Source organism: Microcaecilia unicolor, chromosome 13 (genome assembly GCF_901765095.1).
Source record: "Microcaecilia unicolor chromosome 13, aMicUni1.1, whole genome shotgun sequence".
In the NCBI taxonomy this organism is placed as follows: domain Eukaryota; kingdom Metazoa; phylum Chordata; class Amphibia; order Gymnophiona; family Siphonopidae; genus Microcaecilia; species Microcaecilia unicolor.
Genome location: NC_044043.1, coordinates 98,255,382 through 98,543,739, shown reverse-complemented (window position 1 = coordinate 98,543,739; position 288,358 = coordinate 98,255,382). Strand labels below are relative to the sequence as shown.

The following is a 288,358-nucleotide window of genomic DNA, read 5'->3' as shown; positions in this document are numbered from 1 at the left end:
AAATCAAATCTCATGCATATTCATTGTAGAAATCTTGAAAACCAGACTGGGCTGTAGCCCTCGAGGTCTGTGGTTCCTACCGCCCACCTATGACTATGGTGGAAGTAGAAGCACCTCCGAGCTGGAATCGTGCTCCGTGCATTACATCCCCAGCTCCCCCGTCCCTCCTGCGAGAGGACAGGCAGGAAGCGATCTTTGCACCCCCATATCTTCCTTGTGTCCTGGGTGGCCAACACCACCAGCACAACCCTTGGCTCAGCCTTGGAAGGACAGAAAAACAGGCCAACAGTACTGGAGTAGAGCAGAAAGTGGAGCCGACCCACCTGTTTCTTGCTGGCCTCTGCAAAAGCAGCTTTTACAAACATGGCCCCCAGGGCAAATCCGAGATTATTATCAGTGTCACTGATGCAGAACTTCCAGCGGGGGAGGCAGGTCTGTGCAGAGAGGGAGGGGAAGAAAAGCCACTGCATAAGAAGGAGACCAACATGCTCAACAACCAAAGATATGTGCTAGTATGGATGGCTAGAGAGATCAAAAGGAAATTATGAAAGGGAACATATGGAAAAGGCATTTGAAGTTCTATTGCAGTTTGGTCCCTTTACTGAATTAAGGCAACAGAGCTCCAGTGTGTGGAACTGGCACTTTGCGTAACGGAGCATTTCCTGTTATTCACTTTTTGGGCCTCCATTAACCTGAAATTGCAGTGCCAGGGTAGAGGCAGTAGCGTAGGAAGGGTGGGGGCAGTCCGCCCCGGGTGCAGAGAGCAGCCGTGTGGCTGCCGGCTCCGCTGGTTCCCTGCTCCCTCTGCCCCGGAACAGGTTACTTCCTGTTCTGGAGCAGAGGAGCAGGGAGCCAGTGGAGCCGACAGGTGTGCGGCTGCTCTCTGCACCCTCTAGCAGCCAAGAATGCAGTGCGGGGGGGGGGGGGGGGGGGGGGGGGCGCAGCGGCGATCCGCCCGGGTGGCAGCCAACCTAAGATCGCCACTGGGTGGAGGTGTCACCATAGATCACTGGGGTACCGACTGGCAAGTGGCGACAGCTTCCCAGGGATGTGAAAGGACAGATGACCCACTGGGGAATTAGACCTGGAAAATTCCTGGTTGCTTTACAGCAGGGGTTGTCAAATCTAGTCCTCGAGGTCCATAACCCAGCCTGGTTTTCAGGATTTTCACAATATGTACGAGATCTATTTGCATTCACTGCATGCAAATATATTCATTGTGGAAATCCTGAAAACCAGGCTGGGCTGTGGACCTCAAGGACTAGATTTGACAACTCTGCTATACCAGAATCTCACTTTCCGGACCAACATAATGCCTGCTTCCGTACTTATATGTGGAACCAGACAACAAAAAGCTTAAGTGATACTTTTTAGTGGCCCAGCTTGGTCCATTGTAGAGTTTTATTCCCTTCTATTGCTGAAGTGGCTACCAGAGGGCAGGGTCCATCTGAACTCACCTTCTTTGATCCATATATAGCCTCCAGGAATTTATCTTTTGCGTCCTGGAAGCGGTGATCCAGAAACGCGCCAGCCTTCCTCACTGCATTCCATATCATGTAGCTGTTCAGAAGGCTAAGTGACAGGAAAAGGCAGAGAGTTTCAGCACACGATCACCCCAACCCCCTATCTTAAATGCACGCAACGTTTAAACTTAAATTGAACACTGTTAAAACCAAATTGGTTCTAAGCAGTTTTTTCACCTTTTATGGAACAAACCCTCCGTGTCAGTCAGGTGGAGTTTAAACTACAAAAACAATTGAAGATTTTGGGCGTTATATTTGATGAATTTTTATCACCCACATAAACAGAAGAGTCAAAAAAGGGGTTTCACACTATGAAAAAAACTTGAGTCGAGAAAATTCAGTCTCAAAAGCATTTAGGATTATTACACAAATCTTTAAACCAAGCCGATATGGATTACTGTAATGGCATCTTGGTGGGGTTGTCAGAGGATCTGTTGAAAGCTGCAGACTACAGAATATGGCCGCTTGCCTGATTTATGGCTGGTCCAGGTTTCAGTCAACTTGCCCTCTTAAGAGAATTACACTGCCTTCTGATCAGTACCCGAATTATCTTCGAACTGTACCATGGGTTTTCTCATCTTACATGGTGTGTTTCCCGAATATTTATCTAATTTAGTAAACTTAACTCAGACACAGGGGCTGTTCTGACAGACTTCCGCTACTGTTACTCAATCCTTGAACTAAAAATGTTATAAAACTATGTTTAATGGGCTTTTTTTTTTTCTTATCAAGCTACAAAATGTCAGAATGCCTTGCCAGCAAGTTTATGTAGATTGGATAATTACAAAGGTTTTATAAAAGCTTTAAAGACCTCTCTTTTTAAATTGTTTTATTGTTGATCGGATTCTGAATTATGTCCAATTACCTGTATATTCCTGGAAACTGTCCAGTTCTACTTTGAAATTGGAAACGGCATAGAACTCTAGAGAGACATTGTGGGGTATTTACCTTGTAGTGTAGTACAGTTTACTGACCTATTGGAAAAGATGCTTTGACCTTTATCTACCAAGCCAAGAAAAAGAAGACCCAAAATGCTCGTTAACAGTCCCCAACTCATTTGTTACTGGAATCCATTCATTCGTCATTGAAAACCAGCCACTCATTTGCAGGAAGGATGTGAAATGATTTAATGTGATGAGTGAACCAATACTGCCAAAATCTCAGCTAGTCTTCTGTGGAAGGGCCTGGGAACGCTGGAGCAGGTTACGAACTGCTAGTCACAAGGATTATCTGCTTTGTACTAATCGTCTTATATATACCGCTATGGCCTCACAGTTCTAAGCAGCTAACAAAGGGAAAGACTGCAGCAAATCTCCAGGAATATTGTACGTAGACATAATATTTATTTGGATTTATTTACTGCCTTTTTGAAGAAATTCACTCAAGGCGGTGTACAGTAAGAATAAATCAAACATGAGCAACAGACAATTACAGCAGTAAAAATATTCAAATACAAAGTATGGCATAGTATACTACTTACAATGCCAACACAATATGTAAGAGAATATTTTACTTGACAGTGTAGGGTATAAGCAAAGATGGAACATACAGATAGGTAAGACAGAAGAATTAGAAAGTAAAGTGACTAACAAAGAAAGTTGCACATGAGGTCAGAGAGATGGATAATATAGATAGGTAAGAGGAAGGGGAGTTAGAAAATAAGGTGACCAATTTAAAGAGGTTCATACGAGTTCAGAGAGATGGTTAAATATTATCTCAGCTAGGGTAGGAGTGGGTCAACATGTCCTGCTGTAGTATGTGCAGCCCATATCACACCTTGTGTGTGTGAGTGAGACTAACATGTTAGTTACTTCTTCCACTAAAGGCCTAGTTGAACAGCCAAGCTTTCACCTGCTTCCACAAGTAGAGATAGTCTTGTGTGAAGCGGAGCCTTTCAGGCAATGCATTCCAGAGTGTGGGGCTACTCCGGAGAAGGCTCACTTGCGGGTATCACATCATGTAATGTCTTTTGGAGATGGTGTGTTTAGTGATAGTCCTTGAGAGGACCTTAAGTGTCCTTGGAGGTATGTAGAGGATCATCCTATTCTTCAGGTACTCAGGGCCATTTCCTTTAAGAGCCCTGAAGATCAGTTTTAAATTTAGCCCTGTATTGTACTGGTAGCCAATGAAGTTTTTTCAAAAATGGTGTGATGTGGTCATGTCGTTTGCAACCTTCTATGAGTCTTGCTGCTGCATTCTGAATCAGCTGGAGCTGGTGCAGGCCCTTTGTAGTCAGACCATTGTATAGTGCATTGCAGTAATCCAGTCTTGATGTTACCATGGCATGCACAACTGGGATAAGATTTACCTTCTTGATGTAAGGAGAGAGGCAGCGTAGCTGTCGCAAATAGTAGAAGCAGCTCTTGAAGGTTGCTTGGATTTGGGGAATCAGAGTAAGTGTCGAATCTACCTGTATTCCAAGGTTCCTGACTTATGATTTGAGGGGGAGTTCGTACTTCCCAAAAGGGATTTTGATGTCAGGTATGTATCCACTTGTGTTAGGGACCCAGAGAAGCACGGCTTTACTTGGGTTCTGGCAAAGTTTGTTGTGTTTAGCCCATTCTTGAACTTGATGTTAGGTAATCAGTTTATTCAGGGCTGTAGGTAAGTCAGGTTCAATGGGTATAAGTAGCTGCACATCATCCGCGTAGATGTAGAACTGAGTGTCCATTGACCGAATTAGCTCAGCTAATGGCTTGAGGTAGATATTGAACAGAATAGGTGACCGTATCGATCCTTGTGGTACCCCGCAGGTCAATGTCCATGGTGCTGATGAGTTGCTGCCAAACATTATGGATTGTTGCCTTTCTGATAGGTAGGATCTGAACCAAGCAAATACTGTTCCATAGATACCTGTGTCAGTCGTGCTAACATATCATGATCCACAGTGTCAAAAGCTGCTGAGAAATCTAGCAGTACCAACAGAGGCAAATCCTCTATCTTGGTTTTTGTGAAGATCATCTAGTTGGGATACGAGAACCATTTCTGTTCTACAACCAGGTCTGAATCCAGTTGACATGGATCTAGCCAGTTTCTCTCTTCTAGCCAGTCACTGAGTTGAACACAGACTGTTTGTTCTATGAGTTTCCCTAGAAATGGGATGTTGGATGCTAGCCAGTAAACTTTCAAGTTTGTCCTGGTCAAGGTTGTTTTCCTTCAGCAGAGGGCGAACCACTGCCCTTTTTAATGCTGTTGGTAGTTGCCCATTAGAAAGAGAGGAGTTCACAATTTTTGTGGCACCTTCTACGAGGCCCATACTTGCCTGCTGCACCATCTTTGATGGGCAGGAGTCAAGGGAACAGGTAGTTGGTCGATGGTCTCAGGATTTTGACAATAAAATCAATATTCAAAAATGAAATTAATGCTACGTAAACACAAATGTTCTAAATAACCAGATTTTAAACTTTTTCCTAACATCTACATAGGAATGAGCATTATGAAATAAAACAGAGGAGTCTTTCCAGATTTTGGCAACTTGAAACGCCCAAGAGAATTCAACAGCTTGAGCTGCTTTTTATCCTTTGGAGAGGGGAAACGTGTGTAACTGGAGCTGGTAACCTGCGACTAACTGATTTAGCAAGAACCACGTTGATATACATAAGACAGTTCTAGGCCATATAACATTTTGTAGAGAAAACTAGCCAGCTTGAATAGAATCTGCACTTCTATGGGCAACCAGTGACGTTTTCTAATACTGAGAAACCCTATCATATTTCCAGTGAGGAAATGAGATGAACAGCAGTGTTTTAAATAGTTTGTAACTTTTTTAGTTGTTGCCGAGAGCATCCCAGGTAGTAGATGCTATAGTAATCCAACTGCTTTAGCATCAGCACCTGGGTTAATAATCTGAATTATATTATTTTTACATTACATTAAATTTGTACCCCATATTAATCAGAGTTGGTACTCAGTTCTGTGTGGCTTACATGCATTTCACCAGGGGGAGGGGTCTTCTGCTTGGGTAGAGGGGTTGACAGCTCAAGTCATGTCTGTCCAGATAGAGAGTTGGTCTTAAGAAATTCATTCCTCAAATTCGAAAATATTTCTGAATAAGGCTTAGGCTTAGTTTTCGTAAAGGCAGAAAAACTTCTGAATAAGATAGTTAATCTGAGGTTGTTAAGGCTAGAATATTATCTACCTATATTCCCCAGATTTTAAATCACTGGGGAGAGTTTATAGCTCATTTATGTAATAGAAATAAGTACATAAGTATTGCTATACTGGGACAGACTGAAGGTCCATCAAGCCCAGCATCCTGTTTCCAACAGTGGCCAATCCAGGTCACAAATACCTGGCAAGATCCCAAAAAAGTACTAAACATTTTATACTGCTTATCCAAGAAATAGTGCACTTTCCCCAAGTCCAATTTAATAACGGTCTATGGACTTTTCCTTTAGGAAGCCGTCCAAAACTTTTTTAAACTCTGCTAAGCTAACTGCCTTTACCACATTCTCTGGCAATGAATTCCAGAGTTTGATTACACGTTGAGTGAAGAAATATTTTCTCATATTCGTTTTAAATTGACTACTTTGTAGCTTCATCGCATGCCCCCCTAGTCCTAGTATTTTTGGAAAGCGTAAACAGACGCTTCACATCTACCCGTTCCACTCCACTCATTGTATAGACCTCTATCATATCTCCCCTCAGCCGCCTTTTCTCCAAGCTGAAGAGCCCTAGCCGCTTTAGCCTTTCCTCATAGGGAAGTTGTCCTATCCCCTTTATCATCCGTTGCCCTTCTCTGCACCTTTTCTAATTCTACTATATCTTTTTTTGAGATGCGGCGACCAGAATTGAACACAATATTCAAGGTACGGTCGCACCATGGAGTGATACAAAGGCATTATAACGTCCTCATTTTTGTTTCCATTCCTTTCCTAATAATACCTAACGTTCTATTTGCTTTCTTAGCCGCAGCAGCACACTGAGCAGAAGGTTTCAATGTATCATCAACGACGACACCTAGATCTCTTTCTTGGTCCGTGACTCCTAACGTGGAACCTTGCATGACGTAGCTATAATTCGGGTCCCTCTTTCCCACATGCATCACTTTGCACTTGCTCACATTAAACGTCATCTGCCATTTAGATGCCCAGTCTCCCAGTCTCGTAAGGTCCTCTTGTAATTTTTCACAATCCTCCCGTGATTTAACGACTTTGAATAACTTTGTGTCATCAGCAAATTTAATTACCTCAGTAGTTACTCTGCCATCACGGAAACCTGACTAACCAGCTGGTTCAACGATTGGGCTGTAACCCTATGACAGTAGACAAGTCCCTGTGTGCCAAAGGAACAGGGTTGTTAAGAGTAAAGTTCCAGTGGGGTCCTTAATTGAGATAGTTAGGGGAAGGTAGAGGATTTTAAAAATTGACAGCAGAGGATTTAAAAAAAATGACAACAGATCACAGGTGATGGAGAACTAGCCCTGGCCTTCCTTATCACTGTGCTGTCACCCAACATTCCTGGTTGCAACTCACCCTCTCCCCAGATGCATTCTGGTACCTGTAGTGCTCATGTCAAATGGGGAAAAAGTTAAGGCTTATGAATGGCATAATACACGGAAATGGAAAAAGTCACATGGCACCTCTGCCTCAGGACAGAGACTGAAGAGGGCTCAGCTGAGCTGGAAATCAGGAGAGTAAGGTTCAATTTTATTTAACATAGTGCAAATCAGTAATATCTAAGTGGGTCACAAAATTAAGTATAAAACGAAGATTGAAAAGAAGGAAAAGGAAAAGAAGGAAGAAAACCACATAGGGAGCTAGGTTACAATGCTCACATAAAGAGGAGAGGGGATAGAGGGGCAGGAGATAATTAAATTCAAGAGAAACAACAAAAAAGAGCAGGGAACGACAGTAAGGAACACACCAGCAAGGGGCAGCCCAGGGCCACAAGCATTTTGTGCAAAACAGTCATTTGTCATTCAGCAAAAATGACTTAGTAAAAAAATAAATGATTTCAGGGCCACCTTGAAGTTGTTAAATAAAAGTTCTGCCCGAAGGTTGAGGGGCACCGAAGTTCCCAACGAATAGGGGGGCACTAACAGCAGTAGGTGAATCTGGCAAGACTGGGGTATCTGTAGATGTAAAGGGACAGTAAGTGTTGCTGAGAACAGTGTAAAGGATGTGACCTAAACAGCAAAATCTGATCACCAACCTTAAAACTTAAGCGGTACAATAATGAATGGGAGCCAGATTTCAGAAGTGGGTGTGGGAGGGGGTAACATTTTCATTCTGTGGATAAGTCCGCAAGTGTGTTAAGACCAGAGCTGAATCTGAACTGCCTGTGAAGCCTGCTGAGGCCAGATCTAGCTAGACCTATGCAGTTATTTTTCTCTAATGGAAAGAGACCACAGATCCATAATTGGGGGTGGGGGGGAGGAGGAAGTGAAAATCAGGACGACACAGCCATCTTAGTCAGAGGCTTTTTGGCAGAGCTGAACTATTACACCGGCCTTGCCCTACCTCCCCAAACTACAGTGCCCTAAATGGCTCATGGGGAAGCCCAAGCCTTGTGGCCTAAACCTCACCTGATGTGAGGTCAGCAGTGTAATTTCCAGCCACAGATACCAGTGCTCCTTGTGCACAATGCCAACTACTTCACATCAGGGGAGGTTTGGCCTGCGGTGCTCAGGTATCCCCGCCAGCAAACGTAAAATTGAAGGGGGGGGGGGATTATGGGAGAGAATAGAGAAATGGATGGTGGCCCGCCCTACCCCCCCACCCCAGACTATACCGCTATTACCTCTTATCTGTGGAGTTAATGAGGTTGGAGACTTCGGTCAGGTATTCCTTAGCATAGACCACCACCAGCTCAGACTCATTAATTTTCATAGGGTAGAAGATGCTGTTCAGCAAGAACATCCAATCAACCGCCGGTGCCAATGTCTACATGAAGAACACAAGAGACATTCAATGGCTCCATGCTGCAGGGAACAAACTATCCTGCAGCTGCCCCCCCCCCCCCCCCCCCCCCCCCAAATCCCACATCTTTCAGAAAATGTGTACACCCTATGGTGGTGAACATTTTTGATCTGGTCTTCTGCAGTTCTTCACCTTCCTTGAGTCAACCATGTTGGAATATCTTAAGTTACACCACATACTATTTAGGCCAATCACAGCCTGGCATGCAGCTCATTAAAAAGTGACCAACCAATCAGATCAAGCAAGCGTCATCACCCCAGTTACTCTAAAAATTAGACGAACTGTAGATGACCATTTCAGGGCTACTGCTTCTAAAGTAGCCTTTCACTAGATCGATTACCACTTTCACAAAACAATGCTACATGGGCTTTCACTGAACAGTAAAACCAGGCTTAGCCAACACTACAAGAACACACAGCTTATGCTAACATGCATACTGTTCCAAAACAAGCAATGTAAACTCTGCATGCATTGGTTATCACAAGGGAGGGTCTGAAGAGCAGCAGAACCAAGGTAAGAGTTAATATATTAAGCTCTTCTGGGCTTCTAAGTAACACCTCATTAGCCATAGCTGTAAATGGAGAAGCTAAACAGCAGCAGATTGCCAGAGCAAGTTAAGTGTGTCATTTAAATTTAACGGCCTTTTTCACTTGTATTTCGAAAGGAGAAATTAGGTCTTACCTAGTAATTTTCTTTCCATTAGTCCTTGCCATTATTCTAGAAACTGTGGGATACTTGTGTCCATCAACCAGCAGGTGGCGATAGAGAACTAAAAACTGAGCTGAGAACTCTTGGCATCCAGTCCAGCTCCTCATTATTTACGTAGACAAGCAGTAAGGACAATACTCAGAACACACACAGCCTTAAACACCTCACTAACGTAATACTAACTAGATGGGCAAATCTGTGTGGACCTCACCTCTGGATAGCTTGTAGAAGAGATATGCAAGAAGTACCATGCAAACTGACTTATTTGGCCCATTACTTCGCACTGATTAAACGACTCAGAAACCTCAGGCAGGCCTCTGGAATAATGGAAAGGACTAATGGAAAGAAATGATCAGGTTAAGACCTAATTTCTCCCGCCATTATGTAGCTTCCCATATTCCAGAACCTGTGGGATGTATAAAAGAAGTCCCTAGAGTGGGTGGGATTCTGGCACCGCCGCCCTGAGCAGTGGCAGCCCTACCATTAGGCCAACTGAGGCGGTAGTCTCAGGTGGCATTCTTTTGGAGGTGACATCACCCCCAACCCTTCCCTCCTCAACCCCCTTCCCCAAAGTTCTCTTTCTTTTCTGTTCTTGTTTTTCAAAAAGGAAGGCGATGACAGGGATTCCCATAGGCTGCCCTGCCACTGGTCCTGGCCCCTTCTCTCCAGTATGGGCAGCCCACCTCTGAAGAAACAGGAAATTACATCAGAGAGGCGGGCCGCCTGCAGAGGAGCTGGGACTGGCAGCAGGGCAGCCCTATGGGAGTTGCTGCCACTGCTTTCTTTTGAAAAACAAGAGCATAACAGGAAAGGTAATTTTGGGGAAGGGAGTTGGGAAGAGAAGGGGAGCAGGGCAGGGTGGCAGCTCATATCTTGCTCCAGGCAGCAGATTGTCTTGAGCCCCTGGCCCTTAGGACATAGGGTTTCCGAGTGTGCTGCAACCTCCACTCTGTAGTGGTTGCCAAAAATACGCCTTGACCACATCACCGCCTTGCAAATATCCAGATATAGTAAGGTAGTCTCCACCCAGGATGTCGCTGTACACCTCAGAGAAACAGCCCCCAAGGCCTAAGGAGTCTGCTTCCCCACAAGCAAGTAAGCTGACATGATAGTCTCCTTCTGCCATCTAGAAATTGTGGGTAGATCAAAAAGCACATTGTCACTTGTGAAATTCATTTGTGAGTTCCCAATATCTAAATGAGGACTAGGCACACCAAGAAGCTGCCAGGAAGGATACAGAGCCTCGTCATCCTCTCTGTGAAAGGACAGAAGCTCCAGATTGGTTGGTTGAGATGAAATGCTGATACCACTTTTGAAGTTAGGATAGAACTGTGTACATGGAGACCTTCGCCTCAAAAATGGAGAAAGGGATCCTGAAGAGAGCCTGAAGCTCAGAAACCCTATGTGCCGACACAACAGCCACCCAAGAATGCTGTCTTTAGCATAAAATCTTTCGAGGAGGCCTTCCAGAGTAGTTCAAAAAGGAGGCTTTTGCAGAGAGCCTGAAGGACTAAATTAAGGTTCTACTCTGGACACTGTGTACGAAAGGGATGATGCAAGCAGACCACTCCCCACAAGAATCTAACAATATCCAGGTGAGCTGCAAGATTTCTTCTTTAGTCGGTCCCTGAAACAGGCCCAAAACTGCAACCTGAACTTTTAGAGAACTCAAAAACACCAATTCTTTCTGAAGGCCTCCTTGGAGAAACAACAGGATGTGTGCAATCTGAACAGAGAAGGCAGAAAGTCTGCACTCAGAACACCAGCCCTCAACCATCCATCACCATGGATGTACAGCGTTTGAGCCTGAAGCAAGGTAGCAATGAGACCAAAATTATTTTGATTTGGTCAGCCAAACCCTTTCAATGGCCAAGCTATAAGATCAAAGGGGCACAGATCCTCCATGAGCACCGGTCCTTGCTTCAGTAGGCTGTGTATCTGTGGAAGACCAAGAGGACCCCCATCCAGTAGTCGAATCAGGTCTGCGTACCATGGCCTCTGGGGCTATGAGAATTATTCAACCCTGGTGCAATGTGATCCTTTTCAACATGCGGTGTACCATGTATGGTGGATTTCCCCCAAAGCTAAGGGCTCCTGGAAAAGTGTGCAGTACCGGATCTGTAGATGCACAGGGCATCTGGTGCCCTGGGATCTGGGTATCTTTTTTTAATAGGGATATACCAGGGGTGAAGTGGGCACAGGTCATCCTTATGCAGAACTTTTTGAATGCGGCAAAGTTAACACTAGAGGCCAGCTGGAACCGCCCTCCTTACAAGTCTGGAAAGTTAGGCTGAATTATATCCGTAGAATGAGTGTCTCGGCTATGACAACTGCATTGGCTGATGGAAGAAAATCTGGGGATCTTTGACGTCATTTAATGTAATGAAACCATTTGCTTGTTTAATTAGTGGCATAGGTTCTGTTAAAGAAGGCGGGATTGGGGGAGGGGTTAATAAGGGAGAGGGAAATGAAGAGGTATGGTTCAAAAAGTGAGGTTGATTACTAGGTACAGTATTAATTGTATATGGTGCAGCTTGAGCTTATGCAGGACATGTAAACTTTAATTGCTTATGTTATTAAAAAAAAAAAGTTAAGAACAAGTATTTATTAATTTAAAGAAGAAATTCTCCCACTTGAACAGAGGTTATGATGGCTTAGTGTCTCCATGCAAAAGCAGAACACTTGGAAGCAGCTGTTTAGACCTTTGAGATCTAAGTCTGGATGAAAGGTGGCTTCCTTCGTTGGGACAATGAAGCAGACAGAGCATCTGCCTTGTCCCTGTTCGGCCTAGCGAGGGATCTATGGAGGCCTGAACCTCAACCGCCTTGGTTCCCTTTTGACTAGAAGGCTGCAAGAAGAGAGGGACCAGGCGGGAGAACTCCAATTTGTAACCTTCTGTAAGAAAATCCAGAACCCACTGGTCTGACACGATTTTGGCCCACTCCCAAAATTCCTGAAGATGTCTTCCCACCAGAAGAAGAGAAAAGTGAAGCAGCCTCCCATCATTGCAAAGCTCTAGAGGCACTGGACGCTCTGAGGGGAGGCCTTCCTGTCCGCATGAAAGGAAGATTGATGTGCCTGAAAGAAAGCGAGACTTCTGACCATATTTCTACTGTCTCAAAACCTAGATCAAGAGACCTTGAAGATGGATGACCAGAGGCTTTGGCTTATCTTCCAGCAACCCACTGTGGATTAGTTTCCCCCCAGTTCTTTCACCAAGATCTTCTCCAAATAGTCACTTGACCCAAAAGGGCAGTTTAACTAAACCATGACTGATGCTGCATCCGCTGCCCAATGCCACAACCAGAGCTGCTGATGTGCCATGACAGCTGAAGACATACTGTAGGCCGTAATCCATAACATATTATAAACAGCATGCGCCAAGAAGGCCAACCCCACTTCCAGCTGGGGGTTATGGCACCCATCTTGCTGATGTCACTTCAGGCATGCTGTTGCCATGAATGAGCTGCACACTGTTGCTTGAAGGTGCGAAGAGGCTTGTTTCAGCGAGCCTTCTAGCTTCCTATCCTGTAGGTCTTTAGGGCAATACCCCTTCTAATGGTAAGGTGGTCTTTGTCACCGTCTTAAAAAGTGGGTCCACTCTGGGAAGCTGCAATTTCTTTCTCCTCTGGAACCAATGGGTAGAGGCGAGCCATGGCTCTTTCCACTCAACCCCTCATCTGGTAAGACACATTCTACTGTAATCAGCCTTGGATTTCAGGATGGGAAAGGGAAAGTGTATGGGATTTGGTAAACCACCTTCTGTGGTTATAATCAAAGTATTTTACATATTATATACGGGCACTCATTTTACACCTGGGGCAATGGAGGGTTAAGTGACTTGCCCAGAGTCAAAAGGAGCTGAAATAGGAATTGAACCTGGTTCCCCCAGGTTCTCAGGCTGCTCCTCCACTCCAGGAAGGCCTTAGGAGTAGCCTGATGCCGAAGCAGGTGGCTACTCAAAGCACTGAAAACCCCTCCCCCCCAATACTTTTGGGTCATCTCCCTCCTCTAACCTCCTTCAACCATGCTTCTTCTGAATAAACTAAGGCCACATTAGAAGCAGAGACCCTCATTTGCCCATTTCTGGAGGTCTATATGAGATCTCACAGGAGCTGGAGGGGCAGTGGGGTGAGAAACTGAAGCCTCTTGCAGAAACTTCACTTGTCCCTGCTTCAGTAAATATATTGCTTACATCAGACAAATGCTGGAGAAAAGATACTGCTTTTAACTCTTAACCTTTATTCACTTGTTCAGAACCCTTATTTTATCATCCTCACTTTAATATTCCCTTATCTCTTGTTTGTCCTGTTTGTCTGTCCTAATTAAATTGTAAGCTCTGTCGAGCAGGGACTGTCTCTTCATGTTCAAGTGTACAGCGCTGCGTACGTCTAGTAGCGCTATAGAAATGATAAGTATAAGTAGTAGTAGTAGTCTTTGGGATTTTGGAATTCTGCACGGAATCTTGCCATTCTTTGGGATTCTAGAATCCTGCTACTCTTTGGGATTCCGGAATCTTGCTACTCTTTGGGATTCCGGAATCTTGCTACTCTTTGGGATTCTGCACAGAATCTTGCTATTCTTTGTCCTTATCCCTTATTTGTCCTGTTTGTCTGTCCTAATTAGATTGTAAGCTCTGTCGAGCAGGGACTGTCTCTTCATGTTCAAGTGTACAGCGCTGCGTACGTCTAGTAGTGCTATAGAAATGATGAGTAGTAGTAGTAGTAGTCTTTGGGATTCCGGAATCTTTCTACTCTTTGGGATTCCGCACAGAATGTTGCTACAGTGGGATTCCAGAATCTTGCTACTCTGGGATTCTGGAATCTTGCTACTCTTTGTCCTTGTCCCTTATTTGTCCTGTCTGTCCTAATTAGATTGTAAGCTCTGTCGAGCAGGGACTGTCTCTTCATGTTCAAGTGTACAGTGCTGCATCTGTCTAGTAGCGCTATAGAAATAAGTAGTAGTTATACCAGTGTAGTTGAATGCTCTGTTGAGCCCTGAGGTTGTAAAATGGCAGCTGTGCTCCGCTTGTGATCAGAGGCTATACCTCACTGCCAGTTGGCCCCAAACAAAATGGCTCCCGTTCCAGTGCTCTCCTGCATCAAACTGTGCACCGGCCCTGTCAGAGAGCCTGAAGTTCCCAGGACATTCGCATGTTGCACCAAATCCAAAGACATGCTGTCGCCCACCGTTTCCCCCCACATCCTGCGGGATTCCCAGCTTGCGGGTACTGCCCCAATGCCAGCTGGGGGTGTCCCTCAGTGGGAAAACGGCTTGACTGCCTCCCATGGGAGTTGCCATTCACCCCGACTGGCACAAGCTCACCACAACAATCCCAAGCAGCGAGTCAGAATCCCTCCTCTGCAGCCCTCCAAGCAGTTCCGAGTCAAACTTACCACTGCTGGCTATTTCCCCCCCCCCCCCCAGTCTCCACAAGTCTTACCCCAGATGAGAAGGAATCAGGATCGATACTCTGTCCCATGCTCTCTAGCGAACCTTAAAGGTTGTTGTGCTGGAAAAGAGTTCACAGAAAACAGGGCAGAGGTGCATGGAGGGAAGAAGTAAATTCACAGGGCACCAGAGACAGGGATATGAAGACCTCCAGATATAAACCTCTGCATTCTCAAGCCACCCGCAAAGCTAAACTGAGGACCAGTTGACCAACTGAACCAGAAGCAAATCACTCAGGCTGAAAAGTGTGTCCATCCAAGTGCTGGAGATAGAAAATACTGAGGAGCTGAACTGGATGCCAAGAGATGTCTCAGCTCAGTTTTCAGGTCCCCATCTCCACCCTGCTGGTTGAAGGACACAACTATCCCACACGTTCTGGAATAGTGGGAAGCTACGTAATGGAAGTGTGTGTTTCCTGCCTGCCCCAATTCACTCAATTGTACAAATATCAAATTCTCCACCAGTAGTTTCATGAGCTACTGTGATGCCAAAGTGGTCCTGTAACAGAAGGGTATAGTAATGCCTACACTGAATAACTAGAATAGTGTTGTGCCTCTAACAATTTCCCAAACCAGTTGCTTTCCAGGCACTGCAATGAAAATGTGAAAAAAATCCAGAAACCCACTGCATTCAGACTCGCAGGAATTTCCAATGGGTGATGCTGAAAATCTGACTGGCTTTGTGTGCCTCCAGGAAAGAGCTGGGAAAAGGTGCTCTAATAAATATCTGTAGATCAGGGACTGTCTTTTGTGTATGGTGTACAGCGCTGCGTATGCCTTGTAGCGCTATAGAAATGATAAGTAGTAGATGATCAGCACTGTGGGCTCCATTCACGTCCCATTCAGGCCTTGTCCTACAGCCGTCAAATATACCTAAACACGTACCATCTTGCATTCTGATGTAGGAAGGAGGTCCAGAATCCTGGACACTTAGGAGAATCTTATAACTTGTGTGCATACTTCAGAAGTACATAAACCTTGGACATTAGCACAAAGATGCACATGCTTCTGTTTTAACAAAATTCTCCAGGAACGCAGAGTTTATGTTACAAATAAAGCTCCTTCCTAACCATCCCCAGTAACACCTCTGCCCAGTACCACGAAGTACCTGTATGCAGGCTGCATGCATGCAATATAAGTGGTTAGAAAACCTGTCTGATGCACCGTTTCCATACACAGTCCCAGGAGGGAGACTTCGGCCATTCCTGGCTTTTCAACTTACATCCCAAGGCAGCGTGGGGTTTGGAGTCCCTGGTACTACCCATTGAAAACAGTGCTGCAGGTCCCAGAAACGCATCATGATGACCAACTGGACCAGGAGCAAATGGACTATCTCCATCCACGTGCTGGAGATAGAAAATACTGAGGAGCTGGACTAGATGCCAAGAGATCTCGTGTTGTCTGAAATCCCAGTTGCCCAATTTTGGCACCTTGGCATATGACTGCATCATGTGCAAAAATGGCTTTTCAAAAATTTACTTCAAAACATGACATCTGCTGCATTTTCATCAAGGTGGTTATAACATTTAAGTATGAAAAGAATCAAGTGGCATCTTCCACAAAAAAATCAAACATATAAATGACAAGTGACTGACTCACCCGCAAATGCACAGTAGAGACTTCTCTCTCTGTCCCGCCTTCGCGTCAAGACGGGATGACGTCAGAGGGTGGAACAGAGAGGGAAACGGACGCTGCCACTCAGCCGAAGGAACATCGCTGGCGCACCAACCTTCACCCCCCCACACCCCTGACGTTGTCGCCGCCGCCGCTCCCCTCCGTATCGGGCCCCCTGCACCGACATGACAGTGCCTCTCACATCCGTGTGGAAGTGCTGCAGGCAGCAGCAGAGCACGGTTGCTGGACATGGATCGGGGGAGGGGAGGGCAGGGGAGAGAGGAGGTTTCCTGGATATGGATGGATGGAGGTGAGAATTACATTTTGCAAAACACAAATCTCGCCCGTTTCAATGGGCTTAACGGCTAGTAAAACATAACTGACCAGACGCTTAACGTTTAATGCGTATCGGATTGCACTAAACGCAATCTGTGCTCAAGTTTTCTTAAAAAAAAACAAAAAAAACTTCAACTGGGAATTTTAGCCACCGAGGTCCCGTTGTGTGTCTGGAACCCAGTGGAATAGCTATGGGTGGGCCCATCCAAAATAACAGGTCTGGCTACGCTCCCCCTCTGGAACCAGTTGCTACTATGATGTACTAGATCACCAAGTTCTCATTTTATCCATGTAAGGAACATGCCCTTAAAAAAACTCCAGACAGCGCAGAACACGGCGGCGAGACTGCTATTTGGCAAATCTTGATTTGAGGCAGCAACGCCCCTTCGTGAGAAGCTCCACTGGCTCCCGATCAAGGAGCGGATTGAGTTCAAAGTCTGTGCCCTTACACACAAGATTATTTATGGAGACGCTCCTTCCTACATGTACAGCCTGGTCGACCTCACACCCAGGAACGCCGTGCAGTCCTCCCGCACCTACCTCAATCTTCACTTTCCTTCCTGCAAGAACTTACGGTTATAAGCTGCTCTTTGCCTCTTCATTTTGCTTCCAGTTTCCCCGTTATTGGAACGCTCTGCCATCAGCGTTAAGAGACCACTGATCACAGCCTATTCAAGAAATCCCTGAAGACCTACCTACATGATCGCTCATTCTCCTCAGCTGCTTGATCTTTTGCATCTCCGCCTTCCATCCTCCTTCAGTTTTGCCCTCCCTCCCCTTATCTACTTTTTTTTTTCCCCTGTTGCTATTATGTTGTACTTTCTCCTGACATTGTAAGCCACATAGAGCCTGCCTTGGTGGGAATATGTGGGATATAAATGTTCACAATAAAATCAATCATTCATCACAGAGGAAACCAGGTGGCTTTCACTTGTACACATGTACCTGAAGCTCCCCGGCTGGGATTTTGTAGTAAATGGCCTCCTCATCCCGACGCTTCTCTTGTGGAATCGTGATGTTGGCTAGAGCCGTCTCAAAGTCTAGGATTTGTTGCATCTGTTGCTTTGTGGTCTCCTCTTGGCCACCTAAGATAACGCCTAGCTGCACCATGAAAGTCAAGTACGCTGTCAACACCTAGAAGAAAGAAAACAGATCTCAGTTTGGCTGCTTTTCCATTAGGCAGCTGGATGAGCAAGACGGCGAGAGCAGTTCCAGCTTTAGCACTCCAGCAAGCTGGCTAACAGGCAGCTCTTCTGAACCCCGAATCAGTCCTGGCTTCCTACGTGCAGCCCGTCTGCATGCGTGTCCTCGGGTCAACAGAACAGTGTGGACCCAAGTATGAGGAGGTGTATGTGAAATCCAGAACTTAAGCCCAGTTATAGCAGACCAAACAGATTTTGGTTACATAAGTACATAAGTATTGCCATACTGGGAAAGACCAAAGGTCCATCGAGCCCAGCATCCTGTTTCCAACAGTGGCCAATCCAGGTCACAAATACCCGGCAAGATCCCAAAAATGTACAAAACATTTTATACCTTATCCCAGAAATAGTGGATTTCCCCCAAGTCCAATTTAATAATGGTCTATGGACTTTAGGAAGCTGTCCAAACCTTTTTTTAAACTATGCTAAGCTAACTGCCTTTACCACATTCTCTGGCAACAAATTCCATTGTTTAAATTACACTGAGTGAAGAAATATTTTCTCCGATTCGTTTTAAATTTACTACGTTGTAGCTTCATCACACGCCCCCTTGTCCTAGTATTTTTGGAAAGCGTGAACAGACGCTTCACATCTACCCGTTCAACTCCACTCATTATTTTATAGACCTGTATCATATCTCCCCTCAGCTGCCTTTTCTCCAAGCTGAAGAGCCCTAGCCACTTTAGCCTTTCCTCATTGGGAAGTCATCCCATCCCATTTAACATTTTCGTCGCCCTTCTCTGCACCTTTTCTAATTCCACTATATATCTTTTTTGAGATGCGACGACCAGATTTGAACACAATATTCGAGGTGCGGTCGCACCATGGAGCAATACAAATGCATTATAACATCCTCATTTTTGTTTTCCATTCCTTTCCTAATAATATCTAACATTCTATTTGCTTTCTTAGCTGCAGCAGCACATTGAGCAGAAGGTTTCAACGTATCAACGACGACACCTAGGATTTCCAGAGACTGGAGTGTGCTAGGATCATTTAAGGAACTGCTCTGTAACTGTCAAACCGATATCTGCACTGTTTTTTTAAGGGTCAGTGCGGAGGAAAGGTAATCAGCAGCTAGGTAGTTCAGGATTTTGTGTACCAAGGCCATTATTGGAGATGGGGTTACCTGAGATTTCCTTCCTCGTAAGCAGTTTGACCTTGAAATTTGGTGTCTCTTAGGAGGACTTAGAAATTCTATGAGGTTGGTGGTATCTCAGGGAAAGTTATCATTCACTATTCCTGAAGAGTAAGTAAGGTGTGTTTGGGGGGGGGGGGGGGGGACGGGAGGTTCACGAGTGCAGGTTGTGAGGTGGGAGAAAAAAAAAGATTTTATAAAAAGATTTTTTTTTCTAGAAACAACCTCTAATATAATTAGCTGGAACCTGTTCTATTATGCTATTGCACCGTGTTTGTATAAATCAATTTTAAATTACAAAAAAGTTTGATAAGGCACTGCTTGTGGTAGACCCAAACGATTTGGCCAGAAGTTAGCAGTCCTGTGGTCCAGATCATTTCTATTAGATGCACAAAGCTGGGAGGGGTCATGAGAAAAGGTTTTTACTTGATACAGAGGTGGCCCTACTGGAATATTGGGGGTCTTTCAGGTGTTGATGAATCTTCCTCAGGCTCAGATACAACCCGAGAGAGGGGAGGAGAAAGTGGGGCTGTCCCTCGGGCTAACAAAGCTGGACCAGCAGGAAGGAACGCTGGGGAAACTGTGTATATTCAGGGGCGAAGTCTCACTCCATGCCAGACTGGAATTTGGTCTAGAGAAAGCCTGGATGCAGGATGCTAATTCATGCCAAGGACTAGGAGGCTACTATGAATGATTTCTGATTTACCCTAGGTCTAGCCCTGCATCCAGGACCTATCAAACAAAAATGGTTTAATTTGGCTTTCCTGGTCCAAAGTTAGTTATTTATTTATTTGACAGTGCTTATATCCCACAATTTCCCACCTCTGGCAGGCTCAATGTGGTTTACATTTTAAGAACAAATAGACAGGGTACAATAAATGGAAAGGGGTAAGCAGGGCGGAGAGGTAGTTTATTAACACTGTGGGATAGTCAGACCATAATTTCTAGGTGGACCAATGGGTGGAATGTTGTGGGGGGGGGGGGGGAACATATGCATTTTAATTTAATTTAGGTGAAGAACAAATCCAGTTTGGATAGAGGATTAACAGTTGAAACTCAAAAACCGTTACATTGAAGAGTAAAATTTTGTTACATTAAACAGAGGAATTATCACATGTATATATGTGTCATAACAAAGTATTACTTGGTAACTGAAAATAAATACATTAATGGGATAGTTATGTCTTTGTTATACAGAGTCTTTTGCATCCTTTGCTCAACTCCCTTTGTGGCCACTTGGAGCATAAAAAAAAAAAAAAACAAACAACTTTGGAAGCTCAGATCAGTTTGATCTTAATTGGTAACGAGTTCCATAGTTCTGGACCCTTGCCTAACACTACTGTATTAGATATTCCTAGGCAGTAGATTTGTTTGAGGATACCAGTCTGATATCTGTTAAGGACCCGAGCGTTCTTTTGGGTTCATCTTTTGTAGGTATGCCTTTGTATCGCTCCATGATGCGACCGCACTTTCAATTCTGGTCGCCACATCTCAAAAAGAGATATAGTGGAATTAGAAAAGGTTCAGAGAGGGCGATGAAAATGATAAAGGGGATGGGACAACTTCCCTATGAGGAAAGGCTAAAGCGGCTAGGGCTCTTCAGCTCGGAGAAAAGGCGGCTGAGGGGAGATATGATAGAGGTCTATAAAATATTTATTTATTTATATTTTGCTCACACCTTTTTCAGTAGCAGCTCAAGGTGAGTTACATTCAGGTACCCTGGATATTTCTCTGTCCCAGGAAGGCTCACAATCTAAGTTTGTACCTGAGGCAATGGAGGGTTAAGTGATTTGCCCAAGATCACAAGGAGCAGCAGTGGGATTTGAACAGGCTCTCCTGGTTCTTGGCCACTCTTAATTATCAGTCTGCTTCTCCACCACAATAGAGGGGATACACCGTTTTAAGGGATCTTTGTGGCTTCTACAGCACATGCTAGACTGAAAATCAGGCTGGGTGAACTTCAGGTGTAGTAGAAACATGTTTAGGGCGGTTGTTCACAAACCTGGTCCTGGAGGCACCCCAGTCAGGTTTTCAGCATGTCCAAAATGAATATTCATGAGAGATTTGCATGCATTGCCTCCACCTCATGCAAATCTCTCTCATAAGCACATAAGTACTACCATACTGGGACAGACCAAAGGTCCAAGCCCATCATCCTGTTTCCAACAGTGGCCAATCCAGGTGAGTGGAGTTGAATGGGTAGATGTGCATCGCTTGTTTACTCTTTCCAAAAATACTAGGACTAGGGGGTGTGCAACCAAGCTACAAAGTAGTAAATTTACAACAAATCGGAGAAAATATTTCTTCACTCAACATGCAATTAAACTCTGGAATTTGTTGGCAGAGAATGTGGTAAAAGCAGTTAGCTTAGCAAGGTTTAAAAAAAAGGTTTGTGTAGCTTCCTAAAAAGAGAACTCCATAAGCCATTATTAAGATTGAATTTGGAAAAATCCACTGCTTATAAGCAGCATAAAGTGTATTGTACTGTTTTGGGATTTTGCCAGGTACTTGTGACCTGGATTGGCCACTGCTGGAAACAGGATTATGGGTTTGTAATATTCCTGAGAGATTTGCATGAGGTGGAGGCAATGCATGCAAATCTCTCATGAATATTCATTGTGGACATGCTGAAAACCTGACTGGGGTGCCTCCAGGACCAGGTTTGGGAACAACCGCCATAAACATGTTTCACCCAGCCTGATTTTCAGTCTAGCATGCGCTGTAGAAGCCACACAGATCCCTTAAAGCAGTGTATCCCCTCTAGTGTGGTGGAGAAGCAGCCTGATAGTTAAGAGTGGCCGAGAACCAGGGGAGCCTGTTCAAATCCCACGGTTGCTCCCTGTGATCCTGGAGAAGCCATTTAACCCTCCAGTGACTTAGGCACACAGATTGTGAGAACTCCAGGGACAGAAAAATACCACTGTACCTGAATGTACACTGTAGTGATAACCATTTTACCTTCTATATCAGCTGAAAGCTATCAGGGAATCGTTCACAATCTCTACTCCTTTGTTCGTCTTTCAGAGATTATCCTGCACAGCTTCCGGCATCGTCCTATTTCTCAAACATATATATTGTATGATCTCTGTGAACAGCCATGCTCCTGTGGCAGAGAGGGCAAGACTTCAAGTTGGTGCTAACACAAGCCCATCAGGGCCTGTCCGTCTCCCCTTACCTTCTCATTTTCTGTTTTGTTCAGGTAATAATCTCGTGACGGTAACCCTAACCCCGACTGGTCAATCTGAAAAGCAAATCACAAGGAGGAGGAGGGTTGGGGAGGAACACAGAGTCAGCGACAAGCAATGGTGTGTATTACAGACTGTGAAAATCCTAAATATGGGGGGGGGGGGGGGGGGGGGGGGGGGAAGCAGCTGTACATAATTGAAAATCTTCTATAAGTAGGGAGAGATACAAAGATTTGCACTTCTTTGATTGAAAGTGCCTTCTTAGTAAAAAAGTGCCTCGAAAATGTTAGGTAGAGACTAAAGGAATGTCCTACAAGGGTATCCTGTAGCCAAGGGCTTCCTAAACCTGTCCTGGGACCCCAGAGCCAGTCAGGTTTTCAGGATACCCAATGAATAGGCAGGACACACCATTTACCTTATGTATATTCATTGTGGATCTCCTGAAACAAAAGCTCGACTGGGTCTGGGTCTTAAGGTCAAAGGGCATATTACATTACATTCCTCCCCATTCTCTACTCCAAAGGTATCCTCGTTAGCCATCTGGCCTGCCTCTAAAATCTTGAAGGCTTCATCTCCACAGGAACCAACATTTCTAGGAGAGACTAGAGTGATTTTTTTACACCAATGTTTGTAGAATCTATGTGATAAGGGCAGCGGCTCAAGCTAGAAGGTGCCAGCTGAAGAGAGCCATAAGAGCAGAAAGGAGGCAGCGATTATTCCCCCTGTACAGGTCAATGGCGAGGCCTCAGTTGGCGTTACTAATTTTGGAGGCTATATCTCACTAAGCATGTAAAAACAAAGGGGACAATGCACAAAGTTTAATAAGTCCCATGTTGACTGGGTTCTATCCAGTTTAGCAATCATGATTTAGCAAGTAATGCACAAAGGGGTTCTGTGTCCATCTTACAGATCACAGTAGCAGGCAATGATAATCCTATGCAAAATGTATTGCAACGAGCTGATTAGTATTAAAATGAGCATTCCGAGCGATGCACAGAAAGGAGCGCCTACCTTTAACATGCAAAATTTTCCATCCGGTCTGGAGCGGTCATGTGAGAGAGATTTCTGGGAGAAGCAGTCTGCTGGCATTTTTCAATAGCAAAACTTGTCTGAGAGCAGAGACCAGCTCGGAGGGGTGGAGAAACAAGCAGGGGGGAGGGGCTGGCTCCACCTTCCTCCTGCAGATTTCTCACCTTTCTGCAGGCTGCCCCTGATAATTTCACTCAGTGATTTCCTTCTTGCTGAAAGCCCTCTCCCCAGCTGACATCATAGGGGCTTCCCCCCAGCTGATTGACTGTCCAATTGTTTCACTGCCCACTCCCAGCTGATATTATAGGATCAGACAGCCAATTGGCTGAGGAAAGTCGCTATGTCATCAGCAAGGAGATTCCCAAGTGAAAATCAGGGCAGCCTGAGGGAAGACAGGAAAGCTGCAGGAGGAAGGTGAAGCCAGCATCAGAGCACTGCAGGGGAAAAGAGTGGAGTCAGCAAGTACTGTAGGGGAAAGGAGAGAATACAAGCAGCGAGATTCCTGCGCATGTGCAGAATACAGACACTTACTGAGAGATTGTTTTGCGCATGCTCTAGGCGCTTTCCCACCCAAGGTGCTTGCTAAAAATTTACATGAATTTCATCTGCATACAAGCATCGCTTGCCATTTCAAAATTGGTAACTTCTACCATGAATCTGAAAACAGACACGGTTTTTTTTAACAGGGACTTTTGAACTTTGACACCCGAGTCAAATATATCTGGCACAGCCACTTCAAATCCTGAATACATATAACCTAGAGGAAAAAAGTGTCAGAACATAATACAACTATTTTAAATATTTGAAAGGGTCTCAAAATGTGTTTCCAACAAGGAGGAAAAAAGCTTTCCTCCGGGACAGTACTATCCAATCTTCTCAGGGATAAGAGTAGAAAAGTAAATCGTTCCAGGGGTTGTAAGTATAATTACAGCCTTCCCCCAAACCAGTTGCCTATTGACAGCTTATGCAGAGCTTACCAACGACACTTACAGGAAGAGAGAAGCAAAGGCAGGGGCTACTGGCTGCTTTACAACTGGAAAATGAGCGGCAGGATTTCCATTGGTAAAAACAGAGCTATACAGTGAACACCTGCCTGCTTTTTTATTTTATCACACACACTTTTTGGAGTAGGAAAAAGTCTCCGAACAAAGATGGCTGTTCTCCATTCAGAGCAAACGCCTTCCATGCAGTCAACAGCCTTTTATTGATGCACTTGGAATCGACATGGCTGATGCATCCAGATTTTAATAAATAAGAGCTATTTTAATCTACTGGTGGCTACTATTTTATTTTTGTCTTTATAGCAGACCCATTTTGCTGTTGCCACTCCAAAATTGTTTCGCTCCCAGGCACTTGGTCTCACATGGTTCAGAGGTGGGTTTTTACCTCAAGTGGTTATTGTCCCTTTTGAATGGCTACATTTGTAGGTGACCACATTGTATACCTTTCTATTAAAGATTTTATTGATGATTTTTAATATTTCACTGTTTGGAAAAGAGATATAAAACCAAAAATACAATTATGTATATATTCTTCTACTTAACTAACAGGGAAGGGGGGGCAATGTATTTGTTCCTAAGACCTGTCTGCGATGTGCTGCTCGTGATCTAGCGGCCTCAGCAAGGGGGGGGGGGGACGGGACATGTTCTTTCCTGCCTGGCCCGCTGGGCTACCAGTATTCCCCCCACCCCGCACCACCGTATTTTAAAAATGGTGGCCGAGACTCCCTGTGGATGTGTCGCAAGACTGTCAAGACCTGCAAGACCACTGCGGGAAGTCTTGGCTGCAATTTTGAAAAAACACAGTGGTGCCGGTAGGCAGGACAATAGCAGCAGCACAGCGGGCAGGAAAGAACATGCCCCACCCCTGCAGAGGCCACCAAGACTACCAGGACCCCTCAGGTAGGACTGGGGCAGTGGGGGCATTGGCAGGGGTGGCTGGAGAGATAGGAGAGGTGTCTGGCAGCAGCCAGCAGCCCAGACCACCCTCAATCCACCCCGCCCCCCCCCCCCCCAAAGAAAGCTTTTAAAATGCTACTTCTCTACCAGCAGTGAGCAGCAACTGTGCCAACTCACAGCCTTCCCTCCGACATAACTTCCTGTTTCTGCTTAGGACAGCCTACATTTGGGGGGGGGGGGGGGGGGGGGGGAAGGCTGTAAGCCAGCTCTGAGCAGGGTGCATCAGTTGCTGCCTCACTGACAGTAATTAAGTGGCATTTTAAAAAGGTACATCGGGGGAGGGATGCTGGGCGTTTTCACCTGGTGGAGCTCGGGGATCCACAATATCGGACTGTGGCAACTGGCTGGGCCTGGTCCAACCTGTGGCTATACCACTTCCTCCATGCAAGTCACTGTGCAGACACTTCCACTACAGAAAAACAAAAATGAGTGGCTGGGGCTAGCACACATGGGGATCATTTTTAAAAACCTCATAATACATTTCCATCTGCATCAAAACAGATACAGAAGTATACAGTCCCTGCTTTTCTGAATTTAAGGAGAAACTTCCTACAGCTGAAAGTTAACATGCGTGACCACGGACAGCATCCACACGCTGAAACCCTCCAAAATTCATTTCAGCTATCATTACACTCCTACAGCCTCCACTGCCCAGTGGGAGGTGCAATAGGGAATGGGGCAGGAATGGTGACCGGCGAAAGAACTGGGCTTCTGCCATCTCAGCCTCTCCCAGGAGATACAGTAGGGACTGCAACCGATTTTATAGACGACCTCACCTGAATGATATTGCTGCTTGAATTTTTGGAATCTGCGCCAACGTAGATAGAGAAGAAGGGGGAGTTGTGATACTGCGCTGTAATAACACTCAGAGTCTCCTGAAAGTTATGTTTATCCCACGGGCCAGTGATATTCCATCCGCCGACCTGCAGAGAAAGACGAGTGTGAAACTCAAGATAGGTCATTTGAGGTCTTCAGCCCTAAGCAACACTCTGTTTATTCCAGTACTGTGAAATCTCACCTACTGCACCTCAATGCTGAGCAGCATCCCTTGTTATTCTACCACTATTCCCCCCCCCTCACACACAAACCCCATTATTACCCCTCCAGCATAAGCACACAGGTGGCATGGAAAGGCTTAGACTAAGTTGTCCAAGTTTGGAGAATAGACAGGCGTCTTCATGAGAAAGAGTGTGTGTGTGACTGTGTAAGCTGGTAAAGCCCATCCTGCCAGTTGCCAGAGACTGGAGCTGATGCCACACAAGCTATAATAATTTCCGTAACTAATGGACCTCCCTGTGGCCATCTCTGGCACGCGAAGTTAGCAGCCTGTGGTTTTTAAGACAATCCGTGGAACATTGCACAGGGGCGGTAGGTGGGCGCAATGGGGAAAAGGTTTATAGAATCTAGAATAAGTGCCCCCTCCCCCACCCAGTAAGCTTAGAGCTAGATAGGAAGGCAAGTCCTGAGGGTTAGTGATTGCCGATTCCATGCCACTTTGGCCCTTTCAGTGGTTTAGGGTTTCAAATCCGATTGAAGATAATCGTGTGCTCAATTTGTTTGAAGCAGAAGCTGTGAAACTCGGTCTGGGATACAGCTACCAGTGATATGTTAAATAGCAGCGGTTTCCCTGGCATTGCCTCTTGCCAGTTAGCATGGCATACGATAAGTTCCTGGCCGGTGCATCAGAGTGGTGCTCTGCGGAGCTGGATTACAGTCCGCACAGGCACATCTGCCATGTTTTACCAACATCTTTTCAGAGGTTGAGGTGGGCTGAAGAGGTATTTTCACAAAAACAGTGTATCTGGAGAAGACGTGACAGGGACCTTTCATTCTATCCAGTGCCAGCGGAATGGACCACATCTGCCCCAGCCAAATGCACTAAGGTGTATTGGGGGGGGGGGGGGGGGAGGGAGGGGAGTAGCTGAATCAAGGATGGAAGGACTTCCTCACATTCCTCTCTGCTCAAAAACTGTTTGAAATGATATTTCCATCCCAGGGGTGGGAACCAGTTCTTAAGGGCCACAACCCAGTCAGGTTTTTAAGATTTCCACAATGAATTGCATGATATCTAATTTGCATATAATAGAAAACACTACATGCAAAAAAAAAAAAAATCGATCTCATGCATATTCATTGCAGAAATCCAACAGAGTTGTGACCATCTAGGACTAATTTTCCACCCTGTTCTATCCTGACAGCTGGTTACCCCTCCTATGCACAAAATGTTCTCGTTATAATTCTGGGAGCCTAAGTCCAGAACCTAGGTCCGTTGTTCTAATCTTATGCACTGCAGCAATTGCAGCCGGCCTGGAAAGCTTTAAAAATGCTTGTTGTAGCCTGCCTGCTTTTTGGAACGATTCTCATGTTGAAACGGCTTGGGCTAACTTCCCCAAACTAGGGACTTGTATGTCACATACCCCCCCCCCCCCCCCCCAGCTCACCAATTTCTATATCACCTCTTTACCATTGTATCTGGTAACTAGTAAGGCAGGGGAGGGGTCTCCAAGAAACCATAGTGCCAAGTCAACAGGCCAGTAAACTCTCGCACCACATTCTAGGCAAGCAGAGGATGTACAATTAACGAGGCTTTGCATTCTTGGAAAGGGCCGAGAACCTCAATCACCTTTTCTATTAAATCAATTAGTGGCTTGGCGCCCAGTTCTTCAATCTTGGTCTCGTTCATGCATGACAAGTAGTAATGCTGGGCCTTTCGCTCTGCTTCGCTCGTTACATTCATGGTGGTATTTTCTGAAAAAGAAAAGAAAAAAAAAAACCCTAGTGATCTTTTCTGTTGAAAGAGTTTTGTGTACAACCAATCCGGTCACAGCTCTGCATGATGAGCTGCGTATTTATGCATAAGAATAGCCATAATGGGTCAGACCAATGGTCCATCAAATGACACCCAATGACTTAACTGGCTGAAGACCAAGTAGAACTGGAGCCTGGCTCTTAACTATCATGATAAATGTTTTGTATAAAACCTCAGAGGCAACCTTCCCTGGACAGAGATTCTTAATCCTACAGCATCAAAGTTAGTACATCATGTGCACACGCTCGTCAAGTTTACATGAACCCATGTCAAGGCTACCTGAAACAGTGAAATGTAGACGACAACCAATAAAGTAGAACCATTTGCTTATCATACTTTTATTTGTTGCGTTTGTATCCCACATTTTCCCACCAATTTGCAGGCTCAATGTGGCTTACATTATGCCGTAATGGCAATCGCCATTTCCGGATGGAGACTTACAGGCGATGTTGCATTAAGGCACATACATGGTAGAGAAGAAGAATACAGTGGTATTGCATTGAAGTTTCTAAATGGTAAAGCGAATTATAAAATTAGTTAGATAATCAGCTATAGGAAGTTCATTTCGGCATGAGAAATAAGTGGTAGTGCGTATTGCGCAACTTTCAGTAGTAGCAACGGAGGTTGTCAGTCTAGTGTAAAGAGTTCAGTTTTGTTGAGTTCATTTAAAGTCTAGTTATTTAGTGTTTAGGATTGATCATACGTTCCTGGTGGCACAAACCACCCTGCTAAAAGAGCAGATGTTATGCAATGGTTAATCTTTTATACGCTATGATAGTACTAGAATAATATAGATCAGGATTGGTTTGGCCACACTGGTGGATAAAGTATGGGGAGCCTGTCTTGTTCTTGTCGGCTGTGCCTCATAGGTCAGGTAGCTGGATGCTGAACTGAACACCTCGGAAGATAACCTGCTCCTGCTGGAATTATGATTCTTACCACGAGTGGACATGACATCTGTATCTGAAAGAATATCACTGAATCTGGAATGGATGGACTAAATTCAGTTGGGGGGGGGGGGGGGGGGGAGGGGGGAGAAGAAAAGTATAAAACAGGATGTGATGGAAGTAGTTCGATTCTACAGCTGATCCTTTCAACCAGCTGCCACAGCAGTTAGATTGCAAATGGTGTTAATGATAAAAATAAACAGATCCATGTCGGCCCCTCCATAAGAAATTGGAAAGTGAAACTCCAGGTGTTGGCAGACCTTGAAAAATTGACAGACCGGAGAGTTGGGGGGATACAACCCTGAGGCGACAGATTGGACACATCTAGAGCGAATAATGAACAATGAGAGTGGGAAGAGTGGAGAGAGAGACCCTGGGGGGTGGAATAAATTATGAATGTAACCAAGTTGATCTATTGGTATGTTACCGCAAATGGAGTTATAATCCATGACTTTTACTGTTTTGTATACCTTACCAATACCAATAACGATCAAGCTTCCTTCCGTAAACTACTGAAGACTCACCTGTTTGAACAAACTTACGGAAAGAGCCAAAACACAGAGTCCATACTCACTGTTCATCAATGCAACATACATCCACTTCTGATCCCTCATCCCGCAATCCAGTCAATCATACACCATATGTCTTTGTCTAACATTGCCCTTTAGCTTCCCATTGTCTCCTTCCAATGTTTCTATGTTGATGTCCCATTGTCATATTCCTAATTGATATTCGAATGTCTCGCACAACTCTGCACAATGTAATCCATAACCAAATTGTAACAAATGTATTTCTATTATTCACATCCTATTGTAAGCCACACTGAGCCCGCAAAAAGGTGGGAAAATGTGGGATACAAATGCAATAAATAAATCTGAATGTTGAATAAAAAATCTTTACATTCAAAAAAATAAACAGATCCAAATCAGCTAGGATAACTTGAGGCATAACCAGATTGCCTCTTGCCATCTCTTCTGTTCTACATTCCGCCTACTACAGTAAGTTCACCTGTGTTGAATAACCAGCAGGCTGTGTTCCAACTACAAAATATACAGGCATATGGCGGTTGTGAATTCTGAACACAACACAGCCAGAATGACAAACACATGGCACTGATTATAGTTGTGTCACAGCAATTCTGTGAATCAGGTGGAGAGGAAGAAAATATGAAAGATAGAGAAATCTCATATTGATTTGGTAGTCTTGCAGAACAGGGCATGGGGTTGGTGGGAGCAGGGGGGGGGGGGTAACTCTGTAGTTAAGCAATTTCTCAGCACCAGTATCAAAACCCGAGCCCTGTGTCAGAGCAGACTATTGGCTTTATATTGAATTTGCCAAAAAGTCAAACATTTGTATATAAAACCCCCAAATGACTCATAAGTGTACAAAATCTATATAGCATCACAAGTTATAGAGAAAAACCACAAGAATGAGTGTAAAGACAACACTGGTTATGCACACATCAAGCTCACCTTTCTATTTAAACCAACTCACAGGCCTTCCCCTCCATAGCTGGTCCTATTGTCACAACTGTGGAACAGCCCTAAGTTTTATCAAGTTGCCATTTTACTAGACAAAATATGCTAAGTCTAAATGGCTGGAAGTAGTTGTAGGAGGAAAAGCCCTCAGATGCTCGGCTTTTTAACACCGATTTTTTTCCGCACAATGCCTTGTGAACTTCTGCACCGTCTACAAACCTCCCATTAATAAGTCTTCTTTATTTTTTCCCGGTTTGTGCAATATTAGAGTTTTTCTTCCATGCTATTAATATATTATACACTTCTTTATTGCATTGAAGCTTTAAATTGAAAGGACATTTATAGTAGATGAAATGACAATATGACAACACTTATCTCAGTGGTGGTTATCTCAGAAAGCCTCCGTTTCACTAAGTGCTTATTTGGGAGACCAACCACCGTATGTGCGTTTCTTCAATTCCTGCTTTCTCCTATATTTGTCACGATTGTCTGTTTTCTTTTTGCTTCTGGCTAGCAAGTCTTAGTGTCAAAGACCACTATCATTACACAACAGCAATGAGGTTGTTTAGGTTTTGTTTCAATTCCATCCTATTTAAGGATGGGGTTTTTTGCACTGCCATAAATGCTTAATTTTATATGGAGGAGCAGCAGCTTAAATGTTTATGTTAACACCTGTAATCATGCTACTAAGGCCTCGCTGAACACTTAGGATAAAGTGGCAATTTGCTATCAAACAAAAAAGAAAACCGGACTTCCTGGTAGCAGTGAAACAGATGGCAAGGAGCCAGAGGGTCACGTCCATTCAAGAAACGGTTCCACTATCTCTCTCGTTTCCATGATAAAACTGAACAGACCAGGCAGTACTTGTTTAAGTAACAGGATATCACAGGGCCTCTCATAGCTAGGCCAGAACACGTCTGCTCCAAAGTTGCTATGGAAACTACAGGCTGGCTCCTTCCAACCTGATTGCCTAGGCCCTAAAAACAAAAAAGGATGGCTCCAGGCAGGACCCAGCCCTTCATCCTGCAGAAACTCCAGTACAAACAGTAACTGGACCAAGAGGATCCCAAACATGGTTAAAGATCAGACCATCGATATCTCCCCCGTGTGTACAGCAGTGGCGTAGCCACAGGTGGGCCTGGGCCCACCCACTTAGGGCTTAGGCCCATCCAACGGTAGCACATGGTAATGAAAATGCTGCTCTCCACAATACTGGCACCTTCGCATGCTCAGTTTTCAGCGCATGCCTGCTGCAGACTACCAAGGTGGAGACTTGAGAGAAGCATTTTCCCACCAGCTGAGATATTTTTGTTGTTGTGGGGGTTGAGGAGAGAATATTTGGTGCCCACCCACTTCTTGCCTAGGCTCACCCAAAATCTGCTGTCTGGCTACGCCCCTGGTGTACAGTCCTTTGCTTTTCAGGGACTGAGGACCACCAAAGCACCACCACCCTTGAAGAGACCTTTGTTCACAGCTGCCTGGGAACTCTTACTACACCCACATGGTGCCCCTCATGCTGATTTTATCAGTTGGCTTTATCTTATCTGGAGGATGAGCCAGTCTGCTTTACTCTACTTCCGTCTATGAACTTGGTCCTAATTTTTTTGGTTTGCAAAACAGACACCACAAGATTACATGGCTAAACCCAAATAAAGACTTCCTCATTCTGATGAGAGGTCCACTGGTAAATTGTTCATGCTGCTATCGATTCCTAGAAGCCAGGCTAAATCTACTAGTGTCTGGTACAATATGCTCTGGTTTCTCTTCAGCACAATCGTAGCCATTTGGACTTCTGTTGAAGCTTCGTGAAAGATGGCTGCCTGAAGCAATAACTCCAGCCCCACCATCGAGAGGTATCGTGTTTTGGGGGTCTTGACTGTATTCTTAGCACACCTGGTCATGGCTGCAAATAAGCAGAAATTTGAAGCTGGTGGTCCTTGAGCAACAATTCACCATTACCCATGTGGAATCACTCATGCCTACATTAGAAAAGCACGGTGCAGAAGTCACCTTAACATAAGAATAGCCATACTGGGTTAGACCAATGGTCCATCTAGCCCAGTATCCTGCTTGCAGCAGTAGCCAATCCAGGTCACAAGAACCTGGCAGAAACCCAATTAGTAGCACCATTTCATGCTACCAATCCCAGGGCAAGCAGTAGCTTCCCTCACGTCCATCTCAATAACAGACTATGGACTTTTCCTCCAGGAACTTGTCCAAACTTTTTTTTTTTTTTAAACCCACTGGGGGGAGCTGGAGTATGCTAACAGAAATAGAACAATGTGCCCCTGCTTGGCCTACCAAGGTTATGGAAAGTAGTGAATCCATTAGATTCCTAGAAAATCTATTGCTTACATTACTAATATAGAATACACCCAATCCAAGTCTAAATTAGTTAACTGCTTTTACACCAGGTTTTAGTTGGCTTAAATGGCCGTAACTATATTTAGTTGCAGGAACGGGTGTTACGCATATTCTATCAGTCATGCCTAACTTTAGGTGATTTTTTTTTTTCAGGCACCGTTCATAGAATCTAGTCCTATACGTGCAATCCTCTCATGAATATTCATTGGGGGTATCCTGAAAACCTGACTGGCTGGAGTGCCTGCAGGACCAGGTCTGGGAACTATTTCTCTTAACTTGGCTTGTAAAATATATATGAAGATTCTGGCGATCCAGCTTCAGTCACTCGTAGACCCCTTGATACACATGGATCACAGTGGGTTCATCTTGTAATACGAGAGACTGTTCTGCCATCTCTTGCAGGCTGCAAAGTCCATGTCCACCTCAGCCTTCTCAGTGTCCTGTCCTCAGATGCCGAGAAGACGTTTGATAGGGTTGAGTTGGACTCTCTGCTACTTTAGACTGGATGGATTTTGGTGATTTACTAAGACGGTTAAAAGTGCTTTACAGTAACCCTATAACACATATGCTCATTAGTAAGAAGATTTCACCATCTTTTGCTCTCATCAGGGGCACCATACAAGGGTCCCCCCTGTCTTCACTCCTTTAACTTTACCTTGGAGTCCCTAGCAATAGCGATACAGCATCATGACAATACATGTTTTCCAAATGGGCTCCTCACAGTATAAAGTGTATTTATGCAGATGTTATTCTATGTTTAACCCACCCAAATCAATTCCCCCCCGTGCTCCAGATACAAGGTTAATTGGGATAAAACAGGAGGTTATGCATCTTAACGTCTTCTGTCACTGAGCTCCTATTCTTTCAGCTGGTCTAATTAGCTTCTCAAATACTTGGGCATCGTGTTTTGGATTCCACATTATCAGTGAACTGGAAGAAGTTGCTGGATAATGTTGCCATCCTTTGTTGCTGCTGGTCTCCCCTGTACCTCTTGCTGGGGGAGGCTTGATGCCATGAAGGATTACCATTGCTCTAAAATTTTTATATCTTTTGAGTACGTTACCATTTTTTCCCCCACCTAAATTTTTACAAGTCACTCAACCATATGTTAAAAGTTTTCTACAGCAGTGCGAGCAGTACAGTATCGTGTTAAAGAAATTATGGTTACACAAATCTTTGGGGGTGTGAAATTCCCCAATTTCCACAATACCACATGGCCTTTATATTACAGCAGATTGTATGTCATGGGGTAGTAAGATCACAGTCTTGGTTAGTGTGGGAAGAGAAGGTTCTCTTTTCCTGAGAACTGTGAACAGTTAAGACTTCATAACCTGTGAGCAGCTATATATTGTTTCTGAACTCCCCAGGTACTATTTAGGTAGTGGAAACAAGACCTGGTTTCCCCTCTCTCTCTTGTGCGTTACCTTCCTATCAGGCTCTCCACTACTTAGATAACAGGTTAGTCAGTGGTTCCTGGAGGCACCGCAGCCTGTCAGGTTTTCAGGATATCTACAATGAATATTCATGAGATATTCCCATGCAGTGGAGGCAGTATATGCAAATCTCTCTCGTGAATATTCATTGGGGATATCCTGAAAACCCAACTGGCTACAGTGGCTCCCCTCTAGGACCAGGTTTGGGAACTACTGGGTTAGATACTAAATGGTGTCTGTCTTATCGGTCACCTCTTTTGGACATCCTGGGCTGCCCAAGGTATATTATTGTCTGGACAACGTGATTACCATTGGCCATTTTATGACCTTTGTCGACCTTCAGAGTCAACATTCTTTGCCTTGTTCAGTGCTTTACAATGGCCTCAGCTGAGCATTGCATTCACCTCCAGTCTCGGAAACCAGTGCCTGACCTTTACTCAGTGCGTTCGTGAAGCAGGTCATTGTGTTTCTCCTTTTCATAAATTACTAAATGCAGAAGACAGTCGGGGTGTAGGGGGGTAAAACTTGTTTGAGAGAAACTCAAAGGCCTGGTTTCCAGGACGACAGAGGATTTCTGGAATCGAACTGTTCGTGGTTCACCATCAGCATCCCTCACTCAGTCTATGTGCTTTTCGGCTCACCGGGCGTATTGGAGCCTGTGGCAGTTGCAAAGGGACATTGCAACAAATGCTTTATACTTGTCCCTCATTACAGCCCTTCTAGACTGGGGGGGAGGGGGTCTATGGAATTCTCTCTCTCTCTGATATTCCATTTTGTTGCTTTCCGACAGATTGATCTCCTCTCAGTAGCGTCTGCTTATTACGCTTGCAGTAGCATGTCAAAATGTATATGCACGGAAAAATAATGCCAGTTTGCTTTTTTAGTGGAATTCAGTCTTATTGCCAAATGTGAATTTGTTACAGCTGACAGACTGCAATGTTCAGCTATTAAAACGTGGTGCTCCTTGGATACTTTCTTTTGAGGCATGGAATAGTAACCCCACCCTTCCCGTTTCCTCTTTTGTCTCTGCTCTCTCCCCTCCCCCGGAGTTTTGTTTTGCCACCTTACTCATCATTCTATATGGATACTGGCCCCACATCTATTGTTTGTTTGTATTTTAGGGCATCAATATATAAAGCCTTGAACACTGATGTTTGGTTGTTTATACTATTTAGGATTACCATATTTTGTCCCCCAAAAAGGAGGACACATGCCCCGCCCCCTTTCACGCCCTCGCTCCGCCCCCTGTCACACATCTCGTCACCCCCCCTCCCCTTACCACTGCCCTGGTGATCTAGTGACCTCCTCGGGGCAGGAAAGAGCACTGCCCTGCATGCAACCTTGCTGTTGGTGATCTTGGCGCCGATTCAAAATGGCCGCCGAGAGTTGGAAGTCTCATGAGGTCACTTCAACTCTCAGCAGCCATTTTGAATCGACGCCGAGATTGTAGGAATATGTGAAAGACAAGTGCTGCATGCATTAACTGTCAACAATTCTATGAGCTATGATGTCATAGGATATAGTGTAATGTCTTGTGGGTGTGTCTGAGTCACTCTAGTTGCTCTGAGAGTGAGTCAGTCTGTGTCAGCATAAGATGGTGTTAGCAATCTCTCTTCAAGCTGTATGATAACCAACTGACAGAATTTTGTATTCAGTAGTTTTACCATGTCTACTGCAAGTATGATGTAAATAGTTATCTGAAGAAACTGTAAGTAAACATCATTTTTGTTTGGAAGTTAAAGAAGAGAGAGTAATTGAATCTTTTATTCAAGAGTCTGTGTGAAAGAGAGAGAGAGAGAGAGAGAGAGAGAGAGAACAAAAAAATGGGAGTTAACACTTCTAAAGCTCTGCTGCGTATGGGCTAAATCTGCTGAAGTAAAAGTCTATTTTTTCATTTCTTCCCATCAGAGATCACCAACAGGAAGGATGCATGCGGGGGCAGCGCTCCGAGCAGGAAAGAGGGGTTTCTTTCCTGCCCTGAAGGCAGAAGAGGTCACTAGACCACCAGGGTAAGGTAAGGGGGTGGGGGGTGACTGGGTGTGTGACAGGGGGCGGGACATGTTTGAGGGGGCCCCAGGCATGTGCCTACTTTACGAACACAAGAATGTAAGTATTGCCATACTGAGACAGACCGAAGGTCCATCAAGCACAGCATCCTGTTTCCAACAGTGGTCAATCCATGTTACAAGTACTTTGCTTATGTCTTACTCCTGCCCTGGGCCTTATATCCGAGCTTATATCAACTGTAGGCCACTTGCATGGAAGGAACTGAATAGGCCCTGGTCTTGTCCTTGTAAGGACTTCACGTGAGTTAACTACAGCTGACTTATTTCACTACACTTGGATTAGAGAAAGCTGTACCCTAGATCACTTTACGTAAGACTTTGCTCCCCCCCCCCCCCCAACATGGTAAGCAAATCTGCAACTAGGCTGAGCCGAAAAGTGTGCACCAAGATGGGAGACCACAACAGATGCATGACACACAGATCTGTGCCAGCTGGTGCTGCGTGTGCTGAAATGCCATTCTAGGCATAAAACGTTTGTGATACCGATATCTGTGGTAATCATCATTCCGGAACATGCAGCTCCGGGTGCCGATACATTTTGTGCTCTGACCTGTGCATGAATACTCACCTCCCCCCCCCCCCCCCCCCCCCACCTCGGTTCTGTTTTTTTTTTTTTTTTTTTTTAACTCCTGCTCTTTTAGAACCCAGAAAGTTGCAGGTCTTCAGTGGGGATTTCATGCCTTTTTTTCCTCTTTATTATAAAGCTGGCTGCAGAATGAGCCAACCATTTTTGCCTCCTCAGACCTGGCACTGAAGCTTTAAGCTTGGCGTCCATTGTATCTGCACTGAATATCTAATAAGCTCAATACTGTGGAATTTAAACGTGCTGTGCACTGGTGTCTGTGAGAGGCCTTTGCACATGTTTGTTTCTGTACAAATCCTGTTTTTTTTTTTTTTTTATTGCCCCCCCCCCCCCCCCGAGAGCTTGAACTCACCTCTTAGCCACCATAGAAAACCAGTGTAAGTTATACAGGAGGCACGTAGTGTGCTCTCGTTTTAACCCCAGGGATGTCTGGCTATTTTCTTTAGAATGGAGGGCGTTAAAAAGTGCAAATTGATAAACCAAAGAGGAGCAAATGAACAGAAGATACATGTCCAAGAAGGCTGAAAGACCTATTACCCGAGATGGGAAGGTAGCCGATGCAACAAAAAAAGGGATCCAGAGGTGATCTGGGAACCACAGGACTAGCAAGATGCAAAATTATTGTAATTAGTTTTTGTTTGTTTACTGGGACAAAGCTGACAAACTATTTCCTGTTAATATAGCTTCATACTGTTCCCTTTGCCCCCTCACCCCCGATTTGATTTATACACAAAATAAAAATGTCTTGATAGAGCAAACTCTCTCTTTCACCTATTAATCTTGGCAGAGATTCAGAAGAATTCCCTTAGATGTTGTTTGAAGTCTTCCACTGGGGAAGACCAATGTACGTCTAGGGTTAACTCTTGCTGCATGCTCTTGTTCGTTACTGGCTGTTTGGATGCAACTCATCTGATCTGTCAAAATTAGGACTAGACTTATCTATTGTCAGATTTGTTTTCTATAGCACTAAAGACTTTCCTTGACTTTGCTGGTTTTTTTCTTCACTTATCTGGTTAAAGAAATCAGCTGAGACTGTTGACATTGAGTGCGTGGAAGAGCAGAAAGAGCTAAGATCAGCTAGATCAGATTATGTCCACCAACGGCATCTCTTCCCCTTATTTCTAACTATAGCATGGACTTGATATTTTCAAGGCCTGAGAAGCAAGGTCATAACTAGTGCATTAGGAGACATCTTTTCATTAGGCTGATGTTAACGCAAGTTCACGCAAACATTTGTACTGTAAGCCAAAACTGAGTTTAGCCCTTCTTCTGTGGAGCATCATTTTCAGATCAGAGAAGGTGGTATCGATACTTTGCCACAGATAACTTGCAAAAGGGTCTATCAAATGGTCTTGGAATGCTTTGGTTAAACATAAAATGTTCAAAAATAAGCAAAGCCCCCTCTGGAGGAACATCGTTTTGAATTTAATCATTAATATATTGAGCTTCAGTGCTTTGTCTTGGACAACGAGGAGAGGACCAAAGCAAGACAATGCAACGGAAACAATTTTGGATCATCTTCACATTAAAAACAGTACAACTTATGGGACTGAATTTGTTAAAAACAGAACATGCTCATAAGTACTTTATTGTAAACTTCATGCTGAACTTTAATAAAAATAAAATCAAAGTATGCCGAGAGGGAGTTCTGCTTTCTATTGCTTAGACGTTTCATCGACGTAAAATAACTCTCGGGACTGGCTGAAAAGAAAATGTCACAATTACTTTTTTTTTTGCTTAAACAGAAATGGAACGGCAGAATCTCTAGAAATTGTAATCGCAGTAAGTTTGGTTGAAAAAATATTTTTGTATCATATATATGGAATTGGACAATGCACTAATCAGTAGTTTCTTTTCTATATGGTCCTGAGGCAGCAATCTAGTGTCAGAAAACAGTGGCACTTATTGGTGGAACTGTGAAATCTTGAGAAGTTCTTAAATGATCTACTGCGTTCCCGATTAACATATAGGTGCCATGTATATTTATATGTTATGATAATTTTGTACTTCACGAGAAGAAACAAAGAGTAGAGTATCTGATGATACCTCCAACAGAACACAAAGGAGACGTCCACTAGTGGAGGAGAGATGTAATGTCCAAAATAGTGGAAAATGTGCGATAAAAACACCCCGAAACTTGACACTCTGCCATGTTTTGGCATTTCCACCTGCGTCAGGAGTCTGAGATAGTGTAGCCTCAAATTTAGCGAAATGGTTCTTTATATACGGAAACAGAATGGCACCTTCGAAAGGGGGAGCCTTCAGCTAAAGTAAGCTGTGAAGCGGAATAGCTTCTCTGCCAACAGCGCCAAGTGTGATTAAAAGGAGTTGCGAGGTTCTGAGGCTTTCCTCCACTAGTGATAAGAACATAAGGAGTAGCCATTATTGGGCCAGACCAATGGCCCATCCAGCCCAGTATCCGGTTTCCAACAGTCGACAAGTCAGGCCACAATTACCTGGCAAAATTGCAAATAATAGCAACATTCACGTTACCAATCCTAGAGCAAGCAGTGGCTTCCCCATGTGTCTCAATAGCAGACTATGGACTTTTCCTCCAGGAACTTGTCCAAACCTTTTTTAAACCCAGATATGCTAACCACTGTTACCACATCCTCCTGTGCCAACTTTTCAAATCCATCAGGATGGCAAAAGATTGAGCCACCATGAGCACTGTTGGGATAGGAATATGAGGGAGAAATTCATGTGACAGGGCACACAGGGTATCTGCAAGTACCTGGTTAGGTTCAAACAGTTTATTGAACATATCACAAAAGAAAACACTACTACTACTTATTTCTATAGTGCCAATAGACGTAGGCAGCACTGTACACTTGAACATGAAGAGAGACAGTCCCTGCTCGACAGAGCTTACAATCTAATTAGGACAGACAAACAGGACAAACAAGAGAAAAGGGAATATTAAAGTGAGGATGATAAAATAAGGGTTAGGAGTTAAAAGCAGCATCAAAAAGGTGGGCTTTTAGCTTAGATTTGAAGACGGCCAGAGATGGAGCTTGACGTACCGGCTCAGGAAGTCTATTCCAGGCATATGGTGCAGCAAGATAAAAGGAACGGAGTCTGGAGTTAGCGGTGGAGGAGAAGGGTGCAGATAAGAGAGATTTACCCAGTGAACGGAGTTCCCGGGGAGGAATGTAGGGAGAGATGAGAGTGGAGAGGTACTGAGGAGCTGCAGAGTGAATGCACTTATAGGTCAATAAGAGGAGTTTGAACTGTATGCGGAAACGGATAGGAAGCCAGTGAAATGACTTGAGGACAGGGCTAATATGAGCAGGAACATGATACAAACTCACAGTAATGTTCAGCTTTTACAATAAACCTAGCCCGCATCAAACTCCCAACCCTCAGAATACTGACTTTATGAAGGACATAATCCCAGGTATCCCAACCACCATGAAAAAGACAGTGGAGGACGCCTGGCTTCTTATGACCTCCTACCCTCCCCTGCCTGGTTGTCACTAGTTACCCCCAGTTATTTTTCAGGGGGGGGGGGGGGAAGACCTCAGGTGGCTATGTTAAATGACTTAGGTCAGCTGAGGGTGTTGGGAAAAAGCTGCCCATGTAATGCAAGTTGCAAAAGCTTAGAGGTTAAGGACAGTATCATTCACTAAGGCTTCACCCAAGAGAGTCACAAAGGCAGTTTTTTTTTTTTAATTGGTAAAGCACCGCAAGCTTCTTCTATCTTCAGAAGAAACTACCCAAACATTAACCTTATCTAACTACCAACTAGACCCATGTTTTCAGCCACACTAATTCAGTTCCTAATTAGCCAACTCGAGACTGGTCTTCAGTTCCTCCAGGAACTCCATCCAAAAAGTATTCGATGGCTGCCAGTGTATGCTACGGCCACATACCACAGAGCTTGACCTTTGTCCTGCTCTGGCTCTCAGGTTTCTGCCAGCATGCATAAAGCAAACAGGATGGAGTCATCATTTGAAGGATCTAACTGGGTGATGAATCATACATGATTGCTTAGCTCCAGTGATTTTAAGGATAGCAGTCCCCTTTCCATGCATGTGTGTCCTGTAGGAATGCATATCCACCTGCCACACTTTCCTGTTCTATAAAGAATAGAAAAGGGGAAAGAGCAACTTTGTTCCATTTAAGAACAAGCTCAAAAATCTTCCTCCTGGAATTGTGAACAGGCTCCAGAATCAGAATCTCTCAGCCTGGAACAAACTAGCCTCTACTACCAAAAAACAAAGGAGTCCATCTCAAGCACTACGGTATATTGCCATGCTACACTTGGAACAGATTAAAAAGGAAACCGGGAGTGGGGTGGAATACAGGGTGTCGGCATTTTTACGACTCGGTGTGCTGGAAAAATGCACAAGTCTAGGAATTGGGCCAGGCATTCTCCCATGGTAGCATCTCTTCCATATATGGTCTCATGATGCCCTCAGAATAGAGCTGGTGCCAGTACTCACCCAGCAGATGCTTCATGATGGCTTGGTTGTGCTCCCAGAGGTTGTTAAAGGTGCCCCATCGAGAATGGCCATCAGGTATGGGGTTTGCTTTGATCCACCCACCACAAGCGTAGCTGAAGAAGTCTTGACAAGGATTTACCGTCCGATCCAGAGAGCTCAGTATAGAGCTGGTCACAGAGATGCAGGATTCCGACATACAAATCCGAGGCTCTGAAAGAGGGATAGCCTCCTTAAAAACAGTCTACAGCATAAACATACACTCTTCCTGAGTCCCAAGAAGTTGAAGGGCCCTTTCCAAATGAGGAGGTTTAGGGGCAGGAGGTAAGGCCGATAATGGTGTTGGTGTGTAGATACATAAGGAATCTATTCTATAGAGAGCCTTTGACTACCAAGCAATGTTTCAGATGATACATCTTGAGAAAATAGGGGAACAGGTAACATGAGTTAGCTGCTTAAAGTCTATAAGGCACCCTCATAGCTATCATGTACCCTACAGCATACTCTATTTTAGGGCTGATCCCTTTGTCCCTCCCTCCAAACAATTGACCTGTAGCACTCTGTTTGAGAAACAAGACATTTGACCATTTTCTGCGTCAACGGTCTGAAGTGGCAATACTAGTAGACTGCTATTAGTGTTTTAACGAAGCTACCGTACAGAAAATACACCACCACTAGTTTCACTGAAGAGATGTCATCTACTGCTCAGAACTAGGACACACAGTTTAGCAATCACAGGGGGTTAACTCTTGGTATTCGAACCATAGCCTCCTAAAATAACTTACTGTTTTTGTACTGGAGAGCCAGGGTCAAGATGCATGCCACGAGTCCAAGAACCAATATCAGTACCAACAGCAGGAGGCGCTTCTCCACATGAGTTCGTGAACCCCAGCAGCTTCTGCTGCTCCTGGAGCTGTGAAGGTTCACCTAGGGGCAGAAGACAGTTAGCTCTGGAGTGGAATCTCAGCTGGTCTGACATAGAAATTAAGAATCTAGGGCAAAGGTTTTCAACCAAGTAGTTGGGGCACAGAGAAATTGGAGTTTTCAAGATATCCCCATTGGTTTCAATAGCGCCTCACTGAGTTATCTATTTGTAACTGAACACAGCTATACAGTACTCCAGGTACCAGTATTCTTTTTCAAACTTATTAATATACACTCACTTTATTATGTTACTTAATATTCCTTACATATCTTATATATGAACACTTCCTGCATATTCTGTGTAATTCTTTTGATTCGTTATTAATCCTTAATCTATTCAATCATCCTTACCTACTATCTTTCATACCGCATTCAACAGAGCCCTTATGTGCCCTTTCTGCTCATTACTTTTCCCACATAATCTGGAATACAATCTTAAGCACAATATATACATCCACGTATACCAATATTGTCTATTCACAGTTATTATAGCTCAAACTTTGACTGTTTTTCAAATCAGACTCTCACGAGCCTCTTGTTTTAACAACGCTCCTCAGTCATTTTGTCCATAAAGGCAAGCATTTTGGCTTTTTTTTATATACAAAGAGACCCTTTGTTTTTCTGTTCTAACATCAGACAACTGAATGCTGTATCCTCACATAACGCCTGACGCAGGCGGAAACGCAAAAACACAGCACCGTGTCGAGTCAGAGGTTTTGACTGCAGTAAGCAGATTGGCTTGGAGTTTGCTCACACCTTTTTCAGTAGTAACTATTACGTTCAGGTACACTGGATATTTCTCTGTCCCGGGAGGACTCACAATCTAAGTTAGCTCAAGATCACAAGGGCAGCACTGGGATTTGGACTGGCCACCTCTGTATTGTAAGACTCTAGCCACTAGGCCACTCCTCCACTCCATGTAGAATCTCAGAGTAGCAACATTCCATTTATTTTATTTGGATTTTGCTCACACCTTCTTCAGTAGTAGCTTAAGGTGAGTTACATTCAGGTACTCTGGATATTTCTCTGTCCCAGGAGGGCTCACAATCTAACTTTGTACCTGAGGCAATGGAGGGTTAAGTGACTTGCCCAAGATCACAAGGAGCAGCAGTGGGATTTGAACCGACCACCTCTAGATGTGACGACCGACCAGTGCTCTAGCTGCTAGGCCACTCCTCCATTCAAATTAGATAAGGGCTCACAAACACAGGATTGTGTTAGAACGTTGCAGTCCTACACGAGCATGCAGATGTGGAATGCACTACCAACTAGCTTGAAAACAATTAACGAAATAACTAACTTTCCCAAACCTCTGAAAACATCTCTTCAACAAAGCCTATCCCGAGAATTCATAGCTTAATTATAATACTTCACCACTCCAACCTTCCCTGAAATTCTTCTAACTATCTGATAGCTCTCTGTTATCCTTGATATTTTGCAACAACTGTATTTTTGTTATCCTTGACCTTTGTAACACCAATTGTATCTTTTACCCTGGAATGGCATTGCCATAACAGGTTTATGTAAGCCACATTGAGCCTGCAAATAGGTGGGAAAATGTGGGATACAAGTGCAATAAATAAATAAAATATAACCGGAGAGTCTAACTCCATTGCATCGCCTCAGTGTAGCAAGCTTTGGACAAGGCCGTCTTGTACCATTTAAGAAGTCCTACCGGCTTATTGATCCGTGATCATCTTTAAATCAACACTTAGAAAGAATACAGGTCCTGTAAGTGAGAGAATCCCATTTAAACTCAACGTGAAAAGCTGGTTCTACACCAGTTCCCTTCACTCTACTAGAGTGTGACATGGTAATGGGGAAAACGGTAACACTGCACTAACTGTGAAACGTCGGCGCACCGATTTGGGAGAACAGCTACTTAAACTTGGAAACTTGTGAGAACGTTTCATCATTTGGAACAGCAAGAAAATGGTTTGCTTAGAGTTGGCCGAAAAGAATCTTCAGCTGTTCCAGTGGTCAGTACCGTATCTGAAAGGACATTTCACTTGGACTCACCAGAGAGCGCCACAAAGACATTGTAATGGCAGCAACAGAGACTGGCACATACTAGGGGTAGGGAAGACGCAGAGACTGGAAGGACAAAGAATTTATTTATTCGTTACATTTATACCCCACATTTTCCCACCTATTTGCAAAGTATTATAAGGCAATTGCCATTACGGATGATAAATACAAGCTTGTGTTATGGTCACAGGTAGAAACGTTTCAGGCGTCATGGGGTTGAGGATAATAAATTGTCCAGTACAATCATAGATCATCTTGTGTTGCTGGGTGTGGGGATTTATGTTGGATCGGTGGGATAAGCTTTGTTGAAGAGATGGGTTTTCAATGATTTCCTGAAGTTTAGGTGGTCATGTACTGTTCTCACTGCATTCGGGAGTCCATTCCATAGTTGTGCGCTTATGTAGGGGAAGCTAGATGCGCGAGTTTTGTATTTTAGCCCTTTACAGTTTGGGTAATGTAAGTTTAGGTACGACAGTGCTGATCAGAGTCTGTTTCTAGTTGGTAGATCAATGACGTATGCCATGTATCCTGGGACTATGCCGTAGATGATTTTTTGGACTAGAGTGCAGATTTTGAAGATGATCTGTTCTTTGATTGGGAGCCAGTGCAGCTTTTCTCGAAGGGTTAGCGCTTTCGAATCGTGTTTTACCATATATCAGTCTGGCTGCTGTAGATTGGAATGAATTCTGACATGTTAACATGCGAGAAAGAAGAACTTATGGTGGGGGGGGGGGGGGGGGGAGGCCAATTCCACAACATCATGCTGATTTGTTGTAAAAGAAGGTCAGAAACCTCACAGAATGTACCCCAAAGCTGCCAAAGGGAGCCGGGCAGCTTCCTTCTCTCTCCCCCCACCCCATTCACAGAAAGTACTACCAGCACCATTCTCCTCCGCACAGACATTCAAACAGGAAGGGCCAAAACAATGAGAGGAAGCAACCCAAATGCCAGGGGGAAGTCTTTTATGCATCACACAGGATCTAAATCTGACACCATCACTTGTTCCCAGCTGCAAATCAAATTCTTGGAATATTTTACACAACAGCTGGGAGCAGCATCCAAACCTAGACTCCCTGCAAGTGAACACAGGTCAGTCCAGAACACATTTTCCTCCCCCGCCCCTCAACCACTGCTGTGTCCAGAAAGCAGAGACAGGAGCGAATTTTGCAACACCTTATTCTACAAGATGAGGTAGGGCACGGAAAAAAAAAAAAAAAGTAGGACCTGCAGGCAGATGGCTAACGCAAATGACAACTGCCCTTGCTGTCGAGCATTGAATGGCAAATCCTGAGAAAAGACCTAACATTAAAAAGTCCACTTGAACAGCAAAATAACTCCTGCTATTCAAGTGGAAAAGGCAAATTAAAACTAAAGCCAAAAGAATTCTACAAATTCATATAAAAAGGGAGCTGTTTTGAATAAAATAAATTGGGGTTCACTTGGACATTTTGCTTGGGTTAGTCATCTAGAGGCAACAAACTCAGAGCCCGAGACCTTGGCTAAAATCCTGAGATCTCTGTTCAAATCCTGTCACCAGTGGCTGCGATTGTAGAATTTCCCTTAAAAGGAAACTGTGCGTGGCAAAGATACAGCAAAATGGAAATGGCTGGAATGTGGCAATTTGTGGGGTGGGGTGGGGGGGGGGGGGGGGTGAGAGAATCTCCACCACACTAGCACTGCAGAGGGAAGCCGACTCTACTGGGACCAGTGTACACTCAAAAGCACACAGGTTATACAAACTGAACCCACTGATAGGTCTGTGTGTGGGAGGAAGATGATATATATAAAGTAAGTACATTTCATTCCTGTGAGTAACAGCTCCAGTCACAACCTTTAGGAATTGTATGTGTGTTGTCAGTCCCCGTCGGCTGCTGTGGGTTTCTCAAGCTGCCGGCCTGGCATGAATTTGCTTGGGATGGAATTCTCTACATGCTGCAATGCCTGTAGGGAACGTGTAGGGCTGTAGAAGGCAAGAAACAGCCTTGTATCAGCAGGGCAAGTCAGTTCCTGAGTGCGAGACTTAATCTTACTACACTGCCATTCACAGTATATCAGGTTTACAATCTGTACCAAACAGTATTGTTAATAAATGTGTTTGTGCGTGAACTGGCACCAAGTTTTCTAATCTGGTTTCTAAACGCTCATTTTTTAAAAAAAACTTTAGGTCTTCCTTTTCTCTCTCTCTCTCCTGTCCCGGGTACGGCTGCCGCACAGTCTGAAAGCTGCACCTTAATTGGGTGGCTCCAGGGTGTCTTGTTCAGAATCTCTGGGGAACGATGTTTTCGCAGTGTCTCCATATATCCAGGCATCGGGCATTACAGGCTGCAGTTTAAGTGGACCTGCCAGTGGTGTTTACACATCTAGAAACAATGAGATTAAGGCTGGAGCTAAGCCAACCAGACGGTACTTAACGTTTTCAAAACAGGATCAGATTAGCAAGAAGTTGTTGAGACTAACTGCAAATGGGAGGGAGACAGTTGAACCCTGTGGGCATCAAGCTGCCCCCACCGCCAACAATAATGCAAGGGTACTGCCAGCATGCCCAAGGGGCAACCCTGAAATCCAAAACAAGAGCCCCTTGGGCATGTTATTATATACTATAAAACTTGATAACCACTTTGAGCTTTCTTTTAGAAAAAGGTGGTAACAATACATTATTCTCCTTTCCTCCACGGTATATACGTGTACCTTGGAGGAAAGGAGAAACAGGGGTGACATGATACAGATGTTCAAATATTTGAAAGGTATTAATCTGCAAACAAACCTTTTCTGGAGACGGGAAGGCGGTAGACCTAGAGGACATGAATTGAGGTTGAAGGGGGGTAGACTCAGGAGTAATGTCAGGAAGTATTTTTTGACGGAGAGGGTGCAGGATATGTGGAATGCCCTCCCGCGGGAGGTGGTGGAGATGAAAACGGTAATGGAATTTAAACATGCGTGGGATAATCACAAAGGAATCCTGTTTAGAAGGAATGGATCTACGGAATCTTAGCGGAGATTGGGAGGAGATGCTGGTAATTGGGAAGCGAAACTGGTGCTGGGCAGACTTCTACGGTCTACGCCCTGAGAATGGCAAGGACAAATCAAACTCAGGTATACATATAAAGTATCACATACCATAAGTACATAAGTACATAAGTAGTGCCATACTGGGAAAGACCAAAGGTCCATCTAGCCCAGCATCCTGTCACCGACAGTGGCCAATCCAGGTCAAGGGCACCTGGCACGCTCCCCAAACGTAAAAACATTCCAGACAAGTTATACCTAAAAATGCGGAATTTTTCCAAGTCCATTTAATAGCGGTCTATGGACTTGTCCTTTAGGAATCTATCTAACCCCCTTTTTAAACTCCGTCAAGCTAACCGCCCGTACCACGTTCTCCGGCAACGAATTCCAGAGTCTAATTACACGTTGGGTGAAGAAAACTTTTCTCCGATTCGTTTTAAATTTACCACACTGTAGCTTCAACTCATGCCCTCTAGTCCTAGTATTTTTGGATAGCGTGAACAGTCGCTTCACATCCACCCGATCCATTCCACTCATTATTTTATACACTTCTATCATATCTCCCCTCAGCCGTCTCTTCTCCAAGCTGAAAAGCCCTAGCCTTCTCAGCCTCTCTTCATAGGAAAGTCGTCCCATCCCCACTATCATTTTCGTCGCCCTTCGCTGTACCTTTTCCAATTCTACTATATCTTTTTTGAGATACGGAGACCAGTACTGAACACAATACTCCAGGTGCGGTCGCACCATGGAGCGATACAACGGCATTATAACATCCGCACACCTGGACTCCATACCCTTCCTAATAACACCCAACATTCTATTCGCTTTCCTAGCCGCAGCAGCACACTGAGCAGAAGGTTTCAGCGTATCATCGACGACGACACCAAATCCCTTTCTTGATCCGTAACTCTTAACGCGGAACCTTGCAAGACGTAGCTATAATTTGGGTTCCTCTTACCCACATGCATCACTTTGCACTTGTCAACATTGAACTTCATCTGCCACTCGCACGCCCATTCTCCCAGTCTCGCAAGGTCCTCCTGTAAAATGAGAGTTTATCTTGTTGGGCAGACTGGATGGACCGTACAAGCCTTTATCTGTCGTCATTTACTATGTTACAGGAAACAGAACTCCAATAAAAATCAGGAAAGGATATGACCATAGATAAAGGGATCTGGGAAGGAAAAGGGAAGCAATATAGAGTACGATAGGTCACAGTGCACTTACAAGAATAGGCAGTTAGGTAGAGACCCAAAGACCATCTGGAAGTTTCTAATTTTGTCTTAAATCTGACTTAATTCAGACCAGTGGCATAGCCACAGGTGGGCGGGCCTACCCACCTAGGGCTCAGGCCCACCCAACAGTAGCACACGTTTAGCGATAGCTGGTGGGGATCCCAAGCTCCGTCAGCCGAAGACTTCCCCCTGATGGTAACAAAACTGCTACTCCCCACAATACCAGCACCTGCATGTGCCCAGTTTTCAGCGTATGCCTACTGCAGACTACTAAGGTGGAAAGAAGCATTCTTCCACCAGCTGAGATATTTTTTTGGTGGTGGTGGGGGAAGAACACTTGTTGGCCACCCACAGTCTTGCCTGGCTACGCCCCTGATTCAGACCTAGCATCAGATGGTAAATTAGTCAAGACACTAGGGGCCAAAACGAAAGAATGTCGAGTGGATTCATAATAGGCCTCATTGGATGGGGCAATACCAAGCAGTTAGAACCAAGGGATCAAAAGAGTGTGGGATGGCGTATAGGGGATGATCAAAGCAGTAATTGGGGATGGGAGAAGGAGCAGTTTAAACCAAATGTGATACGGTATAAGCCACTGTTCAGGCCTGGAATAGGGAAAGGGAAATGGGACTTGATATCCCGCCTTTCTGAGGTTTTTGCAACTACATTCAAAGCAGTTTACATATATTCAGGTACTTATTTTGTACCAGGGGCAATGGAGGGTTAAGTGACTTGCCCAGAGTCACAAGGAGCTGCAGTGGGAATTGAACCCAGTTCCCCAGGACCAAAGTCCGCTGCACTAACCACTAGGCTACTCCTCCACTCCCTTTACCAATCAGGTTTTCAGGATATCCACAATGAATACGCATGAACTGGATTTGCACACAGATTTTATGCATATTCATTATGGATATCCTGACCGGTGAGGGGACTCCAGGATCGGACTTGGGAAACACTGGTATGGCAACCAATGTAATTTATTTATGGTTCATTTATATCCCACATTTTCCCACTCATGCAGGCACAATGTGGCTTACATTAGTTAGAAAAAAAAAATTAGAAAAGTTTACAGTTTAATAGAATAGTGCAGGGGGGACAAAGAGTAGGCAGCGGGAGCAGCTACTAAAAATTGGAAACTAAGTAGGGAGGGGATCATGAAGGGCATATCAATCAGCAGAGTAGACTTCCTGAGCCCCTACGTCTTGCCCCATCCTTGACCATCTTTAAATCTAGATTGAAAGCCCACCTCTTTAATCATTGCTTTTGACTCGTAACCACTTGTATCCACTCGCCTCCACCTACCCTCCTCTCCTCTTTCCTCTACACATCAATTGATTTGTTTGCTTTATTTTTGTCTATTAGATTGTAAGCTCTTCGAGCAGGGACTTTCTTCTATGTTTGTGCAGCGCTGCATACGCTTTGTAGCGCTATAGAAATGCTAAATAGTAGTAGTAGTAGTTGAGGGAGTAAGTTTTAGCAAATAAATAGGTCTTTAGCAGCTTCTTGAAGATGCGGTCCTCCTGCTTTTTGAGGCGTTGCGGAAGAGCATTCCAGAATTTAAGGCACCAGTAGTGGAAGGAGGAGGAAAAAATCTTCTTATACTTGACACCCTTGCAGCTTGGGAAGTGTAGATGGAGGTAAGATCGTGATGCAGGTGTGGCATTCCTGGGCGGAAGGTCAATCAAGGGGAGCATATAGACCGGAGCAAGCCCGTAGATGATTTTGTGGGTTAAGGAGCAGAGCTTAAACATAATGCGCTCCTGTACAGGTAGCCAATGGAGCCTGAAGCGCAATGGCTCAGCATGTGCAAAACGGTGACCACCCAGAATCAGTCTCGCAGCAGCGTTCTGGACTGTTTGGAACTTTTTCAGTAGGGAGACCTTGCAACCCGCATAAATTCCGCTGCAGTAATCTAGGTGGGAGAGGACTAGCCAATGCACAAGTGTACGGAACAGATCTCTGGTTAGGAAGTATCTTATGCGTCGGAGCCTCCACATGGCATGAAACATTCTTTTGCAGACCAGATGCACATGGTTGTCTAACTGGTGCATGTCCAGGTGCACTCCTAAAAGCCGAAGACTGTTGGCGACTGGAAGAGTGTGGCCCTTCACTGCAAGTGTTGCGTCAATTATTTGGGTATGGGTGGACGAGAGTATGAGACACTGAGTTCAATCCTGGTTTAATTTAAAGCGAAACACCTGGGCCCAGTGCTCAATAGTGGAGAAGCAAGCTTCGATGAGAGTAGCGATTTCCGCAACGGTGGAATGAAAGGGGATATAGATGGTAATATCAGCATACATGAAAGGATTGAGGTCTAATTTAGATAGTGCAGAGGCTAAAGGCATCAACATAACGTGGAAAACAATGGAGTGACTGAATCAAAGCCGGTTGACTTTACAGCATGCGAAATGCTGGATTTGTAAAAGGTTGAAGACAGTGTAACCGAAACTGTGGGAGACCAGCATATACAGTATTACAATAATCACGATGAGTTGTAATGAAAGCATGACTCAAAGTGTGTAGTGAAGAAAAAAAAAAAAAAAGTCAAAATAAAGGTCTAAGCAAAACAGCCAAAAGAAACCTCTTTACCACCTGGGAAATTTTTATGAAAGGGAGATACATTTTCTATATAGAGGGGTAGGAAGGGCTGTAAGCCTTTAAGAGAAAGGCAAGTAGCTGTGTCAGTGACATTTACATCTGATTTCTTCCTGTATGGTCAGAAGCTTTGCTCCTCCAATAGTGTGAAAATGCTGAGACATCAACGGTGCCAATGACCATTTCACAGCCACATGGAGGCCAAACACTGCTGCCCTCAGGTCTCCACTATGAGCACACTGGTTTCCAGTTTGTTCTGTCCTTGCCAGTCCTGGAGAAGCTTCAGAGAAACCTACAGGACCAGATTTATATATCTGTCAACCTGAACTACAGCAGACCCACATCACTCATAAAACATTTCCCCAATTCTACTACCTGCTGCTTGACCCAAAATTGTAGGTCATGTGTGCAACCCACCCAAGACAGTAACCTAGTGTTGCTTGATGGTACATCTGTCTTGCCTCTACACTCGATGAAAGTCTCGACACATTGCTGGGTGACCTCAAAAGTAAGAAGGTGCTCATATCCCACCGTCATGGTAAAAAAAGGTCACAGATTTGATACACCACTCTTGTGGTACAACCAAAGCAGTTCCCCCATCTTAATTTCCCTTCAGTATTGGGTGTTCGCTATAAAAAGGATTTTTAAGAATTCTATTTCAGGACATTCAAGTACCCTGAGCTACGACATCCTATTTCTCCTTTGGGAAACCTTTGAAGGCTTATCCGTTTCAGCAATATTTATCTAAACATGACAGGTCCACTTTGTTTGTTCCTTTATTAAAAAAGGAATTGTGACCTGCTTTGAACCCTACGTTGGAACTGGTGGAATACAAATGATATTACTACATTACATTAAAATTCAATACGAAGAAATGCAAAGTGATGCACTTAGGGAGTAGAAATCAACGGGAGACGTATGTGTTAGGCGGTGAGAGTCTGATAGGTACCGATGGGGAGAGGGATCTTGGGGTGATAGTATCCGAGGATCTGAAGGTGACGAAACAGTGTGACAAGGCAGTGGCTGTAGCTAGAAGGTTGCTGGGCTGTATAGAGAGAGGTGTGACCAGCAGAAGAAAAGAGGTGTTGATGCCCCTGTATAAGTCATTGGTGAGGCCCCACCTGGAGTATTGTGTTCAGTTTTGGAGGCCGTATCTTGCTAAGGATGTAAAAAGAATTGAAGCGGTGCAAAGAAAAGCTACGAGAATGGTACGGGATTTGCTTTATAAGACGTATGAGGAGAGACTTGCAGACCTGAACATATGTATACCCTGGAGGAAAGGAGAAACAGGGGTGATATGATACAGACGTTCAAATATTTGAAAGGTATTAATCCTCAAAATGAACCTTTTCCGGAGACGGGAAGGCGGTAGAACTAGAGGGCATGAAATGAGATTGAAGGGGGGCAGACTCAAGAAAAATGTCAGGAAGTATTTTTTCACGGAGAGAGTAGTGGATGCTTGGAATGCCCTCCCACGGGAGGTGGTGGTGATGAAAACGGTAACGGAATTCAAACATGCGTGGGATATACATAAAGGAATCCTATGCAGAAGAAATGGATCCTCAGAAGCTTAGCCAAAATTGGGTGGCGGAGCCGTTGGGGGGGGGGGGAAGGGTTGGTGTTTGGGAGGCGGGGCTAGTGCTGGGCAGACTTCTACGGTCTGAGCCCTGAAAATGACACAAATCAAGGTAAGGTATACACAAAAGGTGGCACATGTGATTTTGTCTTGTTGGGCAGACTGGATGGACCGTGCAGGTCTTTATCTGCCGTCATCTACTATGTTACTATATGTTACTTTGTCCTTAGTGGGCTCAGCATCTAAGTTTTTGTACCTGGGGCAATGGAGGGTTAAGTGACTTGTCCAGGGTCACAAGCAGCCATATAATAGAAAATCAAACCCCTTTTCCCCAGGTTCAGTCCACTGCACTAACCCAGGGGTTCTCACCCCGGTCCTCAGGACACGTCCAGCCAGTCAGGCTTTCAGGATACACACAATGAATATGCATGAGAAATTTGCATACCATGGAGGTGGGGCATGCAAATCTCTTATGCATTTGCATTGTGGGTATCCTGAAAACCTGACTGGCTGGATGTGTCCCGAGGACCGAGTTGAAAACCCCACTCTGCACTAACCAACAGGCTACACAAACTACTTCGATTTTTAGAAGGCAGGAAAGGGTTCGAGACGCTCCCCTTTTGGTCTGATTTTAAAATTCAGAAGGAATATTAGCAATTCTTTGCTTTTTGAAAGGGCTCCTGCTTTGCTACTTCCTGTTTCCCCCTCCCCCAATCTATACCGATATTGAAGAGGCTGCTGTGCTGATCCTCAGACACAGATAAAGGCAGAACTTACAGCCTCAGCTTAACATCTCCAAAAACAAGTCTAAGATTGGCTCTCATGCCCACGTTATCTGGAGAGAGCAGATTTCAGAGGAAGTTTTTCAGTCATGAGAGAGAGGGAGGTCTACGATAATATCTGGAATGACGTCAAAGTAATATTCTCTACTGTTGGATTTTTAACACCGTTTTAGTATGAGAAATAGTTCCTGTCAACTACTGTGATACTCAAGCACAAACAATGTATGTATATATATATATTTAACTCGCCTTGAGCTACTTTCAGGTGCGCTGGGTATTTCCCTGTCCTTGGAGGGCACACAATCAACCCTCTGTTGCCTCTGGTACAGGCTTAAAGTGACTTGGACCAAGATCACAAATGTGGGTTTCGAGTTTGGCTTCCCTGGGTCTCAGCCTGCTGGTGTAATTATGCTACACTCGTTTCAGTAACTGACCAAGAAAGATTAAAGGGATCATTTTTCTCATGAATAATGGTAAACAGTGGAGTACCCCAGGGATCAGTGCTTAGAAGTTTATAAATAACCTGTAAGGGAGGGTGGGGGTGGTAGTAGGTGGGTCATGAGTTTGTATGAAAGAGCGACCTTTCTGATGTGGTTTTTCTTGTGTTATGAACACAAGGATTCCACAATAGAAAATATCAAATCTATTCTACTAGGACTAGGGGCATGCAATGAAGCTAGAAGTAGTACATTTAAAATGAATCTGAGAAAATATTTCTTTACTCAACATGTAATTAAACTCTGCAATTCATTGCCAGAAAATGTAGTAAAAGTGGTTAGCTTAGCGGGGGTTTAAAAAAAAGGTTTGAATAGCTTCCTAAATGAAAAGTCCATAAACCATTATTAAAATGGACTTGGGGGAAATCCACTGCTTATTTCTAGGATAAGCAGCATAAAATGTACTGTTTTGGGATCTTGCCAGGTATCTGTGACCTAGATTGGCCACTGTTGGAAACCGGATGCTGGACTTGGACCTTCAGTCTGTCCCAGCATGGAAACACTTTGTACTTAAATCTTCCGTACTGTTCAGTAAAAACTTGTTTTAAACAATCTTCAAAAGAAAGTGATGAGCAACATGGATCAAGTCAGTCGATAGTTGAAGTAGCCCGTCAGCCACTCAGGAAAACATGTTGATCACCATGGACGACACCTTCTAGTGCAAATCAATAAATGGGAACAGATCAGATAATGCTTCTGTACAAGTCCATCATGTGACCACATCTTATGTGCGCTTCCAGTCAAGATATATCTCTAGTGTTGAGAAGGGCAACCAAAATAATGGGGGATGTGTTTTCCCCAGTGGGGAAGACCTAAACACTAAGGTGTGCTGAAAAGTGTCCTGCGCTAGGGTGGGTGCGGGTTTTGGCCACACGCAGATCCATTTTTCAGCACATCTGTAAAAAGAATGCCTTTGGGGGTGGGGGGGTCAAAAATGAAAGCGTCACGCGTCCATTTTGGGTCCGAGAACTTACCGCCACCCATTCACTTAACGGTAAGGTCTCACGTTAACCGGGCAGTAATGGCCATAAGTACATAAGTATTGCCATACTGGGAAAGACCAAAGGTCCATCGAGCCCAGCATCCTGTTTCCAACAGTGGCCAATCCAGGTCACAAATACCTGGCAAGATCCCAAAAAAGTACAAAACATTTTATACTGCTTATCCCAGAAATAGTGGATTTTCCCCAAGTCCATTTAATAATGGTCTATGGACTTTTCCTTTAGGAAGCCGTCCAAACCTTTTTTAAACTCCACTAAGCTAACCGCCTTTACCACATTGTCTGGCAATGAATTCCAGAGTTGAATTACATGTTGAGTGAAGAAAAATTTTCTCCGATTCGTTTTAAATTTACTACATTGTAGCTTCATCGCATGCCCCCTAGTCCCACATTCAAATGTTGATTACCTCCAGTGCGTCAGAAAATAAAATTATTTTCTGGCGCACGTAGCGGACAGATGTAAAAAATGAAATTACCGCCTGGGCCATGTGGTAGCCAGGCAGTAATGCCAAACTGATACACGTTGAGCACATGTAGGCGCCTGTGTGGCTTGGTAAAATTGCCCCTTAGGGCTCTTCAGCCTGGAGGTGATATGACAGATGTACAAAGTTGCCTGGAACAGGTAAAAATCCTTCCAGCTAGTACTAGGCCTAGGGGCATTCCATGAAATAGGCAGCACCTCAAACCCACACATTCCACACACCATGCAAGTTAAAAACTGGTGCATGTTACCAGAGGATGTGGTGAAAAGAAAAGCACAGCTTAGTTCCTGAGGAACAGTCAAACCACTATTAGCCATGTAAACATGACCAAAGTTTGAATCCATTCCACAGGGAATCCTGCCAGGTATTGAGACCACTGGATTGGCCACTCTGAAACGGAATAGTGGGCTTGATGGACCGAGTTCAGTATGGCATTTGTTTTATGTTCATATGTCAAACATTCCTGACTTAAAAAGCAGTTGGCACATTGATTATAAACATGTCATACTGACAAAATGCCACACGGCCCTGGCCGGTCTGTACTAAGACTAGGTTAACCTGGTAACCTTGGGATCAATATCCAGATGTGTGCTGACCAGATTAAGTTAAAGGCTGGGGCTTAAGCCTTATACTTGGTGCTGTCATAATTTTAAAATTATTAAAAAAAAAAAAAGCTCAACTGGAGCAGTTGTCAGGGTCAAAAGTTTGCTTCCTTTCACCAAGTTGCCTTCTACCATGGAAATATGGGAAGGCAGCTTTTCCCTGAAACCCTTGCTCAGATCTCACTCATTTTCAAACTATTTTCACTACCCCCCCCCCCCCCCCGATTCTATTAAACTGCTGGAGTTATTTGCTCCCTAACAGGGCTAGTTGGACAGAATTATACAAGAGGTCAGTTGGATTGAAAAGAATAAAGGTCTGAAGACCAAGAGTGTTATCATGATTTAACCATGAGGAAAAAGAGGGAGAAATCCAGAAGAACGACTTTCCAAAAGAATGGGGGATCCGAATAAGCACTGGAAGACAAATGAAAAAGCAGACTAAGAATTTGAAGATTACGTTTCAGCCCATTTCAAAAAGCACTTAAGTCTCTGGTAGAGTTGGACAGTGCTAGATAACCAAGGAGTTAAAGTGGGGGTGGGGTGGGGAAGGTTCAAAGAGGCATGCATTTGGCCTGCAAAAACTCGAATAGTACGGGTTAGGGGGATAAAGAACTTGTGTACAAGAGGAGGTGGGTATGTGATGATCTTAAAGGCAACACAAAAGCTAAAAGGATGCTTAGATGCATAGACAGAGGAATGGCCAGTAGGAAAAAGGAGGAGATGATGCCCCTGTATAAGACTGGTGAGACCTCATTCAGAATACAGTGTACAATTCTGGAGACCACCACCCTTAAAACTACTACTACTTATTTCTACAGAACTACACAGCGCTGTACACTGAACATGAAGAGACGGTCCCTGCTCGACAGCTTACAATCTAATCAGGACAAATAAGGGATAAGGGCATTACTAAGGTGGGAATGATAAAACATGGGTACTGTACAAGTGAATAGGGGTTAGGAGTTAAAAGCAGCCTCAAAAAGGTGGGCTTTTAGCCTAGAATTTGAAGACGGCCAGAGATGGAGCTTGACCTACTGGCTCAGGAAGTCTATTCCAGGCATCTGGTGCAGCAAGATAAAAGGAACGGAGTCTGGAGTTAGCAGTGGAGGAGAAGGGTGCAGATAAGAGAGATTTACCCAGTGAACGGAGTTCCTGGGGAGGAGTGTAGGGAGAGAGAGAGAAGAGTGGAGAGCTACCGAGGAGCTTAAGGTGAATGCACTTGTAAGTCAATAAGGGGAGTTTGAACTGTATGCGGAAACGGAGAGGGAGCCAATGAAGTGACTTGAGAAGAGAGCAGAATACCAGTCATACAGCAGAATTTTGAACAGATTGAAAGGGAGAGAGATGGCTTAGTGGGAGACCTATGAGAAGCAAGTTGTAGTCTAAGCAACAGGTGATAAGAATATGGATAAGGGTTTTGGTAGTGTACACAGGAGAGGATGAATTTTGGTGATATTCTAGAGAAAGAAACTACAGGTTTTACCAGTCTGTTGGATATGTGAAGAAAGAGAGAGGGGTCAAAGATAACCAAGGTTACAAGCTGGTGAGAGGGAGGTTGAGTGTGTTATCTACAGAATGGGCAAAGAGGAGAGGTGAGTTTAGGAGGAAAGATAAGCAGCTCGGCCATGTTTAGTTTCAGATGGTGGCGAAACATCCAGGCTGATATTTGGGCCTAGATTCCTGCTGAAATTTCTGGTGTGGAGAGGTAGATCTGGGAGTCATCAGCATAAACAGGATGGAGGTGGTCCAGAGGGCAACTACTAAAGTGGTCATCAAGCATATGAGGGGGACAAAGATCTCAATATGTAATTCTTTGATAAAAAGAAAGGCAGGAGAGGGGAGAGATGGCATTTAAATACCTCCATAGCATAAATGACAGGAGGTGAGTCTTTCAGTTGGCAGGAAGCTCTAGAAAGAGGGGGTATAGGATGAAGATAAAAAGGGGACAGACTCAGGAGTAACCTGAGGAAAGGGTGGTGAGTTCATGAACATGATGGAAATGAAAGCTATCAGGGTAAGTCCATAGGATCTCTAAGGAAGAGTAGACGGCATTGACCGACAGTCTGGATAGACCATATGGTCTGCCTTCACTTTCCTTTGTTTCTATATAATATCGAAAAGTGAAATGATCTTTTACTTTTTGATATTTTGACAATTTTACCCACCCAGAAATGGTCTACATTTGGAAGATATAGTAAGGCAAATTGACAACCCATTGCATTTATTTTAGCGGCATTCAAGGGGTCTAAAATGGCAGCCTTTAAAGACCCTTCTTCTCTCACTCCCAGCACTCGGGGAATTGTATGAAAATAATCCAGAAGGGTTAGCCCCCGTCACCTCCCACGTACCCTTCCCTGCTACACTACAACCTTCCACACAGGGTCCCCAGTGAGTTCGCCCTAACGATAGTGGGCCACAAGACTAACCTCAAACCCATATTATTTTATAAGGCCAAGACCTGGTAGATTTTGGCTAGGGATCTCCACCTCGTCCCGTCACAGAGGGTCTACTAGTAATACTGTAGTATTACCTTGAGGGGATCAGGGAGGGGGTGCCTTTCTCTAGTCTACAGCATCCAAGAATTGTTGGCCACTTATAAGGAAGTGAGGGTGGGATAATATCTTGAAGTTGTGCCAAGAGCCCCAGAGAAATGCTTTTGTTGGTCTCATGCAAAATGACCCCCCCCCTCCCCCCCAACACCCATTGTTTTACTTTTAGTTTATTGATTGTGATCGTACACTGTATGACGGGCAGTGTATCAAGTGGAAAAAACAAAGATACACACTACACAAGAGTAAGGTCAGGGCTCATCAGCTTTGAAAGGAGATAATGGAAGTTTAGAAAAGTCGTATGTCAGGTGGAAAGGGTAAAGTGTGACAGTTAAGTTTCAAACACCTCTTTAAAAAAAAAAAAAAAAAGGACAACCAACAGACAGAAAAACTCCAGGAAATTATTCAAGACATGTGAAAAACCAAGATGCACTGCAGGAGGAAGGAGCTGGGTTCAAAAGCAGCCGACACATTCCTGGAAGGAAAACCCATGAGATTAGGTAGATGACTCGAGGAGCCGTCGCCCACCCTTGGAAATGGACTGTGACAGAAGATCTACTGGGTACCTGACTCAGACGAGCCACACTGTCAGACTGCTGGAGTCTGCGGACCTTGGTCGACTCCGCATGGCTTATGTTCTGCGGCACATCTGCCCAGTTCACCTTTTCAGCCTCCGACTGCTCTTTGGGAGGCTTCTGGGCAGGAATTGAGGGCCTTAATACTATCAGGCTGCCACATCTCCAAACACAGGACAAGTAAGCCTAATTTCTAGTTATATTACATCAGTTCCAATTCCAAGGCTATGAACTTAAAGACCGATACATGATCAGGGCAAAAGCATGTAACCACCTCAGCTGTTCAGCTTTATATTATCTTACAACCTGCTCGTGCTCAGAGCCGAGTGTCATTTCCCCAAATGATAACACGTTTGCTTAAGTTAAAATTCCACAAAACTATATTACAAAGTACTTAAGCTAACGCTCCTGTGATAAGGCAGCTGCCTATGTGCAACAGAAGAGGAGACGGGCAAGGAATTGTTGAGCCATCAAGTGTCGCAGGCAGCGGAAGAAGAGCGGAGAATTGCCAAAGGTTGGACCTGAGACATCACCGGATTGGGGAACAACTGAAAGAACTGCTCAGTCTGACTCAGGCTTCACATTCACCTGTACGAGTTCAAGAGCTGTTTTGTATTCAGTTGGAATAAGTTTGTAAGTAGTGACATCAGTAGATGAAAGTATGGTGTTGGGGGGGGGGGGGGGGGGGGAGGAAGACACAGGGGAGGCAAGCTAAAGTGATACCTCTGTAGATCACAGCTGTCCTGTCCCCTCCCCCACCTTCAAATTAGCTAGAAAAGATATTATAAGAAGTCCCAAAGACCTTAGAAATCCTTTTAGACAGATTCAACCAACCCTTAAAACAAATATTTGACATCACCATTCAATGAATTCTTCCATACGGAAGAGAAGACTGGAGACTATGGAAGATGGGACAGAATCTCAATCTAAACTCATCACTCCCAGTTCTGGGACATTCCACAACTATGGAGATAGGACGTAGGTGTTATTAGGAAAGGAATGGAAAACAAAAAAGCGAGAACACTATACTGCCTTTGTATCACTCCATGGTGCGACCGCACCTCAAATATTGTGTTCAATTCTGGTCGCCGCATCTCAAAAAAGATATAGTGGAATTAGAAAAGGTGCAGAGAAGAGCGATGAAAATGATGAAGGGGATGGGACGACTTCCCTATGAGGAAAGGCTCAAGCAGCTAGGGCTCTTCTGATTGGAGAAAAGGTGGCTGAGAGGAGATATGATACAGGTCTACAGAATAATGGGTGGACGTGAATCGTTTACTCTTTCCAAAAATACTAGGACTAGGGGGCATGCGATGAAGCTACAAAGTAGTAAATTTAATACGAATCTGAGAAAATGTTCTTCACTCAACGTGTAATTAAACTCTGGAATTCGTTGCTGGAGAATGTGGTAAAGGCGGTTAGCTTAGCAGGGTTTTAAAAAGGTCTGGATGACTTCCTAAAGGAAAAGTCCATAGACCATTATTAAATTGACTTGGGAAAATCCACTGCTTATTTCTGGGATAAGCAGCATAAAATGTTTTGTACTTTTTGGGGGATCTTGCCAGGTACTTGTGACCTGGATTGGCCACTGTTGGAAACAGGATGCTGGGCTTGATGGACCTTTGGTCTTTCCCAGTATGGCAACAGTTATGCACTTAGGATTCTGAATGGAATCTTGCTACTCTTTAGGGTTCTAAATGGAATGTTGCTATACACTTGAAATTCTACATGGATTCTTGTTATTCTTTAGAATTCTAGAATCTTGCTACTCTTTGGGGTTCTACATAGAATGTTGCTGCTCTTTAGGTTTCTGCCAGGTACTTGTGACCTGGATTGGCCACTGTTGGAAACAGGATGCTGGGCTTGATGGACCTTTGGTCTGTCCCAGTGTGGCAATACTTATGTACTTATGTCATTGGGATTATGAATGGAATCTTGCTACTCTTTGGGGTTCTACATGGAATGTTGCTACACTTTGAAATTCTGAATGGAATTTTGTTATTCTTTAGAATTCTAGAATCTTGCTACTCTTTGGGGTTCTACATAGAATGTTGCTGCTCTTTAGGTTTCTGCCAGGTACTTGTGACCTGGATTGGCCACTGTTGGAAACAGGATGCTGGGCTTGATGGACCTTTGGTCTGTCCCAGTGTGGCAATACTTATGTACTTATGTCATTGGGATTATGAATGGAATCTTGCTACTCTTTGGGGTTCTACATGGAATGTTGCTACACTTTGAAATTCTGAATGGAATTTTGTTATTCTTTAGAATTCTAGAATCTTGCTACTCTTTGGGGTTCTACATAGAATGTTGCTGCTCTTTAGGTTTCTGCCAGGTACTTGTGACCTGGATTGGCCACTGTTGGAAACAGGATGCTGGGCTTGATGGACCTTTGGTCTGTCCCAGTGTGGCAATACTTATGTACTTATGTCATTGGGATTATGAATGGAATCTTGCTACTCTTTGGGGTTCTACATGGAATGTTGCTACACTTTGAAATTCTGAATGGAATTTTGTTATTCTTTAGAATTCTAGAATCTTGCTACTCTTTGGGGTTCTACATAGAATGTTGCTGCTCTTTAGGTTTCTGCCAGGTACTTGTGACCTGGATTGGCCACTGTTGGAAACAGGATGCTGGGCTTGATGGACCTTTGGTCTGTCCCAGTGTGGCAATACTTATGTACTTATGTCATTGGGATTATGAATGGAATCTTGCTACTCTTTGGGGTTCTACATGGAATGTTGCTACACTTTGAAATTCTGAATGGAATTTTGTTATTCTTTAGAATTCTAGAATCTTGCTACTCTCTGGGGTTCTACATAGAATGTTGCTGCTCTTTAGGTTTCTGCCAGGTACTTGTGACCTGGATTGGCCACTGTTGGAAACAGGATGCTGGGCTTGATGGACCTTTGGTCTGTCCCAGTGTGGCAATACTTATGTACTTATGTCATTGGGATTATGAATGGAATCTTGCTACTCTTTGGGGTTCTACATGGAATGTTGCTACACTTTGAAATTCTGAATGGAATTTTGTTATTCTTTAGAATTCTAGAATCTTGCTACTCTTTGGGGTTCTACATAGAATGTTGCTGCTCTTTAGGTTTCTGCCAGGTACTTGTGACCTGGATTGGCCACTGTTGGAAACAGGATGCTGGGCTTGATGGACCTTTGGTCTGTCCCAGTGTGGCAATACTTATGTACTTATGTCATTGGGATTATGAATGGAATCTTGCTACTCTTTGGGGTTCTACATGGAATGTTGCTACACTTTGAAATTCTGAATGGAATTTTGTTATTCTTTAGAATTCTAGAATCTTGCTACTCTCTGGGGTTCTACATAGAATGTTGCTGCTCTTTAGGTTTCTGCCAGGTACTTGTGACCTGGATTGGCCACTGTTGGAAACAGGATGCTGGGCTTGATGGACCTTTGGTCTGTCCCAGTGTGGCAATACTTATGTACTTATGTCATTGGGATTATGAATGGAATCTTGCTACTCTTTGGGGTTCTACATGGAATGTTGCTACACTTTGAAATTCTGAATGGAATTTTGTTATTCGTTAGAATTCTAGAATCTTGCTACTCTTTGGGGTTCTACATAGAATGTTGCTGCTCTTTAGGTTTCTGCCAGGTACTTGTGACCTGGATTGGCCACTGTTGGAAACAGGATGCTGGGCTTGATGGACCTTTGGTCTGTCCCAGTGTGGCAATACTTATGTACTTATGTCATTGGGATTATGAATGGAATCTTGCTACTCTTTGGGGTTCTACATGGAATGTTGCTACACTTTGAAATTCTGAATGGAATTTTGTTATTCTTTAGAATTCTAGAATCTTGCTACTCTTTGGGGTTCTACATAGAATGTTGCTGCTCTTTAGGTTTCTGCCAGGTACTTGTGACCTGGATTGGCCACTGTTGGAAACAGGATGCTGGGCTTGATGGACCTTTGGTCTGTCCCAGTGTGGCAATACTTATGTACTTATGTCATTGGGATTATGAATGGAATCTTGCTACTCTTTGGGGTTCTACATGGAATGTTGCTACACTTTGAAATTCTGAATGGAATTTTGTTATTCTTTAGAATTCTAGAATCTTGCTACTCTTTGGGGTTCTACATAGAATGTTGCTGCTCTTTAGGTTTCTGCCAGGTACTTGTGACCTGGATTGGCCACTGTTGGAAACAGGATGCTGGGCTTGATGGACCTTTGGTCTGTCCCAGTGTGGCAATACTTATGTACCTTTATAATTCAGCTTACAAATATAATATTAACTGTAATATACAACTTCTCACTTAAAACATTTTATGAAGTAACAAAACCTATATAGTTAATACCAAACCAAAATAACTAACTTCCACCAGTTAAACTGCATCAACCACCCCCCCCCCCCATCTGTGAAAAGGCAGCACTGCAAATATTGCACCTCCTACTGGAGGAACACAAGAAATGCAACAGCTAAAGTTTCCAGAACATCTTCACCTCGGTCACACATGCAGAATATGGAAAATACACTGATGATCACAAGTTATAAACAGAAACATGCAGACAAAATAAAAATTCCTCTTAAAGCCAGACTAAGTGCAGTGCTGGAAAAAGAAAACCTGAAACGCAGTTTGCCCAATGCCATGAGAGACTATTAGATGTGGAATCTGAACTCGGAGCAGCCAGTTCTCTTCATTATTTCAGCCTATGCACCAGCCCCCCCCCCCCTTTCAATTATGGGGAGGAAGAGGAGAGCTGATCCCAATGCCCTAGCACTTTTCAGATAATCTTACTCAGTAAGCAGGGAGATCTTTTCAGATGTCAGGTCATTTCAAAGCAATTCGGGCTGCCTGGGGGCAGCTATGCACTTTCACCAAACTCACTTTCACCAGACCAGAAATGACAGTCCCTGTAGCTGAGGCCACCAGGTCACTGAAAGAAAAACTGGAGCTCATGGATTTACATCCAGGTTTAAGAGATTATGCAACAATTCAAATATTGTGCTTCAGAAACCAGTCTGTCCACCTCATGATTAATCGAAAGGATGTGAATCATTTACCCTGATAGAATCAGCAGTGGAGACAACATTGTAACCCATGTTATGGGGAACTAAGATACCGGACACTTACTGTAACTTTACCAGAGCTAAGTCAACACACTTCCTGGGTATTAAGTGCTTACCCCAATACCATGTTCTCTACCATCTAACGCTGTGATCTGCAGTGTCAGCACTGGTATAGCTCCCACCGCATATGCATTTCAAGTGGAAAAATGTAGTACACTGTCAGTTTCCATGCAATAGAAACAGAATAAATAAAACAAAGAAAATAAGATGATTGGACGAATACATTTTTTGTTTAACTTTCGAAGGGAGCCCTTCTTCGTCAGATCAGAAATAAGCACATTTTGATAAGTAACAGCATATATAAAGTGAAACATCAAAGAATTTCAGTGACAGTCTGAAAGGATGAGGGACGGAGGGGTGGGCTAGGTGAGAGAGGGCTGAGAGGATGGGGGGACAGGGAGATATGCATGGTGATCAGAGGGTGACAAAGCAGTGAAATTTCATGGTTTATAATGGGCTACAAAACCCAGATCTTTGTTAAGTCCTGTCTGGTGGGTGTCAAAATATTTAATCACTAGTAGGAAAGGCCTGTTTCTGAGGCCAATGAAATGGGCGCTAGCAAGGCGCTTTCGTTCCCATCCCCCTCCCCTTGATGCTGGACTTAGACTTACCCTCCGTGCTTCAGGGTGGTCATGGTCGTGGGCGCCCCGCCCTGCCCCAGCCGGCAACCCGCCCCGTGACGTAGAGAGTGGCTGGCTGGCTCCCTCGCTGCCTGTGACCTACAGCCTGCCTGGCTCACTCCCTCCAATCGTCATCGCGTAGTAGATCGATGTATGCCCCGCCCTGGCGTCAAACATGACGACGTTGAGGGCGGAGCGATGTGATTGGTCAAGTGTCATAGCTCCGCCCTCAACGTCATCACGTTTGATGCCAGGGCGGGGCAAATAGTAATGGGGCTAAATTCTGATCTCTGGCACCTCACAAACCGGAAGTTGCAGCTTCATTAGAACGTTGAGGTAGGCAATTATGTGCGGAAGGGGCGTGGCTGTGGGAGGGTCTATCAGTGAGAGTGAGTGGTGACAGCCTAAGTGCAGGGCTCCAGGGTTTCCCTGCCACAGAGTGAGCTTCAGAATGTTTGAGGTGAGAATTATTAATATAGATTTTGACTTCAAAAGGTCTTACGTTCCTGTATTGTTTTAAAGTTTCCTTACCATAAAATCATTGGTTCAGTGATGTCCCACAGAGGTATCACCACCTAGCCCACCCCTCCCTCATCCTTTCAGACTGTCACTGAAATACTTTGATGTTTCACTTATATATGCTGTTACTTATCAAAATGTGCTTATTTCTGATCTGACGAAGAAGGGCTCCCTTCGAAAGTTAAACAAAAAATGTATTTAGTCCAATAAAAAAGGTATCATCTTATTTTCTCTGTTTTATTGTATTTTATTCTATTTCTGTTGATTGCCTTTAGAAGTGGATTAACATGGCTCCCACATCTCTTGCCAGACATTAAAAACCCAAGACACTCAGGAAAGCTACACCTGAGTGGGCATTTGCAGTAATGGGGACTTGGTGAAAGATTCCTGTGACCTTAAGGAAATGTGGTTCACTTGAAACCATGCAGTCTCAACATTTTAGGGAAGTGCTAGACCCTGCTGAGAACAGTGGATTAGCACTTCCAAATCAACAGGTTGAAACAAAGTCAGCCATGCACAGAAGGCACAAGCATGATGTAATGTTTTGTTACTAGTAACCACTTTTACTTAGGCAACCTGCTTTTCCCGTGGGTTCATCTTGAAGTCATGTGCATAGCTTTGAAAATTCCCTCCCTGTCCAGCGATCTCTCCTCTCCCCCTGCCCTCCCCCTCCCTGTCCAGCAATCTCTCCTCTCCCCCTGCCCTCCCCCTCCCTGTCCAGCAATCTCTCCTCTCCCCCTGCCTAGCAATCTCTCCTCTCCCCCTGCCCTCCCCTCCCTGCCCAGCAATCTCTCCTCTCCCCCTGCCCTCCCCTCCCTGTCCAGCAATTTTCCCCTCCCCTCCCCGACAGCCCTCCTCTCTGTTCCTCCCCCCCACCTGGCACGTTTAACCTTTTTATTTTCAGTGGCAGCGAAGGCAGTAAAGAAGAAAGCACTGCGGACTCGCCTCCAGTTTCTCCCATCCCTCACACAGTGTCCCACCTTCTGCGATGATGCATTTCCTGTTTCCACGAGGGCGGGACAACTGTGTGCGGGAAGGGAGAAACTGGAGGCAAGCCCGCAGTGCTTTCTTCTTTACTGCCATTGCTGCCACTGAAAATAAAAGGTTAAACGCACCAGGTGGGGGGGAGGAACAGAGAGGAGGGCTGTCGGGGAGGGGAGGGGAAAATTGCTGGACAGGGAGGGGAGGGCAGGGGGAGAGGAGAGATTGCTGGGAAGGGAGGAAAGAACTGGGAGCTGAGAGCGGGACGGAGGGAGAGCTGCCTGCAGCACTGCGCTGGCCCTGCGTTTGGGGAGCAATGCCCCCCTCGCCCCCCCCCAAACTACACCCATGCGCAAACCCCATACAATTTTCATTGCTTCTCTGAACCACTTCAAGTCTTTATGTCCTTAGCAAGATACAGCCTCCAAAACTGAACACAATACTCCCAAAGTGGGACCTCACCAGTGACTTTTACAAGGGAATCAACACATCCTTCTGCTGGTTATACCCCTCTCTATGCAGCCTAGCATCCTTCTGGCCATGGCTACCGCCTTGTCGCATTATTTTGTCACTTGAGATCCTCGAACACCATCACCCCAAGGTCTCTCTCCTGAGCTGTGCTTATCAATCTCTCCCCCATCTGGTTCACCCAAGACAATCTGGTTTACATTTCGGTACTGAAATAATTATGACAGCCCTGATCAGTAAACTCCACACACACACACATTTGAATGTCAAAGTTGTTCTTCCAGTTTCTCTTGAACCGTCCACAGCTTTCAACCTTTGAATCATTCTATGCTACTTTCTCATTTCGCGGCTCTCGCTATTTTTCAGGTGAATATCTGAAATTGCATTGTGGTGTTCCTCAAAGATCCATTCTCTCACCTCTTCAATCTTTTCCTTAGCCCATTAGCTTCTTTGTGTCAATGTTTTTCGGGCGATATTCTTTTGCTTTTGGCCTACATCCCCACTATCCCTCTCTCTCACACCCTTGCAAACCTGTCTGGATTCAGTTGCCCAGTGGTTAAAAGATCATCTAATGCTTAATACTGGTTTTCTGGTGCTTTAATATCACCATCCACACCCATCCAGCTGTTCGGAGCTCCTATCACTCCTACACCCAGCTTTGGTTACTTAGGTGCCATTCTTGACTCCTCCCTGTCTTTCTTACCACAAAAAAAAAAAAAAAATCATTCATCTGTCAAAGGTTAGTTTTCTAAATTTCCTGAAACTATGGGCCACCCGTCATTTCTTTGATATTAGTCAGCTACATGCACTCATATTGCCCTTTTTCACATCCCGTCTGGATTACTGCAACATCATTTATGCAGCCTTTACCACAATCACCCCTAAAGGAATGACAAACCCTTCAAAATACAGCGATTCGTTTACTTTGACGTGCATGTTGTTATGATCATACTTCAATATGAAAACAGTACCATTGGTTGCCGGTTCACCAACATATTATCTATAAGGTTGCCACTTTGTTTAAAGCTTTTCGTGTAGGTCACCTGACTATCTTTCTTCCCTTACTCTCCCATACTCTCCAGACAGAGTGCTCCTTGGTCAATGATCATTGTCCGATTCTCCAAAGTCAGACATTCACCTACTTAGAATCCACTAGACATTGTGCTTTCTTTTTTTCTCTTGCCCCACATCTGGAATCATCTCCCACTGTCCCCCCGTAGTACCACCTCCTTTAAGCCGTTCAAAAGTTGAACTTAAGACAAGATATGGTTATTTTTTACAGGCTTTCGAAGTACCAGTCGCCTAAGGTGCGAGAGTCTATTATATTTTTATGGTGTTTACTCTGTCAACATGCTGTCTTTCCCCACCTATTATTTATGGCTTAACTCTGTGTGAATGTTTGCACTTTCCTATCAGAAAATGTAGGTCTTTTCCTTTTCTAATTTCTATTAGTACGTACATCGCTTACTTAAGTACATAAGTATTGCCATACTAGGACAGACCGAAGGTCCATCAAGCCTAGCATCCTGTTTCCAACAGTGGCCAATCCAGGTCACAAGTACATGGCAGAAACCCAAAGAGTAGCAACATTCCATGTAGAACTGCAAAGAATAGCAAGATTCTAGAATTCTAAAGAACAACAAGATTCCATGCAGAATTTCAAAGTGTAGCAACATTCCATGTAGAACCCCCAAAAGTAGCAAGATTCCATTCAGAATCCTAAGTACATAAGTGTTGCCATACTAGGACAGACCGAAGGTCCATCAAGCCCAGCATCCCGTTTCCAACAGTGGCCAATCCAGGTCACAAGTACCTAGAAAGATCCCAAAACAATGCATTTTATGCTGCTTATTCTAGAAATAAGCAGTGAATTTTCCCCAAGCCCATTTTAATAATGGTCTATGGCCTTTTCCTTTAGTGCTACTAGACGTAAGCAGCGCTGTACACTTGAACATGAAGAGACAGTCCCTGCTCGACAGAGCTTACAATCTAATTAGGACAAACAAGAGATAAGGGAATATTAAAAAGTGAGAATGATAAAATAAGGGTTCTGAACAAGTGAACAAGGGTTAGGAGTTAAAAGCAGCATCAAAAAGGTGGGCTTTTAGCTTAGATTTGAAGACGGCCAGAGATGTAGCTTGACGTACCGGCTCAGGAAGTCTATTCTAGGCATATGGTGCAGCAAGATAAAAGGAACAGAGTCTGGAGTTAGCAGTGGAGGAGAAGGGTGCAGATCAGGGGCGTAATCTGCGTGGGGCCACAGGGGCCTGGGTCCCTGCAGATTTCGCCCCGGCCCCCCCTACTGCCGTCACCTACCCCCGAGGTCCGCTTCCTCCTGCCGGCTTTTTAAAATATTGCTTCAGCTGGCAGGGGACCCCAACCCCCTGCCAGCCCAGCCGCGGTCTTCAACTTCTTCATCCTCGTCGTGCTGAAAGCTGCATGCATCCTTAGTTCCAGTTGGACGGAGTCTGACGTCGCAGCACGTTCAATGTGCTGCGACGTCAGACTCCGTCCAACTGGAACTAAGGATGCATGCAGCTTTCAGCACGACGAGGATGAAGAAGTTAAAGAAGACCGCGGCTGGGCTGGCGGGGGGTTGGGGTCCCCGGCCAGCTGAAGCAATATTTTAAAAAGCCAGCAGGAGGAAGCGGACCTCAGGGGTAGGTGATGGCAGTAGGCGGGGGAGGGAGGGTTAACGGCGGTAGGGGGCGGCGGCGGCCGGGGGGGGGGGCTATAATGTGCCCCCTCACTCTAGCCCCTGCCCCCCCTACCACCGAACCTCAGATACACCCCTGGTGCAGATAGAGATTTACCCAGTGAACGGAGTTCCCGGGGAGGAATGTAGGGAGAGATGAGAGTGGAGAGGTACTGAGGAGCTGCAGAGTGAATGCACTTATAGGTCAATAAGAGGAGTTTGAACTGTATGCGGAAACGGATAGGAAGCCAGTGAAATGACTTGAGGAGAGGGCTAATATGAGCATAACGACACTGGTGGAATATTAGTCGTGCCACAGAATTTTGAACAGATTGAAGAGGAGAGCGATGGCTAAGTGGGAGGCCTGTAAGAAGCAAGTTGCAATAGTCTAAGGGAGAGGTGATGAGGGTTCTGGTAGTGTGCTCAGAAAGGAAAGGGTGAATTTTGGTGCTATTATAGAGAGAGAAACGACAGGTTTTAGCAGTCTGCTGAATATGTACAGAGAAGGAGAGGGAGGAGTCAAAGATGACCCCAAGCTTACGAGCTGAGACAGAAGGATGAGAGTGTTATCCACAAAAATGGAGAATGGGGGAGAAGGAGAGGTTGGTTTAGGGGGGGGGGGGGGGGAGAAGATGATAAGCTCAGTCTTGGTCATGTTTAGTTTCAGATGGCGCTGAGACATCCAGGCAGCAATGTCAGACAGGCAGGCTGATACTTTGGCCTTTTTTTTTTAAACCCTGCTAAGCTAACCGCTTTTACTACATTCTCTGGCAACAAATTCCCACATAGTCAGTCAAAGCGATATAGAAAGCATGAATAAACTATATAAAACTCTCTCCTTTGCATCACTGCACTTAACTCCAGACGTTTGACCTAATTTTTGGTGATCTCTTCTCATGGAATCTATTCCCTCTGGGGTATCCACTCTATTGGTTATCTTCATGTCATCCACAAAAAAAAAGGCAAATCTTTTCCCTCTAATCCTTCAGCAATATCTCACAAATATATTAAACAGAATAGGCACCCTCTGAGCAGATTCCATTTTCCCATTACCCTCTGTCGCTCGCCGGTCAACTAAGTTTCCAATCCAGTTCACCACTTTGGGTTCTAAGTTCAACCCTCTCAGCTTATTAGAGTCCAGTGTGAGGAACTGTATCAAAGGCTTTGCTGAAATCCAAGTAGGTTACATCTATCGCATGTCCTAGATGGGTTTCTGCCAGGTACTTGTGACCTGGATTGGCCAGTGTTGGAAAAAGAATACCGGGCTAGATGGACCATTGGTCTGCCCCAGTATGGCTATTCTTCTGTAATGTTTGTGGGGCAGGGAGTGAATGAAATAGCCACTGCCTGTGGTTTTCTATAGATATCATGTGACATTTCCATTTCTAAGAGGTAATTTACATTGGAAACCGCCTAGATCTGTCTATCCTGCTTTAAGTAGAGGAGTGTGTTAAGCCGTGTTAGTCCACTCTTAAGGTTATCGATAGAAATCAAACAAAATAAAACATGGAAAAGAAAATAAGATGATACCTTTTTTATTGGACATAACTTAATACATTTCTTGATTAGCTTTCGAAGGTCGCCCTTCTTCCTCAGATCGGAAATAAGCAAATGTGCTAGCTGACAGTGCATATAAGTGAAAACATTCAAGCATTACTATGACAGTAAAATAGATACTATTGGACATTCTACATGGAATGTTGCTACTATTGGACATTCTACATGGAATGTTGCTACTATTGGAGAACAACAAGATAAACTGATAGTGTAAGGTATGATGACTTGCATTTGGGTGTAAGGAAAAAAATATATGCTGTAAAAATAATCAGGACGATTGTCTAAATCTAAATTTACACTTACAACCCATTTATTCTCTACAAAGATCCGAAACAGCTTACAAACTTTAAAGATGGGGAACTGAGGAACTGAGTTCAATTCCCACTTCAGGCACAGCTCCTTGTGACTCTGGGCAAGTCACTTAACCCTCCATTGCCCCATGTAAGCCGCATTGAGCCTGCCATGAGTGGGAAAGCGCAGGGTACAAATGTAACAAAAATAAAATAGATACTATTGGAGATTCTACATGGAATGTTGCTACTATTGGAGATTCTACATGGAATGTTGCTATTCCACTAGCAACATTCCATGTAGAAGGCTGCGCAGGCTTCTGTTTCTGTGAGTCTGACGTCCTGCACGTACGTCAGACTCACAGAAGCAGAAGCCTGCGCGGCCACATTGGTGATCTGCAAGGGCCGACTTCTACATGGAATGTTGCTAGTGGAATAGCAACATTCCATGTAGAATCTATAGAAATCAAACAAAATAAAACATGGAAAAGAAAATAAGATGATACCTTTTTTATTGGACATAACTTAATACATTTCTTGATTAGCTTTCGAAGGTCGCCCTTCTTCCTCAGATCGGAAATAAGCAAATGTGCTAGCTGACAGTGCATATAAGTGAAAACATTCAAGCATTACTATGACAGTCTGACAGGGTGGGAGGATGGGGGTGGGTAGGAGGTATGCATGGGGACATCAAAGCATATCATTGATATTCTAACAGGATGGGTGTGGATAGGTGAGGGGTGGGGTGATCAACAGAGAAATAACAGCTTTATGGTTTATAATGGGCTAGGAACCCCAGATCCTTGTTAAGTCCTTTCTGTTGGGTGTTAAAATATTCAACCATTCTGACTTCAAAGGTCTTACGTTCTTGTATGGTTTTAAAGTTACCTTTCAGTATTCTCACTGTGAAATCACATCCTGCTTTGAAAGGATTTCAGGAGGAGTTTTTCAGTATTTTGGGAATCCCAATCTTCTTTACCATCTATGTATGCACCTTAATGCAACGCCTTTTGTATTCTGTTACCCGGAAATGGCAACCGCCATTACGGCAAATGTAAGCCACATTGAGCCTGCAAATCGGTGGGAAAATGTGGGATACAAATGTTACAAATAAAAAAATAAATAAATAAAATCCCGGTAATGTTTTCCCCATGAGTGTGTGTGTGTGTGTGTGGGGGGGGGGGGGGGGGGGGGGGTCTGTACTGCATGAATGGCAAAGGCTGGAAGAATCTTTCCTATCTTAGGTATTTAAAATTCTTTCAGTTTTCTGACAGCTTCTGCTGTTAAACTGCTGGCAGACATTTTCCCACCTCCTTCCCCCTGAGGGAGCCACAATCATTAAGCTTCATTGTTTAAAGCTTATGCAACACCCCCTCCTCACACCGTTTTCTACAGGAGTTCAGACACTACTTTCTTGTAATGATGGTGATGTGACTTGCTAAATGTGGTCTTTTGGCAGTGTGTATATGGCCCTGTGAGAAGAAGACCAGACCTAATTTTGTTTTAGCTTTCTTTTTTAACCTGCCTATTGCTCCCATTAAAATATCCCCTTTTAGAGAGGCGGGAACAAGATGGCGGTCTGAAGGGAGCACCGCGAAGCTGCTCCAGGACTCGTGCTGACTACATTCTAATTAAAACAAGTTTCCTTGCTTATGCCTAAGCGGAGGGGCAGAAAGCAGCCAGGCCCTGCGGTACCTGTCTTGCTGACAGTAGGGCCCATGGATCGCTTCGCTATTCCGGGAACTTCGGGAAGCTGTGAATCTTCGTTGCAAGTGGGAGCAGAGTGAGGTGAACCGCTCCCACAGCCAGAAGCGACATCTCTTTCAGCCCCGAGATAAACCATAAAGCTGTATGTCTCTGTTGATCACCCCACCCCTATCCTGTTAGAATATCAATGATATGCTTTGATGTCCCCATGCATACCTCCGACCCACCCCCATCCTCCCACCCTGTCAGACTGTCATAGTAATGCTTGAATGTTTTCACTTATATACACTTTCATCTAGCACATTTGCTTATTTCCGATCTGACGAAGAAGGGCAACCTTCGAAAGCTAATCAAGAAATGTATTAAGTTATGTCCAATAAAAAAGGTATCATCTTACTTTCTTTTCCATGTTTTATTTTGTTTGATTTCTATTGATAGGCCCGAGATAAGGAATCCGCTGCCTATGCCTGCAGCCAAACAAGGATTATCTGAACAGGGACTCCTGCAATCCGAAGGGGCGGTAGTACTCCCTACAGCGGGGGTCAGACCAGAGTAATCGACCGCTGAACACCCCTATGAGGACAGTTGTGATCCAGCATGGCGACGGCGTTTCTGATGTAAAATCTATGGAGAGGGAGCTGAATCTCTCTGACGACTCCGAGATTGAATCAATTTCACTAAGTATTTTTTTTTTCTTCTAAACCGCCCAACTAAAACTTTGGAAACTATATGGGAAGCACTTTCTCTAGAGACATCTTTCTCTCAAAAATTGGTTTTGGTCTCACAAAAAGTTCAAATTCCTAATGAAAGTATTTCTATCTTGGAGAAAAAAAAAAAATAAAATTATTAAAAGTTATAATAATATAATAAATCTCTTCTAGTTGCGCCCTTCTCCTCCGTCGCTAACTCCAGACCCCGCTCCATCTTATGCCTGGAATAGGCTTCCTGAGCCATTACGTCTAGCTCCATCCCTGGCTGCCTTCAAATCTGGGCTAAAGGCCTACCTGTTTGATGTTGCTTTCGACTCCTGACTTGTAACTTTTTTCTCATCCTTATGTGTCCTTCTGTCTGTCCTTCCCTTATCCTTTTTGGTCCTGTCTGTTTGTCCTGATTTAGATTGTAAGCTCTTTTGAGCAGGGACTGTCTTCTTCATGTTCAATTGTAAAGCGCTGCGTACGACTGGTAGCGCTATAAAAGTGATTTATAGTAGTAGCAATAATAATTGAAGAGTGAAAGTAATAGTAAAGATAAAATTTGCCAACAGCTTCAAGCAAACATTAAGGCAAACAAGTGGTTACAGACCAAAACTGAACATTTGGAGAACCAACAGAGATCAAAAACTCTACGATTAATACATTTCACAAGACAGGAATCTGTCGCACCTTTAATGTCTTTTAAAAAATATATGTTTGAAATACTAAAAATACCGGAACAAGCTTGCCCACCAGTTTCAAAAATGTACTATTTAATGCCTAAGAAAAAAAAAGTATGTCTGATCAAATTGGAAGTTGAAGGAACTGAGGCAGTTTTTGAAACTTTAAACCTTACACAAATATTAGAAGATAATTTGGATTTAAAACCTGCAACGCTTATTGTGACTTGTGTTACAACCAGATAGGAATTGGATATTAAAACAATTTTCCCCTGACATAGTCAAGAGATCTTTCTGGGTTATAAAATTAGAACATTCCCTGATGTATCTAAAGCAACTCAAAAGAGGCGTCAAAGTTTTCTTAAGTTCCGTTCTTCTGTTTAGCAGTTAGGAGGGCTTTTTTTTGGCTGAATTTTCCATGTAAGTGTGTAGTGAAATTGAATTCTGTGATACTTGTTTTATGATCCGTTACACTTAAGTTCCTTCTTGGAATCCAAGAGAGTAGCAGCCCCACCTCCAAACTGAGAAACGGTTTTGACATCTACACCCTAATCTGTATTAGAAATGCTCCTGTGAATCGCCCTTTAGGTCTCTAATTTTGTATTAGTGAATGAGATTATTTTTCCTTTGAGTATGAGACTATTTCAAGAAAATTAAATATATATATTCTTCTTATTTTTGTACAAGAATAATCTTTTTTAATTTTTTTTTTTTATTTGTTGCATTTGTACCCCACATTTTCCCACCTATTTGCAGGCTCAATGTGGCTTACATAGTACCGTGAGGCGTTACCACCTCCAGTGATGATATGTTCCCACCCGTAACCTCCGCTCTCAGGACAAATCACTCCTATCTGTACCCTTCTCCACCACCGCTAACTCCAGACTCCGCCCCTTCTGCCTCGCATCACCTTATGCCTGGAACAGCCTTCCTGAGCCCATACGCCATGCGCCTCCCTGCCCATTTTCAAGTCCTTACTCAAAGCCCATCTCTTCTCCCTTGCTTTTGGCGCATAACCACCTTCCCCACTCATGATACCTACACTGACTACATAGTTTGTTACCTTTAGACTGTAAGCTCTCTTGAGCAGGGACGGTCCTGTCCCATGTTAAACTTGTACAGCGCTGCGTAACCCTGGCAGCGCTATAGAAATGCTAAGTAGTAGTAGTGATGAAACAGAGTAATGTTAAAGAGAATGAGATATATATATATATATATATACACAGAGAAGACCGATATGCACTGTAAACACGTTTCTCAGGCATAGTGATCTGAAATCCAAACTGGACCTCCAGATGTGCCCGATCTAAAATTGCGTAAATATAAGCACAGGATCTGTTATACAGCCATCAGATCCAGAGCTCTTGAGAGCTACATTCAAGCTAAGGGTAGTTTAGAGCTGTTTCACTTGCATTCGGGTACAGTAGGGTATATTCTGTCCCCAGAGGGCTTACAATAACATCAGCTAAACCCAAAAAACTAACATCTTGAAGGCAAACTCGTACCTGCCGTCCCAGGCATGGTGCTATGGAATGGTAAATTTTGGAGGCTTTATGACGTCCAGAGGAGCATTGTCCCTTTTGGTTTTGATTTTTTGTCAATTTCTGCCTCCGGTTTGGACATGTGTAAAGTGAAGCGTTCTTCCAGCTCCGTAATTGCAGCAGACAAACTCAGAAAGGAGCAGCCCACTTGACGTACACTGATTTGCAAAAGAAAAAAGGCGAAAAGCCCCTTTGTTATTTACGCCAGTTTAATCTACACGTTTTAGAACCTGCCAGATCCCAGTAGGTCCGAGATTAAGAGCTGTGTTAGCTCTCTTCTGTAGGTTTCCGCACTACCCAGCTTCTCTTCAATTTAGAAGACACTGTTCCTGTTCCGACACAAAGGAATGTGAAGGTCAGGATGTGTTCTGCCATCTGAGGGCAGCATGTACTCTCCATGGCTGTCATGCAAGATCCTTTTCCCTGCATTCCTGGGGGTTGGAAGTTGGTGGGAACAGTATGTGTATCTGTGAAATTCCCAGGGGTGGGGGAGGGGGGGAAGCTGTGGCACATGTGGCTTTGTTATAAGCACTTTATTTCAAACATTTCTATTTGAAAGCCACCAAACATGTACCTTATATTTATAATAAGGTCATTTGTACAGCACCAAAACATTAAAAAAGTAAAATACTAAGAAAAAAGTCATCTCTCATTTCTACCAATGCTCTAAGAATATTCAAGTGATTAACTGACATGACTGCAGAGATCTTGCGTACAGGTCTCATGTCTTGCGAAAGGCGATTACATGTCCTTTTTGTTTGCGCTGTGAGCTTTCACATTCAATAAATAAAAGTCTAATTTATGTCCAATTACTAACTCTTTCATAAGACGTTTGCTTCCACTACTGTGCTAGGTTATAAGTACTTTTAATGCCACATCCCTGACAGCCACTCTCCAGGGTAATGGCAACCTCCGGGAGAAGCAGATGCCCGAGAGATCCGAGGTTAACATAAAGAACACAACAGCCATACTAGGTCAGACCAATGGTCCATCTAAGCCCAGTATCCCGTTTCTAACAGAGGCCAACCCAGGTCACAAGTACCTGGCACAATGCCAATTGCCATGCTACCAATCCCAGGGCAAGCAGTGGCTTCCCCAACGTGCATCTCAATAACAGACTATGAACTTTTCTTCCAGGAACTTATCCAAACCGTTTTTAAAGCCAGATATGCTGTTACTTAAAATATTTCAAAGTATATACCCACACTTTTATTTTTAATACAGCAACCAGAACTGAATCCAAATATTCAAGGCAAGGTCACACCATAGAATGACACAGAGGCATTATAATAAGTCTTGGTCTTATTTACCATCCCTTTCCTAATAATTCCTAGCATCCCATTTGCTTTTTTTGGTCACTGACGCACACTGGGCGGATTTCAGTGTGTTATCTACAACACCTAGCTTTTCTTTTGGGTGCTGACCCCCCCCCCCCCACCCCCCACCAAGGTGGAGTCTAGCATCCGTTAATTATGATTCGGATTATTCTTCCCAATGTGCATCACTTTGCATTTGTCCACATTAAATTTTGTCTGCCATTTGGATGCCCAGTCTTCCAATTTCCTAAAGTCATCCTGCAATTTTTCACAGTCCACATGTTTTAACAACCTTGAATAGTTACGTTGTCATCTGCAAATTTAATGACCTCACTCATCATCATTCTGATTGCCACATCATTTATTATTATTATTATTTGTTACATTTGTACCCTGCGCTTTCCCACTCATGGCAGGCTCAATGCGGCTTACATGGGGCAATGGAGGGTTAAGTGACTTGGCCAGAGTCACAAGGAGCTGCCTGAGGTGGGAATTGAACTCAGTTCCTCACTTCCCCAGGACCAAAGTCCACCACCCTAACCACTAGGCCACTCCTCCACTGTTGCTACTATTTGAGATTCTACATGGAATGTTGCTATTCCACTAGCAACATTCCATGTAGAAGTCGGCCCTTGCAGATCTCCAATGTGGTCACCAATGTGGCCGCGCAGGCTTCTGCGAGTCTGACATCCTGCACGTACGTGCAGGACGTCAGACTCACAGAAACAGAAGCCTGCGCAGCCTTCTACATGGAATGTTGCTAGTGGAATAGCAACATTCCATGTAGAATCTCCAATAGTAGCAACATTCCATGTAGAATCTCCAATAGTGTCTATTTTATTTTTGTTACATTTGTACCCCGCGCTTTCCCACTCATGGCAGGTTCAATGCGGCTTACATGGGGCAATGGAGGGTTAAGTGACTTGCCCAGAGTCACAAGGAGCTGCCTGTGCCTGAAGTGGGAATCGAACTCAGTTCCTCAGTTCCCCAGGACCAAAGTCCACCACCCTAACCACTAGGCCACTCCTCCACTGTTGCTACTATTTGAGATTCTACATGGAATGTTGCTATTCCACTAGCAACATTCCATGTAGAAGTCGGCCCTTGCAGATCACCAATGTGGCCGCGCAGGCTTCAGCTTCTGTGAGTCTGACGTCCTGCACGCACGTGCAGGACGTCAGACTCACAGAAACAGAAGCCTGAGCAGCCTTCTACATGGAATGTTGCTAGTGGAATAGCAACATTCCATGTAGAATCTCCAATAGTAGCAACATTCCATGTAGAATCTCCAATAGTATCTATTTTATTTTTGTTACATTTGTACCCTGCGCTTTCCCACTCATGGCAGGCTCAATGCGGCTTACATGGGGCAATGGAGGGTTAAGTGACTTGCCCAGAGTCACAAGGAGCTGCCTGTGCCTGAAGTGGGAATTGAAATCAGTTCCTCAGGACCAAAGTCCACCACCCTAACCACTAGGCCACTCCTTCACTCACTTTATAATGTGTTAAATAGCACCAGTCCCAGTACAGATCCCTGTGGCACTCCACTATTCCCCCTTCCTCCACTGAGCGAAATGGCCATTCAACCCTACCTTTTGTTTTCTGTCCAATAATCAATTCCCAATCCACAACACAACATTGCCCCCTATCCCAGGGCTTCAATTTTCCTGGGAGCCCTCGAGACTTCAGATCAGGGGACCCTAAGTTAGGAGGGTAGGGAGCATTCTCTGATTCAAACCAATTGGTATCAGCACGGTATCGTTATGTAGTGCAAAATGGTCCTACCTGGATGCCATTGGGATAGACCTCGCCCTCACTGATGGAGTCCATCAGGTCCTCTTCATCCAGCGTTGCTCTCTTATACATCGACATCTGAAAGGTGAAATGCAGAACAGATTCCCTTACAGCGTCCATGGTTTTGAAAAATCAGCAGTGGTTCAGATTGTCACAAGGAAACCCCTTCTCTCCCAAGTCGAGACCTCACTGAATGGGGGTGCAAACTCATTCCAGAAATAGCAGGTATGAGGGGATTGGGAGGGTTATATTCAGCAGAGCCTTCTGGGGATCTTCTGTTTAGCTCCCTCTTACTATGGAGGTGCCTCTCACTGCCGTTCACTGCCCTAGTTTTGCAACAGCCTCAGTGAGATCAAGTTACCAAAACAAAAATACTTGAAGTGGAGTGCAGGAGCGACCATACAGCTCACCCCCTGCCAAACCTCCCACCCTTACACAACCTTTGTCCTGGTTCCACTGTGCTTTCTCATGGCTGAGATTTGGCCATTAAACTGGCAACTCCAGCTTGAAAAGACCGAACTGGCATGCATTTTAGGGGGTGGAGAAGTGGATGAAAAGTCAGGAAGTGGCTGCTCAAGCCGGTGTGGTTTTACAAATGCATTCCAGTGAGAGAGGTGCCAGCACCAGCCCTTCCTACAGCTCCACCTCCAGTGCAAAAGGTATCAAACTTCCCTCCTCCCCTGAAAAGTGACCCAACTTGAATAGAAAGTCTTTGTCCCAGTTCCCTCTTGCAAAGCCCCGCCTAGATCTGCTCCAAACTGCAGTGTCCACCAGTCACATTGTATTATATTTATTTAGATTTTGCTCACACCTTTTCAGTAGTAGCTCAAGGTGAGTTACATTCAGGTACTCTGGATATTTCTCTGTCCCAGGAGGGCTCACAATCTTAAGTTTGTACCTGAGGCAATGGAGGGTTAAGTGACTTGCCCAAGATCACAAGGAGCAGCAGTGGGATTTGAACCGGCCACCTCTGGATTGCAAGACTGGTGCTCTAACCACTAGGCCACTCCTCCGCTTGTTATTCTTTAGGGTTCTACATGGAATGTTGCTACTGTTTGAGATTCTGAATGGAATCTTGTCACTCTTTAGGATTCCAGAATCTTGATATTCTTTGGGGTTCTAATGGAATGTTGCCATTGTTTGAGATTCTGAATGGAATCTTTATTTATTTAGATTTTGCTCACACCTTTTTCAGTAGTAGCTCAAGGTGAGTTACATTCAGGTACTCTGGATATTTCTCTGTCCCAGGAGGGCTCACAATCTAAGTTTGTACCTGAGGCAATGGAGGGTTAAGTGACTTGCCCAAGATCACAAGGAGCAGCAGCGGGATTTGAACTGGCCACCTCTGGATTGCAAGACCGGTGCTCTAACCACTAGGCAAAGACTAGCAATTCCCAAACTTTTTACTATGGTGGACCCCCTAAAGTGTTTTCATATACCAAGGAACTCAATTTATGTAAAGACATACGTTTATACAAATATTCAATAATCTAATTTCTTCTGGAACCCCTGAAGAGAGTTTCAGAAACAGTAAGATTACCAGGAACCCAGTTTGGGAATCAGCTCCTCACCTTGGGGGGGGGGGGGGGGGGAGCAACAGACAGAACCTGCAGCACTTCTGAGTTATCTCTAGTATCCATCTATAACAGGGTGGGTTTGGAGTACAGCCACACCCCTTACTGTGGAAGTCATAAAAAAAAGAGCAGTATTTCCTATCACTGTTCTGTCGGCTCCAGGAAACGGTTATTCTGAAGCTCACTGCTACAGGATGGCACAGTTGTGATCAGAAAGGAATGTGATAAAATGGGGGGAATTTTGTGCCAGACTACAGCAGAGAAATCCCAGGGTGTAGGAATTTACCTTGCTAACACGATAGGAGGCGTTTCCAGATCAGGTAGACTGTGCCAGACTGGTGCCATCTTCACAAGACTGAGAAAAGCCCAGGATTTCAATTATCGGCATTTCATAGAGCTGTGCCCTGCAAGTGGAGGAGTGGCTTAGTGGTTAGAGCACCGGTCTTGAAATCCAAAGGTGGCTGCTTCAAATCCCACTGCTGCTCTCCTTGTGATCTTGGGCAAGTCACTTAACCCTCCATTGCCTCAGGTACAAACTTTGAGCCCTTCTGGGACAGAGAAATATCCAGAGTAGCTGAATGTGACTCACCTTGAGCTACTACTGAAAAGGTGTGAGCAAAATCTAAATAAGATGAATGACAACCACATGGGTCTGGCAGGAATACCTATAGTACTTGGGGGGGGGGGGGGGGGCGAGGAGAGGCAGAGGACAAATAGACCTAAACCCTTGTTCATTTAACTACTATTTAACATTTCTATAGTGCTACAAGGCATACGCAGTGCTGAGTATCATTATATGATCAGGTTCAGCCATTCGACTTTTCAGCCCAACACTATCAACATAGTAACTGAACCTACAGATGTTTATCAGCTGCCAGGGGTTAACTTTGAGCAATTTCTACCCATCCCAAATAACTTCCTGTCTACAAATTCTACAGACAACCCCCCCCCCCCCCCCCCCCCCCCAAATTAGATATTGAGTGAAAGTTAGCCTTCCACTTCCAGCATTTGATTTTAAAGTTTTAAATTTGGGCACCCTAAAACCTTAAAGGACCCTACCCTTCGGTGAGAAAGCGCCTACTTCTTGGCAGCTACAGTACATGAACTGTTTAATAACCATGCTTTATGCCATGGGAAAGGGTGGGAATACAGCCCAGGAATCTGTGGAAGCCCCTCTGCTTATGCAGGGCAGGGGCAGTTTTTCCTAGCTTCAAATCCCAAGTGGGAAAGGTTTTGTAGTTTTCTTGCTAATCCCTGGGTAGCAACAACCCTAGACCTGGGACCAGGGGTTACAGAACCTCTCAGCTTTGATGTTTTACCAGTGGGAACATCAGACTATTTAAGACTTTAAACATCTTTCAAATATTGGCTTTCAAAAGTATTACAAGTTATGGAAATGTTTCAGCTTCATTCATTAGTGAGGATACTGTATAGTTGATTTAATACTGGTAACATTCTTTGATTCATTTGTAAACCATCTAAAGCTATTGGTGAGGGTGGTATATAGAAGTATATATTAGGTAGGGCCTTTAAACTAAGATTTGACAAAACTGACAATCGCCCTCCCCATCCTTTCACTTACTGAGATGTGGTGACATAGGAAGGTAACCAGACTGACTGCAACGCTTTTCACCGACCTGACGACACTGTCAAAGTTACACCAAAAAGGAGGGCACCTACAACTTGCTACTGGTTCATTTTTCCTTTGGGGGTGGGGAAGGGAGTGTTGAGGAGCTTTAGACTTCTGCAAACTGGAAGCAATCATGAAAGGCCATGCCATAGATAATGTTGACATCAGTGGTCAAAAAGGCAAACCATGCTAGTTAGGAACGAGCTCCTCCACTATCAAGTGGAACTTTGGAAGACGATGGCTGTTGGCGAGCTTGCCTCGTTTCTGCTAAGTGCGAGATTACAAAAGAAAAGGAAAATCAATCCACTCCAACGAAAGTAATAAATAGACCGTGGAACGTTTACTCCCTTGGTAAATGTATTGCTGTCAAAGTTACACCAAAAAGGAGGGCACCTACAACTTGCTACTGGTTTGTTTTTCCTTTAGGGGTGGGGAAGGGAGTGTTGAGGAGGTTTAGACTTCCACAAACTGGAAGCAATCATGAAAGGCCATGCCATAGATAATGTTGACATCAGTGGTCAAAAAGGCAAACCATGCTAGTTAGGAACGAGCTCCTCCACTATCAAGTGGAACTTTGGAAGACGATGGCTGTTGGCGAGCTTGCCTCGTTTCTGCTAAGTGCGAGATTACAAAAGAAAAGGAAAATCAATCCACTCCAACGAAAGTAATAAATAGACCGTGGAACGTTTACTCCCTTGGTAAATGTATTGCTGTCAAAGTTACACCAAAAAGGAGGGCACCTACAACTTGCTACTGGTTTATTTTTCCTTTAGGGGTGGGGAAGGGAGTGTTGAGGAGGTTTAGACTTCCACAAACTGGAAGCAATCATGAAAGGCCATGCCATAGATAATGTTAGGAACGAGCTCCTCCATTATCAAGTGGAATTTTGGAAGACAATGGCTGTTGGCGAGCTTGCCTCGTTTCTGCTAAGTGCGAGATTACAAAAGAAAAGGAAAAACAATCCCCTCCAACGAAAGTAATAAATAGACCGTGGAACGTTTACTCCCTTGGTAAATGTACTTCTATTAGAAAACGTGAAGTATATGGTAACCTGAGATCCCAAGGAAGAACCAGAATGTCCGGTTGTATTTATTTGTTGCATTTGTATCCCACATTTTCCCACCTATTTGCAGGCTCAATGTGGCTTACATAGTACCGTGTTGGCGATTGCCAATTCCGGTTTGAGAAATACAGAGTGATATTGCATTAAAGCTACATAAGTGACAGAGGCGTATTTTCAAAGCACTTAGACTTGCAAAGTTCCATAGTAACCCGCAAGTCTAAGTGCTTTGAAAATGAGCCCCAGAGTGAATTAGATGTAGCTCACTGTGGCTTTGTTAATTCCTATCTTTGGAGTACTGGATGGCGAGTCCTGTTGATATTGGTCTATTAATTGTTCAGTGCGTGTTGAGGAGAAAGTGGATTGTGAGGAGACTGTTGTATGACCAGGTGGTGGCTGTAGTTGGGAGCATGTAATATTGTATCTGCTGGAAATTTTTAAAAACTTCTCTTTTTATCATCGATTCACGGTGCGGTTACACCAATACTGTCTGCAGGTCCGATTACCTCATCAGAAAAACGAGGTAGAACTAGTAGAGGTACAGAAGTGGTGACCAAATTACGAGTATGAAACTCCTCCCTTGAGGGAAGGCCAGAGGGGGTAGGGCTGTTCAGTTCGGAGAGAGATGGCCAATACGCAAGTCTTCCCCAAACACAAGGACATCAAGGGGTAACGCACTGAAAAATCCGAGGTCTCTTTACTCTGCACAACTGGACTGTGGAATCTGGTGCAGAGACAAAGGCAGTTGGTACAGCTGAGTTTAAAAAGGGGTTTTAACACCAATTTTGGAGGACAGTCCATATGCTATTATGTATGTAGATTTGAGAAAGCTGTTTCTTATCCTTGGGAACAGGCGAGAAGGGGGAAGTTTATGTAACCCGGTCTCACCGCCACTAGCTCAGTTCTAACCTCCGACTTGGTCACAGGGATAGAACGCTCTCGCCAGTCTCTGTGCATCACACTCTCACTCATTCTACCTCAAGCTTGGGAGTGGGTCAAGGTCCAGAATAGAAAAAGTGGGACTTTCCAGGATGCTTTACCAGTCCAGGAAGCAAATGTTCTCACTCCCACTTCAAAAAAAGTGCACAGCACTCCGAGGGTTATATTCAATATCAACTCAACTTTCTGCAAATGGCAGGTAAACCAGCTTTTAGAACTCCCTCTGTACCCATGCACTCCTCCTGTTCATTCAAGACTGTGTAACCTTTGTTTCAACTTTTATCTTCTTCATAACTGCAATATTTACACATTTACAAGACCCCCCTGTCCTTTTCCCATCCCAGAGGCTGGTAAGAATCCAAGGGTGCCCCTGAATTACTCTGATCACAATCCACTTCCCTCAGGCACAGACCCTTCAGACTGTCCTAGCCATGCACTTCTTGAGATGGCTTCCCCTGCTCTGGTTCCTGCTTGGGGCTGGGTTCCCCTTACCCCTCACACCATCGCAATTGCCACGGTTAGGGGTAGCCAGCTACGCCTCAATTCAGCCTGATTTACTTTGGGATCTCCCTCTCCTCCAAGGGTATGGGGGGGGGGGGGGGTTAGAAGCAACCAAAGACCATCTAGACTGCCCCTATTTGACTGACTGTACATTTGTCCTTTAGATTGTACACTCCTTTGAGCAGGGACTGTCCTTCTATGTTAAATTGTACAACGCTGCGTAACCCTAGTAGCGCTTTAGAAATGTCAAGTAGTAGTAGTAGTATTTTCCCCCACAAGTCACAGCTTTTTCACCTCCAGCTCTCCTCAACTAAAAACATACCCACTTTATTTTTACAAAATATTTTATTGCAATGAGCGAGAACAGAAACAAATCAGCCTTATAAGCAGCAAGAAAAGAACAGGAGGAACAAGACCAGCAGGTCTGAGAAAAGCAAAAACAAGATCATTCATTACAAATTTCTACCTCCCTCCATTGAACTTGTAAGTAAACAAAACAAGCATTCCCCTGATCTATACACACAATCCCTGTGCAGACACAGCATCGCATACAATAGCCACTTATTCATGTCCCGATCAAGCCCTTCCCCCACCCCTGAATGCCCAGATGGTATTTAACTAGATGCGAGATATGTATTATATCTAAAACTGTGCCACAGAACCACATAACAGAATGTGTGTGACATGTGTTGGTATGCTTGAATTTCAAAAACGAACATGTTTTCATATTGGTCAACCATTGCTGTAAAAGTGGCAACCCATCAGGGACCCAGTAGGACAGGATCAGTTTTTTTAAAAGCAGTAAAATATCTCATTGAAAAGAAAGTGTCTGAGGTGTGTAGCCCTGTGCTATCAGAGGCTCCCATGACCCCAAGAGTAGACAGCCATAGTCCCAACTCAGGCATACACTCAAGAACAGTGACCAGAGCTAAGCCTACTTTCCTTCTGCAGTTATTTCAACACCACACCTCTTGGGCTGGACCTTTCCCACCCAGGGTCATTCCAAGCTCCCCCACCCCAGTGACTCCAGGGAAAGCACTCAGTAATCCCCATATAATGGGGTATTATATTTACTTGTGGAAGCAAACCATGTCCTTCTCATGAACCTTGGCCTTAATTTGGTAGCATTAAACTATCCAAGTCTTATACACCCTCCTACCAGTAGAGGGCAGCTGTTCTTTTCAGCTACTATCATTATGAAACACTGCGATATAATCCAGGGTTCTGAATGAAGCTTCCCATCGGATGTTTAGGAAGGACTGAGTTTATTAGCCATAGATGTGGTCACAGCTACTGTGGTCCGTGAAAGGCAAGGGAGGGCAATGACTCAATCTGTATCAGTGGTAGGCAACCTCGGTCCGAGGACCGCAACCCGGTTGGGTTTTCAGGGATTTTCCCAATAAACATGTACTGCCTTCATTGTGTGGAGAGAGATCTCAAGCATGTTCATTAGTGAAATCCCCAAAATCTGACTGGGTTGCAGCCCTTGAGGATCGAGGTTGCCCACCCCTGATTGTCACTGTGCAGGAGAGGTTCCACTGGGCCATTACAATATGAAGGGCAGTGCTCACAGTACTTTTACTGTCCATAAACTAAACTACTTTGTCAGCCTCAGCCAGCTGCTTCCCAGAAACTGCTATCTGCAGACTGACAGAGGTTGTCAAGATGTCCAAGATAACCAGGATTCCGAGGCAATAAAGGTCCCCCCCCCCCCCCCTGCGACTTCCTGTTTTGGGCCAAGCAGCAGGCTGAGAAACACAAGCTAACTTCACACACAAAGACTTGGCTCAGTGACCTAAACTCTGGTATTTTGTAGAAAGCTGCAATAAATGAGTCAGTCACTGGTGGGAGGGCTGTTGGGCCCCTAAAGCCAAGAGCAGCTTCAAAAATTCATTACCAGGTAAATGAGTTATTTGAAAACAGTCTACCTTCCCCGACATGGTAAAAGCACACACCGATAGGTCCTGATTAATGCAGCTGTCGAGACCTATTTTGCAATGGATTTTGCCCTCCCCCTTCCTCATTTACTCCCAGAAGCTGTCACCCTAGGCAGCTGCCTACCTAATGGTTGAGCTGGTCTTGGTGCATGGGAACAGGGAAAAAGGGACATGCTTTAGCTTTACGATTTCAACAGATGGCAAGAACCAAACCTCCTCCTCTGGACCATTTGGTTACAAGGTAGGTGTGTTGGTGCCTTTCACAGTCATGATTTAAAGCATCTCCAGAGGAAAATGCTACATTACACTGTCACCAGATGAGTGAGGGCCAAGCGTTACTTAAAAAAAAAAAAAAAAAAAGGGGGGGGGGGGTTGGACGGCTTCCTGGAGGAAAAAGCCATAGAATGTTATTGAATGGATGAGGGAATAATACAGTATTTCTAGGATGGGCGGGACAAATTGCTTGTTCTTTTGGCCACTGTCGGTGACAGGGTGCTGGGCTCGATGGACCCTCGGTCTGTCCGGCATGGCGATGCTTATGTACTTATTATTGATGTGTAATGTTCAAGATTTCACTGGCACTAACTTATCAGTGGACACATGACGGAGGAGAGACTGAGGGCAGACCTAACACCCCTGGGGTCATAACCCCTTTAGTCCAGCGTCATGGCACACCCTTCTTTCCCCCTCAAGCTTCATCAACTCTGGCATCACCATCCCTTCCCCAGGAAAATCAGTTATCAAGGGAGTCCTCAAGTAATCTACTGGCCCCACTTATCTCTGGCATGGGCAAGCAGCTGGTGATACCTCCCAGGGGGCACCAGAGGCTTTGCTCATCTTGTACAGCAAGAAGGCGGCACCCCTGATATCCCCCACAGTGCACTGGACGAACCGGTCCTTTACGATACCCCAGTAAAAAACGTAAACTAGACAGGAAAACCTAAGTTCCCAGATCTAGATGCGCCTACCAATGAGATTCAGATGTTTGTTTGTCACAGGAGGGGAAGTAAGTGACAGTCAAGGCCAGCATTCAATGAGGGCCTGTGATTTATAGCATCAAACACATGGGCAGCACAGACAAGCTGCCTTTCCCATGGATTAGCAATAGCATATGCATCCCGTGAATTTAAAAACATTCGCACCTCACTGGTTAGTATGGGAGCCTTACCTACACCTAAAGCGTGCTCACGTTTAATTAGCGATAATTGTGCAGGTCATTATCGAGGCTAACTAAAATATTGTTTTCAGGTCAAGGGGCTGTATTCCCCCCCCCCCCCCCCCCACAATATGCATGAGTCACCTCAGGCATATAGCACACGGACAGCAGGAAACGCGGTATTGCCATGGTTTAGGTTTTTTTGTTACATTTGTACCCCGCGCTTTCCCACTCATGGCAGGCTCAATGCGGCTTACATGGGGCAATGGAGGGTTAAGTGACTTGCCCAGTCACAAGGAGCTGCCTGTGCCTGAAGTGGGAATCGAACTCAGTTCCCCAGGACCAAAGTCCACCACTCTAACCACTAGGCCACTCCTCCACTGTTGCTACTATTTGAGATTCTACATGGAATGTTGCTATTCTTCCAAGTAGAAGCCGGCCCTTGCAGATCACCAATGTGGCCGCGCAGCCTTCTACATGGAATGTTGCTAGTGGAATAGCAACATTCCATGTAGAATCTCCAATAGTAGCAACATTCCATGTAGAATCTCCAATAGTATCTATTTTATTTTTGTTACATTTGTACCCTGCGCTTTCCCACTCATGGCAGGCTCAATGCGGCTTACATGGGGCAATGGAGGGTTAAGTGACTTGCCCAGAGTCACAAGGAGCTGCCTGTGCCTGAAGTGGGAATCAACTCAGTTCCTCAGTTCCCCAGGACCAAAGTCCACCACCCTAACCACTAGGCCACTCCTCCACTTTACTGTTGTGTTTATGAAGTCAGATAAGTTTACAAACAGAATAGCACATTTGAACAGCATTAAGCTGAAGAGATGAGCCAACAATGGACATTTTTAGAACAGCGATTCTTAACCCGGTCAGGTTTTTAGGAAATCCACAATGCATGTAATCTCATGTATATTCATTGTGGATATCCTGACTGGGTGCACCCAAAAAGGGCTGGGTTGAGAACCACTAGATTAGAAGAATCTAAAAGCAAATGGTGAGATGAGGTCACCAGAATTGGCCTGGATAGGCCAGGGCCCAGGCCCACCCACCAGTACCACACGCTTAGTGGTAGCTGGTGGAGATCCCAAGCTCCACCAGCTGAAGACTTCCCCCTAATAACAAAAACACTAAGCTCAACACAGTGACTGCTTGAACCTAACTTTCACCATAAAGATTATCGTGTGGTCACACTGGCAGCTAGAATAAAAGACTTGGTAAAGTGAAAAGGTTTCTCAGAGGCCCTGGAAGATGTATGAAAGCCGAGACAGAAAATGGTGAAGATCTGCAAACACAAGCTAGACATAGAATGTTGGGTATTATGAGGAAAGGTATGGAAAACAGGTGTGAGGATGTTATAATGCCGTTGTATCGCTCCATGGTGCGACCGCACCTTGAGTATTGTGTTCAATTCTGGTCGCCGCATCTCAAGAAAGATATAGTGGAACTGGAAAAGGTGCAGCGAAGGGCGACTAAAATGATAGCGGGGATGGGACAACTTCCCTAGGAAGAAAGACTAAGGAGGCTAGGGCTATACCGCTTGGAGAAGAGACGGCTGAGGGGGGACATGATAGAGGTATATAAAATAATGAGTGGAATGGAACAGGTGGACGTGAAGCGTCTGTTCACGCTTTCCAAAAATACTAGGACTAGGGGGCATGCGATGAAACTACAGTGTAGTAAATTTAAAACAAATCGGAGAAAAGTTTTCTTCACCCAACGCGTAATTAAACTCTGGAATTTGTTGCTGGAGAACGTGGTGAAGGCCGTTAGGTTAGCAGAGTTTAAAAAGGGGTTAGACGGTTTCCTAAACCGCTACTAAATGGACTTGGGAAAAATCCAAAATTCCAGGAATAACATGTATAGAATGTTTGTACGTTTGGGAAGCTGCCAGGTGCCCTTTGCCTGGATTGGCCGCTGTCGTGGACAGGACGCTGGGCTCGATGGACCTTTGGTCTTTTCTCAGTGTGGCATTACTTATGATATTTAAAACCATTTAACTGGCCAGGAACAGCTCCTGGCTGGTTAAATGACACTTAACTTGGCTCTCTCCTGCTGAATATCCCCCTCAGTGGATAACCAGTTATATCTCGCGATATAACTGGCTATCCACCGAAACACAGCACATCATCGGCTAAGTTCGGCAATCAAATTAGGCTGCCAAATACCTGGAATAACTTTGGTTGCTTTAAAACTGACCAAAACACACAGATTCAATGCAGTCAACAGAAAGAGCCCAGCCTGAATATCCAGGATGACCGCTGACCACAGGAGTTAGCTGGGCTCCCTCCTGTGGTCCGAATACTGGGCCCACGAGTCCCAGTACAACAAAGCTGCCAACCTTGGTACTGAAAGTGGTATTGGCCGAGGAAGCCTATGGCCCCCTTAGAGAGTCCCTTAGTTTGCTTGTAAGTGACTTTTGGAAAGCTCAAAAATTCAGGATCCTTGGAACTGTGTTCTCCAGCATCACCTTTTCTCTGGAAAGCTTTCTAGGGGTGGAATACCACATCCATGAAACTGGAGAAAAAAATATATATATATTCTTACTTCCACACCCCAGTTTAAATTAAGATTAAAAGCCCAACAAGCCATCCTGTGACCTACACCGCTTGTGTCTTCAGGAAACAGCCCCAGGCTCATTCTGCCCTGACTGATTGTGCAAAGTTATAAAGCCAGCCACAAATCAAACTGCAAACTACATTTCTACATAACCAAATGTAATAAAGCAACCACACTGACAAGTCGTAAGTAGCCTATTGGTTGGTGCAGCGGCCTGAGAACCAGGGGAACCTGGGTTCAATTCTCACTGCAGTTTCTTGCCACTCTGGCCAAGTCACTTAACCCTCCACTGCCCCAGGTACAAATACCTGTATATAGTATGTAAACCACTTTGACTAATTACAGAAAGGAGGTATCAAATCCCATCCCTGTTCCTTTATGAAAGGTGTAGCAAAATCTTAAACTGAACAGGCTTCTGGTGTCTCCTTCTGAATAAGCTGGGAGAAGAGTCCTACTTCACAGCCACTGTTCTACATGAATTAGCATAACTGTTGACAGATAGTGAAAAAAGAACTGAAAACAGAACTGGTGGGCCGACTTCTTGTTATTGCAGGTCTTTTCCACATTTGATTCTTAAGAACATAAGAGTTGCCATACCGGGACAGACTGAAGGGCCATCAAGCCCAGCATCTCGTTTCCAACAGTGGCCAATCCAGGTTCCAAGCACCTGGCAAGATCCCAAAACAGTACAATACATTGTATGCTGCTTATCTTAGAAATAAGCAGTGGATTTTCCCCAAGTTCATCTTTAGGAAGTTATGCAAACCTTTTTTTAAACCCCGCTAAGCAAACTGCTTTTACCACATTCTTTGGCAATAAATTTGAGTTTAATTACACGTTGAGTGAACAAATATTTTCTCAGATTTGTTTTAACATGTACTACTTTGTAGCTTCATTGTGTGCCCCCTGGTCCTAGTATATTTGGAAAGCCTAAACAAGCGATTCGCCTCTACCCCTTCCACTCCACTCATTTTATAGACCATCATATTTTCTCCAAGCTGAAGAGCCCTGGCCTCTGTAGCTTTTCCTCATAGGGAAGTCGTCCCCTTCCCTTTTTAATTTGTCGTCACCCTTCTCTGCACCTTTTCTAATTACACTATCTTTTTTGAGATGAGGTCACCAGAATTGGACACAATATTTGAGGTGAGGTCACACCATGGAGCGATACAAAAGGCACTATAACGTCCTCATTTTTAATTTTCCATTCTATTTGCTTTTTTTAGCCACTGCTACACACTGAGCAGAGGGTTTCAACATCAACGAAGACGCCTAGATCCCTTTCCTGGTCGGCGACTCCTAATGTGGAACCTTGCACTACGTAGCTATAATTCGGGTTCCTCCTTCCGACATGCATCACTTTGCACTTGCTCACATCATCTGCCATATGAATGCGCAGTCTCCCCAGTCTCGTAAGGTCCTCTTGCAATTTTAAGAACTTTGAATAACTTTGTGTCATCGGCAAATTTAAAATTACCTCACTAGTTACTCCCATCTCTAGATCATTTATAAGTTTTGTTTCATTTGTGTTGTGTACAGGAATTGTTGTTGAGTATTTGTTTTCAGAGCAATACCGTTAGCAGAAAGTTCCAAGAGCACATTACATAAAACATAAAACCCAAAATTGATTTTCCTGTCTCAGGGAACAAATGACGGGGAAGCATCACCATTACCACGTCATCTGAATGCACATCCCTAGTGGACATCTAGCATGACAATATGTTCAGTGTAAAGTATTGTGCAGCCTAGGCAGTGGCATACCAAGGGGGTGGGGGTGGGGGGGGGGGGGGGCGGTCCGCCCCTGGTGCACACCGCTGGGGGGTGCCGCGGCGCGCGCCTGCTGCGAGAGTTTGCTATTCTCTCGTTTGCTGCAGCTCCCTCTGCCCCGGAACAGGTTACTTCCTGTTCCGGGGCAGAGGGAGCTGCAGCAAACGAGCAAAGTTAGTAAACTCGTAGCAGGCGCGCGCTGCGGCACCCCCCACCCCAGCGGCATGCACCCGGGGGGCGGGGCACCGTCCCCCTAGGAACGCCACTGAGCCTAGGTGTACAGAACCGCACTCGGTGTGTGCACTGGGACGAAGGTACTACCTGGAAGCTTGTGGCCTTTGATGCACTCCAGTGTGCTGTGGTGGCTAAGAAAGCAAATAGAATGTTAGTTATTATTAGGAAAGGAATGGAAAACAAAAATGAGGATGTTATAATGCCTTTCTATCGCTCCATGGTGCGACCGCACCTCGAATACAGGACGTCAGACTCGCTGAAACAGAACAAAGCCTTGCAGATCAGCAAGGCTTCGTTCTGTTTGAGAGTCTGGCACGTACAACGTGCAGGACGTCAGACTCACAGAAACAGAACGAAGCCTTGTGCCGGAAGAAGAGGACCTCGGCTGGCGGGGGTTGGTGTCCCCCGCCAGCAAAGGTAGGCGATGGCGGCGGCGGGAGGGTCGTTGGCGGGGGAGGGGGCAAAGTTGTTGATGGTGGTGGTGACGGCGGCGGGTTGGCAATGGCGGGGGGGGGGGGGGTCAGCGGCACGGGGGGGGGGGGGGGATAAAATGTGCCTCCCTCACCTCGGGCTCTCGACCCCTCTCCCGCCGAAGTCTGGCTATGCCCCTGCTTTGTATCGTTCCATGGTGCACCGCACCTCGAATATATTGTGTTCAATTCTGGGTCGCCGCATCTCAAAAAAAGATATCGTGGAATTAGAAAAAGTACAGAGAAGGACGACTAAAGGGGATGGGAAGACTTCCCTATGAGGAAAGGCTGAAACGGCTAGGGCTCTTCAGCTTGGAGAAAAGACAGCTGAGGGGAGATACGATAGATGTGAATTGTTTGTTTACTCCTACCAAAAATACTAGGACTAGGGGGCATGTGGTGAAGCTACAAAGTAGTAAATTTAAAATGAATCGGAGAAAATTCTTCACTCAATGTGTAATTCAACTCTGGAATTCGTTGCCAGAGAATGTGGTAAAGGCGATTAGTTTAGCAGGGTTTAAAAAAAAAAAAGGTTTGAGTGTCTTCCTGAAAGTCCATAGACCATTATTAAATTGGAATTGGGGAAAATCCACTATTTCTGGGATAAGCAGCATAAAATGTTTTGTACTTTTTGGGGATCTTGCCAGGTACTTGTGACCTGGATTGGCCACTGTTGGAAACAGGATGCTGGGCTTGATGGACCTTAGGTCTGTCCCAGTATGGCAATACTACGTACTTATGTAGAGCTCTCTCAGGAAAGGATGACAGATACACCTACATCCAGCTATTCATCCCAGCAGGAGAGGGCTTTGCGTTAATGCAGAACCTTAATTCAGTTAACATTAAGGTCAGCTTTGAACTCTGAGTCACAGGGCCGCTGAGAGGTGAGGGCAGGGGGCCAAAATTCCCCTGGCCCGGCCTCCAAGGGGTGCCTGGCACTGGGGTCTCTCTCTCTCCTGCTCCTGATGGGACCTGGGTGATCACACCCCGACAGAAGCAGGAGAGAAAAAAAAACACTGGAGCCGGACCCCCCTTGGAGGCTGGGAAGGAGCAGACACAGCAGGGCTTTGGGCCAGGGCCTCTGTTTTGGCTGATAGGGCCCCCACCAGCAGAAGAAGCCTTCCTCCAGCGCTGCTCTTCTTGACCTGAATGCCTGCCAAGCAGCTGCTTTTCCCCTCAGGTCTAGCATGCGCCGATGTCAGCAGCCACAGGGCAGGCAATGAGGCAGCGGAGCGAAAAGCACTGCAGCACTGGAGGAAGACCGGGTCTGCTGGTGGGGCCTGGAGATCCCTGCAGACCAAGGTATTTGGAGTTGCAGTGGGGAGGGGGCGGCAGTGGTGTTGATCCTGGGGTGGGTGGTGGCCCTGCCCCAGGCCCAGCTCAGTCTCTCGGCGGCCCTGTTGAGACAACCCAGGCATGTCCCTCAAAGTCATCTGTCCAGGTTCAGAGGCCTAATTCTACAATTTTGATAGTCCCATCTTTTGACAGCTGATCACTGTAAAACCAGAGTGAATCTTCCGCATGTCCTGGACACGGTTTCTTCCTTGAATCCAAGTAACACCACAGCAGGTACCTACTACAGTTTCTAAACTAAGGCCCTTTTACTAAAGCTTAGCACGAGCTAAGGCGGGTGAGGGGCTGGAAAACAGTCCAGTCGTCACTAGTACTAACTATTGTTTCTCGTATTTCCGAGTTCGAGCAGGTTCAGAGTAGAGCTGCACGGCTGGCGTCTTAATTTGCACAAGTAGAATCCAATTACCCCACAAGTTACAGGGGAAGCCTGTGCGACTTGCCAGGATGCGCAATTGTACTCTCTCATATCCCTGGACCCGACGTCAGAGTTCCAATCCGTATCTGCGAGAAAGGAGACTTTGACCTTCCATTAGATCAAACCTCATCCTTAGCTTAATTCATGTAGGTTGGGGCTCGTAGTTGCATTTAACACTGTTTACGAATGCCGGTCTTGCTAGACTAAATCTTCTTGTAATCTGCAATCAATCTTTTTTTTTTTTTAATCTACTGTAGAAAGTGGGGGAGGGAATCTACTTATATAAAGGAACTTCTGTTCTGCACAAAGGCTGAGTGTGAATTACAACAAATCTTGAGAGATTGATAAATCCTTATGTATTGTGCGGAGATTATTAGATATGAACGCACAACTTGCGTCTTCAGAAACTTCCTAAATAGATGGGTTTTTAAACAATTTATGAAATTTTAGGAAGGGGGGGCTCCACACCTAATCTCTTCAGGGCGAGAATTTCAATGTTTTAACAGCCAGGTAATAAAAAGATAAACCTAGAGTGAACCTGTTTTGCAGATGGAAAAAAATCAAGGAAGGTTACTTCTAGTTTGTGAGCATTTAAGAAAAAACAATTGCGGAAAGTAACTGGGAGAATTACCTTAACCAATTCTGAAAACAGGAGTTTAAACAAAGAATGAGTGTAAACAGGGAGCCAATGAAGTCTTATCAAATATGGGGTAAAGTTTTCATATAAATCAAACAATGACGAGTCAACAAAATAAAAATGTTCCCGAGAAAAGCAATCCTTAATATTTTCAGTTTATGAAAAAACAAACTAGTTTTAACTGGCCCCTCATAGCAAGACTTGAGTCCAAAATACTCAAAACATGGTTCCAACTGAAAAACCGTGCCATTCATTACATGCTGCAACTCCACATACCTTGGCTGGCGGGGGTCCCTAAGCCTTCCTCCAGTGCCGTTCTCCGCCACATGCGCGATGTGAGGGGAAGAGCAGCCGCAGGGTAGGCAACGCGGCGGAGAACAATGCTGGAGGAAGACTTCTACTGGGGGGGGGGGGTCTTGGGACCCCTGCCAGCCAAACCAGAGGCCCCTGAAGCCCCGTGTCTGCTCCTCCCCAGCATCTAAGGGGGGGGGGGGGGGCGGCAGCGCTGGAATTCTCTCTCACCCAGGTCCTGTCAGGAGCAGGACAGAGTCAGACCCCAGCGCCAAGCTCCCCTTGGAGGCTGGGCCCAGGGGACTCTTGCCCCCCCTTCAGCGACCCCGTCTATACCTGGTGCTCCGAGTTACTTGCATAAATCCGGACGAATGCCAAACTTGCATGCGCAACTTTGAATAATGAGCTATCAGCACTAATTTGCAATAATTAGAATTTGTATGCGCATCTTTAGGTGTATTCTATAAAGAGGTGCGGGCAAATTCTAGTGTGCAGACTGAAGGGGTGAGGTGATGGGAGCAAGGGCAGGCTGGAGCATTCCTTCAATTTATGCACATCATAGAATTAGGGGAATCCACACCTAATTTACACGAGGGAGTTTCCACATGGTTTTCATTTGTACCTAAATGTTGTGGTGGCGGCTCCCGGCGCTATCCTAGACACATGAGCCTAACTTTAAGCGTGGTCTCAGCGCAGGATAGAGTCCTTTGTGACAACCTTTCGGCAGCTAATGTTCCCTTCTGTTCCGATCTGCAGGAACACTGGCTCCCAAAAAGCTATTCTGACAAGACTTAAATACGAACACCAAAAATAAATCACATTCAAGTTGATTAACCTGGAAGCGACACAACCTCTGGAGAAGTCTACAGCAGTTAACCAGGCTCGGAGCCAGCAAAGAATTCCGCTTTCTCCAAGAAAGGACCGAGCTGGGCTGCTTTCTAGGGAAGGTGAAGTGGTAACAGGCAGTGCCAAACCCGGCAGTGTGACTTTCTGCACTCAGAGACCTTTATGGCACAAAAAACGTGTCATGCTGTGGCAGGAACTCATTATACAGCAAAACACAGCCGGAGGCCCTGTCTACATCCCAGAAACGTAGGGCCAACAGAAAAATCTACAGACTCCAGAGCTGTAATGTTTAGTAATTCACCTGCAGTATCACAAAACCAGGAAAGGATAATTTTTGCTCCCAGGGAGCCACTGTTTACATCTTTTCAAAGCTTCTTGATAGAGCTGCCTCAGCTCTTCCAGAAACAAGTGGTCCTCAGACACGGTGGGGGCACCATCACGTGCAAAGCATGAATCCTGAAGTGAACAGTGGGGACTCAAAGTTATAGTACACAACTAGATCAATGCACACCTATAAGTACATAAGTATTGCCATACTGGGAAAGACCAAAGTTCCATCGAGCCCAGCATCTTGTTTCCAACAGTGGCCAATCCAGGTCACAAATACCCGGCAAGATCCCAAAAAAGCTCAATACATTTTATGCTGCTTATCCCAGAAATAGTGGATTTTCCCCAAGCCCATTTAATAACAGTCTATGGACTTTTCTTTTAGGAAGCCGCCCAAACCTTTTTTAAACTCCGCTAAGCTAACCGCCTAAAAGTACAAGTACAAAGAAATTTGCTAATAACCCACAAAGAGACCAAGAGTAAGCGAAGGGCAGCGAACACGTGGAGACCAGGTGTAAATGGACTGAAGGACCTGGGTTCCATTCCCTGAACAGCAGCTTGGGGGGGGGGGGGGGGGGTCACTTCTTGACATCGCCTAAGAGCGATGTCAATCTAGTGACCAGATTGAGGGCTCATGATCACAGGTTTCTGAAGGAGACCTTGTGCCTATTCCCCTCCCCTGAGTGGAGCAGGTACTTGTGTAAATGAAGGCTTATGATGGTAGATCCTGGCCCTGGAAGTCCAAAGGAGAAGGGAGCAAGTCAAATAAGTTGTCTGATCTGTAAAAAGATTTTTTTTTTTTTTTGGGGGGGGGGGGGGGGGGGGGAAGAGTAGGTTCAGGAAGACTAGCTTTCATTTGCATGAAGACCAGTGGATTTCAACCCTTGCAAAAATATTTTGTCTTATGTATTAATCTTCATTGTATTTATGGGTTATTGATGGTAGCATCTGTCAAAAGATGCATTGCATATTATAAGAACATAAGCTGTCAGAAATATTCATTGCACAAGTACATGTGCTCCCCTCCCCCTCCAATTCTTTGACAAGGAAAATCCCCATTCAGAGAACAGCACGGGATTGTTCAAATGATACCACAGCACAGTGGACATTTCCTGGAGAATCATCCAGAAAAGGAAGGGGGCAGGAAGAGACCAAGGATCAGAGAGACTGCTACCCTAGGTCTCAGGTGAACAGCTTATTAAAGTGATGTGAGCACCTGAGAGAGAGAGATTTAACACCTCTGCTCTCCACAATTAGATCTATAAAATAATTTAGAAATACAGAACAGTTTAAAATGAGTTTCCCCTGCATTACAGACACCAGGCTGATGATATCCTGGTAGACCCGGTACAAGGCACCCCTCAAGATTTTGTGGATTAAACTCTGTCATTACCACTCAACCCCATTCCTGCCAGAACAATCCTATACAAACCCCACATAATGTGATATCATGCTTTGAATATTACATGTTTTCTATATCCCAACGGGAGGGTAGCAATTGCTAAAATGGCTGTTTGAGAAGGGGGTCCACCCCATGCGTTATTCCTTCCATTCAGATCCCATTTTCCATTGACTGCATTGCTGTTTGCTCTCATTTAAACTGGCTTTGCATCCTGGGGATAAAACCTTTTGGGGCCACCTGCCATGAACAGACATTTGCCAAGAAGGAAGTGGCTGGACCACCCCTAGGTCCCATAGCCCAGATAGCGCCTGTCCTGTGGCTAGATGGCCTTGAACACATGGCTAACATAACAGGATGAGACAACCACAATCTCCAGTGAAAAAACACAAAACAATACCTCACTTTCCAAAACGCAAATTCCATTACTAGCCAGGTTGTTGTTTAAATTGAATTAGTTACATCACTCCATCTCCAGTGACATGGCCTCACTGAGAAGATTAGAAAGCTCTGGGCAATCACAGTATAGGCAAAAGGTTGAGGACCGGAAGGAAGCCTTCACCATCCCAAATGGAGTGGAGGAGTGGATTTTGAACCTGGGGAACTGAGTTCGATTCCCACGTGCAGGACGTCAGACTCACAGAAACAGAAGCCTGCGCGGCCGCGTTGCTGATCTGCAAGGGCAGGCTTCTACATGGAATGTTGCTAGTGGAGGAGTAGCCTAGTGGTTAGTGCAGTGGACTCTGATTCTGGGGAACTGGGTTCAATTCCCACTGCAGCTCCTTGCGACTCTGGGCAAGTCACTTAACCCTCCATTGCCCCTGGTACAAAATAAGTACCTGAATATATGTAAACCACTGTGAATGTAGTTGCAAAAACCTCAGAAAGGCGGTATATCAAGACCCATTTCCCTTTCCCAAATGTCATCCTTGCTAACAGAGGGTGCTCAAAAAGTAAGAAATTACTCTGTAGGGGGAGACACCCTGGCACCCAGGATCAAATTAGAGAGACAGCCATAAAAGAACAAGGTCACCCCCTCCCTACTGGTATGGAAAAAACAACAACTTTGTTCTGTATCACAGCAGTTCAGCTGTCACACTTCCAGGCAAGGGGGGAAATCATGGTTCACCCTGCCAGCTACAACAGAGCAGACAAGGGTTTAGGAAGGAAAGTTCAGGGATCAGATCAAGCCCCTGAAGCTGCTTTCAGCTGGGCTCAGGAAAAGGCAACAGCCATCCAGCCAGTCCCTTATACGTGTTTGATGCCCATGGAAGAGATTAGCGGAGCTCCTGAGGGGGCCACTGTCTGTTTCCCCCCCCCCCCCCCCAACTGGCCAACGTGGTGCCAAAGTAAAGGTTAAAACTGAGACATCCAATTGCCATACTAACAACCGGAATCGGTCATTGCTGGAAGGGTTAAGTCTAGGTACTTGCAAATGAAGGACAAAAAGCAAAGCCAGAAAACCAGTAGGGTGCCCCCCCCCCCCCGCCTCCACCCCCTCCAAAAGCGAGGTTGGCCATAAAGAATGCAACATACTTTACAGTCACAGCCAGGTTTACAATAACAGGAAGCACAAACCGTTCCCCAGCAACTTGCAACAAGAGGGCCATGTCCTTGGCTTAATGATTTAACAAGAAATCATTATTCATCCACATCGCCCAAAGCCAACAGCTGGCACATGGCACCACATCTGGAGGGCAGGACGCAGTACCCCTGCCCCCCCCCCCCCAAGCCTGACTGGCAGGCAGAGAGAGGAGAGAACTCCTCACCACGTGCTGCTTTCTGGCTATCTCCGGCTTTTCACTCCCCGGTCCTTATCTATGTCTCGGTTGCCTGCTGTCCTCCCTCCTCACCGCCTCGGGGAAGGCTTCCATCTCTCTGCAGTCTGTCCCCCCTCCCTGCCTGTCTCTGGGAGCGTCTCATAGGATGGATTTACTACTTCTTTCTTTACATTCTCATCGCTACTATCTCGGGAGTTTTCCTGTCGAAAGTCTCTTCCCCAGATATCTCAGGGTGTCTCTTCCCCCCTCACCCTCCCGACTGTCTCCGGGAGGGTCTTAGAGGATGTACTTACTGTTTCGCCTTCTCTACAGGTTCTGCGAGTTCGTTCCCTTTTTGGGCAGTCCGTCTGTCTCCGGAAGGGACACACAGGGGGCACTTACTAAAGTCTCAGGGAGTAGTTCCCTTTGGGCATTCTCTCTCTCTCTCTCAACCTCCCGGGTGTCTTGAGGAGGGGTTTCCTAGGGTACATTTACTGTTTCTCTTTCAGTTTCAGGGAGTGTGTGTGTGTTGGGGGGGGGGGGGGTTCTATGGGCAGTCTCTCTACCCCAGCTGTTTCTCCTTCCTACAATCTGTTGGGCAGTCTCTCTCACCAGCTGCCTTTGGGAGAGGGTCTCCCCGCGTGCACTTATTGTTTTCTATAATCCGCAGTCTCAGGAAGCAAATCCCACTTTGAGATGTCTCCCTTCCTCTGGCTATCTGGGGGAAGAGTCCCATAGGGTGCACTTACGGTTCCTCTTTCCTGCGGTCTCTCGGGGAGTCGCTCTCCCTTTGGACACTCTCGCTTTCTCTCCAGCTATCTCGGGGAGGGCTCTCACAACGTGCACTTACTGTTTCTCCTTCTTGCAGTCTCGGGGCGCCAAAATCCCCCCCCTCTGGGCAGTCTCTCTCTCCCTAGCTGTCTCGGGAGGTCTCACAGCATGCGCTCTTTGTTTCCTTTTCTCTTTTCAGACCGATAAAAATTGTTTCAATCGACGGCAACAGGAGTTAAAGCCCCTCCTTTAATGAGCATCTATGTTGACCTATCGGAAGACAGGCTGAGGCAGGACCTGAAGAAGAGCAGCCAATCAAAGAGCGGAAAGGCTGGACTTTCTCCCGTGTCACAATTAACCCTTTGGTGCATTGCACTGGGATGGGAACTGTGTGGGCTTCGGACCGATTCATAGAGCATTTTGCGTAGAATTCGTAACGTAAACCCTTTTCCTTTTCATGGCCCTTAAGTTCCACCTCGCAAAGACGAGACCGAGGGAAATAGCTCGGTGTCTTTTTTTTTTTTTTTTTTTCTGTTTTCTTTCTTTCTTGTCTTTAATTTTTTCATTTGAAGTGGACTAACACAACATCCTCATTAATTCATCCGGCAAATCTAGAGAATCAGGAGGGAGGAATTAATGCTGTGCTGACACCAGCAGGGGGATTATTAGGTGGTAGAATTGGGGGAAAAGTGACAGAACCAGCGTGTCGGTTAGCTGTGATGAGACAGCCCGATTGAAGAGATCTGTTTTGTCCGCAGTAGTTGGTGGTGTGAGTATAGCTTTAAGAGGTTTGGTCAAAAGAATTCATTTCGAACGTCTGTGATACCTCTGGAACGCTGAGGGTTTCAAGAGTTCGAAAAGGACCTTTAAACCTATCCCCGCCGGTCCCTAACGTGATCCACCAGACGCTGCCTCCTCCGTGTGTTCAGATGTAGAGGGGTAAAGAATGGGAAGGGAACTAGAAGTCAGCTCAATGGGAATTTTGATGCGTCTGTGCTTAAACCTGATCAGGTCTCAGGTGTTCAAGATCCCTGGCCTGGCGCTGCGAACTGTGTCAGATACCCACAATGAATATGCGTCAGATACATTTTCATATTTGTATGCGCATTTATTTCATGCACATTCATCGTGAGTATTCTGAAAATCCAGCTGCCCGTGGGGTCAGCAGGGAAGCCACCTCCTAGAGTCTCACATAAACAATACAGGGGTTTTTTTTTCCTCTCAGAAGCTGTACATCATTTTTAATTTGAGTGTATTGTGCATAATTAATAAAGAATTATATTTTACAAACTTTTAATGCCCGTTGCAGATTATCATGTTTAGGAATAAGGAATACTTTGGCTTTAGGCTGACCAGCTTCATGTATTTGTTGATTGATTTTAAGTTGAAATGTCCTATTGTGGATTAAAAACTGGTTGAAGGATAGGAAACAGAGAGTGGGGTTAAATGGGCAGTATTCACAATGGAGAAGGGTAGTTCGTGGGGTTCCTCAGGGGTCTGTGCTAGGACCGCTGCTTTTTAATATATTTATAAATGATTTAGAGATGGGAGTAACTAGCGAGGTAATTAAATTTGCTGATGACACAAAGTTATTCAAAGTCGTTAAATCGCGGGAGGATTGTGAACAATTACAAGAGGACCTCACGAGACTGGGCGTCTAAATGGCAGATGACATTTAATGTGAGCAAGTGCAAAGTGATGCATGTGGGAAAGAGGAACCCGAATTATAGCTACATCATGCAAGGTTCCACGTTAGGAGTCCCGGACCAAGAAAGGGATCTGGGTGTCGTCATCGATAATACGCTGAAGCCTTCTGCTCAGTGTGCTGCTGCGACTAGGAAAGCGAATAGAATGTTGGGTATTATTAGGAAAGGTATGGAAAACAGGTGTGAGGATGTTATAATGCCATTGTATCGCTCCATGTTGCGACCGCACCTTGAGTATTGTGTTCAATACTGGTTGCCGCATCTCAAGAAAGATATAGCGGAATTGGAAAAGGTGCAACGAAGGGCGACTAAAATGATAACGGGGATGGGATGACTTCCCTATGAAGAAAGACTAAGGAGGCTAGGGCTATTCAGCTTGGAGAAGAGACGGCTGAGGGGAGACATGATAGAGGTATATAAAATAATGAGTGGAGTGGAACAGGTGGATGTGAAGCATCTGTTCACGCTTTCCAAAAATACTAGGACTAGGGGGCATGCGATGAAATTACAGTGTAGTAAATTTAAAACAAATCAGAGAAAATGTTTCTTCACCCAACGCGTAATTAAACTCTGGAATTCGTTGCCGGAGAACGTGGTGAAGACGGTTAGCCTAGCAGAGTTTAAAAAGGGGTTGGACGGTTTCCTAATGGACAAGTCCATAAACCGCTACTAAATGGACTTGGGAAAAATCCACAATTCCGGGAATAACATGTATAGAATGTCTGTACGTTTGGGAAGCTTGCCAGGTGCCTTTGGCCTGGATTGGCCACTGTCGTGGACAGGATGCTGGGCTCGATGGACCCTTGGTCTTTTCCCAGTATGGCATTACTTATGTACTTATGTTATGTATACCCCACAATCCACTCCAGGTCTGGTTTACATCAGAAAACTAAACACAAATAAAAGACTTTTTAAATTCTGCTGAGCGAGTTGTAAATAGGAACAATAAACTGTCTATATGCAAAAACCAGAAAGGTAAGAAATAGTAACATAGTAGATGATGGCAGAGAAAGACCGCACGGTCCATCCAGTCTGCCCAACAAGATAAACTGAGATGGGAGATTTGGAATATATTGCACCAAATGAAAATATAGTTACAATAGGCATCTCTTGAAAAATCTGCAGGAAACAAAACACATCTTGGAATCCCTGTGGATTGAAATTCCATGTGTTAAGAGGGGAAAGGATAGTGATAGGAGTGTACTACCGTCTGCCTGGTCAGGATGAACAGACTGATGTGGAAATGTTATCGGAAATTAGGGAGGCTAACAAACTGGGAAACACAATAATAATGGCGGATTTCTCAATTACCCCGATATTGACTGGGTAAATCATGTAACATCAGGGCAAGCTAAGGGAAGTAAATTTCCTTGATGAAATCAAGGACTTTTATGGAGCAGCTGGTTCAGGGGACAATTCTAGACCTAGTCCTTAGGGGGGAGTACGTGATCTGATGCAGAGGGTAATGGTGCTGAGGCTGCTTAATAACAGTGATCATAACATGATCAGATTTGAAACCATCTCTGGAATAAGTACACAAAGGAAATCCAATACCCTTTTAACCTTCTGTACTAGTGCCTTGCTTCCAGTTTTTTTCTAAAATTCGCATCCTTTTTCTGTTTTATTAAAAGATGTTCTTTTGGCTGTAAAAAGTCTCTTTCACGCCCCCTTATAACCATATTGGCCTGGATTGGCCGCTGTCGTGGACAGGATGCTGGGCTCGATGGACCCTTGGTCTTTTCCCAGTGTGGCATTACTTATGTACTTATCGTTCGTCCTTCCTACCCACCATTTTTGATATGTGGAATTCAACTGGTTTGGGCTGATTTAACCTCAATCTTTACAGCTGCTCTTTTTAGCTTTTTAAAAACAGTTTCCTCATTCGATCATAGCTGCCCTTTCAAAAGTTAAATACTGTTGCAGTAGATTTTCCTTAGGGGCCTTTTTACTGAGGCGCACCGAAAAGTGGCCTGTGCTGGTGTAGGCATGTGTTTTGTACGTGCGCAGCTCATTTTTTCAGCGTGCCTGGGAAAAAAAAGCATTTTTTTTGTGACCAAAAATGGACGTGTGGCAAAATTAAAACCAGCGCATGTCCATTTTCGGCCTGAGACCTTACTGCCACCCATCGACTTAGCGGTAAGGTCTCAAGCGCTAACCAAGCGGTAAGCGGCCAGCGAGCATAAACTGCCAGTTACCGCGGGTAATCACAACATGCGGTAGAAATATTTTCTTCCGTGTCTTTTGGACGCGCGTACAAAATGCAATTACTGCCCGAGGCATGCGGTAGCCAGGCCGTAGTTCCAATTTGGTGCGTGTTGGATGCGTGTAGGCATCTACGTCTGGCCCCATCTTTGGCCGTTTTCAAATCCAGGCTAAAAGCCCACCTCTTTACCGCTGCTTTTGACTCCTAACCACTACTCACTTGCCCTGTACCCTTTTATCCCCACCTCTTTAATTCCCTTACCTCTTAGTTGTTTTCTGTCCTATTTAGATTGTGAGCTCTTTGAGCAGGGACTGTCTTTTCCTGTATGGTGTACAGCGCTGTGTATGCCTTGTAGTGCTATAGAAGTGATAAGTAGTAGTAGTAGTAATGTAGAAGCCTGCCCTTGCAGATCAGCAATGCGGCCGCGCAGGCTTCTGTTTCTGTGAGTCTGACGTCCTGATCTCCAATAGTAGCAACATTCCATGTAGAATCTCAAATAGTAGCAACAGAATCTCCAACAGTAGCAACGCGGCCGCGCAGGCTTCTGTTTCTGTGAGTCTGACGTCCTGCGTCAGACTCACAGAAACAGAAGCCTGCGCGGCCGCGTTGCTGATCTGCAAGGGCAGGCTTCTAGATGGATTGTTGCTAGTGGAGGAGTAGCCTAGTGGTTAGTGCAGTGGAACATGGGATGTTGTTACTATTTGAGATTCTGGAATGTTGTTATTACTTGAGATTCTACATGGAATGTTGCTACTATAGGAGATTCTGTTGCTACTATTTGAGATTCTACATGGAATGTTGCTACTACTGGAGATTCTGTTGCTACTATTTGAGATTCTACATGGAATGTTGCTTTTCCACTAGCAACATTCCATTTTTAGATTGTGAGCTCTTTGAGCAGGGACTGTCTTTTCCTGTATGGTGTACAGCGCTGTGTATGCCTTGTTACGCTATAGAAGTGATAAGTAGTAGTAGCAGCAGCAGCAACAGGTGTCTTTACTCCAGTTATTATCTCAGATTTAATCATATTATGATCATTATTGCCAGGTGGCCCCAAAACATTTACCTCTTGCACCAAGTCCTCCATTACACTAAGGATTAAATAGGTTCCTGAACCAACTGCTCCATGAAGCAGTCATTTATTTCATCTAGGAACTTACTTTAACTAAGCTGCCTAAGCATCTACGCATGCCCAACGTGAGCCAAAATGGAGTTACTGCCTGACTACTGCGTGGCTCTTGCGGTAATTTCATTTTTGGCACGTCTGAAAAATATTTGTTATTTTTGGGTGCACGTATCGGACGTGCGCCAAGTGGCATTTGGTGCGCGTAGGTCATTACCGCCTGGTTACCACGTGAGTCTTTACCGCTAGGTCAATGGCTGGCGGTAAGGTCTCAGGCCCAAAATTGGCACACGGCAATTTTCATTTTGCCGCACATCCATTTTTGGCAAAAAATATTTTTAAAAGGCCTTTTTTAACAGGCGAGCTAAAAAATGGATCGGCGTGCGCCCAAAACCCAAGCCTACACTACCGCAAGCCATTTTTCAGCATGCCTTTGTAAAAGGACCCCTTACTTCCCTAGCATTTCCTGATGTGACATTTATCCAGTCAGTATTGGGGTAATTGAAATCACCCCAACATCATGTGGTGAAAGAGGCACTAAACAAATAATTGAATGTTAAACATTAATCAAAAAAGGTGAGAAAAAAAGACCTCAATAAAAAGGGGGATGGGACGACTTCCCTATGAAGAAAGACTAAGGAGGCTAGGGCTATTCAGCTTGGAGAAGAGACGGCTGAGGGGAGACATGATAGAGGTATATAAAATAATGAGTGGAGTGGAACAGGTGGATGTGAAGCGTCTGTTCACGCTTTCCAAAAATACTAGGACTAGGGGGCATGCGATTAAACTACAGTGTAGTAAATTTAAAACAAATCGGAGAACATTTTTCTTCACCCAACGCATAATTAAACTCTGGAATTCGTTGCCGGAGAAAGTGGTGAAGACGGTTAGCTTAGCAGAGTTTAAAAAGGGGTTGGACGGTTTCCTAAAGGATAAGTCCATAAACCGCTACTAAATGGACTTGGGAAAAATCCACAATTCCAGGAATAACATGTATAGAATGTTTGTACGTTTGGGAAGCTTGCCAGGTGCCATTGGCCTGGATTGTCCGCTGTCGTGGACAGGATGCTGGGCTCGATGGACCCTTGGTCTTTTCCCAGTATGGCATTATTTACGTACTTATGTGGTCAGCTCACAATTATCATAGGTCAAATAAACTCCAGTCCTCTAAATCAATAAAGTCATATGAAAAATCTAGTGCCACTCAATTCAACACTTTATGTTATTGGTATTTTCTTGATTTTTGTCCCACCTGTCTCTTATTGCTGTTGGTAATTGAAATCACCCAATGTGGCCAAATTTGCTAGCTTTCCTAACATCATTCCCCCGATTCTATATCACGTCTAGCGTTCTGCGCTGAAATCCAAGTGTATTCTGTAACAACACGCACTACAAGCCAATCAGTGTTGTTAACAGCACTTAAGCAGTAATGAGCACTAATTGGCAATAATTAGAATTCACATGCGTAACTCGCTAAGCGTATGCTGTAACTCACTGCACCTAAATTCTAATGCGCACGTCCAAAAAAGGGGCATGTTATGGCCGTTTCCAAATTTCCATGTGTTACAAAATATGGCCCAGTCCCCGTAAATCTACGCAGAGGGATGTACGCCACGTTTTCGTTGGTGCAAATGGATGTGAATAGTTTTAGGCGCTGGGATATCAACTCACTTATTCTATATACCGCACCTAAATCTTATTTATTTTATTGTGAACATTTATATCCCACATATTCCCACCAAGGCGGGTTCTATGTGGCGTACAATGCAGGAGAAAGTACAACAAATAACAGTAGCGTGAAGCAGAGGAGAAGAGAGAAAAAAAAAAGTAGAGTGGGAGAGGGAGGGAAAGCTGGAGGGAGAAGGAAGGCGGAGATGCAAGGATCAAGCTGTTGAGGAGTATGAACGATCACACAGGTAGGTCTTCAGGGATTTCTTGAATAAGCTGTGATCAGTGGTCTCTTTTAACGATGATGGGAGAGCATTCCAAAAACGGGGACACTGGAAGCAAAATGAAGAGGCAAAGAGCAGCTTACAAGGTAAGTTCTTGCAGGAAGGAAAGTGAAGATTGAGGTAGGTGCGGGAGGACTGCATGGCGTTCCTGGGTGCGAGGTCGACCAGGCTGTACATGTAGGAAAATGTCCAAAAAGCGTCACAAAGTGGAGGATAGACTTCTTTTTTTTTTTTGTCAAAACGTCCAAATTTCTGTTTTCAAAACCCATTTTAAAGAAAGTTTTCTATGCAGTTCGTATGCAGTGCGTCTAAATCATAAGGGAGCATGTTGGGGCGGGATGTGGGTGTTCCCAAAACTTGGGACGTTTTTTTCTGCCATAATGGAACAAAGCAAAAACGTCTGGGGCTAAGTTAAATGGTTTGGTCTAGACCTGTTTCAATCACAACTAAGGCCAAGATGCACTAAAAAATCGTTTAAGCCCTTCCCTTAGCGAATCGGTAAGGAACGGGCATGCATCAAGGAAAAGGAATGCAAATGAGCTGCTCGTTGTAGCTCACTTGCATTCTCTATTCCATCGGTAACCGGGCGGCCGGTCGAGCATGCGTACAGCAGCCAAGCGTTTTGCTGGCTGCTCTGCGCATGCCAAATACATCCAAAAAGCGCCTAACACCCATGTAAAAAAAAAAAAAAAAAAAAAAAGAACAAGCTGCATGTCCCAAGTCCTCGTGAGAGACTTAAAACATTTTTTTTTAAAGTTATGGCACCTTCGCTATGCCTGTGGCCGTCCCTGTGCCACCCGGGAAAGGAAGATGCTGCGCTGCTCACCCCCTCCACGGCCTGCTGCAGGAAGGCTCCGATGTGGCTCGATCCTACCAGGAGAGTGCAGTTGAGGACTTCCTTCAAAAAAGCTGTCATTTTTGGACACCCCTCCCCCGCAATAATAAAAACGGCCTTTTTGGACGTCCTTCACTCAGCTGAGAGACCTGGAAGCCTCTGAGCCAATCACAACACGTTTAGCTGAGTGAAGGATGTCCAAAAAGGCCGTTTTTATTATTGTGTGTGTGTGTGGGGGGGAGTAACCAGACGAGACCTTAACGGTAAGTCAATGGACACACCGTAATTTTCACTTTGCCACACGTCCATTTTCGGCAAAAATAAAAAAGTTATTTTTTACAGGTGCGCTGAAAAATGGTTCTGCGCACATCGAAAGCGCGCACCTACACTAGCGCAGGCCATTTTACAGTGGGCCCCTGAAATCCCCAGCATTAAGCACATGGCTACCCCCGGAGGTTATAACTTTCCCACCAGAATGCGTTTTGATTGTCACTGGGATTATATACACTTGCCATGGTTTTATGTTTACCTTAAAGCTCGCCATTTAACAATAAAATCTTCCCTCTTCATCCCTAATCACATTTTTAACTTGTAGATTCTTTGAATCATAAGTGCAATTCCCTGTTTCTTAGCTCCGCTTTTATTGGAGCTGAAATATACTTGTGGGTAGTATCTATGAATGACTAATGTTTCATTGCTCTTCAGGTGAGTTTCCTGAATAAAAGTTACTCCTGGTGACAGGCGTTTACATTTCTTATATAGTAACCTGCTCTTGGCAGCAGAGTTAAGACCCCTCACATTAAAGGGGAAATTTGGTGGGTCATTGTCGTAGTCTCCTGGATATGTGTTGGGTAGATGGGTTCTTAGGATTAGTTTGGGTAGGCTTCCGGAAATCACTAATAACCCATCTGTTCAAACAAGCCTACCCAAATGACCCAAACTAATCCTAAGAACCCATCTACCCAACACATATCCAGGAGACTACGACAATGACCCAAACTACATCTCCCACCAAATTTTCCCTATGCTTTTTCCGTATCCCATCCCCCCTCCCGCCTCCTCTACCCCTCCTCCAATGCTCATACCTCTCCTACTCCCTTCACCCTTGCCCATCTCTACCTACCTATCTCTTTTACTATTCTGCTTTAATTAACTTATTTTCTCTTTATCAATTCTCTGTAATCCATATTATTATGTAAGCCGCATTGAACCTGCCTTGAGTGGGATAGCGCGGGGTACAAATGTAATAATAAAATAAATAAAATAAAGGTTCCAGTAATTAATGTTGGTCGAGTCATTATTCTATAATTCTGTACTGCCTATAAAGTAACACAGAGCCCCTTTTCCAAAATGGCAGTAAGCCCAACACTCGCTAAAAAGCAAGTACCACTGGGCTACTTCCCACGCCCCAGCACGCCATCATATCCAGCGCTACAAAAATATATTTATTTTTGCCACACGCTGCCTGGTTACCGCCGGGTTAGCGCTGGAACCCTTATAGCCACCTCAATGGGTGGCGGTAAAGGCTCCCCCCCCCTCCGAAATGGCTGTGCGGCAAGTGCTTCACTTGCTCCACAGCTATTTCTTTTTAAAAAAGAAAGCCTTACCTTTTACCTGCTGCGGTAAAAGGGGGCCTCAGTGTGTGCCAGCGCAGGCCCCATTTTGCCCCAGCTTGGTAAAAGGGGCCCATAGAGAGGACACAATTGAGTAAACACTTATACCAATGAGCAGTGAACTGGACTTAATTCCAGCCCTTGTTAACCACTGCCCCCCCCCTTAAGAACATAAGAATAGCCATACACGGTCAGACCAATGGTCCATCCAGCCCAGTATCCTGCTTCCAACAGTGGCCAAGCCAGGTCACAAGTACCTGGCGGGAACCCAAATTCCAGGCTACCAATCCCAGGGCAAGCAGTGGTTTCCCCATGCTGATCTCAGTAGCAAACTATGGACTTTTCCTCCAGGAACTTCGCAAACTATGGACTTTTCCTCCAGGAACTTGTCCAAAGTTTTTAAACCCAGATATGCTAACCACATTACCACATGCTCTGGAAACAAGTTCCAGAGCTTAATTATTTTTTGAGTGGATTGTGATGAGACACAGGAGAATCCTGTGAGACTGGGACTGGCTAACCGGCAGATGAAATGTGATGTGGACAAGTGCAAAGTGATGCATATTGGGAAAAAAATCATTCAAACTGTAGGCACATGATGCTGGTTCCATCTTAGGAGGAAAAGGAGTCATTGTGGACAATCTGTTGACGTCCTCAGTTCAGTGTGTGGCAGCAGCCAAAACCCCCCAGAATGTTAGGAATTATTTGGTAAAGGATAATGAGTTTATCTTGTTGGGCAGACTGGATGGACCATACAGGTCTTTATCTGCCATCATTTACTATGTTACTCTTTGGGGTTCTACATGGAATGTTGCTACTAATTGGGATTCCAGAATCGTGTAACTCTTTAGGATTCCAGAATCTTCAGAACTTAGTACAAGAACAGTGCTGGGCAGACTTCTACGGTCTGTGTCCTGATCGTGGCTGGATAGGGATGGGCTGGAATGTAAATTTTAAGGGGCTTCGAAGTTATCTTCAGAACGTTTAGTACAGGAACACTGCTGGGCAGACTTCTACAGTCTGTGCCCTGAGAATGGCAAGGACAAATCAAACTCGGGTATAAAGTATCACATACCATGTAAAATGAGTTTATCTTGTTGGGCAGAGTGGATGGACTGTTCAGGTCTTTATCTGCCATCATTTACTATGTTACTATGTTCAATCAGAGAGCACTCTAATGTCTTAGAATTGATCCACGGTGTGACTCATAGTGAAATGGGATGTGAACAGGGACCCAGCCCTATCAACTTTTGTCCCACACCTTATCAACCAGGAAAAGTGGGAGGGACAGGACAGAGCAGATCTTGGTTTCTTTGACCCACCCAAGTTAAAAGATGTTGCGTCATAAGTATTGCCGCACTGAAGTAACAATAACCCTGCTAAATCTCGCCACATACCCTACACCAGTGTGTATAAAGTAACGATACCCTTACTTACATCTCTCCTTTTACCTTGTTCCATTGCTTTATGAAGTAACAGTACCCCTACTAAATCTTTCCACCTACCCTATTTCATAAATACATAAGTATTGCCATACTGGGACAGACCAAAGGTCCATCAAGCCCAGCATCCTGTTTCCAACAGTGGCCAATCCAGATACCTGGCAAGATCTCCCCAAAAGGTTCACCTCTGTGACGTGACTACTGTACATTTTGATTATTATGTGCAATTCCGTTGGACCCATCTCAAAAAAAGATACCGTGGAACTAGAACAGTTACAGAGAAGGGCAGGGAGAATGATAAGGGGGTTGGAATGGCTTCCCTATAATGAAAAGATGACAGTTTAGGACTGTTCAGCTGAGAGGAGGTATGACTGAAGTCTATGAAATCATGAGTGGGGCTGAACTATAAACTGCTGTTATCCGTTTACCTGTTCAACCCCATTCATGCTTTCATAGACATCTATCAGATCTCTGGCTATGAACAATAGGTAATGGATCTTTTCGTTGAAATGTGCCAGGTTCTTGTGTCCGGGACAGGCCACTGTTGGAGACAGGATGGTAAGCATGCTGGAACGGAGGAGTGGCCTAGTGGTTAGAGCACCAGCCTTGCAATCCAGAGGTGGCTGATTCAAATTCTACTGTTGCTTCTTGTGATTGTGGGCAAGTCACTTAACCCTCCATCGCCTCAGGTACAAACTGTGAGCCCTCCTGGGACAAGGAACTACCTAATGTACCTGAATGTAACTTAGCATGAGCAAAATCCAAATAAATATCCTATTTTCATCTCCAGTCCTACTAAATTCTGTCCACATTATATCCCATGTGCATAGATTTAGATGGACAATGCAAGTTTGGGGTTAGTCTCACGCCAGGGTGGCATTTTCACCTTTAATGCTGAATTTATTAAAGTGCTCCATTTTACAAGTGTGCACCAATTGTGTTAATGCACAGTGGCAGTAAATATGTCCCATTGCACATAACAGAAGCTACGGTTAATAACACACACTCAGACGGCAGAAGAGACGGTTAAACTACATACATAGAAAAAAAAAAGCACCAAGGGCCATCAAGTGTGAGACAATCGAGAGTCCTTTACTGATTTTATTTATTTATTTTGACATTTATACTCCACATTATTCCTAACATACTCGACTTCAGTGGGGTTTACAATAAATAAAATGACAGGCAAGGTTTACAATACCATAAACAAAATATCAAGTAAGAGCAGAGTAGCACAAATAAGATACAAATAGGACAAAGAGTAGCAAGATTCCGGAATCCCAAAGAGTAGCAAGATTCCATGCAGAATTCCAAAGAGTAACAAGCTTCCAGAATCCCAAAGATGGCTACTACTACGGCTACTTATCATTTGTACAGTGCTACTAGACATACACAGCACTGTACACTGAACATGTAAGGGTCAATCCCTGCTTGACAGAGCTTACAATCTAAACAGGACAAATAAGGGATAAGGACAAAGAGTAGCAAGATTCCGGAATCCCAAAAAGTAGCAAGATTCTGTGCAGAATCCCAAAGAGTAGCAAGACTTCAGAATCCCAAAGAGTAGCAACATTCTGTGCAGAATCCCAAAGAGTAACAAGATTCCAGAATCCCAAAGAGTAGCAAGCTTCCAGAATCCCAAAGATGGCTACCTATTTTGTACAGTGCTACTAGACATACACAGCACTGTACACTGAACATGTAAGACAGTCCCTGCTCGATAGAGCTTACAATCTAATTAGGACAAATAAGGGATAAGGGAGTTACTTAAGGTGGGAATGATAAAACAGATGTGGGTACTGAACAAGTGAATAGGAGTTAGGGGTTAAAAGCAGCTTCAAAGAGGTGGACTTTTAGCCTAGATTTGAAGACAGCCACAGGTCTGCTCTTATTAAGAGGTGAATTCCTGACATATCTCTCCATTAGCATTGCTCTGTCTCCTGAGGAGAAGAAAAATATTGAGATGAATTCCCCAAAGCTGATGGAATTCGCTACAGAATGATCTATAAATGCACAATGTAAGACTGAAGCTGTGACCTGTTCTCTTCTGGGGGAATTTTATAAAGATTTCAGCATTGCCTGATATGACCAGCAGAGGGCAGCCACCACTCAGTTTCAGATTGTCTTCCTGGGCTCCAGCGTTTATCTTCATATAGGTGGGAATTCTAGAAATGGAGCTGAAAAATTGGTGCCAGAAATAATCAGCTCTAAGCACGATTCTGCACCCTTTATAGAATGGCCAATTCCTGTGCTTCAATTTTGGCATCAGGCTTATGCCTGGTGAAATGATGGTGCCCAAAGCACACTGAGTCGTATGTATGTATTTATTTCATTTGTCAGCATGTATATCCTGTTTTAACCAAAACGAGTTAAATTTAAACGTGCATAATTAAAATTGTACACTCACAAATAACAGTGAATCACACTTTCTGTAAGAATGTGCCTAACTTTTCGGAATGCCCAGGACACGACCACGTCCCTCCCATGGCCACACTATGAGTTAGGACCCTTGCCTTATAGAATAGCGCTCGGCCAGATGCGCTTGCTGTAATGATTTGGAGGAACTGCAGCCACCCAGGTGCAGATTAGAGGTGTAGCCAGACTCAGTATTTTAGATTCAACCCCCCCCCCAAATATCTTCCCAGAGATATTTTTTAAAATACAGATTTTTTCACCTACTCCGCATCTCCCCTCCTCTTCTCCGTGGTGTCCCAGCATCTGTGTTTCTGTCTCTGAATCCCGTCTTTCCCTGGTGTACCATACAGGCATGCTCGACACCTACAGCGATACATTCTCGCTGCTTGCGCCAGCCCTGCAGGCTTCCATCTGCTGCATGCCCTTGTCCTGCCCTCACTGACGTCATTGACTGTTTCCTGTCTGACAGGACGTGGCAGAGGGAAGTCTGTGAGGCTGGGGCAAGCAGCGAGAATGAATTGCAGGTGCCAAAGATGCCTGTATGGTCCGGGCTCCGGGCCCGGGCCTCCAAGGGGGGCACGGTGCCGTGGTCCCCTCCACCCGCCCCCCTCCGTCCACCACCGGGCTGGGCCACCCTGAATTCAAATCATAGCGCCTCACCTCGACCTCGCTCCGTGTCAAAGAAGCGCAGCAGTGGCAGTCTGCAGATCGCCTCCCTTTGGGCCTTCCCTCCCTGTGTCCCGCCCTCGTCTGATGTAACTTGCGTGAAGGCAGGGCAGGGAGGGAAGGCCTGAAGGGAGGCGATCTGCAGACTGCCGCTGCTGCGCTTCTTTCACATGGAGAGAGGTTGAGGTGAGGCGCTATGATTTGAATTCAGGGGGACCCGGTGGTGGACGAAGGGGGGCGGGTGGAGGGGGGCAGCGATGACAACGACCTCGGGGGGGGGGGGGCGGTGCCTTGCCCCTGGCCCAGCCCAGTTTCTCGGTGGCCCTGTGTATGGTAGACCGGGGAAGGATAGGGTTCAGAGACAGAAGCTCAGATGCCGGGATGCAGCGGAGGAAAGAGGGGAGAGAGCAGTGTGGTGCTGCCGCTGGATGGGCCTGTGACCACCCAGGCCCACCTGTAGCTACACCACTGGTACAGATGAGTCTCCTCCAGAAGGAAGCAAGGTAGGCAGTCTATCCTATCCCTAAGGGGCTTCGGCTAGCTCAGAGCAGTGACTGAAACCAACAGCCGCCAGAGCAAAAAGCCAGGGACTCACGGCCCTAAAAAACACGCCACGGGAATGACGTCACAGGACTGCGCCAAAGCTTGGACTAAGAAAAACGGGCATCGGGTGCATGCTCACGCCTAAGGAGTCCTGCTGGTTCCGGTGGTCATGTGTGCCATGTCGGCACCGCTTTCCCTACAGCTGGATACCAACAAGGTCTTCAGGTCAGGGCTCCCAACCAGCGGTAAGTACGTCGCTGTAAGTACGACACACACAAATTTTAATGGGTGCCAATTAACATCAACGATTGGTTGTTAGCACCCAGTTATTGAAGTTAATTGACTCATTAGCCAATTAATTTGTGCACGCATCTCGGGGGCGTACGCAAATTATGGGATGCGAATCTAGGTGCCATATATAGAATCTAGGGGAAGTGGCCACCCAGACAGTCAAATTGAGTATCAGATACAAGAAGATCATTGGTTTTCACTCCTTTCCCCCATTTAACTAAGTATAGAAGCTTAGCGGAGATTGGGTGGCAGAGCCGGTGGTGGGGGCGGGGCTGGTGGTTGGGAGGCGGGGCTAGTGCTGGGCAGATTCTACGGTCTGTGCCCTGAAAATGGCAGATACTAATCAAGGTCAGGTAGCACATATGAGTTTATCTTGTTGGGCAGACTGGATGGACCGTGCAGGTGTTTCTCTGCCATCATCTACTATGTTACTATGTATAGAGAGTGGTGAAGCAAGTTTGTGCTGAGATTTATATTAAGGATGTTTATAGGTAACAGCAGGAGGGGAGGGGGTTATTCCCTTCTGAACTGGCCCCTGCTCAGATCCTCATTCTTCAATCCTCTCCTCGTCTCTGCTGCTGTATTGGAACTAGTATAATCATTGTTTCTATCAAATTTGGACTATTGCAACCCCTTATTACTGGGAGCCCCAAAAAACCCAACTCCGTTAACTGCAATCGGTTCAAAACACAGCAGTTGGTCTAATCTTTTCATTAAAAAACCATGATCACATTTCTCATCTTTATATAGAATTTCATTAGCTGCCGTTGGAGGCAAGGATTCGATTCACATTAGCCTGTTTGTTATTCAAAATTCTCACAGGAGAAAGTCCGAGCTACTTGCTCACACATGTGGTACTAATAACAGGTTGGGAAGATCTAATAATTATTCCCCTTAATGCAAAAAGGAATAAAACGAATCATTGTCTATGTGGAAAGACTTCAGCCCATTTGCACAAGGATATGCAATTCTGAAAACAGGTAACAACGACTGTCTTTAAAACGTTCCTGCGTTAATTCTCTCTGATTTGAGGGTAAATTTATATCTGCTGTAAATCCTGAGGGATTGTCTTGCTCTCTAATGTTGAATATTTGTAAACCACTTGGAGTTATTTTGGTTCACGCGTTCTAGAAAACTGACCCTTTAGTACTAACTCTTCTGCTAAAGGAACATTAGCATGGGGGGACCTGCTGTCTCCTTGCTCTTGGGATGCCTGTCACCATGCAAAGGGTGGGTGGGGCCTGTCATTGCTGGGGGGCTGCAATAATAATTCTTAATTAAAGAAGGACATGCCCTAAACGATACCACAATCTCTATAATATGGTAACATTTCATATATGCAGGGCTTTTTTTGAGGGGGGTACTTGGGGGTACTGAGTACCGGCACCTTTTCCATTGTCTGCTAAAATTCACCCACGGTCCCCAAGTTTTAATGAAAGAGCTCAGGCTCTACACACCAATTCTGCCTGGTCATAGATTCTGTGACTGGTTGCAGGGGGCCTGGCTATTTTGGGGTGGGTCCCTCAGTGATCATCCCATCCCTGAAGGGTGGCCTGGCATTTAAGTACCGGCAACTTTTTTCGCTAGAAAAAACACACTGCTCTTTAGGATTCTAGAACCTTGCTATTCTTTGGGGTTCTACATGGAATGTTGCTACTCTGAGATTCTACATGGAATCTTGTCACTCTTTAGGATTCCAGAATCTTGCTATTCTTCAGGGTTCTACATGGAATGTTGCTACTCTTTGAAATTCTGCATGGAATCTTGTCACTCTTTAGGATTCCAGAATCTTGCTATTCTTTGGGGTTCTACATGGAATGTTGCTACTCTTTGAAATTCTGCATGGAATCTTGTCACTCTTTAGGATTCCAGAATCTTGCTATTTTTTGGGATTCTACATGGAATGTTGCTACTCTTTGAAATTCTGCATGGAATCTTGTCACTCTTTAGGATTCCAGAATCTTGCTATTCTTTGGGGTTCTACATGGAATGTTGCTACTCTTTGAAATTCTGCATGGAATCTTGTCACTCTTTAGGATTCCAGAATCTTGCTATTTTTTGGGATTCTACATGGAATGTTGCTACTCTTTGAAATTCTGCACGGAATCTTGTCACCCTTTAGAAGGGCTTTTTTTGAGGGGGTACTGGCACCTTTTCCATTGTCTTCTAAAATTGACCCATGGACCCTAAGTTTTCATGAAAGAGCTCAGGCTCTACACACCAATTCTGCCTGGTCATAGATTCTGTGACTGGTTGCAGGGGGCCTGGCTATTGTGGGGTGGGTCCCTCAGTGATCACCCCACCCCTGAGGGGTGGCCTGACATTTGAGTACCGGCACCTTTTTTGCTAGAAAAAAATGCACTGCATATATGTGTGGATATGGAGCAAGAGGAATTCACAAAATAGCGAGAATTTTTTTAGGAAAAATTCTCAGAGTTACAACTCATCCAAGTAGGGATACCTGCATTGTGGAAACATTTCTCTATCATTGAATATTTCCATATGTATTTTTTTTTTATTTTATTTTAAGCGCCTCCTGTGCTCCAATGTTACTTCATAATACTCCGAACATATAACTCTATACTAGAAACAAGAGTAAGTTGCAATTCGCACACCAAACATTGGGCTCCTTTTTCCAAACTGCGGCAAAAGGGGGCCTGCGCTGGCATTGAGGCCCCCTTTTCTCACAGCGGGTAAAAGGGAAGTCTTTCTTTCCTGCAGAAAATGGCCGTGCGGCAAGTAAAGCACATGCCTCGTGGCCATTTTGGGAGGGAGCCCTTACCGCCCCCCCATTGAGGGGGCGGTAAGGGTTTCCTGTGCTAACCCAGCAATAACTGGGCAGCAAGTGGCACTGCACGATTACTGCCAGGTAGATGACGGCGTGCTAGGGGTGGGAAAGTACTGTCGGGCTGCTGTGGTAGCCCAGTGGTACTTCCTGTTCAGTGAGTAGTAAGCCCGCATTGAGCTCACCGCAGCTTGGTAAAAGGGGGCTATAGTGTATAACCATAACCCCCATCATTTATCAAAAGCAACACTCCTATATACAATATACTACTCACTTGTCTTCACAATTTACTAAAAATATGACCTTAAATACAAGTTGAAAAATAACGAATCCGCAATAGCGTTTTCAATGAGAATCAACTAAATATCACTTGTCTTAGGGCCGTCGGGTGCAAACGCCACACCCCGGCAGCCATTGCAGTAAATTGTTTGTGACACAACATTTCAAAGATCCTCCAGCACCTCTTTCTCTGTACTGGAGCCTTGTGTAGGCCGTATCCCTCCTAAGGTCCGACACCGCAGGGTTTCGATGACCTGTGCTTCATGCTGCCACCTTCCAAAATTTGCTACTGGAGGCAGCTCCCGCTTCCTAAATCAGAGCCTCAGCAGAAGAGCAGATGTGGGCATCAAAACGGGGAAGCTGCCTCATGGAGGTGTAGCCTCACTGCCGAGGATCTTGGGAGTTATCCCGCTTACTTGGCAAGGAAGTCTTATTGCCGGAAGGGTGGGGGGAACGTTTCCCCATCCCCACTCCACGTGCCTTTGCTTTCTCCTCTACTCTTTTTTTGCTATTGTCCTGTTTCCAGACACTGGATCGCTGGTCGATTGATGACATAGGTTTATTACTTTTGGACTCCGCTGTCCTTTTACGGTTTGTCCATTAGTTTAATTCATTTGTTGCTGGTTCTCCTTTTTTGGGGTGCATCACTTACTCCCTGATGTATCAGGCCAGTCTGCAGAGGGCACTTTTTAGACCCCAATTTTATCCAAGAAACTGTTCAGTTTCCCAGTCAGAATTGATACAAACCTACCTCTATAGCACAAGTGTGATGTGCATGTTAAAAGCATGCAAACTACTTCCTTAGTGCAAGCGTGTATGTTAATGCCATGAAACTCACCTCCATAACACAATTGTGCATGTTAAAGGCATGCAACCTACCTCCATAGTGCAAGCATGTATGTTAATGCCATGAAACTCACCTCCATAGTGCAAGTGTGATGTTAAATGTCATGCAACCTACCTCCATAACACAAATGTGCATGTTAAAGGCATGCAACCTACCTCCATAGTGCAAGTGTGATGTCAGTGCCATGGAACTTACTTCCGTAGCACAATTGTGCATGTTAAAGGCATGCAACCTACTTCCATAGTGCAAGCGTGTATGTTAAAAGCCATGCAACCTATCTCCATAGTGTGAGTGTGATGTTAATGTCATGCAACCTACCTCCATAACACAAATGTGCATGTTAAAGGCATGCAACCTACCTCCATAGTGCAAGCGTGTATGTTAATGCCATAAAACTCACTTCTGTAGTGCAAGTGTGATGTTAATGTCATGCAACCTACCTCTATAACACAAATGTGCATGTTAAAGGCATGCAACCTACCTCCATAGTGCAAGTGTGATGCCAGTGCCATGGAACTTACTTCCGTAGCACAATTGTGCATGTTAAAGGCATGCAACCTACCTCCATAGTGAAAGCGTGTATGTTAAAAGCCATGCAACCTATCTCCATAATGTGAGTGTGTTGTTAATGTCATGCAACCTACCTCCATAACACAAATGAGCATGTTAAAGGCATGCAACCTACCTCCATAGTGCAAGCATGTATGTTAAAAGCCATGCAACCTATCTCCATAGTGTGAGTGTGATGTTAATGTCATGCAACCTACCTGCATAACACAAATGTGCATGTTAAAGGCATGCAACCTACCTCCATAGTGCAAGCATGTATGTTAATGCCATGAAACTCACCTCCATAGTGCGAGTGTGATGTTAATGCCCTGCACTTTTCTACTTTGTTATGCCTATGAAGAATTGTGCGTTTGGTATTCTATTAGTGATATTTTGATATTTATATTTAATTTTGTATGTTGTATTTGTGATTAATTATATATTCATTGTTTTATGTAAGTTTACAGACCCCCGATGAAAGCATAAGTGCCGAAACTTGGCCAGATGGGGTCATTTTCCAATAAACCTCATTTGTGGCTGAACCTGAGCTTTTCTCTGCTAGCTTTGTTTTCTTTGCTTGTGGTGCTTGTGCAGAGCATCCTGTTTCTGTTGCTTACATTAAAAACATCAATCAAAACCAACCTGATTAAGATGCTTGGTAAACAACCAAGATTTTAGGAGTTTTCTGAATCCTTAAGTAGTTCACTTTGCATCTGACCTTGGAAAGTAGAGAGTTCCATAAATTTGTATTAACTATATTAAAATATGTTCTTATGGGGAGAATCAAGGCAGGTAGAATAAATTAATGGAAGATCAGACTTATTTATGTGCATTAAATGATTAGACATTTAAACTGGGTTGAACATTCAATAAAGAAATCAAGTGCAGGGGTCTCAATGAAATTACATGGAAATACTTTTAAAACAAATAGGAGGAAATATTTTTTCACTCAAGGAATAATTAAGCTCTGGAAGTTGTTGCTGGAGGATATGCTAACAGTGGGTTTAAAAAAAGGTTTGGACAAGTTCCTGGAGGAAAAGTCCATAGTCTGTTATTGAAACAGACATGGGGAAGCCACTGCTTGCCCTGGGATTAGTAGCATGGAATGTTGCCACTTTTTGGGATTCCGGAGCCTTGCTATTCTTTGGGATTCTGAATGGAATCTTGTTACCCTTTGAGATTCCGGAATGTTGCTACTATTTGGGTTTCTGCCAGGTACTTGTGATCTGAATTGGCCACTGTTGGAAGCAGGATACTGGGCTAGACTGACCATCGGTCTGACCCAGTATAGCTTCTTACTTTCTTATGTTCCTGTGCTCCGTCTGCTTTGTGATAAGGCAGAATGTGTGTGTGTGTGTGTTTCATTTATTTTGGTGTAAAGTTGTGTTGTGCTCATGTTTGTCCTCTTTTAAAGGTAATAAATAGAAATAAAACAGAGAAAAGAAAATAAGATGATACCTTTTTTATTGGACTAACTTAATGCATTTTTTTATTAGTTTTGGAAGGTACCCCTCCTTCTTTTGATTTCTGAGAAGGGAAAGGGAAATGGGACTTGATATACCTCTTTCTGAGGTTTTTGCAACTACATTCAAAGCGGTTTACATATATTCAGGCACTTATTTTGTACCAGGGGCAACGGAGGGTTAAGTGACTTGCCCAGAGTCACAAGGAGCTGCAGTGGGAATGGAACTCAGTTCCCCAGGATCAAAATCCACTGCACTAACCACTAGGCTACTCCTCTGCTCCTTGAAAGTCACTGTTGGAAGCAGGATACTGGGCTAGACGGAGCACTGGTCTGACCCAGTACAGCTATTCTTCCCAAGTAAGTGCCTTCTTTAGAATTTCAGGGGAGCAAAATTCAGCTCAACAGCTGCATCACAGTGAAGAAATGCATTTAGGATTTTGGCATTGCTTGTGGTTAATTTTTCACAGTCAGAGCCCGAATCAGGGGGGAGAGAATTCGGGATCAATTAAACTCTGCCTCCAGAGCTCTAACAAGCAAGCCCTGCAGGGGGCACTGTAGTGCCAAGTTTCTGCCTTCTGCTATTTCCAATCGGTTTTATTTTCTCAAGGCCCTGGGGGAGGGGGATGGAAGGGAAGGCTCGGTGCTATCTCCCAGAAGCCTCCTCATTTAAAAAGCCCCGGAGGAGTACAAGCCTTCCCAGTCCCACACTGATGCTGGCCAGTTCCCTTGTGGCAGCTGTGGGGAAAGTTTGGGGGGGACTTGATTCTCCTGTCCATGGTCTGGATTCCAGCTGTTTGCACATCAGCTCCAGGTAAGCTGGAGGAGGGTATCTGAGTGTTCTCTAGAGAGTGAGGGGCACAGCAGGTGTCCAGGACTAAGGTGGGGCTGGGGAGGGGGAAATGAGTGCCCTAATCCTTTTGCAGGTTGGTTCCTAGGTGGCTGCCGCTGGCTCTGAATTGAGGAGTGGGTTTTCTGTTTCTGAATGACGGTCGTGCCAGGAGACTCTTTGCAGCTCTGCCCTGACCCCTGGACACTTTTCACTGCCTGCAACATGCCTTTTCTGTGGGAGAGTTGGCAAACTTTCTACTTCCCTCACTCTCTTTCTTTGTAAGAAACTCCTGGTCTTCAGGAGAAAAAGTTTATTCTCTGTGTTTCCCTTTCTGGAGATTTAATCCCTTTTCTAATCCAGTGCCCTTATCAGAGCATCACGGCTCCGTCCTGTGGAAAGAATATAACGGAATCCACGGGACTGGAGGTTTAGTTAAAGCCTGGGTTCAAATCCCACCACCGTCTCGCTGACACTTCGTCCGATGCAATTTTAGGAGCAGAACAGCTGTGTGAGACCATTTGGGAAGGCGAATGACAGAATTTAAATTCTGTTCTCCCCCAATTTGCAAACTGTGCCACCAGCTGAGAACCTATTCATATAAAAATAAGCTCGCTCAGAAACTTCAAAATTAACATTTGTGTTGAATTTTTTTTTAATTGAAACACAAAAGGCAAAACAAGACGCTTATGTTTCACTGACCTGTGAAGGTTGTGTACTTTTTCTTATACGGGTAAGTTCCCGAAGGTCTTCTGGGTGGCTCTGGGACACTTGACTTGTTCAGCCGAGTAGTGAGGGAGGGGAAAGGGGGGGATGTGTGATATTTAGGTCCCAATTAAAAAGGCCTTTGCATCCTTACCCCTCCACCTGTTCCAAAGCCCCCCTCCCCAGGCATTACTCTCCCAAGTTTTGCCCCACCCCTCTCTGTCCCATTTCTCAGTGCTATAAACCCCTGCTTCCCCATCCACCCTCTCACCCCCATTTCCTCCTTGGTTCCATCAACCCTGGCAGCCACCCTTCCCAGTTCCCACTTCCCTGCCTACTGCTTGGTCCCATTACTCTCTTTTCTAATCACCCCCAACTCCAGTTCCAGCCCTCCATAACCCTGTTTAGTTCCTTCTCCTACCCTACCCCCAACAGCTCCTGCTTACAAATCTGCTGCTCCCTGAAAGCCCTATAGCCCCTCCCAGCATGGTCTCCCTCCTCCTGCCCCACATTCTTCTGTTGTTTCCAGAGTCTGGGGGCTTCTCCTCCTGCTTGGAATCCTGGATCCTCCTTCTCTTCCTATTACTCGTTAACTGAATGGCAGGGCAAGGGCTTGCTGCTTTTGCCCCCCCCCCCTCCCTCAGCTTCATGCTTGGCCATCTTAAATTTGATGCTCCCAGAAGGAAAATGGGGGAAACAAATCATTTGGCTGTGTTCACAGATAAACTGGATCTGGTGCTCTTGCTGCACCTTAGCTCCACCCCCTCCCCAAACTGAGACTGGGCCCTGTTGTTCATGGCTGGAAGCCTTCCAACATCGAGTGATAGTGTGCTCTGTCTCCCCCTGCTGGTCCATGTTTGTTAATTCTGCTTTTTCTCCATGTGGCTGCAGGAGGCACCAGTAGGTCCAGCAGTGATATAGGAGTGATTAGTAGTGAAGTGCTGTATACACAGGACACTGGTAGCATCCAAGGACTGGAGTGGGGACAAATAAGTTTTGGTAGTGACCAGTCAGGGATAAATATTCAGATTCAGAGACGTGCTGTAACCCTTCTTTCTGGAGCTCTAACTCCTGGTGGGACAGTGTTACTACTACTACTACTACTATTTAGCATTTCTATAGCGCTACAAGGCGTACGCAGCGCTGCACAAACATAGAAGAAAGACAGTGTTCTGTAGTAATGGGCTCAATTTTCTCCCGCCTGAACATTTGCTGGTGTAAAAGGGAAAGTTTGGCACATATTTTGTGCTCTTCACCAGGACCCAAGTAACAGTACCTGGAGTGAACAGGAGGTGGCGCTGCCCACACTGTCTATTACCAGCATTTTCTTGCACTATCTGCTCTTCCTCCATCTGATTCCTTGGAAAAGGTTCTTGGAAGAGAGCTCAGAGCTGCATAAAGACCCCCATCCTACCTCTTTTAAAGACACACAACCACGGAGGCTACAGTACATCTTGGCACTTGTTTGTGGAAAATTAGACCCTATCTACCAACTGCACTATTTCCTCCAGATATGCCTTCTGACCTTTCCACCCCACCCTCTTGCAATTCAAATCTGGGTTTTTTATACATTCAGTTCCACAAGTAAACACAATCTGAACCCACTCTGTATGTGTAGATTTATACCCATGCACTCCAACCCAACATGCATGGACCCCCCCCCCCCCCCCCCACACTATTAATATAAAGAAAATGATACCAAATGTGGACTAAATCTAAGAGTTTTATTGTTACATAGAGAAAATATATATTTTTAAACATTATCCTTCTTTCTGGGGTCCGGAGGAGGTGCAGGAAGGTGAGAGCTGGCTTTCCCTTTCCTCTAGAGGTTGAGAGTCATTCGTCAGTCACTAGGGCATCCTTGCCCCTTCCGGTTAAAAACATAAGAGTTGCCAAGCTGGCTTACACCGAGGCTCCATCTAGCCCAGTATTCTGCTTCTGACAGTGGCCAGTCCAGGTCACAAGTACCTCTGGCAGAATCCCAAAGAGTTGCAAGATTCATGCTCCTGACCCAAGGGACAGGCAGTGGCTTTCCCCAGGTCTACCGTTGTCTATTTCACATTATCTAGGAGATCTCCACCGACACCCCGAGGCCGGGGGGGGGGGGGGGGGGTGTCTGGCTCCATGTAAAATGGATCCAGGATAAAGAAGACACTCTTTAGTGGATAAAGTCTGAACAATTGTATATCAAATCACTCTTTCTCCAGCAGCAAACAATGTGGTAAGCAGACAACAGATAGAAGGACATGATAGCGATACCGGGGCTGGCAAGGTGACCTTCAGGGTTGGTCCTCCTCAATCCAATATGTGACCCAGGGATTAGCTGGAGGAAACTTGACCACCACATCTTTCACCAGCAAAGATTATAGTAACACTCTGAAAAAACCCAATGTCATGCTAGTAAAATCCTTAAATATTTGGAGGAATGAAATTGACATGAATGCAACTGATAACCCTTATCACACCGGCCAAAGAGTTTATCTCGGAGAAAGCTGTCTGTTCCTCCCTCAGCTCAGGGATAAAGACAGGTGAGCACAGCATCCAGAAATGAATAGACTGAGTTGGGAGCTGGGGGGGGGGAGGGGAATAATGCCAGTGCTGCCTTCTGCTAGCCTCAGGAAGGAGCCAGTAGGCATGTGATGGACAGTGGACACCATTTTTATTTTATTTTTCAGTAGTAGCTCAAGGTGAGTTACATTCATATCGTTATTTCCAAGTTCCCTGGAGGGCTCACAGTCTGTTTCAACCTGTGGCAATGGAGCAGCAGTGAGATTTGGACTGAGCTTTCCTGGTTCTCAGCCCCTCCAGATAGGCAAGTTCTGAGGGTGGATTAAGCAAGGGCAGTGTGTGAGGGACCCTTGCAAGCTCCACTTTCCCTATTCTGTTGGGGGGGAACACTGTGTGTGTGTATGAAGGAAACTTGCACTACCGCTGTTCATTCTGTACCTATTCTATGGTGATGGGGGTGGGGGGCAGTGTGTGTGTGACTTGTGTGCCTATATATTTGTGGGAGGGAACTTCAGCCCTTCAAAATATAGTGAAAAGTTTAAAAATGTAAAGCTATGTGTACTATGACCCCTCCTGGCATGGAGCCCACCTGTTTTTTTTTTTTCTGTAGATAAAATTATGTGATGCGTTATTTTTTTTTTAGTTGTTTTATTTCTTAGGGAGGCAGATGGACACATAAAAAACATTAGCTCCCCATCATTGTACGAGTCCCACCAGAGAAATGCTATTCAGACAGACATGGGAAGCAACTGCTGGCCCTGGGATTTGTAGTGTGGAATGTTGCTACTTTTTGAGATTCTGCTTGGAATCTTGTCACTCTTTAGGATTCCAGAATCTTGCTATTCTTCGGGGTTCTACATGGAATGTTGCTACTCTTTAGGATTCCATTATCTTGCTATTTTTCAGGGTTCTACATGGAATGTTGCTACTCTTTGAGATTCTGCATGGAATCTTGCCACTCTTTAGGATTCCAGAGTCTTGTTATTCTTTGAGATTCTTCATGGAATCTTGCTACTCTTTGAGATTCTGCATGGAAACTTGTCACACTCTAGGATTCCAGAATCTTGCTATTCTTCGGGGTTCTACATGGAATCTTGCTACTCTTTGAGATTCTGCATGGAAACTTGTCACACTCTAGGATTCCAGAATCTTGCTATTTTTCGGGGTTCTACATGGAATGTTGCTACTCTTTGAGATTCTGCATGGAAACTTGTCACACTCTAGGATTCCAGAATCTTGCTATTCTTCGGGGTTCTACATGGAATCTTGCTACTCTTTGAGATTCTGCATGGAAACTTGTCACACTCTAGGATTCCAGAATCTTGCTATTCTTCGGGGTTCTACATGGAATGTTGCTACTCTTTAGGATTCCATTATCTTGCTATTTTTCAGGGTTCTACATGGAATGTTGCTACTCTTTGAGATTCTGCATGGAATCTTGGCACTCTTTAGGATTCCAGAGTCTTGTTATTCTTTGGGGTTCTACATGGAATGTTGCTACTATTTGAGTTTCTGCATAGAATCTTGTCATTCTTTGAGATTCTTCATGGAATCTTGCTATTCGTTATGATTCTGGAATCTAGTTACTCTTTGGGGTTCTGGAATGTTGCCACGATTTGGGTTTCTGCCAGGTACTTGTGACCTGGCTTGGCCACTGTTTAGAAAACAGGATACTGGGCTAGATGGACCATTGGTCTGACCCGGTATGGCTACTCTTATGTCTTTATACAACAAGCCTCCACTCTCTTATTTTAACTGTTCACGTCCGAGGAATACAAGATAACTTCCATTTGCCTCCCTCCCCCGACACTCACACTACTCACCCTCACCCTCTCCCCTCACTGCCCTTCCAATATCACACACATCTCAATCTTTCAGCTCCTAGCCTGTGAACCTCTCTCCTTGGCGAGCTCTTCCTCAGCATCTTCCAGGATAACAATTCTACCAGACTGATTGAAACAGCAGCTACCCAGATTGTGGTCGAGTTTCCAGGTGCAGCTCTACTCATGGACAGGGTGGGCACCATTCAGACAGTGGGTTTACCCAGTGTATCCAAATGAGTTACTTTGGGGGCTGACTTATGTCTAGACCCTGAATGTGCATGATTAGAGCAGATTTTGCATTTGGATTTGTTGTTGCTGTTTTGGGTTAAAAATTGAAATTCAGTATGAGTCTTTTGTGGGCCGATGAACAGGAAAGAAGGCAGCCTTTTGGAATCTTTTTCTGTGAAGGCCTGATATCTGAGGTCCCTTTTCTCCTCTCTTAATTTAGTCTGGTTGCTCTGTGCTGGTGAATTGGAGCCAGACGTTTAAGTGAGTTGTGTGTCATAAAACATTCCATTTTGTGCAAAGTTTATTTTTGAGGTTTACTTTAGAGCATAAGAATATAATCATTGCCATACTGGGATAGACTAAGGGTCCATCAATCCCAGTAGCCTCTTGCCAACAGTGGCCAATCCAGGTCACAAATAACTGGCAAGATCCCCAAAGAGAAGAACAGATTTTATGTTGCTTATCCTAGAAATAAGGGAAATGGGACTTGATATACCGCCTTTGTGAGGTATTTTGCAACTACTTTCAAAGCAGTATACATATATACAGGTACTTATTTTGTACCAGGGGCAATGGAGGATTAAGTGACTTGCCCAGAGTCACAAGGAGCTGCAGTAGGAATCGAACTCAGTTCCCCAAGATCACAGTCCACTGCACTAACCACTAGGCTACTCCTCCATTGTTGATTTTTCCCAAGTCCATCTTAATAATAGTTTACAGACTTAAATTATCCAAATCTTTTTTAAACCCTGTTAAGTTAAATGCTTTTACCACATTCTCTGGCAACAAATTCTAGAGTTTAATTACACGTTGACTGAAGAAATATTTTTTCCAGTTTGTATTAAAGTTACTACTTAGTAGCTTCATTGTGTGCCCCCTATTCGTAGTATTTTTTGAAAGAGTAAACAAGTGATTCACATTTACCCCTTCCACTCCATTCATTATTTTATAGACCTCTATCACATCTCCCCTCAGCTGCCGTTTCTCCAAGCTGGAGAGCCCTAACCGCTTTAGCCTTTCCTCATAGGGAAGTCGTCCCGTCACCTTTATTATTTTCGTCACCCTTCTCTGAACCTTTTCTAATTCCACTATATCTTCCTATATAATAAAAAGCACCTCCAACATTCTGAAGCTGACTCTGTGGCAGTGTAGGGTTCGTAAGTCTGTAGTTCAGCGTTTCATTGGTTCTCACTGTTCCCGCCCTCACGTCAAGGAAACGGAATGCTGCATAGTTGCCAAGCAAACAAGCGCGACGTCACAGGAACAAAGAACCAATCGGACAGAACGGAACTTGGAGGAGGGAAGTGGAGCGGATTGAATCTCTAACAAACAATCATATACAGGGAGGTACGAACATCAACGGAGGCAAGTGCACAGAACGGAAGGGAAGACAAACATTTACTCACTTTGTCACTCACACACATCACACACACTCAGTCACTCTGTGTATCTCTCTCTTACACTGTCTGTAAAACACACGGTCACTCTCAGTCTCTCACATGGGCAACTGTATGTTGCATTCTCACGAGTAAGGAGCTCTTCCGATGTGATGTCTGTAAATGTTATAGAATGTTTGTATGTTTGGGAAGCTCGCCAGGTGCCCTTGGCCGCTGTCGTGGACAGGATGCTGGGCTCGATGGACCCTTGGTCTTTTCCCAGTGTGGCATTACTTATATACTTATGATTGAAGGGCCTGAACAAGGAAAACTTTTACCACATTGTAGCCCAGTTTACACAAAAACTATTGTATATAAAGAAATCTTACACATGTAAACAACAATTATATTCAGAGTACAACCATGGAAACATTAATGGCAGGAACTCATTACATTGCTAGCGCCCGTTTCATTGCGTGGGCCTTTTTTTTACTAGTTTTTACATAAGTACATAAGTGTTGCCATACTGGGACAGACTGAAGGTCCATCAAGCCCAGTATCCTGTTTCTAACAGTGGCCAATCCAGGTCACAAGTACCTGGCAAGATCCAAAATCAGTACAAAATATTTTATGCTGCTTATCCTAGAAATAAGAAGTGGATTTTACCAAGTCCATTTTAATAATGGCTTATGGACTTTTCTTTTTGGAAGCTAGTCAAACCTTTTTTTAAATCCCGCTAAGCTAACTGCTTTTACTACATTCTCTGGCAATGAATTCCAGAGTTTATTCACACGTTGAGTGAAGAAATATTTTCTCTGATTCGTTTTAAATTTACTACTTTGTAGTTTCATTGCGTGTCTCCCCCCCAGTCCAAGTATTTTTGGAAAGCGTAAATGAGCGATTCACATCTACCTGTTCAACTCCACTCATTATTTTATATACCTCTATCATATCTCCCCTCAGCCGCCTTTTCTGCAAGCTGAGGAGCTCTAACCGCTTTAGCCTTTCCTCATAGGGAAGTCGTCCCATCCCCTTTATCATTTTCATCGTCCTTCTCTGCACCTTTTCTAATTCCACTATATCTTTTTTGAGATGCAGTGACCAGAATTGCACACAGTATTTGAGGTGCGGTCGCACCATAGAGCGATGATAAGGCATTATAACATTCTCAGTTTTGTTTTCCATTCCTTCCCTAATAATTCCTAACATTCTATTTGCTTTCTTAGCCACTGCTGCACACTGAGCAGAGGGTTTCAACGTATCATCAACGATGACGCCTAGATCCCTTTCCTAGTCAGGGACTCCTAATGTGGAACCTTGCATGACGTAACTATAGTTTGGGTTCCTCTTTCCCATATGCATCACTTTGCACTTGCTCACATTAAATGTCATCTGCCATTTGGATGCCCAGTCTCGTAAGATCCTCTTGCAATTTTTCACAATCCTCTTGTGATTTAACGACTTTAAATAACTTTATGTGATCAGCAAATTTTCCCCCCTTGTTCACTAAGCTGTGCTAGTGGCCTGCCTTACTCGGGGATGTGTACCATAGAAATTCCCAGTGTGAAGGGAAGGAGTATACTGGTAGGGCTGAACAGACAGACAGACAGACAGATGAAGAAATGTTTACAGAAACTAGGAAAGCTGGCAAACTGGGAAACATTATAATAACGAGGGATTTCAGTTACCCCATGCCAGGGAATTATGGATACCTAATCATTCCTTTTTTTAAATATTATCTAAATATTATGGATTGAAGTCACTGTGGACGTCAGGCTTCTTCCCTGGAAGCACTGGGTTGTGAGCCCTTGGACCACTACCGTGGGGCGGCAGTGGCAGGCAAGGTCACCTTCAACACCTGAGGAGCAGCTGCAGCCATCAGTAAGCAACTACGGAGGCTGTCCAGGCACAAACAAGAGAGACAAGTCCGGCAGCCTGGAAGAACCGGACCGGGCTAAAGTCTGGAACGGGTAGGAACAGCAAGACAAACTACGGCAGCCACTGGCTCTGGCCACCAGCGGGTGAGAGGAGCACAAACCAAGGAGCAGGCAGAGCGCGCACAGAACATAGAGAGACTTAGAATACCTAGGTGCAGCACAGAGGAGCAAACAGAGCCAGGCTGGAGCTAACTCAGGCATAACCCCCAGGTGCAGTAGAGTGGAGTAATTAGAGCCATGCTGGAAGCAGCCAGCACACAGAAGGAAAACTACTCCAGAAAGGATAGGCAGAAGTCAGCTTAGAAGCTGACCCCCAGAAATAAGGTAAGTCTGGGGGTGGTCACGGCCACAGACGTGACAGTGGATCAACGAGGGCCAACACCATTGCCCAAACTCTCAAAAAAGATGGAGAAAAAAAGACCTTGGTCAGAAAAAGCATGGCCTTCAAAAGCCGAAATAGCCAGCTTTGTTCATCAGTCAAAAAACCTCCACTCAGATGTCTCCTTCATATCAAAATGTCCCCCCCAAAAAAGGCTACAATTATTTCATGTTATTATAATAAGTCTAGTCTCAAATTGTTCGAAGCACAGTGCATTATTCCTACATAAATATTTAAAGTGAAAATAACACTTATCTTATTGTCAGCGTGCAACACTGCTTCTTCAATTAATAGTTCCGATGGGAATCCTGTTTTGCGATCCAAAATTGCTCCTCGAGAAGGACTGGAATTGTATTACCTACATCAGGGCTCACAATCACCCAAATATTGACTGGATAAATGTTACATCAGGGAGTGCTAGGGAGGTACATTTCTTAGACATAACTGGTCCTGGAACCGACAAGAGAGGGGGGTGCTGTTTTAGATCTAGTCCTTGGCGGAGTGATTCAATTATTGTTGCCTGCGCCGGCCCTGCAGGCTTCCATTGGCCGGGCCCCGCCAGACAGGAAATGATGAAAGCGAGGTCGGGACCCGGCCGTTGGAAGCCTGCAGGGCTGGCAGAAGCAGCAATAATTGAGTAACTGCAGGTGTTGGGGACGCCTGTAAGCAGTGGTGTGCTGGAGCAGGCTCTCACAGGCTCGCAAGAGCCGGTTGTTAAGTTTTTAAGAATTTTGGGAGCCGGTTGTTAAAGTAGGGCCCTCCATGGCTACTTTAACAACTGGCTCCCAAAATGTGGGCTTGGGCCCCCTGCTGAATTCTCTTTTACTTTGCTGGTGGGGATGCTGAGCCCTGCCAGCCAAGTAAATAGACTGCTGCTGCTCCCCGCTCCTTGTTTCCAGCTCTGGGCAGCAGGCTGGGACTTCTCCAGCATGTGAGAGAAGTTCCAGCATGCTGCTCAGAGCAAGAGGTTGGGAGTGGTGGCAGTCCATTTATTGGCTGCCAGCAAAGGTATGCCTAGTGTGCCCACACGAAGGGAGGGAGGAGAGAGAGAGGCAAGTGTTGCTCCCCCCCCGCCCACCCGGTCACCCCTGGCCCTTCCAACTGCAGAGCTGCCTACGTCCAGAGAAAGAGCCTGTTGTTAAAAATTTACCAGCACACCCCTGCCTGTAAGGTACACTAGGGAGGGACGGGGTTCAGCAACGAGGGCGCAGATGCTGGGACGCCACGGAGGAGAAGAGACGTTGGTGTGGGGTAGCTGAAAACAGCTATATATTTTTAAATATCTCGGGGGGGGGAGGGGGCGGGGAGGCTGTGGAGTGCCGTGTCGTGCCAGGGCCCATCAAAGTTAGCTCTGAGCCCACTATTTGCTTCTCTTCAATTTATCAGATTAGTTTCAGTTTCTCTGACTCAGCAACATTGAATACCATTTCTGGCACCGGTATCTCTCTCACATCTTCCTCCGTGAAGTCTGAAGCGAAGAATTCAATTAATCTCTCTGCTGTGGCCTTGTCTTCCCTGAGTTCCTTTTTTACCCCTCAGTCATCGAGCAGTCCCAACTGATGCTGTTACCGGCTTCTTGCTTCTAATATACCTAAAAACCTTTTTATTATGTGTGTTTTTTTTGCCTCCAACGCAATCTTCCTTTCAAAGTCTGTCTTTGCCTTGCCATTCCTTATGCTGTTTCCTATTATTTTCAGTTGAATCCTCCTTTTTTCTGAAGGATTTTCTTCTAGCTCTAATAACTTCCTGCACCTCCTCGTTTGGCCTTCCTTCCACCTAAGTGCAGTTATGCATGTAGCTGCAAATTAGTGCCATTTAACTTCAGTCATCTCCAATTATTGGTTTACTGCCAATTGGCAGCTAATTTGTCAATGAACTTAGGCACGTAACTGTACGCTATCCTGTAACCTGCACACACAAGTTTGCACAGTAGACGTAACATTTTGCATGCAATATTATAGAATGAGGGTGATACTGTCCAAAATATGTACCTTCCCATATACAGTCACTGGAACATACGCACATCCTAAATCACTAGAATCCACTTGTGTGTGCACACATACCACACCTTACGCTCTCACGTAGCTACACGTACACATAATTTCACTCTCCCTTTCATGCCTCTCTTCTGGCCTTGCTTTACTTCCCCTTGACACATTGCAGCTGCCTCATATTAACTGACATAAGTGAATAGTAAACCCAGTCATCCCAGATAAAAGGTTGCTGATTAATGGAGTTCATTCTGAGGATAAAGTCTTTACCAATGGGGTGTCACAGGGATTGGTCCGTGATCCGTTTTTTTTTCAGCATTTTTCTCAGTGATATTGGAGAAGGGAGTTGTTGAGTAAGGGTTGCTTCTGTGGATGATAACCTTAGAAGGGATACGTAACATGAGAAGAGATGTAGTGGAACTTTGACCAAAAAAATTTTGACAGCTAGGATCTAGTGCTAAATAATGTAGGGAGCAATGGAGAGGCATCTGGGCAGATAGAGGGAGATGGAGAGGGATCTTAGGTAGAGGACGATATGCAGAAGAATGTAAGAGGCGTAAAGAAAGGAGCCAGAAGAATCTGGAAGGATACAGAAATGGAAGGAGGCAAGTGCTAAGGAGCCTGAAAGGAGCAGAAGGTGGGGGGGGAGGGAGGGAAGAAAATGAGGGAGAGGAGGAAAGAGCGGGGGACCACCATACTCTGTACTACCTGCTCCCATTCTTTTTAAAATCCTCAATTGACCCATCTGGGTCATGTGTGACATCTAGTTGAATTTCTATGTTCATCCAGATTAAAAAGCAGAACAATTCTGCGTTCTGTTCCTATCTAAGGAGTAGTTTTCAATTGTCTGTTTGGGGGCCAGATGTCAAAGAGAGAGTACATGCAAAACATTGAAACTTTTGCACTGGCTTTTGGTGGGTGCAGATTTCCTTTGGAATAAATCAGGCCTACAGTTTATTCACATCATTTTCCAGCCCTGCCCAGAAGAAACCCCTGACTGCAGCTGAAAGGGTGGAACACCGGGCTACCTCCAGTCATGTGAAGGAGAGACCAGACAATTTCTTGGAAAACAGAACTCCTGACCCTTACTTCAAAGAACTTGTGGGCTGCTGGCCATGAAGCCAACTGGTCCAGTGAAGCTGAGCAATTTTTAACTTTTCTCTGGCCTGCCTCGCGTTTCTGTTCCTTCCACCTATCATGCTAAGTCTTTCACTCTGCCTGTGTTCCTTTTCACAGATATTTTGGAAACTTCTTCTCGGTCTCCTCTCCCTGCTGGCTTCAGCTTGAAATAATGAAACTGACCCATTTTGGCCACGGTGGTGTTATTTTCCTGTAGGCCCCTCCAATGAGTGTTCAGCACATTACTATCAACACCTCATTGCTTGGCAGCTCACTCGGAGTCCTTGGAGCTGTGCAGGAGCTCATGTGGTCTGTGGAAGGGTTTAGCAACATACCCAGAGAGTGAAAGGCTTTCTGTAACACTGGAATGAGCAGTGCAGCTGAGGCAGAGAGCGACGGTCTCCGAGCTGTGCCACAGTATACGCCACGCACCGTGGTTTCTGTGGGAGGTTGTGCGGACAGAGCTGTGGAGTCCTGTGGTAGCAATTAAAATATACTGTGCCTTGTCCACTGTGCAAAATATCGCCATGTAAACCGTGGGAGATGATTGCACCCGGAAGGAAAATGGTTTATTTTACTAATTAGGAGTGGGAGTAATTGATTAGGTCAGTGATTAAAAGCACATGTGTGGTCAGCAGTTGGAGTTATCCATGTAAGTGGTTTTTTTTATACTAAGGGTTGCAAAACAGAAAAAGTTTACATGAACAATTCAAAGTCCAGGCAAAATTGGTCTAACATTAAGAGGGAACAGTATACAGAAAGACCTGGTCTGGAGCAACCAGGAATTCCAAGGAAGACAAAAAGACAACGTCAAACAAACCTGCCACGGCCATGTTTTGAGAATACCTGTTTCAGGGGTATTGCATCCAACCCTTGGACTAGAAAAAGTGTCAATCTTTGCTGTAACCGCACGGAATGAAACTCATAAGAGCGTCCAAGGTCTCGTGCAGCATTTCAGCGTCCAGGGAATGTGGCCTTGTCGGCTTTGGCTGATGTTTTAATAAGCCCTCCCTTGTTGCATCGTTTTATCTCTCTTGGGATTTCCTAGCTGCTCTGGACCAGGTTTTGCTGTCTACTGTTTCATCCTGCTTCCTCTCTTTTGGGACCTAAAATTAAGAGGGAGAAAGGGTTTTCCAGGGTAGGGCCAAAATTTATCTGGAGAGTAATGATACTCTGGCATTAGCTAGATAAATGTATCTGTTAAAGTGGACTGCACAGCCATCCCCAATTAATTAATGAATTAGCTAGCTAACTGACATTTATCACCTGCTCCTTCCGAAGGGATTCACAGCACCCCATTAAAACAATACTCATTTAACCTCCCTAATTTCTTATAACTCCTCAGTCTCCTGCCAGTGAGTCACCTCTTCAGTCATGCACAATCTTTCTTACTTATCAGCTTGCTGGCTCCCCAAAGAAACATGCTTTCATGTGTTTTTGATATCTTAAATATGTTATCTAAGACTGTGTGTTCAGTGGTCCGAGAGAGAAGTGCTCATCACGCTATCTGCTCACTGCATCTCAAAAAAGATATAAAGGAATTGGAGAAGGTGCAGAGAAGGGCGACGAAAATGGTAAAAGGGATGGAACGACTTCCCTATGAGGAAAGGCTGAGAAGGTTAGGGCTCTTCAGCTTGGAGAAAAGGTGGCTGAGGGGTGATAGGATGGAAGTCTACAAGATAATGAGCGGAGTAGAGCGGACAGATGTGAAGCGTTTGTTTACACTTTCAAACAATAATAGAACCAGGGGACACAAGATGAAGCTAGATTTAAAACAAATAGGAGAAAGTTTTTCTTTACTCAGCGTGTAGTTGGACTCTGGAACTCGTTGCCGGAGAATGTGGTGGCAGCGGCCGGCCTTACGGAGGGAAAAGTCCATTGAACATTATTTTTTTTTGGGAGGGGGGTGGGGGTTGCCGGGTTCTTGAAGCCTGGATTGGCCGCTGTCGGAGACAGGATGCTGGGCTTGATGGACCCTTGGTCTTTTCCCAGTATGGCGGTGCTTATGTTCTTATCTCTGTGCTGTGACACTGTGTCTATATATTGTCCCAAAAGTGTCATTGCTATTGTCTGCATGAAGGATGGGGGTAGAGATTGGTTAGGGGAGTTTCATTTTGAAATCTCTGTGTGAACTTTGCATTTGTTTCCGTGCAACTGTCAAATTCAAATAGAAACATGTTTGTGCTGTGCAAAGTGGCTGCATTTTTCCGTTTGAAAATGAGCCTGCAAACACTTCATATTCCATGAGATGACTGAAAATTGCTTTCTAGGTTGTGAAACCAGAGCCATACAGCTCTGCTTCTCATTTTGGGGTATTTTTGGCCGACTCCTCTTCCTTCACACCTGGACCTTCCAGCTCAGTTGAAATTTGTGCCAACCCCACTCGAGGGGAGAGGGGCGCAAATTCCAAGGGCTCCCTTGGCCACTGTTTGCAACTTGCAGGAGACTGCCTTGGATTAGGCCCTCCCCCTCCCCCTACTGTTTCCTAGACATCTCGGTATTAGTCCCAGTGGTGTAGCCAGACCTATCATTTTGGGTGGGCCCACAGTTAGGATGGGTGGGCCTTCCTCTCTACGATTCTCTTCCTCTCTTGATTCCCTAATGTGTCTGTACACATGAACCTTATTATACCACAACATTACTGTATTTGTTCATACCGGAATTGGCGAATGCCTTTACGGTACTATGTAAGCCACATTCAGCCTGCAAATAGGTGGAAAAATGTGGGATACAAATGTAACAAAATAAATGAAATAAAACTACCCCCCCCCTTTGTCCTGTGTCTCTCCCTTTTCTCCAACACCGGATCCAGTATTATCCCCCTGTCCATGGTCTGGCAGCCTTGCAGGTGTACCTCAGCACTTTCTCTGGCATGGCAGCAACACGCCTTCGTTGTCTGCACCAGTCTCACAGGCTTCCCTCTGCTGCATCCAAGAAACGGGAAGTAACGTCAGCAAGGACAGGACGTGCTGCACCGGCAGGAGAGAGCAGAGTGAGGTGGTTGCCTCTGAACTTTTATGGTGGGCCATTCAGGGTGAGCCTGAGCCAAGAATGGGTGGGCCTGTGCCCACCCTGAATAGCCCACCCGTAGCTACGCCACTTATCAGTCATTTTTAGGAGGCCACGGACCTCGGCTCCTCTCGGTTCAGGGTGTTGGATGTATCCTCTGTCCTATCTGTAGAAGTCATATTTTAAGAGTTTCCTTTCCACCTCCTTCAGGCACTTACTATTAGCAGAGGCAAAATCTTTCAGGAACGAGGAAAAGGTCTTTGCACCCCATTCACATGATCATGCTTGGTGGATCTGCTCAGTGTCTGTACGTTGGTACCAGTCGTGCCTGACACTTTCTTAGAGACGATGGAGTGTGGCTGTGAAGAGGGGGTCCTTCAATTCTGAGTCCTTTACAGCCATTCAGGGTCCACCTTCACAAGGAGAATTATGTTGGTCCAATAATGTATTTATTTATTTATTTGTTACATTTATATCCCACATTTTCCCACCTATTTGTAGGCTCAATGTGGCTTACATAGTACCGGAGAGGCGTTTGGAGACTCCGATGTAAACCAATACAAAGTGATGATGTGGTAAGATAAAGTTCACGTGGCACAGCCACACTAGAGAATCGTACAATGGAAGAGTTGTGTTATATCCATTACGTTCTTTAGTTTCGTTGTGTTGCAGAGATCAGGCATTTATGTTGGATCGATAGGGTATGCCTTTCTAAACAGGTTAGTTTTTAGTGTTTTCTGGAAGTTTAGGTGGTCGTTCGTAGTTTTCAAGGCTTTTGGTAATGCGTTCCACAGTTGTGTGCTTATGTAGGAAAAACTGGACGTGTAAGTTGATTTGTATTTGAGTCCTTTGCAGCTTGGGTAGTGCAGATTTAGGTACGTTCGCGTTGATTCAGATGTGTTTCTAGTTGGTAGGTCGATCAAGTCTGTCATGTATCCCGGGGCTTCACTGTAGATAATTTTGTGAATCAGAGTGCAGAGTTTGAAAGCAATGCGTTCTTTGATTGGGAGCCAGTGTAGTTTTGCACTTTCAAATCGCGTTTTTCCGAAAATAAGCCTGGCTGCCGTGTTTTGAGCGGTCTGAAGTTTGTGAGTGTCACAGTCTGTGAAAGGTCTAGTTTGCTGGTGAACTAATATGCTGATCGGGACAGATGTTTCTGTGCCCAGCAGGCTAGCGGTTAATGTGACTCTCTCCAGGCTCCTCTGCTGATCTGGGTCATTCACTTTAGCTTCTTAGCTCCCTCCTTAGCCCTCAGAGACATAATCTGTGGGAATAAGGTGCTGATGACAGGCTTAGGTTGTCGCATCCTGTGTCTGAGCTCCCACTAAACAGAAACATAGAAAGACCTGGTGGACCTCCAGAAGCTTTACTCTCTGCACAGAGAGGTGGAAACAGATTTTGTTGGTTTAATTTGGCGAGCCGGAGTGGCGTGGAGTGCGCAATGGTTCTGTCACATGAGCTGGAGATATTTCTGACTGCTTTTGTATGCTCCGTCCTGGGGCTGGCTGTCCTGATGATGCTCTGTCACTTCACCTGCCGGCTTGCAGCGTGAGTTTTCTTGGATTCTAACTTGTTCATTTTAAAGTGAGGTGGAACCCAGGAGGACGAGGGGTCTGAGAGCTCATATTTAGGCTTTCACCCTGTCTCAGTCACTGACCTTTCTCTGCAAACCCAGACAAATGGCCTTTTATTTATTTGTTACATTTATACCCCACATTTTCCCACCTAATTGCAGGCTCAATGTGGCTTACATGGTACCGTAAAGACGCTCGCCAGTTCCGGTATGAACAAATACAAAGTGTGTTACATATACATTAGGGACTCGTAGAGAAGAAGGGTTAATTTGTGTCCAGTACGATCTTTGGTTTCGTTGTGTTGCAGTTGTTCAAGCATTTAAGTTGGGTCGGTGGGGTATGCCTTTTTGAACAGGTTGGTTTTTAGTAATTTCCGGAAGTTTAGGTGGTCATAAGTTGTTTCCACAGTCTTCGGTAGTGCGTTCCATAGTTGTGTGCTTATATAGGAGAAGCTGGATGCGTACGTTGATTTGTATTTGAATCCTTTGCAGCTTGGGTGGTGGAGATTCATCACTGACTCTGGTTGTGACCCCGGGGGAAGTCTCTTTCTCTCTCTGTGTCCCAACTGAACCCATATATTTCTTGAAACAACATACGAGTAGCTTTGAATAATACCCTGTGTAAGGCCTGTAGACAGGGTGTTACCCTACTGAATTTCTTTAGCCTAAAGGTCAGACGGGCAGCTGTGTTTTGTATAAACTGAAGCTGGGTCATCCTAAGTACAAAACATTACAGTAATCTATTTGGGATTAAAAAAAAAGCATTGGTACCAGCAAAGTAAAAGTAGACTGATCAAAACAAGACCTCACCACTCTTAACTGTCTAAGGGCATCTTTTACCAAGTGGGATCAGCGTTTGGGTTTGCCACGTGTCCATGCTCCGTCTTACCACCGCCCGGTAAAAGATTAAAAAAGAAAAGGAAGGGGCCGTTCGGTAAGTTAAACACTTGCCGTGCAGCCATTTCCTGGGGAAGGCCTTACTGCCTCCTATTTAGGAGGGGGGTAATGCTAACTGGCAGCATGCGGGGCTGCTCGATTACCACTGGGTAAGCCCCCCCCACCCCGAGCACTGGAAATGGCATGCAGCAGACCACCTGCGGTAGGTCCGATTTGTCATGTGCTATTGCTGCGGGAATCCTACGGTGGCAGAGTAAAGGGCTCCTAAGTTTGAAAAAGTTTTTTTTTGTCACAGATGATTAATATGTGGTTCAAGGTCAAGGACGAGTCAAGAATGATACCTAATACCTTAGATTTCTTTCTACGGGAAGACAAAATCCTGGAAGACAGTAACATTATAACTGGGGAAGCATAGAAGGTTTGTTAATTTTAACATATTACCAATGGCCCCAATTTTGAATTCAATCGAAACAAGGAGGTACTTGTTTTACAGTTTCCAAAAAAAATCATCATATATGAAGGTAGTAATTCATCGTTTCTCAATCTAATGGTTCTAAGTGTACCTCGCACCTTTTTCAGTAGTGGCTCAACACAAGATACATTCATGTACGCTGGGTATTTCCCTGTCCTTGGAGGGCAACGGAGGGTTAAGTGACTTGCCCAAGATCACAAGGAGCAGCAGTGGGATTTGACCCTGGCTTCCCTGATTGTCTGTGCAGTTGTTCAAGTGTACAGTACGTGTGGCTTCTTTGGGGGCTGGACATCTGTGATGCCCTTAAACCAGGGGTGGGCGACCACCGTCCTCAAGGGTCACAACCCAGTCAGGGTTTCAAGATATCCACAATGAATATACATGAAATCTATTTGCATACAATAGAACTAGTCCATGCAATCAATCTCCTGCATATTCATTGTGGAAATCTTGAAAACCCGACTGGGTTGTGGCCCTCGAGAAACATGGTCGCCCACCCCTGCCTTAAACATAGCAACCACATTCCACTCGGTATGTTCTAAGCCTTCCTTCCTCTCAAATTTTCTGTTAACAAACAAACCAACCAACCCCTCTGTCTGGGAATACAGGCCTTTTAACATAGTAACATAGTAGATGACGGCAGAAAAAGACCTGCACGGTCCATCCAGTCTGCCCAACAAGACAACTCATGTGTGCTACTTTTGTGTATACCCTACTTTGATTTGTACCTGTGCTCTTCAGGGCACAGACCGTGTAAGTCTGCCCAGCACTAGCCCCGCCTCCCAACCACCAGCCCCGCCTCCCACCACCGGCTCTGGAACAGACCGTATAAGTCTGCCCAGCACTATCCCCGCCTCCCAACCACCAGCCCCGCCTCCCACCACCGGCTCTGGAACAGACCGTGTAAGTCTGCCCAGCACTAGCCCCGCCTCCCAACCACCAGCCCCGCCTCCCACCACCGGCTCTGGCACAGACCGTATAAGTCTGCCCAGCACTAGCCCTGCCTCCCAACCACCAGCCCCGCCTCCCACCACCGGCTCTGGAACAGACCGTATAAGTCTGCCCAGCACTATCCCCGCCTCCCAACCTCCAGCCCCGCCTCCCACTACCGGCTCTACTATCCAAAACTATTACAAAACTATTACATGGTACACGATCGTGAGTACAGTGTGGACACAGAAGGGTAACTCGTACGACTAAAAGGGAAGAAACAAGAGAAGTAGAAACTAGAAGGGCTCAAAGGGGGCACTTAAGAGGCGGAAGAGGCAGGGGTGTAGCGAGACCTTAACGGAAGGGGGAGCTAGAGCCCAAGGTGGGAGGGCACATTTTGGTCCACCTCCCCTCTCTCCTACTGCCACTTCCGCCCCCCCCCCCCCACTGCAAAGGTACCTTGGCTGTCAGGGGTCCTCAATCCCCCTCACCAGCTAAAGCGTGTGTCCCATGCTGGTGTCACATTGCCTGGCGCCCTCTTCTGTTTTCAGTCTCTGTGCACGCTCATTTTAATGAGAGCGAGCATGAGTGAGAATGCTCAGTTTCATTAAAACGAGCGTGCACAGCGACTGAAAATAGGACAGGATGCCAGGCAATGTGAGACCAGTGCGGGACGAGCGGTTTAGCTGGCAGGGGTTGGGGACTCCCACCAGCCAAGCCGGGGCCCCAAAGCCAATTGGGGAGGGGGGCAGCCCCCCGTGGCCCCCCTGTAGCTACGCCACTGGGAAGAGGTGAGGTGCTGTGGGCCAGAGACCAGTTATCCTCGCTGTCCCTGATGCCCCTCACACCTTTGGGGCTACTGAGAGGGGTACGTGGGACTGAATGTGTTCTTAGAAAGAAGTTCCTGATATTTCAGTGCTACCACTGGTGTCTCTGGATCAGGCAGCAGTGACTCATTGGTGGCACACCGGTTCTGAAACAGTGTTGTATAGTGGGTCAGAACTTCTGGGGGAGGCAGAGGGAGAGTCCTCTGCATTGTCTAGATGTGGTATCCTTTTGCCGACTGTTTATGAAGGGGGAAATATCACACTTAAGATATGTAAAGGTTTGCTTAGCAGCTGGTAGCCTGTACCTAGCACTGGGTCTTACTCTGGGGTTTGCTAGAATCTTTTAGTGGATCAATGGGCTGACGAGGGGACAATGCTGCTGTTTCAGCTCCTACCTACCCCTGCGGCCGGCTGATGGTGGAGGAGTGGATGAGAACATGTACTGGTCTCTGGAATGTGCCGTTTTCAAATATCTGTACTGGCTAGATACAGAGTGAGAGGGGAAAATAGAGAGAGGGAGAGGCTGAGCAATGGAGAGAGAAGAGGCAGAGCGATGGTGAGGAGGGAGTGGAGAAAAAGGGATAAAAAGGAATAAAGAAGGGGTAGAGAATGCAAGTGAAAGTGAGGAAAGAGAGAGAATGAGACGTACAGTGAAAGAGAGAGGATGGAAAGAATGAGGACACACACACACACACCACAAGCCTCTTTGCCATCCTGGTCCACACAGAAAATGCAGGGGTGCAGAATCACCTGAATGTAAATCACCTCAAACTACTGAGAAAGGCAAGAGCTAAATCCGGTCCACTCCAGAGGATGGACACAACGTTTCCATGCTCACATTCCAACGTCTTTGTGTTTTTCCCTTGTGACTAGGATTGGACTCACAAACAGAATCATTGATTTGGTCTGAATCGATCGCGAAGTTTGGGGTGCCTGAAGCTGTCCTGAGCTTGGTGAATCCTACTGGAGCACAATGACCGTGAAAGCCCTGCTACTCCTACTGCTGGTGGTGGAAGTGTCTCTCACCAATGCCCCATTCCCAGGTTTGTAGCTCCACATCAGTCTTTCCTGCGTATCTGTGTTCCAGTGCCAATGAGAAAATGATGTGCCTGCTTTTCATGTACCTACCCTTCCACATATCATCGATAGAAATCTGCTGAGTCCTGTATGATCAAGATTTTCAATGATCATCAGTGGCATCGTTGATATTTAGGAGGATGATGTACTGAAATTGGTGGAAGTGAAGGCTGATAGAAAAGATTTAGAAGGTTGATACTATCAAAGTTTTTTGTTGTTGTTTGGGAATGGTCCTTGAGATGTGTGCCAGGGGCAGATATGGTGCCTGGAGGGGCACAGGCCCCTCTAATGACCCTGGAAAGAATGCTGTAGTTAGGGGGATCCTCAAGCCCTGCCAGCTGAAGTTACTCCAACACTCTAGCAGTGCCTTCAACCATGCATGTGTTGAACCACCAAAGCAGCACATACAAATTATTTTGTAAGATCGTCAAAGAGACATACAGCCTGTGACGCTTCAACACATGCACAGTTGCAGGCTGTATAGGAGGGAATGGAGCAGTAGAGAGCAGAGGGACAGCTTCCTAGTGTGGAGAATGGATGGTACTGTAACAGAAGCTACAGTAATTGGGAAAGAAGAAAAGCAGGAGACTAGAGGTACTGGTGGAGGAAGGGAGGTAAGGATGGAGGGAGCGAAGGCTGGTGGAGGGATGGAGGTAGGCAAGGAGTAGAAGCTGTAGAGATGGAAAGAGAGAGGCCTAGGGGCCAGATGCTGAGGGCAATATAGGAACATATGAAAGAATGGATTCTAGATACAGGGACAATAGATGCTGAGGAAGGAGGCAGGTGAGTGGTTACTTGAGAGGGAGAATGGGAAGCAGTAGGATGGGTGTAGGGGAAGAGAAAAGGAAGGAAAGTGGGTGCTGGGAATACAGGGATAAGGAGAGCAGGAATTCAGAGTTAAGTGGGGACTTTGGGATTGGGTGGGTTGTGTTGGATTATTTTTAGTAAATAATTAGCAGATTTTAGTACACACAGCTTCAGCTTTAGAAATGTTAATTTCTTTCTTCATCTCTCTCTCATTCACCCCTGAATAATTCACTGCTGAGTCACTTTAAAGTTGAAGTAACAAAACATCTGTTTACTCACAGTTTGTAGTTAGATTATAATCAGACAGGCTTATATTTACATATTACTATACATTTGTCTTATCAGCTCCTTCCATGTGCTTAGATGGTAATGGATGCTCACACCACCATAGATCCTCTCAGGTTAGGAGAGATCATGAGCTCCATGTGCTCCATGTGCTGCATGTGCTGCATCTAACCCCCACAGGAAGTTGCATAGCTGTGTGACCTCTCTAAGTAATTCACATCAGAGGTCACAGAGTAATCACAGAGAAATAATAGGTGACAGGCAATGCATGTAAAATACAATTACATTCCAACAAACCCCTTCTCATGCATAACTGTCATGCAATTATTTATTCATACAAAGTCCAAGCTTTATACGCAGATTCACAAAATGTTCTCTGGGTAATGGTTTGGTCATGATGTCAGCTGTCATCTCACTGGTGTGACAATAGTGTAGACTGATGACCCCTTCTTTCGCCAACTCTCGCACGTTGTGGTATTTCGTTGCGATGTGCTTGGTGCGTGACTGAACCTTGTCATTCTGTGACAGTCGGATGCAGCTCTGATTATCTTCCATTATCTGGATTGGTCTCTTTTCATTTATTCCGAAATCCAGCAAAAGTTTTTCAATCCACATCAGTTCTCTGCACGCTTCCGATACTGCCACATATTCAGCTTCTGTAGAAGACAAACTCACAATACTTTGTTTATGACTGGTCCAGCAAAAGTTTTTCAATCCACATCAGTTCTCTGCACGCTTCCGATACTGCCACATATTCAGCTTCTGTAGAAGACAAACTCACAATACTTTGTTTATGACTGGCCCATGAAATTTGTACATTTCCATACATAAACACATATCCACTTGTGGATTTATAATCAGAATGATCCCCTGCCCAATCTGAATCACAGTAACATATTAGTTTTGGATTACTATTGGCTGAAATCTTTAATTTACAATCAATGGTACCCTTTAAATACCTTACCATCCTTTTAACTGCAGTCCAATCTGATTTGGTAGGTGAGCTGACCCTTCTGCTCAAAATTCCTACTGCATTTGCTATATCAGCCCTGTATGTGGTAGCTAGATATAAAAGCTTACCTATGGCTGATCTATATTGGATGTTATCTGGTAAAGGTTCTCTTACTGTTTCATCCTTCAGAAAATCAGTGATCATGGGAGTGCTTACAACTTGGGCATCTTGCATACCTAAACTTTCAATAAGCTCATTTATTTTCTGCTTCTGGCTTAGAAGATAAGAACCATCATTTTGTTTCTCAATTTCTATACCAAGATAGTATGACACATTACCAAGTTCTTTTATCTCAACATTGAGGTTTAAACACTTTACAATGTCCTTGTACTCTTGCTCACTTTTGCTTGCAATGAGCAGATCATCAACAAAAGCTAAAATGTATGCATATTGTCCATTTGTGCACCTAGTGTACAAACATTTATCTGCTTCACCTTGCTTAAATCCTAAATTTGTCAATATTTCATGCAATTTTTCATTCCAACATTTTGCACTTTGCTTTAATCCATAAAGACCTTTGTTTAATTTACACACTAGCTGTCTTTGTTTTGTATTTATGAAACCTGTTGGCTGTTCCATGTACAAGTCTTCAGTTATATCTCCGTGAAGAAACGCTGTTTTCACATCAATGTGGTTGACTTGCATGCCTTTTGAGACTGCAATGCTCAGAAGTGTTCTGATTGTCGTGTGTTTCACTACAGGTGCAAACACTTCATCAAAATCTTCTCCATATTTTTGAAGATATCCCTTTGCCACTAATCTGGCTTTATACCTTTCCACTTTTCCTTGTGCATTCCTTTTTAACTTGAATACCCATTTGCATCCTATAGCTTTCTTGCCAGGAGGTAATTTTGTAAGAATCCAAGTATTATTTTTATCCAATGCATCAATTTCTTCTTGTGCAGCTTTATGCCATTCAGCAGCTTCTTCTGCTGGCATTTTCTCAATCTCATCCCATGTTAAGGGCTCTTGAGCTTCTGCTGACTTTGTTAGGTAAGACAGTCTTGGGGGTGGAACACCTTTGTTTTCCCTGGATGAGCGTCTGACAACAGGTTGGTCTGACCTTTCCGCATCCTCTAATCTGAGAGTCCTTCTCCAATTGATTCCCCTTCTCCAACTGTACTGTCTTCTTCAATGATCCTTTCTGTGTCTGCTTCCTCTGCCTGTTCCTCGTTAGATACAGGTGAGTTGCTTTCAGACATCTGCCTTGGTATGGCATTTATATACACTGGCATGTCTATTATTGTTCTAGTTTCATATTCTGGATGATAAGGCTCATCTGGGATAATCCAGCCTTTATCAACCCTTTTGTTTTCATCAAAATATGTAACATGTCTTATGCCAACAATGCCAGTTTTCATATTCAAAATTCTATATCCTTTGTGTCCTGGAGCATAGCCAACTAAAATGCCCCTTTCTGTTGTGGAATCCAGCTTATGCCTTCTTTGCTTTGGTATATGAGCATATGCTGTACTTCCAAATGTTCTTATGTGTGACAGGTTTGGCTTCCTACCATGCCATGTCTCATGTGGTGTGCGCTCAGCGCCTTTAGTTGGCATTCTGTTTTGTAGGTACACTGCTGTGAGAATGGCTTCCCCCCATAGTCTTTTAGGGAGATTGCTATCTGACAGCATACATCTGGTCATTTCCACAATTGACCTAAATTTTCTCTCTGCAACAGAATTTTGCTCTGGTGTATAAGCTACTGTTGTGATATGCTGAATGCCTTCTTGTTCTAGAAATGTGCGCATGCTTTGTGAAATGAACTCACCACCATTGTCGGTCTGAAGAACCTTTGGTTTTCTTTCAAATTTATTGCTCACCATGGCTACGTATTTCTTCAGCATGTCTGTGACTTGACTTTTCTCTTTCAGCAAATAGGCCACACAGTATCTAGAGAAATCATCCAAGAATATTAGCACAAATCTGTTATTTCCCAATGATGGGATATTAAACGGTCCACATAAGTCACTGTGTATTAAGTCCAGCACTTTATTACTCCTATTTCCTGTGTATGCAGGAAATGAGGGTCTCACACCTTTTTGAGTAACACAGTCTATGCATTTCTCCATTTTACCAGCATCTGCACTTATCTGAATGCCGGTGGCCAGTTGCTTACTGTAAAGATCCTGGATCACCTTAGAATCACGATGTCCCAGGCGGCGGTGCCAGATTTCCAGACTACATTTACCATCATTCTTCCTTACTTGCGCCATATGTGAGGCTTCACCTGAAATGTTCAGCTTATAAACATCATTATGCATAAAAGCTTCAGCATACACTTCATCATTTTTAGAGATTGTGCACTTACTGTTTTCAAAATGAATCACAAATCCCTTCTTATCTAATGTAGATACACTAAGCATATTACAAACTGCTTGGGGAATATACAAGACATCACTTACAGGAATTTCTTTAACTTCATTAGACACTTTGCATTTTAAGAATCCAATACCTTTTGCTTGGATCTTAGCAGTCCCTGCGTTTGCAGTTTTAAGAATACCTTCCTCTGGACACATTTCCTGAAAGAAATTCTTACAATTGGTTAAATGGCATGTGCTCCCTGAATCCAAAATCCAAGTACTTTCATTTGAATTATTATTTACCATAGTCAAAGATTTTTCTGCCATTAGAAAGCCCTTGTGTTTATCTTTGTCCTTCATACATTTCCTGGTTTGAAAATTCTTTAGTTCCATTGGCTTAGGTGAGCTAGAGGGAGTGTTTTGTGTTTCCTTACACCATTTAGATACATGTCCCTCCTTTCCACATGAGTAGCAAATCAGCTTGCCCTTGGGTGGAGTTTTCCCATAGCTCCGCCTTCCTCTGTTCTTTGCCAAGAAATTTGTTTCATTTCTCTCTGACTTGCTTTGAGAACACATCTCCTCAGAATCATTTATTATGCATTCCTGCCTTAGTTTTGATGTTGTCTGTTCAAAAGATTGCCCTTCAATGGCCTCATTTACAGACCTAAAAACATCAAACTTCTTTGATAGTGAGGTAAAAAGAAATGCTCTTTTCAATGCATCACACATGGGAATTCCAGAAAGTTCTAGCTTTTGAAATGAAGACATAAGATGCATAATGTGATCATTACATTTACTTTTATCCCTTAATTTGGTTTCATTCAACTCTGCCAGCCAAATTGGTTGCTGCTTTGCATATGTAGTTGCATACATAGTTCTCAGCTTACATAAAATGTCCTTTGGTGTATCTTTTCCCTCCACTAATATGGCTTGTTTCTCTGAGAGAGCTTCCAAAAGCATGCACTTCACATAATAGTTTGCATTGTCCCATTCAGCCATATTTTCAGCTGTTCTGTCTTGGTCTAAGCATATATCTAATCTTTTTGCTCGAAGGAGACATATGAATCTTAGTTCCCACTGCTGATAATTAAACTCAGTTAATTTAGGCACCTTGAGAGAATAGAACAATGGTGAATTTCTTCCCTCAGCCATTTTCTTAGCCTTCTGTCTGCTGTGTGGGGGGAGAGAGAGACAGACTGAATCTTTCCTTTAAAACTTAAGAGAAAAATGTGGCCTTTTTTTCTGCCTGGTAATATTTCTCTTCTTTTTCAATTCCTGAGCCCTGGGCCCATAACCCTTTTGTTGGATTATTTTTAGTAAATAATTAGCAGATTTTAGTACACACAGCTTCAGCTTTAGAAATGTTAATTTCTTTCTTCATCTCTCTCTCATTCACCCCTGAATAATTCACTGCTGAGTCACTTTAAAGTTGAAGTAACAAAACATCTGTTTACTCACAGTTTGTAGTTAGATTATAATCAGACAGGCTTATATTTACATATTACTATACATTTGTCTTATCAGCTCCTTCCATGTGCTTAGATGGTAATGGATGCTCACACCACCATAGATCCTCTCAGGTTAGGAGAGATCATGAGCTCCATGTGCTCCATGTGCTGCATGTGCTGCATCTAACCCCCACAGGAAGTTGCATAGCTGTGTGACCTCTCTAAGTAATTCACATCAGAGGTCACAGAGTAATCACAGAGAAATAATAGGTGACAGGCAATGCATGTAAAATACAATTACATTCCAACAGGTTGAAGGACAGGGGATTGTGGCTTGGATGTGGAAAGAGTAGAGGTTGTGTCTGAGCAGGAACTTGGGGATTAAGAGAAGTGTGGGGATGGTAATTGAGTGAGGTGGGTAAGAGTGGGGCTGGTTACATGGGTGTAACCAAGTGTGAAGAAAGGTGGGGAAGGGTTGTGAGCTAGTAGAAAGAGACAGTGATCTGTTAAGGGTATGAAAGAGGGAGAGATCTGTGAAGAGAATGATGGAAAGTTGGATGGGGGTAAGAGAAAGAAGAAAGGGCAGGAGAGGAGTGGGGATGAAAGACAGAGGGAAATACTGTAGATGAGATCTGGAGAGGGGGTGAATACAGAGGGTAGATATGAGGGACTAGAGAATGGTGAAAGAGTGGAATAGGAGACTGGGAAAGGAATGGAAGAGAGAGGGCAATGGGAGGACTGGAGAAGCGAGAGTGGGAGATGGAAAGCAGGTAGACAAGGGAGAAGCAAAAGAGGGAGATTGAAGACTGGTGGGGGGTGAGAAGAGGAAATAAAATCCAGCAGAGAGGCAGAAAAGATAGATAGAAATAAAGATGAAAGGGAAAACTCATTGTCAGAGATAGATGGAAGGGAAGAAGAAATAGAAAATGGAAGAGACCCAGGGAAGGGACTTAAGAGAAGACTGACAAGTGAAAAAAAATACTAGTTAGAAGAATACAGTAAAATGATTAGATGCAGCAAAGCTATAAAAATATATTTTATTTTGAGTTTGGGAATGTGCATATCATAGTTGTATATTTTGATCAAGACAAGAGGAAATGCATTTTCTTCATTGTTCCACTCCTCATAGACGGGGTTTTCCTCTACAGTATTTTTTCCATGCATATTTCGGTTTCTTTTCTGTTTTAAATGAGGATCTGTCTGTTTTCGGTATGTATGACAGAGATACAGTATTTCTGTAGCCTGTAATTTCTGTGTAGAAGTCTGGTTTGCTTTGTTTTCACAGTAGGACATATATTGGGGTTCTAGGAAATGGTGTAATATTTATAGTGCTGCCTTTTCACAGGTGTGGTTTCTGCCGTTTGACTCCGAGTTAGTGCTGTTATTATAGTCTGGTGACTTTCAACAAATCGAAAGCCTATGATTGATGTAACAAGACCAGCTGCCTCCCAGTTAGAAACCGAAATGGGCAGCCCAGCAGCTAGAGAGAGGTCTCTCTCTCCCCCTATCATTGAGCCCTGCTGACTTATGCAAATGAGGCCCCACAGTGAGTCTATTCACATGCGTCCACATCCCTTTGCACCCCCCATAGGATACCCCTGTGTAACAAGAGAGCTGGAGTTATTGTACTTAAAAGCTACTGAAACACAAGGCATGCTGGGATCTAAGCTTATTATGAATTCAAGTGCTTTACATGGCAGGGACTATGAGCAGAAATCTCCAACTTGCTTGAGACAGGGGCGTAGGTAGGTGGGGCCACAGGGGCATGAGCCCTCGCAGATTTAGCCCTGGCCCCCCTGCTTTCATCCCCCCGCCGCCGACCCTCCCCAGTCACATTCAACCCCCCCTCCTGCTGCTGCCAACCCTCCCATGCTGCTGCTGTTAGGTACCTTTGCTGGCGGGGGTCCACAACCCCCGCCAGCCGAAAGTCCTCTTCAGCGCCGGTCTGTGAGTTTGGCGCGTTGCTGATCTGGATTCTGTTTCTGTGAGTCCTGACGAGACGTGCAGGATGTCAGGATTCACAGAAACAGAATCCAGATCAGTGAACGCGTCGGACTCGGAGACCAGCGCTGAAGGGGACTTTGGATGGTGGGGGTTAGGGACCCCCACCAGCAAACGTACCTGACGGGGGAGGGTTGATGGGGGGGGGGATCAAAGGGGATGGGGGAGGGGTGGCGGTGCCGGGGGGGGGGGGTCAAAATGGCGCAGGGTCAGCAGCGCTGGGGGGGGGGCTAAAATGTGCCCCCTCACCTTGCCCTCTGGACCCCACTCCCGCCGAAGTTTGGCTGCGCCCCTGGCCTGAGAGCTTTAATGACACTGGTGTTTGTGAATTGCCATTCTAGATTTCTGGGAGTAAACAAAAATGCACTTTCCCTTTAACTACTGACTGGGAGAAAGGATGCTGGACCATTGGTCTGAAGGAACTTGGCATTTCTGATGTGTTTATGATTATTGCGGTTTTATTGTAATTTGTTATGATGTTTCTAAAGTGTTCTGGAAAGAGGATATTAAAGACTACATTGATTCTTTATTGTGTAACTAGATCTGAAGTTTGTCGTCTGCTCTTTGCTTTGTTCCCAATTCTTCTTGTGTATTTTATAAGCGGCAGTAAATATAACAAGAAAGGAAGACTTCAAAGACGTTTCCCCCTTTTAATATAGTCATGTCATAAATCAAAGTGGCAGGATAGAGGGTAAGTGGTAGCAATTGATCATAACATTAGATGAGCTTGTAGTACATTTTGCAGGCTGTGATGTGTGTTGAGTTGTTAAGAGGTATTTTCAAAGCATTTAGACTTACGAAGTTACATCATAGGGGCTCATTTTCGAAAGAGACAAAAGGGACATAAAGCAGCATTTGGACGTTTTTCTTACAAAAACACGCAAATCGGTATTTTCAAAACCTATTTTTAAGATGTTTTTCTATGCTGTTCGTCTGCAGTGCATCCAAATCCGAAAGGGGTGTGTTGGGGGCATGTTAAGGGTGGGATTGGGGCGTTCCTAAGACTTTTTGACGTTTTTCGGCCATAATGGAACAAAACAAAACCTTCCAGGACTAAAACTAAGAAGTTTTGAGCTAGACCTGTTTTTAGAATGAATAAGGCACCAAAATGTGCCCTAAATGACCAGATGAGCCCCCCTTACTCCCCCAATGGTTACTGACTCCCTACCACCTCCCCCCAAAATTTTTTTTGATTTAAAATGTTACCAGCCTCTAAGCCAGCCTCAGATGTTATACTTAGGTCCTTCAAAGCAGCATGCAGGTCCTTGGAGTTGTCTAGTGGTGGGTGCAGTGGAGACAGGTGGACCCAGGCCCATACCTCCCCCTACCTGTTACACTTGTGGTGGAAATTGTGAGCCCTCCAAAACTTACCAGAAGCCCACTGTACTCACACATAGGTGCCCCCTTCACCCATAAGGGCTATTGTAGTGTACAATTGGTTTTTTTTTTTTTTTTTGGGGGGGGGGGGGGCAGCAGACGAGATAAGAAACAATGGTGAGTACCTGGGAGCATATTATTTGAAACCCAGTGCAGTATCCCCTTAGGGTGCCTCATTGCTCTCCTGGGATGTCTGAGAGACCAGTCTAGTAAAACTACCTTCCACGCCTACATCCTAATGGCTTGATTTTCTAGGCTTTTCATTTGGACGTTTTTTTTTTTTAATCAAAAATGGTCCCCCCCCCAAAAAAAAGCGTACAAAGCACAAAACCTTGTTCAAAATGGTATTTTTGAAAAAAAAAAAGATGTTTTCTTTTTTTGGAAAATGACCTTCTTTTCCTATTCAGGCTTTGGACGTTTTGTGCAAAATGTCCAAAGTCGGACTTGGACGCCATATCAAAAATGCCCCTCATACTACTACTACTACTACTTATCATTTCTATAGCGCTACTAGACATACGCAGCGCTGTACACTTGAACATGAAGAGACAGTCCCTGCTCGACAGAGCTTACAATCTAATTAGGACAGACAAACAGGACAAATAAGGGATAAGGACAAAGAGTTTCAAGATTCCGGAATCCCAAAGAGTAGCAAGATTCTGGAATCCCACTGTAGCAACATTCTGTGCGGAATCCCAAAGAGCAGCAAGATTCCGGAATCCCAAAGACTACTACTACTACTCATCATTTGTATAGCACTACTGGATGTACGCAGCGCTGTACACTTGAACATGAAGAGACAGTCCCTGCTCGACAGAGCTTACAATCTAATTAGGACAGACAAACAGGACAAATAAGGGATAAGGACAAAGAGTAGCAAGATTCCGGAATCCCAAAGAGTAGCAAGATTCCGAAATTTATTTATTTATTTATGGCATTTATATCCCACATTATTCCCACCCATGGGCAGGCTCAATGTGGTGTACAATAGTCTAGTAAACATTAATACAAAATACAGTAATTAGTGTCAGAGGAGGGCAAGAGGAACAGCAGGAGGGAGAGAGGGGAAGGTGACAAGTTGTCGATAAGGCTGCCGTGATTCAGAAGGATGTAACACCAGGAGGGCTCACGGCATATGCTCTACCGAAAAGGAAGGTCTTGAGCCGCTTCTTAAAGGTCGGGTGATCTGGGGTGAATTTGACCACTTGGGGCAGTCCGTTCCAGAATTGAGTGCTTAGATAAGAAAAAGAGGAAGCATTTCTATAGCGCTACTAGACGTACGCAGCGCTGTACACTTGAACATGAAGAGAGACAGTCCCTGCTCGACAAAGCTTACAATCTAATTAGGACAGACTAACAGGACAAACAAGGGATAAGGGAATATTAAAGTGAGGATGATAAAATAAGGGTTCTGACCAAGTGAATAAGGGTTAGGAGTTAAAAGCAGCATCAAAAAGGTGGGCTTTTAGCTTAGATTTGAAGATTGACGTACCGACTCAGGAAGTCTATTCCAGGCATATGGTGCAGCAAGATAAAAGGAACGGAGTCTGGACTTAGTGGAGGAGAAGGGTGCAGATAAGAGAGATTTACCCAGTGAACGGAGTTCCCGGGGAGGAATGTAGTAACCTATGGAACTTTGTAAGCACTTACTTTGAAAATGAGCCCCTAAGTCTTCACAGGTGACTTGTGTCTGGTTAAATTTAAATTAGGGTGTTCTGCCTCTCTGATCATCGGATTTAATACTCTGCTTCATCACAAAAGCATGAAGTGAATTCCAGTAAAAATTACCAAGCAAAATGTATGCAGCCCCCCCCCTTCCTTATCTGATCACATGTTAGTTATTATTATTATTATTACATTTGTATCCCACATTATCCCACCTTTTTGCAGGCTCAATGTGGCTTACAATTCATCGTGGATACTGGAAATAGAAAAGAAAGTACATTTGGATTTACAGCAAGTTTTGGGTACATGATGGTGAAATACATGATAGTGTGAAAGCAGAAGACATTAAAGAACATTCCTGGGTGTCTTAAAGAAAGTAGAGTTATGCGTGTTCTTTATGATATATTTTGTCGAAGAGATAAAGTTTGCGGAAATTGTTGAAGTTGAAGTTATTTTTTTAAATGTTTGACCAGATTGAAAAAAAGGTCAATTGTGTGTCCTTTCCTTGTTCAAACAGGACAATTTAGGGGGGGGGGAAAGGGCCGTTGGTGGCGTAGCTAGGATGCGATGGTTTCTGGGTAGAAAAATTAAAATGGGGGCATATAACACTGTCTCTCTGGAGGTAGTACAGACAAGGGGGCGGGGGGGGGGGGGGAGAGGAAACCCCTTCCAGGGCCGTGCCGACACGGTAAGCGAGGTAAGCATGGCAGGAGGGCGCCATCCTCTGGGGGGCGCCCCGCCGCACCATGCTTACCTCACCCTCTTCTCCCCAGATCCTTGTCCTTTTTTTTTTTGTTTAAATTTACCTCTCTGGCGCGTGGCAGCGTAGCGTTAGTGAGGAGGCGGCGCTTCCCCGCCCCGACATGTCAGTCTCTTCCCTTCACTCGGTTCCGCCTTCTTCTGATGTCAGAAATGACGTCAGAAGAAGGCGGGACACTGAGCGAAGGGAAGAAGACACTTCGGGGCGGGGGAGCGCCGCCTCCTCACTAATGCTATGCTGCCACGCGCCGGAGAGGTAAATTTAAACAAAAAAAAAAAAAGGATCTGGGGAGAAGAGGGCGGGTAGTGTAGCGATCGTTTTCATGGGGGGGGGGGGCGCCGGCGGGGCCAACTGCAGGGGGGCGCCGGAGACCCTAGGCACGGCCCTGACCCCTTCAGAGCTCCAGTAACCAAACCCTACAAGGAAACACATTCTAGACCTATATGGAAAATCTGTTATAATAAAGCAGCACTAAAATTGAGGGTTGGGATAGCAACAACCCCTACCTAGAAAAGGCAGCACCTCAAATACCAACATACCCGGAACAAGCCAGACTGCTATCGATCCCTACAAGACACTTAACACTAGCAGACTCCCTTTTATCACTCCCTCAGAATATAGACAAAGCCTCAAATACAGACCAAGTGAAATAGGAACTCCCAGAAGTCTGAATGCAACGTAATACCCAGAACAAGCCAGACTGCTATCATCCCTACACAGACGCTTAACACTAGCAACTCCCTCCCTTTTATCACTCCCGCAGAATACAGACCAAGTGAAATAGGAACTCCCAGAAGTCTGAGTGCAGTGCAACACTGGAGAAAAGAAATGTGTAAAGTATGAAGTTATCAGGTTGCACATTTCAAAAGCTGACGTATTCCAGTCGCTTGAAAAGAAAATGTATTCTACCTTTTGTCTGGGCATTTTATTTTATTAATCCGCTTTAGTCCTTTTGACTTTTTTCTTGTGTCGTCTTCATCTTGTTCTTTTCCAGGGTCTCGTTTTTGTTTCTTCTTTCTTCCTCTGTCTTCTTTTCCTCTCTACATTTTGTGTCTGATTCCCTTTAATCATTTTTCGCTTGTGTGCATCTCCACTCAGCAGCTAGATTTTACTCCTCATTCTCCCCTTCTGGTCTTCAGGTTCCCTCTTTTCTCATCTTATCTACCTATTAGCGTTCCATTCTCTATTCTTCTCAGCCCTCATTTTAATCTTCCTCCAAGTCTCATTTCTTCATCAACCCCAGTTCATTACCTGTTATCCAGTCCCTCCTAGCATCCATCCCCTTTCTTCTTTCTCTTAGTTTCCTCATTCCCTTTTCAGATCTGCCCCTTTCATCTATTCCTCTCCAGTGCCTCTCATTCCTTTCCCGTCCAGCTCCATCATCCCTTCCCCGTCCTCTCCCTCCCTCCAGAATTTCCCCTTCTCACACCTCCCTCCTTCCACACTTTTCCTTTCTTACCCATTCATTCTCCATTCTGATCCCTTCTACTACTACTACTTATCATTTCTATAGCACTACTAGACGTACGCAGTGCTGTACACTTGAACATGAAGAGACAGTCCCTGCTCGACTTCTGACCACTTCCTTTCCTTTTTCCTTACATTTGTACCTCTTCCCTCTGGTCCACTGCACTCTCTCTTCTCCCTCCCTTCACTCTGAGCCTGTTCTCACCCTATGCCTTCCCTCATCACCCATCCTTAGTCCTTGCTTGAACCCTTAACTCCCTCCTCCCAGTCTTAGCATCAGACCCATCTTCAAGGCCCAACTCCCTTCTCTTAGTTGCCTCCATGCCAGCTTCAGTCTGTATGTTAGCCCCCAGCCCCATTCTCCCAGGTCTAGCACTAGAACCCTTCTCCTACTCCCATCCCTTACCTGTATGATACAGGAAGTACTTGCTCTCCAATTTGAACAGCCTCACGATGCTGGGGGCCATAGTCAATAGGACAGGCAGAGAGTTGGGAACGAAGAAGCGGACACCTGTCACTCTGCAACCAATTTAGAGGATTGAAAAATTTCACAGATGCCAAGGATGGTCCATCCCAAACAGTGAGATTTACCACCCCCAATGAGAGAGATATAAGGCCAATGAATGAGGTTCTTGTGGCGCATTTGGGTATAAATTTGGCATGGTGGTGAAGGGACTGAGTCCTGAGGAAGGGCTAATGGCTACTCCTTTTTAGTTTCTTATATTTCATTTGCAGAAAATGATACTCAACCATGCATATATTTCAAGTATCAAACTTACAGAACAGGGGCGTAGCCAGACAACAGATTTTGGGTGGGCCTAGGCAAGAATTGAATGGGCACCAAGTGTACTCCCCCCCCCCCCTCCAAAAAAAAAAAAAATCTCAGCTGGTGGGAAAACGCTTCTTTCCACCTTGGCAGCAGTATTGCACTGAAAACTGAGCATGCGCAGGTGCAAGTGTCGTGGAGAGTAGCATTTTTGTTACCATCAGGGGGAAATCTTCAGCTGGCGGAGCTTGGGATTCCCACCAGTTACCACTAAACATGTGCTAGTGTTGGGTGGGCCTGAGCCATAAATCGGTGGGCCCTGGCCCACCCAAGCCCACCTGTGGCTACGCCACTGTTACAGAATGTAATAAACTTAACACATTAAAATCATGGTATCTTTGTCAAACTTCTTTCATTGTCAAAGTTTTTAAATCTTTCCTTCCCCCTCCCTCCCACATCATCCTTGCTTGATTCCCACCCTACTATTTATTAATTTCAATTGATCCATAACTTAAATGATCATGTTGCCAGCCTTTTAGACAAATTAACATTCTTACCTGTACTATTCCCTCCCCCCTCTCCCTTCAATCCAAAGATATGTTCATGTATGCCATGAATGTGTGTCCCCACATTGTGTCTCACTCATAACGTATTAAGGATGAGGCTTCTTCCTCTGTGCATGAAAGCTTCCAACATATTCCCCCAAATTTTAAGAAAACGTGCTTTACGTCGGCATGAGCCTTTTGCTTCTCTGGCCTCCCGTGTCATTAACTGGTGCACCTGACTGCACCAATGCCAATGCTCTGGAGGTCTCTCCGAGGTCCAAGATTGTCTAATGGCTACTCTTATTGACTAGTAATATCTTTATGTGCCCCTAAAAATGGATTTCTGCATCATGGGTGACACGTTACATATTTTAAACTTAGTTATTTGAAGCAATTACAAACACAAAACCGCTCACACACCAGACTTTCTTCTATTTTAGTTTAAAAACTTTCCTGTCCTCTCAGTTTTTGGCATTCCCTTTTCATTCTACTTTTTATTCTATTTGGTAAATGTTTAACTTCTTTCTAGATTTTTAATCCTGTGTGTACATTGCTTTTTTTTGTACTATGTATTAAGAGTGGTATATTAACTATCAAACAATAAATCATAAACATGAATGGAAACAAGTCAATTGTATTTAAAGGTCCCTCAAAAAGTGGTGTCTCATATTTTAAACCTGATCAGAGACAAAAGACAACCACCTCAACAGACAGTGTTCTAAAACGTTGCCTGATGTTTAAAACAAAATAACATAATAGATTTGAAGTCACCTCAGTAAGGCCAACACACAATCCCTCCAGTGCAAAACACTATGCACAAACTTGTGCAAAAACGCACTCAATACCTTACCATACCATAATAGCACTAAGTCCCAGGACTCACAAAAGCAACAACCTTATCTGTGACAAGGCAGCAGTGTCAAAATTACACCATGCCCAAAATACCAGGACATCATCTAGTGAGAAAACATAACAGACAGATCTGCTACAGATCGGTACACAGAAATTACACCTTGCTCACACGTGCAAAACACAGACAGACCCTCAGCAAATATGAAACAAGGAATCACAGACCAGTAATAGAGATAGGAAGGCAAAAACTGAACTGGAAAAATCAAGAAATCAGATTCTGCATCCAAAACAATACTAGAGAAACAGAAATGCAAGGTATCAGACATGCACATTTCCCAAAGCCAACATATTTCAATGAATAAAGTCAGAATAAAGCACTTTTTTCTACTTTTGTTGTCCGTGTATTTTATTTTTCCATTTGCTTTTCCCTTAATTCTCTTTCCAGGATTTCCTATTTACTTGACATTTCTTCTTTCTTCATGCCCACTATCTGTCTTCCCTCTATTAATACTGTCCAGCATCTTCCCTTTGTCCTTATCTTGCCCTCATTGTCCCTGTCCAGCATCACCTTTCTGTGTCCCTGTCCCTATGATGTATGCCCAACACCTCTTGTCTGTCTGCCTGTCACTCTCCATGCCCAGCTTTTGCCCCTTCTCTTCTCTTCCTATCACCCTCCTCACCCCATGGCCAATATCTCTCCCTCTCTCACTCCATTGGTGCAGTGTCTCTACTCCTTTCTCCCCACCCAGTTTGGTCTCTCTCTCTCTCATCCCTTTGTTCCCTCCCTCAGGTCCAGCATCTCTCCTCCTCTCTTCCTCCTCCTGGTCCAGTCTCTCTCTCCCCCTGCACTCCCTCTATCTTCCCTGTCATAACTCCCCTTCCCCATGGCCCTCCACACTTGGCATTAGCAGTGGCAGCAATGAGTACAGGTTGCTTCTGTCATTGCTGGTGATGGAGGAAGCTAAGGGGAGGGGGGAGAGCAGGGAGCCAGTGCGTCAGGGGAAGGCACTTCAGTCCAACCGCAGGTGGCCCCTAGTAATGGGTAGCCCCAGGCTTTTTGCTAGGCTTGCTCAATGATAGTGACACCTCTGAGCGTAAGATACCTGCCACATTTGGAACAATGTTTAAACCCTGTAGGACCTTCAAACACATTTTCAAAAGAGAATCTCCTTGTGCCTGTTGCACTGGCTTTGTATGAATAATGCAAAGGAATTTCAAACTGACATTCCCATGTGTGTTTGCCAGCTCTCCGCTCCCCTTTATGACTGTTGTTTCCCAATGCTGGGACAGAACAGTGTGGAGCTTTTACCCACAAGGGATGGGAGGCAGTTTTCAGTCCCTCAGGTTTAGCTGGGTAACATCTTTCGAAAAGCATCTTCCCAGTAGATGAGAACTGATAGTAAGTTAGAGGTTATTTTTCTGGGTCTAGAGAGGACATGAAGTGAGGGATTTGGGTGATAGCTCTGTCTTTCACATTAACCTCTGCTAGTTGACTGCGACATTATGTGCTACTGACTGTATAGTGTCTCATAATACCTGTGTTTCATATTTTTTTAGCCTTGGTTTGATACAAAGAGGGGCTTATGAGATTGTTTAGATGTGTGCGTGTTTATGTGCCCATTGTACCTTTTGAACAACTGCGTTTAGGTCAACCAAACATGGTGCGGAGAGAGTTTGTTGGAAGGACACTAGACTATTTGGGTTTTTTAACCTGGGAAGGGCTGTTGGAGGGGGCCAGATTTGAGGATCTTGCCATAGGAAGTGCATTAGGGTTCTAACCAAGGCTCCTTCTGCTTGTTTTAAAGTTGTTTTGAAAGAGTCCTCGCCTCTCATTCTCCTCTCTTCCTCTTCCTCTGGTCACACTTCCTCTAAGTCCAAGCCAAGCTTGGGGCTGGCAGTGTGGGGTGCGGGATTGGCCTCTAAGCTGCAGTTTGGGATATTGATGTTGGACAAATGCCCTGGAAGGGCCACGACGCCTTCTGCTGGTTTATATCAATCAAGCCAGTAGGAAAGTTTATTGCATTTGCCGGTAGCCCTTGTGATCTACAAAAGTGACAAGCAGAGAACATTGATAAGGGTACAAAATAAAATACACTGTCAAAAAAGAACTTCATGGGATGAAGTGAATGGAAAAAGTGATACTCAATTAAGCCTCTTTCAGTATTTCCTCTGCTGTGTTTTGTTCCATAGTAGGAAGCCTAATCCTTCTGTTTTGGCAGGAGTCCTAGCGTCACTGTGTCCCTAATCTCAGTTGAGAAGCCAAGGAAAGACTTTTCTCAGGTCTATTCTTCGATGATTTTAGACAAAAGGCTGAGGGTCGTCTTGTGTGTCTGTTTCTTCTTGAAATGTTTCAATCGGCATAAATTAAGATAAATAAGGTTTGACTAGCTTTGTTTGACTTACCGTCAACCACCGTGTTTTTAACAACTCATGCATGTTTTCTTTTCCCCTGATGGTTTGCTCCAGTCATCCATTCAGCTACTGCCCTTCTAACTTTGCACAGAAATATAGAAAATGGCAGAAAAATACCATATTTATTTAGGTATTGAATAGACTGTGCAGTCACAAAAGCATCTTGACGGTGTACCAATCAGTAGATAATTACTTGCATTGAGAGTTAATAACAGGACAAGCAGCAGTACAAAAGGTAAGGGACAGAGTAGGACAACAATATAATTTCCATTAAGACAGCATCAAATGTATGATGTTAACATTGAAACAGGAGACGTAGGGGTGGAGGACATGATATCGAGGGTGCGTTGTGGAACGGGTAAAAGTGAATCAATTTTTTCACTCTTTCAAAAAGTACAAAGACCAGGGGACACTCAATGAAATTACATGGAAATAATTCTAAAAGAAATAGGTGGAAATATTTTTTCACTCAAAGAATAGTTAAACTCTGGAACTCTTTGCCTGAGGATGTGGTAACAACGGTTAGCGTATCAGGGTTAAAAAAAAAAAAAGGCTCGGACAAGTTCCTGGAGGAAAAGTCCATAGTCTATTATTGAGATGGACATGGGGAAGCCACTGCTTGACCTCCGATTGGTAGCATGGAATGTTGCTACTATTTGGGTTTCTGCCAGGTACTTGTGACCTGGATTGGCCACTATTGGAAGAAGGATACCGGGCTAGATGGACCATTAGTCTGACCCAGTATGGTTCTTATCTGAGCAAATAAACCAGATGAAATCTAAATGAAGAGGAGGAGTGGCCTAGTGGTTAGGGTGGTGGACTTTGGTCCTGTTGAACTAAGGAACTGAGTTCGATTCCCACTTCAGGCACAGGCAGCTCCTTGTGACTCCGGGCAAGTCACTTAACCCTCCATTGCCCCATGTAAGCCGCAATGAGTGGGAAAGCGCGGGGTACAAATGTAACAAAAATAAAGTAGATACTATTGGAGATTCTACATGGAATGTTGCTACTATTGGAGATTCTACATGGAATGTTGTTATTCCACTAGCAACATTCCATGTAGAAGGCTGCGCAGGCTTCTGTTTCTGTGAGTCTGACGTCCTGCATGTACGTGCGCAGAAGCCTGCGCGGCCACATTGGTGATCTGCAAGGGCCAACTTCTACATGGAATGTTGCTAGTGGAATCTCAAATAGTAGCAACAGTGGAGGAGTGGCCTAGTGGTTAGGGTGGTGGACTTTGGTCCTGGGGAACTGAGGAACTGAGTTGGATTCCCACTTCAGGCACAGGCAGCTCCTTGTGACTCTGGGCAAGTCACTTAACCCTCCATCGGCCCATGTAAGCCGCAATGAGTGGGAAAGCGCGGGGTACAAATGTAACAAAAATAAAGTAGATACTATTGGAGATTCTACATGGAATGTTGCTACTATTGGAGATTCTACATGGAATGTTGTTATTCCACTAGCAACATTCCATGTAGAAGGCTGCGCAGGCTTCTGTTTCTGTGAGTCTGACGTCCTGCATGTACGTGCGCAGAAGCCTGCGCGGCCACATTGGTGATCTGCAAGGGCCAACTTCTACATGGAATGTTGCTAGTGGAATCTCAAATAGTAGCAACAGTGGAGGAGTGGCCTAGTGGTTAGGGTGGTGGACTTTGGTCCTGGGGAACTGAGGAACTGAGTTGGATTCCCACTTCAGGCACAGGCAGCTCCTTGTGACTCTGGGCAAGTCACTTAACCCTCCATTGCCCCATGTAAGCCGCATTGAGCCTGCCATGAGTGGGAAAGTGCGGGGTACAAATGTAACAAAAAAATAAATAAATAAATAAAATATGTGTGGCTGCAAAGCCTGATCTTTAAAGAAGACTTGAATCTTGTAAGGGAAGGTCCCTTATGTAACGGTGCAGGTAATTGATTCTGTTAGATTGGAGCAATGCAACTAAACATTGTGGTTACTTCAGACATAATCAAGTCTAAATATCTGGAAAGCGGGAACTTTCAGCAGCGTAGAATTTGTGGAGCATAGTGTTCTTGTTGGCTGATTAGGGAATAAGCATTCTTAAGAGATATGGAGGTGTATTTTCAAAGCACTTAGTAACTTACAGAACTTTGTAAGTCTATCAGGCTTATTTTCGAAAGAGAAGGGCGCCCATCTTTCGACACAAATCGGGAGATGGGCGTACTTCTACCAGGGTTGCCCAAATCGGCATAATCGAAAGCTGATTTTGGGCGTCCTCAACTGCTTTCTGTTGCGTGGACGACAAAAGTTCACGAGGATGTGTTGGAAGCGTAGCGAAGGCGGGACTGGGGCATGCATAACACATGGGCATCCTCAACCGATAATGGAAAAAAGAAGGGCGTCCCTGACAAGCACTTGGGCGACTTTACGTGGTCCATTTTTTGTTACGACCAAGCCGTGAAAAGGTGCCCGAACTGACCAGATGACTACCGGAGGGAATCGGGGATGACCTCCCTTTACTCCCCCAGTGGTCACCAACCCCCTCCCACCCTAACCCCCCCCCCCCCCCCATTTTAAATATTTTTTGCCAGCCTCAAATGTCATACCCAGCTCCACGACAGCAGTATGCAGGTCCCTGGAGCAGTTTTAGTGGGTGCAGTGCACTTCAGGCAGGCGGACCCAGGCCCATCCCCCAACTACCTGTTACAATTGTGGTGGTAAATGTGAGCCCTTCAAAACGCATCCGAAACCCACTGTACCCACATGTAGGGGCCCCCCTTCACCCCTTATGGCTATGGTAGTGTTTTAGGTAGTGGGTTTGGGGGGCTCAGCACCCAAGGTAAGGGAGCTATGCACCTGGGAGCAATTTGTGAAGTCCACTGCAGTGCTCCCTAGGGTGCCCGGTTGGTGTCCTGGCATGTCAGGGGGACCAGTGCACTACGAATGTTGGCTCCTCCCACAACCAAATGACTTGGATTTGGTCGTTTCTGAGATGGGTGTCCTCGGTTTCTATTATCGCTGAAAATCCCTGCCATTAACCCATCCCCATTCCTTCTTACTGCATCCCGTCTAAGTCGCCTTTGTAGACCTACCTCCCCCACCCTCCTCCGCACTCTCCTGCTCCTCCTACTATCTGCAGGTGACATCAGTCCCAATCCAGGTCCCCCACACCTGTCCTCGTCCTACCCACACAACCGATCCCGGAATGCCTCCAATCTCATCTCTATTCCCCTCCTCCCCCTTCTTCCCTCCCCTTCTTGTGTGCCCTATGGAATGCCCGCTCAGTCTGCAATAAACTCTCCTTCACCCATGATCTCTTCATCTCCCGTTCCCTTCAACTGCTCACCTTAACCAAAACCTGGCTCATCCCCGACGACTCTGCCTCAATCGCGGCCCTATGCCATGGAGGTTACCTTTTCTCCCACACTCCCCGCTCAGCTGGTCGCGGAGGAGGCGTTGGGTTTCTACTTTCGCCCTCCTGTAGTTTTCAACCCCTCCTCCTGCCGCAGTCTCACTGCTTCTCATCCTTTGAAGCTCATGCCATCCGGCTATTCTACCCGATGCCACTAAGAGTTGAAGTCATTTACCGCCCCCCCCCCCTGATAAGTCCCTCTCTTCCTTCCTTACCGACTTCGATGCTTGGCTCTCCGTCTTTCTTGAACCCTCATCTCCATCCCTCATTCTTGGTGATTTTAACATACATGCTGACAACCCATCTGACTCCTGTGCTTCTCAATTCCTCACTCTAACATCCTCCTTCAACCTCCAGCTATGTTCTACCACCCCTACTTACCAATCTGGCCATTGTCTCGACCTCGTCCTCTCCTCTACCTGCTCACCTTCCAATTTCTGCGCCTCAGCTCTTCCTCTCTCTGTTCATCACCTAATCACACTCACACTTCGTCACCCTCCCCCTCAACCTCGCCCAACACTAACCACTGCTTTCAGGAATCTCCAGGCCATTGACCCTCCCACCCTGTCCTCTAATATCTCTAACCTCCTCCCATCCATCGCATCTTCCGAGTCTGTCGACAAGGCTGTCTCTGCTTACAATGCCATTCTCTCCTCTGCTCTGGATACCCTGGCACCATCTGTCTCCCGTCCCACTAAGCGTACTAATCCCCAGCCCTGGATGACCCCTTGCATCCGTTACCTTCGCTCTTGCTACAGATCTGCCGAACGCCTTTGGAGGAAATCTCGCACCCATACCGACTTCATTCACTACAAATTCATGCTATCCTCCTTCCAGTCCTCCCTTTTCCTTGCCAAACAGGACTATTATACCCATTTGACTAATTTTCTCAGCTCCGACCCTCGTCATCTCTTCACCACCCTTAACTCCCTCCTTAAAGTGCCATTAAGTCTATCACCAACTAGTCTGCCTGTATGCAAGTGGTTATCATCTTTGAAGACAGCACTGATGTTAATGCTTAACAACAACTAAGGGGCTTGTGCAGTGGCGTAGGAAGGGGGGCGGGCGGGAGGGGCGGTCCGCCGCGGGTGCACGCGCTCGGGGGGTGCCGGCCCCCTGGTTCCCTGCTCTCTCTGCCCCGGAACAGGTTACTTCCTGTTCCGGGGCAGAGAGAGCAGGGAACCAGCGGGACCGACGCAGCTCCGAGTGACGTGCACTCGGGGCGGATCGGCCCTCCCGCAGGTAAGAATGCGGTCCGGGGGGGGGGGGGGGGGCGCCGCAGAGGGGGGGGGGGGGGGGGGTTCGCGCAGCGGCGACCCGCCCCGGGTGTCATTAGCCCTCGCTACGGCACTGGGCTTGTGAGTGAGAACTGATCCTCACCAATCTGCTGAGCAAGTCAGTAAACAGCAAAGGAGAACTGTGTCTATGTTTACTGTGGAAGGGAGAAGGCAGTGAACTTTGTATATAGTTGACTATTCATTAAATGCAAATTATTCATTGTACTTCATTAATTGATGGGACAATAAAGAGTTTATGGTTCATTTAACATCATTGGTGTGGAAGTTATGTAAAGGACTGAAAGTCCGGTGTTGTGCTTGTGTCGGCCTGCCAGGTTATTATACCTGAGCCTGGCCCTGGTCCTAAACCAAGAAATAAATTACCTGCTCTTTTCCCACCATCCTAGGCTTACAGCCACCTAGATGTGCAGAAAAGAAGGGTATTCAGACTTAATTGACTTTCACAATTCAACACTCGGATCAATAGCATTCCGCTGTAGATGAATGTATGCCTCATTCTGCTTCTTTTATATTGGTTGGTTGTATTTATTGTTATTGTTTAGGCTTTTACCTGTTTTTTTGGGATACTTTGGAAAGGTGGAGTCCGAGTTTTCTTCAGACTGAGCTAACTCTATGTTTATTAAAAACTTGTCGTCATGGCTCTGCCGTGGCTCCAGCTCCGACCCCGACAGATTTACCAAGGCAGCCTGTGTGATGGCGTTCCTCCTGACGTCCTACGCCTGCGCACACCCTCTAGGGCATTGGATAGAGGGCTAGTGGTGGGATGCTGGGAAGGTGCGTCGGGGCATCATCACGGCGCTGAGCACTTTTAAAGGAGTTTAGTCTCACCTTGTGTGTCTTCGCAACTGGTGTCTCCTGGTTCCTGCTTGCCAAGTCCACTCCAAGTGAGGCTTCGCCAACAACTTGTACAGGGGCATCAACACCTCCTTTCTTCTACTGGTTATATCCCTCTCTATGCAGCCTAGCATCCTTCTGGCCACGGCCAATGCCTTGTCGCACTGTTTCGTCACCTTTATGTTAAACTCTACAGCAGATACAGTTTAACTTAAAATTTTGTTAACAGCATAACAATGTAAAAATTGCCAAATAATAAATGAGGTAAACTTAAGAGCAGCAAATTAAAACCTAATAATAAGGACTACCATGAAACAGGATCAAAATATACACATTTAACAGCACTGAAATTCAAATAACAGATGCAATACAATGTAAGCATAATAACGATGGAGTATCTAATAAGCACACAATTACTACATTCAAATAACATTGCTATGATACTAGGAAAGGTATGGAAAACAGGTGTGAGGATGTTATAATGCCGTTGTATCGCTCCATGGTGCGACTGCACCTTGAGTATTGTGTTCAATTCTGGTCGCCGCATCTCAAGAAAGATATAGTAGAATTGGAAAAGGTGCAGCGAAGGGCGACTAAAATGATAGCGGGGATGGGACGACTTCCCTATTAAGAAAGATTAAGGAGGCTAGGGCTATTCAGCTTGGAGAAGAGATGGCTGAGGGGAGACATGATAGAGGTATATAAAATAATGAGTGGAGTGGAACAGGTGGATGTGAAACGTCTGTTCACGCTTTCCAAAAATACTAGGACTAGGGGGCATGCGATGAAACTACAGTGTAGTGAATTTAAAACAAATTGGAGAAAATATTTCTTCACCCAACGCATAATTAAACTCTGGAATTTGTTGCCAGAGAACATGGTGAAGGCGGTTAGCTTAGCAGAGTTTAAAAAGGGATTAGATGGTTTCCAAAAGGACAAGTCCATAAACCACTACTAAATGGACTTGGGAAAAATCCACAATTTCAGGAATAATATGTATAGAATGTTTGTACGTTTGGGAAGCTCGCCAGGTGCCCTTGGCCTGGATTGGCTGCTGTCGTGGACAGGATGCTGGGCTCAGTGGACCCTTGGTCTTTTCCCAGTGTGGCATTACTTATGTACTTATATACAATACATAGTAACATAGTATGTGACAGCAGAAAAAGACCTATACGGTCAATCCAGTCTGCCCAACAAGATACTCATATCCGCTACTTTATATGATTACCTGACCTTGATTTGTATCTACCATTTTCAGGGCACAGACCGTAGAAGTCTGCCCTGCCTCCCACCACCCAATCTCCGCTAAGCTTCTGAGGATCCATTCCTTCCAAACAGGACTCCTTTAGGTTTATCCCATGCATTTTTGAATTCCGTTACCATTTTCATCTCCACCACCTCCCGCGGGAGGGCATTCCAAGTATCCACCACTCTCTGAGGGGCCAAAGGCAGATATATAGATGGGGATAAGATGTGTGGTACAGAGTCAGTTGAGATAAATAAATGGGTGGCTAAACTCAAGGCAAGTTCTTTGTGCAGTTAATCAAGATATAAGGAACTAGTGTAAGTTACAGTGTGTGTAGCAAGCTAGTCCAGGTGCAGAATGAGTGTATAGTCTCCCTATGTATTAACGGCATGGGAGAAGAGCCAGGCTTTCACCTGCTTCCTGAAGTAGAGGTATTCTCAAGTTATACGTAGCCCCTCTGGGAGGAAATTCCAGAGCGTGGGGGCTACTCCTGAAAAGGATCACTAGTGGGTATCACATTGTACAATTTCTATTGATGGAGTTACAGATAGTGATGACCCTTGAGAGGACTTTAGAGGTCTCAAAGGTATGTAAATGGCTAACTTAATATTTAAGTACTCTGGCGTCTTTTTACCAAGCTGCAATAAAAAGGGCCCCACACGATCAGCGGGGATCGTTTATGCCTTGCCCTGAGGCCCTTTTTTACTTAGCTTAGCAGAGTTCAAAAAAAGGTTTGGAAGGCTTCCTAAAGGAAAAGTCCATAGACCGTTAATAAATGGACTTGGGGAAAATCCACTATTTCTGGGATAAGCAGTATGGAACGTTTTGTACATTTTTGGGATCTTGCCGGGTACCATAGAGCGATACAAAGGCATTATAACATCCTCATTTTTGTTTTCCATTCTTTTCCTAATCCTATATAATACAACGCACCTCCAACATTCTGAAGCTGACTGCATGGCTGAGGCATTCCTGCTGTCTGTATCCATCTCCTGAATTGACATCACCTACTTCCGGGTTCGTCACAAGCAGAAGTGACCAACCACATGAGGTTTCTCGGCTTCAGAATGTTGGAGGTGCATTCTATTAAATAGTATTGGTCAGTTCCTTGAAGCACAGCCAGAGCTCAGCGTCCTGCACAGTAACGCTCAGACACCAGAGAGAGAGGGGGGGGGGGGGGGGGGCTGACACCAGAGAGAGGGAGGGAGGGGGGCCTGACACCAGAGAGGGGAGGGGGGAGGTATCTCTGTCACACACACATTCTCTCTCACACTCTCTCTCACAGTCAATGTCTTTCTCTCTCTCACTCTCACGCACTCTATGTCTCACACTGTATCACATTCACTCTCTGTGTCACACAGTAACTTACACACTCTTGGTCTCATACACTCAGTCTCACAGAGAGTCTGTGTCTCAGACACACTCTCTCTCTTGCACACACTGTATCTGTGTGAAACACACTCTCTCTCTCTCACACTGTGTCTCACATACGCACTTGCACACACTCTCATTCTCACACACACACACACACACACACACACACACACACACACACACACACACACACACACACACACACACACACACACACTTTCTCATTCACTCTCTCTCTCACACACAGTCAGTTTCACATACACTCTCTCAAACATACACACTCCGAAGAAAACCTTGCTAGTGCCCGTTTCATTTGTGTCAAACGGGTCTTTTTTACTAGTAATACCTAACATTCTATTTGCTTTCTTAGCCACAGCAGCACACTGAGCAGAAGGTTTCAACGTTATCATCAACGACGACACCTAGATCCCTTTCTTGGTCCCTGACTCCTAACGTGGAACCTTGCATGATGTAGCTATAATTCGGGTTCCTCTTTCCCACATTCATCACTTTGCACTTGCTCACATTAAACGTCATCTGCCATTTAGCCGCCCAGTCTCCCAGTCTCATAAGGTCCTCTTGTAATTTTTCACAATCCTCCCGCGATTTAACGACTTTGAATAACTTTGTGTCATCGGCAAATTTAATTATCTCACTATCTCTAGGTCATTTATAAATATGTTAAAAAGCAGCAGTGTCAGCACAGACCCCTGGGGAACCCCAATAACTACCCTTCTCCATTGAGAATACTGACCATTTAACCTAACCCTACTCTCTGTTTTCTATCTTTTAACCAGTTTTTAATTCACAATAGAACACTACCTCCTATCCCATGACTCTCCAATTTCCTCTGGAGTCTTTCATGAGGTACTTTTTCAAACGCCGTCTGAAAATCCAGATTCACAATATCAACCGGCTCCCCTTTATCCACATGTTTGTTCACCCCTTCAAAGAAATGTAATAGATTGGTGAGGCAAAATTTCCCTTCACTAAATCCATGTTGGCTTTGTCTCATTAATCCATGCTTTTGAATATACTCTGTAATTTTGTTCTTAATAATAGTTTCTACCATTTTACCTGGCACCGACGCCAGACTCACCGGTATATAATTTCCCAGGTCTCCTCTGGAACCTTTTTTAAAAATCGGCATTACATTGGCCACCCTCCAATCTTCCGGTACCATGCTCAATTTTAATGATAAATTACATATTACTAACAATAGCTCCGCAAGCTCATTGTTCAGTTCCATCAGTACTCTGGGATGAATACCATCCGGTCCAGGAGATTTGCTACTCTTCAGTTTGTAGAACTGCCCATTACATCCTCCAGGTTTACAGAGAATTTATTAAGTTTCTCCGACTCGTCAGCTTCAAATACCATTTCTGGCACCGATATCCCACCCAAATCTTCCTTTGTGAAGACCGAAGCAAAGAATTCATTTAATATCTCCGCTACAGCTTTGTCTTTCCTGATCGCCCCTTTTACTCTTCGGTCATCTAGCGGTCCAACTGATTCTTTTGCCGGCTTCCTGCTTTTAATATACCTAAAAAAAAGTTTTACTATGTGTTTTTGCTTCCAACGCAATCTTTTTTTTTTCGAAGTCCCTCTTAGCTTTCCTTATCAGCGCTTTGCATTTGACTTGACATTCCTTATACCATTTCTTATTATTTTCAGTCGGTTCCTTCTATTTTCTGAAGGATTTTCTTTTAGCTCTAATAGCTTCCTTCACCTCACTATTTAACCACGCTGGCTGTCGTTTGGTCTTCCGTCCTCCTTTTTTAATAAGCGGAATATATTTGGCCTGGGCTTCCAGGATGGTGTTTTTGAACAGCATCCACGCCTGATGTAAATTTTTGACCCTCGCAGTCGCTCCTCTGAGTTTTCTTTTTACCGTTCTTCTCATTTTATCATAGTCTCCTTTTTTAAAGTTAAACGTTAACGTTAAAGTTAAACGCTAACGTATTTGATTTCCTATGTATACTTACTTCAAAGCTAATATCAAATCTGATCATATTATGATCACTGTTATCAAGCGGCCCCAGCACCATTACCTCGCGCACCAGATCATGCACACCACTAAAGACTAGATCTAGAAATTTTCCTTCTCTTGTCTGCTCCTGTACCAGCTGCTCCATAAAGCTGTCCTTGATTTCATCAAGGAATTTTGCCTCCCTAGCGTTCCCCGATGTTACATTTACCCAGTCAATATCGGGGTAATTGAAATCACCCATTATGATTGTGTTGCCCAGTTTGTTTGCATCTCTAATTTCCTTTAACATTTCTGCATCCGTCTGTTCATCTTGGCTAGGCAGACGGTAGTACACTCCTATCACTATCCTTTTCCCCTTTACACATGGAATTTCAATCCACAGTGATTCCAAGAAGTGTTTTGTTTCCTGCAGAATTTTCAATCTATTTGATTCAAGGCTCCCCTCCACCAATTCGATCCACCCTATCGCTACAATATAATTTGTGCCCCGGTATGACAGTGTCCCACTGGTTATCCTCCTTCCACCAGGTCTCAGAGATGCCTATTGTATCTAATTTTTTGTTTAGTGCAATATATTCTAACTCTCCCATCTTATTTCTTAGGCTCCTGGCATTCGCATATAGACATTTCAAACTATGTTCCTATTTACATCATGCTTAGTACTTGACAGTATTAATTTGCAATCTTTTTTGTCTGATTTTTATTTTAATTTAAGGACACCTGATCTACTACGGTCTCTTTTGCAACCTCACTATCAGGATACCCTATCGTCTTCGCTTTGGTGATATCTTTGAAAGATACCTTATCCCGAACCATGCGCTTTTGAGCGACAGAGAGAGGGTGTCACAGTATGGGAGCAGGTGTGCAGCCTACTTGTGGTCTACGTGCATCTGTCACGAATGTTTAGGGTTACCATATTTGCGGAGACAAAAATAAAAATGGTTGCCACCTTTGCTAAAGAAATAGTTAATCGTTGCAGATGTGTAAATGGCTTTTACTTAACGAACACACATCAAACAGTGAGTGACTTACAGTACAGGAGTAGACAATAATCCATTTTCAAAAACTTCTGGATTTGAGTTTGATAGTCTGAGCCCAAGCGTTCTTATCAGAACAGCGGATCTCTCTCAACAACTTTGGCTGGCTTCTGAGAGGCCCTTTTACTAAGCCATGCAAGCGTCTACGCGTGTCCAACGTGCGCCAAAATGGAGTTACCGCTCGGCTACCGCGTGGATCTTGCGGTAATTTCATTTTTGGTCCTGTGTCCGATATGCGCATCTGAAAAATAATTTTTATTTTCAGATGTACGTATTGGACGTGCGCCAAGTGGCATTTGACACATGTAGGTCATTACCGCCCGGTTACCGCATGACACTTTACCGCTAGGTCAATGGCTGGCGGTAAGGTCTCAGACCCAAAATGGACACGCGGCAGTTTTCATTTTGCACCCATTTGCGGCAAAAATTTTTAAAAAGGCATTTTTTTTGCAGGTGTGCTGAAAAATAATTCTGCGTGCGCCCAAAACATGTGTCTACGCTACCACAGGCCATTCTTCAGCACACCTTAGTAAAAGGACCCCTGAGAAACGTCTTTGCATGACGTATGTTTAAAATTGTGCTGCAGTAACGAAAATCCTTTTGACAGATTCAAAAAGACATCAGCAATCTTTCTCGCTCTTTATTTATTTATTAGGATTTATTTACCGCCTTTTTGAAGGAATTCACTCAAGGCGGTGGACAGCAAGAATAAGTCAAACATAAGCAATAGACAAATACAGCAGTAAAGATATTAAAAAAACAATACAAAGTATGGCATAGTTACTACTTACAATGTCAACACAATACGTAATAGAACATTTTAATTGACAGCATGGGGTGGCAGACAGGCCGGAGATGGTTTCTCTCATTATGTGTGTAGGGGTGTTGTTCATAGACAGACACATAAAAGAAAAAAGAGGATATTTTCCTAAAAATTAAAAAAAAAAAAAACCTGGAGGAAATATCTGAAGAAGTTCAAAAGGAGGACATGTATGGTAACCCTAAGAATGTCGGACTTCTCTGTTTGTGCTGGACTGTGCAGTTGTAGGGATTTGAGGTTATAACCATTTCTTCTCTTCTTGACCCATTACAATCTGGTTTTCGCCCTCTCCACTCAACTGAAACTGCGCTTACTAAAGTCTCCAATGACCTATTACTGGCTAAATCCAGAGGTCAATATTCCATCCTCATTCTTCTTGATCTTTCCGCTGCTTTTGACACTGTCGATCACAGCATACTTCTCGATATCCTGTCCTCACTTGGATTCCAGGGCTCTGTCCTTTCCTGGTTCTCTTCCTACCTCTCCCTCCGCACCTTTAGTGTTCACTCTGGTGGATCCTCTTCTACTTCTATCCCTCTGCCTGTCGGTGTACCTCAGGGTTCTGTTCTTGGTCCCCTCCTCTTTTCTATCTACACTTCTTCCCTTGGTTCATTAATCTCATCCCATGGCTTTTCCTACCACCTCTATGCTGATGACTCCCAAATCTACCTTTCTACCCCTGATATCTCACCTTGCATCCAAACCAAAGTTTCAGCGTGCTTGTCTGACATTGCTGCCTGGATGTCTCAACGCCACCTGAAATTAAATATGACCAAAACCGAGCTTCTCATTTTCCCCCCCAAACCCACCTCCCCGCTCCCCCCGTTTTCTATTTCTGTTGATGGCTCTCTCATTCTCCCTGTCTCCTCAGCTCGAAACCTTGGGGTCATCTTTGACTCTTCTCTCTCCTTCTCTGCTCATATCCAGCAGACCGCCAAGACCTGTCGTTTCTTTCTTTACAACATCCGTAAAATCCGCCCCTTTCTTTCCGAGCACTCTACCAAAACCCTCATCCACACCCTTGTCACCTCTCGTTTAGACTACTGCAATCTGCTTCTTGCTGGCCTCCCACTTAGTCACCTCTCCCCTCTCCAGTCGGTTCAAAACTCTGCTGCCCGTCTCATCTTCCGCCAGGGTCGCTTTACTCATACTACCCCTCTCCTCAAGACCCTTCACTGGCTCCCTATCCGTTTTCGCATCCTGTTCAAACTTCTTCTACTAACCTATAAATGTATTCACTCTGCTGCTCCCCAGTATCTCTCCACACTCGTCCTTCCCTACACCCCTTCCCGTGCACTCCGCTCCATGGATAAATCCTTCTTATCTGTTCCCTTCTCCACTACTGCCAACTCCAGACTTCGCGCCTTCTATCTCGCTGCACCCTACGCCTGGAATAAACTTCCTGAGCCCCTACGTCTTGCCCCATCCTTGGCCACCTTTAAATCTAGACTGAAAACCCACCTCTTTAACATTGCTTTTGACTCGTAACCACTTGTAACCACTCGCCTCCACCTACCCTCCTCTCTTCCTTCCCGTTCACATTAATTGATTTGATTTGCTTACTTTATTTATTTTTTGTCTATTAGATTGTAAGCTCTTTGAGCAGGGACTGTCTTTCTTCTATGTTTGTACAGCGCTGCGTATGCCTTGTAGCGCTATAGAAATGCTAAATAGTAGTAGTAGTAGTAGTAGTTCTCTCTGCCGCCTCTTAGCCTAAAGATTCTTAACCTGCTTTGTGGTTCTGTTTTCAGAGAAAGAGAAGGATCCAAAGTACTGGAGGGACCAAGCCCAAAAAACCCTGCAAAATGCCCTGAGGCTCCAGAAACTGAACACCAACGTAGCCAAAAATGTTATCATTTTCCTGGGAGATGGTAAGTGCTTAACCTGTTTTACCCCGTCCCTTGGGCCTTTTCCCCTCAGTGCCACTCTCAGGGCCACTCTGACCCTTGAAGACTGCAAACACCTTAAGCTTCCTGGGTACCGCTGATGATTATCGATCTCTTCCATTGGTTTAAAATCTCCTCAAAAACTCCTGTGTGTGTGCCCAGCAGAGCCGGTCTGTGGGGGATGTGGAAGGATGAGGGGCTATGTGCAGAGACTCGTTATGAGGCCTCATTTGCATATGGCACTGGGAGTTGAAAAGCAGGGCCATAAAGTGGGGTCATGTGTGAAAAACAGTCATTCATGAGTAGGGTCGGCCCTGGTCAGCCTTGATGAGCAGATGGTGCTGGTAGCAAGGAGAGAGCTTGGCGCTGGGCGGGAGGGTGAGTCCGGGGGTGAGAGACTCTGTCTGTCTGCTATATCACGAGAGAAGCTGGGATCCATAACAACTGTCCTTTTTATTTCCCTAAACAACAGAACTGTTCACACACAGGCAACTCCCAGATCCCGTAACATTACTTTACCATGTGTTCCCTCCCCCAAACCCAGTACCTCCTGCTGTTCCAAGTTTGGTGCTGCTCTTGTTACAGAGAATCACAGTTTACTTCATGGCATTTCCTTTGAGTTCCTAAAATATTAGCAACATGTGAAGTTGAGATGTTGTTATCAGAGCAGGTAGCCTAGAAGAATCTGTGTGAGTTGAGTAGACTAGTGGTGACCCTTGATAGCACCTGGGTGTTATTTGCTCAGCCCCTTCCCTCTAGTGATCAAGGTCTCCAGGGTGGAAGGTGGAGGGTGAATCCTGACAGGCTTCGGCGCTGGTCCAGATTCCTTGCTGTGCAGTTACAACTTGGGTTGTTCTGTAGGAATGGTGACTTCATTTCTGGACTGGTACTGAGTTGATGAAATACTGATGTAAGAAACTTCTCTCCATTATGTTCCAACCCTTCCACACCTCTTCAGCACCTTATCCTCCATCAGTCTTTACCCCTGCTCATCCCACAAGTCTCTCTCTCCCCCACTCAGCTTATCCCCACCAGTCTCTCTGTCTCTCTCTCTTTCTCTCTCTCTGGAGGCTCTGTGCTGAGGTAGCCCTGACTGATGGACTTTGAAGGTTCTGTGCTGAGGTAGCTTTCATCCGAAGCCTATGTGGTGAGGTATCCCTGGCTGCTGGAGGCTGGAGAGATATATGATAGAGGTCTATAAAATAATGAGTGGAGTGGAACGGGTAGACGTGAATCGCTTGTTTACTCTTTCCAAAAATACTAGGACTAGGGGGCACGCAATGAAGCTACAAAGTAGTAAATTTAAAACAAATTGGAGAAAATTTTTCTTCGCTCAACGTGTAATTAAACTCTGGAATTCGTTGCCAGAGAATATAGTAAAAGCAGTTAGCGGAGTTTTAAAAAGGTTTGGATAGCTTCCTAAAAGAAAAGTCCATAAGCCATTATTAAGATGGACTTGGGGAAAATCCACTGCTTATTTCTAGAATAAGCAACATAAAATGTATTGTACTGTTTTGGGATCTTGCTAGGTAACCTGGATTGACCACTGTTGGAAACAGGATGTTGGGCTTGATGGACCTTCGGTCTATCCCAGTATGGCAATACTTATGTACTTATGGTCTTATGAGTCTCTGTGATGAAGTATTCCTGGCTACTGAAGGCTGATGGCTCTGTGCTGAGTTAGCCCTGGCTGCTGGAGACTCTGTGGAGAGGTAGCCCTGGCTGCTGAAGGCTGGAAGCTCTGTGATGAGGCAGGGATGACTACTGTATTTCGCAGTGGACTCCAGTTGACTAGTGGCCTAGTCTCCAAAGAGTTGATCTGCAGCTGATGGGAATGTGACTGGGCAGCTGCCAGGAGGCTGCAAGGCAGATGGGAGGGGAAGCCACAGTGATCGCCTGCAGCAGGCAGAGGAGCGAGATAGAGCACACTGAGAAAATCTGTGTCTGTCAGGAGAGGGGAGAGATTAAAAGCAGCGAGGTCCTTAGGCTGGTGGCAGGCTGTGCTGCATAGGCAACATGTACCGTTAAAGTGTCCTGTTGCAATAGAGTAGATGGTTCGTGGCTACCGTGGGATGGTTCAGTTGGATTTGCAGAAATGATCCAAGTGACAAGAATCTGCCAAAGCTTGTCCTGTACTTCAGGCATCTCACTCTGTTCGGTCAGTGTGGATTCAACGTTTCATCCAATGCAGCATGCGCAGAGAATTCCCAGAACTGGCAAACACATCCCGCATATGGGGAGTGTAATCAAGGGTCCTGCGCTAGCTGCGGCGGCCATTTTTACTGCTGTGGGTAAAAAGGCTGAAAAAAGACACGACCATGTGGTAGGATTGCTGTTACCACATGACAATGCAGCAGGGTCGCCAAGAGACTGGGCTGGGCCTGGGCAAGGCCGCCCCTGGGCCCCCCCGAGGTCGCCGCCACCGGGCCGGGGCCCCTGCATTGAAATCACAGCGCCTCTCACCTCTGTGTGAAAGCTCTGCAGGCAGCAGGGCAGCAGATCGCCTCCCTTCGGCCCTCCTTCCCTCCTTGTGTCCCGCCCTCACAGAAGTTACGTCAGACGAAGGCGGGACACAGGGAGGGAAGGAGGTCCGAAGGGAGGTGATCTGCTGCCTGCAGCGCTTTCACATGGAGGTGAGAGGCGCTTTGATTTCAATGCAGGGGCCCCGGCCCGGTGGCAGACAGTCGACGACAGAGGGCGAGTAGGACTGCAGCACTGGGCCCCCCCTTGGAAGCTCGGGCCCGGGGAATTTTGTCCCCCCTTCCCCCCTCTCGGCAGCTATGCCATGCATGGGGGGGGGGGGGGGAGAAGCACTTGGGGCTCCTGTGCTAACCCGTCGGTAACTGGGTAGCACGTGATGCTGCCCGATGATCACCGGATAACCCCGCTGCGTAAATATTTTTTGGAATGTTTCCGCTAGCGCTGAAAATGCCGCGTTCTGGCAGTGTAACTACCACCAGTGCCTGTGTGGGCCGGTGGTAACTCCAGATTGGTGCGCGGTAATCCCGCTGTGGACGTACCGTCGCTCAGTAAAAGGGCCCATGAATATCAAGCCCTGTAGCACGAACTCCCCTCAGCAGCTGAGAAGTTGCTGCTATGTCGGACAACTCGTAGCTATTTTGTGAACATTGGCCAAAATATACATTCTTGTAATTTTGAAAGCGTTAAAATATTCAAACTGTGTTTTCACTGCTTCACAAATTTGCCACTGCACTGATGATGATTTTGAATGTTCAGCTGGAATTCCCACATTTGATGGTCTAAAGTACCTTTAAGGCAGAGGCGTAGCTAGGTGGGTCGCCAGGGCAGCGGCCGCTCCCCCAAACGAACTTCTGACGGCAATAGCGCCTATTTCTCACGCGATCTGTTGCATTTAAAATATGCCCCGGTGCGTTGACTGTCCTCTTCTCTGCTCCCCCACGCCCTCAACCTGGCTATGCTTCTGCTTTTTAGGTGTAATAATATTAGGAGTTGGATTTTGTACTCGAGTCCTGCAGCTGGTTTTGAATATCGCACTGGCTGGAACGATTCAGGTAATATTAGAGCAGTGCTTCTCAAACTGTAGGTCGCGACCATCGATGGAGCTGCAACTTGGGCATACAGTTCAGGTAGGACCGGGGCAATGGGGGTGTCGGGCAGCGGCCGGGTGGGGGGCCCAGGCCACTCTCAGTCTGTGGCTTTTTTCCTCCATATTTTAATTTTTGAAAAATCAGTGCAGAACGAGATTCATACCACAGAATTTATTGATTGGATGTTCTAAATGATCTGTAAGGCAGTCCATTATTGGTTGAAGTGGTTCTTACAGTGATCCAGTGAGATTAAGGGCAACTGAGGTGCTTTTCCTGCCCATTTGAGTTTTGCTTTGAAAACAGTGTTAGTTGGGTTGAAATGATTCTTCCCACTGGGGTTTTGTGTGTTCACATGGATGTGGAAAAGCACATTCTTTCCATTTGGTGAGCGTTCAGTCATGCCTTCACGTAGAGAAGGACCCTATTACTCATTTCCCACCAGGACCCTGAATGTGATATGTCAGTGGTCAGTTCCGGATGAGTTCATCTGGCTTTACCCCTTGTTCCCTTCACACTGGAACTCGAGGGTCCTTGTGGAGTTTGATCTCCAGTCTCCCAGTGATGGATGATTGTAACAGTCTTCTTTCTAGTCTTCTAAGGATCTCTGTTAATGCTTTACCGAGAGTTCAGATGCTGCCACAGACTTTCCACGGGCTGAAGTTTTTTGCAAACACATTTCTCTTGCTCTGCTGGAATTGCATTGACTCCTTGCTGGTTGGAGAGCAAAGCTTTTGTTTCAAACACTTTGTAGGGCAGTGTTGTCACCTTCACACCAAAAGAAGCAGAGAGGGGCATCAACTCGGAATTTTATTGATCAGACCCCAACACGGTTTGTGTTTCGGTGAAGCTGCTTGCCTCAGGGGTTTTTCAATGATCAAAAAATGCAAAGGTGTCAAACACTGCAGCCCCCAACTCCCACAACATGTCCAGCCCAGGGGCGTAGCCAGACAACAGATTTTGGGTGGGCCTAGGCAAGAAGTGGGTGAGCACCAAGTGTTCTCTCCAAACCCCCCAACCACCACCAAAACATATACGTATCTTAGCTGGCAGGAAATGCTTATTTCCACCTTGGCAGTCTGCAGCAGGCATACGCTGAAAACTGAGCACGCACAGGTGCCAGTATCGTGGAGAGTAGCATTTTCATTACCATCGGGGGGGAAGTCTTCAGCTGGCGGAGCTTGAGATCCCCTCCAGCTACCGCTAAACGTGTGGTACTATTGGGTGTGCCTGAGTTCTAAGTGGGTGGGCTGCGGCCCACCCAGGCCCGCCTGTGGCTACGCCACTGGTCCAGCCACCCACCAGTCGCTGTCTACCCTCATATCTAGGATCGCTGTAGCTTCAGCTTCCTTCTCCTTCCCCCGCCACTGCTGCAGTGCTTGCAGCTTACATTTTCGGGACGCCCAGCAGCGATTCACAGAGGTACTCTGGATCCTTCCTTCTGCCCTCTCTGATGCAACTTCCTGTTTAGGGAGGGCCAGACGCAGCAGAGAGAAGGATCCGGAGTACCTCTGTGAATTGCTGCTGGGCATCCCAAAAATGTAAGCTGCAAGCACTGGCAGAGGAAGGAGAAGGAACTCCAGGCTCCGCCCTTTCTGCCTCGCCTCACCCCATGCTTGGAACAAACTCCCTGAGCCCATAAGCCAGGCCCCCTCCCTGCCCATCTTTAAATCCTTGCTCAAAGCCCACCTCTTCAAGGTCGCCTTCGGCACCTAACCACTATACCGCTATTCAGGAAATCTAGACTACCCCAACTTGACATTTCGTCCTTTAGATTGTAAGCTCCTTTGAGCAGGGACTGTCCTTCTTTGTTAATTTGTACAGCGCTGCGTAACCCTAGTAGCGCTCTAGAAATGTTAAGTAGTAGTAAGGAAGCTGAAGCTACAGCTGCAGTGATTCTGGACATGATTGCTTCCGGTCATCCCAAAAATGTAAGGTGCAAGCACTACAGCAGCGGCAGGGGAAGTATTCTAGACTAGATTCTGGGTGGGCCTCGGGCAAAGGTGGGTGGGCCTGGGCCCACCCTTGGCTACGCCCCTGGAATAAATGTGGAGTTGGCTGTGCCCCACTCCAGTGACACATAGGCTAATGTTAATACCCTTCTAGGACAGCTCAGACTGTATGAAATTGCCTTTGGGATGGGAGCCATAAGTACGTAAGTGTTGCCATACTGGGACAGACCAAAGGTCCATCAAGCCCAGCATCCTGTTTCCAACAGTGGCCAATCCAGGTCACAAATACCTGGCAAGATCCCAAAATAGTACAAAACATTTTATACTGCTTATTCCAGAAATAGTGGATTTTCCCCAAGTCCAAGTTAATAATGGTCTATGGACTTTTCCTTCAGGAAGCCGCGCAAATCTTTTTAAAACTCTGCTAATCTCACCGCCTTTACCACATTCTCCGGCAACGAATTCCAGAGTTTAATTACACATTGAGTGAAGAAGCTGACAAGGAGCGGTCAAAGAGAGCACCAGGCAGAACTCCAACATGGAAATGTATGGAAGAGCCTTCCAATATTATCAGTTATGCGTGTGAACAAGAGGCAATTTGAGAGTTTCTGTGGGGGAAGACAGTATCACACAAGTTTTCAGAGCTCCTTTAATTAAAGACAAGGAGACAGGCCTTGTGCTATGTTTAATGAGACAAGCGTACTGAATTTCACAAGAGGAGCTGTTGGTGCTCCATGGAGACCCTTCGCCATCTGTGGCATCTTCATGCACTAATGTTCTGCCCAGCTGTTTATGCAGTGTTCAGTAATTGTATTTAGAAAACAGATTCTCTTTGGGCCGGGGTATGTTTTATTGCACCAAGACAAGAATTATCTGAGACTGATTGATTTTATTTATTGGGATTTATTAACCAACTTTATGAACAGATTCACCCAAGGCGGTGTATAGCAGGTCCAGTTTAACATAAAACTTACAATTTTATCAACATAATAATAGTAAAAATGACCAAATATAAACATAAATACAGGAAGGGAGTCTTTTTCACTAAGCCGAGGTAGCACTTTTAGCTCGCGGTAGAAATCAACTGGTGGTAAATGCTAACGTACATGGAATTATAATGGGTGTCTCAGCATTTTCTGCCAGCTGATTTCTACTGCTAAAAACCCTATCGCAGCTTAGTAATAGACACCCTTAAATGAGGTAAACTGGACATGTGGAGGGGCATTTTCAAATGGGGACGCCATCGCTAAGGACGCCCATCTCTGAGGACGGTGTGGCGAAGGGGCGGGGCCATCTGTATTTTTGAATGAGATGGGCATCCATCTTTCGTTTGGAAAATACGGTTGGAGCCTCAACCTAAATGCTGAGATCGCCGGATTTAAAGATGGGCGCCCTTGGTTTTCCCCCATAATGGAAACCGATGGCGCCCATCTCAAAAACAAACCAATCCAAGGCATTTGGTCGTGGGAGGGACCAGGATTCGTAGTGCACTGGTCCCCCTCACATGCCAGGGCACCAACCCTAGGGGTCACTACAGTGGACTTGGCAAATTGGTCCCAGGTGCATAGCTCCCTTACCTTGGGTGCTGAGCCCCCCCAAACCCTACTACCCACCACTACCATAGCCCTAAGGGGTGAAGGGGGCACCTACATGTGGGTACAGTGGGTTTCGGGTGGGTTTAGAAGGGCTCCCATTTTCCACCACAAGTGTAACAGGTGGGGGGGAGGGGGGATGGGCCTGGGTCCGCCTGCCTGAAGTGCACTGCACCCACTAAAACTGCTCCAGGGACCTGTATACTGCTGTGATGGACCTGAGTATGACATTTGAGGCTGGCAAAAAATGTTTTTAAAGTGGATTTTTGAGGGTGGGAGGGGGGCTTAATGACCACTGGGGGAGTCAGGGGAGGTCATCCCTGATTCCCTCTGGTGGTCATCTGGGCAGTTTGGCACTTTTTTGTGACTTGGACCTAAAAAAAAAAGGGACCAAATTTTCGGCAGGGACACCCATTTTTTTTCCATTATTGGCCGAAGCCGGCCATCTCTTAACCACGCCCCGGCACGCCTTCGCTACCGTTCCGACATGCCCACAGGAACTTCGGCTGTCCTGGTGATGGAAAGCAGTTGGGGACGCCCAAAAATCGACTTTCGATTATGCTGGTTCTGGCGCTCCTGAGAGAAGGGCGCCCATCTCCCGAAAGATGGGCGCCCTTCTCTTTCGAAAATGAGCTGGATGATGTCAGTACAATACAAACAATACCATAAGAGACATCATGGAAGAATATTCAAATAACTTAGATATTATACGAAGTGAGCATAATACCAACGAAACACCTAATAACCAAAGCAATAGAACATTCAAATAACAGAAGATTGACTCTAATGCTTTTTTACGTAGCTGAGGGGGCCGTGCAGATCTATAGATGGGGACAAGAAGACGTCTGAGCTTTGGAGAACACATGTGGTCTTCAAAGCTTGTGAACAACCACTTCTTTGGATAATCTTTATTCTGGGCGCCCCTGTTCAGTCCCTTTCAGCATCCCCCCAGTGCACAGATGCTTCTAGTCCTGAGAGCTGAAAAGAAACTGAATTGTGGGAACAGAGACAGTGGCTTTGACTTGGGGAAAACTGAACCAGGTTAACACGCTTCTCAACTCAGTCCTCCCTATCACTGTCAGGCTCTTAGGCCCAAGGTATGGAAAGAGATCTCCATAGAAACATGACGGCAGATAAGAGTCAAATGGCCCATCCAGTCTGCCCAGTCTCCTCCTTTCCCTGAGAGATCCCACGTGCGTGTCCCATGCGTCCTTAAATTCAGACACAGTCCAAGTCTCCACCACCTCCACCGGGAGGCCATTCTACGCATCCACCACCCTTTCGGTGAAAGAGTATTTTCTTACATTCCTCCTAAGACTATTTCCTCTTAACTTCATCCTACGCCCTCTCATTCCAGAGATTTCCTTCATTTGAATAGGGCTCACTTCCTGTATATTAATGCCATAGAAGTATTTAAACTTCTCTATCATATCCCATCTCTCCCGCCTTTCTTCCAAAGTATACATGTTGAGGTCTATAAGTCTATTCCCATACTCTTTACGACAGAGACCACTGATCAATTTTGTAGCCACCTCTGGACCGACTCAGGGTTCATTTGGGTCCTACCTCCTATTTCATACAGAACTCTCCGGCTTTTCAGTCTTTTCTGCTCTCTCTCTCTCTCACTGAGGATGGGATCAGATGTCCCCATTGATCTCTCTCTCTGTTACTCTTTAGGGCACTGTATGACTCAGGGAACAGCTATGTGCTAAGCTGGCAACCCCTAATTCTTCTTCTTACGGTATAGGAACAGGCCTCTCTATGCCTGTAACTATATCCTGTGAAACCTGCAACAAAACCTTTACACTTCCCTGTGCAGTATTTAATTTTGGAAAGAAACCCGAAACATTCAGGATCATCACCCTGAAATCTCTCTCCTGATTAAGTACATAAGTACATAAGCACTGCCACGCTGGGAAAAGACCAAAGGTCCATCAAGCCCAGCACTCTGTCTCCGACAGTGGCCAATCCAGGCCCCAAGAACCTGGCAAAAACCCAAAATTTAATAATGATCAATGGACTTTTCCTTCAGGAATCTGTCCAGACCCCCTTTAAACTCAGCAAGGCCAGCTGCTGTCACTACCTTCTCCGGCAATGAGTTCCATAGTCTAACTACGCGCTGAGTAAAGAAAAACTTTCTCCGATTTGTTTTAAACCTACCACAATCTAATTTCATCTTGTGTCCCCTGGTTCTATTATTGTTAGAAAGTGTAAACAAATGCTTCACATCTGTCCGCTCTACCCCACTCATTATTTTGTAGACCTCTATCATATCGCCCCTCTGTGACCTTTTCTCCAGGCTAAAGAGTCCTAGCCGTCTTAACCTCTCCTCATAGGGTAGTCGTCCCATCCCTTTTATCATTTTTGTCGCCCTTCTCTGCACCTTCTCCAATTCCTTTATATCTTTTTTTGAGATGAGGCGTCCAGAACTGAACACAATACTCTAGGTGTGGTCGCACCATGGAGCGATATAACGGCATAATAACATCCTCATGCTTGTTTTCCATCCCTTTTCTAATAATACTGTTAGAATATCAATGAAATGCTTTGATGTCCCCATGCATACCCTCACCCTCCCACTCTGTCAGACTGTCAAAGTAATGCTTTGATGTTTCTCTTATATATACTATCTGCTACCACATTTGCTTATTTCCGATCTGACGAAGAAGGGCAACCTTCGAAAGCTAATCAAGAAATGTATTAAGTTATGTCCAATAAAAAAGGTATCATCTTATTTTCTTTTCCATGTTTTATTTTGTTTGATTTCTATTGATAACCTAATAATACTCAACATTCTGTTTGCCTTCTTAGCCGCCACAGCACATTGAGCTGAAGATTTCAACGTCCTATCCACGATGACTCCCAGATCCCTTTCTTGGTCCTAACTCCTAAAGCGGAACCTTGCATGACATAGCTGTAATTTGGGTTCCTCCTTCCCACATGCATCACTTTGCACTTGTCAACGTTGAACTTCATCTGCCATTTGGATGCCCAATCCCCCAGTCTCATGAGGTCTTTTTGCAATCTTTCACACTCCTCCTGTGACGAGATGACCCTGGATAACTTTGTGTCATCTGCGAATTTAATTACCTCACTAGTTACTTCCACCTCAAAGTCATTTATAAATATGTTAAAAACCCACGGTCTCAGCACAGACCCCTGAGGGACCCCACTAACTACCCTTCTCCATCGAGAATAATGACCATTCAACCCTGCTCTCTGCTTCCTATCTTTTAACCAGCTTTTAATCCATAATAATACGCTGCCTCCGATCCCATGACTCTCCAGTTTCCTTTGGAGTCTTTCATGAGGCACTTTGTCAAACGTCTTCTGAAAATCTAGATACACAATATCCACCGGCTCCCCTTTGCCCACATGTTTGTTCACCCCCTCGAATAAAATGCAGTAGATTTGTGAGGCAAGACTTCCCTTCACTAAATCCGTGCTGACTTTGTCTCATCAGCCCATGTTTTTGTATGTGCTCTGTAATTTTATTCTTAATAATTGCCTCCACCATTTTTCCCATTATCAGAGCGGAGGAGTAGCCTAGTGGTTAGTGCAGTGGACTTTGATCCTGGGGAACTGTATCGGGCAATCAAGCCATTGTGACATCACTGATGAGGTTGGCTCTTATTGGTGGAATGAGTGGAGGAGTAGCCTAGTGGTTAGTGCAGGGAACTTTGATCCTGGGGAACTGTCGATTCCCACTGCAGCTCCTTGTGACTCTGGGCAAGTCACTTAACCCTCCACTGCCCCTGGTACAAAATAAATACCTGAATATATGTAAACCGCTTTGAATGTAGTTGCAAAAACCTCAGAAGGGCAGTATATCAAGTCCCATTTCCCTTCCCCCTACACATTGAAACTTCACCCTCCATCTCAAACAGCCCCAAACCTATGACCTTGCACTTTTTCTTTCAATTTATTTTAATTACCAGACTCTTGAGAGCTCTTTGAACTTTGTTCTGTCGTCCTCTGTTTTTTTTCTGCAGTGTCCATCCTTCTGAGGAGTTTTGCGTTATCAGCAAAATGACAAACCACCTCTACCAGGCCCCGCTCCAATATCACTTCTAAAAATATTGAGCAGAGCTGGACTCGGGCAAAAGGAGACCACAAGAGCCCTGTGCCAAGAGACCTCTAAAGAGAGACACCGACTGAGGGGCTGTGAACTCACAGGCGGAAAGCCCTAGTCGGTCGCCTAGCCCTCCTCCTTTGCAACTGCATTTCCTGAATGGCACAATGAGCTAGCTTCTCATCTTCCCTGGGTGCAGACCTGATCTGCATTTTAAATAGTGCTGCCTGCTTTATTTTCATTTAGAGCTAACAAAGTACTCGACACTATTCAATATAAACAGAGCAGGCGTTGGTTAGTTCGGCATAGTAAGGCATTCGATCAGAAGGGAGTAGGGTGGCTGCAGGAGATGGACGGATACTGCTGCTCCCTGTTCTGTTAGGTTGAGTAGTCCTGAGACTGAGACACTGGGCCAGGGCCAGTGTTCGACATGCTGGGACATGTGGAAGAGAGTCCTGAAACCTTCCTCAGTTTCAAGCAGGCTTGGGGCTCCTCTGGCAAGGGGTCTAAGGGGGGGTAGACCCCCAGGAACTCCAGCCCTGCATGAGCTTCATCCTCTCAGTTCCTGTTTCAGCTCAGGAGAGCGCTCTGGAGCCAGCTGTTCAGGGATCAAATTCCCCCAGCTGTGCCCAGTTCTGAGAAAGAAGAGGTTGAAAAGCTTTCCATCCTTCCTTGCATCCTCGGCAGCTGCAAGTATAATCCAGCTCTTAGCCTCTGGCAGAGCCACCACAGTGAATGATGCTTCTCATGGCTTTCGCTTGGGTTTCTGTGTTCTTCAGCCTGGCAGTTTCTTATCATTTCCTTTTATGGGGGGCAGTTTCTTCAAAACTTATGGGGGAGGGGCAGTTTCTTCACATGGGGGGGTTCTTCACCTTTTTATAGGGGTGCAGTTTCTTCATCACTTCCTTTTGTGGGGGGCAGTTTCTTCAAAATTTTTATGGGGGGGCAGCTTTCACATGGTGGTTTCTTCACCCTTTTATAGGGGTACAGTTTTTTAATCATGTCCTTTTGTGGGGGAAGGGCAGTTTCTTTACCCTTTTATGGGGCATTCTTCATCACTTCCTTTTATTAGGGAAGGGCACTTTCTTCACATGGGGGGGGGGGAGTTCTTCACCGTTTTATAGGGGTGCAGTTTCTTCACCATTTCCTTTTATGGGGGGCATAAAGAAGGTTTCTTCACAACTTCCTTATATGGGGGGCGGGCAGTTTCTTCATCGCTTCCTTTTTACAGGAGGGGGCAGTATATCTCTCCTCCCTACTTTTCTTTCAACTGTTCTTCTTCCTCCCCGTCTCTTCCCCTTCCTTCTCCTCTTTCCTCTTGCTTCCCCCCCATCTTTTCCCTTCTGCTCCTTTCACCCTCCCCTTCCCTAGCACACTTTGTCTCTCTCTCTTTTCCTCCTACCTCCTGGCACAGACTCTTCCTCTGTTTCTCTCTTCACTGGCAGACACTGTGTGACTGAACCAACACCAAGGTTCAGGTTAGGGTTAGGGTTAGGGTTACCATATGACTCCTGAAAAAGGAGGACGGATTGAGCCAGCCGGGTTTTACTTCCATTGCTTTCAGCAATGGAAGTAAAACCCGGCTGGCTCAATCCGTCCTCCTTTTTCTGGAGCCATATGGTTGGCACTGCAAATATTGTAGAACAGCAGTTAAAGAGAACAAGCTGAACTGCTACAGATTCCTACACAGAACCTATATATTTTTATCTTTATTTTAGTTACAGATATTTGATATATCAGACTGGGTGAGAAGCAGAGTGGTTTACAATCCATTAACAGAATCCCTCACCTGAGTTATTCATCTCTCTCCTCTTCAATCTGTACAAAATTCTGCTGCACGACTAATATTCCGCCAGTGTCGTTATGCTCATATTAGCCCTCTCCTCAAGTCACTTCACTGGCTTCCTATCCGTTTCCGCATACAGTTCAACCTCCTCTTATTGACCTATAAGTGCATTCACTCTGCAGCTCCTCAGTACCTCTCCACTCTCATCTCTCCCTACATTCCTCCCCGGGAACTCCGTTCACTGGGTAAATCTCTCTTATCTGCAACCTTCTCCTCCACTGCTAACTCCAGACTCTGTTCCTTTTATCTTGCTGCACCATATGCTTGGAATAGACTTCCTGAGCTGGTACGTCAAGCTCCATCTCTGGCTGTCTTCAAATCTAAGCTAAAAGCCCACCTTTTTGATGCTGCTTTTAACTCCTAACCCTTATTCACTTGTTCAGAACCCTTATTTTATCATCTTCACTTTAATATTCCCTTATCTCTTGTTTGTCCTGTTTGTCTGTCCTAATTAGATTGTAAGCTCTGTCGAGCAGGGACTGTCTCTTCATGTTCAAGTGTACAGCGCTGCGTACGTCTAGTAGCGCTATAGAAATGATAAGTAGAAGTAGTAGTGAGTTATACGTGGAAACCACAGACCATCACCATAAATTTAACCTCCTTATCCAGGCTCTCATTCCCCCCCTTTACCTCCTTCAAAGATTTGTCCCCTTCCTTTGACTCACCCTCTTTCTCTAAGTTCCATTACCCCTGCTCCCCCCATATTCCTATCACCCATTCTCTGCCTCTTACCCTATACTCCCTTCCCTTGAATCTGCCTAGGCTCTGCCTATTCCACCCTCTCTGACACATGCTTTCTGCTGCTGTGGGGGTGGGGCCAAGAAGATCTGAGAGGAGGGGTGGACCAGGGGAAAGAATGCACTAGGGAGAGATGCTGGGAGGGAGGAGGTAGAAAGGCAGGGGAGCTGCTGAACCATGTGGGGTGGGGAGCTACTCCACTTACACCTATGTCCTGCAGTGTTGTGGGAGAGGGGGCAATAGCCCCTCTTGCCCCCTCAAAGTATGCCTATGATGACATTTTATACATTTCATGTGTGGTGTTAAATTGTCTACTGGTAATTTAGCTGTAAAAATAACTAACCATTTCTGAAAACAAGAAAACCCTGGGTATACTTTTTGGACCTGTGCAAAAGAAAGGCCTGAGTGCTAACGTTTTTGCTTTAGACTTATTCTCGTGCCCTGTGTTACAGGGATGGGCATAGCCACAGTGACAGCGTGTCGCATCCTGAAGGGGCAGCTGGATGGCAAACCTGGCGAGGAAACCGAGCTAGAAATGGACAAGTTTCCCCATGTCGCTCTTTCCAAGGTGAGGTTGCAGTCCTTTCTCGCTTCTACTTTTTCAGAGTTCATTTGACACTTACTTTGAACTTTTGTCAAGAGAAAATCTGACTCAAGGTGGACTATAGCCAATAAAAACAATACAGTAAAACTGACATAATAAATACAATAAAAATCACACAGAGAAGAATCAAACAGCCTATTATATGCTGTTCTGTCAAAGCCAAGGTAGCCGTATAAATAGGACCATGTAACAGTGGCGTAACCACAGGTGGGCCTGGGTGGGCTGGCCCACCCACCCACGTAGAGCTCAGGCCCACCCAACAGTAGCACACATTTAGCGGTAGCTGGTGGGGATCTCGAGCTCTGCCAGCTGAAGACTTCCCTCTGATGGTAACGAAAATGCTACTCTCCATGATACCGGCACCTGTGCACGCTCAGTTTTCAGCGCATGCCTGCTGCAGACTGCCAAGGTGGAAAGAAGCATTTTCCTGCCAACTGAGATATATTTTTGGTGGTGGTGGTGGGGGAGAGAACACTTGGTGCCCACCCACTTCTTGCCTAGGCCCACCCAAAATCTGTTGTCTGGCTATGCTCCTGCCACGTAAACGTCAGTCCTGTCTTTAGGTGATTCACCATAGCTGGGTATGGGGCCCTTTTATTAGGCAGCGGTAAACCCACAGCGCAGAGGCGTAGCCAGGTTGGAGGTGCCGGGGGAGCAGAGAACAGACTTCCGACAGTGCCAGCGCATGTTTTAAATGCGATGCATCACGTAAAAAATAGGCGCCATCGGAAGCCCATTTGGAGGAGCAGCTGCTGCCCTTAATGCCCTGTAGCTACGCCACTGCCACAGCGAGCTTACCGCACAGCAATCCAGAACTGTTGCCGGCCCAATGTGGGCGCCGGCTGTCGTTCTACCCCCAGCGCGTGGCATTTCCGGTGCTAGGTAAAATAGGTCCCTACTTTTTTACTGCAGCGGTTACCTGGCGGTAATCGAGCAGCGCCACCTGCTGCCCAGTTACCGGCGCTCTCTCCGCACGGCAGGGGTGTAGCCAGACCTTGGCGGGGGGGGGGGGGGTCCAGAGCCCAAGGTGGGGGGTACATTTTAGCCCGCCTTCCCCAGCCGCCGCCCCTCCCCTGCCACTTTCAGACCTCCCCCACCACCCCTCCCCTGCCACTTTTGACACCCCCTGCCGCCGCCAGGTACCTTTTGCTGGTGGGGGTCCTCAACTCCCGCCAGCCTTAGTCTTCAGCACCGGTCTCTGTGCTGTGACTCCTGACTGACATCCTGCACGTGAGGACGTGCATGCAGTGAATGAAGAAAAGTAAGGCTGGTGGGGGTTGGGGACTCCCGCCAGCAAAGGTACCTGGCGGCGGCGCAGGGGGGAGAGGGGTTGAAAGCGACGGGGGGGGGGGGGGGGGCGAAAGTAGAAGGGGCCAGGGCTAAATCTGTGGCCCCACCTAGCTACGCCCCTGCCGCACAGCCATGCAGTAAGTGGAATCACATCACAAAGCCATTTCTTTTTCGGCCTTTTTACCCGCTGCGGTGAAAAGGGCCTCGGTGCATGACAAAAACGGCTGCTGCAGCTAGCACAGGGCCTCTGTTACCGTAGCCTAAGTAAAAGGGCTCCTTATGTTTTCACCCGCTCCCTAGACCTGGAAATTCAATGCTGGAGCCACGACATGGCTTGGCGCTGAATTTCCGGGGATAATACCAGTAGCAGTCAGCAAAACACCGATCGAGGGTTAAGTGATTTGCCCCAAATCACAAGAAGCCGCAGTGGGTTTTGAACCCAGCTCCCCTGGATGTTGAAAGATCTTGGATACCCCAACACTCAGTGACCCCAAAGAATCACACTCTCTGTATTCTCAGTGTCCTCGGCGTGATTATTAATATAGTGGAGGTCTTGGGTTTTTTTGCTAATAATGAGAAAATTGAGATTGAGTGATGAAAGTGAAGGCATAGCCTTGACAATGTGAAGTTTGCTGGAGGACCATAGTGAGAACAGCACAGAGAGGTAAAGCAGAACATCCAAACGGACCACAGCGGAGAGACCCAAGATGCTGCAGCAAAGAGTGTGGTTTGCAGTGAGCTAAGAAACTACAAACACCCTCCTGAAATCTTAAAAATAAAGGGAATTTTTGAGGTTCCTCGGGATTTTATTTGGTGATATTTCATGTAGGGAAGAAGAGTCCAGCTCTCTTCCTCCTTCCTTCAGGGTATTTAGAACATGAAAATGAACCCTGATTAACAAGAGTCCTTCAGCCAGTCTAGACTGTAATCTAGGGCTGCAATCAGGTCGACTTTAGCAAACCCCTGAAAATATGCATGAGATTTGTAAATAATGGAGGTAGTACACCTCATGGATATTTATTACTTTGCTACCTTAATGAGGGATAAATATTGCTTAAAGTAGTCGCCTATATATATCAAACTAATATTTTGTGGGACTCTTAATACCATTAAACAATTTAACTCAGTAATATTTTATACATCTTTTATCAATAATCATTATTAGCATATTTATTGTTCAATACTCTCCACCATACATACTCACACAGGGGTTAAACATTGACATTTCCTATTCCATAAATCAACTAAACAGTAACTGTGACCATATATCATATGTTATAATATGCTTTATTATCCCTATAGTTCTCATGTAGGGATTGTAAATCGTCTTTCAAAAGTTCATAAACCAAACAACTTATCGTCACTCCAATATGTTCATCCAATATTTAGTTGATATCCCAAAACTTGATATGTCTCTGCGTTGATGTTAGTCAATCACAAGAGTTCATATTTTCAAGCTGAAATCATACCACAACGATATGATATGATTGGTTGATGAAACCAAGTCTTCACTCGGGACATCTTACAATGAAACCACCATCTGGGTTATTCCACATGTTCCTCTCTCATTCAAAACACGATAGGTCTCAAAGTTACTTAAACATTAACTGCCTTCTCAGCCGCATTAGAGTACCGAGCATACCAAGACTTCTCTCAGCATTAGACGTGATGACATCACGATTGATCAGAATACTCTGACGCTACGCTTGATCCTTTTTATACCACCATTAACAGCGGCCAATCAATCTCTTTATTGAGGCCGTGAGGCTGCACGTTTCCCCAATTAAATATCAGTCGCTGTTCTCTACGGATTAATTCAATATTACCCCTTCCACCTTGCATACTAATAAGAACAACAAATTTTAAATCCCCTATGGAATGTTGTAACTGCAACCAATGACTAACCAAAGGGGTATCGACCTTCATAAATCTAATATTGCTTAGATGTTGAGCTATACGCATTTTTACTTTACGAGTTGTTTCACCAATATACCAAAGCTGACACGGGCAGCATATGGCATATATACAACACTCTGTGTATTACAATTGGTTTGTGATCTTAATTATACACTTTAATGTTGATATTTTAGGAATTAGTATAGAGAATGTATGTGATGAGTGGATGAAATAGGGCATGAGATAAAAGGGCAAAATATTAAAATATTGAAGTTTATATATTCAGGAATATTATATGACTGGTAAAAAATTAAATTCATAATCTATTGAAATTTGCACATGGTGTTACGTGTTGTAGTACTTGTAGTATAGAAATAATAACCTATTAAAGGTAATTGAGCCTAGATTGACATATAGTATATGAATATTCATTGTGGATATCCTGAAAACCTGAGTGGCTGGGTTGAGAACCCCTGCAATGATCCCACTAAATCAAATTAAAGGGAAATGGGACTTGATATACCGCCTTTCTGAGGGTTTTGCAACTACATTCAAAGTGGTTTCCATATATTCAGGTACTTATTTTGTACCAGGGGCAATGGAGGGTTAAGTGACTTGCTCAGAGTCACAAGGAGCTGCAGTGGGAATTGAACTCAGTTCCCCAGGATCAAAGTCCACTGCACTAACCACTAGGCTACTCCTCCACTCATTCCACCAATCAGAGCCAACCTCATCAGTGATGTCACAATGGCTTGATTGCCTGATACTTGGCTCACTTCTGATATTGTGATGTCATAAGGGAAAGGGAAATGGGACTTGATATACTGCCTTTCTGTGGTTTTTGCAACTACATTCAAAGCGGTTTACATATATTCAGGTACTTATTTTGTACCTGGAGCAATGGAGGGTTAAGTGACTTGCCCAGAGTCACAAGAAGCTGCAGTGGGAATCAAACTCAGTTCCCCAGGATCAAAGTCTGTTACACTAACCCCACTAGGCTACTCCTCCACTCATTCCACCAATAAGAGCCAACCTCATCAGTGATGACACAATGGCTTGATTGCCCGATACTTGGCTCACTTCTGATATTGTGATGTCATAAGGGAAAGGGGGAAAGGGAAATGGGACTTGATATACCGCCTTTCTGAGGTTTTTGCTACTACATTCAAAGCGGTTTCCATATATTCAGGTACTTATTTTGTACCAGGGGCAATGGAGGGTTAAGTGACTTGCTCAGAGTCACAAGGAGCTGCAGTGGGAATTGAACCCAGTTCCCCAGGATCAAAGTCCACTGCACTAACCACTAGGCTACTCCTCCACTCATTCCACCAATAAGAGCCAACCTCATCAGTGATGTCACAATGGCTTGATTGCCCGATACTTGGCTCACTTCTGATATTGTGATGTCATAAGGGAAAGGGAACTGGGACTTGATATACCGCCTTTCTGAGGTTTTTGCAACTACATTCAAAGCAGTTTACATATATTCAAGTACTTATTTTGTACCAGGGGCAATGGAGGGTTAAGTGACTTGCCCAGAGTCACAAGGAGCTGCAGTGGGAATCAAACTCAGTTCCCCAGGATCAAAGTCCACTGCACTAACCACTAGGTTACTCCTCCACTAGCAACGTTCCACGTAGAAGCCTGCCCTTGCAGATCAGCAATGCGGCCGTGCAGGCTTCTGTTTCTGTGAGTCTGACGTCCTGCACGTAGAGACTCACAGAAACAGAAGCCTGTGCGGCCGCATTGCTGATCTGCAAGGGCAGGCTTCTACGTGGAACGTTGCTAGTGGAATAGCAACATTCCATGTAGAATCTCAAATAGGGAAAGGGAAAAGGGACTTGATATTTATTTATTTATTTATTTATTGCACTTGTATCCCACATTTTCCCACCTGTTTGCAGGCTCAGTGTGGCTTACCAAAAACCTGTACTGGCATCACCATTTCAGGGTACAGAGACACATTTGGTGGTGCAAAGATATCGGTAATCACAATGCTAACAGTCAATCTACTCAAGCAATTATAGAAAGAAGACGATCAAAGTAAGGGAGGAATGTTATTATATTGTAGTTAGTTATGGATTTTCGTGGTAGGCTTTGGTGAAGAGAGAAGTTTTCAATGATTTGCAAAAGTTTGTTAATTTGTTAATTGTTTTCAAGTGGTTTGGCAGAGCATTCCACATCTGCGTGCTCTTGTAGGAAAAGCTTGGACACATGTGTTAGTTTGTATTTTAATCCTTTGCAGCTGGGGAAATGTAAATTAAGGAAAGTGCCGGCAGATCTTTTGGCATTTCTAGGTGGGAGGTCCATGAGGTCAAGCATGTAAGACGGGGCATCTCCGTGAATGATTTTATGAACAATCATGCAGATTTTGAAAGTGATCCGTTCTTTAAGTGGGAGTCAGTGTAGTTTCTCTCTTTAGGGGTTTTGTGCTTTCATATTTAGTCCTTCCAAATTTAAGTCTGGCTGTGGTATTTTGGACAGTTTGAAGTTTCTTAGTAATCTGTTCTTTACAACCAGCGTAAAGTGCATTGCAGTAATCCAGGTGAATTTAGTACCAATGATTGTACTAGGTTTCGGAAAATGGCCCTTGGGAAATAAGGTTTTACTCTTTTGAGTTGTGGAACATTTTCTTAGTTGTATTACTACTACTACTACTATTTAGCATTTCTATAGCGCTACAAGGCATACACAGCGCTGCACAAACATAGAAGAAAGACAGACCCTGCTCAAAGAGCTTACAATCTAGTAGACAAAAAATAAAGCAAACAAATCAATTAATGTGTAGAGGAAAGAGGAGAGGTGGGTAGATGGAGGCGAGTGGTTACGAGTCAAAAGCAATGTTAAAGAGGTGGACTTTCAATCTAGATTTAAAGATGGCCAAGGATGGGCAAGACGTAGGGGCTCATGAAATCTATTCCAGGCGTAGGGCACAGCAAGACAGAAGGAGCGAAGTCTGGAGTTGGCAGTAGCGGAGAAGGGAACAGATAAGAAGGATTTATTCACATGGTTTTCAAGTGTGAGATTTCGATCGATGGCAACTCCGAGAATTTTCAGTGTGTTAGAGACGGGAAGGGAAAGGTTTGGGGTAGTTAAAGTGGGGAATTTACTTGTGTTATGTTGTGAGGTAAGTATGAGGCATTGTGTTTTTTTTCTGTGTTGAGTTTTAACTGAAATGCGTCCGCCCAGGAGTGCATGATCTGGAAGCTTTGGTTAATCTCTTTGGCGATTTCTTTTAGATCATGTTTAAACGGAATGTAGATCGTGACGTCATCTGCATATATGTATAGGTTGAGGTTTTGATTGTCCAGGAGCTTGGCTAGAGATATACTGCCTTTCTGAGGTTTTTGCAACTACATTCAAAGCAGTTTACATTCAGGTACTTATTTTGTACCAGGGGCAATGGAGGGTTAAGTGACTTGCCCAGAGTCACAAGGAGCTGCAGTGGGAATCGAACCCAGTTCCCCAGGATCAAAGTCCACTGCACTAACCACTAGGCTACTCCTCCACTCATTCCACCAATAAGAGCCAACCTCATCAGTGATGTCACAATGGCTTGATTGCCCGAAACTTGGCTCACTTCTGATATTGTGATGTCATAAGGTAAAGGGAAATGGGACTTGATATACCGACTTTCTGAGGTTTTTGCAACTACATTCAAAGCGGTTTACATATATTCAGGTACTTATTTTGTACCAGGGGCAATGGAGGGTTAAGTGACTTGCCCAGACTCACAGGGAGCTGCAGTGGAAATTGAACTCAATCCCCCAGGATCAAAGTCCACTGCACTAACCACTAGGCTACTCCTCCACTCCAGCCAAACTTGGGAGAGGTTATTTTTTTATCCTGCAGTTGTATAGACCAGATCAGGGGTTCCCAAACCTGTCCTAGGGGTGCCCCGGCCAGTCAGGTTTGCAGGTTATCTACAATGAATATGCATGAGATAGAGAAAGGGGATGGGATTTGATACACCGCCTTTCTGTGGTTACAATCAAAGCAGTTTACATATTATATACAGGCAGTGGCGTTCCTAGGTGGGGGCGGTCTGCCCCGGGTGCACTCCGCTGGGGGGGGGGGGGGGGGGGGGGGGGGGTGCGCGCCGCGCGTGCCTGTCCGTCATTCGTTCCATGCTCCCTCTGCCCGGAACAGGTCCTGTTCCGGGGCAGAGGGAGCATGGAATGAACGATGGACAGGCGCGCGCAGCACCTCCCCAGCGGCGTGCACTTGGGCGGGGGGTTCTTTCGCGGGGGGGGGGGGGGGTGTCACGCTGCATCCGGGGGGGGGCGCTGCACCCGGGGGAAGGGCGCATCAGCGATCCGCTCCGGGTGTCAGCCCCCCCTAGGAACGCCACTGTATACGGGTACTTATTTTGTACCTGGGGCAATAGGGGGTTAAGTGACTGGAATCCAGTTCCCCTGGTTCTTAGATTTGCATACCAAAGAGGCAGTGTTTCCAAATCAGTCTCATGAATATTCATTGTGAATATCCTGAAAACCTGACTGGCTGGGGTTCTGTCAGGATAGGTCTGAAAATCACTGACAGAATGTTCGCTTACAAACAATTTCCTTCCTCACTGAATTTCTCCAGTGCTCAGCTCTGGACTGCTTCATCTGGTTTCACTCTTTTTCCACACTGGAGGAAGTCCTGGCTGCCAAGTTTCCCTGACAACCCCATCCTGTTGTATTTTGCTACACTACGTTTGGGATATAAATTCAAAACCAGAACTGGCCAAAAGATTCTTTCTCCTAAAACCAGTGACTTGGCAGCTTTGGGAAGTGCACAAGGATTAAACGTGAAGTTGTGAATACATTTCTGTTTTGTGTTTAACCTGAATACTGAGACTGATCCCCCTGCAATACTCACAATGCTTCGCTCTGGCCTTCTGGTTAAATTATGCTGTTGATATCACAACCTCGATTGTGTATTAGAAATATCCATTAATACCAATTTCTGAAACATATTGATGACGCAGTCAATAGGGCCTGGAGAATACCACGTTGATAGCAAATGTTAGCGATCTGAAAATGATACTTCCCAATTTTGGCTGAACAGTTGGGACTGCAATTGCCCAAAAATGAACCTGTAATCTTCATTTTCTAAAAAAGATTTGTAAATATACTTGTGTTGGAAATGCATCTTAAGTTTGAGGTGGCACAAATGATAAGCTTATCTGAGGGGGTACTGAGTACCGGCATCTTTTCCATTGTCTGCTAAAATTGAGCCATGGTCCAAGTTTTAATGAAAGAGCTCAGGCTCTACACACCAATTCTGCCTTGTCATAGATTCTGTGACAGGTTGTAGGCAGGGGCGTATCTGCGTGGGGCCACAGGGGCCTGGGCCCCCGCAGATTTCGCCCTGGCCCCCCTCCCCGCCGTCAACCCTCCCCCGCTGCTTACTTTTGCTGGCGCCGAGGTCCGACCCGCAATCTCCGTTTTTCGTCTTCCTCCGTGGCCATGCTTCCAGGAAGTAACGCTGCAGTGCTGATTCGTTGAATCCAGTTCGGCGTCTGACGTCAGATGTCGAACTGGGGTCAACGAATCAGCACTGCAGCGTTACTTCCTGGAAGCATGGCCACGGAGGAAGACGAAAAACGGAGATTGCGGGTCGGGACCTCGGCGCCAGCAAAAGTAAGCAGCGGGGGAGGGTTGACGGCGGGGAGGGGGTGGAGAGAGGCGGCGGCGGCGGCGGCGGCGGCGGGGGGGGGGGGGGGGGAGGCAAAAATGTGCCCCCCCTCTCTGGCTGTGGCCCCCCCTACCGCCGGATTCCAGATACGCCCCTGGTTGTAGGTAGGGTTACGATATTTTGTCCCCCCAAAAGAAGGACACATGCCCTGCCTCCAGCACACACCCGCCCTCTTTCACACCCTTGCTCCGCCCCCTGTCACATTTTCCCCTCCCCTTACCTTACTACTGCCCTGGCGGTCTAGTGACCTCTTCGGGGCAGAAAAGAGCCCCCTCTTTCCTGCCCGGAGTGCTGCCCTGCATGCATTCTTCCTGTTGCTGATCTCGGCGCCGATTCAAAATGGCCGCCGGACAAACTGGCAGATTGGCAAAACCCGCCCGGTTGCCCAGACATGTCCTCAAAAAGAGGACGTGTCCGGGTAAATCCGGACATATGGTACCCCTAATTGCAGGGGGCCTGGATATTATGGGGTGGGTCCCTCAGTGATCACCACACTGCTGAAGGGTGGGTTAACATTTGAGTACCAGCACCTTTTTTGCTAGAAAAAACACACTGGTAATACCTCAACTTACTGAGTTGTTAAAAATCTAGAGCACATTTAGGTTTTCCTGTTGTTGCGAGGGGCCTGGAACTCTGCCCGGCCCCTACACCTATCTGTGATTGAGTCGGGTTGGTAATCGATAAAAAAACCTGCTAATATTTCTGATGTTGCAGATCTTTCATCCGTATTAATATTTGTATTAATCGGTACTGCTCGGCCCTATGACTTGATTTTGGAACATGGTGCCCGTGTTTGTGGCATGGCTTGGGGTCTGGACAGAGATCTGCCCTGAAGCCTGGCAGAAGTCCCATGGAGAGGAAACAGTGGCATGAAAGTACCTGCATAGTAACTCACGTTAAATCCCTCTGTGCGACACTGAGCCTCCCGGTATAAATAGAAAAGGCTGGTCAAGTGCTAGGCCACATCTCTCTATTTATACACAGGGACCATGAGGGGAATCTTTGTTTGAACCAGAAACTGCAGGTAAACAGCAGCAGAAGGAACAAGTCGGTTATCTGTCCTCATCTCCCCCCATCTTGTTCTTCTCTCCTTGAAAACGTCTCTCAGCTTACATCTCCTGCCCCTCTGATCTTCCCTGCACGGAACACAGGGCTCCAGATTGCTGCCACAAAGGGTCCAAGAAAATCCCGGACCCTGTTTGCGTACGGCATTGACCGCTGGACCTTCGAGCCTTCTCCACACTTTTTGATTTTGTATTTTTTTTATACGACAAGTTTCAAAGTGATGCACAGTTGTAACATTTCTAAATGCTTCAGGCTGCAACATAACAACTCAGATATCATCAGTGCTGCTAGAAAAGGTTCTGGGTGGAGAGACCTGATCACTGCCTTATAGGGAGAACTTCAGCCCTGTTTCGTAAGAGGGACTTAACTGTGTCCTGCAGAGTGGACGTAAGCACTGACCTGGATGGGAAGGCCTGTCCTCTGTTCTGCAACGGGATACTTGACTTTCCCCTTCAAAGAGGCCTTTGGAACTTGAACCCTCCCTTCTAAAGGGGGATTGTGACCCTGCTCAACTTAGGGGGCATCAGTCCTGTCTTGAAGGGGGGGGGGGTTCTAACTTTAGCCTTACTGAGGGATCCTTTTACCCAGCTGCAGAACAAAGGGCCATGCAGTAGTGGCGGGGGGGGGGGGGGGGCATTTTTCTCGTTTGCCAGGGCCCTTTTTACCGCAGTGGGTAAATTTTTATTTTTATTTTATTTATTTTTGTTATATTTGTACCCCGCGCTTTCCCACTCATGGCAGGCTCAATGCGGCTTACATGGGGCAATGGAGGGTTAAGTGACTTGCCCAGAGTCACAAGGAGCTGCCTGTGCCTGAAGTGGGAATCAAATTCAGTTCCTCAGTTCCCCAGGACCAAAGTTCACCACCCTAACCACTAGGCCACTCCTCCACTGTTGCTACTATTTGAGATTCTACATGGAATGTTGCTATTCCACTAGCAACATTCCATGTAGAAGTTGGCCCTTGCAGATCACCAATGTGGCCGCGCAGGCTTCTGCTTCTGTGAGTCTGTGCAGGACGTCAGACTCACAGAAACAGAAGCCTGCGCAGCCTTCTACATGGAATATTGCTAGTGGAATAGCAACATTCCATGTAGAATCTCCAATAGTAGCAAAGCAACATTCCATGTAGAATCTCCAATAGTATCTATTTTATTTTTGTTACATTTGTACCCTGCGCTTTCCCACTCATGGCAGGCTCAATGTGGCTTACATGGGGCAATGGAGGGTTAAGTGACTTGCCCAGAGTCACAAGGAGCTGCCTGTGCCTGAAGTGGGAATCGAACTCAGTTCCTCAGGACCAAAGTCCACCACCCTAACCACTAGGCCACTCCTCCAAATGGCCCCCAAAATCAAAATGACCATGTGGTAAGGCAGTGACGATCCTAGGTCAGCTGCCACCCGGGGCGGATTGGTGATGCGCACCCCCCCCCCCCCCGGGTGCATCAACCCTCCCCCCCTTGCTCCCTCTGCTGTTCCAGGACTGAGACTCCCCTCTTCAATAAACCTGTCAATATACCCCAATCGTGAACTGTTGCACCACTAGCTCTGGACACCCGAATAAAGCTGGCTGTACTCAGGAGGGGCTCACAAGTGAACTGAGTACTAAGTTTGGCCTTTGAATGGAAAATAATAACATTTCATTAGAAGTAAAGTTACAAAAAACTTCATTCTGGTCTTATGCATGTTACTGGATCTCCCCTCACTGCAGAGTTGAAATCCTGGCAGTCCCTTAGGCTCTCTTCTCTGCCTCCCACAAATGGTCTTGCTAAGTGTGTCATGTCCTTCGCTACGGTTTTAAGTTTTAATACAATTCTAGGTAGTGTGAGTCACTGTGGAATCTGTTCTCCACTTTGTTACACCCATCAACATCTTATTGAGTAGTGTTGTAAGAAGGGTTAGATGTGGCCAAAATACCTGAGTCTGAGCATCTCATCCTGTCATGGAGTTCACAGACCAGAACTTTTTTTTGGCAGTTTCCTTCTGCTTCTTTGGGCTTCCTGCACAGTCAAAACAGGTCTCTATTGAGCTCCTGCACCATGAGCGACCGCACCTGGAGTATTGTGTCCAGTACTGGTCTCCGTATCTCAAAAAAGATATAGTAGAATTGGAAAAGGTACAGCGAAGGGCGACGAAAATGATAGTGGGGATGGGACGACTTTCCTATGAAGAGAGGCTGAGAAGGCTAGGGCTTTTCAGCTTGGAGAAGAGACGGCTGAGGGGAGATATGATAGAAGTGTATAAAATAATGAGTGGAATGGATCGGGTGGATGTGAAGCGACTGTTCACGCTATCCAAAAATACTAGGACTAGAGGGCATGAGTTGAAGCTACAGTGTGGTAAATTTAAAACGAATCGGAGAAAATTTTTCTTCACCCAACGTGTAATTAGACTCTGGAATTCGTTGCCGGAGAACGTGGTATGGGCGGTTAGCTTGACGGAGTTTAAAAAGGGGTTAGATAGATTCCTAAAGGACAAGTCCATAGACCGCTATTAAATGGACTTGGAAAAATTCCGCATTTTTAGGTATAACTTGTCTGGAATGTTTTTACGTTTGGGGAGCGTGCCAGGTGCTCTTGACCTGGATTGGCCACTGTCGGTGACAGGATGCTGGGCTAGATGGACCTTTGGTCTTTCCCAGTATGGCACTACTTATGTACTTATGTACTTATGAGACTGGAGGACACAACAAGTTACCCACAGTTCCAGGCTGGAGATTTTGGGACAGTCCTGCATTTCTGATCACCCCATCCTAGTGCATTATGGGACTTGCAGCACTGATATCAATGGGCAGGATCAGGCACTAGAAATCCCACACTGCTTTGGGATGTAAGTGGAAAACAAGGACTGTCCCAAAATCTCCAGTCTGGAACTGGGTAACTTGGCATCTCTGAACTGGGGGTTTCACCACTATTTGAATCTCCTTGACCCAGCTCAGCCTTGGCCAGGGGACACAAACCACATTTCCCTCCAGAGCAGGAATTCTCAACCCAGTCCTCGGGACACACCCTTCCAGCCAGGTTTTCAGAATATTCACAACGAATATGCATGAGAGAGATTTGCATACAATGGAGGTAGTCATGCATATTCATTGTGGATATCCTGAAAACCTGATGGGCAGGGTGTGTCCCGAGGACTGGGTTGAGAATCCCCTGCTCTAGAGCATGGTTAAGAAGGACTCTAAATCTGGCCACCAGGTGACACTATTGAGTAACTTCCCCTCCCCCATCCTTTTGAATCCTTTTTTTTGTAGCAGTCACAGCTTCTGGCAGTCCTCGTGGAACAGAAGCCCGGCCTGGCTATTGATCCTACATAAAACTCCAGACTACTACAATATATTCAAATATATCTTTTATTGCCCCAGTGTGATTTCACGCTGTAGCAAAAAAATTCATATATTGTAAAATCGTCACCTAATATCATTCATACCACATTCGCTCACTTTTGCTAACACTTTACTGTCATAATCCTCTTTAACATGGATGACGTTAATACACTTCATGCACTTTGTACTGCAAATTAACATGGACATAAACAAATCATCTCCTATACCATGGCGCTATTGAAAAAAACGCCCAAATACATTGGTGTAAAGCTGTATATATTACAGCGTTATCAACATCCGTCCATGATGAGCACATCAATACTGGTGTAGAACCCAGGAAAGCTTCAATCAAGTCACCATGCAGTAGTAGTGGACCGATTGACGTCCACACTTATAGCGGCATCCACTGCCAATTTCCCGGGGCGTCAACCACTATACTTCATTGACGCAGGTGGAAGCAATAGGCGAATCGGTAACAAACCACCATCAGGATAAAAATACCACTTCTGCTCCAAACGGTTCCCCAATGCTGGACTGCATTTCGATAGTCTTCTTCAGGAGGAACTACTCAACGTCTGTAACATTAAATGTAATCTCACCCTAGTACCCAATATTCTGCACATCAAGTTACAACACTTATTAACTCAATCAACTTTACTTACATGCCATATCACAGTACTTGGCTGAGAAGGCAACAAGGCAAATGAATGATCCACAAGATCCAAAATGGAACAGAGAAGAGAAGCAGGACCACATGAAGGAAGCCATCTTTATTCACAACACACAAACAGTGGATCCAAAACAGTCTTCTCACAAATGGTGTTTTCTTAAACAAGGTCTTTATTTCAAATCAATATAAGCAACCCGACACAATAAAACAACATATCTCTGTCTATAAAAGGCACCACCAACGTTCTAAATGAAGCCTCCAGCCGGAAGTGTGAAGGGGGAGAGATATCCGGTTTCCCCATGAGTGTCTGCCCCGCCCTCGCTCTCTCTGTAACACAAACAGTGAAGGAAAACACAGCAAAGCAGGAAATCAAATCCCTCTCTCTGTAACAGTGAAGGACTCAGAGGGGGGAGGGGAGAGAGGGCAGAAGCCCTCACTATCTCTGTAACACAAACACAGCACAGCAGGAAACAACACTGAAGGACTCGACTCCGAGGGGGGAGGGGACAGAGAGCAGAGGGGACAGACAGCACACTCCCACATGTACACAGAAGAAAACCTTGCTAGCCCCCCCCCCCCCCCCCCGGTTTCATTTGCATCAGAAACGGGACTTTTTTACTAGTATTTATATAAAGGAACATACCTATTGATTTCCAATACAGAAAATACTCTTGTAGATCAAACTGACAAACAGTTAACTTCCTGCTAACTGAGATAATCTATGACAAAGGGATGATAGAAACATATTACATATTATATCATGGGATGCATATATGAGCATTTTTTGTGTTGCACAAATGCATATGACAAATATGTGAAAAATATATTTTTTAGAAATTAGAGAGATGTAATATTTTCTATACATGTTTTTTTTTATATATTTTTATATATGTTTTTGATGTTTATATTTCTGTTTATTCATAGACCCCTGATGCAGGCCTTTACGGCCGAAACACGATTCGTGTCAGGTTGCTTTTATTGATTTGAAATAAAGACCTTGTTTAAGAAAACACCACTTGTGAGAAGAGGACTTTGGGATCCACTGTTTGTGTGTTGTGGCTTTCGTTTCTCCTGTGGAGAGATCACCTTCTGTTGGTGTTAACCATCTTTATTCACCACCTTTAGCTCCCAGGTTTAAACAAATGTGCCCGAGGTGGCCATGTTTCGTCAAACTGAGTTCACTACATAAAAACCCTGGTTGAAAATACGGTTTTTACCAGTTTGGCAGACAGTTTGGTGAGGTAACAAAAGAGGGTTCAAAAGTACACAGACACGAACAGCAAAAGAAAAAAAAAGTACAACAGTACAATCGAGAGTCCTTTATTCATAAAGACCCGACAGGGGCCGTGTTTCAGTGTAACAACGCCTGCCTCAGAGGTCTAGTAATCCAGATGCTCTCCAGAGTAAAGGCAAAAAAGATCAAACAGCAATCCTTAATATTAATCTTCAACGATGACAGGTTCAACATGAAAGCTAAAGGCGCATCAAGTAAAACCTCTGTAGTAGACACTGTCGGTCACGAAAAAAACACCACGTTGGGGGCATTTGTTTAAACCTGAGAGCTAAAGGTGGTGAATAGAGACAGTTTCTTTCATATGGTCTGCTTCTCTCCTTTTTTTTGATAGCGCTCAGTACTCGGGAGTAATGTCAGGAAGTATTTTTTCACAGAGAGGGTGGTAGATACGTGGAATGCCCTTCCGCGGGAGGTGGTGGAGATGAAAACGGTAACGGAATTCAATCATGTGTGGGATAAACACAAAGGAATCCTGTTTAGAAGGAATGGATCCACGGAATCTTAGCGGACATTGGGTGGCAACGCTGGTATTTGGAGAATAAAACCGGTGCTGGGCAGACTTCTACAATCCACGCCCTGATCGTGACTGAAATGGATGGGCAGGAGTGTAAATTTTAAGGGGCTTTGACATTGGCTTCAGAACTGTTAGTACAGGAACAGTGCTGGGCAGACTTCTGCGGTCTGTGCTCTGAGAAAGGCAAGGACAAATCAAACTCGGGTATAAAGTAACACATACCATGTAAAATGAGTTTATCTTGTTGGGCAGACTGGATGGACCATGCAGGTCTTTTTCTGCCATCATTTACTATGTTACTATGAGGCTCATTTTCAAAGCACTTAGCCTCCCAAAGTTCCATAGAAACCTATGGAACTTAGCCTCCCAAACTGCTTTGAAAATATGCCTCTATGTTACTCTTTGGGGTTCTACATGGAATGTTGCTACTAATTGAGATTCCAGAATCTTGTAACTCTTTAGGATTCCAGAATCTTCAGAACTTTTAGTACAAGAGTACTGGGCAGATTTCTACGGTCTGTGCCTCGAGAATGGCAAGGACAAATCAAACTGGGATATACATATAAAGTATCACATACCATGTAAAATGAGTTTATCTTGTTGGGCAGACTGGATGGACCGTTCAGGTCTTTATGTGCCGTCATTCACTATGTTACTTGCCACTGAGCTGAGCTGTGCTGTGGCCACTTTGAACTGCTTTGACACCTAGCATTACAGAAGACTTCCTGAAATCTGAAACGGGATTGGTTGCTGTTGGTGATGATGTCAACAAGAACTTGCAATGTAACTTCCATTTCTACACATCATGGCTACAGGGTAATTCTATATAATGTGGCAAAAGTCAGACACGTAAACGGAAGTTAATGGTAATTAAGCACCAAAACAGAGGAACGACGGCAGTTAGGCGCTGTTCTAGAACCGGGCGCCCTGATGTTCTAGCACCTAACTACAGAGGGGATCTTCACATGGAAAGGGCATGGATGGGACATGGGAGGCAAACCAAAAGGTAAAGGTAAAAAAACCCTCCGTGTAGTCCAAGCAGAAATCTCACAGCCAGAAGTCAATTAAAGCCTTTATTGACTTCTGGCTGTGAAGATGTCTTGGTCCACCCTACTTCTTGGATTTCTGCTGGGACATGAGTGGGACATGAGCGTTCAGACTATTGTACTGAACACTTTATTGAATACTATCACTTACTTGCTCACATTTATACCTGCCATAGAGCGAGCGTAAGTGATGCGGCTAAATTTAGATGCCTAATTGCTGACTTACACAGTAATTCTGTAATGCATTAGGCGCAGAAATTGGCTGTTATAGAAGGACAAGCTTAGCGCCTCAATTTTGGACGTCTAACTTCTAGTGCCCTTTATAGATTTGTCCCCTTACTGCTGTCGTCCTTCTTGACAATCTAGTAATCTTCCACTGTAGATATGCTCAGTAGATCTGTCCAAGTAACTTGGAGGGTGGTAGAGGTTGATAGAAATGTTGGCTGTAATCTTTTGTATTTATGTTGTTCTTTCACAGACCTACAACACCGACGCTCAGGTATCTGACAGCGCTGGCACTGCCACTGCTTACCTCTGTGGCGTGAAGGCTAACGAGGGCACGGTGGGCGTGAGTGCAGCTGCAGTGCGTTCGAAGTGCAACACCACGAAAGGCAACGAGGTCGATTCAGTTCTGAAATGGGCAAAGGAGGCAGGTGAGTGAGAAGCCAGGGTTTTCCTGCTTGAGCAGAGCTAAAGATGGGGAGGCAGCTTTTGGACACAACGTGGGGAGGGGAATTCCCATTCTATGGCGTAGCTACAGGTGGGCCTGGGCCCACCCAAAATTCTGGCACCATTGTTATGGCTGGCAGGGATCTACAAGAGGTCCTCTGGCAGCTAGAACAGGTCATTCTACTTGTTGCAGCTGGTGACACTGTCCACACGTTGCTGCCGCTACTCCCCCATCCCCCACACATGCTTGGTTTTTGCGCATGTGCAGGAGGGAAGAGGCTGGCGCAGCAGGCAGCGTGTGGACAGTTCCACCGACAGTGCCTTGGTCTCGGGGGGGGGGGGGGGATGGAGGTGTTAGCCCAGGGGAGGCAGCCATACGTTGAGCTCATGCCCATATAAGGGGAGCTCCCCTGTTGGGTGGGGTCTGCTGGGGAGGGATTGCACTGTCGGGGAGCTGGATAGGGGAGGTGCCCTGGGGTGGGGGGCCTTGGGAGTGTCTTTTGCTGCCAGGGTTTGTTGGGGGTGGAGGGGGAGCGTTATGGTTTGCCAGGGCAGGATAGTGCTGCTGGGTGGGTGGGGGGCGTGTCTTTCTGAGGGGGTTTGGGGAAAGCCTCTCCTGTCTGCTTAAATTCCTTTGCATATTGACCAGTTAATGTCCATGCTGTCCCCTTGTTAAGAAGTTCACACTAAAATTAGCACATTAATACTCACTTTTCAATGAGACAATGTTGTATGCAAATTAGACTTTAGGGGATGCAAATGAGATTGTGCACCAGCTCTCCTTTAGCAATTATGCAAAGGCTTAAAATTTAACAGGCGTTAACTTTTTTTTTTTTTTTTTACATGAATGCTGCACAGGGGATTTCCCCCTAACTCTCCAATCATCCATCAAGGATAGACTCTCCCCATCCATTTTGAAATTAGTGCGTTCCATTTCCGAGGTTCTGATCATCGCTAATAAGGACTGAGGCCCCCTTAGGCTAAAATTGTAGGCGCGCTAAACGTTAGAGACACCAACACATTCCTATGGGCGTCTCTAATGTCTAGCACGCCTACAGTTTTAGCGTGCGCTAAAAACGTGAGCGCGTCTTAGTAAAAGGGGGCCTGAGAGTTCTTTTCTTGCTGATACCACCAGAGTGTAACCAGGTGGCATGTTTCACCGCACCCATGATAGCGCTGGAGCACCGTTGGCAGCCTCATTAGGTCGTCTGCCCACGAATAACACCCAGGACAACAACAGCTTTCTTTACACATAGATTCGCAAATCCCAAAGACTTGCATGTTTTTGAGGCAGAAGATACCAACCAATAGTTAATGGAGCGAATATTTACCGAAAAAGAAAATATAGAAGCATGTCTTGTATTCTTTCAATACGAAAGAAAACACACAGTCCATACCTTCCTCTCCTCGAATTTAATTAGAGGGAATTCCTGCTCCTTAGAGGCAGGGTGAAGGCTCCTCTGATGGGTCCACAATGTTTAAGGTTCAGTTTCCGTCCTAGAAGGTTAAATCCAGAACGGAATTACTATTGGACTGCTCTGTCAGTACATTGTGTCTTTCATTAGTTTCCTACAAAATTATAACCCAAGTCGCTTCTGAGATCTCAAGTTCATATGACTATCTATTCCTCACTGTTCCCCTGTGGTTCGGTAGCAATGTTCTTAGCAGACCACTCAGATGTCCTCAAGAAACCTGTCCCTTTGCTGGTCCTGGTAGTCCACGGGTTGTCCAGACAGAGAGTCCTGTTTGGAGCCGCTGAGTCCTAGAACTCGCTCTTGACTTCTAGCATCATTTGGCTTTGTAAAAAAAGGAAATTGTGTGGAAATTGAATTTTTCTGCACCTGTCTCCTCTAGTTTAGTAAATGCCCCTCATTCTTGCTCTCTGCCAAGCCTCCATAACAACTCAAAGTAATTCTCTCCAAGATCCCAGAACTGATGTTTACTGATCTTTCCCATCTTCCTGTCCTCTGCTCTATGATCCAGTTCCACACCTTTAACCCAGTGGTTCCACATTTTGTCCTTCTTATAATCTTGTCCATCTCCTGTCTTCCTGAAAGCTGAAACTGGTTGGATCTCCCTCCTTTCGTTGACAGTTTTCCATTCTTCACATTGATCTCTATAATCTTCTTAACATCTTCATTTCCACGTTCATCATCTCTTTGAATGTCACGGCATTCTGTCTCGTTCTGTGGATTTCCTCGCCTCAGTCATCTTCTTCCCTTAACAGTCTTGTCATTTTCTAAGGACCTTACTTCCAGTTTTAATCATGGGTTCTCCTCGTTCAACAACTTCTCCAAGTATTCTCACTACCTTTCTTTTCTTTTGCTTTCATCCCAAATAACGTGACCTTCTCTACCCTTGATGAAGTTCACTAGTTTGAAATTTTCTTTCTTTCTTTCTTTCCCTGGTTCTTATTGTTCTCTTTTCTATCTTCTGTGCTTCCTGACTATGTAGTTTGTAGAACAATTCTGATTAAGTCTTGACTGTCTCTGTTGATCGTAGGAATGTAAGAACTATTCTACTGAGTCAGAACAAAGGTCCATCAAGCCCAGTATCCTGTGTCCAACAGTGACCAATCCAGGCCACATGTACTGGCAGGATCTCAAAGAGTAGATAGATTCCAAGCAGTAGATTTTCCCAAGTTCTTATGTTCCTTCAGGAACTCATCCAAACCTTTTCAAAACCCTTTCAAAACCTTGCTATGCTAGTGGTTTTACCACATTCTCTGGCAAATGAATTCCCAGATTTTTATTAGGAGTTGAGTGAAAAAGTTGTTTATTCTTTCAAAAAGTACAAAAACTAAGGGACACAAAATGACGTTACTAAGGAGTACATTAAAAACAAATTAGAAAAATAATGTTTGTTTCACTCAAATTCTTGGTGCCTAAGGGTTTTTTTTAATGAAGGTGTGCTGAAAAATGGACAGTGGTAGTGTAGGCATGGGTTTTGGGGGCACGCAGATCCATTTTTCAGTGCGCCTGTAAAAAAATGCCTTTTCAAAATTTTTGCCGAAAATGGACGTGCGGCAAAATAAAAATTGGCGCACGTCCATTATGGGTCTGAGACCTTACTGCCAGCCATTGACTTAGTGGTAAGGTCTCTCACATTAACCATGCGGTAATCGCCCACGTGCGTCAAGTTGGAGTTACTGCCTGATTTTTGCCAATATATTTTCTGACGCAAGTAAAAAAATGAAATTACCACATGGGCCATGTGGTAGCCGGGCGGTAACTCCAAAATTGAAGAGCATTGGGCGCGCATAGGCACCTATGCGGCTTAGTAAAAGTACATAAGTAATGCCATACTGTGAAAAGACCAAAGGCCCATCAAGCCCAGCATCCTGTTCCCGACAGCGGCCAATCCAGGTCAAGGGCACCTGGCAGCTTCCCAAACGTACAAACATTCTATACATGTTATTCCCGAAATTGTGGATTTTTCCCAAGTCCATTTAGTAGCGGTCTATGGACTTGTCCTTTAGGAAACCGTCCAAACCCTTTTTAAAGTCTGCCAAGCTAACCGCCTTCACCACGTTCTCCGGCAACGAATTCCAGAGTTTAATTACGCATTGGGTGAAGAAAGATTTTCTATTTGTTTTAAAAGGGACCCTAAGTGTTGGCGTCCTCCTTATGGAACTGACTTTTCTGGGGGTAATTTCATAAGAAGCTGCCTCAGTGTATACATGACTATATTTTAGTCCTTCACCAGTGTAAGCAGCTACTTTCACACATTAATGACCTCTGCAGAACACCAACCAGTGGAATGCGATAATTTGCATGTGTTCTACCACACAACTAGGCACGACATTTACACCAGTTATAGGGCTGGTATAATCACTCACGCTTTACAAATAAGCGTGGTTTTTTTTTGTTACATTTGTACCCCACGCTTTCCCACTCATGGCAGGCTCAATGCGGCTTACATATACAGGTACTTATTTGTACCTGGGGCAGTGGGGGGGTTAAGTGACTTGCCCAGAGTCACAAGGAGCTGCCTGTGCCTGAAGTGGGAATTGAACTCAGTTCCCCAAGACCAGAGTCCACCACCCTAACCACTAGGCCACTCCTCCACTCAATTGTGCTGGGCGCTTACTTTTCTTCATAGCATGGCCTTACCCTCTTATCATAGATACTCTGTTACAGAATTACTTTCTAATTTGCCCATGTACTAAACCTGTGCTAAAACCTTTTTCTGTTACATAGCTTCCCACTATTCCAGAACCTGTGGGATATTTGTGTCCATCGACCAGCAGGTGGCGATAGAGAACTGAAAACTGAGCTGAGACATATGTCTCTTGGCATCCAATCCAGCTCCTCAGCATTTTCTATCTCCAGCAGGTGGATGGACACACTTTTCAGCCTCTGGTTCTGAGTGATTTGCTTCTGGTCCAGTTGGTCAACTGGTCCCCAGTTGAGCTTTGAGGGTGGCTGGAGTCTGCAGAGTCATATCTGGATCCTGTCTCTGGTGCCCCCACGAATTTACTTCTTCCCTTCCTTTACCTCTCCCCGTTTTCTGTTTAGCTCTCCTTTTCCAGCACAGCAACCTTAAAAAAAAAAAAAAAAAAGAGAAGGAAAAGGTTTACTGGAGAGCATAGAACAGAGTATCAGTCCTGATTCTGTCTCATCTGTGATAAGACTTGTGAACATTGACTCATCTCTTGGGACCATGTGGTGTGGCGCTTGCTACAGTTGGAATGAATGGCGACTCCTGCAGAGGCAGTTAAACCGTGTTCTTGCTGTGGGATCTGCTGGCCAGTATCGGGGTGTTGCAGTGCGTGCAAGCCAGGAATCCAGTGTGACACACAGGACTGGCAGCACGTTTTCGGATTTGGCACTTCATCCAAATATGCCAGGGACTTCGGGATCTCTGGCAGGGCTGATATCCAGTGTGATGCAGGAGAGGGAGGGAATGGGCACCATTTTGTGGGGCCAGTTGGCAGTGAGGAACAGCCTCTGTCTGATCAAGTGTGGAACTGGAAGCAGGGGCATAGCTACGGGTGGGCCTGGATGGGCCCAGGCCCACCCAGTTTCGTCTCAGGCCCATCCTCACCTTCTCCCACCCCCGCCGTAGCGCTGCCTCCTCTCCTGCACTTCGCGGTGTCTGTCTCCCACCCTCACGGCAGCGCTTTCAATTTGCTATCAGTGCTGCCTGCCTGACAGCTGACAGACGCGACGCGACGTCCTCCTGCTCCGGGGCCTTCCCTCTGCCGCGTTGATTCAACTTCCTGTTTACGCAGGGTGGATTGCACGCGGCAGAGGGAAGGTCCCGGAGTAGGACGTCGTCGCGCTGCGTCTGTCAGCTGTCAGGCAGGCAGCGCCGATAAAGCGCTGCCGCGGCAGTGGGAGATGGAGACCATGAAGTGCAGGAGACGAGTCAGCGCCACGGTGGGAGAAGGTGAGTGGAGGCAGCGTCGATAACTTTAAAGGTGCTGTGCGCTGCGTGTGTGTGTGTGGGGGGGGATTTGGGGTTGTAGTGCCCACCCATCCAACCCGCTGGCCCACCCAAAAATTGTCTTCTGGCTACGCCACTGACTGGAAGTACACAGCCTACTGAAGCAAGGTACGGTGCTCATGGAGGATCTGTGCCCCTTTGGTCTTATGGCTTGGCCATTGAAAGGGTTCAGTTGAGATGAAAAGATTATTCTGATTCAGTCATTGCTACCTTGTTTCAGGCTCGGAAACACTCTACATCCACGGCACATGCGAGGGTGTGGCGGACGTTCAAGGGCTTGTGTTCTGAGCACGCTCTTTCTCCCTTTACTGCCCAGATTGTGCACATCCTACCATTAATCCAGGCAGGCCTTCAGAAAGGATGGGTTCTCTAAAAGTTCAGGTTGCGGCCTTGGCCTGTTCCAGGGACCGACTATAGAAGACGTATCTTGCGGCTTACCCGGATATTGTTTGATTCTTGCTGGGAGTGGGCCACTTGCGGGATCCTTTTTGTACACCATGTTCAGAGTGGAACCTTAATTTAGTCCTTTGGGCTCTGCAGAAGCCTCCTTTTGAGCCTCCTTGAAAGATCTTATGCTACAGCAGTGGTTCCCAAACCTGGTCCTGGAGGCACCCCAGCCAGTCGGGTTTTCAGAATATCCACAATAAATATTAATGAGCGAGATTTGCATGCACTATCTCCACTGCATGCAAATCTCTCTCGTGAACTTTCATTGTGGATATCCTGAAAACCTAAGTAGCTAAGGTGCCTCCAGGACCAGATTTGGGAACCACTGTGCTAGAGACAGCATTCTTGGTCACTGTTACGTCAGCATGTAGGGTTCTGGAGCTTCAGGCTCTTTCTTGTAGGAATCCCTGTCCCTGCTTTTTGAAGAAGGGGGTCTCCCTGTACATGGTTCCTTCCTTTCTTCTGAAAGTGGTATCAGCATTTCATCTCAACCAACCTGTGGAGCTTCCATCCTTTCGTAGAGAGGACAGAGGGGTTCAATATTCTTCCTTGAAGCTTTTGATATGCGTAGAGTCCTCATTAGATATCTGGAAGCCATGAATGAGTTTCGCAAATCAGACAGACAGTGCATTTTGGTAAATAGAAGCTTGGCCTCGTGGCTTCCAAGCCCACAATTGCTAAATGGTGTCAGCTTATTTGCTTGCGGGGAAGCAGGCTCCTCAGGCCTTGCGGGCTCATTCTACAAGGCGTAAAGTGACATCCTGGATGGAGACTGCCTTACTGTTTCTGGTGGATATTTGCAAGGCGACGATGTGGTTGACGCTACATACCTTTGCCAAGCACTACAGAGTGGACATTGCAGCATGCTCGGTAGCCAGTTTTGGGGCTTTAATCCTCAGGAGAGTGGCAGCAGGATCCCACTCACTCTAGGGATTGCTTTTATACACAGGTTCTGGAATAGTGGGAAGCTATGTAATGGAAGGAGTGAGAATTTTCTTTCCATTAGGCCTTCCCACTATTCCAGAGGCCTGCCTGAGATTTCTGAGGTGTTGCAAAGTAATGGGTCAAATAACGACTGTCACCTTGCATTGTGCTTCCTGCATATCTTGTTCTCTACAAGTTGTCCAGAGATGAAAGGTCCACACGTTTGCTCATCTAGTTAGTGTTAGGTTAGCGAATTAAGATTGTTGTGCTTATTTTAAGTATTATCCGTACTGCTTGCCTACGTAAATACTGAGGAGCTGGACTAGATGCCAAGAGAGATATGTCTCAGCTCAGTTTTCAGTTCTCTGTCTCCACCTGCTGGTTGATGGACACAACTATCCCACAAGTTCTGGAATAGTGGGGAAGGACTAATGGAAAGAAAATGATCAGGTAAGACCTAATTTCTTCTTAGTATAAATGTGCAAAATAATTTCACGTCACTGGGAAAGGTAATTTCTATTGGGTTTAGCACCCCCAATAAATTGAAAAAGTTGGCTCCTGTGTATGCGGCTATCCAGCCATTTTTAGTGGTACTTAGTCAGTTAGCGGCATTGAAAATGACCGGTTAGCGCTGAAGTGGAAGCTGGCTATGTTGGGGATGTTTCTGGGGCAGAGTTCAGTTAGCTCCCAATATTCAGAGCTAACCGGCCATGCTTAGCTCATAAATAGGACCGCATAAATAGCTGTCCTAGCTTTGGGCCCCTTTTACAAAGGCGCGCTAGGGCGTCTCTAGCATTTAGCGCATGCTAATCATTGTAGCGCACTAAAAACGTTAGCGCACCTTCGTAAAAGACTTTCTTTATGTGCCAGCATTTGGCCGGTTAAGTCTGAATATTGACTTAACTGATTATGCACTAACCAGCTTTTATAAAACCAGAAATTCAACGCCAAAGCCCGTCCAGAGTCCGGCATTGAATTTCCAATTTTAGCGCCGGCAGCGAACAAAAAAAAACTCTGTCTTCCGCCAGTCGAACATCGCCAGTTTATCTTTTGACACTTCATCGGTGGCCCAAACTGCTTCAGAAAAATAAAGTCTGGGGTCCCTTAATCAATTTAAGTTTGGTCCACAAAGACCTCTTTTTTTTTTTTTTTACAGGCAAATCTGTGGGGGTTGTAACAACCACGAGGGTGAACCACGCCACTCCCAGTGCTTCCTATGCACACTGCGTGAACAGGGACTGGTTCTCCGATAACGAGATGCCCAAGGAAGCCATTGAACAGGGCTGCAAAGACATTGCCTGGCAGCTGGTCCACAACATTCCAGACATGGAGGTAAGGTCTTGTTCCTGGCGTCACATTTTGCAGGCGAGCGAGAGTGGAGTGAAACGTGGTGGTTGTGCTGTTGATGGTGGGGCGGGTGAGACTGGTGGATAATGTTGTCAGTGTGGGGTGAATGGTGTGATAACTCTGGGCTCGTTCAACCCTCCGGGCGGTTCCTTTACGTTCCCAGCCTTGTATTTTCCACAAGTCCAGATCAGGGCCGTAACGTGATCCAGTCTGGGTTTTTGCCCTTTATTCCAGCCTGCAAGTGTTCCAATAATTCCAGCAAACAGAAGAAAGTCAAAAGAGAATGCACAGTCCAATAATCCAAAATCAATCTCAGAGTCTTTGGTGCTCTGTGCGAGCCCCCCACCCCCCACTTTCAAGGGGTATCCAGTTCAAAAGTTCCAAGGTTCAAACACTCTGCTCTCAGCAGTCTGCCCTTTGGCATCTGACCTCTCACTCCACAGCACTAATCTGGCTGTGGCCTCCCACAGCTGCCGTTACAGGATCAGGAATTGTCCTTCAGGAGGCTTCCCGGTTCCTCTCACCTCCTTCGACTCCCCCAGTATAGTCAGGAGTGCCCTCCTCTGTATAAAGTTCCATGCTTGAGAGAGAGCCACCACCCTCCTCAGGTTTATGCTGGGCTGAAAGGAACTCCTCCCCCCTTCCCTTGACAAGAGACATCATAGATTGTTTCTTTACCTAAAGAGAACTGGGCTTCATCCCCAGAGCCCCCCCTAGTGACCACCCAGGGTACGTTCAGCTCTACTCCTGAAGGGTTAGCCTGTTCCTTTCTCTCTGAGAGTGTTCCAGGTCTTCCTTCCCTCCCTTGTGTCTCCCTTTTCTTGTAGATGAGTTTCTTAGGATCTCTTCTGTACTCCTTATGTGAGAACCTAATAGGGCACCGGAGCCGTATCTTCCCCACCAGTCATACAGATGTATCAATCTCTGACCTTTTAACCCATTCCATAATGCATAACTTGTACTCATATACACCATCAAAATGGCTTGTCCTTATGATCAGGGAATTGATCCTGGGTGTGGGGAAGGAACGTCTTCAGGAAAGCTTGCATGCCAAATTACTCTGTCCTTGGCCTGCTCATCACCATCAAGGCAATTTCCCTTTTCCTCCCTTTGTTCCTCAAAGTATTGTACGCATGGCCTTTGGGTCATTCCCTCCCATCCTTTGCCCAATTTAGCATTGTCCAGATGTGTTACATTTCTACAATTGTCACGAGATTATTCTGGGATGCCGAACCTGTCTGGTGGGATTGTTAGAACTTAGATTTGGGACTAGGTAGCTTTTCCTAGTTTATTATTGGCTCTCTGTGAATTTCTGTGTCTCTGGATGGGTCACTTTACAGGTCGCCAACTGTGTATGGCCCTGGGCAGGTTACTTTGGGGTACATTCAAAAGCTGGTCTAGCTGGCCCTGGGGATTGGTTAGACACACTGTTGCATGTTGGGAAAAGGCTCGTTTTCATGATTTTCTATGTAAAGTGGTACATTTTCGAAAGGTGGATATACTGTGTTTGTTTATCCTGCCTCAAAATAAGTTTGAAATGTACCCCTGATTCAGGTGCTGCAACACCAAAACTGAAACATGTTGGGCTGAAACCACCTTTTATTTCTGATTAATTTATAAATGACCTAGAGATGGGAGTAACTAGTGAGCTAATTAAATTTGCTGATGACACAAAGTTATTCAAAGTCATTAAATCACGGGAGGATTGTGAAAAATTATAAGAGGACCTTACGAAACTGGGCGTCTAAATGGCAGATGACGTTTAATGTGAGCAAGTGCAAAGTGTTGCATGTGGGAAAGAGGAACCCGAATTATAGCTACGTCATGCAAGGTTCCACGTTAGGAGTCACGGACCAAGAAAGAGATCTAGGTGTCGTCGTTGATGATACGTTGAAACCTTCTGCTCAGTGTGCTGCGGCGGCTAAGAAGGCAAATAGAATGTTAGGTATTATTAGGAAAGGAATGGAAACCAAAAATGAGGATATTATAATGCTTTTGTATCGCACCATGGTGCGACCACACTTCGAATATTGTGTTCAATTCTGGTCACCGTATCTCAAAAAAAGATATAGTGAAATTAGAAAAGGTGCAGAGAAGGGCAACGAAAATGATAAAGGGGATGGGACGACTTCCCTATGAGGAAAGGCTAAAGCGGGTAGGGCTCTTCAGCTTGGAGAAAAGGCGGCTGAGGGGAGATATGATACAGGTCTATAAATAGTGAGTGGAGTTGAACAGGTAGATGTGAAGCGTCTGTCTACGCAGGACAAAAATACTAGGACTAGGGGGCATGCGATGAAGCTACAATGTAGTAAATTTAAAACAAATTGGAGAAAGTTTTTCTTTACTCAACGTGTAATTAAACTCTGGAATTCGTTGCCAGAGAATGTGGTAAGGGCGGTTAGCTTAGCGGAGTTTTAAAAAGGTTTGGATGGCTTCCTAAAGGAAAAGTCCATAGATCGTTATTAAATGGACTTGGGGAAAATCCACTATTTCTGGGATAAGCAGTACAAAATATTTCTACATATTTGGGATCTTGCCAGGTATTTGTGACCTGGATTGGCCACTGTTGGAAACAGGATGCTGGGCTCGATGGACCTTTGGTCTTTCCCAGATGGCAATACTTATGTACTTAAAATAAAACTCCTTTAGAACTGATTTAGGTGCCCCAATGCTCTTTTTTTCCTGTACTGCCTGTCTCTTTTATGTGGATGCCTGTCTACCTACCTACATGCTGACAAGGAGGTGTCTACAATAGCCCCTATGCTGAAAACAGTAAGGACTTTATTGCATAATGGGATGGGATTTGATATACCACTTTTCTGTGGTTACATTTAAAGCAGTTTACATAGTAGATAAATGACTTATTTGTACCTGGGGCAATGGAGGGTTAAGTGACTTGCCCAGAGTCATAAGGAGCTGCCTGTGCCTGAAGTGGGAATCGAACTCAGTTCCCCAGGATCAAAGTCCACTGCACTAACCACTAGGCTACTCCTCCACTAGCAACATTCCATGTAGAAGCCTGCCTTTGCAGATCAGCAATGCAGCCGCGCAGGCTTCTGTTTCTGTGAGTCTGATGTCCTGCGCGTTTTCCTCCTGGTGGATGCACTGATCAATCCCTTGACTATGATACTATGGTCATGCCCGGAGGGAATGGTTTTGCCCACTCTACATTTACAACTGTCCATGTGGTTTCATTTGGCTATCTGCCTGGACAATAAGTCACGTCTAGAAACACACATGGAAATCAACCAGTGAGCGCATTAAAACTAGGGGTCATTTTCTCAGCTAGAAGGTACTGGATTGAGTGGTGACCAGAAAGTGAGAGAGGGGTACCCTGCGCTGATCTTATCTCAGGGGATTCCTTTATAAATTTGCTTCTGTTTCCCCACACCACTTTTTTCTTTAGTGGTCAGTGGGATGAAAAACTGGTGAGCAGCACTTCCTGGTTTCTAATTGTCCCTGTTAAGACTTACATTGCAGTCTGGAGTGTTTCAGATTGTTCTTTAAGCTGCTTAGCCCCAGCTCATTTTGGTCTTGTTATATGGAGTGCTGAGGCAGAAAGACACAACCATGTGAATGCAACAGCAGAGGAACACAATTCCTTGACAGGGCCGTCTGAACCTGTAAACCTACGGCTAAAGCCTTCTTAAATGATCAGATGTGGTCAATTAAGGTAACAGTGAAAGCTGGATCGACCGTGGTGTAACAGTGGTGCAGTGCATCTACGATGCCTTTCCCTAACCTCTCATTCGTATTCAGTAAACCCCTGATTTCCTCGAGGTCTTCCGCAATCACCTGGGGTGTGTCTGGACCTGGTTGCCTGCCCTAGGCTGAAGGCTCAGAAGCACTGAGAGAGTTAATGGTCACACTTGGCAATTTTAATTCACAACTAACTTCATGGAAAAAAATATGAATATGAGATTATTTCTTCTAAACTCTTAATTTTTTTCCCCAGCATCTAGCTGCCAAATACCCTTGTTGGCTCTGAATTTCAGCACTCATCACACGTGTATTAGGAAGACATTTTTAAATTAACTAGAGAGTGTAGAACTCGAGTCAGGTGTTAGAAGCAGTGTTTGAAAGTGCTTTGACTGAAGGTCTCCCATTTAAAAATATTTAAGAAGTAATTTAGTTGACTGGTAGAGTTGTTTTTTTTGTTGTTGTTCTTTTTTGAGTACTTGAGTACTGGCCATTAAAAATGTTACAGGAAATGTTACAGTTCCAAAATGATGTTTAAGAATAGAGGGGATCGCTCAGAGCATGTGGTCGCAACATGTGCTGTATTTATATTTTGATTCTATTCTGTTTTATTATTCCCCAATTACCTATAAGGTAATAAGATAAGCATATGTAAGGAAAAGGGGAAGTAAATACACTAAATTTGAATTAATTACATTAACCTTCTTGTGAGGCTTAATATACCATTATAGCATCAAAGCAGTTTACAAATTCTCAAAAAAATTAAGTCAGAAAGAAACTCCAGTAGCAAAGGAGTAAGATTAGAAAGTGAAGAGAATGACAGAGAAAGAGAGACCATATCTGTGCGTTGCCAAACATAGCAGCCAACGTTTCGAAACGATTGGGGTGCTAAACCCAACAGAAATGACTTTTCCCTGGACACAGTCAAGGAGTTGCAAAGGTTAGGGCTCTTCAGCTTGGAAAAGAGACGGCTGAGGGGAGATATGATTTGAAGTCTACAAAATCTTGACTGGTGTAGAACGAGTAGAAGTAAATCGATTTTTTTACTCGTTCCAAAAGTACAAAGACTAGGGGACACTCGAGGAAGTTACATGAAAATACTTGTAAAACAAATAGGAGGAAATATTTTTTCATTCAACGAATAGTTAAGCTTTGGAACTCTTTGCCAAAGGATGTAATAACGGCAGCTAATGTATCTGGTTTTAAAAAAGGTTTGTACAAATACCTGGAGGAAAAGTCCATAGTCTGCTATTCAGACAGACATGGGAAGCAACTGCTTGCCCTGGGATTTGTAGTATGGAACAATGGTACCCTGAGATTCTGCATGGAATCTTCTCACTCTTTAGGATTCCAGAATCTTGCTATTCTTTGGGGTTCTATATGGAATGTTGCTACCCTGAGATTCTGCTTGGAATCTTGCCACTGTTTAGGGTTCCGGAATCTTGCTATTCTTTGGGGTACTACATGGAATGTTGCTACTCTTTGAGATTCTGCATGGACTCTTGTCACTCTTTAGGATTCCAGAATCTTGCTATTCTTTGGGGTTCTATATGGAACATTGCTACCCTGAGATTCTGCATGGAATCTTGTCATTCTTTAGGGTTCCAGAATCTTGCTATTCTTTGGGGTTCTACATGGAATGTTGCCACGATTTAGGTTTCTGCCAGGTACTTGTGACCTGGCTTGGCCACTATTTGTAAAACAGGATACTGGGCTAGATCGACAGTTGGATACTCTTATGTTCAATTTCTGTCAGGTCGACTCTGCCCGAAGGGATGGTGGTAGTGAGTAGATTTCTGTCGGAAATAGATACAGAGACCCGGGTGCATACAGGAAATTTGTGGCCCATTTACCCCAATCTAGAGTAGAGGGGTAAACGATGGACTTGTGATAGTCATTTAAGGTCACCAAGCTGAATGTTCCCAAGTACAACAGATTCATTTTTCTAACTCAGTATCTTGGCAGTTGATCTTGGAACGTTTCAAATGTTTCCCAAAATCACTCTGCAATATAGTTACATAGTAGAGAAAAATGCTAATGGAGCAGTTTGCAGTTCATTGGCATGAGTAGGGTTGGGAGGGATGTGTTTTTTTTCATTGATGCAGAATTGGCTACCAAGACTGTCTGGCTGATATTCAACCCACTGTGGCCAGCGGTTTTGACAGTGCTGACCGCTGTGGGCAGAATTAGGTCCAGGTATTCGCTGGCACCTACCTGAGTCCTGGCACTGAGTCGGGTATTTGGCAGTGCCTAGAACTAATGCAGGTACAGTTGATATTCAGTGTTGTACCCGGTAGCTAACTGGACACAGGGTAGCACTATTAGCCACCCATATGCTGCATAAACCAGCAAAAGAAAGGAGGTGTTGATGCCCCTGTACAAGTCGTTAGTGAGGCCCCACTTGGAGTATCATGTTCAGTTTTGGAGGCCATATCTTGCTAAAGACATAAAAAGACTGGAAGCGGTGCAAAGAAAAGCTACAAAAATGGTATGGGATTTGCGTTACAAGACGTAGGAGGAGAGACTTACTGATCTGAACGTGTATACCCTGGAGGAAAGGGGAAACAGGGGTAATACGATACAGACATTCAAATATTTGAAAGGTATTAATTTACAAACGAACCTTTTCCAGAGATGGGAAGGTGGTAGAACTAGAAGACATGAATTGAGGTTGAAAGGGTCCGACTCAGGAATAAGGTAAGAAAGTATTTTTTCACGGAGAGGGTGATAGATACTTGGAATGCCCTCCTGTGGGAGGTGGTGGAGATGAAAACGGTAATGGAATTCAAAAATGCGTGGAATCTTGTTTAGAAGGAATGGATCCACAGAAGCTTAGCGGAGCTTGGGCAACACCAGTAATTGGGAAGCAAAGCCAGTGCTGGGCAGACTTCTACGGTCTGTGCCCTGAAAATGACAAGGACAAATCAAGGTCATGTATACATATAAAGTATCATACACCAAGCGTAATGAGTTTATCTTGTTGGGCAGACTGGATGGACCATACAGGTCTTTATATACCATCATCTACTATGTTACTTTGTATGTTAGCCCAACTGACTCTGTACTACTCATCTTGTCCCCATCTATATATCTGCACTTGGCCCCTCAGTTAGATAGAAAAGCATTAGCATCGTATCTCTGCTATTTGAATGTTCTCTTGCATTGCTTATTAAGTGTATCATTAGTATTATGTTGACATCGTATCAGGAGCGTAGCCAGACTTCGGCGGGAGGGGGGGTCCAGAGCCCGAGGTGAGGGGGCACATTTTAGCCCCCCCTGCCATTTCCGCCCCCCCCCCCCGCCGCTGCCACCACCACTACCACCAACTTGCAATCTGCAAGGCTTCGTTCTGTTTCTGTGAGTCTGACGTCCTGTGTGTTGTACGTGCAGGACGTCAGACTCGCAGAAACAGAATGAAGCCTTGCGCCGGAAGAAGAGGACCTCGCAGGCTGATCTGCAAGGCTTCGCTCTGCTTCTGTGAGTCTGACGTCCTGTGCGTTGTACGTGCAGGACGTCAGACTCACAGAAACAGAACGAAGCCTTGCGCCGGAAGAAGAGGACCTCGCTGGCTGATCTGCAAGGCTTCGTTCTGTTTCTGTGAGTCTGACGTCCTGCACGTTGTACGTGCAGGACGTCAGACTCAGAAACAGAACGAAGGAAGAAGAGGACCTCAGCTGGTGGGGGTTGGGGTCCCCCGCCAGCAAAGGTAGCAGACGGCGACGGCGGGTTGACGGCGGGAGGGGGGGTCGAGAGGGTCATCGGCAGGGGATTCCAGGGCCAAATCTATGGGGGCCCAGGCCCCCGTGGCCCCATGTAGCTACGCCCCTCCAATGTATTATATCTCTGTTAATTGAATTTCAGTGCTGTTAAGTGTGTGTATTTTTGAGACGCACTCCCTGTAAGAAGTTCCTGGCTATGCTGCTGGTGCCCGGATAACTTCTGGTAGAGGACTACCAAATTTCGGTTTTGGCACTGAAACTGACCTGAAATCTGGGTTCGGGTTTTGGTGAAAAATGCCATGGTTGAAACTGAAACTTTCCTGCCTTTGCCCCCAGTCTGTGTTGCTGCAAGCCCGGACCAGCACCCCCTGATAAAAAAAAAAAAAATCCTCCTGGGCTACCCATGAACTCCACCCTCCCTCCATCCCTCATCCGTGGGCCCTCCCTGGGCGTACCTTCTAAAATCCCTGGTGGTATTGTGGCCTGTTTGGAGCATGAACGATTCTGAGTTGCTTCTGCTTCCGCCCTGCTATGTAGTGAAAATGGAAGCCATGACTTACCGCAGCAGCCGCATGAGACTGCCACGGGAGGTCGCGGCTGCCATTTTGGGATTGGAACTGACATGGGCAGTAGCAATCCCCAGTCTGGCAGTAGCAGTTTTGGCTGAAATCGAGTGGCGAATTCCGTCCACCCTCTAACTTCCTGGTCCACTGCAACTGCAACCTAGCATTGAGCAGTTCGTGATACAGGAGTCAGTGGTAATATTCAGTAGCACTATACGATTAAGTGCAGCTGATTTTTAAAGGTTGGACTGACAAGTATGATTTAAACAGGCAGGAGCGCTTGATCCAATGTTTTTCACTGCTTTTCCCTGAATTACGATGCAGAGAGCTGTTGTCATCAGAGGAAGGTTGTTCTCGAAGGACCTCTGGTCTTCTTCCAGCCCAACCAACCAATGTTGCTTTGTAATGGAGCAGTCCTTGTAGCTGAGATAGCAGTATTTTCTCATCTTCGTTGGAAATGTTCAAGGATTTTCCCAGGGATTTAAATTAGATGAGTTGTGGGCAGGGAACATGCTAGAGGTACAGGACTGTCATATTTATTGGCAACCTGAAAGGTATGGATTTAGCCTTCCTAATATGAAGCGTGAATTGGATCTATCAACAAGCATTCATAACCTACCCTTCACTAATAAAAGCAAAGAGAACCGACCCTGTGATTAAGACCGGTTTTTGCAAAGTATTTTGACGAACTCACATCCCCTTCCTTCACAGCTAATAATTATATATCAGTTCTGAAAACGAATGCTTGGCATGCGATATATCTCGGAGCACGAGGGATGCTTTTCAATAGGTCCCTGCTGCTGGCCTTCCAAGCTGATGGTTTTTTCATTTCAAAATAGCCACTTTGCTCTAGGATCATCTCGTGAGCCCAGCGCTTGATATCCTGCTGTTTGAAATGTAATACCTCCTGCCTTTTGTAATGAATTGCTTTTGCAGAGACAGACCCCTGGCTTCTTTCCAGGCACCCAGTCAGTACTCGTTTATACACAACAGAAGATCAAACTCGGCACTGCTGGGGGGGAGGGGGGGACGAAGGACAGAGAAGAGGGTCGCTGCCATCATCCCTAAATCTTTTCATGTCAGAACTTTGCAAATTAGAAATGAGACACTGAATGTGAAGGATTTTATTGTTTCGCTAAAAGAGTAAAATCCTGAAACTGCAGTTTGCAAATGTCAGTGCCCGTGAAATTCATGGCCTGGTATTGAAAGGATTTATGCTCCTAAGTGCTGGAGTCCTACCCACTGCTCAGTGCAGAATGTGCAGGTTACCTCCTCTATGTCTTTATTTAGGGATGATAGAAAAGTAGAGAGGACCAATCCTCCCCTACCATCCATGTCCAGCGATTCTCCTCTCTCCCCTGCCCTCCCCTCCCATCCATGTCCAGCAATTCTCTCTTCCCTGCCCTCCCCTCCCCTCCATGTCCAGCAATTCTCCTCTCTCCCCTGCCCTCCCCTCCATGTCCAGCCATTCTCCTCTCTCCCCTGCCCTCCCCTCCATGTCCAGCCATTCTCCTCTCTCCCCTGCCATCCCCTCCATGTCCAGTCATTCTCTTCTCTTCTCTCCCCTACCCTCCCCTCCCATCCATGTCCAGCAATTCTCTCTTCCCTGCCCTCCCTTCCCCTCCATGTCCAGTGATTCTCCTCTCTCCCCTGCCCTCCCCTCCCATCCATGTCCAGCAGTTCTCTCATCCCTGCCCTCCCCTCTCCCCTCTCCAGCGATTCTTCTTCATCCAGCCCATCCTCCTTCTCCCAGCCTGTCCTCCTTCTCCACTGCCTGCCAGCGTCAGACTCAGCAGCACGAACGGTGCAGGCAGCGATTGAGAGAGGCTGGCAGCGTCAGAGCTTCCCTCTGTGAGTCCCGCCTATGCCGAAACAGGAAGTTGAAACAACATAGGCGGGACTCGCAGAGGGAAGCTCCGACGCTGCCAGCCTCTCTCAATTGCTGTCTGCATCATTTGCACTGCCGAGTCTGACGTAGTAGTAAGTAGGGGAGTGAGAGGAAGGGTGTAGGACTCGCCAGGGGGAAAAAAGGTGCCGCTACGCCATACCGGTGCGCACCGGCACAAAAAAAGCCCTGTGTTTTAATGTTTGTATTGTATTTGATGTGGTTTGTTCTGCAATGTTTTGTTATCTATGCTTGATCTGTACTTCGCTCTGGACAAGGGCGGCATAGAAATGGTAATAAATTAAAAAAAAAGATATCCTGTGACAATTTCAAAAATTAAGAGACATCTAGGCTATCCAGGGAATTAATAACATCCATTCCGCCTTCCTCTCGGACTTCTTTTATGACCCTCAATGTAAAATTACATTTTGTTTTGCTGCACTTGAGAGTCTCGTATAGTCTTCTTTGTTCTCCATTGGAATTGCGTCTTTTTCAAGGCAGCCTTCCAATTGACCACCGCTGGCCACATCTTTTTGTGGATTTTTCAGACGGATACCCGAGGCAGACATTTTGCCGAAACACAGTGCTGTGTCAGGTCTCTTGAAGAATTAAAGTTTCATTTTTCAATCAGTCGTCCTCCTGCTATCTTTACGGAAGACCTTTGCTGGTTACACTACTCCTTTCCCGTGTATTACATTACATTACACATCACTTTTATATTCCGCAAAAACCAATGCAAGTCCATGCGGAGCACAAAAGAAAAAAAGCCACAACATAATTCAGGAGATATAATCAATAAAAATCTACCCCCCCCCCAAAGCCGCATTGAGCCTGCCATGAGTGGGAAAGCGCGGGGTACAAATGTAACAAAAAAAATTAACTCACATATTTGTTAAATAAAAAAAGCTTTCAGCTGTTTTCTGAACTTTAAATACTCCCCAAGAACACAAAGTGAACCAGGGAGAGAATTTCAAATCGAGGCTGCTTGATAGGACAGTGACAACTTCAAATGTCTGACGCTTTTAACCAGTTTAACCAAAGGAAACTTTGGAACATGTCCTCTGCTAACTGTCTATCTAGGAAGGAAAATGATCAGTGAAATAAGAAGGCATATTTCCAACCAGACATCGAAAAACTACCGAATACAACTTAAAATAAGATCTAGCCAATGAAGCTTGCGGAAATGATCATTCCTTTACATATTTTATATTTAAAAACTGCTTTGGTCTGCAAGTCAGGTTTTTTTTTTTTTGCAGTATATCAAGAATAAATAAGTTAACCTAATCTAACCTTCCCATGTCCTGAGATCATCCCAGTTTAACCTTTGCCTCTAGAATGCAGTTTGAGATTAGATGGTACATTTCTTCGTTAGTTAGCCCCGGCCCTTTGAATTACATTTCTTGCTGAGATCCAAGCAGAATCCTCTTGATCTAAGTTTAAAAGTGGCTTAAAGACACGGCCCTTTAATCAGGCCTCTGGAAAATCCAATTTATTGAACTGGTTTTATACGTTTCATTGGATTCTTTTTATTAGTTATTTATTATTTAATTATTATGCATGTTTTGTGGTTTTGATAACATATTACTACTACTACTACTTATAATTTCTATAGCGCTACTAGACGTACACAGCGCTGTACACTGGACATGAAGAGACAATTCCTGCTCGACAGAGTTTACAATCTAATCAGGACAGACAAACAGGACAAATAAGAGAGAAGGGAATTACTAAGGTGGGAATGATAAAACTTGGGTACTGAACAAGTGAATTAGGGGTTAGGAGTTTAAAAGCAGTATCAAAGAGGTGGGCTTTTAGCTTAGATTTGAAGACGGCCAGAGATGGAGCTTGACGTACCGGCTCAGGAAGTCTATTCCAGGCATATGGTGCAGCAAGATAAAAGGAACGGAGTCTGGAGTTAGCGGTGGAGGAGAAGGGTGCAGTTAAGAGAGATTTACCCAGTGAACGGAGTTCCCGGGGAGGAATGTAGGGAGAGATGAGAGTGGAGAGGTACTGAGGAGCTGCAGAGTGAATGCACTTATAGGTCAATGAGTTTGAACTGTATGCGGAAACGGATAGGAAGCCAATGAAGTGACTTGAGGAGAGGGCTAATATGAGCATAACGACACTGGCGGAATATTAGTCGTGCAGCAGAATTTTGAACAGACTGAAGAGGAGAGAGATGGCTAAGTGGGAGACCTGTGAGAAGCAAGTTGCAATAGTCTAAGTGAGAGGTGATAAGAGTGTGGATGAGGATTCTGGTAGTGTGCTTGGAAAGGAAAGGACAAATTTTGGTGATATTATAGAGAAAGAAACGACAGGTTTCTTTCTCTATAATATATTAACAGTTTTATTGGATGTGTTTTACTTTTGAATGTTTCAATGTCTATTTATTTTCAATGGTTTGATGTCTGTTTACTTTCATTTCTATGCTTTTATTACTGTACTTATTCACTAAAAGCATCATAGCCCTTGATGGGGCGAAACATAGCTGTCAGGTTTTGATTCTTAAGTTATTTTTATGTGTTGGAGTTTAACCAATAAACCTTTTAACTTGTTTTACTTGCTTGGACATTGTACCTGAACTGACTCTCTGCATCCCTGATTAAGGTCCAGGGAGCAACTGGTTGTAGATTGCAGTGTCAGCTGCTCATGGACCTGCAAATATGTCTCCTGTCTTTTGTATCCCCCTTCCTGCTGTTTTTTATTTGATATTTTTAATCCACCTTTGTGGTTAACTTTGAAAGGCCATGCAGCAAATAATTCAATTAAACTCTGACAGTCAATGAGATCTACCTAGTAGGAATCCCAACAAAAAAATAAACGGCTTATAGACAGGGGCGTAGACAGACTTTGGCGGGAGGGGGGCCCAGAGCCCGAGGTGAGGGGGCACATTTTAGCCCCCTCCCCGGCGCCGCCGACCCCCCCCCCCACCATTGCTGACCCTTGCCGCCACTACCATCACCAACTTTGAACCCCCCCTGCCGATGACCCTCTCGACCCCCCCCTCCCGCTGCCAACTGTCCCCCGCCGCTGCCGTCGTCAGACTCAGAAACTAAACGAAGCCTTGCGCCGGAAGAAGAGGACCTCGGCTGGCGGGGGTTGGGATCCCCCGCCAGCAAAGGTAGGCGACGGTGATGGTGGGTTGGCGGTGGGAGGGGGGGTCGAGACGGTCGTCGGCAGGGGGATCCAGGGCCAAATCTAGGGGGGCCCATGCCCCCGTGGCCCCACGTAGCTATGCCACTGCTTATAGATATTAGGTGTTACAGTAAGAAAGGGAGAAGGAAACGGCTGGAAGGCAATTCTGGATTAGGTGGTGGCGTTCGATGGTCTCCAGATTGATGTGAATTTAGAAGTGAAAGCAAATTTGAGCAGCTCAATGACACAGGCTTTAGGTTTGTCATGAAAGAAATCTCATTATTCACTTTTGATCAAGGCAAAATGTACATTTTCACAAGGTAGCGGGGGTTGTTCCCAAGTATTTCACTTTAGAAATGACATACAATTTTCTGCACAGTGCAGAGTAGTCAAGCAAAATCAAATAACCTTTGCTCAAGAGCTTCAAAAGGATGGTGGAATTCACGTCATTCCTGTGTCACTCACCCTGCTGCTCTGGTTGAGAAGGCAGACGGGTCACATTGATGTTACATTACCTGGGTAACTCCCGGACACTGTCCCTGAACCGATATTCACGACCAGCACCTGAAATGGAGGCCGGAACTGAATGTAACAAAAAAAAAAAAAATACCCAGTGTGCTTGAATGTAACTCACCTTGAGCTGCTACTGAAAAAGGTGTGCGCAAAATCCAAATAAATAAATAATTTGGCCTGTAGTAGTCAACATTTAAAGAAATGCTGAATATTGACTGGCATATTTCATCTCTTCAGCTGAAAACAGCAAGGCTTCATAGAAAATGTGGGGGTATTTTCATCAGGACTGCTAGTGTTTGACACACTGTGAATCCCGCCTAATAATTCCCTCTTTCCATTTCTAAGAATTTCTAGTCAGATCCTGTGCACCCTGTCACTGTGGGTGTCAAGGCAAGGCAAGAGGGGGACCCTCCCCTTCGGTTAGAATTGAATGGAGCAGCTGATCAGTGGGTTCACTAAGTTAAGGACCTGGGGTTTTGAACTATTATGGATTTATCCATGGAGGCTCAGGCGTCAGCTTTGACAAAATCAGTTTTAAGGGTGGTCTGGCAGTAGAGGGTGACTGAAATTGGTTTCTTTCGTTTTGACCAAAAACGAATCTGTGGCCAAAATTTGCTGCTCAGTTTTGGCTTAAACTGAAACAGAGCCTGGCCCAGCCCATCCCCTGCACAGAACGAGCCGCCACTTCCTCCTTTACCCCCTGAACAGAATGAGTCCCCTTCCCAGACCTACTCGTAGGCTGCTTCCGGGCCTACCGCACATCCCCTGATGGTCTAGTGGCTAGTTGGGGCAGGAGCAATCCTCAGTCACTCCTGCCCGTGCTGCCTTCAATCTCAAAATGGCTGCCATGATCTCCACTGGCAGTCTTGTGAGGCTACCACTAGGGATTATAGAAGCGGCAAGGACATGGGCAGGAGCGACTGGGGATCACTGTTGCCTGGACTAGACACTAGACCACCAGGGGATGTATTGTAGGCCTGGGGGAAGAGGGAGGGAGGGAGGGAGGAGGGCTTCTACTGTTGGAGGGAAGGAGAGCTAGGGGACCCAGCATAAAGTTTTGATTCCAGCCGACAATGTACCAGCATTTCTGGCACAAACTAAACAAGGCTGAACACGAATGTTGGACTGATTCTGGCAATGAAGCTGAAACTGAAATTTGGTTGGCCTCTATTCAGCAGCTTTGTTCATACTTGTCTCCAACAGACTTGACATCAGTTACACAGGTGTAAGTAAGGGAAAGGGAAATGGGACTTGATATACCGCCTTTCTGAGGTTTTTGCAACTACATTCAAAGCGGTTTACATATATTCAGGTATTATTTTGTACCAGGGGCAATGGAGGGTTAAGTGACTTGCCCAGAGTCACAAGGAGCTGCAGTGGGAATTGAACTTAGTTCCCCAGGATCAAAGTCCACTGCACTAACCACTAGGCTACTCCTCCACTTATTCCACCAATAAGAGCCAACCTCATCAGTGATGTCACAATGGCTTGATTGCCCGATACTTGGCTCACTTCTGATATTGTGATGTCATAAGGGAAAGGGAGAAAGGGAAATGGGACTTGATATACTGCCTTTCTGAGGTTTTTGCAACTACATTCAAAGCGGTTTACATATATTCAGGTATTATTTTGTACCAGGGGCAATGGAGGGTTAAGTGACTTGCCCAAAGTCACAAGGAGCTGCAGTGGGAATTGAACTCAGTTCCCCAGGATCAAAGTCCACTGCACTAACCACTAGGCCACTCCTCCACTCTGCCGTCATCTGCTATGTTACTATGTTATTTATTTATTAATCTGACTTATGTATCAGCTCTATCAGTGACTCCAGGCAATTCACATACACACATCAAATATATACATAACAATACACCCCACAACAGATTCCCCTCTTCCCTCTCCCTTCCCAAAGTGAAGAAACTAACAATAGCCCACAGAGCTTCCCTCCCTGCCCTCCTTCAGCTCTCACACCTTTAATGTCAGGAGGCTGAACTGGGACAGAACCAGGAGCTACCCAGACACTGCCAGATACCTAACTGGGTATAGCAACGTTCCATGTAGAATCTCAAATAGTAGCAACAGTGGAGGAGTAGCCTAGTGGTTAAGGTGGTGGACTTTGGTCCTGGGGAACTGAGGAACTGAGTTGGATTCCCACTTCAGGCACAGGCAGCTCCTTGTGACTCTGGGCAAGTCACTTAACCCTCCATTGCCCCATGTAAGCCGCATTGAGCCTGCCATGAGTGGGAAAGCGCAGGGTACAAATGTAACAAAAGTAAAATAGATACTATTGGAGATTCTACATGGAATGTTGCTACTATTGGAGATTCTACATGGAATGTTGCTATTCCACTAGCAACATTCCATGTAGAAGGCTGCGCAGGCTTCTGTTTCTGTGAGTCTGACGTGCAGGATGTTAGATTCACAGAAGCAGAAGCCTGCGCGGCCACATTGGTGATCTGCAAGGGCCGACTTCTACATGGAATGTTGCTAGTGGAATAGCAACATTCCATGTAGAATCTCAAATAGTAGCAATGGTGGAGGAGTGGCCTAGTGGTTAGGGTGGTGCACTTTGGTTCTGGGGAACTGAGGAACTGAGTTCAATTCCCACTTCAGGCACAGGCAGCTCCTTGTGACTCTGGGCAAGTCACTTAACCCTCCATTGCCCCATGTAAACCGCATTGAGCCTGCCATGAGTGGTAAAGCGCGGGGTACAAATTTAACAACAAAAAAAAAAGACCTGCACGGTCCATCCAGTCTGCCCAACAAGATAAACATATGTGCTACTTTTTGTGTATACCTTTCCTTGATTTGTATCTGCCATTTTCAGGGTACAGACCGTATAAGTCTTGGCCAGCACTAGACCTGCCTCCCAGATATTGCAAGGAGATCATCCTCTTGTCCTCCCCCCCCCCCCTCCAGTGGAGAATTCTTGGCTTTTTCACTCTCCCAAATGTTGGCACTCTGAGGTTGATCTGGTTGTACAGATCCCACAGACTGGTTGTACCCTGATAATTTCAACCTACACGGCATCTCTTGGCAGGTTAGAACATAAGAGTAGCCATGCTAGGTCGACCATACTGGGTCAGACCAGTGGTCCGTCCAGCCCACTATCCTGCTTCCAACAGTGGCCAATCCAAACTGTAGCTATCCTGTCGTCAACTTTTCCATTCCTCTACTTTAACAGGAATACAAACCCTCCTTCCCTGGGATAGAAACAGAGAACCAGAGAAGAATGAAGGCAGATAAAGACCATATGGCCTATCCAGTCTGCCCATCGACTATCCCGTCCTCTCCCCTAGAGATCCTATGCACTTGTCCTAAGTTTTCTTGAATTCACGCACAGTTTTCAACACCACCTCCACTGGGAGGTTGTTCCACAAGTTCACCACTCTTTCCATGACAAAATATTTCCTTAGGTTACTCCTGAGTCTGTCCCCTTTCACTTTCATCCTATGCCTCCTCATTCCAGAGCTTCCTTTTAATTGAAAGAAATTCATCTCCTGTGCATTCATGCCATGTTGGTATTAAATGTCTATATCTTATTTCCCCTCCTGCCTTTCTTCCAAAGTATATATATTGAGGTTTCAGAAAGAAATTCCCTCCAGTTCCCAGTGATCTTGCCCCCTGGGAGGTGGGCTTGATATACTGAACCCTGCTGCAGGAGTCGGGCTGAAATTGGTACAGGACCACTTTGGAGAGGAGGAGAAGTCTGGCAGATAATTCTATAGGGTTTCAGGAGGAGATGGTGCATCTTTAATGTGACACTTTCTGTTCCTGTCTCAGGTGATCCTTGGAGGTGGAAGGAAATACATGTACCCGAAAACCACTCCGGATGAAGAATATCCTGAGGATGGAAAAGCCAATGGCACCCGCGTGGATGGCCTAAATCTCACACAAATCTGGCTGAGAAAGAAACCAGCAAATAAGGTAACAGGAGCAGTTCCTGATTCATTGTAATTACAGCTTCCGATTATTAACTGATAAACACTAATAGGTCATCGTCGTCCCCCACCTCCACGATGGGGAAATCCAGTTTACCAGTTATAACCATTAAACCGCAAAAATCATCTTCCCCATGGGAATCTGATGACATCATCTGTCAGCTGCTGTCATGTCTAGATGACATCATCGGGGTGTGTCACAGCTGCTGGTGTTCCTTCCAATGGCGGGAGTTTGTGCCTTTGTTTCCACCAGTCTGTACTACTTCCTCCTGCTCTTCTTCTGGCACTGCAGGAACGTGTAAAATGTGAGAAGTGCCTGTTGTCATGTTTTAAACCCTTCCATGGTGCCAGCAGAAGAGCTGGAGGAAGCAGTACAGACCAGTGAGAGTAAAGATACAAGCTCCCGTCATTTTGTGGAAGAAGGAAGAAGAGGCTGGAGTGGGAAAACTGGAGGCTGGACTAAGGGGAATTCATGCTGAGGGTGGAGGAATGGGGAAGAGGGAGCTGGAGCTCATGGTGCTGCTGGGTTTGGAGAAGAGGAGCTGGAGCTGATACTAGTTCAGGGGCTTGTATAAGGTGGAGAATATAAGAATAGCCGTACTGTGTCAGACCAATGGTCCGTCTAGCCCAGTATCCTGCTTCCTTCCAACAGTGTCCAATCCAGGTCACAAGTATCTGGCAGAAACCCAATTAGTAGCAACATTCCATGCTACCAATCCCAGGGCAAGCAGTGGCTTCCCCCATGTCCATCTCAATAACAGACTATGGACTTCTCCTACAGAACTTGTCCAAACCTTTTTCATACCCAGATATGCAAACTACTGTTACCATATCCTCCGGCAACAAGTTCCAGAGCTGACCAGTGCCGGGGAAAATAATGGAAACTAATATAAAGAATAAAATTATGCCACATGACCAAATTGTGCGCACAACTTAATTGAACAACAAGCTAATCGGCAAAAATAATTGGCAATGAACAACCAATTATCAACACTAATTGGCAATAATTAGGATTTATGCGCATGTCCGATTCTATAACGGAATGCACCAAAATCCTATCGCGTGTAACAATTTGAGGGTGTGTTTAGGGGTGTTCCCGGGACGTTCCAAGATTTTATGCGTATTGATACAGAATCATGCCTATCAGGCTTATTTTCGAAAGAGAAGGGCGCCCATCTTCCGACACAAATCGGGAGATGGGCAAGCTTCTCTCAGGGTTGCCCAAACCGGCATAATCAAAAGCCGATTTTGGGCGTCCTCAACTGCTTCCCGTCACGGGGACGACCAAAGTTCACAGGGGAGTGTTGGCAGGGACTGGGACGTGATTAAGAGATGGGCGTCCCAGACCGATAGTGGAAAAAAGAAGAGCGTCCCTGACGAGCACTTGGTCCATTTTTCTCTTGCAACCAAGCCTTGAAAAGGTGCCCTCGTCTGACGTAACTTCCGCGAGGGCGGGACACAGGGAAGGAAGGAGGCCTGAAGGGAGGCGATCTGCTGCTGCCTGCAGCGCTTTCACACGAAGGTGAGAGGCGCTGTGATTTCAATGCAGGGGGCCCGGCCCGGTGGCAGATGGAGGGGGGCGGATGGAGGGGGGAGCGGCGGTGGCGACCTCGGGAGAGGTGTAGGGGGGAGCGGGGCCGGCCTTGCTCCGGGCCTGGCCTAGTCTCTCGGTGGCCCTGGTCTCCCTCTACATAATCCAGACCTGACTTGTTCATTTTATTTAGAAATCATTTCTAACATACTTATCCTGGGCTTCTGGTAACTTTTCTAGGCAACATACATGCATATTGTACTTTGCAATTATTTTCCAAACTAAAAATTGCAGTCACACAAATAGTAGTTGCAAAATGGATATGTTAAGATAGACTGAGTATTGCTGCAGTTACTCCTCCGGCAGCTTTGGATGCAGAAGGAGAATTTGCTTGGGATGAGATATTAGGGAACTCTTACGCTCAGACCTTTTTGTCTTCTCTGCGTTTCTAACAATGATCATTATCCAAAATGTCTTGAGCTTGAGGGCATTAGTCTTCCTTAGAGTCCCAGGGGCGTAGCCAGACCTCATGGTGGGAGGGGGCCAGAGCCTGAGGTGGGGGGCACATTTTGGTCAGTTTAACTAAAAGGAGCATGCAGGACGTGAGGGGGAAGAGAGAGCAGGGCAGGCAACTTGACGGTGCCGCTGCAGACCGGCGCTGGACAAGGCCGGCGCAGACCCCGCCAAAAAAACCAGGGGCCTGGAGGAAATGGGGGGGCAGGCCCCCATGGCCCCACGTAGCTACGCCACTGCTTTGGACTGATTACTTATTAACCTGTGTTAAGTTGGGATTGAGAGTGAAGACCCAAGAGTATGTTATAGAGAAGGTCAAGAGATATATGTGCTCCCTTTTAGGGAAAATTGGCCATATCTTCACAGAAACCATGACAGAGGATTGGCCTCGCTGTTAGTCCTTCTGGATTGCTCATCAGCTTTTGACATTGGGGATCACAATATCATACTAGCTCCATGTCTGGCAGAAGTGTGAACACCTAAATTTTGGGCGCATTGAAGGCCAGTTACACTAGTATTGAATCACGGAATCTAGATGCCTAGTTTCCTAAACAAGTTCCGATCAAATGACCTCTAGGTGCCGAATTGCAAGCAACCCAATTATAGGATTGATCCCAGAGAATCTAATTGGTAGACTCTTTGACATCAAGTGCCCTCTATTTTACGTTATTCAATATTTATATGATACATTTATGTCAGAAATTACGCAATTTAGGGACTGACGTCTGAGTATATTCATTTCATATTCTACTGTTTGACGTCCTTTCTTCCGGACTTGTCAAATAAGTGCGGGAGGATTGTGCCTGAGTACAATCCTCCCACCCCTATGATCAGAGCTAATAATGTGCTTAAAATTGCATTCTTTTAGCGCTGATCATAGGGGCAGTATATCCCTGCGCTGTTCTGGCGCTAATTATAGAGCGCTGCTTTATTTATTTATTTGTAGCATTTGTATCCCACATTTTCCCACCTATTTGCAGGCTCAATGTGGCTTACAATGTTCCGTCATGGCATTCGCCATACCAGAGTGAAACATACAATTGGTATTATATAAAGAATATGGATGACATAATAGAATTAAGCAATCAGGTATTTTATTTTTTGTTACATTTCTACCCCACGCTTTCCCACTCATGGCAGGCTATAGAGGGTTAAGTGACTTGCCCAGAGTCACAAGGAGCTGCCTGTGCCAGGAATCGAACTCAGTTCCTCAGGACCAAAGTCCACCACCCTAACCACTAGGCCACTCCTCCACTCATAACATTCAGAATATCAAGTGATGTGCTGCAATTCCTATTATGGATCATTTTGGTGTGCCTTGTTGAAGAGATGAGTCTTCAGTGACTTGCGAAAGTTGATTAGGTCGTAGATTGTTTTCAGGTCAAGTGGCAATGCGCTCCACAACTGCGTGCTCATGTAGGAAAAGCTGGACGCATGCGTTAATCTGTATTTTAGTTCTTTGCCGCTGGGGAAGTGAAGATTCAGGAATGTGCGTGCTGATCTTTTAGCGTTCCTGGGTGGCAGGTCAACGAGGTCTGACATGTAGGCCGGGGCATCTCCGTTAATGATTTTATGAACCAGGGTGCAGACTTTGAACGTAATACGTTCTTTAAGTGGAAGCCAGTGTAGCTTTTCACTTAGGGGTTTGGCACTTTCGTATTTTGTTTTACCAAATATGAGTCTGGCTGCAGTGTTTTGGGCTGTTTGGCACAGCGCAGGGCTTTTGACCATCTGGCTGTATGTTAACTACTTTCTGTGCATCTTCTGGCAACAAATTTCACAGCTTCAATATCTGTTAAATGAAAATATATTTTCTTCAATTAGTTTTAATAGTGCTGCAATTAGATTAATGGATGGTCCCTTAGTCTTAGTATTATTTGAAATAGGTAAAAAAACATTTCCTATGTACCTGTTCCACTCCATTCATGATTTTTTTAGACCTCTATCCTATCTCCTCAGAGGTGTCTCTTCTCCAAGCTGAAGAGCCCTAATCTCTTTAGCCTTTCTTCATATGAGAGGAGTTCCATCTCCTTTACCTTTTTCGTGGATGTGCTCCGTACCTTTACTATTTCTGTGATATCTTTTTTGATAGAATTGGAAAAGGTGCAGCGAAGGGCGACTAAAATGAAAGCGGGGATGGGACGACTTCCCTATGAAGAAAGACTAAGGAGGCTAGGGCTATACAGCTTGGAGAAGAGATGGCTGAGGGGAGACATGATAGAGGTATATAAAATAATGAGTGGAGTGGAACAGGTGGATGTGAAGCGTCTGTTCACGCTTTCCAAAAATACTAGGACTAGGGGGCATGCGATGAAACTACAGTGTAGTAAATTTGAAACAAATCGGAGAAACTTTTTCTTCACCCATAATTAAACTCTGGAATTTGTTGCCGGAGAATGTGGTGAAGGTGGTTAGCTTAGCAGAGTTTAAAAAGGGGTTAGACGGTTTCCTAAAGGACAAGTCCATAAACCACTACTAAATGGACTTGGGAAAAATCCACAATTCCAGGAATAACATGTATAGAATGTTTGTACATTTGGGAAGCTCTCCAGGTGCCCTTGGCCTGGATTGGCCGCTGTCGTGGACAGGATGCTGGGCTCAATGGACCCTTGGTCTTTTCCCAGTGTGGCATTACTTATGTACTTATGTCCTCTACTTGGCTCACTTTTATTACATAGAGCAGTGATTTAACCTATTGTGATGTCATAGTGGCTCATTCCACCAATAAGAGCCAACCTCATTAGTGATGTCACAATGGCTTGATTGTATAGAATGTTTGTACGTTTGGGAAGCTTGCCAGGTGCCCTTGGCCTGGATTGGCCGCTGTCGGGGACAGGATGCTGGGCTCGATGGACCTTTGGTCTTTTCCCAGTATCGCATTACTTATGTACTTATGAAGCTACCAGAACTGTACAGTACCCAAAGGTGTGGTTGTACCACACACTGATATTCATCACCCACTCATTGTTTCATTTTCAGATCGTTTAGAAATATGTTCCTTTGGAACTCATTATTCACATTTTTCCATTGACAAAATTGACCATTTAATCCTACTCTGTGCTTTTTTTTTTTTAATCGTTTAACTAGTTCTCTGTCCACAACAGCACACTGTCTCTTATCCCATGTGTTTTTAATTTCCTCAGGAGTGTCTGCTGATGGGCTTTATGAAATGCCTTCCCACAATCCAAATACACTCTTGTTTTATTTATTTTTATTTTATTGCATTTGTATCCCACATTTTCCCACCTATTTGCAAGCTCAATGTGGCTTACAGAGTCATTCCAGGATGTCAGAACTGGCTCTTATGGTTTTTATGTCTTCTGAATTGTAACAGATCGGTATCAGCTGCCTGAAGAAGACACGCTATGCTTTGCACTCCAAAAACTATATCAGAATTCAGAGCTAGGTTATAAACGGAGGATTCATAGTGGGAAAAGATGGTAATGGAGCCCTGAGACGATCTGCAGGGAGCAGCAATTCAGTGCGAAAAGCAGAGAAATGACAGCACTGAGCTTTCAATGGTATCCTGCATGGAGCGGCAGTTACTGCCCTAAAAAGGAAGTATGGGAAAAACCTGCACAGAGCATCAGTTATAGAAATCTTGGGAATAACCAGCACGGAGCGGCAGCTACAGCCCTAAACAGAACGTATAGGATTTACTTGCACGGAGCAGCAGTTAGATTGTACACTTGTCTCTAGATTGTACACCTGTCTTTTAGATTGTAAGCTCCTTGAGCAGGGACTGTCCTTCCATGTTAAATTGTACAGCGCTGCGTAACCCTAGTAGCGCTTTAGAAATGTTAAGTAGTAGTAGTAGTAGTAGTTATGACCTAAACAGAAAGCATGAAATTACTTGCACGGAGTGGCAGTTACAATTCTAAACAGAAAACATGGGAATTACATGGAACAGTTACAGCCCTAAAGAGAAACATGGGGATTACTTTCACGGAGCAGCAGTTACAACCCTAAACAGAAGGGCATGGAAATTACTTGAACGGAGTGGCAGCTACAGCTTTAATCAGAAATCATGGGAATTACTTGCATGGAAAGCATGGGAATAAGTTGCAGGGAACAACAGCTATAACGCTAAAGCATGGGAATTACTTGTATGGAGTGGTAGTTAAGGCCTAAACAGAAAGCATGGGAATTGTTTGGACAGAGCGGCAGTTACAGCCCTAGGTTGGCAGCATGGGCATCAGTATGGAGGGGGGGGGGGTTGTAGTCACCTTTGCTGGGGGGGGGGCATGCCAATGCCCTGCTAGCCTCCTGCCTCCCTGCACAGGTTCTGTAATGCAAATATGCAAATAGATGATTGATGAGGCAAATTCATGCACATACATAAATAATCCATCAGATGTAAATGTTCAAATCTGTAATGTAGGTATGAAGTCTGCCACGTATTCTAGTATTTTATAAACACATGTAAAAAGTCAGACTCTGAAATGCTGGATGCTAAACGTCGATCCTATATCAGCAGTAGTCTGATAGTAACATAGTAACATAGTAGATGACGGCAGAAAAAGACCTGCATGGTCCATCCAGTCTGCCCAAGACAAACTCATATGTGTATACCTTACCTTGAATTTGTACCTGTCCTTTTTAGGGCACAGACCATATAAGTCTGCCCAGCAGTATTTCCCGCCTCCCAACCACCAGTCCCGCCTCCCATCACCGGCTCTGGCACAGACCGTATAAGTCTGCCCTCCCCTATCCTGGCCTCCCAACCACCACCCCCTCTTCCCCCCAACTGCTCCACCACCCAATTTCAGCTAAGCTTCTGAGGATCCATTCCTTCTGCACAGGATTCCTCTATGCATATCCCACGCATGTTTGAACTCTGTTACCGTTTTCATCTCCACCACCTCCCGCGGGAGGGCATTCCAAGCGTCCACCACCCTCTCCGTGAAGAAATACTTCCTGACATCTTTCCTGAGTCTGCCCCCCCTTCAATCTCATTTCATGTCCTCTCGTTCTACCGCCTTCCCATCTCCGGAAAAGATTCGTTTGCGGATTAATACCTTTCAAATATTTGAACGTCTGTATCATATCGCCCCTGTTCCTCCTTTCCTCCAGGGTGTATATGTTCAGGTCAGCATCTACTATGTTACATAGTAACATAGTAGATGACGGCAGAAAAAGACCTGCATGGTCCATCCAGTCTGCCCAAGACAAACTCATATGTGTATACCTTACCTTGATTTGTACCTGCCTTTTTCAGGGCACAGACCGTACAAGTCTGCCCAGCAGTATTTCCCGCCTCCCAACCACCAGTCCCGCCTCCCATCAGCGGCTCTGGTACAGACCGTATAAGTCTGCCCTCCCCTATCCTCTCCTCCCAACCACCACCCCCTCTTCCCACCAACTGCTCTGCCACCCAATTTCAGCTAAGCTTCTGGGGATCCATTCCTTCTGCACAGGATTCCTCTATGCATATCCCACGCATGTTTGAACTCCGTTACCGTTTTCATCTCCACCACCTCCCGCGGGAGGGCATTCCAAGCGTTTACTGGAGGAAGCCCTCGTCCAACTGCAGCCCTAAAATTGTTTGAGACCTCTATCATTCCAGTCCCTTCCTTCCGTTATTTTAGATTCTCACTTGGCCAGATTTCTTCTTTATCTTTTATCCTAAATTGCGCTTAGTTAGAAAGTTCTTTGATCATAATACTTTTCATTCTCTCGTTTTGTCGTTACTAATCTCTAGATTGGATTATTGCAATATCATTTATGTAGGTTCCCAATGCTATGTGCTCAAGCGACTTCAGACGTTACAAACCACCGCTGTCAGGTTACTCTGTCATGCTAAGAAATCTGACCATGTCTCCCCCCATTCTGAAATATCACTGGCTTCCCATTGGTCAAAGAATTATACATAAACTTTTAACCTTCACCTTTAAAGCTCTCTGGATGGGTCTTCCATAATACCTATCTAATCTCATCATTCCTTACTCACCCATGCGTTTGCTTCGATCCTTAAATGATTTATCGTTTGGTCCTTCCCAACCCTAAACAAGCCATTCTTGAATCCACTAGGCATTGTGCTGCTCCATTTCACTGGAACTCCCTCCCTCCCAAAATTAGAGCAGAATCCATTTTGCTAAACTAGCTTCATTGGAGGATCTTCACCTTCAAAAATTAAGGAAGCATTAGAGGAGAGACGTTTTCAGCAATTGTTCCTCCGATGAAGCTAATTTAGCAAAACGGGTGCCTGTCAGCATCTTCACTTCCAGATACGAGTTGTGCTAATTCCATCCTCGTGATGCTTTTATGAATAATGTACCACGAAAAGAAAGAAAAAAGAGACATTGCACATATGAAATGATATGATTGAGGACCTCAATAAAAGTCTTTTGTTTTGGGTTTTTTTTTTTTTGACCTATGATTGAATTGACGCTAAATATGTGTTGAGTCAGCCACAATGTGCGATGGCAGTTACAACGTCTTGCAACATCTGAGGTCCTTTTTTTCCCATCAGTTAAGAGACAACTGGACCTGGGAGGTTCTCTACTTGTTTTAGTTTCTCACAACTGAGTCACCAGTTTGAGGCATGATGGATATTTCTGCTCTGGAAAAGGGTCTCCTATTGCTTTTCTTCATCCTCTTGATCATTTTCATGTGTATTTTGTTTCTAGATTGGAAACACATGCCTCTTGACTGTGTCAGTTGCAGTTCATGCAATGTGTTTATTTTACTCTTAGGTTGCTCGTTACGTATGGAATCGCAAACAACTCGTTGAGCTGAAATCTCAAGAAGTAGACTATGTACTAGGTGAGTATGGATCATGCTCATTGGTAATCCTTCACAGTACAGGATAATTTGTCTTTCATGAGTGTCTAATCTGTGGATCCAAAGATGGCTATTGAGGTTGACCTGGGGATGGTGGACTGTGTTGCAACTTGGGCTTATGTGGCTAGTATAACTGGCTTACTAAAAACATGTGTGTTGCCAGCTTGAATAAAACCCATCTTTGCCTGTAAAAGTTATGGAATATGTTTATTTAGAAAGACAAGTAATCAGTTCCACCACTTAGTTACTTTAAGATGTAACTGAATATAATATCAAATGAGCTGTTTTGCAGTACAGAGAACACGACATAAAGGCTAGTGTGCTGGTTTATGTTGTAAATAGCATGCACAGAGTAATAATATTGAAAAAAGCATGACTAATAGCTGTGGGAGATCCCAGTTGTTGATAACCACAAAACATCTACTTGAGAGTCTTCATTTGTGACCTATGCTAAGCAAAACTCTGTAGAAACTGTCAATCTTCCTTCTCAGCTTTAGGACTGTGCTTCATTACGTTCACTAATGGTAAATAAATCCTAATGAATGAACGTATAAATACAAAATAATGTATGAGCAGCTCAGAAGACCCAAGATTTGCACTGAAGATATCTGGAGCTAATAACCTCCAATTCCACAATCCCCTTGGGATTCTCACCAAAGAATTAATCCCTTGATTTTGTATTCGATTTGAATTTCAATTTCCTCCTCCTGATCTGATGTTATTGTTGAGCTGGAAAATCTCAGTAATCTTCTCTTGCAGATGCGACCAATTCTTGTACCTGAAGGGTGCAATGTCAGAGAATGATAAGACAGTAATAGATTTTCCCTTGGGGTTGAAACTGTCGAGTTTGAAACTAGCTATTTCTTCCCATTTGTTTGTACTTCCAGTTCAGTCAGAACCAGTGCTGTGAGCTTTCATTCACAACTGCCCAGGAATTTTTCAGGCCCAGACAGTGGCATACCAAGGGGGGGGGGGGGGGGGGCCCGCCCCAGGTGCACGCCCCAGGTGCACGCCGCTGGGGGGGGGGGGTGCTGCGCGCCTGTTGGCCGAGTTCGCTCATTCCCTCCCTGCTGCTCCCTCTGTTTTGGGGCAGAGGGAGCAGCAGGGAGGGAACGAGTGGACTTGGCCAACAGGCGCGTGGCACCCCCCCAGCAGGTAAAAATGCACCCGGGGGGGGGGGGGAGGGTGTAATTTCGCTAGGGGGGGGGCGCATCAGCGATCCGCCCCGGGTGTCAGGCAGCCTAGGAATGCCACTGGGCCCAGAGCATCTTAATGCTGGTATAGGAGGCAAATGCAAAACCCCAAATCGAGCCTTGATACTGAATCAGACAAGATTTATACTTAAAAACAGATATTAATTCAGGGCTTTTTTTGAGGGGGTACTTGGGGGTACCGGCACCTTTTCCACTGTCTGCTAAAATTGACCCACGAACCCCAAGTTTTAATGAAAGAGCTCAGGCTCTACACACCAATTCTGCCTTGTCATAGATTCTACGACTGGTTGCAGGGGGCCTGGATATTGTGGGGTGGGTTTCTCAGTGAGTACCCCACCCCTGAAGGGTGGCCAGGCATTTGAGTACCGGCACCTTATTTGTTAGAAAAAAATGCACTGCATTAATTTATCTAGCGCAGTGTTTTTCAGACAGTCCTCAGTGGACAATTATGTTTGTGATGATCAAAAGGAGGCAAAAATATTCAGGGAACTTTTGCCGGTTATGTTCCAGAGTCAAGGAAGTCATCCCATTCTTGAAAACATACTTATTAACTAGGGTCTCTCAAAATGCAAGTACCAAGCAATAGAGGTAACATTACTCTACGGGCCCTGGTTACTAAGGTGTGCTTGCATTTTAGCGTGTGCTAATGGTAGAGACACCCATAGGAATATATAGAGTTAGCATGCGCTAAAAACGCTAGAGTGTCTACAGTATGGCTTAGTAAACAGGGCCCTAAGAATCATCCATCCACTTTTTATTTTCCGAAATTTAAATTTTGTGAAATTTTGAGTGTAAATTTAGGTGCTTGGCTGTAGTAAATTTTGAAGGAGGCCATTTTAGGAGCATAACTCTCATAGAAACCTAAATTTTTTGAATATCAGTCTCTTAGATTGTAAGCCCTCCAGGGACAGAACCCCACCACCCCCTTGAGCTACAACTGAAAAATACATGAACGTGAAAAATCCAAATTTCACTCCCCTTCTCTTGAGGATAAGATTCGTACTGGTCAATATTCAGACCACGGTGGTCAACGTTTTTTTAACACTGACTGCTGCAGCCAGAATTAGCCCTAGCAACTGAATATTTGGGGCTAATTCCCAGGGTGGTAGCCACAGGGGCTTATGCAGGTCCCTGTTTAATATCGGCTGTGACCCCACATAAAGGGACATGCCCCCTACAGGATCCCGCTTCCACTCCCGCTCCTTGGAAGCCAAATAAGCCCCCCCCCCAGCTGGATTCCCCTGCCTCTCCCCGGAACTGCAGGAAATGGGCAAGAGCGATGCCCACTCGCTCCTCCTCATTGTGGCAGCCTCTCCAAAATGGCTGCCATGACCCTCTAGGCAGTTAGATGTAGAACTAAAAGTATTCTATAAAGTTTTCAGCCACGCCCCTCCCAGATCCACGCTCCCCTTGCAGTTGCTGACTATGGAAATTGCAAGCATATTTTCTACAATAGTGACTAAGGGCAATTACGCGTGTAACTGCTAATTAGTGCCAATGAAACCGATCATAACCTATAATTGGTTGTTAAAGCCAATTAGCATCTAGTTATTCAATTACGTTACGTGTGTGACTGATCTTATTCTGTAACTTGGGCTGCAGCTTTGGTCACTAAGGGCCAGATGCACTAAACTTAACGAGCCATTAATGAGCAAGTAGCAAACCGTGGCATGCACTAAAGACTTCTGATCACGGTAGCAGCTAATGAAAACGGAATGCAGATGAGCAAATTAGTACCCCAATGTGTATAAATCGTATTGTAATGAGATGCACTACCGTTTTCCAATTGCCTAACCGTGGAAAATCTAACGGGAGGTCTGTACCTCACATTGGGGCTGCGCAGCCTCTAAAAACCTCTATAAATGTGACCCCCCAAAAATCGGGGAAAAAAACATCCAAGTGCTCGTCAGGGCCGTCCTTCTAAAGTGCCTAACGTGGACGTCCTTCACTGAAACATTAAAAAAAAATGGACGGCTCTGACGAGCACTTCTTAGAGCCGCGGGCCGGAGCGCAAGCTGCAGTCGCCGGTACAGCCGGTGATCCCTGCCGCCCCACTTTCTGACCGTGCAGACCCTCCTCCCCGGGAACGTGCGGCTCTGGGGGCGATGGGGGGTGAGAGTTGCACCAAATTACCACCACCAGCATTGGGACGTGCGAGCACGCCTAACACATATTTGGCGGAGAGAGACCTGGAGGGGGGGCATAATCAAAAGGGACGTCCAAATAGTTTTTTTTATTTGGACGTCCTTGCAGAAGAACATCCATCACAAAAAAATCTGGGGAAAAACGTCCAATTGCTCGTCAGGGCCGTCCTTTTTTGTATGTTTCAGTGAAGGACGTCCATGTTAGGCGTCCTCTCACGTTCTGATGCCGGCAGTGGTAATTGGTGCAGCTCTCTCCCCCCGCGGCTCTAACAAGTGCTCATCTTTGGCATGCACAGAGCTGCCAGCATAACGCTTGGCTGCTCTGCGCATGCTCGATTGGCTGACTGGTTTCCGAGGGAATAGAGAATGCACGTGAGCTACAACGAGCAGCTCATTTGCATTCCATTTCCTTGATGCATGGCCGTTCCCTACCGATTCACTATGGAATCTGTAAGGGAACGGCTCTTCCGAGGACTTTAGTGCATCTGGCCCTTAGCAGTGGCGTACCAAGGGGGGGGGGGGGTGGGGGCGGTCCGCCCCGGGTGCATGCTGCTGGGGGGGTACCGCGCGCCTGTTGGCTCCGAGTCCGCTCGTTCCCTCCCTGCTGCTCCCTCTGCGTGGAACAGGTTACTTCCTGTTCCGGGGCAGAGGGCGCAGCAGGGAACGAGCAGACTCGGAGCCAACAGGCGCGAGGTACCCCCCCCCCCCAGCAGATAAAAATGCACCCGGGGGGGGGAGGTGTAATTTCACCGGGGGGGGGGGGGGGCATCGGCGATCCGCCCCGGGTGTCAGCCAGCCTAGGAATGCCACTGGCCCTTAGTTTCAAGTTGGTTGTGCAAGTGTAGAGAATGAGAAGGTCCATGGGAGGTCATTTCCAGGGGTGTGGGATGGGCGGAGCAGGTGTGGGATTGCATTTGATGCAGATTCTTACATGTACAGACAGTCTCCAAGGGAGCAGATGCAACTGTGTGTGGAAATTTTCTGGGACTCTATTTTCTAAACAATACAGAGAAGACGTAGGCGCTCTCTTGTGATATTACTCTCATAACAGAAGGGCAGACTCTTAATGAGTTCTGCAGCCAAAAAAGAATCATAGTTTTTAGCATCCGAATGCAAAACCCTGCCCTTGATCCTTGGATTTGCCTGTGAGAGTTTACAGGACTCTTAGTCCCAAATGAGAATCTTGGCTCTCATCCTCACTTTAGACTGCAGATAATATTACAATCTGACAGATACCAGCTGTGATTAAGGACAAGGCGTAGGATTTTGAGGCTGGATTTCTATCTTTCAGCCTGTCAAATCGAAGATCCCAAACTGTCAGTTCCAGAAAGAGGTACAGCCTAGTTCAGGACTTCACTGAGAACATTCCGAATCTTCTTACACAATCATCAGTGATACAGTTGTCAAATCTAATACATATTTAAAATTTGTATATAAAAATGCCCTAGAAATTGGAATCAATCCATCCAGGTTGGAATGCATACAATTCCAGTTGCATGTTAGAAAAGGAACTGCTGACATAGGGTCAGTTTTACTAAGCTGCGGTAAACAAAATGGCCTTCACACGCTGTTACATGCATTTTTCCTCCATGCCAAGGCCATAAAAATGGCCTTTTTGTATTAATGGCCATGTACTAATGCTGTCATTAAAAATATATATATCACTTACCATCACCCATATTGTCAGGGGGTCAGGGCTCATGCACATGGTAATGTTGCTGTGCTAACTGATTAGCACAGGCAGGGCCAGTCTTAGAGAGGATCGACAGGGGTGGCAGCACAGGGCCTTGCGCTCCCAAGAGTCCCGCAGCCCTCCCCGAGCCTACCTCAATGCAACGAACATTAGAACCCACTCTGTCCTGCTCGCTGCCGGAGCCACATTCTTTAAAATGGCTGCCGAGATTTTAAGCAGTGGGGCCTTGCGAGACTTGCCTCGGCAGCCATTTTGAAGAATGCTGCAGTGGGCAGGAAAGATTGGGGTTCTTTCTTGCCCTGAAGAGGCCACTAGGCCACAGGGGCGCATTGATAGGTTCGGGAAGGGCATCCTGAGGATCAGTGGGGTGTGGAGGAAAGGAGAGGGCTTGGCATAGCAAAGCACCCTGAGGCTCGAGGGAGGGAGTAAAGAGAGAAGGCAGGGTCCTCTGATGCTCAAGACCCTCCCCCCCCCCAAGCCATGCATATAATTTAAAAAAAATGAATGTCTTAGCAAAAGGAGGTGGGGCTAGAAAAGGGGATGGGGCTCCACAATTGCTAAGATCAGCCCTGAGCACAGGAATGCCCATTCTCCACCCCTGACATACCAGCTCAAAAAACGTTTATGTGCAGTTAGCGTACACACATTTGTCAGTGAGTGTGTCCCATGGTAACACCATTGTAAGTTGCGTTAGGTGTGCAGTAGAGCCTAACCTGCTTATTTTCAAAGGAGAAGGGCGGCCATCTTCCGACACAAATCGGGAGATGGCCGGCCTTCTCCTAAAGCCGGCCAAATCGGTATAATCGAAAGCCGATTTTGGCTGGCTTCAACTGCTTTCCGTCTTAGGGCCGGCCAAAGTTCAAGGGGGCGTGTCGGCAGTGTACCAAAGGCGGGATGGGGGCGTGGTTAAGAGATGGCCAGCCTCGGCTGATAATGGAAAAAAGAAGGCCGGCCCTGACGAGCATTTGGCCGACTTTACTTGGTCCCTTTTTGTTCACGATCAAGCCTCGAAAAGGTGCCCGAACTGACCAGATGACCACCGGAGGGAATCGGGGATCACCTCCCCTTACTCCCCCAGTGGTCACCAACCCCCTCCCACCCCAAAAAATTTTTTAATACATTTTTTTGCCAGCCTCTATGCCAGCCTCTAATGTCATACCCAGCTCCATCACAGCAGTATGCAGGTCCCTGGAGCAGTTTTTTAATGGATGCAGTGCACTTCTGGCAGGCGGACCCAGGGCCATCCCCCCCCCCCCTACCTGTTACACTTGTGGTGGTAAATTTGAGCCCTCCAAAACCCACTGTACCCACATGTAGGTGCCCCCCCTTCATCCCTAAGGTCTATGGTAGTAGTGTACAGTTGTGGGGAATGGGTTTTTGGTTGTTTTGGGGGGGCTCAGCACCCAAAGTAAGGGACCTATGCACCTGGGAGCAATTTGTGAAGTCCACTGCAGTACCCCTAGGGTGCCCAGTTGGTGTCCTGGCATGTGAGAGGGGACCAGTGCACTACAAATGCTGGCTCCTCCCATGAACAAATGACTTGGATTTGGCCGGGTTTGAGATGGCCGCCATTAGTTTCCATTATTAGCGAAAACCAATGGCGGCCATCTCTAAGGCCGGCCCAAATGTTGAGATTTGGCCGGCCCCAACCGTATTATCGAAACAAACAATGGCTGGCCAGCTTGTTTCGATAATACGGTCGGGTACGCTGCTTTACGGGGCCGTCATTACAGATGACTGCCCTTATAGATGGCCGGCCCCGTTCGATTATGCCTCTCTAAAGCAGCTTAGTAAAAGGACCAGCAGATGCAGCAGGTACATTCATGTTAGTTATAAACGTGAAAAAAATAACTGGAGGAAACTCAGCACCTTACACTGTTCAGTAAAAACATGTGTCACATGGTGTTTCTGGTGCTAACTCTCTGTGACCTCTTTAGGTTAATGGGGGTAATAATATTTATGTGGGGAGAAATGGCTTTGCTGAAAATAACAGAACCCAATGGCGTACAATAAATAATGGATTCCTTACCGTTCAAGCTGTCTCTCTCTTTCTCAGGTTTGTTTGAACCCACGGATTTGATGTATGAACTGGACAGAAATAATGTTACCGACCCTTCTCTGTCAGAAATGGTAAAGGTGGCGATTGAAATCCTGAAGAAAAATCCCAAGGGATTCTTCCTTCTTGTGGAAGGTAAGTGAAGTCTTGGAGATCCATGGAATGCTGCACCTTCCAAGCCAAGTCAGAAACTCAACAGTCCACCATCCTAATAAAGGGGAGGGGGGAGGGTAGGATGAGCAGCACCCCTTTGCGTTCTCTTAGGGGCAGCGGCTTCGAAAGGATTTGTTTTGCGCATACCATGGTGGTAATGAAGCTCACTTCTAAGGGTATGTGCAAAACAAATGAGTGTGATTTCAGTCTCTCAAATGTACTTCTAACTTGGCCGTAGTACTTGTGTCGTGCCAAAGAGAGTTTCCTTCTGGAGTTCCTAAGATGAAGGGGAGAAAATTCTGCTTTTTACGCAGAAAGCCTTGTAAATTTACCCCTAGAGCCTCATAGCAGAGGCTCAGACCCTAAGGCTTTGGATCAGTACCGATCACTGCTCACTGCTTTGTTTCCTGGGACAGGACCAGGTCTCCAGTCTTTATTATCTCCAGGATTCCTGCTCTTGGCTCAGCTTTCCAGTTCCTGGGTTAATAAACTGTAAATGTTTGTATTCTGTGTAAACTTTCCTTATCTGGGCCTGTCGCTATGCTGACATGACCTGGAGGCAGCAGCTACTGGAGAGTTCAGTACTGGAAATCATCAGATGACACATATGGGTCACATTTGCCTCGATCCGTGGACCATCTGACTTTATAAATAGATAGGAAATCTGTTTAACGTTTTGTGGATTTTCAGCAGTGGAAGTGACACTGCTGAAAACTCAGGTACAACTAGATTTCTTATCTGTTTAAAATTATACCTGTTACTCATGTATAACCTTTTCCCTTGTGTCTGGCCAAATTAAAATGTTTAACTTGTGGACGTATAGCAAGTTATAGGCCAAAAGTGAAGCATTGGCTGTGGCAGTATCTTAAGTATAAAGGTCTTGTGCATTTGACCGCCATTGTCCTTCTGATTATTACCCACTTCTTTTCCTCTGTTTCTGCCAGTCCACTTGGGACTCTGGGGGCAGTTCTGTAAATTGGCATCAAGATGTAGGCACCACAATGGCGCTCAACGCAGAGCAACAGGAAATAACGAGTGGCAATGACCAAAGCGATGAATCCAATTGTTTGATATTCCATAAATGGCGCTCAACCCAGAGCAACAGGAAATAACGAGTGGGAATGACCAAAGCGATGAATCCAATTGTTCGATATTCCATAAATGGCGTTCAACCCAGAGCAACAGGAAACAATGAGTGGGAATAACCAAAATGATGAATCCAACTGTTCGATATTCCATAAATGGCGCTCAACCCAGAGCAACAGGAAACAATGAGTGGGAATAACCAAAATGATGAATTCAACTGTTCAGTGTTCCATAAATGGCGCTCAACCCAGAGCAACAGGAAATAACGAGTGGGAATGACCAAAGCGATGAATCCAACTGTTCGATATTCCATAAATGGTGCTCAACCCAGAGCAACAGGAAACAATGAGTGGGAATAACCAAAATGATGAATTCAACTGTTCAGTGTTCCATAAATGGCGCTCAACCCAGAGCAACAGGAAATAATGAGTGGGAATGACCAAAGCGATGAATCCAACTGTTCGATATTCCATAAATGGTGCTCAACCCAGAGCAACAGGAAACAATGAATGGGAACGACTAAAGAGAAGTGGTGGATACTTGGAATGCCCTCCTGAGGGAGGTGGTGGAGATGAAAACGGTAACGGAATTCAAAAATGTGTGGGATAAACAAAAGGGAATCCTGTTCAGAAGGAATGGATCCTCAGAAGCCTAGCAGAGATTGGGTGGCAGAGACAGTGGTGGGAGGTGGGACTAGTGGTTGGGAGGCGGGTCTAGTGCTGGGCAGACTTCTACGGTCTGTGCCCTGAAAATGGCAGATACAAATCAAGGTCAGGTATACACAAAAAGTAGCACATATGAGTTTATCTTGTTGGGCAGACTGGATGGACGATGCAGGTCATTGTCTGCCGTCATCTACTATGTATGTTACTATGTAAATGTTCAATATTCTATAAATGGCGCTCAACCCAGAGCAATAGAAAACAATGAATGGGAATGAATCCCATACTGGCCAGACACAAAGTGATGAATCCAATTGTTCAATATTCCATAAATGGCGCTCAATCCAGAGCACCATTTAAAGAATAGTGCTTTACACCAATTTTTTCTGATGCCGAAATCTCAGCGACATTTATTGAATGCCCTCCTAATTGACTTATGCTCACTTGTAACAGAATAGTTGCTAACACATGCGTATGTCACACTTCTCACGACCCACTGGGTCTGTGAGCCCTTGGGCCACTGCCGAGGAGCGGCAGCGACAGGCAAATCACCCAAACAGGAGGCAAGGCAGACCACAGACAGACAGGCGCAGGCCAGATTGGAGCAGCTGGACTGGAACAGAAGCACTAAGCAGCAGCAGGAGAATAGTCCATGAATCAAGCAGAGTCTTACCGGCAGGCAGCAAGCAGCAGGGAAACCAGGAACCAAACAGCGTCTTTAGGCTGGCGGCAATCAGTAGAAAACCAGGAATCAAGCAGGGACTTGGGCAGGCAGCAAACTGTAGAATAAACCAGGAAACACACAGGGTCTTGGCAGGCAGCAAACTGTAGAATAATCCAGGAACACAAGCAGGGGTCAAAAACAGGCAAAGCAAGCATTCAGGGCAGGAACTGCAACAGACCAACAAGGACAAGAACACAACTGAAGACCTTTGTTGCCAAGGCAAAGCCTGAAAATTCCCAGGTGCTTAATAAAGGCAACATACAAGGGAGTTCACCAGGTAAGGGTGCTGCTAAGTTCCAAAAATCCCAAGACAGTCTGGAAGGCTGGAAGATCCGGACCAGACCAGCATGACTTCTGAAACATGGGAAACAGCAGACAGTCCATCGCAGCCACCAGGTCTGACCACCAGGTGGCGAGATGAGTGACAGCATGAAACAGGTTACCGTGACAGCGTAACCTTCAATGTTTGTTGCTGGTCGCATGTGTAAGTTCCAGTATTCTGTAATGTCTACATGCTATAGGTGCCTAAATGTAGGCACACACTTTCACATGCCAAAGTCATTTCACTGCAGATTTTGGGCAGACATGAAAGCACACAAGCTGAATATTATTCATGGTTTGAGCTGACCTCTCTTCTTCTCACTGTCTCCAGGGGGAAGGATCGACCATGGCCATCACGAGGGGAAGGCCAAACAAGCTTTGCATGAAGCAGTGGAGATGGACAAAGCCATTGGCTTGGCGGGCAGCATGACTGCAGAGAAGGACACACTGACTGTGGTGACAGCTGACCACTCCCACGTGTTCACACTAGGGGGGTACACACACCGTGGGAACCCAATTTTTGGTAAGTGCAGCTTCCTGTCCATTAGCCACATGGTGCTTGGGATTCCTCTGTGCTAAAGGCAGAGAACATGGTTCTTGTCCAGTATGGGCCTTTTTAACAAGCAAACGTAACGCACCTGACCTCGTCTTGCTGTTCTCACTTGAGACCAGAGAGAGGGCGTGCTCTCCTCCATCCCTGTAGTGGGATAATTTGTGACTTCTCCATAACTTTATTTTCATAGGTTTGGCTCCAGAAGTCAGTGATGTTGATAAAAAACCCTTCACTTCAATCCTGTATGGAAATGGACCAGGCTTCAAACTGTTCAATGGTGCACGAGAAAACATCTCATCTATTGATTATGGTACTTTTATAATAATTAGCACAAAAGCTGTCCATCTTCTTTATCCTTTCTCTCTTTCTCCCAGCCTCATACCCTCATCTCTGTCCATCAACCCAATCTCATCTCTAAGCTTTTCCCTCCCCCATTTTGCATCTTGTCCTACTTATCCTTCTGTTTATGTCTTTGTTGACCTTATTCCCTCACCTCTGCAACTTCATTCTATCCTCCATTTTACGCTCTTCTTCTCCATATCACACCCCTTTACCTTAATTTGTCCACCAGTTTCTGCCTTGTTTCACCTATGTATACATTCATTTATTTTATTTGTTGAGATTTTTAAATCACCTTTATGAAGAGATTTGCCCAAGGCACTATACAACAAGTATAGCTTGATATGAATAATTTACATTGTATTAACAATATAACCTTTTCCAGAGACGTAGGGGCAGTAGAACTAGAGGACATGAACGGAGATTGCAGGGAGGAAGACTTAGGAGTAATGTCAGGAAATACTTTTTCACAGAGAGGGTAGTGGATGTCTGGAACACTCTTCCAGGAGAAGTAGTAGTCAAAAACGGAGAGTGAATTAAAAAAAATGTATGGGATAGACACAGGGGATGCCTAAATTGAAAGAGGATGGAAATGCAACATGGCTTTTGAGATGGTATGTTGGGCAAGAGTAGAGAGAACTAAGGTCAAACCAGACAGACATCTAAGGTCTGTGTCCCATAAATGGCAAAGGACTTAAAGAAGATTAGCCAAATCCAGTGAGGGGGAACTAAGGCCGATGCTGGACAGACTACTAGTCTAGGACAGGTGAAGCTTCAGCAACTCCAGTGTTGTAGATCGCTTTGTCATGTGCTATGAGTGAGGGTGCTGTGCAGCTCAGGGGGGGGAGGGGAGGGAAAACATCTTGATTGATAAGTTGAATACTGTCGGCAATACTTGGGGGATACTGTGCGGTTATAACCAAGACTACATCATGTTTGGCTGCCTATATGGTTGGCATGGTGGAGACTTGACAACCAGCATTTAAGCATGGGTGATTGGGGCCTGCACAGGTGGCGGGCGAGACTCTGGCTACCTTGTTGGCCAGACTGGATGGACCACGCGGGTCTTTATCTGAAGTTGTTTGCTGTGTTACTATCAGGTGAATTTTCGAAAGAGAAGGGCGCCCATCTTCAGACCTTCTCGCAAGGTCGCCCAAATCGGCATAATCGAAAGCTGATTTTGGGCACCCTCAACTGCTTTCCGTTGCGGGGATGACCAAAGTTCATGGGGGTGTGTCGACAGTGTAGCGAAGGCAGGACAGGGGTGTGCTTAGGAGATGGGCTTCATCGGCCGATAATGGAAAAAAAAGAAGGGCGTCCTTGACGAGCACTTGGCCGACTTTACTTGGTCCATTTTTTTTCACGACCAAGCATCAAAAAGGTGCCAGAACTGACCAGATGACCACCAGAGGGAATTGGGGATCACCTCCCCTTACTCCCCCAGTGGTGACTAACCCCCTCCCACCCTCAAAACAAATCTTTAAAAATACTTTTTTGCCAGCCTCTATGCCAGCCTCAAATGCCATACTCAGGTCCATTGCAGCAGTATGCAGGTACCTATAGCAGTTGTAGTGGGTGCAGTGTACTTCAGGCAGGCGGACCCAGGCCCATCCACCCCCCTACCTGTTACACTTGTGGTGGTAAATTTGAGCCCTCCAAAACCCACCCGAAACCCGCTGTACCCACATGTAGGTGCCCCCTTCATCCCTAAGTGCTATGGTAGTGGTGTACAGTTTTGGTTTTTTTTTTGGGGGGGGGGGGGTTGGGGGGCTCAGCACCCAAGATAAGGGAGCTATGCACCTGGGACCTTTTTCTGAAGTCCACTGCAGTGCCTCCTAGGGTGCCCGGTTGGTGTCCTGGCATGTCAGGGGGACCAGTGCACTATGAATGCTGGCTCCTTCCATGACCAAATGGCTTGGATTTGGTCGTTTTTGAGATGGGCGTCCTCGGTTTCCATTATTGCCGAAAACCGGGGACGACCATCTCAAAAATGACCTAAGGACGACCATCTCTAAGGTCGACCTAAATTTCATGATTTGGGTGTCCCCGACCATATTATCGAAACGAAAGATGGACGTCCGCCTTGTTTCGATAATACGGGTTGCCCCACCCCTTTACGGGGCCATCCTGCGAGGACGCCCTCATGAAAACTTGGGCGCTCCATTTGATTATGTCCCTCCACGTAACAGTAGTGAAATATAGATGACTGTATAAAAACATGATTAAAGCAATGAGGTAAATTTGGAGGTATTAAATCCTAGAGTGTGTGTGTGTGTGTGTGTGTGTGTGTATAATATATATATATATATAGATAGATATATATATACTGTAGATATAGATACATAATATATTTATTGTTTTTGTTTTTTTTTTGTTATAATTTTGTACTTAATGTGAATTTGTTTGTATCTTCCTTCACCCGTAACTTTTTGTCTGTCTGTCTGTATTATTTAGATTGTAAGCTCTTTGAGCAGGGACTGTCTCTTTGTGTCAGGTGTTCAGCGCTGCGTGCGTCTGATAGCGCTATACAAATGCTAATAATAATATCTTGTAAACCTCTTAGAGTTAGGTGGTATAGAAGTTTTAAAAATAAATACATAAATAAATAAATAGTAATAACAATAATATAATACAGTGTCAGAAAGACACACACTAGAACAGCACAGTAGAACATTCGTTTAACAGAAATATGATACAGTATCAGCAGAATATGTAACATGCGGCACAACAGAACATTTGTATACTGTATGATAAATGATACAATGTCAGTGCAATACAATCAAACATCTCTTAGTAGGCAGCAGAGGAGACATGGATATCCTTTACATCGCCCTTCCTAGCTCTGTTGTCCAGTAGCCAGACCCAGTATTTTTGGATGGGCCCAGAGCTAACTTAGATGGGACTTTCCACGGCATGGCACTCCATAGCCCCCTCCCCCGAGATATTAAAAAAATCATAGATTTTTTTCACCTACCCCACATCAACATCTCTCCTTCTTTGCGGCGTCCTGGCATTTGCCCGCCCATCGCTGAATCCCGTCCCTCCCTGGTGTACCTCACAGGCATCCCCGGCACCTGCAGTGATTCAGTTATTGCTGCCTGCACCGGCCCTGCAGGCTTCCATTGGCCGGGTCCCGTTAGACAGGAAATGATGAAAGCGAGGGAGGGACCCAGCCATTGGAAGCCTGTAGGGCTGGCACAGGCAGCAATAATTGAATAATGCCGGGACGTCGCGGAGAAGGAGAGATGTTGATGTGGAGTACTGCTGGGTGGGCCTGTGCCCACCCAGGCCCCCTGTAGCTACGCCACTGCTGTTGTCCCTTTCTCTAATTACCTCCCCAAGAATAATCAGTCCTGTGGTTGAACAGCTTGTCCTCTGATGCTGCAGTGAGGAGAAGCAGGTGGCTCATCTCCTCTGCTTGGAAGGCTCTACTTTTGCTTTAGTAGGAATGCATGTCCTGGAAGTTCAGCGCTTCACGCTTCTGACAGAGGACTCTCATGTCCCTTGAGAAGGGTGGAGGTTACCCTTGCACAGGTGAGAGAGAGAACCAGAATATTGGGGAGCTGATAGGTTTATTTCAGCAAAGGCAGCTCAGTTAGTCCCACGTTCCCCAACGATCCTCACCCTCTGTCCTTGTTTTTCCAGTATCTCTACAGTAAACCAGGAAATGTAGCGAGGTGAGGGTGGGGGGGGGGGGGGGGGGGGGGTTGAGAAGAAGAGCAGAGATCATTGGCCAATGTTCTTATTTAGGTCTTCTAATTAATTACTTGTGGCAGTTTCCATCCCACTCGTCCCACCAGAAATAGAACTTTGTTTGGTAAAATCCACAGATTTATGGAACAGTCTACCGTCCGCAATTGTCAAATTACTGGCTATATGAAATTCTGACGTGCTGTAAAAAAGTGGCTCTTTCAAAAATATTTATTAAACTGATTTTGATGTTTAATATGTTTTAATTGACGTTTCAGTTGGATTTATAGGAATTTTAAATTTATTCTTATTGTAACCCGCTTAGAACTCGTTTGGTTAAATGAGATATAAATGTCAGAATTATTATTATTATCATGATTAACGAACTGCAGGCTTCTGGTCTGGCACCCACATGTACGAGAGAGCAATGCAAAGCAGGGATTTCCCCACCAGATGTGTTAATGTCTCAGAAAAAGCCGATGTTTGAGGAGTTATTATTATTATTATTATTAGCATTTCTATAGCGCTACCAGACTCACGCAGCGCTGAACACCTGACATAAAGAGACAGTCCCTGCTCAAAAGAGCTTACAATCTAAATAATACAGACAGCCAAGACAGTTACGGGTGAGGGAAGTAATGGGTGAGAAGGAAGGAAGGGACAAGGGGAGGGCAATTGAGTATTGACTAGGAGCTAAAAACAGCAGTGAAAAGGTGGGTTACTCAGAATAGTAACCCCATTATAACAAAAACAGATTTAAATATGCATGGAAACACTTCTGATTTTTCATTCCCAAGAGCAGTTTTGCAGTTCTTCTGAGTCACTTCTCGTCATCCTTCCATAAGAACATAAGAATAGCTACACTGGGTCAGACCAATGGTCCATCAAGCCCAGTACTCTGCTTCCAGCAGTGGCCAATCCAGGTCACAAGTACCTGGTAGAAACCCAAATAGTAGCAACATTCCATGCTACCAATCGCAGGGCAAGCAGTGACTTCTCACCTGTCTGTCTCAATAGCAGACTATGGACTACCAGAACCCTTATCCACACTCTTATCACCTCTCGCCTAGATTACTGCAACCTGCTTCTCACCAGCCTCCCACTTAGCCATCTCTCTCCTCTTCAATCAGTCCAAAACTCTGCTGCGCGACTCATTTTCCGCCAGAGTCGCTATGCTCACATCGGCCCTCTCCTCAAGTCACTTCACTGGCTCCCTATCCATTTCCGCATTCAATTCAAACTTCTCTTACTGACCTATAAGCGCATTCACTCTGCCGCTCCCCAGTACCTCTCCACTCTTGTCTCTCCCTATGCCCCCCCTCGGGTACTACGTTCTGTGGATAAATCTCTCTTGTCTGTCCCCTTCTCCTCTACTGCTAATTCCAGACTCCATTCCTTTTATCTCGCTGCACCTCACGCCTGGAATAGACTTCCCGAGCCTGTACGTCTAGCCCCGTCTTTGGCTGTTTTCAAATCCAGGCTAAAAGCCCACCTCTTTAACGCTGCTTTTGACTCCTAACCACTACTCACTTGCCCTGTACCCTTTTATCTCCACCTCTCTTTAATTCCATTACCTCTTCGTTGTTCTGTCTGTTTGTCTGTCCTATTTAGATTGTGAGCTCTTTGAGCAAGGACTGTCTTTTCATGTATGGTGTACAGCACTGTGTATGCCTTGTAGCGCTATAGACGTGATAAGTAGTAGCAGTAGTAGACTTTTCCTCCAGGAGCTTATCCAAACCTTTTTTAAACCCAGATACACTAAACGCTGTTGCTAAATCCTCTGGCAATGAGTTCCAGAGCTTACCTATTCACTGAGGGGTCCTTTTACTAAGTCGCGCTGAAAAACGGCTTGTGGTAGTGTAGGCACGTGTTTTAGGCGTGCACAGAATCATTTTTCAGCGCACCTGTAAAAAATGCCTTTTAAAACATTTTTGCTGAAAATGGACGTATGGCAAAATCAAAATTGCCGCGCGTCCATTTTGGGTCCAAGACCTTACCGCCAGCCATTGACCTAGCAGTAAAGTTTTTCACACGGTAACCGGGCAGTAATGACCGATGCGTGCCAAATGCCACTTGGCACGTGCCCAATACGCGTGGCTGAAAATTATTTTTTGGACGCACGTATCAGACGTGCCAAAAATGAAATTACCGCAAGGGCCATGCGGTAATCCTGTTTAGAAGGAATGGATCTACGGAATATTAGCGGAGATTGGGTGGCGATGCCAGTAATTGGGAAACAAAACCGGTGCTAGGTAGACTTCTATGGTCTACACCCTGATTGTAGCTGAATAGATATGGATGGGCTGGAGTGTAAATTTGAAGGGGCTTCAACGTTAGCTTCAGAACTTAGTACAAGAACAGTGCTGGGCAGACTTCTACGGTCTGTGCCCTGAGAATGGCAAGGACAAATCAAACTCAGATATACATATAAAGTATCACATACCATGTAAAATGAGTTTATCTTGTTGGGCAGACTGGATGGACCGTACAGGTCTTTATCTGCCGTCAATTACTATGTTACTCTTTGGGGTTCTACATGGAATATTGCTACTAATTGGGATTCTGGAATCTTGTAAATCTTTAGGATTCCAGAATCTTCAGAACTTTTAGTACAATAACAGTGCTGGGCAGACTTCTATGGTCTGTGCCCTGATCATGACTGAATAGATAGGGATAGTAACATAGTAACATAGTAACATAGATGACGGCAGATAAAGACCTGCATGGTCCATCCAGTCTGCCCATGACAAACTCATATGTGTATACCTTATCTTGAATTCGTACCTGTCCTTTTCAGGGCACAGACCATATAAGTCTGCCCAGCAGTATTTCCCGCCTCCCAACCACCAGTCCCGCCTCCCATCACCGGCTCTGGTACAGACCGTATAAGTCTGCCCTCCCCTATCCTTCCCCCCAACTGCTCCGCCAACTGCAAACTAGACGCATGCCTTTTAAGGGGCTTTGACGTTAGCGTCAGAACTTGGTACGGGTACAGTGCTGGGCAGACTTCTGCGGTCTGTGCCCTGAGAATGGCAAGGACAAATCAAACTCGGGTATAAAGTATCACATACCATGTAAAATGAGTTTATCTTGTTGTGCAGACTGGATGGACCGTTCAGGTCTTTATCTGCCATCATTTACTATGTTACTCTTTGGGGTTCTACATGGAATGTTGCTACTAATTGGGATTCCAGAATCTTGTAACTCTTTAGGATTCCAGAATCTTCAGAACTTTTAGTACAAGAACAGTACTGGGCAGACTTCTATGGTCTGTGCCCTGAGAATAGCAAAGACAAATCAAACTCTGGTATAAAGTATCACATACCATGTAAAATGAGTTTATCTTGTTGGACAGACTGGATGGACCGTTCAGGTCTTTATCTGCCGTCAATTACGATGTTACTATGCTCTCTGCATTGCTGTAATTTCACTAATAACCTCTGTAGCTTGCATTTTACCGCGTGAGTTAACTGGCACCGAATCCCTAACTGTGACGACCAGTAACGTACACATAGCTTACTCGTTAACTGCACACTTCTGTTCAGGGGAACGTTCTGTATCAGCCCCCCCCCCCCCCCTCTCCCCGTGAAAAGACAAGAGCTGCAGGTGGAAAATATCCCAGTAAGAGGATTGGAGAGCCTGCTGCTGGAGCTACCACCATGCCAAGAGACGGCAGAGAAGGATGTGCTGCTTGTTGCTTAGAGATTACGCTGAACTCTGTTTAAACACTCGGTGTGGATGTCGTCAGGCTCCATGTACCTCAGGGCTATGCAACTGTGTTGTCAATTTGAGAAGAAATATATGTTTAAAAAGCTGTTTGCTGCCAGCTGCTTGTTTTCAGGCAATCCAGAAGCTGTGTGAAACAGGTGGCAAGCGGCCTGGCACGGCCTGGCACTAGCCGATACTGGAGGTTCTGGATGGTACAGCAATCTGTTTGTCTCCCTGATTACCTTTTGTTTTAAAAGGTACCATTCAATCAGGTTGGCAACCAAAGGGAGCTTTTGAAAATGTAATTTCAAACAACAGAGAAGCTCTGTCTGCATCAGACCTTGAAGTGCCCTTGAACTGTTAATAACATATTTATGTAAAAATAGAATCTTTTGAAGGCATGACACAGGCATGTGATTAAACCGATTCTCATAAAAACACTAATTATAGAAATATTGGGAAATGAAAAGAGAATCTGAAATGCTGGAAAGGCACCTCTGGAGCCCTTGGAAGGATTGGGGGGGAGAGTAAGAAGAGTGACCAATGAAGGTTCCGAGCCAGGAGTGGCGATGTGTCAGTCTGTGAGTCTGAGAGTACAGAGGCCTGTAAGTGAAAAGGGGCACTTTTTTGACGGTGTACTTGGGGGTACTGAGTACTGGCACCTTTTCCATTGTCTACTAAAATTGACCCGTGCTCCCCAGGTTTTAATGAAAGAGCTCAGGCTCTACACACCAATTCTGCCTTGTCATAGATTCTGTGATTGGCTGCAGGGGGCCTGGCTATTGTGGGGTGGGTCCCTCAGTGATCACCCCACCCCTGAAGGGCAGCCTTACCCAGGGAGCCATTTTGTCCGGTGACTGCCCTAAGCACAGCCTGTAATGTATAGAAAGGTCATGTTTCTAGACTGTTCTGGACCACTTTGTCGGTACGGATAAGGGTCTGTGAACCATTTTTATTCTTTATATAGTTTAGTCCCTATATCATGGTGGGAATATCGCTCATTAATTTTCATGGTGGGAATATCGCTCATTAATTTTCAATGTTACAGGAAATTTATTTATTTTTTTATTTTTGTTACATTTGTACCCTGCGCTTTCCCACTCATGGCAGGCTCAATGTGGCTTACATGGGGCAATGGAGGGTTAAGTGACTTGCCCAGAGTCACAAGTTGCTGCCTGTGCCTGAAGTGGGAATCGAACTCAGTTCCTCAGGACCAAAGTCCACCACCCTAACCACTAGGCCACTCCTCCACTGTTGCTACTATTTGAGATTCTACATGGAATGTTGCTATTCCACTAGCAACATTCCAGGTAGAAGTCGGCCCTTGCAGATCACCAATGTGGCCGTGCAGGCTTCTGCTTCTGTGAGTCTGACGTCCAAGAAGCCTGCGCAGCCTTGTACATGGAATGTTGCTAGTGGAATAGCAACATTCCATGTAGAATCTCCAATAGTAGCAACATTCCATGTAGAATCTCCAATAGTAGCTATTTTATTTTTGTTACATTTGTACCCTGCGCTTTCCCACTCATGGCAGGCTCAATGCGGCTTACGTGGGGCAATGGAGGGTTAAGTGACTTGCCCAGAGTCACAAGGAGCTGCCTGTGTCTGAAGTGGGAATCGCATTCAGTTCCTCAGTTCCCCAGGACCAAAGTCCACCACCCTAACCACTAGGCCACTCCTCCACTGTAAGCTAATCTAGTTAAGAGAATCAGTAGTGAGCCAAATTTTAGGAAGCTCCTGCAGTTAAATGTAGAGGCCTATTTTCAGAGTAAAATGTAGAGATTTAACATCAGCTGACAATAGGCACCTCATTTAAAAGCTTGAAAACTGATGTGCACTAAAGATCAGTATTACTCTCTTAGGGATAAGTATTCAACCACCGCGGTCAGCTTTGTTTTCAAGTGCTGGTCACAGTAGCTAAATAAAACATGGATTCAGAACCAATACCCAGATCATAGCTGGTACTGAATGTCTGTGCAATGCAGTTAGTGCTGGTGCTATCTGGAGGGAGGCAATATTGACCCACTATCCAAAGGACAGTTCCGTCCCACCTTTATCTGGTGGTTATCCAGTATTGCAGCTAACTAGTTAATCTCTCTCTCCATCCACACTCTACTTCTGTACTGCCTCAGCACTATCCATAGCTCAGTAAGGGTATTCAGAGGCACTGTCCGGATAGTACAGAGGAGGTGTGTGAGGATACTCAGTGACACTATCCGGATAGTACAGAGGAGGTCTTGTGAGGATATTCAGAGACACTATCCGGATAGTACAGAGGAGGTCTTGTGAGGATATTCAGAGACACTATCCGGATAGTATAGAGGACGTCTTGTGAGGATATTCAGAGACACTATCCGGATAGTACAGAGGAGGTCTGTGAGGATATTCAGTGACACTATCCAGATAGTACAGAGGGGGGTTTGTGAGGATATTCAGAGACACTATCTGGATAGTACAGAGGAGGTCTGTGAGGATATTCAGAGACACTATCCGGATAGTATAGAGGACGTCTTGTGAGGATATTCAGAGACACTATCCGGATAGTACAGAGGACGTCTTGTGAGGATATTCAGTGACACTATCCGGATAGTACAGAGGGGGGTTTGTGAGGATATTCAGAGACACTATCCGGATAGTACAGAGGAGGTCTTGTGAGGATATTCAGAGACACTATCCGGATAGTATAGAGGACGTCTTGTGAGGATATTCAGAGACACTATCCGGATAGTACAGAGGAGGTCTGTGAGGATATTCAGTGACACTATCCAGATAGTACAGAGGGGGGTTTGTGAGGATATTCAGAGACACTATCTGGATAGTACAGAGGAGGTCTGTGAGGATATTCAGAGACACTATCCGGATAGTATAGAGGACGTCTTGTGAGGATATTCAGAGACACTATCCGGATAGTACAGAGGAGGTCTTGTGAGGATATTCAGTGACACTATCCGGATAGTACAGAGGGGGGTTTGTGAGGATATTCAGAGACACTATCCGGATAGTACAGAGGAGGCCTGTGAGGATATTCAGTGACACTATCCGGATAGTACAGAGGGGGGTTTGTGAGGATATTCAGAGACACTATCCGGATAGTACAGAGGAGGTCTTGTGAGGATATTCAGAGACACTATCCGGATAGTACAGAGGAGGTCTGTGAGAATATCCAGAGGTTCTGTCCGGATAGTACAGAGGGAGGTCTTTGAGGATATTCAGACACTATCTGGATAATACAGAGGGGAGTCTGTGAGGATATTCAGAGACACTATCCGGATAGTAAAGAGGAGGTCTTGTGAGGATATTCAGAGACACTATCCGGATAGTACAGAGGAGGTCTGTGAGAATATCCAGAGGTTCTGTCCGGATAGTACAGAGGGAGGTCTTTGAGGATATTCAGACACTATCTGGATAATACAGAGGGGAGTCTGTGAGGATATTCAGAGACACTATCCGGATAGTAAAGAGGAGGTCTTGTGAGGATATTCAGAGACACTATCCGGATAGTACAGAGGAGGTCTGTGAGGATATCTAGAGGTTCTGTCCGGATAGTACAGATAGTTCTATGATGTGTCAGAATGTTTCTGTGTTTTCTCTGGAGGCCTTGGGTCCAAGGCCTAGCTCACATGGTCAGCCATATGCTTGATTTAATTTTTATGAATAAGGTTTTGTTAGGTGGTCTGTTGAATTTCTCATGCTGACCACTACCCTTGGCAGGTCATCACAGATTGCATTTTGATCTATATTTGCCTTTGAGATTGTCCTGCTATCAATGTCCTCTTACTAAACAAATAAGGAGCAAATAAATATTGAATACCTAAAAAAAAAGTATGATTACCTAAGTTACAAACAGAAAACATTTTAGATCCAGGCGTGGAAAATCAATAGGTGGTTCATTTTGCTAGAAAGTTCTTTAAATGATGGGGGTCCTTTTAGATCCAGCCATCAGGTACACATCTCACCATTACCCCCTCCAAACCCCACCAAAAATCTACTGTATCCAGTACACAGGTACAATAGACCTTATGGCTGCAGGTGCCACCTATATAGTGGGTTTAAGAGGTCTGACACTTTCCACCACAACTGTAACAGTTAGAGTGGATTATGGTCTTGGGTTCCCTTCTCCATATTGCACTGCATCGACCACTAGGCTACTCCAGGGACCTGTTTGCTGCTCTCTGTCCATAACATCTGAGGTTTTCATAGAGGCTGGTGTGTACTGTTTCCGTCACATCTTTGGTGGGTAGGAGAGGGTCAGTGACCACTAGGGGGTTATGGGGTGGTCATTCCTTTATTCCTTCAGTGGTCATCTGGTCATTCAGGGCCCTTTTTTGTGGCTTAGTCGTCGTTAAAACAGGTCTTGCTCAAAACGTCCTGGATGTTTTCATTTTGTCCCATTATGGCTGAAAAATGTCCATGTCTTAGGAATACCCAAATCCCGCCCTGAACATGCCCCTCCAGATTTGGATGCACCGCAGACAAACTGCATAGAAAAATGTCTGGAAAATGGGTTTTGAAAATACAGATTTGGATGTTTTGGTGAGAAAAGATCAAAGTGCTGATGTATTCCACTTTTAAAGATGTTTTTCTCTTTTGAAAATGAGCTCCAAGGCCTCTACCCCTGGGAGTAGAGAGCAGGGCTGCCGAGAGACTGAGCCGCACCCAGTGGAGGATAAACGATCAGTGGCAGAAGTGGGATTTGAACCCTGGCTTTCTTGGTTCACAGCCTACTTTTCTAACTGCAAAGCTACTTCTCCACTCAAGATAGGGCTGGTTGGGTTAATGAATGGGTGGGGGATGGCTTAACGAGTAGCTGAGGATAGGCAGATGATCTTAGAATAGGGATGGTAACTGGGTAGGGGTCATGGGCCACAGATCACTCAGGTCCTGAGAAAAAGAGTCTCTGACCTTGAGGGTCCCCTGGAAAAGATTTTTGGGGATCAGGTTACCTCTAGCTCTGGGGTTCTGCACTCTGGGTGTGATAGTCCTGGGTTGGGGTTCCTGGGATGTGGAGGTCTCATAAGTTTGAGATTTTTCTCAAGGATATTCATTGTGAGTGTCCTGAAAACAACTGACTGTGGGGTCCTCAGCAGTGGGGATAAAGACAGGGCTACCTTAGTCTGTCCCTTTTGGCTTGGAGCAAAAAGGTCACTCTTTTTCCTTTCTGTGAAAGCAATGCAAAGCACAGAGAAACCTCAGCAAACATTCATTCCATGTCTCTTCTTGCCACAGGTCACCGGAACTATTTGGCGCAGTCTGCAGTGCCCCTCCGCATGGAGACCCACGGCGGCGAGGATGTGGCCATCTTTGCCAAAGGCCCACTATCCCACCTCCTGCACGGTGTTCACGAGCAGAACTATATCCCCCACGTCATGGCCTATGCGGCCTGCATTGGACAGAATAAGGATCATTGCAAGTCAGGGGCCACTCGGAGCTCCATGGGGACCCTGACTCTTGCCTCTGCGATCTTCTCACTATTCTTCATGTGGCCCTGGGATTAAATGCAGCAGCTCCACCCCTAGTGTAGATCTGAACCATATCCTCTCCACTACTAGGGGCCACATTGCTTGTGTCCACTCCCTTCTCCAGGGCTTGCCAACCTTTCCAAGTGGAGACCGAGTCCTCTTACACCCCCCCTCTTCTCATCCACACTGTTTGCAATCCTTCATAAAGGTTCTCCCAGCCCTAGAAGTCATTAGGGCAGATAGTTTTGCTCTAGATTTAGCCATGAAAATCTTTTGGTATTTTCAGTGGGCAAAATACTGGGTCAAAACTGGACTAATGTTTGCTATATCTGCTCTACTGTATGAAAACGAGACAGCTGCTCGGCGAAAATGAGCTGCTGCCTGCTCAGTCTACATCTGAACGTCAGGTTCTGGTGAGCAAAGATGAGCCATAAGCCACAGAGAAACCACAGATAAGCAAGCCAAAGTTGTCTGCATCCCCACGGGGCAAGTTGAGCTTTTGCATTGTTACTTCAATCATCTCCACCTATGCTGAAAAGACCCTTGACCTTGGTTGGGAAGCCCTGTTATAGTCCTTAAGGTGTTTGGATCACAAGGGGTGTGAGCTGTGACTGCAGCCGCCTCAGACCATCACTGGTGCAAAGCTCGAAGACCAGAGTCGGCGCCTGCTGCTTTTGCGTGCAACCCTATCTTCAAGAACCTGAAAAGAATTAAGATGTTTGCTGTTGTTTTCCTGGAAAATGTCTGTCGTTTTCTTGACACCAAAGTCTCAAAAATGTTTTCTGTAATTATTTCTTTTTATGGTAATTAAGTTACACATATTTTCCATGTTCTCTTAAAAAAAAATAAGACATTTAACAAGACTTCTAGGATAATGAGTGTGTGGGGAAAGATGAGATTGTAGCAGCTGAAGGTCTTCAGAGGAGCGAGTCTTGCCAAAAGAAAAGAGAAAAGGCAGCGATACTAGCCGAGATTCTCCTTTAGTTTGAGTGCTAGTTGGGAGTTACGGAACCTCCAGCATTAAATTGGCCTGATTAAGGGATGGGGCGAAACCTACAGGGAATCTTCAAGCTGCTTTGCTTGAAATTGTCTCCTGGGCTGGAGAATCTAATTTCCTGCAGCTTTTGGAAGAGGGTAAATCTGCACAGAAGAAAAAAAAAAAAGTTGTGTAACAATTTTGTGTAAAAAGTAGTTTGTAACTTTCACCCACTCCTGAAATTTAAGTCTTGATGAAAATTCTAAAGGATGTACAAAGCCCAAAGTCTGAAAAAAGCTTCATAGGATTTCTACTTCTGTAACCAGTGCGATTTTCTTCTGGCACAAGTGACGAGGACACAGTTCTTCAGACTCTGGCCAGACTCAAGGCTGGTGGGGTGGATAGTGGCAAATTTATACACCTGGCTAACCAGCTGTTTTTTTACACACTCCCTTCCGCCAGGGGCGTAGCCAGACAGCAGATTTTGGGTGGGCCAAGGCAAGAAGTGGATGGGCACCAAATATTCTCTCCCCAACCCCCACAACAAAAAAAATATCTCAGCTGGTGGGAAAATGCTTCACTCCAGTCTCCATCTTGGTAGTCTGCAGCAGGCATGCGCTGAAAACTGAGCATGCGAAGGTGCCAGTATTGTGGAGAGCAGCATTTTCATTACCATGTGCTACTGTTGGATGGGCCTGAGCCCAAAGTGGGTGGGCCCAGGCCCACCTGTGGCTACGCCACTGCCTCCCACACAAATTTTGGATAAAATACCATGGCACCACAACTGAGGTGGACAGCTTCCCCTCTCGGATGACTATCCAGAGGCCCTTGTCCACTAGGCCTATTGGTAGATCTGGGTTAGGGGTGAGGACTGTTTAAATGGTTTTCAGACTGAGACTTCATACCCGAGTGCCAGATTGGCGGCTGAGGCATGGGTCACTCCTTTAAAATGTGGAAGGACCAGGATGGAACCTCCTCACACCGGAGGCGGCTGAATGACTGAGTGCGCTCAGCGTTGACTTTAAATTGCAATGGTCTTGCACCTGGCAGCAGTTGTGAAATGACCATTATGTTACCACCAGGAAGACGACAGCCAGAACTCGAAAAAACATCGTGTGAATCCCAAGGGACCAACTGACTTGCACTGCAGCCATCACTGATCAAAGCAATAGCAACCAAGCGGATTCAGCTCAGCGATGGAGTTCCTTTTAATAGAGAGACTGATCAAAGATTTATGCCGATTCTTTGTAATCATTTTTATAAAAAAAAATTACAGGTTTAAGAATAATGTAGAGCACAGATTTTAAAACAACTTTTCCAAAAAACTAAGGAGTTGTTTGCTTTCTTGATGTGATGCTTAGCTTCCTTTATTTCTCTTATGGTGTCTGATTTTCGAAGTAATCTAGTCTCGTGAGAACAGACGTTACATGTCTAGCTCGCCCTGGCTGAAAATGACCCTCCTCAGCTTAGCTGCGGGTGTGTGTGTGGGTTTTCCCAGCTGCACACTTAGGCAGACTGCGAGGAGAACATTTCTCTGGGCATATTGAGGGCAAGGAGGGAATAAAATAACGCCTGTACATGACCTTTCAAATGTACATGTGTTGTAACCCTCTCCTTGAGGTGCAAAGCGTTTGGGTGTTTATACTGGCTATAATTTATGCCGCTTTTCAGAGAGAAACAAATCAGCTTATTTTAAAATTGTCAACGTACACACAGAAGAACCAAAGCCCTCGCAGACTTGAAGACTCACAAAAAAACAGCGAAGGTGACTGAAACAATGCCCAGACATGGCCATATTCAGTCTTTTTTGTTGGACAATGAACCTTTAGACCTTGGGTGCATCGTCTGTGCATTTTTTGAGTCACCTTTGCTGGTTGTTGTGCGTATTTTAAAATTACACCAAAGTAGCGGTGACTGCTGCGTTGGAGCCATTATCCTGCTACAGCTGAAGAAGGTAATGTGTGAACGGTTAAATCATTAGAAAAATAGCCTAGACGTGGGAATGTAATTCTGCCCAAGTGCCGTTCTGTAAACATGGAGGTATCTTACTTTGTCCCCCTGATTCTATGAAGGTCACCAAAAATTGCATTCACAAATTTAGGCGGGTTCCCAATTGAAGAGGATAATGGGCCAATTCGCACCAAGAATTGGCTTTGTAGCGAGCAATTATTGTCACTAATTGGATTTAATTGGGACTTACCCATGTGAAGTTAGGAGCGGGATCCGCGCCTAACATTTACCTGTGATCCAGAAAAGGGGGTGCGGAAATGGAGTCATGAGCATTTCGGGGCAGATCATGGGCGTGGTTTTGAGTTACGCATGTAATTGTAGAATAACGGTGCTCCGCAGGTAAATGTAGGCGTGGGCGTTTGCAGCACGTTTTCGTTGGTGCAAACGCCCATGCCTAAATTTACACATGACCTCTCTGTATAAGCATTAATTCTATAAACTGCGCCATTTATGCGGTTTTTTTTCTGTGCCAATTTTTTTAGACGCCAAATATAGAACCTAGCCCTGTGCGCATTTTTCAGGTAGCTGTAGAAATGGGTGGAGTCTGGACAGGATTCACACAAGCGTATCACCAGAACTGAGACACTGGCATAAGTACTGATACATAAGCTACGAGAATGGTATGGGATTTGCGTTACAAGACGTATGAGGAGAGACTTGATGACCTGAACATGTATACCCTGGCTCCCACTCAGGGAACGTATTAGGTTCAAGATTTGCACCCTGATTCATAAAATTAGGTCTACATGTCAGACCTCATAAACCTACCACCCAGGAACTCTAAAAGATCATCTCGCACATTCGTGAATCTCCACTTCCCCAGTTGCAAAGGAGTAAAATACAAACTAATACATGCATCCAGCTTTTCCTACAGGGGTACGCAGCTTTGGAATGCATTACCACTGGATTTGAAAATAATGCGTGACCGTTATCAATTTTCGGAAATCACTGAAGACCTACCTCTTCAACAGAGCATAACATAACAATCCATCATATGAACTCTAAAACATTACCGCTTTATCTGTTATTCCGATAATGATCTCTTTATACTTTACTCCATTATGTTACCCATGTTTTTATGTAATTACTAATTGTATCTTTTATTCTGGTATGGCGATAGCCATGGCGGAACAATGTAAGCCACAAATAGAAGTGATTTATAGTAGCAGTAGTAGCCTGCAAATGGGTGGGAAAATGTGGGATACAAATGCAACAAATAAATAAATATCCTGGAGGAAAGGAGAAATAGGGGTGACATGATACAGACGTTCAAATATGTGAAAGGTATTAATCCGCAAACGAACCTTTTCCGGAGATGGGAAGGCGGTAGAACGAGAGGACATGAAATGAGATTGAAGGGGGGCAGACTCAAGAAAAATGTCAGGAAGTATTTTTTCACGGAGAGAGAGGTGGATGCTTGGAATGCCCTCCCGCGGGAGGTGGTGGAAAAGAAAACGGTAACGGAATTCAAACATGCGTGGGATAAACATAAAGGAATCTTCACTTCCCCAATTGCAAAGGTCTAAAATACAAACTAACACATGCCTCAACCTGTGTGCCTGAGCACACAATAACTTAAAAACGATTTATGAGCTAACTAACTTCCGCAAACTACTGAAAACACATCTCTTTGACAAGGCATACCACAAAGATCAACAAATGTGAACTACTCCACATATATCCAGATTTGTCTCATAATTTCTGCTTGTTATACTGCTATCATGTTACCCAAGATCCTTCTGTAATATTACATGTCTGTTCTCTTATATATTTCCACTATTCATGATGTATTGTAAGCCACATTGAGCCTGCAAAGAGGTGGGAAAATGTGGGATACAAATGCAATAAATAAAAAATAAATAAATAACACAGAACTCCCCAATCCCATCATAACAACATATTTTTAACAGGGACCATCGGCATCTTAAAATTACACAAGGCAGCGCTGAAAAGATTCATTCATCAGTCCCAAAATCTACAACAAAAGACACTGTCACGAGAAGTTATGTTGTTGACTTTGGAATTGATGAATGAATCTCTTGAGTCCTGCCTTGCGTAATTTTAAATGCCGGCTTGTTTCACTGCTGATGTTCCCCATTTAAATGTTATTATTATTAGTGAAATATTTACTGACGTATTAGTCTGTGAGTCCAACGTTGGCGCCCATGTACTGTTACAAAGTAAAGGTGCCCAGAAGCAATTCCAGCCGTTACACTCAAACTTTACACCTGTTCCAAAAAAGGGCTGACTGTGTGCTTTCTCTTTATGTGCCTGTGCCATAAAGAGATTCAATAAATAATAAAAAAAGATTAGGTCTGTTACACCATATAAAAATCAGAAAAAAAATCTAAAATAAACACTGCTGAATTTCTAGGAAAATACTGGATATGCATATAACTTTTTCAAAAATGAGGAGGAAAAGACCTCATAAACACCTACGTTTACTAAAGGGACGCTATCTAGCTTATTTTCGAAAGGGAAGGATGCCCATCTTCCAACACAAATCGGGAGATGGGCGTCGTTCTCCGGAGGTCGCCCAAATCGGCATAATCGAAAGCCGATTTTTTGCATCCTCAACTGCTTTCTGTCGAGGGGATGACCAAAGTTCACGGGGGCGTGGTTAAGAGATGGACGTCCTCGGCTGATAATGGAAAAAAGAAGGGCGTCCCTCATGAGTATTTGGTCGACTTTACTTGGTCCCTTTTTTTTCACGACCAAGCCTCGAAAAGGTGCCCAAACTGACCAGATGACCACCGGAGGGAATGGGGGATGACCTCCCCTTACTTACCCAGTGGTCACCAACCCCCTCCCACCCAAAAAAAAATTTTAAAAACATTTTTTCCAGCCTCTATGCCAGCCTCAAATGTCATACCCAGCTCCCTGACAGCAGTATGCAGGTCCCTGGAGCATTTTTTAGTGGTACTGCAGTGCACTTCAGGCAGGCGAACCCGGGCCCATCCCCCCCCCCACCTGTTATACTTGTGGTGGTAAATGGGAGCCCTCCAAAACCCACTGTACCCACATGTAGGTGCCTCCCTTCAATCCCTAAGGGCTATGGTAGTGGTGTACAATTGTGGGGAGTGGGTTTTGGGGGGCTCAGCACTGAAGGTAAGGGAACTATGCACCTGGGAGCAATTTGTGAAGTCTACTGCAGTGCCCCCTAGGGTGCCCGGTTGGTGTCCTGGCATGTGAGGAGGACCAGTGCACTGCAAATGCTGGCTCCTCCCATGACCAAAGGGCTTGGATTTGGACGTTTTTGAGATGGGCGTCCTCAGTTTCCATTGTGGTCGAAAACTGGGGACAACCATCTCTAATGTCGACCATCTCTAAGGTCAACCTAAATGTTGAGATTTGGGCGTCCCCGACTGTATTATCGAAATGAAAGATGGACGTCCATCTTGTTTCGATAGTACAAGTTTCCCCGCCCCTTCGCCGGAACATCCTTAGAGATGGACTCCTTTAGAGATGGTCGTCCCTGTTCGATTATGCCCCTCCACGGCACGTTAGGTGTTTTAACATGTGTAAATAGTTTACGAGTTTTAAATGCTAATGCGCCCATAGAAATGTATAGGCACGTTAGCGTTTAACGCACCTTAATTTTACAGGCACGTTAGAAATGCTAATGCACCTTTGTAAACATACCCCAAAGACTGTTACCAACGATACTGAGGCTCAAATTTGAATATAGCCACTTAACATTGTGATTGGTCAAAACATAATCATAGGTCTAAAAAATTTCTAAATATTGTTTGATAGTTTCAATAATATCCCGTCTACAGTGTCTTAGTAGGTGACGGCAGAAAAAGTCCTGTACGGTCCATCCAGTCTGCCCAACAATATAATCTCATATGTGCTACTTTAGATGTATACCGGACCTTGATTTGCATCTGCCATTTTCAGGGCAAAGATCGTAGAAGTCTGCGCAGCACTAGCCCCACCTCCCAACCACTAGCCCCGCCTCCCAACCACTGGCACTGCCATCTAATCTCTGCTAAGTCTCTGAGGACACGCGCCAAAAATGAAATTACTGCAAGAGCCACGCGATAGCCGGGCAGTAACTCCATTTTGGCACGCGTTGGGCATGCGTAGACGTTTTTGCGGCTTAGTAAAAGGGCCCCTGAGTTCCTTAAGCCAAATCCATTCCGTCACTAGTGTTTTGGCATCAACAATGACTCTGTGAAGGGAAATTGTGGCTTAGAAATCCCTCGTAATCATTCTTCCAAAAGTTCCACAGATTCAGCCTGTGGCTACAACAGAGAGACTTTTGTTCTCTCTCAGGGGCCGTTATAATAAATCGCTGTTAGATTAGTAGATATCATTGTTTCTGACTTATCACCAAGTTTTGTGTGCTACAATTACCTTCAATATAGTAACGGTTTTAGAGCGCAAAATGAGAAGCCATTCTGAACTTTAGTGCGCTTTACATGCTAATAACCTACATATGGAACCACTTTCAATGCAGGAAAGTAGGCTAACGATTAGCCCACGTTTACATTTCCAGGACAGTGCTGAAACTTTATTTCAAACCCTGAAGTGAAGTTTTAACTTGTCTAGGAGGCAGGGCTTTTTTTGAGGGGGTTCTTGGGGGTACTGAGTACCGGCACTTCTTCCATTGTCTGCTAAAATTGACCCATGGTCCCCAAGTTTTAATGAAAGAGCTCAGGCTCTACACACCAACTCTGCCTTGTCATAGATTCCGTGGCTGGTTACAGGGGGCCTGGCTATTGTGGGGTGGGTCCCTCAGTGATCACCCCACCCCTGAAGGGTGGTCTGGGATTTGAGTACCAGCACCTTTTCCATTGTCTGCTAAAATTGACCCATGGACCTCTAATGAAAGAGCTCAGGCTCTACACACCAACTCTGCCTTGTCATAGATTCCGTGGCTGGTTACAGGGGGCCTGGCTATTGTGGGGTGGGTCCCTCAGTGATCACCCCACCCCTGAAGGGTGGTCTGGCATTTGAGTACCAGCACCTTTTCCATTGTCTGCTAAAATTGACCCATGGACCTCTAATGAAAGAGCTCAGGCTCTACACACCAACTCTGCCTTGTCATAGATTCTGTGACTGGTTGCAGGCAGCCTGGCTATTGTGGGGTGGGTTCCTCAGTGATCTCCCCACCCCTGAAGGGAGGCCAGACGTTTGAGTACCGGCACCTTTTTTTGCTAGAAAAAAATGCACTGCTAGGAGGTCAATTAGAAATTCAAATATCAGCCACCAAACACCTGAGATCCTCAAGGCCAGGACTTCTGGGCCATTGCCAGAGCACTGTATTTCTCTGGGCGTACCTCCAGTAGAGGGGAGGAGTCCTGCACGGTTGTTTCGTACAGTAGTTCCCCAGCTTCAGCAACATTTATCTCTGGTGATGCCTCCATTGCTCTTATCCTCTCACCTACTCTCCACCCACTCACTGACTCATCTTATTCCCCCCCCTCACTTACCCCCACCCACCCTCTCACTTCCTTCCACCCATTGACCATATTTTCATCTATCCTCCAACAATTGATTTAACCCTCCACCTATACCCACACCTACCTTAAACCCACATCCACCCACTGACCCACCCCTACCTACCCAACCACTCATCAACCCCACTACCCACCAGCCCGAGCCCCTACACATCTATCCCTCCAACCAATCTATGTCCTTATGCACAGACCCAACCTGCTACTTTGAGGTTTTAGAAGATGAACAGAAGAGTAGCCTGAGGAGGCCGAGAACCAGCGGAGCCTGATTCAAATCCTGCTGCTCCTTATGACTTTGGGTAAGTCACTCAACCCTCCCATTTCTCGGGTGCAAACTATGGTCAAGGGAATAACCTACTGGTCCTGCAGGTAACTCACCTTGGAAAAAGGAGAGTGTTAAATGCATACATAAGTAAATGGATGCAGGCGGGTGGAAAATATTTTAGAATTTGGGTGGGGGTTCCTGTGAGGCTGTCTGGTCCCAGTGTAGCGTCTGTCTCCATCCCTTGAGGGTCCCAGGTCATTCAGGACTGGACAAGGAAGCCTCCAGTTCAATGCTTAGAAGTCTTAGTTATTTTTTTTTTAACTTATTGCACTTGTATCCCACATTTTCCCACCTATTTGCAGGCTCAATGTGGCTTACATAAACCTGTTATGGCAATGCCATTCCAGGGTAAAAGATACAGTTGGTGTTACAAAAAATCAAGGATAACAAAGAGAACTATCGAACAGTTATAGAAAGAAGAGTTTCCGGGAAGGTTGGAGTGGTGCAGTATTATAATTAAGCTAGGAATTCTCGGGGTAGGCTTTGTTGAAGAGGTATGTTTTCAAAGATTTGCGAAAGTTAGTTATTTCGTTAATTGTTTTCAAGCTAGTTGGTAGTGCATTCCACAGCTGCGTGCTCAAGAAGGAAAAGCTGGTCGCATGTGTTTGTTTGTATTTTACTCCTTTGCAGCTGGGGAATGTAGATTAAGAAATGTGCGGGCAGATTTTTTTCGCATTTCTGGAGGGAGGTCTACAAGGTCTAGCATGTAGGATGGGGAATCTCCGTAGATGATTTTATGAACAATCGTGCAGATCTTGAATGTGGCACGTTCTTTAAGTGGGAGCCAGTGTAGTTTTTTTCTTAGGGGTTTTGCGCTTTCATATTTTGTTTTTCCAAATATGAGTCTGGCTGCAGTATTCTGTGCTGTTTGGAGTTTCTTGACAGTCTGTTCTTTGCAGCTGGCATAGAGCGCGTTACAATAGTCTAGGTGACTTAATGCCATCGACTGTACCAGGTTTCGGAAAATAGATCTTGGGAAGAAAGGTTTTACTCTTTTGAGTTTCCACATGGAGTGGAACATCTTCTTGGTTGTGTTCTTCACGTGGCAATCGAGCGTAAGATTCCGATCAATGGTAACTCCAAGAATTTTCAGAGTATTTGAGAAGGGGAGGGAAACGTTAGGTGTGGTTATGGTAGTGAACTTACTAGTGTTATATTGTGAGGTGAGTATAAGGCACTGTGTTTTTTCTGCGTTGAGTTTTAACTGAAATGCGTCCGCCCAGGAGTTCATGATTTGGAAGCTTTGGATAATCTCCTTGGTGATTTCATGTTTGAATGGGATGTAGATCGTGACATCGTCTGCATAAATGTATGGACTGAGGTTTTGATTGGTTAGTAGCTTGGCAAGGGGTATCATCATTAGGTTGAAGAGGGTTGGCTCAGCTTAACTTCCACCTCTAACCAGTAAAGTTAAATGGAAATGAATCTAATTTTAAAAAAATGAACTTCACTTCTGTTTTAATGTACTTTTTATTTTACTTTGGATTAAGCACACAATTTTAATGTTTGTAGTTTATCCATCTCATTAGCTTATTACATGCAAAGAAGAGTGAAAAATGAACGCAGGAGTGAGAAATCCAGATTTGTGTTTTGCAAATTCTTTCCCATCAGCTCCATTAGAACAAAATCTGAACATTTGGAGCAAAAGGCCGGGTCCCTGTCGGGATGGTGGCAGTTCTCCGTTTCTCTTCCCCAGTGCAGTCCTGATGTCTGGACTCTGTTAATAAAGCTAAAGCCTGTCCCCCTTTGCTGCGGTGTTTGGCTTATAAATAGTCAGCATATTGGATGACATACTTTGTGTATCTTCAGTCTGGATTGTGCTTATAAATAGCGTTTCATAAATAGGAAGGAGGACATTTCTGATTTGATGCAATTCATCAGGCTGAACCTCCCGCATTGTGGCTCCTGCTTTTGTAGCTGCCTCGCTGGGATGCCAACCTGAGCTGCTCTTTCATGGCTGCACTCTCAGTCCTGCCTGCCTGCCTGCCTGCCTGCCTGCTATTTATGCTGCTGGTTTCTGGCTTGGCACACCACCCACTTGTTTGACCAAGGCTTTGGACAGTCATTCTTGGAATTCCGTGGTTATCTATTATTTGACATACTGCTTATTTATTCCTTTTAGGTTTTATGACAGATTTAATTTCAGCTCGCTATTCAAAACAATTTAAGCAGGCAGGAGGGGAAAGGGAACTGGGACTTGATATACCATCTTTCTGTGGTTTTTGCAACTACATTCAAAGTGCTTTACATAGTATATACAGGTACTTATTTTGTACCAGGGGCAATGGAGGGTTAAGTGACTTGCCCAGAGTCACAAGGAGCTGCAGTGGGAATCGAACTCAGTTCCCCAGGATCAGAGTCCACTCCACTAACCACTAGGCTACTCCTCCACTCATTCCACCAATAAGAGCCAACCTCATCAGTGATGTCACAATGGCTCGATTGCCCGATACTTGGCTCACTTCTGATATTGTGATGTCATAAGGGAAAGGGAAATGGGACTTGATATACTGCATCTCTGAGGTTTTTGCAACTACATTCAAAGTGGTTTACATAGTATATACAGGTACTTATTTTGTACCAGGGGCAATGGAGGGTTAAGTGACTTGCCCAGAGTCACAAGGAGCTGCAGTGGGAATCGAACTCAGTTCCCCAGGATCAGAGTCCACTCCACTAACCACTAGGCTACTCATTCCACCAATAAGAGCCAACCTCATCAGTGATGTCACAATGGCTCGATTGCCCGATACTTGGCTCACTTCTGATATTGTGATGTCATAAGGGAAAGGGAAATGGGACTTGATATACTGCATCTCTGAGGTTTTTGCAACTACATTCAAAGCGGTTTACATATATTCAGGTTCTTATTTTGTACCAGGGGCAATGGAGGGTTAAGTGACTTGCCCAGAGTCACAAGGAGCTGCAGTGGGAATCAAACTCAGTTCCCCAGGATCAAAGTCCACTGCACTGACCACTAGGCTACTCCTCCACTCATTCCACCAATAAGAGCCAACCTCATCAGTGATGTCACAATGGCTTGATTGCCCGATACTTGGCTCACTTCTGATATTGTGATGTCATAAGGGAAAGGGGGAAAGGGAAATGGGACTTGATATACCGCCTTTCTGAGGTTTTTTGCAACTACATTCAAAGCGGTTTTTGTACCAGGGGCAATGGAGGGTTAAGTGACTTGCCCAGAGTCACAAGGAGCTGCAGTGGGAATCAAACTCGGTTCCCCAGGATCAAAGTCCACTGCACTAACCACTAGGCTACTCCTCCACTCATTCCATCAATAACAGCCAACCTCATCAGTGATGTCACAATGGCTTGATTGCCCAATACTTGTGATGTCATAAGGGAAAGGGGGAAATGGGACTTGATATACCACCTTTCTGAGGTTTTTGCAACTACATTCAAAGCGGTTTACATATATTCAGGTACTTATTTTGTACTAGGGGCAATGGAGGGTTAAGTGACTTGCCCAGAGTCACAAGGAGCTGCAGTGGGAACTGAACCCAGTTCCCCAGGATCAAAGTCCACTGCACTAACCACTAGGCTACTCCTCCACTCCAGGAGAAGCTGAGCGGGTCAGGAGGGGATAGTCAGTGGCAATGGATGGAGGTGGAGTTCGGACAGAGCAGGGAGTTATGCAGGCAATTTTCAGTGCCGTTGCCCTTATACTTAACCAGGCAAGTAGGACCATTGTCAACTCAGCATTGCCCTAGTGCTAAACTGGAACTGTATTATACAAAATTTTTGAAATACTAGCACCTTCATTTACTTATTAATAACCTATTAATAAACACTGGAATAAATGCTAAGAAATGACACCAAAGAACTGTAACCATGGGAACGTTTTATTAAACTAACCCAAAAGCTTCTGAGAGGTAAAGATCCTCTTCTTCAGGTCAGAACAGAATGAGGAAAAGGAGGCTGGGACAAATTCCTGGCGGAAAAGTCCATAGTCTGCTATTGAGACAGACATGGGAAGCAACTGCTTGCCCTGGGATTTGCAGCATGGAATATTGCCACAATTTGGGTTTCTGCCAGGTACTTGTGACCTGGCTTGGCCACTGCTTGGAAAACAGGATACTGGGCTAGATGGACCATTGGTCTGACCCAGTATGGCTACTCTTATGAGGCAATACAAGGAAGTATTCCAGAGGAGATCCGGGAAATTATAGACCGGTGAGCCTGACGTTGGTGCTGAGCAAAATGGTAGAGACTGTTATTAAGAACAAAATTACAGAGCATATTCAAAAGCATGGATTAATGAGACAAAGCCAACGTGGATTTAGTGAAGGGAAGTCTTGCCTTACCAATCTATTACATTTCTTTGAAGAGGTAAACAAACATGTGGATAAAGGTGAGCCGGTTGCTATTGTGTATCTGGCTTACTACTATCATTGTGCTCATTGCATGCACTAACCATTAGGCCACTCCTAGCCAGGCAGTGTTGCTGAATATTGGTTCTGACTAGCAATCAAAAAAATGGCCAGGTCAGATACAGTACAGGGTTATTAGCATTGAGGAGGGATTGGCAGTTATGCAGGTTCCGGTCTTATTCAGTGCTGGCAACTGTATAGCTAAGTGGAAGAAATTAGGACAGCTCAAAATCTGTCCTAAGTTCAGACACTTAGCTATACAGGCTTGACTGAATATAAAAAAAAAATTTTCAGAGGCCCTCTAATCCCTTCTTTGGTCCCAACCCCCCCTCCACCCCGGTCATTGGACCCCAAACTCCCCTTCCTTGACCATACAACCCCCATCCCTACAACATGCAGGATAGGCCTTCCTGAACATAACTGCAATCCCTAGTGTTGAAGTCCACTCACTTCCACCCCTAGTGGCTGCCTTTCTAAAATGGCTGCCATGACCTCTAGCGGCAGACTCATGATACTTTTATGGGAAGCAGAGTAGGACTAAACAGTCGCTTATCCACATGGAAGAGAGTCGAGTGGAGTGTCCCAAGGGTCTGTACTGGGATCTGAACTATTTCTTCTTTTTTTGTTTGGTTAATTTAATGAAGGCCTTTATTGAAACATTGAAGACGAACAATAATAAACACAGAAACAACAATCTCTAACAAGCCACTTAGTATTTACGTACAAAATAAATGAACTGGAGATAAGGAGTGATGTGAGGCTATCAAATTTGTGAATGACACAAAATTATTCAAAGCTGTTAAAGAAGTAGAAGACTTCCTCCACTTTCCGAATCTGAAGCCTCACCTGCCCCTTTCCAATGAATTACCCCAAGTACTGAACTTTTGAACCCCCCCAGGAAGCACTTCTTTGAGTTTGCCATCAACTCCGATTCCCTTAGACTTGATAGAACTACTTTTAGTCAGACCAAATGAGTCTTCCACTTATTGTAGATTACAATCACATCTAGATTTGTTGCCACGTAATCACAGTGGGGCCTCAACAGGCAACCAACCAGGTGATGGAACATAGCTGGGGCCCCATGAAGTCCAAAGGGTAGTGCAGGACAAGATGTAGGAAGGACCCAAGCTGAGAAGAAGAGTAATTCTGCAGCCCTAGTGAATTGCCTGGGGGGAAACAGTGAGAGAAAAATCAACTTTTGTGAATCACTACTACTACTTATCATTTCTATAATGATACTAGACGTACGCAGCGCTGTACACTTGAACATGAAGAGACAGTCCCTGCTCGACAGAGCTTACAATCGAATTAGCACAGACAAACAGGACAAACAAGAGATAAGGGAATATTAAAGTGAGGATCATAAAATAAGGGTTCTGAATCACCGGAGGAAGATGCTAGGGTAATCCCAGATGAAAGTGCTGAGAGAGGGAACAGAGTGAGGGTTGCTACAAAAAAAGGAAAAAAAAAATCCCAGCTTCAGCAAAATCCCTGAGGGAAATTCTTGTGGGTGCAGAACAATGCAGAGAAAGGGTGCAGTGTGCTATAGCCAGGATCAGTGTGTGGGAGCAAGACTAAGAGACCCAAAGACTAAAAGGAGCACAGCTAGGGAGCGCTGCTGAGCCCTGGTGAACTGCAGATGCCCAGAGAGCCCCAGGTACCTGGAACAATAGAGATGTTCAGCGCTGTCTGTCCTCCACTGGTTAGAGCTCTAACAAACTTCAGTTAAAAAAAAAATTTTAGTTTAGAAAGAATACCAGGGCCGCCGAGAGACTGGGCCAGGCCCGGGACAAGGCCGCCCCGGGCCCCCCCCCCACCCGAGGTCGCCGGGCCCCCCTGCCACCCTCCACCGGGTCGGGCCCTCTCTCCACCCCTGGGCCCTCTGCACTGACCTTAAGCGCCTCACCTTCGAAAGCGCAGCAAGCAGCGGCAGACCACTCCTTCCTTCCGTGTCCCGCCCTCGCAGAAGTTACGTCAGGCGAGGGCGGGACATGGAAGGAAGGAGTGGTCTGCTGCTGCTTGCTGCGCTTTCGAAGGTGAGGGCTTAAGTTCAATGCCAGGGAGCGACGGAGGGCGAACGGGTCGGACTGCAGTGGCGGCGCCGGGCCCCTCCCCCCTCGGAGGCCCAGGCCCGGGGAATTTTGTCCCCCCTGTCCCCCCCTCTCGGTGGCCCTGAAGAATACACTCCAGTTCAGTGCACTGACTTCAGAGCAGAAATACTTTTATTGCCAGGGTCTAGATAGATGTTCTGGAAGTGAGACAGGGGCATCAAAGAATGCATTTTTTTCACTCACAGCGAGGATGTGACACAGAACATTGCAGGGTCCAGAGACTGACTGACAGAAAAATAAGTCCTAGAGTGAGCAAGTATGGAGCAGGGAGGGCCAGAATTACCCTTCAAAGGCAGCTAATGTTCTCTGCACGTGTAGGAGCATCCTTATCATGTATTTATGCCGTAGACAGAAAACCTGAGACAAGTTTTAGATAACTTTTAGAAAACAGGCCCCTTTAAAAGGGTAATACTGAACCACCTTGGGTACAATGAAATTGGCAACCCAGCAATCAAACCCGATAAATTCTGTCAGCTGTAAGCCAAGTGCTTACTTCTAAAATTTGCCTCTGCTATTAGACTAAAGCAATAAATAGCAGCTCAAAATATAGCGAATCCACACTTCAAAGGCTGTAAAGACATTTTTACAGTCAAATATAACAGATTAACAATGTAAATAAAAACAAGGCTTGTTATTTTTCCTTGAATGCTTCCAGATTCAGCAGGACAAGGCTGTGCAAATATCATTAAAGGTAAATATACTCTACTGATAAGAAACTACAATAACTTTTGAATCTTTGTAACAAATTCTTCTCTCTATGTTACAGTTCGTTCCCCACATCTTTGATAATTTACAAGCTGAGTCTTCAGAACTCTCTAGCCCAGATTATTTTAGTTTATTAGAACACTTGATAAACTGCCTTTCTTTCTTTTCTTTGTTTTAAGGACATTTTATTGAACTTTTTATGGATACAAAATGCAAAACATTATAATAGTCAACTATCATCTTACAAAAATCTTATAAAACTTTACAACTGTTGACAAAGAAGGCAATTCTGTTAAAGGAGAGATAATAAAATTGAGACGGCATAGTAATTAGCCTAGTGACTTGGGAGGAAGACAATTGAAAGAAAATAAGTGAGAAGGAAGAAAGAGAAATAGGGTGGGGGTAGAAACGCATCTTGATGTAAGATTAGGGTAAATTATAAGTACATAAGTATTGCCATACTGGGAAAGACTAAAGGTCCATCGAGCCCAGCATCCTGTTTCCAACAGTGGCCAATCCAGGTCACAAATACCTGGCAGAAACCCAAAGAGTAGCAACATTCTATGTAGAACCCCAGAGAGTAGCAAGATTCTAGAATTCTAAAGAATAACAAGATTCCATGCAGCGTTTCAAAAAGTGGCAACATTCTATGTAGAACCCCAAAGAGCAGGAAGATTCCATTCAGAATCCCAAGTACATAAGTGTTGCCATACTGGGACAGACCGAAGGTCCATCGAGCCCAGCATCCTGTTTCCAACAGTGGCCAATCCAGGTCACAAATACCCGGCCAGATCCCAAAAATGTACAAAACATTTTATACTGCTTATCCCAGAAATAGTGGATTATCCCCAAGTCCATTTAATAACGGTCTATGGACTTTTTCTTTAGGAAGCCGTCCAAACCTTTTTAAAACTCTGCTAAGCTAACCGCCTTTACCACATTCTCTGGCAACGAATTCCAGAGTTTAATTACACGTTGAGTGAAGAAAAATTTGCTCCGATTCGTTTTAAGTTTACTACATTGTAGCTTCATCGCATGCCCCCTAGTTCTAGTATTTTTGGAAAGTGTGAACAGACGCTTCACATCTACCCGTTCAACTCCACTCATTATTTTATAGACCTCTATCATATCTCCCCTTAGCCGCCTTTTCTCCAAGTTGAAGAGCCCTAGCCGCTTTAGCCTTTCCTCATAGGGAAGTCGTCCCATCCCCTTTATCATTTTCGTCACCCTTCTAATTCCACTATATCTTTTTTGATATACTGTATCATAATAAGCGGCTATGTAGTAAAATAATAGTAGTTACAGAATACTTGGATAGTTTAGATAATAAAAGTAAACAGATTCATACAGGGTATGCTCATTATTAATAGACTAGTAAAAAAGACCCGTTTCTGATGCAAATGAAACGGGGGCTAGCAATGTTTTCTTCTGTGTGCATGTGGGAGTGTGTGTGTCCCTGCCCTCTGGCCTCTCTCCCCTCCCCCCTCTGAGTCCTTCACTGTTACAGAGCCAGCAATTTGATTTCCTGCTCTGCTGTTTTCCTTCACTGACTGTGTTACAGAGAGGGCGGGGCAGACACTCATAGGGAAACCGGATATCTCGCCCCCTTCACACTTCCGGCTGGAGGCTTCATAGAACGTTGGTTTTGCCTTTTATATAGAGAGATGATTGTTATAAATCGGTTGTCAGTGGCAAATGTTGTTTTATGGGTAACCAGATTTTGTCCACATGTATAGAGGTTTTCAATTTGATGGCTAGACAAATTTCAAATTTGTGAGTTTGTAAAACCGAGTGCCAGCAAAAATAGGAGTCAAGATGGATATTGTCTTTCCAGTTGGATAAAATTAATTTGTGAACAATTATAATTAAGGTATAGTATAATTCAGAAGTGTTATCATCCAAAGATTTGTCTAGAGCCAAGGAGCCGAAGATAACCTTGCTGACAGAAAAGACATTCTGAGAGTCCTAGTATGGAGATTATCTCTTGCCAGACTTTGTTCCAGAATTCATAGGTACTGTTGGCATTTAGCCCAGGTCTTATTAGTTTTGCAAGACCAACATTGATTGCTGTCAAGCAGACAGCAACCTTCATCTTTTGGGGTGTCCAAAGAGTCCTGTGATGTAAAAAGTAAAGAGATTGGATATAATTACTGGTCTACTCTTTTTAGTCCAGAATAATGACCATTGGTGATCTGTTAGCTGAAATTGTAGGTCTGTTTCCCATATCGAACGGAGATTAAGGGGCTCATTTTTGAAAGAGAAAGGCATCCATCCATTCATGGACGTCCAAATCGGTATAATCAAAGCTCGATTTACGACGTCTTCAACTGCAGTCCGTCGCAACGACGTCCAAAGTTCAAGGGGGTGTGTTGGAGACATAGCGAAGGCGGAACTTGGGCGTACCTAACACTTTGACCCATAATCGAAAAAAACAAGGACGTCCCTGACGAACACTTAGACGTTTTCACCTGGATGGGTTTTTCTAACAACTAAGGCACAAAAAGGTGCCCGAAATGACCAGATGACCTCCCCTTTCTTCCCCAGTGGTCACTAACTCCCTCCCACCCTAAAAAACATCTTTAAAAATATTTTGTGCCAGCCTCTATGCCAGCCTCAGATGTCATACTCAGGTCCATGACAGCGCATGCAGGTCCCTGGAGCAGTTTTACTGGGTACTGTAGTGCACTTCAGACAGGCAGACCCAGGCCCATACCCCCCTACCTGTTACACTTGTGGAGAAAACATCGAGCCCTCCAAAACCCCCACAAACCCACTGTACCCACATCTAGGTGCCCCCTTCTCCCGTAAGGGCTATGGTAGTGGTGTACAGTTGGGAGCAGTGGGTTTGGGGGGGTTAGCACACAAGGTAAGGGAGCTATATACCTGGGAGCAATTTCTGAAGTCCACTGCAGTGCCCCCTAGGGTGCCCGGTTGGTGCCCTGGCATGTCAGGGGGACCAGTGCACTACAAATGCTGGCTCCTCCCACGACCAAAAGGCTTGCATTTGGTCATTTTTGACATGGACATCTTTGGTTTTGAAAATTGCCAAAAGTCAGAAATGTCCATGTCTAGGGATGTCCAAATCTAGGGATGGTGAAATTTAAGGATTTGGACGTCCCTGATGGTATTTTCGAAATGAAAGATGGACGTCCATCTTGCTTTGAAAATATGGGTTTCCCTGCCCCTGGATTTTGCTGTTTTGCAAGGACGTCCAAATCGCAACTTGGACGTCCCTTTCGAAAAAGCCCCTCCACGACTTTCACTGAAATTATGGGCAATAAGAAACTGGTACAATTGAGAAACAATATGACCTTTTTGTTGATTGAAGAGATGAATTAAAAAATAGAAGATCAAGTAAGTTAGAAATGTTTGAGAAGAACATACACAGTGTTTTAGATGGAGCCAACGGAAATATTGGTTGGGTTTTGTTGAACTGTTCCTGAAGAGTTATAAATGGTTTAATTTTGTTGGCTGATAAAAGATGAGCAGAGGTCCAGATACCATTGGTATACTATTGAATGGGTTTATGGTTTATTTGAATTTTAGGATTATACCATATTGTTGACTGAATTTATGTGTCAGAGGGAATGTCCATTATGTTTCCCTGACACAGGAGAATCAAATGAGTGACTTATCCATCTTGCAGCACTAATGTAAGGTTGTATATTGGTGATGTGTTTCTCTTGCAGAAAAATAAGTTTTGCCTTTTGTCGTTTAAGTGCAAGAAATACCTTTTTCCTCTTAATGGGGTGCCTCATTCCATGTACAGTCCACGACACAATGGTGGTTTTATTCATAAGTGAGGAAATAGAGTAACATTATTGACCAAGAAACCATTAGTAGACAAGTGTTTTAAAAGCATGCGCTGTTGAGAATGATGAGGACAAGCACTTAAGATAAGGAGAAGGGAACATTAGAAGATTAAATAAGGTGAGCAGAAATGAAGCGGCACAGAGAAGAGAAATAAGCTCAGCCTTAGGAATGGTAACTCCATTTTGGCGCATGTTGGGCCCCAGATTTTCTAGCTACATGAGGGAGAGCATTATGCTCGCCATCTTGCCAGGTGCCCTCTAGCGCCCCCTGGTAAACCACCTTTCAAATACACAACCATAAAGCAAGGTAACCTAAAAATAATGAGAAGCGACACATAAATTCACTAGCAAGAGCACGCCAAGACATAAACCACATACAAAATAGAGCATTTCTGTAAGATTTCAAAGCAACTATGGATTAAACTGAGAAGGCACCAACATTTCAAAATCGGGTGGTGCTACACACAATACAAATTACCCCTCCCTGGGCACAGTGAAGGAACTTGCTCAATTTTGGGGTGCTAAGTACTCACTGCTATCTACAGAGCTGACTGCAATGTTTCGACTCACTTTGTAGCAGTGGCATAGCTATGAGTGGGCTTGGGTGGGTACCGGTGAAAATGAATTGCTGCGGCCACCAGATGCCTCTGAGGTACACCGGGGAGGAATGGGGTGGGGTGGGATAGAGAGAAGGGGAGGGGGGCAGAGAGGGAGAGCTGTTAGATGCTGAGGGGCTGAGTGGAAGGTTAAAAAGGCCCTGTGTTTTATATATGGGGGGGGAGGGGGGGAGGGAGGGCCCACCCAGGGCCCACCCAGGGCCCACCCATTAACTCTAGGCCCACCAAAATACCAGCTCTGGTTATCTACTGCTTTGTAGAACATCACAGCTGTGTGAAACAGTATAAAATGGACTCCCCCCCCCCCCCCCCCACTGGGTCCATTGTACTGAACAACTATTTAGAGTTACTGAAACCTGCTAGGAGAAAGTTGTTTAGATTGGCGGTTGGTCCAATGGGGACCATCATGGATTTCAATGAGTTCAATGACATAGATGGGGTTGAATGCTAAAACTGAGTGGTTGGCTTATTCAACCTTATCTAGAAGGGTTTCTGTGGGGCAGGAGATGCTCAGGATCTGAGATACCAAGATAGAGAACATTTTGTATATTCAGGGATTGCAGCACTTTCTATAGGTTTATATTTAAGCATTTTTAAAACCTATACATGTTTGAATTTTAGTTGTTTTTTTTTTTTTTTCTTTTTTGGGGGGTGGGGGGAGGGATAATTTAAAATGGAACCTAAATCAGCTGAACAGGAAAATTCAGTATATTACCAGCAATCTCCAGTGCTCAGAACTAGAGAATGACACGGGGACAAAGATTATCCCCGTCCCCGTGGGTTCTGTCTCCATCCTTGCCTCGTCCCCACAGGCCCTGACTTCGTCCCTGCCCCGTCCCCGCTCTATCATGGGCTCTGTCCTCATCTACAGAAGCCTCAAACAATTATCATTTTATATATAAATCTTTTTATCAAACATATAAACGGCAAGTGACCGACTCACCTGCAAATGCGCAGTAGAGTTGGAATGCTGAGAGTGTAGAAGTCCAAGCCCCGCCTCCACCAGCAGTACAGCCCAATAGGGAGGAGGGCTTGGACATGGGCGTGGACATCGGAGGAGGCGGGAGCAGGGAGGGAAGGAGGGGGCGGAACTGAGGGAAACAGACGCTGGGGTGAGGGCAGGGGAGCGAGCAGGGTTGGTGGACGGGGGGAGGCCATAGGAAAACAAAAAACTAGCCCATTTTTATGGGCTTAACGGCTAGTTAAAGTATAAAAAGGAACATTATGCTGTGCAACTGTTGTGTATAAATTACAAATAGAAAACAGTAATAACAATGAGCAGCTATAATAAACCCTCCCACCACCACCACCACCCTCTACCCTTCCAACCCCAACAATAACTGATTTCTACAACCCCAAGGAATCCTAATCCACCCTGTTAAAATGTCCAGGGCTACAAAATACAACCCGTTCTATCTGCCCTAGAGGGGAGAAATATGTCCTATGAAGCACTGTTATGATTTTTTAATCTGTGGATGACTAAGAGGCATATTTTCAAAGCGCTTAGCCTCCCAAAGTTCCATAGAAACCTATGGAACTTAGCCTCCCAAAGTGCTTTGAAAATAAGCCTATAAGTCATCAACAATCTCAGGATTCAATCTAGCTCTCCTGTCTTCCACAGTCCTTCCTGCAATAGAAGATGTCTTCTCAGAAGATGTGCTGGTAGCAGGAATCTATAGCATCTCCAGCATGTTGTGGCCAGCATGTTTGCTTGTTTTTCCAAAAAATCAAAATATCGTCTGCTTCACTCAAACATAAACAACAGTCCAGTTCATTAACAGGTTTCAAAGTAGAAAATGACACGGGGACAAAGTTTGTCCCTGTCCCGGTGGGCTTTGTCCCCATCCCCGCCCTGTCACTGTGGGATCTGTCCCCGCCCTGTCCCCGCAAGCTGTATCCCCGTCCACATCCCGGTGGTTACTGCGGGTACCTGTCCCCGTGTCTTTCTCTACTCAGAACACCCATGTGCTGTTAAAAGAACGAATTGCATTCAAAGTCTGCACCCTGGTCCACAAAATTATACACGGGGAAGCCCTGGCCTACATGACAGACCTTATAGACCTACCTGCTAGGAACGCAAAAAGATCAGCACGCACATTCCTCAACCTCCACTACCCCAACTGCAAAGGACTAAAATACAAGTCCACATACGCAACCAGCTTTTCCTACATTTCTACGCAAACATGGAATGCACTTCCGAAGGCCATAAAAACAACGCAAGATCTAACCATCTTCCGAAGAGTACTGAAAACTGACTTATTCAAGAAGGCATACCACAAACAACTAATTAATACACAATAAGACTGAACACGAACAAGACAGATCTGATCTCTCACTACACGACTGACCTACCTCATTATTTTTACTGAACAAACACGAACACTTCTACCCTAATGTCGATATCTATGCAACAACATAATGCTGATACCTAAGTAATATCATAATGTATTCTTTTACCATGTATGTACGCACTTGAATGTAATACCATCTGTAATCCTATTGACCGGAAATGGCAATCGCCACTATGGCAAATGTAAGCCACATTGAGCCTGCAAATTGGTGGGAAAATGTGGGATACAAATGCTATAAATAATAATAATAATAATAACGTGGAGTGGAGGAGTGACCTAGTGGCTAAAGCATCAGTCTTGCAATCCAGAGGTGGCCGGGTCAAATCCCACTGCTGCTCCTTGTGATCTTGGGCAAGTCACTTAACCCTCCATTGCCTCAGGTACAAACTTAGATTGTGAGCCCTCCTGGGACAGAGAAATATCCAGAGTACCTGAATGTAACTCACCTTGAGCTACTACTGAAAAAGGTGTCAGCAAAATCTAAATAAATATTTGAGATTCTACATGGAATGTTTCTACTATTTGAGATTCTACACGGAATGTTGCTATTCCACTAGCAACATTCCATGTAGAACCCTAAAGAATAACAAGTGGAGGAGTGGCCTAGTGGTTAGAGCACCAGTCTGGTCTTCCAGAGGTGGCTGGTTCAAATCCCGCTGCTGCTTCTTGTAATGTTGGGCAAGTCACTTAACCCTCCATTGCCTCAGGTCCAAACTTAGATTGTGAGCCCTCCTGGGACAGAGAAATATCCAGAGGACCTGAATGTAACTCACCTTGAGCTACTACTGAAAAAGGTGTGTGCAAAATGGAAATATATGTCTTGATACTATGAAACAATAACCAATAAGTTGAATGAATGTAAGTTATGTCTTGATAATATGAAAAAAAAAATAAGAAGTGGACCAATAACTCCAGGGACTGGGACTGATAAATCACAATGATAAACTTTATTACAGACTCAC

At 45.2% G+C, this 288,358-nt stretch overlaps 2 protein-coding genes across 5 annotated transcripts in view; one reads left to right on the top strand and one right to left on the bottom strand.

Annotated features, from left to right (window-relative positions):
* The window catches only part of ECE1 (endothelin converting enzyme 1), a 119,960-nt gene extending 19,103 nt beyond the window's left edge, over nt 1-100,857 (bottom strand). Inside the window, exons 1-11 of one of the 4 annotated variants that reach the window (XM_030222357.1) lie at nt 100,711-100,857; nt 78,994-79,080; nt 41,971-42,112; nt 41,189-41,398; nt 27,687-27,811; nt 25,840-25,986; nt 22,067-22,132; nt 17,497-17,685; nt 8,265-8,407; nt 1,458-1,572; nt 324-434 (exon numbers count right to left, since the gene is read on the bottom strand). In XM_030222357.1, coding sequence (XP_030078217.1) covers nt 324-434; nt 1,458-1,572; nt 8,265-8,407; nt 17,497-17,685; nt 22,067-22,132; nt 25,840-25,986; nt 27,687-27,811; nt 41,189-41,398; nt 41,971-42,112; nt 78,994-79,080 — 1,335 coding nt within the window. In that variant the 5' untranslated portion in view covers nt 100,711-100,857. Of the gene's footprint in view, nt 1-323; nt 435-1,457; nt 1,573-8,264; nt 8,408-17,496; nt 17,686-22,066; nt 22,133-25,839; nt 25,987-27,686; nt 27,812-41,188; nt 41,399-41,970; nt 42,113-78,993; nt 79,138-80,862; nt 80,966-100,609; nt 100,678-100,710 lie in introns of those variants that run through there. The other 3 variants (XM_030222359.1, XM_030222358.1, XM_030222356.1) reach the window with 3 other exon arrangements.
* A 21,157-nt stretch (nt 100,858-122,014) lies between these two features.
* LOC115482572 (alkaline phosphatase-like) lies at nt 122,015-266,149 on the top strand. Its single transcript, XM_030222463.1, has 12 exons — nt 122,015-122,156; nt 142,819-142,988; nt 174,441-174,560; nt 188,794-188,909; nt 206,205-206,379; nt 214,371-214,546; nt 231,856-231,999; nt 240,753-240,822; nt 247,948-248,082; nt 251,225-251,416; nt 251,637-251,756; nt 264,410-266,149. The coding sequence occupies exons 2-12, from the start codon at nt 142,919-142,921 to the stop codon at nt 264,676-264,678; spliced, it is 1,587 nt and encodes a 528-aa protein (XP_030078323.1). The 5' UTR covers nt 122,015-122,156; nt 142,819-142,918; the 3' UTR covers nt 264,679-266,149.
* The last annotated feature ends 22,209 nt before the right edge of the window (nt 266,150-288,358 follow it).

Excerpts from the sequence above, each read along its gene's own strand:
- LOC115482572 (XM_030222463.1), top strand. The coding sequence starts at position 142,919 with ATGACCGTGAAAGCCCTGCTACTCCTACTGCTGGTGGTGGAAGTGTCT. Across the intron at positions 174,561-188,793 it reads TATCATTTTCCTGGGAGATG|GGATGGGCATAGCCACAGTG; the intron begins GTAAGTGCTTAA and ends CCTGTGTTACAG. Across the intron at positions 206,380-214,370 it reads GAAATGGGCAAAGGAGGCAG|GCAAATCTGTGGGGGTTGTA; the intron begins GTGAGTGAGAAG and ends TTTTTTTTACAG.